Source organism: Schistocerca gregaria, chromosome 7 (assembly GCF_023897955.1).
Source record: "Schistocerca gregaria isolate iqSchGreg1 chromosome 7, iqSchGreg1.2, whole genome shotgun sequence".
In the NCBI taxonomy this organism is placed as follows: domain Eukaryota; kingdom Metazoa; phylum Arthropoda; class Insecta; order Orthoptera; family Acrididae; genus Schistocerca; species Schistocerca gregaria.
The window spans coordinates 435,200,911-435,489,268 of NC_064926.1; the positions used below are offsets into that span (position 1 = coordinate 435,200,911).

General features: G+C 44.1%; 1 protein-coding gene across 1 annotated transcript; it reads left to right on the forward strand.

The window, feature by feature from the left end:
- Positions 1-30,624: 30,624 nt before the first annotated feature.
- On the forward strand, positions 30,625-212,504 carry LOC126282091 (nose resistant to fluoxetine protein 6-like). Its single transcript, XM_049981548.1, has 11 exons — positions 30,625-30,862; positions 121,103-121,338; positions 128,303-128,523; positions 141,880-141,962; positions 146,220-146,413; positions 174,094-174,441; positions 179,720-179,913; positions 193,683-193,815; positions 198,869-199,201; positions 204,455-204,575; positions 211,218-212,504. The coding sequence occupies exons 1-11, from the start codon at positions 30,649-30,651 to the stop codon at positions 211,382-211,384; spliced, it is 2,244 nt and encodes a 747-aa protein (XP_049837505.1). The 5' UTR covers positions 30,625-30,648; the 3' UTR covers positions 211,385-212,504.
- The last annotated feature ends 75,854 nt before the right edge of the window (positions 212,505-288,358 follow it).

A 288,358-nucleotide genomic window follows, 5' to 3' on the forward strand; every position in this document is an offset into this window, starting at 1 on the left:
ACCCCACCATCAGGGTGACTGACTTCGGTGTGTGTTTCCATTCAACCACCACCGGAATACAAACCGTAACCATTATAATAAGATAAAATGTCATTGGAGTCATAGTGACAGGTGTTCCTGCCAAGGATACTGACAGAGCGTGGTGCCGCAGTGGTTACCACACTGGACTCGCATTCGGGAGGACGACGAATCAAACCCGCGTCCAGCCGTCCTGATTTAAGTTTGCAGCGATTTCCCTAAAACGCTTCAGTCATATGCCAGGATGGTTCCTTTGAAAGGACATGGCCAACTTCCTTCCCTATCCTTCCCTAATCCGACGAGACCTAAGACCTCACTGTTTGGTCCCCTCCTCCAAATCAAAATACCAAGGCTACTCATCGAAATCAGGCACCTCAATGACGACAGACCAGGGTACTCACAAAAATCAAGCACCCCATAGTAAGAGGCAAGAGGACTCATTGAAATTAAGCATCCCGTTGGGAGCAGGAAACTATTACACCCATGTCGTTGCCCCCAGATCACGCTATACACGGTATCTAACCAGGCATTGAAACGGCTAACCGTATTGTGCTCAAATTTGTAACACCTAAGTGATAATAAATGAAGGTGTGACAAAGTCACGTAGGAGGTTAGCGACCATTCCCGTAATTATGCATCGATTTGTCGTTAATCTGGCTGGGTCTCATAAAAGTCATACAGCAGGTGAAGGTTGACTTTATTGTCATAAAGAAAAGGGATTCTGAATTATTTCCATCTTCAAGAGCAAAGTTAGCACAAGGATGAAGAGTCCCAGCAGAGAAATTACATACAATACATATACGTGTTCTCGTGTCCACTGTCAGCGAAGTTGTTGTGAAATGGAAGCTATGAATCCAAATACCGTGCAGCGCGGCAAGGAATAGAAGACAAAGTTATCGGGAATATGGGCTCGTTGGTAGGAATGAGAAAAAATAAACCCGCAGTTCCGCTATGCACTTCAAGTAACATACTGTTCAAAAGAATTAAGAGAAAATGTGTATCAACATCCAGTATGTCATATCTGTGTTGAAACTTGCAGACTGGCGGTATCTGTTGTTTTATTGCATGGCTTGAGATCTTCGCTTTCAGTGTAGGCAACAATTAAAATCATCCGCCATCTACTGGCTAGGTTATGCATGCAGTGTCAGGTGACCCCTCAGGAGAAAATTAGTACCGGTGTCGCAGTGTTTTCTAGTGAGGTATACAGGTGACACATGCACTGTGGCATCTTAATACAGTGCAAGTTGCAAGGGCGCTCTGTTTGATACAAAAAAGATGGACTTCCGGACACGCGCGATTAGCCGAGCGGTCTCAGGGCGCTGCAGTCATGGACTGTGCCACTGGTCCCGGAGGAGGTTCGAGTCCTACCTCGGGCATGGGTGTGTGTGTTTGTCCTTAGGATAATTTAGATCAAGTAGTGTGTAACCTTAGGGACTGATGACCTTAGCAGTTAAGTCCCATGAGATTCCACACACATCTGAACATTTGGACTTCCGGTCGCGTTAGTACAAATGGCAACAAGTCACCATGTGTCAGCTATAGATTGTGGATACGCTATTGGGAGACATGTCAGTACACAAGGCGAGTTGGACACATTACAACCCCACACGAAGAGCTATATCTGGCCATCTCTGCAATACGATGATGTGCGGTTACCGCCAGAGCACCACAAGACGTTATCAGCAGGGCAACTGGAATCGTTGTGTCTGATCATACTACATCGAACAGATACGAGAAAGGACCTTACGGCAAAGACGTCCTTTTCGAGAGCCCCGCTTGAAACGACATCTTGCAGCTCACCTCCAGTTCTACCGTTCCCACGTCAAATGGCAACTTCGTGACTGGCAAAAGTGTTATTCCCAGACGACTCGACATATCCTGTGATGCAAGGTGATGCTCGTGTTCGTGTGCGGAGACCAGTTGTGGCCGCTACCTACCACATCTACATCTACATCTACGTGATTACTCTGCTACTGACAATAAAGCGCCTGGCACAGGGTTCAATGAACCACCTTCATGCTGTCTCTCTACAGTTCCACTCTCGAACGGCACGCGGGAAAAACGAGCACATAAATTTTTCTGTGCGAGCCATGATTTCTCTTATTTTATCGTGATGATCATTTCTCGCTATGTAAGTGGGTGGCAACAGAATGTTTTCGCAATCGGAGGATAAAACTGGTGATTGATATTTCATGAGAAGATCCCGTCGCAACGAAAAACACCTTTGTTTTAATGATTGCCACTCCAATTCACGTATCATGTCTCTGACACTATCTCCCCTATTTCGAGATAATACAAAACGTGCTTCCCTTCTTTGTACTTTTTCGATGTCATCTGTCAGTCTCACCTGATGCGGATCCCACACCGCAAAGCAATACTCCAGAATAGGGCGGACTAGCGTGGTGTCAGCAGTCTCTTTAGTAGACCTGTTGCACCTTCTAAGTGTTCTGCCAATGAATCGCAGTCTTTGGTTTGCTCTACGCACAATATTATCTATGGGATCGTTCCAATTTATTTGTAACTGTAAATCCTAACTATTTAGTTGAATTTACAGCCTTAAGATATTTGTGACTTATCGCGTAATCGAAATTTAGCTGATTTCTTTTAGTACTCATGTGAATAACTTCTCACTTTCTTTATTCGGGGTCAATAGGTACTTTTCGCACCATACAGATATCTTATCTAAAACATTTTGCAACTCGTTTTGATCATCTGATGACTTTAAAAGACGGTAAATGACAGCATCATCTGCGAACAATCTAAGACGGCTACTCAGATTGTCTCCTATGTCGTTAATATAAATCAGGAACAGTAGATGGCCTATAACATTTCCTTGGGGAACACCGGATATTACTTCTGTTTTACTCGATGAATTTCCGTCTATTAGTACGAACTGTGACCTTTCTGACAGGAAATGACGAATCCAGTGCACAACTGAGGCGATATTGCATAGCCACGCAGTTTGGTTAGAAGACGCTTGTGAGGAACGGTGTCGAAAGCCTTCTAGAAATCTAAAAATATGAAATCAATTTGGCATCCCCTGTCGATATCACTTATTACTTCATGAGTATAAAGAGCTAGTTGTGTTTCACAAGAACGATATTTTCTGAATCCATGCTTTCTTCGAGGTGCTTCATAATGTTCGAATACAATATATGTTCTAAAACCCTACCGCAAATCGACTTAAGTGATATAGGCCTGTAATTCAGCGCATTACTCCTACTTTAATATCTCTGCCTTAGTGGCACTGCCATCAGTGACTTCACAGTTGTTTTCGCGCAGGGAAGGTATTGATTGCGCCTTGCCACTGGTGTGCTTTATGTATGTTGTCCAGGAAAGCGACGATTTCCAAGGTTCTGTGATGTTGCGGGGAGGCTTTAGTGCTGATAGCCACACGGATCTTGCCGTTGTCCATGATCGCCTTGTCGCCAGGCAGTACATCGAACAGATCCTGCTCGACCATGAGGTGGCTGCTACATACGGTGGTGTCCCTGAATTCCTTCTAAAGTCAGTGCCTACCTGGCGGATGTCACCGGGGGTGTCTTAAAGTAATGGAATGGTTGCCGGCGAGTCCCGACCTAAACACATTGTGCGTATGTGAGACATCCTTGATAGATATGATCGCGGTCGTTCTGTTCCACCACGGACTCTCCAAGAACTCTCGTGGGCTCTCACTGAAAAATGGAAAAGGGTACCACAGGGTGACGTCCGTCAGACAGTTATAAACAGTCACGTTATTGAAACTCTCAAAGTCCAATGAAAAGCACCCGGGGTGACGGGATGAATGATTGTTTCCTCTTTGTTTTCGATACGTGTCAGACATTTCAGTTCTTTTTATATAAATAATTGAGAATATAATGATGTTTTGTTGTGTATTTATTTTGTGGAAGAGAAAGGTGTTATTTGGTATCATACCCAGTCCTCAATTATTACTAATCGGACTATGGCACACGCCGAAAGTCATGTTCCCCTAATTCTTTTGAGCATTGTAGCAAAAGGACTAAAAGGACTGTAACTGACTCTGTGGTCGGGACATCTGCAATTGTGGTAGTACCTTTTGCAGCATGGACTTCGCAGACAGCTGTATTTTGAACCAATTTTATTAGTGCACTATCGGTTTCATGGCTTCTGGTCACATCATCGTGCGCACATAAACTTTAAAGTAAGATAAATAGAAGGCCCAACCTTCTTAGTTCATACTATTATGTCCGTAGGCCGGATAATCAATAAATAAAATGTTGTTAGCTTATTTTAATGTCTATATGTCGATGTTTTTCCTCGTCAAACTTTTTAATCATTGAATGCCTGGTCTACGGACAGTATGGTTTTTCACTAACATATTTTCTTTCTCGGGGCCTTTGTCCCGCTCCAACGCGGGGTCGGCAGTGTCGGATTTGGCAGTGTTAATGGCAGAGGGTGGCCGGATGCCCTTTCTGACGCCACCCCGAACTCCCCGGGACGGAAGTAGTGTACCCCAGCTGTCTGCGTCTAGTGGAAGTAATGAAATAGTGCTAACATTTTCAAATGTCTGTGAGTCATGTAACTGAAGCGGAACTTGGGGACCAACATGGTATTCACCTAGCGGGATGCGGAAAACCGTCTAGAAACCACATCCAGGCTGACTAGTATTCTTCCCTTCGTCGTTAATCCACTGGGCGGATACGATCTGGGGTGGCGCGTCTACCGGAGTCCAGGAAGCAGCGCATTAGCGCTCTCGGCTACCCTGGCGGGGTTTTACTAACATAGTTGGGCCTCCTATATTCTTCGCCAAGTTGTTCACCGCGTTTTAATGTTTATGTGCATCTGCTGAAGTGGCTAAAAGCCACGAAGCCAGCAGCGCCTTAATAAAATTGGCTCAAAATACAACTGTTTACGGAGTTATTGCTACAGAGAAAGAGCAAAAAGATTGTTCAAGAATCGCAAGAGGAGTTCGTGTACTTGGAAGGGGTATGGTGACACGGGGATACCAAGTGGATTAGACAGAGATTTTGAAAGCAGATACTAGATTGTAAGTGCTACCCAGGAGCTCATATAGGCTTAGGCCACAATTTACTAACAGTAGGCTGAAGATTAAGAGAGTAGTCAGGAAGAATCAGGGTGGAAAGAAGTGGGGTATGCAATTACTAAGGAATGGTGATGTGCATTTGATTGAAAATGCTCTCATCATGAATGCTGAAGAGCACGGAAATCTCTTTAAAAAAGGACAATCACATAAATTGGACAGACAAATATAAGTACAAGGAAGGTAAATGGGAATAAATTTTGAGTAACAGAAGAAATACTTCAATCAATCAACGAATTTTGTACAGCGCATGCGCAGGTGGGTCGCTCTGCGATTTTCGGCAGAAGGCGTTTTAGTATGGCGCCATCTATCTGCAAATCATATGGCATGTGTGATTTCTGCGCCTGCGCATTATCCGTGCGCTTGTTATATACACAGGGCGTTGACGTGCGGATACCGTCTAATGGTCCCAACGCCTTCTCCAGAATCACCTTGACCATTTTGCCACATGGTGTAACCAGTAGCTCCTCAAAATCAATCCTTCCAAGACCCAGGCAATCATCGTAGGTCGTACCACTCGCTCCTTCCGGCTCCTGGATTCCTCCCTTGCCATCTGCGCCCGTCCTGTCCGCCTCTCCCCCACCCTCACCTACCTTGGCCTCACCATTGACCGTCGCCTCACCTGCAACCCTCATCTCCACTCCATCCAATGCAAAGCCCACAACCGCCTCCGACTCCTCAAACTCCTCTCTGGCCGGACTTGGGGGTTGCACCCCTCTACCATCCTCCACACCTACAAATCCTTAATCCGTTCCATCCTCTGTTGTGTCAGTCCCGCCTGGATATCCGCCCCCCCCCCCCAAATTATATAAGTCCCTCCAGATCCTCGAGTACCATGCACTGCACCTCGCCTTGCATATATGCCTCCTGTCCCCCACGTGGATCCTCTACAACCTCATTCCTTTCCCCCATGTGCCCCTATTTCTAGAAAATATCTGCATACTCTATACCTTCTGCCGCCTTGATCCACCTCACCCCCTGGTTGCTCCTCTCCTCTCCAATCCGTGCCCTCTGCCAAGCCTTTACTGTTGTATCCCCCCTACCCTCCATCTCTACTTCCTTCATCTCCTTTCCCAAGGTGGCTTCCATCAACTCCCCCTACCGGATGATGCCCTCTGTCCCTCTATTTATCCCTCCTATCAACTCTGATCCTCCTTTCCTCTGTCCTTTCCCCAGGCTCCCTCTTGCCCCCCTTCCATCCTGTTTTCTCCCCACCTAACCTCTCCCTGCCTCCCCTCTCCCCCCGAGTCCTTTTTTGTATCCCTCCTCTGCCATTCCCCACTCCCTGTCACGTCTGCCCAGCACCTGCCCCCATCTTATGGGTCCTTGTCCTCTATCGGCTCCTTTCCCCCTCCCACTCCGTTTTTTCCTCTCCTTCCCCCTTTCTTTCCCATCATCTATACAGGTTATACCCATCTGCCCACGGCTGTGGTATATCATATTTGTGCCAATTTTTTAGTGCAGTGTTCAAGTGACTGTTCAGTGTTGTTCGTCTTTCCAAAGTGTTGCGAACAGAAACCATGCTGTCACTGGGTGTAAATTTTATATCTCTTGCGAACAGAAACCCGACTGTCGCCGTGTTTTTTTAATTGTCTGTGTATTCTTCCCCCCCCCCCTCCATGAACTAATGACCTTGCCGTTGGTGGGGAGGCTTGCGTGCCTCAGCAATACAGATGGCCGTACCGTAGGTGCAACCACAACGGAGGGGTATCTGTTGAGAGGTCAGACAAACATGTGGTTCCTGAAGAGGGGCAGCAGACTTTTCAGTAGTTGTAGGGGCAACAGTCTGGATGATTGACTGATCTGGCCTTTCAACATTAACCAAAACGGCCTAGCTGTGCTGGTACTGCGAACGGCTGAAAGCAAGGGGAAACTACAGCCGTAATTTATCCCGAGGACATGCAGCTTTACTGTATGATTAAATGATGATGACATCCTCTTGGGTAAAATATTCCGGCGGTAAAATAGTCCCCCATTCGGATCTCCGGGCGGGGACTACTCAGGAGGACGTCGTTATCAGGAGAAAGAAAACTAGCTATCTACGGATCGGAGCGTGGAATGTCAGATCCCTTAATCGGGCAGGTAGGTTAGAAAATTTGAAAAGGGAAATGGATAGGTTAAAGTTAGATATAGTGGGAATTAGTGAAGTTCGGTGGCAGGAGGAACAAAACTTTTGGTCAGGTGAATACAGGGTTATAAATACAAAATCAAATAGGGGTAATGCAGGAGTAGGTTTAATAATGAATAAAAAAATAAAAGTGCGGGTAAGCTACTACAAACAGCATAGTGAACGCATTATTGTGGCCAAGATAGATACGAAGCCCACACCTACTACAGTAGTACAAGTTTATATGCCAACTAGCTCTGTAGATGATGAAGAAATTGATGAAATGTATGATGAGATAACAGGTAGTGAAGGGAGACGAAAATTTAATAGTCATGGGTGACTGGAATTCGTCAGTAGGACAAGGGAGAGAAGGAAACATAGTAGGTGATTATGGATTGGGGCTAAGAAATGAAAGAGGAAGCAGTCTGGTAGAATTTTGCACAGAGCACAACTTAATCATAGCTAACACTTGGTTCAAGAATCATAAAAGAAGGTTGTATACATGGAAGAATCCTGGAGACACTAAAAGGTATCAGATAGATTATATAATGGTAAGACAGAGATTTAGGAACCAGGTCTTAAATTGTAGGACATTTCCAGGGGCAGATGTGGACTCTGACCACAATCTACTGGTTATGACCTGTAGGTTAAAACAGAAGAAACTGCAAAAAGGTGGGAATTTAAGGTCATGGGATCTGGATAAGTTGAAAGAACCAGAGGTTGTACAGAGTTTCAAGGAGAGCATAAAGGAACAATTGACAGGAATGGGGGAAAGAAACACAGTTGAAGAAGAATGGGTAGCTTTGAGGGATGAAGTAGTGAAGGCAGCAGAGGATAAAGTAGGTAAAAAGACGAGGGTTGCTAGAAATCCTTGGGTAACAGAAGAAATATTGAATTTAATTGATGAAAGAAGAAAATATAAAAATGCAGTAAATGAAGCAGGCAAAAAGGAATACAAACGTCTCAAAAATGAGATGACAGGAAGTGCAAAATGGCTAAGCAGGGATGGCTAGAGGACAAATATAAGGATGTAGAAGCTTATCTCACTAGGGGTAAGATAGATACTGCCTACAGGAAAATTAAAGAGACCTTTGGAGAGAAGAGAACCACGTGTATGAATATCAAGAGCTCAGATGGCAATCCAGTTCTAAGCAAAGAAGGGAAGGCAGAAAGGTGGAAGGAGTATATAGGAGGTTTATACAAGGGCGATGTACTTGAGGACAATATTATGGAAATGGAAGAGGATGTAGATGAAGACGAAATGGGAGATAAGATACTGCGTGAAGAGTTTGACAGAGCACTGAAAGACTTGAGTCGAAACAAGGCCCCGGGAGCAGACAACATTCCATTAGAACTACTGACAGCCTTGGGAGAGCCAATCATGACAAACCTTTACCAGCTGGTGAGCAAGATATATGAGACAGGCGAAATACCCTCAGACTTCAAGAAGAATATAATAATTCCAATCCCAAAGAAAGCAGGTGCTGACAGATGTGAAAATTACCGAACTATCAGTTTAATAAGTCACAGCTGCAAAATACTAACGCGAATTCTTTACAGACGAATGGAAAATCTGGTAGATGCGGACCTCGGGGAGGATCAGTTTGGATTCCGTCGAAATGTTGGAACACGTGAGGCAATACTGACCTTACGACTTATCTTAGAAGAAAGATCAAGAAAAGGCAAACCTACGTTTCTAGCATTTGTAGACTTAGAGAAAGCTTTTGACAATGTTGATTGGAATACTCTCTTTCAAATTCTGAAGGTGGCAGGGGTAAAATACAGGGAGCGAAAGGCTATTTACAATTTGTACAGAAACCAGATGGCAGTCATAAGAGTCGAGGGGCATGAAAGGGAAGCAGTCGTTGGGAAAGGAGTGAGACAGGGTTGTAGCCTCTCCCCGATGTTATTCAATCTGTATATTGAGCAAGCAGTAAAGGAAACAAAAGAAAAATTTGGAGTAGTTATTAAAATTCATGGAGAAGAAATAAAAACTTTGAGGTTCGCCGATGACATTGTAATTCTGTCAGAGACGACAAAGGACTTGGAAGAGCAGTTGAACGGAATGGACAGCGTCTTGAAAGGAGGATATAAGATGAACATCAACAAAAGCAAAACGAGGATAATGGAATGTAGTCAAATTAAATCGGGTGATGCAGAGGGATTTAGATTAGGAAATGAGACACTTAAAGTATTAAAGGAGTTTTGCTATTTAGGAAGTAAAATAACTGATGATGGTCGAAGTAGAGAGGATATAAAATGTAGACTGGCAATGGCAAGGAAAGCGTTTCTGAAGAAGAGAAATTTGTTAACATCGAATATAGATTTATGTATCAGGAAGTCGTTTATGAATGTATTTGTTTGGAGTGTAGCCATGTATGGAAGTGAAACATGGACGATAACTAGTTTGGACAAGAAGAGAATAGAAGCTTTCGAAATGTGGTGCTACAGAAGAGTGCTGAAGATTAGATGGGTAGATCATGTAACTAATGAGGAGGTATTGAATAGGATTGGGGAGAAGAGAAGTTTGTGGCACAACTTGACTAGAAGAAGGGATCGGTTGGTAGGACATGTTTTGAGGCATCAAGGGATCACAAATTTAGCATTGGAGGGCAGCGTGGAGTGTAAAAATCGTAGAGGGAGACCAAGAGATGAATACACTAAGCTGATTCAGAAGGATGTAGGTTGCAGTAGGTACTGGGAGATGAAGCAGCTTGCACAGGATAGAGTAGCATGGAGAGCTGCATCAAACCAGTCTCAGAACTGAAGACAACAACAACAACAACAACAACAACAACAACAATAAAGACAAGTACTTTTTCGTGCAATTTTCTTTGCTTATCAGAGATGAGAGTGATGTGGTGCATTATCCTGCTGGAATTTGAACTTTGCGCTCACTGAGGGTTCCGTACAGACTTAACTATGTATGTAGGCAGAGTATCCATTCCGGTAACCAAGAATCTCCACCTTTTTGCCTGACACACTGATACGGGTGAGATATCGATAACAGGGATTTCAAGATTTTATGGTAGTTTTAATTTCAATAATGTAAATGTGATAAAATCATGCAGGAGGCAGGCTACCATTGTTATAACAATCAGTAGTTCTCCATTCAGGCTGACTGGGTCACAATGGTAAATGCAAACATCATGCAAGAAAAGACTTTAATGCTCATATGAGGCATTTCGGAATTTATTCATCATCAGATACACAGGTGCGGTTACTGTAAGTAAATACGGCGTTTCTCATACAACGCTATAGGGTAAGGTGGAGCTTTCTGAGTCATGGACAGAAATAAGAAAATATTCTACTGCGCAGCCCATACGCGCAGTTCGGCCGCCATTACGTCACAGACACTTTGCTAGACAAGTTGTGCACAAGCTGCAAGAAGCGTAATCAAGTATATTTAACGCTGAAAGAAGAAAATAGAAGAGGTAAGACAGTACTGCTTACAAAAATCCGCCAAGCGACATTAAGGCAGTTTGAAATAAGATCTAGTGTTGGAATACATGAATGATAGTTATAAATCTTTCCGCTATTAGTTGTATAGAGGATCCACCGGGTCGGTCAACTGAACAACTAACGAGATCTGTTGCAAATTTGAACAACTGCTTAAATTTTAAAAATAATAAGGTAATGGGGATATGTGAATCATTCTTCGTGGGGCTTTCTGAACCCGAATAAATACGAGGGTCAGTCAAAAAGTAATGCCTCCTTTTTTTTCTACGTTTAATTGTCAGGAAATTTAAATGCATTTACATAGGTTGAAAACCACAACATTGAGGATCATTTTGTCATTTTTCAATGTAATCTCCGCCCATCTCTACAGTTTTGGTACATCTTTGAACAAGGGCATGTATCCCAGCACGGTAAAAATCACAGCTCTGCTTCCTAAGCCATTGACGCACGGATGTTTTGACGGCCTCCTCATCTTCAAAATGAATCCCACGATGAGCTTCTTTTAGTGGCCCGAACAGATGGAAGTCTGATGGTGCCAGGTCAGGGCTGTATGGGGGATGAGGCAAAACTTCCCATCCAATTTTGACAATCTCGTCAGAGGTGTGACGACTGGTGTGTGGTCTTGCATTGTCATGCAAAAGAAGAACATCTGCCATTGATTTTGTTGGGCGAACTCGCTGAAGACGTGCTTTAAGTTTTTTGAGGGTTGTGACGTATTGAACAGAATTTATTGTGCATCCCTGCTCCAAAAAATCAACCAGAATCACACCCTCTGTATCCCAGAAAACTGTTGCCATAACTTTCCCTGCCGATCGCACAGTTTTGAATTTTTTCTTCCTCGGCGAGCTTGTGTGACGCCACTCCATTGACTGCCTCTTTGATTCGGGTTCAAAAAAATGCACCCATGTTTCGTCCCCGGTCACAATTTTTTTCAGAAACTCATCTCCCTCCAAACGGAAGCGCTGCAAGTGTTGGGAGGCTATTGTTTTCCTTGCCTCTTTATTCTGATCGGTTAACATTCTTGGAACCCACCGTGCACAAACTTTTGAGTACCCCAATTGTTTAATAATCGTGATCACACTGCCTTTACTAAGAGAAATAATGCGACACACTTCATCTGCAGTCACCCGACAGTCACCACGAATGATGTCATCAACTTGCTGAATGTTGTGTGGAGTCACTGCACTCACCGGCCTGCCGCTCCGCTTTTCGTCAGTCAACGGTGTTTGCCCTTCAGCTTCCTTACAACGACGAACCCATCGTCTAACAGTGCTGACATCCACTGTCACAACACCATACACCTTCTTCAGTCTTTCATGAATGCGTATGGGCGTTTCACCTTCTGCATTCAAGAATTCAATCACACAACGCTGTCTCAAACGAACATCGATGTCGGCCATCTTACAAACTTCTGCTGTGCTGCCACCTGTTGACACAGAAAGTTACTACTGCAGTGGATTGCAGAAGAAGGTTTGAGGAATGGCGCCTAATTCAAATTTTTCACTTAACTTAATTTTTTTAAGTAGAAAGAAATGGGAGGCATTACTTTTTGACCGACCCTCGTATGTATTATTTCTTCTATACTGAAGTATTCATGTAGCCTAATTATTATAACTTACAGTAATAATTCAATCATGTTCTAATTTAGGCTACAGCAATTAGCAAGACGTACTAATTTAGTAAATATAAAAAGAAATTTTGATTTATCGCTTTTTTCAGATGGTAAGAAAATATAAACGAAGCCATTTATGTTTACAATGGTCAGAGGACTCGATGGTAAGCGCTATAACCAGTGTTTTACAAAGGCATGTAAGCATGCGCGCTGCAGCTGGCTTTATAAAGTGCCATTTACGACGGTTTAATCACGGGTTCAAGAAACTCGTTTCCTTCGAGGAATGGAACAGAATCAAACACATCAAAGCGATCTTTCAGAGGCCCCTCCGTCGGGCATGGGTGTGTGGTGTGTGTGTGCTGTTCTTAGTGTAAGTTAGTTTAAGTAGCGTGTAATGCTAGGGACCGACGACCTCAGCAGTTTGTGTCCTTAGGAATGCACACACGTTTGAACATTTTGATCTCTCAGAGAAGAAGAAAAATGGACCATGTATCTGTTTTATCACCAGAACAAGAAAAAGATTTGGTTGAAAGATTGAAGAGTATATCTAACCATGGGTTTGGACAAACCTCACTAAGCGTTAGAAGAGCCGTGTACCAGTATACAAAATCAATGATATTGTGGTCCATGGGGAGAAGATACGAAAGTGGCTGGTAAGGATTGGTTCCTTTCTTTCATGTCCGCAGCTCGTGGGCGTGCGGTAGCGTTCTCGCTCCCAGCGCCCGGGTTCCCGGGTTCATTCCCGGCGTGGTCAGGGATTTTCTCTGCCTCGTGATGACTGGGTGTTGTGTGATGTCCTTAGGTTAGTTAGGTTTAAGTAGTTCTAAGTTCTAGGTGACTGATGACCATAGATGTTAAGTCCCATAGTCCTCAGAGCCGCCTTTCTTCCATGAAACGACATGCAGAAGGTATTTCATTAAGGAAACCTGAGGCACATCCTAAAGCTCGAGCCATGGATTAAATGAGGAAGCAGTTAAAAATTGTACAATGTTTTGATATTTGTCTTACATGAATTTCATTTGCAAAGTAAACCACCAAAGAAATATAATGTGGACGAAAGCGGTTTCCCAATAACAATGGGCCTGAAAAAATTGTGTCAGAAAAAGGAAAAAGAGAAGTTGTTGCACTGACATGTTTGGAGAGGGGGTAAAATGTGACAGTCGTTATTGTCTTCCTTGCTCTCTGTTGTGCCACTGGGACATATATTTCACCGTTCATGATCTTCAAATGCGGAAGAATGCGAGAAGAATTCAAGCTGGCAACTCCTCTAGGTACTCAAGTGTCTATGTCAGATTCGGGCTACATAAATGAGCATTTGATTTTGAGTTGGCTCTAACACTTTAAGCACCGTTCACAATGTAGATATCTTTTTCTTTTGGATGATCACAGTTCACACCTTTCTCCTCAATATCTGGAATACTGTGTGAAGACACACATTGAATTGGTGTATCTGCCACCACCTACTACACAAATTCTGAAGCCGCTGGACAGAACTTTGAAGACATTAAAGGCTTATTACCACCAAGAAGCAAATTCATTTGTACATGATAAGCCAGCAACTTCCATTACAAAATTTGTTTTTGGTAAAATTTTCGACGTCACCTGGAAGCGTGGACTTTGTGTAGGAAGTGCTGTAAAGCGATTTAAGTGTACAGGAATTTTCCCCGTCATTCCTAACAAAATACCATCACACAAATTCCTTCTTTTGTCTGCATTCCTGAATGATGTATCCTGGTCTGTTACCACAGTATCCGAAGTAAACCCAGACACTACAACTCTTCCCAATCCTCCAAGACATTCGGAAAGTCAGAACTCATCGACATCATCTTCATCATTTTCTTCTGTTTTGCCATCTCCAAAGAAACCTACCGGTATCGCACGTGCGTGAAGAGAGAAAAATTTAGCTTGCAATCTGACTTCATCAGTTCATCTCAGTCTTACGAAAAGGAAGAGAAAATTGCATTTTGAACACTCCCAAAGCAAGAAGATCAAGCGTTGCAGGAATGCGCCGGATGTTCAAGAGAAATCTTCAAATGAAGAAGTTAATTCATCTTCATAATCACCGGATGCTGAGTCTGAAGAAGAAAACGTACTTTGTTGTTTCTGCAGCATCAGATATTACGAACCAGATCTGTGAAGAAATGGGAATGGATCAGGTGTGATAAGCGCAAGGTGTGGTTTCATGAAATTTGTGTGAGGCTGCTGGTCTTAGACAGTCCCGCTGTGGGAAATGCATGTAACAACTACTGCGACATTTAAGAAGTGTAACTGAAGTGTAATCTTCCATATTTTATATAATTGTATGACAGATGACAATGAGTCACATAGCTCCATTTACGATTCAAATAGCCCCAGAAATTTTTAATTTTCCTGGTGTGTCAACATTCTATATTTTGTTATATACAGTGGAGAAGAGTAGGTTTTGAAGCAATGTGCCTTTATCATGCAAAACTTATAACTGTGACGTATTCTCGAACAAACTTTAACATACGTAATGAAATAATTAGTACCCCTTTGGAGCCCAAAATGTTGAAATGATTCATGTAGCCCCACCTTACCCTATTTACATGCAGTAATCGCACCTGGATATCTGCCGGCCGCGGTGGTCTCGCGGTTCTAGGCGCGCAGTCCGGAACCGTGCGACTGCTGCGGTCGCAGGTTCGAATCCTGCTTCGGGCATGGATGTCTGTGATGTCCCTAGGTTAGTTAGGTTTAAGTAGTTCTAAGTTATAGGGGACTAATGACCACAGCAGTTGAGTCCCATAGTGCTCAGAGCCATTTGAACCTGGATATCTGATGATGGATAAATTCCGAAACGCGTCATATGAGCAGTAAACTGATTTCTTGCTTGATGCCTGATGCCATTGCGACCCAGTCAGCCTGAGGGCAAAAATAGTGATGCAGAAGTACTGATTGTTTGAATTCCGAGATTGACGTCAGATAACATGTAACAAAAATATATTTTTTTTCGTGTGATATAATTAGAAGTTAATTTTTTGGGGTATTTTCCCTTACTTGCACTATGAAACCTTACTTTTTCCCAAATTAAGTGGAAGTAACCTAGAGATTTTTATGAATGAGTTTATATCAAAATATGTGATACAAATGGCGATATTTTTGCATTCACTTAGAAGCTAACGTTTATTATACACCAAAGGGATCACAGACCCTAGTATGCGACGTAAATTTCAACTTCTATGTGTGGTTCATTCAAGCCATTGTTCCCCCTTATTGGTAGATGCCGCTGTAATCGACAAATATCAAGTATGTTTCTGCAATTAAGATTCGACGTATCTGATTCTATATTTAATTTACGGCGTAAATATAAACCTTTGTGGTGGTTATGGTAATTACTTATGGGACCAAACTGCTGAGGTCATTGGTTCATAGGCTTACACATTACTTAATCTAACTTAAACTAACTTACGCTAAGGACAATACACACAGACACCAATGCCCGAGGGAGGTGTCGAACCTCCGACGGGAGGAGCCGCCCGAACTGTGGCAAGGCGCCTCAGACCACGCGGCTACCTTTGTGTTCTAATGATTGACACTGATAACGTTGCGTGAGTGTTGCGAATGTGATTGTGCAGTTCAAATAATATGGCATAATGTATCAGTAGGTGGCTCCTATTGGGGCTGGATGCAGTAGAACTAGAAATGTTTCACATACTACACTACTGGCCATTCACACAATGTTGGCGCCAGTGCTGACATGAGGAAAGTTTCCAGCCGATTTCTCATACACAAACAGCAGTTGACCAGAGTTGCCTGGTGAAAGGTTGTTGTGATGCCTCGTGTAAGGAGGAGAAACGCATACCATCACGTTTCCGACTTTGATAAAGGTCGGATTGTAGCCTATTGCGATTGCGCTCTACCGTATCGCGACATTGCTGCTCGCGTTGGTCGAGAGCCAATGACTGTTAGGAGAATATGGAATCGATGGGTTCAGGAGGTTAATACGGAACGCCGTGCCGGATCCCAACAGCCCCGTACCACTAGCAGTCGAGATGACAGGCATCTTATCCGCATGGCTGTAGCGGTTCGTGCAGCCACGTCTCGATCCCTGAGTCAACAGTTGGGGACGTTTGCAAGAGAACAACTATCTGCACGAACAGTTCGACGACGTTTGGAGCAGCATGGACTATCGGCTTGGAGACCATGGCTGCGGTTACCCTTGACGCTGCATCACAGACAGGAGCGCCTGCGATGGTGTACTCAACGACGAAACTGGGTGCACGAATGGCAAAACGTCAGTTTTTCGGATGAATCCAGGTTCTGTTTACAGCATCATGATGGTCACATCCGTGTTTCGAGACATCGCGGTGAACGCACATTGGAAGCGTGTATTCGTCGTCGCCATACTGGCGTATCACCCGGCGTGATGGTATGAGGTGCCATTGGTTACACGTGTCGGTCACCTCTTGTTCCCATTGACGACACTTTTAACAGTGGACGTTACATTTCATATGTGTTACGACCCGTGGCTCTACCCTTCATTCTGTCCCTGCGAAATCCTACATTTCGGCAGGATAATACACGACCACATTGCAGGTCCAGTACGGGCATTTCTGGATACAGAAAATGTTCGATTGCTGCCCTGGCCAGCACATTCTCCAGATCTGTCACCAACTGAAAACGACTGGTCAATGGTGGCCGAGCAACTGGCTCGTCACAATACGCCAGTCACTACTCTTGATGAACTGTGGTATCGTGTTGAAGCTGTATGGCAGCTGCACCTGTGCACGCCATCCAAGCTCTGTTTGACTCAGTGCCCAGGCGTATCAAGGGCGTAATTACGGCCAGAGGTGGTTGTTCTGGGTACTGATTTTGTCAGGATCTATGCACCCAAATTGCGTGAAAATACAATCACTTGTCAGTTGTAGTATAATATATTTGTCCAATGAATAGCCTTTTATCATCTGCATTTCTTCTTTGCGTAGCAATTTTAATGGCAAGTAGTGTAGTTATTTTGTCTCCGTGCTCGTCGTCAAATGTGGGGTGTCTAGGAAATCTGCTTTCTCGGACTGCTAGACAACAATCCAAACAAGTCGTATTAGAAAGTCGTATTTATTACACAACGAAAATTTAGTATACTTAACTGTATCATTTACACAGATGTATCGCAAACTATGGCCGACATACAAAATAAGCAATCATCTCCAGTATAAACGATCACAAGACTGTCATACATAGAGTGTACAAGCGAAGTAACTATCGTTGGCGCTTCTATCCTACCCACTCGTCTTGAAGCTAGTCTTCAAATGGGCGATACCAGTCGGTCGCTGCGCTTATGTCCTTTTCGCATAGGGACCGCTGCTGTCACGTTGTCGTCTTTGATAGGGGGTCGGTCAGCATGCCATTGGCTGACGTCTTCTCACAGCCATCTCTGCTCAATCGTTCCCGATTGACGTGCTGGCTCTCTACCTTACGCAGTAACACTCGCGTCACACTGAAACTAAACAAGGATGTGTAGGAGCGTGAAAACGTTGTGTGATTTATTCTAATAGTATGTGGTGGTGGAATTCTGGCGACGTACGGACCATACAGCGGATGTGATTTCTTGGAGAACAAGGAATTGGTGTAACCGAAGCAGTAGTTGCAAAAGGGATTTTTTGGTTTCAGTAGATGGGTGTAGCGATAGGTGGATGGATGTGGGTAATTCTGGTTCGATGGGAAGAGGTTTGGCCTGACTTTTATGGGAGCAGGGGGGGATAATAGACGTCGCAGGTATTACGTAGCGGCGAGGGTTGAAGTTGGGGACATTGTTTCAGGTGGCAAATAGCTTTATATCGGGGAAAAGTAAGAGGTTTTTCTTCATTTATCTGTAATTTAAATTTCCATCTATAGTCGCAAGCCATTAATAAGAATAAAAAGAATGATCTTCATTTTTATGGGACAGTGGTATGAATGACCTTGCGACTTGCAAATTGGCTGTGGGCTTCTGGTAATGTTTCATAGGTGAAGGATTTGCGTACACATGGGTGTATAGAGAAAGTAATAAGAGAAAGTATGTGGTGCGAATGGTCAAAACGTTGGATGCATGTCGAAAGGATGCAGGGAAAGGATGGGTTGAAAACCTCATCTAGAAAAGTAAGATCATGGTAGATTCTAGTTGACAGGGTAGACAGGTTTTGGGAACGATTTTATTTTGGGAGGGGATGTCGGTTGAAATGATCCCGAGGAAGGAAATGCAGTGTATGGACACGTAAGGAACTTGAGACTCGCTGATAGATGTCACTCACAAGCAACGCTTCTCAAGAGTGGGAAATACAAGGAGGTGTTGGGAGTCGTAATTGCTGGTGACATAGGACTGGAAAGGATATTCCAGGGGTCAGAATGTGAGCGTTACCAGCTGGGAAAGATATGGGTAGCGGAGGGTAAACTGTCACGAAAAATGCCGTGGAGTGCATCAAGCTTTTTTTTTTTTTTTTTTTTTTTTGTCAGTCTATTGACAGGTTTGATGCGGCCCGCCACGAATTCCTTTCCTGTGCTAACCTCTTCATCTCAGAGTAGCACTTGCAACCTACGTCCTCAATTATTTGCTTGACGTATTCCAATCTCTCTCTTCCTCTACAGTTTTTGCCCTCTACAGCTCCCTCTAGTACCATGGAAGTCATTCCCTCGTGTCTTAGCAGATGTCCTATCATCCTGTCCCTTCTCCTTATCAGTGTTTTCCACATATTCCTTTCCTCTCCGATTCTGCTTAGAACCTCCTCATTCCTTACCTTATCAGTCCACCTAATTTTCAACATTCGTCTATAGCACCACATCTCAAATGCTTCGATTCTCTTCTGTTCCGGTTTTCCCACAGTCCATGTTTCACTACCATACAATACTGTACTCCAGACGTACATCCTCAGAAATTTCTTCCTCAACTTAAGGCCGGTATTTGATATTAGCAGACTTCTCTTGGCCAGAAATGCCTTTTTTGCCATAGCGAGTCTGCTTTTGATGTCCTCCTTGCTCCGTCCGTCATTGGTTATTTTACTGCCTAGGTAGCAGAATTCCTTAACTTCATTGACTTCGTGACCATTAATCCTGATGTTAAGTTTCTCGCTGTTCTCATTTCTACTACTTCTCATTACCTTAATGTTTCTCCGATTTACTCTCAAACCATACTGTGTACTCATTATACTGTTCATTCCGTTCAGCAGATCATTTAATTCTTCTTCACTTTCACTCAGGATAGCAATGTCATCAGCGAATCGTATCATTGATATCCTTTCACCTTGTATTTTAATTCCACAACTGAACCTTTCTTTTATTTCCATTATTGCTTCCTGGATGTACAGATTGAAGAGTAGGGGCGAAAGGCTACAGCCTTGTCTTACACCCTTCTTAATACGAGCACTTCGTTCTTGATCGTCCACTCTTATTATTCCCTCTTGGTTGTTGTACATATTGTATATGACCCGTCTCTCCCTATAGCTTACCCCTACTTGTTTCAGAATCTCGAACAGCTTGCACCATTTTATATTGTGGATCGCTTTTTCCAGGTCGACAAATCCTATGAACGTGTCTTGATTTTTCTTTAGCCTTGCTTCCATTATTAGCCGTAACGTCAGAATTGCCTCTCTCGTGCCTTTACCTTTCCTAAAGCCAAACTGATCGTCACCTAGCGCATTATCAATTTTCTTTTCCATTCTTCTGTATATTATTCTTGTAAGCAGCTTCGATGCATGAGCTGTTAAGCTGATTGTGCGATAATTCTCGCACTTGTGAGCAATTTGTACGCAGTAGAAAAACCACAAGAGTGGATATTCGTCTATCACTTGCAAAGATGAGGAAGATGGGATGGACGAGCGTCTTTTAGGTTTGCGTGGTGGTCAAATCATTTAGTTCCGTTGTTAGGCAAGTAAGTAATTTTAATCTATTGTGGGCTTTCTTTCGGATGGTTAATAATTGGGTTAATGTTGGATTTTGCCCTACATCTGCATCTATATTTTTCAAAGCATTGTGAAAAGTTTTCGTGTTTTAATTATTAGAGCGGCACTGTTCTGGATTTTGTGTCAGATGTGTACGTTTCTTTCATAACCATTACATCGGTTTCTGCAGCATTAATGGAGAGGTACTACTGATTAAACCAGAACATGAAATTAATATTGTGGAACTGGAAGGATGGCACAGCAAGGAAATCGTAATGTAATATGCGAGGCTATGGTTTGGGAACGTGGACTGTGTCTACTTTATTCGATGGTATGCGGTCTAACCACAGGTGGTATTGTGTGGTGGTGTTACATCGAGAAGACCAAGCTGTAGATAATAAACGTCTAATATAGGTGTGACACTGTACACAGAACTTCATAAAAAAATAAGGCGAGGAAAGTATTCAAAATTATATTTTATAAAAGCATGGCAATTTCTCTACTTCCACATGGCAGTGAGATCTTGACACTTACCAAACGACACAGAAATAGAATTCAAGTTCTGCAATGAGATTCATAAGCTACGTGACAGGACGCGGAAAATTAGATGAAACAAAGCCGAAGGTAATAGAAAAGAGTTAAAAGTGAAGTAATAAATGGTATAACTGATGAATATCGAGATAAAAGGAAGATAGACGTGTAAAGAGTGTCAGAATGGCAGCCACCACTATAAGTCATGAAATAGATACCAATAATCAGAGAGAGTGTAATAGGGATACCTATTTAGCATTCATTGATTTTATTAACACATTTGAAATGTTAATAGAAAGTGTAGATAATTGTGAGGGGACAGAGGATATACGCAACACCTAATAAACTCTCTAAAGAGTCTGTTTAAGGGCAAGTAAAATGAAACCGAGACATATGGAACAAAGTAGGTTAACTGTTTATTATTTTAAAACTAACCGCCATAAATGTTAATACATTTAGTCTACTGTCAGACTGGATGATCAATGTCTTCATAGAAAAATGTTTGCGGTTGCCTACGGAATCATGATTGTACTCAGGCGCGCACCTCTCCGTCCGAAGCAAATCGGCAGTAATGAATCTCTTTCTTTATGTCTCCAAAACTATGGAAATTGCGTGGGAGGAGGTCGGGAATGAATGGAGGATGTGTAAGGGCTTCCCAGCGAAACTTTCGCATCTCTCCAAACGGCATCATTCTGTTTCAGGATAACGCCTGCCCCACATGTTGCCAAGATTGTTTCGACTACTCCGCAGAAGTTACGCTGGGTAGCCCTCACACATCCTCCATACAGCACGATATCTCCCCATGCGATTTCCATATATTTTTTTTTTTTTTTTTTTTTGCGCCTTGAAGAAAGATATTCGTGCCCATCGATTTGCTTCGGACGAAGAGGTGCACGACTGGATACAATTATGGTTATGCAGGCAACCGCAAACATTTTTACATGAAGGCATAGACTACCTTGTCTTCAGTCCGATAAATTTAATAATAGTTATAACGATTACTTTTGAAATAATTTAATAGTTTGCATACTTTTTCCAACCTGTCTCGCTCTCATTTGACTTCCCCTTATACAAACGCACGAATTACAAGCGGCACTCTAATACAGCTATTTTTGGAGGGACACGACAGATAGTCATAGGCGCTTTCAGAAGGTCTGCGGAGGCCCAGCAGTGAACAAAAGCACAATGAGTCGTTGAGAGAGGCGTCTCTCATCAACACAAGATCGTGCGAACCTGTCCGATCTCTCGCATGCCGGCATGCCAACTGAGCTACCCAAGTACGACTCACGCCCCGTCCTAAGAGCTTTACTTCTGCCGGTACCTCGTCTCCCACTTAGGGTTCGCAGGAGAGCTTCTGTAAAGTTTGGAAGGTAGGAGACGACGTACTGGCAGAAGTAAGCCTATGAGGAGGGGGCGTGAGTCGTGCTTGGGTAGCTCAGTGGACAGTCCGGCTTTCGCCGCCTTGCAGTGCGGACGTGTTGTTGTTTCCGCCTGCGGAGCGCGCGCGCTCGCTGTTGTTTACATTTCAGCGGCCGTCAGTTACGTGTCGCCTACGTGCACTAGAACCATGGCCAACCGTTTCAGAAAACCAACATTACGATTCACCTTCTGCAACGACAGCGCACGACCAAAGGCCTTGGAAGTGGAATGCTTCCTACGCGACGTTGCTAAGATCCCAGCTTCCGACATCTTGGGCATCCATTGTCCATATTAAGCAGTACAGTGTACGTGAAAGTCGTCAGTGACGCGGTATGTGAAAGAATACTTCGTGACACCAACCATGGATTACGCTTTTGCCACGCCGACGGCAATGTCGGAGCGGTCACTGTCGACCATGCGAATTTTCGAACTCCCGTTCGAGCTCCCGGCGGAAGACGTTATCGCGGCTTTCCGCCCCTATGGCACTGTACATGGCCACACTGCCGAACGCTGGGCGCAATTCCAAACGTACCCCGTTCTTAACGGTGTACGACAGATCACAATCGATCTCCATCGCCACGTGCCATCTTACCTGCACATTAGCGGGAGCCACGCGGTTGTCATATACGACGGCCAACCCAAGCCCTGTTCCGGGTGCGGCAAATACGTCCACCTCAGATCTGAGTGTCTTCAGCGACGAATCACCCAACTGCCAGCCGCTACCGTGGCACCTCCGGCTCCGGCGACGGTTTTACCGATCACCTACGCATCGGCGCTCTCTTCTCCTCCCACCAGCCGCCGCCCGTCGGACCATGTACCGGTGACTCTTCCAGCTGCTACGGATACCGCCGGGGCCGACACGTCGCCCTCAAAGCCTGACGCTACTCCGGCGCCACTACCAACAGCGGCGACTTCCGACCCCCACCCACCCGACCATATGGACGCCCCTTCATTTGACGTTCCCGCGACGGCCTTCCTCTCAGAGTGACGCGACTCCCTTCCGTCTTCCGACACGGAGGGACGAACCCGCAAACATCGTCCACCTAAGAGGCGCAAGAGGAGGCGCCGTACGGTCTCGGAACGCGACGGATCACCTCCCCCTGATGCTCCAGAGGCCGTCCGACCCGACGAGGCATCGGAGAACCTACACGACGATACGAATGAGGATAACATGACGCCGACTGTGGCTGTGTCGATGCCTACTCTACTGGCTCGCCCAGATGCTCCTGAACCAATAGGCTCCACCGCTGCGACTGCCGCCGAGACGTCCTCCGCCCCTACGACCGACGTGGAACGTACGACCATCACAACGCCAGCGCCTTCAATGGTGTGGAGTGAGGACGTCGATGAGGACCTGGACCACACGCTGAGGTCAGAGTTACTCCAGACGGAAGCATCGTTACGCCTCTGATATCGCCGTCAGGTGGCGTACGTACGGCACGACTCGCCGTTGCCTCGCCCCTCTTCATCCTCCGCCTGTGGAGTTCCCCTCCACGACGTGGTACGGCTCCAAACCTATCGAATAGCGACAATCAACACTAACACCATGTGTCAGGCAAATCCAACACCTTCCATGAAAACCCTGACATGATAAGCAAATCCAGTAGTATGTCACATAGCTCCGAATAAATCGTGACAGTAAATTAACCAAAGTAATACGAGTAACGAGTGAGCAAATGGAATACCACAGACTAACACAAGAATGCCTAAATGCATGTCATACCTTCCTACCGTGAGACAGACGCAGTTCCGAGGGGAGAAACGAGAACAGAAGCCGATTGCAGAACCGCGTTAAGCTAGAAAGCCCTACGATAAGTGACGGACTGGACACCCACGTCGCCAGCTAACCACTAGGACAACGCCAGCTGCAAGTTTTAGCGTGAGATTTTTTCGCGTCTCTGTTACGTCAAGGAACCCCCCCCCCCCCCAGCCCATGTTAAAAGTTAGAGCCCTCCAGAAAAACAGTATAGATCTTACGATAACACAAAAAGGGCCACACCACCCGCAAGTTTTAGCGTGAGACTTTTTCGCGTCTCTGTTACGTTGCAACCTTTAAAAACATTGCCCCACCACGAAAAGTATAACGTTTCTCATTGGATAGACAGAATTTTTGTAGGCGGAGCTTAAGGTTAACATTGAGACCCTGATTGGTCAAATGAAAACATAGCCAGATAGTATTTTTAAACCAACTTCGGTAAATGGTAGTGAGGAGAAGTTAGAGGAGAGTTAGTTCCGAGATGGCGAGCTGGATGGTTGCTGCGCCGGCCGCCGCCCCTGACGAACACCAACAAGGTAATGAACAGCACGCGATGCCGCATAACAGCGCATAAAGCTTCACTCAGAACTGCAGAAGTCTCATCTGTTACACCTCCTTTTTGCGTAATACTAGTGTCGATCGTCAATTAAAGCTCATGGTCTTCACATTTGCCACTTGAAGTAAAAATCTGAAACGCGATGATTTCTCTGTTATATAGTTATTGAGAAGCCACATCAGCCATTGTAATTTACGACAAGTTAGATAAGTAATTAGAGATAATTGAGGGTCACTGTAGACCATTTTGATAGTTTTCTCTTTCGTGAAACTTAATTTAAACCTAGATTGTAGATGTGATATGGCATTGGTCATCCTTCGATCGATTGTAGAACTTGGAAACCCATTCAGGGAATATTCGTTCACATTTTTGTTGAACGCAGTTGGTTTTTACCATCCTGTATTAAAACACTTCCTTTTATCAATAGTGCAATTTATAAACAATGTTTTGTGAGTAGAATAAAATTTCCAATGGTAAACTTAACTGCTTTCTCGACGTTATTTTACCAGCTAACTAAAAATAGGAAAGCCTTGAACCCCTTCCACTAAATTTAGTTAGTATTAAGATTCTTTTACCGGGAGTGCAGTGGATCTGACGCTGAAATCATTAAGTATTTAGTTATATCATCGCTAGTCTCACTGAACTCTTCTGAATTCTACATGTCATGTATGGTCTGGCGTCTCCTTACCAGCAACAGGTCCCAGGTTCAAACTAGTCAATTCTCTAAAAAACACGCTCAGAGCGTCGTTGCGCGAAAGTGGTAGGGAGACACGATATAGAACAAACAGACACCACCATGAATGTTAGGAGCTCACCCGTGAAATTTCAACTGCTGCGAGAGATGATACGGACGTCAGACGTCGATATCGCACTACTACAGGAAGTACACTTGGCCACACTTCCAGACGTCGCGGGATATAACACTTATCCTTCTCCTGGTGACCACCTGGGACGCGGCGTAGCCATCTACGCCAGAGAAGGCATTCCAGTGACCGATATCACATACCTTCCATCTGCCAGAGGCATGGCCGTCACCGTTATGGGGACGCGTATCGTCAACATTTACGCTCCGTCATGCTCCACCCTCAGACGCGACAGGGCCCTCTTCTATTGAGAAGAAATCGCTCCTTTGTTTCTTGGGCGCTGCGACCATTACTTGCTTGGGGGTGATTTTAATTGTGTCTTACACCCTAAAGATCAAGTGCCTCACTACAACATCTGTCAAGAACTGCGTCTTGTCGTCCGAGATCTGTTGCTCCGCGACACTTGGGAAGTTCAGCACGGCGACGCTCCTGGACATACTTACCAGACGAGTCACTCCGCGAGCCGGCTTGATAGAATTTACGTCTCTCGGGAACTCACACCTGCAGTCCAAGGTGCAGAACTTTGGCCCCTGGGCTTTTCGGACCACTGTGCCTACATCTGCAACGTTCTCATCCCCAAGCAAGTGGTCTGGCGTACTCGTGCACCGTGGAAGCTAAACACCACCCATCTTCAGGATCCCGAATGTCTTCAACGTGTTACCGAGACATGGGCCACCTGTGAACGTCGCTTACCTACACACTGCACAACCTTGACCTGGTGGCTGGAATGTGCCAAACCTGCCATTCGACGTACTTTGATTCAGTGTGGAAAGGAAGTAGCTGCATGGCGCCGGCACACTACCGACTATTTCTACGCCGTTCTCCGTGACCTGGACGCCCAATCGCCCACCCCCGACACACAGAGGGAACGCAGCAAGATGAAGGCTCAAATTGTAACGTTGACACGCCGTAGACTGCAGGGGGCTATGGTGCGAACCCGATGTCGAGATTCGACGGAACAAGAACATCCCACCACGCATCATATCGCCTCCGATAGGAAACATCGACGACAACAACTCATCACCGAGATCAACACCTGTCACGGCCAGCACGTCACTTGCCAGGCTGAAATCGTCAGCACCTTTGTCGACCACTACCGCACAATGTACCAGGAGGAGACTACCGACAACCACGCTGAGGAATCTGTGTTACCACACGTAACTCGCACCCTCACCAACGACGAAGCGGACGAGATGATCGCACAATGTACCAGGAGGAGACTACCGACAACCACGCTGAGGAATCTGTGTTACCACACGTAACTCGCACCCTCACCAACGACGAAGCGGACGAGATGATAGAGCCAATTACGCGTGACGAAGTCCACGATGCAATCAAAAAAGGTGCTCTGAATAAGTCACCTGGTGTCGACGGATTGCCGATAGAATTTTATAGCGCTTTCCTTACACTAATAGCGTCACGGTGGACAACGATGTTTCATGAACAGCTGACGATGGGGAACGCCGTACCGCCGTCTTTCGTCACGGGAATTATTATACCCATCCACAAACCGACACCAGGTGTGACGACAGCACATTACCGTCCCCTGACTCTGCTTAACGCAGACTATAAAATTTTTACACGCCTACTGGCAACGCCATACCGCAAGGTCCTGCCTAGCATTCTATCCCCGGAACGGACAACTCCGGGCGGCTTAGTTAATATACAAACGGCCACAGGAGAATGTCGCGATTTAATTGCACTGGCAGCGGTGTGCAGACTCCGCGCCGCAGTGGTTGCCATTGATTTTGACAGCGCATTCGACAAAGTGCGGCATCTTTTTCTGTTCTCCGTGATGAACCGGATGGGTTTTCCACCAGCCTTTACCGACGTTATTCGGCGCCTGTACGGCACCGCCGAATCGCTGATTCAGGTTCATGGCCGTGTGGCGGGACCAGTGGCGATCCGGCGTTCCGTACGGTAAGGCTGCCCACTTTCGACCCTACTCTATGCCATAAGCCTGGAGCCACTCATCGGGAGTCTGACGAGCCACCTTTCTGATCTCACTTTGCGACAGCACAGTTTTCGGTGTCGTGCGTATGCGGACGACCTCCTCCTCTTGATCCGCTCACGGAGTGAAACACACACGGTACTTGATTTGATACCAACGTACGGCACTGCAGCGGGCAGTAACATGAATGTGACTAAATCCGCGGCGATGCCCATTGGACGGGGCCTCTCACAAGACGACTTAGCACCTCTCCCGTGTGTACAAAAACTACGATACCTTGGAATCATTTTCACCTCCAACGTGCGCCGCTCCGCTGCCATCAATTTTCGGCGTGCACTCCAAACTATCCGCACGACGGTGCGACAAATCTTCTCCGACGACTCGATTCTTTACAACGTGTCCAATACCTCACTCAACATGTGGCGTCCAGAATGGTCCACATCGCACAGGTCCTCCCGCTGCCATCAACAATTGGACGCAGCCTCCAGGCTGCCTTCGGATACTTCCTTACGGCCGGTACGTTCTTTAAGGTCCGCTACGACACGCTCACCCTTCTCCCGCGAGCGGGAGGCCTCGGCCTTGTCAATGTGAGACTCCGAGCGGCGTCCTTGCACATGTCCACCAAGCACAAGCAGTGGCACGGGGACACCTCCCTTACGCGCAGCTTGCTGGAAATTCTTGTGCCCGCGACCATAACACCACCAGTACCAGTCGGACACATCAAGCACCATCTGACGCACATTTCTGATTTCATCGTCGACTTCAGTTATGCTCACACACACTTACCGACCACGCGTTCTCCTCGACCTAAAGATTTTTACACTCCATTGCTTCGTTCCATGTCCAGCAAAAATATCGAAATGAGACATCCGTCCAAGCGGTGGCCCACGGTTTGGCTTCATTCTCACCAGCCTTGTCTTCCTTCCAACGTCCGGGCAACATGGTACCAAGTCGCAACTTCACGCCATCGGACTAACGGACTCTCCACTTTGTTCCACTTGCCACCTCGTGGATGACGATGTCCATCAACTGACTTGTGCTGCCACCAGTGACGTCTGGAAACTTGCCCGACAGTTTGTTGCCTGTTACCTCCGTGTTCCGCCGGACTCGATCGACCCATGGACTTTTATCCATCCTGAGAATACTTATTTCCCCGCCACCAAAAATCATGCGATTGTATGGGTCAAGGGTTGGACGATCACCTGCATGTATAATGATGGCGACAAATCACGCCTTGATTTCTGGCAGTACTTACAAACCGCCCACAGTGAAGTCGAACTCCGACCGCGCTACCGCGCCTTCTTCGCCATGCGATCTTTACGTCACCCCCGCTCAGTTGGATGGTGCCACGCCCCCCCCCCCCCCCCCCCTGATGACATCTGAGACTCCCTGCGCTACTTTCTATATTCTAACCCACAGTGGAGTAGGCGCATGGACACGCGCCTCCTGTCTTTTATGCACTATACCAGAACACTGGTTTTTTCCTCACCCCACTGTATATTGCTTCACACCTCTTAGCTTACATCAGTATTATTATTCTTCTTTCCTACACGTTGTTCATAAAATCAAAAAAATTGCTCGCCTTGTAAGAGTATAGTGTCTTGGGTTATTTTCGCCGGATGGATGGCATTTCTGTTGTATTTAAGTTTGTACCAATAAAGATCTTTTGTTAATTTACCCTGTTCCTGGGAAAAGATAATCATAATAATAAAATAAAAATAAAATTAAAAGCTACTTTGAGGGCGTGATTCAGGGACGAGAGGGGGAGACATCGCGGCCAGGCCTCGGGTTCCGACCCCTGCCCACCCTGTCTCCACCAACTCATAACTGAACACTCTTGTCACAAAATTTTATACTTTAATTTTTTTATAACGCCATATGCTGTCTACTGAAGTTATAGATCTAATGGAACTTTGAAGATCAAACCCCTAAAAAAAAAGAGTTGTAGAGCACTTGCCCGCGCAAGGCAAATGTCCCGAGTTCGAGTCTCGGTCCAGCACACAATTTTAATCTGCCAGGAAGTTTCATTTACAATTATCTCACCACAACTCGTAAGATACGTGATGCAGCCACGTCATCAACACAGCTCTCAGACCACACTCCACGAAAGCTACGCCACGGCTCCCCACTGTTGCTCTGCGCTCGGCAGAGAGGCGACTATCGATAGTCAACGATACAATTCTAAGCTTAGACTGGGTTCGAATCTGAGTCTGGTACACGTTTTCACTCGTGGCCTCTGATGCCGCACCAAGTCCTGATGCAGCTGAAATCAATAATCGTTTCATTTCTCCACCATACTCTTTCAATTTAGAAACTTTGTAATACCATCACTATTGCTTATGTCGTATATGCGTTCTTGGCAAATTCGATACATTTATGCTTTTGACAGTGTACTATTAATTTCGTGAAACCCTGCCTTTAAACTTATTTCCTTTACTATACGTTCCAGGCAGCGTTTAGCGCAACAGAAGGAGGGTCATCCTAGAATTGCTGGGTCGAGTTCCTATGCGGAAACTATTCCTTTTTAATCTTGAATTTTGCGTTACTTATGCAGCAAATAAGCCGAAGGAATTAAGACGGAACAGGCGTGACAATTAATCCCTGAAAATGACGGAAAAGATTACGATGATGATGATTACGGTAGTCCCGTCGACAACCAGTCATTAGAGACGGAGTACGACCTCGGATTAGGGAAGGACGGTAAAGGAACTATCCCGGCATTTGGCTGAAGGGATTTAGGGAAATAATGGGAAACCTAAATCAGGAAGGTCGGACGCATGCTTGAACCGTCGTCCTCCCGAATGTGAGTCCAGTGTGACAACCACTACGCCGCCTCGCTCGGTCACGAACCAGAGGAAACGCTCAGATCAACTAAAAAAATCCTGGTTTCATACATAAAACAAACTTATCACAGCTAAGGACTAGGAAAATACCACAATGACCACATGGTATCCAAGTTTAAACCTGTGGCTGATTTTTGTTGGCACATTGTTTCAGGAGAAAATTAGCTTTACTGTGGAGGGCAAGTAAGAAGCAGCGATTTTGTTTTGAGGGATATTTCGGACAGCTACTTTTATGTAAGACTACCGCACCGAGGGGTCAACAACCGTGTGAACGGAGTGGAGTGGCGAAGGCCGGAAACGTAAGACCGCAGTTAATCTCGAGGTGGAATTGCGAAGGCTGCGCGAGCCGAGGTGACGGGGCACTCGGCCGGCCGATCACCTGGCCGGCGGAGATAAGTGGCCGCTCGGCTGCTCAAGGCCGGACGGCGCTCACTGTGTCACTGTGCTAGGGGCGGCTGTTGTCGGTCATCGGCCCGCGGGCTGCGGCGGGGAGACAGGTGACGACGGACCGACAGTGAAAGTGGGGCCGGGCGCGCCGCCATTGTTTATATAAGGCGGCCGGCGGCGGCCGGGGCAGGAGTCGCGCGCGCTTACTCGTCAGTGATGCTGCGGGCCACGGCGCAGTCGGTGTCGCTCGTGCTGGCGTCGCTCCTGGCGGCGGCGGCGCAGCCGGCCAAAGACGTGCTGGTCGCCGCCCTGCTGCCGCCGCTGGCCCCAGGGGAGGCCGCCCCCGCCTCGGACGTGGGCGGCGCGTGCAGGCAGCACGCCGCTCTCTACCGCACCGCCCTCCAGCAGCTGCAGCCCTGGGCCATGCGCAGTGAGTACCCCCTGCCGTGCATTTCGAAGGGCGTAACCGCCTTCTCCGGCTCTTCATTTTTTTTAATGCAGCCCGCTATGAACTCCTCTCCAGTGCCAAGCTTCTCATTTCAGGGTAGCCCTTGCAATCTACGTCCTCAGTTATTTGCTGGGTGTGTCCGAATCTCATTCTCTAGGCTTTTCGCCCTCTACCGTTCCCTCTAGTACGGTAGTCGTCTAACTGCGGCCCGCTAATATCCGTGCAGGCCGCGGTTCTCGTAAGGGGAATTCCCCATCGCACCCTCAGATTTTGTGGTAAGAGGGGCCTTTTTTTTTCTTTATTGATTTTCAATTCCCCCCGAAGGGGGCGGGCAGGCAGCAGCTTAGTACGCTGCTCTACAGCCTACAGACTTTTTTAAAAACGGAAGAGGAAAAGAAACAAGAAAAACAGGCGATAAAACGGTGACGTAAAGTGTAAAATGGCGGAAAAATGCGGAAAGGTAAAACAGGAAGCAAAAGGGGTTGGCAATGTTAATAAAATACCCAGGAATCAGACAAGTAACATAGTAGACACACAATTAAAAAACATGGCGACAGTCTGGTTTCTGTTCGCAAGAGATAAAAAATCACACCCAGCGACAGTATGACGGCCGTTCGCAACGCTTCCCAAAAGACACAACACGGAACACTCACTGTAAAACACTCACTGTAAAACACTGCACGAAAATGGCGGCACAAAGATGACACTCCCGAGCCAAAGGCAGGTGGGGGGGGGGGGGGACTAAGAAGGGGCCAGTGGACAGCTCGTTAAAAACTGATTTCAGATCAAGCATGAAAACAGGAAGAAGGTGTACTGAATTTTTTTTTAAAGGCACAATAGAAACAATGAACGGTCCAAGCTCAAGACCTTCAACATCGAGTGAATAGGCACAATAACGACGTCATGCTTCAGTGGTCGCGGTGTTGGACTGCCCTGTAGAAGGGCCGCGTTCAGAGCTTCCTCGTGTCAATTTTTTTCTTTTTCCGCTGCATTTAGATTTGTGACTGTGCAATGGCGTAACGTCGGTTTGTAACAGCGAGGTGAGAGGAAGGGACCTATTGTGAAAGTTGATTTTGCACAACTACTCTACTAGCAGCCGAAAGGGAGTGGGTCTCGAATGGGAACCGCGAAGTTTGATGACAAGGTGACAAGTCAACTTAATCCTACACCGGAAAACGTGACTGGTGTGTCATAGATGGCTTCAGGGACGATGTGTGTGTCAGATGATAGGCACGAGTTACCGACGCACCTAATCTGTACTTCTGGTGACTGAGTAGGATGTGTCTCCTTGCCCGAGTTAGGTGTTCGTATGAAAGTGAGTGTGATCTCCCCCCTAAGGAAATGATGAAAACGTAATAGCTTGTCACATAAGCTGCAACAAACAAATGCAACAGTTTCAGAACCACACAGTTTCTCTGTGCTCTGTCAAAACACCTGTTTTTTACGTTTTTGAAGTTCCGTTCTGGTTTCGAAGTTTTAACTTTTGAATTTCTTTGTTGTAACATCACATCCGTTTTCGTTATTTTCATTTCTGTGAGACGTCTATGTGGTATCTCGTCTACTCTCACTATTCACACATTTACTTGCGACGGTAATGTATTCAGACCACAAGACTCATATTCAATAACCAATGTATAGTATGATAGTCTGCTGCCTTTCTACACGGTAATCTTTCTGAAAGAACCCATGATCACACAAACACCCACAAAGGTCTTGAAATGTGTAATGTGATTGGTGTCTGAGGATACCTGTTCTGGTATAGCCGTCCTGTTCTTCGACGGTTTCCATCCGATTGGCCAGTCCTAAACACCATCTCAGCTTGTTCCCGACATGAATACCGGACAATTCTGCTTGGTCAATCATACAGCCTACAACACGCAAGGAACACACGGAATGTGGTGAGAGGAAGTCATTTGTCAGCGCCATCTACCGTGGCAACGCAGCATTTACGAACACTAGTTCATAGGACTGTTTTTCCTCTGTTTCCAGTCAAGGATCGGTCCCTGCAGTTTGTCGGTTTTATTAAATTAAACCCTGTATGTGGTGTTTAGAACCCAGTGGGGGGGGGGGGGGGGAGGGAGGGGTGGTAGGAGGAGGTGATTAGTGTTTAACGTCCCATCGTCAACTAGTCATTAGAGACAGAGTACGAGCTCGGATTAGGGAAGGATGGTGAAGGCACCATCCCGCATTTGTGTGAAGAGATTTAGGGAAATAACGGGAAACCTAAATCAGGATGGTCGGACGCAGGTTTGAACCGTCGTCCTCCCGAATGCGAGTCCAGTATGCTAACCACTACGCCGCCTCGCTCGGTCACGAACCGGAGGAAACGCACAGCTCATCTTAAAAAAAACTTCGTTTCATACATAAAACAAACTTCTCACAGCTAAGGACTAGGAAAATACAATGACCACATAGTATCCAAGTTTAAACCTTTATTGGCAGCCACAGGACTCAAGCGATGTAAAATAAAAGGAAAATAATAGAACATTCACGGAGGATGCCACTGTGGTGAAACATGTTTAGGTGATAAAACAAAACAGTAATTCGTGCACTCGCAAAAAGGCGGACCCATCCATAATTCATTATTGTGAGGTGTTTAGGTCACTACCTATATTTCAACAATAGGCCATTTTCAGCAGTTGCGTCAGAAATTGTTCCACTTTCGTGACGACGATGACTTGCGGTTCACAAAAGTTGGACGATCTTTGACGTTGATGGTGTTATACTGTATTCTTATATACTTCTGTCAGCACCACCAATATTTTGAATGGGGGCGGGAGGGGGGAGGGGAGACACTATCACACTAGCACTTATGAACAGTGCAGAGATCGACACGTTTTGATAAGGCTTTTAAAGCTCGAAGACTTTTCCCATAAAATAACGAATACACAGTCCTTGAAAAAAATATCAACCTCGTTTCGAGATTGGCAACTAGCCAATAAATATGCGCTTCAAGAAACTGTCCCTGTCGTATCTTCATCTGACAATGACAATATTTGAGCTGAGCTCTAGACAAAACAAATGGTAAACTTCTTTTCATTTATTTGTTTCATGCTGCTAAAACTACAGTTTCTCTATGGAGATATTAGTTATAAAATATTTGCGTTTCGGCTCGTGTGTTTTGGAACCGTATCACAACTAAATGATGACGCCGAGTTTATACAAAGAAGGGGCCCACTATTGGCCACAGCCTCATCTGTCTGTCCGAAGAGAGAAACAGAAATGCTAAACAATGTTTAAATTGGGTACATTATGAAAAAAGCACACATAATATCAGGCGGAAATTGACTGAACCTGATTCCAGGACGGAATGAATGTAAAAGAAAGACAGTTATTTCGAGTGGTTTTGGGCCATGGGAATTAATTATAGACGTGACGAAGTGTACAGAAACTAAAACAACAATTTCTCGTCGAACACCACTTACAACGTACAGCTGCTAGAGACAGCGTAAGACCAAATATTCGATTCTTAGGTTTTCTCCATATGATTTATTCTCTAATTTTGGTTATTTGAGTAGTTTTTGCGCAAGTATACTCGTAGTATAACCTCGGTTGCTAACAAGAAGTCATAAACCAGCGAAGCGCTGGTATTTGATAATTGACTGCTGCAGCCTGGTCGATGGGACGTAACTAACTGAACGATGTGACGCGCGGCTTAAGTCGGGTCACACTGAACAGCAACTCACCGTCACACGGCTGTGTGTTCACGCTAGACTGAAAGTCAAGATCACGTCACACCGCACTTCCCAGTACGGGACGGTGAAATTGAAGTTATGAGAGACCTTCGTCGTACAAAATTCGAAATTTATCAGCATTAAGGAGCTAGCTACTTGTAGTGTGTCTATAGGGTGTAAAAGAAAATATGTATACGGAATTTTAGAGAACATAACGTTACCAGAATGAAATTTTCACTCTAGAGTGGAGTGTGTGTTGATATGAAACTTCCTGACAGATTAAAACTGTGTGCTGGAACGAGACTCTAACTCGAAACCTTTGCCTTTCGTGGGCAGTGCTTTATCAGCTGAGCTACCCAAGCACGACTTTGCGACCCCTCCTCACAGCTTTGGAGTCTCGGTCCGGCAAACAGTTTTAATCTGCCAGGAAGTTTCAAAATAACGTTGCGTTTCATGTGACGGGTGGCACAGTTGCACTGTTCTCCCGCTAGGGATCCATAAAGATTCGGATGCTAATAATGCTCAGTAATTTGTATTCAAACAGCCGCGTGATGAATTTTTGTTTTAGAGATGTTGCTGAAAATGTAGTCCGTCTTCGTTAATGCGCAACTGGTATCTGCGTGTTAATGATTCTCTAGTACGCTCAAAACAACCAAATATTTCTTGAACCATGGCTGCAGCTTCAGCCAAATGGGTATCCAGCTCTTCTGGACTGTCTATTGCTGTCTCATACACCAAAAGCTTCATCTCCCCTCAGAAAAAGAAATCCATAAGTGGTCATCAAAATTTTGATAAAACAATCACGTCTCAGCCGCGCGGAGTAGTTGCGTGGTTAGAGGCGCCGTGTCAGTGATTGCGAGGCCCCTCCCGTCGGAGGTTCTAGACCTCCCTCGGGCATGGGTGTGCGTGTTGTTCTTAACATAAGTTAGTTTAAGTAATCTGTAAGTATAGGCACCGATGACCTCAGCAGTTTGGTCCCTTAGGAATGCACGCACATTTGAACATCACGTATCAGTTTGAACACCATCTCTGAACATCTCTACTGTCAAAACCTTCATGAACCTCTAGCAGGTATTTTCGAAGTCCTTGGACCGAATGTGTAGGGGGGTGACAGATCAGTTCATGGACATCAACTTCTGTTAGAGACAGAACATTCGCTGACGCTAACTGGCGATGCTAGACTGTAGTATTCATTGCGCCTGGACTGACGAGTTTTCACCGACCTAGCAGGGTCTACTAACCACATGTGCTACATACTACCTAACACAGGAAACTGATATTCAATAACAAAACCGTAGGAATGAGTGTCTCTAAGCAGAGAAAGATATTTTAGAAGGAAATCAGGAACTTGAATTTTACTGGGTCCAGCCCCTTTCACTCCGAGAAGACCAGATCACAGAATCACACATTACACATGCACGCAGCAGAGCGCCTATGCCCTGAAAACTAACATAAAAGGACACCTTGCCTCGCCGGGAAGCGTCAGCTAACGTATTGGTTCAAATGGCTCTGAGGACTATGGGATTTAACATCTGTGGTCATCAATCCCCTAGAACTTAGAACTAATTAAACCTAACTAACCTATGGACACCACACACATCCATGCCCGAGGCAGGATTCGAACCTGCGACCGTAGCAGTCCCGCGGTTCCGGACTGAGCGCCCAGAACCGCGAGACCACCGCGGCCGGCAGCTAACATATTGTCTGCAACAAAATGTATTCCTACACATACGATACAAAGAGTTTGAATCACGCTGCAACCAAAGCGAAATTCATAGCTTCCAGGAACTGCATGATTAGGAGTATTGTGTGAACTTTACTGTTTATTCATTTTAACAAATGTATAAACGTGACACAAACATTCAGAAAGTAGGACTCCTTTGTTTCATTGTTGCAGCTTGTTTCCTTTTCGCCCGAAAGCGTCGAAATATATACATACTTTCCTTCATTGATTTCTCACTTTGACGAAAATCTTAATAGTAGATGAGTTTATGTTATTTATGCGCACAGCAGTCTTTTGTTTTGTGCGTTTACTGTAAAAGCTAAACGGTTTTACGCTTCCAGATGTCTGCTCCCTTTTGTGTCGAACGAACTTTTCTATTTACAATACAGCCCGAATTCAACATTCGTAATGTCATGAACACGAAGCAAGCAACAAAATAAAAGGGAGAAGATCCAAACCGCATATAAATATGAGACATTAAGAAAGAGGTTTGTACCCCAACATTGTTACTGAATGAGCAAACTCATTTCAGTTCTTCACCCCTTATAAACAATGTCACAACATCTACGAAGCAAAATAACCTTGGTGCCTTCGCTCATGAGTAGATAATGACAAGAATTCCATTCTAGTGCATTGCTCTACTCCAGCATACGTTTAGTTGTAGTTATTGTAAATACTGTCACAATGAATTTTTAAATAGATAGGTTACTCTGGTAAATTGACAATAGAGCAAATTTTGTAGTTTAAGTCAAGAATCTTTGGATTAAGAAGTTTAAATGTTTATCTTTGCTAGTTTCATATCTTTGGGATCAGTTGTATATTAGAAAATAAGACTTGCACGCGAAACCTAGGTCGTACAGCAATAACGAAGTTTGTGAAACAAGGCTAAAATTTAGTTACAGAAAATGTACGAGGGCTTGGTGAGAAGTAATACCTTCGAATTATTTATGTGAAACGTCTTAAGGCTTTTTAAACGAGACAAGCTTTACTAACATTCTGCATCTTTATTCTTCATGTGTCTCTGTTTGTAGCGCTCTGCCGCTAGAGGGATCCGTATTGTAGCGTGTAACATGGCGGTGTGTAACATAACTATGTCGATTGTTAAGAGCAAGCCGTAATGGAGATTCGACCTCAGAAGAATTCGTCCACACATGGAGTACCGTCTCCTCCTGCCCGACAGCGCCAGACCACACACAAGTGCTGAGACATCTCCAACAAATCGACTCCTTGGATCCGCTGCCATCCAATGTCCTCTGTACAGTCCCGACTTGGCCCCATCCGACTTCGCAGAACTTGAAGGACACCTTCGAGGATCTTACTTTCATAGTGATAAAACGGTGGAAGCAGCAAGGAGGTTGTGGCTCCGTCAGCAGTCAACCGACGATATCAACAAACTCGTCTCCTGTTCTTCGTCGCCAAGGTGGCTATGTTGAGGAATAAATACATACACATATAGACTAAAGATATATAATGGTAGTAACGTTTGTTTTATTTAAAAATCTTCAACAGTCCTCAAATGGAAAATTTCGGAGGCATCACTTTTCATCACGCCCTCACACAATATTTCACCAAGAAACAACAGCTGAATCAATTAAAATTACAAGAAAATAAAATTTTAGAAGACACAGGAGAACAAAATTGCAACTGTAACATGGGGAAACGTGACGAAAAGAGGTTAACTTGTCACCAACCCAAACCGTCCTCTAAGTTATAGTTTTTAGCCATATCATTCTTGACGAAGAATTTCGATACGTTGACTATTGCTGAGAGAGTATCGCTGTTTGTGAAATATTTTGATGTGATAAGGACGTTCCGTTACGTAACGAGAGTAAGTTGAGACGCAAACTCGGGTGTAGCGAGGTCCATGTCTACATCAGGCCATCCATATTTACAGTTTTCATGGTTTCCCTAAATCGCCTGATGGAACGAGATGGCGCAGTCACGACTGCCCTGACACAGGGCAGGACGGCGGCTCGAATCACCGAAGGGCCGTCCAGACATGGATTTTCCGTGATTTCCTTAAACGTTTAAACTAATGACTGCATTGTGCAAATTCATTGTGTAATAAATTCTGAAGTGCAGTCAAGAGCTATCAATCATAGCCGCCTTAAAATAATTTCCTTAAATCGTTTAAGTCAAATGCCGGGCCGATACCACTAGAAAGAGAGTGGCCTTTTTTTGCTTCCCCATCCAACATGGAGTTCCATCTCTAATGACCTCTCCGTCAACGTGACGCTGAACCCTAATCGTCTATAATGATCATTAGTTGACCTTCAGTTGAACAAAAATCCTTTCTTCCTTTTTTCCCTCTTTCCTTTCTAAATGACTCGATGTGATTGTAAGGATGGTTACTCGCAAATGGTTGGTTCAAATGTCTCTGAGCGCTATGGGACTTAACATCTGAGGCCATCAGCCCCTAGAACTTAGAACTACTTACACCTAAGGACCTCACACACATCCATGCGCGAGGCAGGATTCGAACCTGCGACCGTAGCAGTCGCGCGGTTCCGGACTGAAGCGCCTAGAACCTCTCGGCCACAAGGGCCGGCACTCGCAAATGTACACGGTCGTTTTCCTTCCCCGTCCTAGTCCAGTCAGAGCATCTACTTCGTCTCTAATGAGCTCAGCGCTGACAAAACTTTAATTCGTAACTCATGTTAGAAGAACATCCGACTGTAGTAGGCATAACATTAGTTCTTCCGGCATAACAGCTAATCATATATTCGCGACAACCACGTTTTACACGATACATTCACATTAACGCGCCCATCACATATGTTCGGCGTGAACGTGCAATAACCACTTACAAACGGTAAGTGGCAGCATTAGCAATGGAGGGCCGGCCTGTGTGGCCGAGCGGTTCTAGGCGCTTCACTCTGGAACAGCGCGACCGCTATAGTCGCACGTTCGAATCCTGCCTCGGGCATGGTTGTGTGCGATATCCTTAGGTTAGTTAGGTTTAAGTAGTTCTAAGTTCTAGGGGACTGATGAGCTCAGAAATTAAGTCCTATAGTGCTCAGAGCCATTTGAACCAACTAGCAATGGAGAGTGTATAAAAGCGCTTCGGGGCAACACGGAAGACACTACAGTCGTTGTAGTGGAGCGAAAGGTGAGTGGTTTATGTGACGTCCAAAAGGGCATCATCATTGGCTTTCGGGCCAAGGATGGAATCGTTTCCGAAATGGCTAAACTGTTCGCGTGCAGGCATGATTAAAGCATATCTTGTATGGCAAAATCATGCTATCCAAACCGGCACCAAGGCGAATGTGGTGCACAATAAATGACAGTGCTGAACATTGGCTGTGGAGATGGTGACGGGCGAACAGTCGTACAACTATAATTGCGTAGGCTTCCGCGGCCAGAGTCAGTCGACATAAAAGACTCAGGAAAAGGCCGCTGCAGTCGTAGCCGAAACGTTGGTTTTCTCCAGCAGCAGCAGTAGTTTTTACATTATGACGCGGTACCAGAAAACGTTTTTGTCAATCGTGCAACTATTGAGCAACTGATTGGACAAATGAGCCAAGGGGCTACCACCAGAGTCTTCTCAACGAGCGTTCAGCGTACATTGCAGCGTATGGGCCTCCGCAGCAGGTGCCTGGATTACACACCCATGCTGGCTGCTGTTCATCAGCGACGAAGGCTGGAATTTGCACGCCAGTACCGCATCTGGACGTCTAATGAGTGGCAACAGGTGGCGTCTTCAGATGAATCACGTTTTCCGCTGCATGGGGCAGATGGCCATTGGCGCGTACTACCCTGCAACAATCGTCGGTAGGGTCCGGGTCGGTGGAAGGAGCGTTGTGGTCTGGGGAATGTTTCCGTGGTTTTCCTGGAAGGCACAGTGGTTCAACCCAAGTATGTATCTATCCTTGGGGATCATGTCCACCCTCCATACAGTTTGCTCTTCCCAGGCACAACGACATTTACCAGCAGTGTAACGCAATGTGCCACACGGCTTGCAGATTATGTGCGTGGTTCGAAGGGTGTACCGCACTGCCCTGGCCACCAAACTCCACGGGTTTGAACCAAATCGAGAATCATTGGAGCTACCTCGAACGAGCTTTTCGCTCCATGGATCCTCAACAGAGAAACGTAGAGCAGCTGGCCGCAGCACTGGAGTCGGCATGGCTCCATATCCCTGACGTATCTTCCAAAACCGACAAGAGAAAGATGCCGTGATATGCAAATGATTACCTTTTCAGAGCATTCATACAAGGTTGGCGCCGGTGGCGTCACCTACAATGTGCTGACATGAGAAAAGTTCCTAATCGATTTCTCACACACGAGCAGCAGTTGACCGGCGTTGCCTGGTGAAACGTTGTTGTGGTGCCTCGTGTAAGGAGGTGAAATGCGTACCATCACGTTTCCGACTTTCGTATAGATCGGATTGTAGCCTACCCGATTGTGGTTTATCGTATCGCGACATTGCTGAGATCCAATGACTTAGCAGAATATGGTAGGGGTGGGTTCAGGAGAGTAGTATGGAACGCCGTGCTGAATCCCAACGGCCTCGTATGACTTGCAGTCGAGATGGCAGGCATCTTATCCGCATGGCTGAAACGGATCGTTCAGCCACGTCTCGATCCATGAGTCAACAGATGGGTACGCTTGCAAGACAACAACCATCTGCAAGAACAGTTCGACGACGTTTGCAGCAGCATGGACTATCAGCTCGGAGACCATGGCTGCGGTTACCCTTGACACTGCATCACAGACAGGAGCGCAGCGATGGTGTACTCAACGACGAACCTGGGTGGACGAATGGCAAAACGTAGTTTTTCGGATGAATCCAGGTTCTGTTTACAGCATAACGATGGTCGCATCCGTGTTTGGCGACATCGCGGTGAACGCACATTGGGAGCGTGTATTCGTCATCGCCATACTGGCTTATCACCCGGCGTAATGGTACGGGGTGCCATTGGTTACACGTGTTGGTCACCTCTTGTTTGCATTGGCGGCACTTTGAACAGTGGACGTTACATTTCAGATGTGTTAAGATTCGTGGCTCTGCCCTTCATTCGATCGCTGCGAAACCCTACATTTCAACAGGACAATGCACGACCTCATGTTGCAGGTCCTGTGTGGGCCTTTTTGGATACAGAAAATGTTCGACTGCTGCCCTGGCCAGCACATTCTCCAGATCTCTCACGAATTGAAAACATTTGATCAAAGGTGGCTGAGCAACTGGCTCGTCACAATACGCCAGTCACTACTCTTGATGAACTATGGTATCGTGTACAGCATGGGCAGCTGTACCTGTAAACGCCACCCAAGCTCTGTTTGACTCAATGCCCAGGCGTATCAAGGCCGTTATTACGGCTAGAGGTGGTTGTTCTGGGTACTCAGGATGCTTGCACTCAAATTGCGTGTAAATGTAATCACAAATCAGTTCTAGTATAATATATTTGTCCAATGAATACCCGTTTATCATCTGCATTTCTTCTTGGTGTAGCAATTTTAATGGCCAGTAGGGTACATTTCCGAGGATACGTCAGCGTTGCTTGTTAGGGTCCAGTCTGACTGTCGTGTTGCACAAGGAACTTTCCGTTCGACGTTGTCCGGTAACAGGGAGTGCTTGTGTTGGGCCCGATTCTGGACGTGCCACGATAAGATTACGGCAGCTGTGAGGTGTTATCAAGAGAACACTAATTTCTCGTCTTTCTCTACAGGCAATCCAGCAACTAACGAGACTGAAGAACTGTTTAAAAAGTTTAAGAAATAGTTTTCTTGTGAACACATTAGCAGTATTAAATCGTCAACGGTATTCAAAGACACAGGATACCACTTTCAAGAATTACTTTTCGAAACCGTATTTCATGTGAAAGTGGTGTCTGTTTTGATACGAAGATTTTATGATACACCACGCACGTACTTCAGCACCTGTTAAACACTATGGAATGCGAATTTCGTCAAGATTGACCTGGTTTTTTTGAATCAGACCAGTTTGTAGACGGAATCTCCCTAAATAAATATTTTTTCTGGGTAGACTATTGTTTTTATTTTGAAATACTTTATTTCATTATCAGTAGGTAATTTCGCCAGTTCGGGAATTAGCAAGCCACATCCCAATAAAAAGTATTATCCTTACCGCATGTTATGATCTACACAGCCATGGGCGGAGAAACATGTAATGGCATCCCTAAGGCATGCGCCAACTTCGACAGTTTACTGCGTTTGCAAGTGAAGCAACGTTATGAAACGCGATGAGATAAGTCTTAGGAGGAAATCTCTCTCTGCTTAATACACTCATATTCTGTTCACGTCGTTAGATCATTTTTGCGAAGATTTTAAAATAATCCAATGACAAAAGTAGTTATGGAATAATGACGACGTAGCTAACTGAGACCACGCTGTCTTCTTGTTTCTCATATTTGAGTGATTCCCTAATAATTTGCCATAGGCCAGTGTCACACCATTTGGTTCATACTGATGCTTATAGCTGTCGGTGAAAAATATCTCGTTTCTAACAAGGTCGGACAAGTGACACACGCATGTTTGTAGTGGTAAGGGGACTCTGGGCAGAACGAGACATCGCGGCACAACAGCACTGCAGTGTTTTCTAGACCGGAAAAGGCGGAAACCTATGGTAGTGACACGTAACTATGTCTCTGAATGGAAGGGAATGTGTGATAGACATTTTGACTCGATTTAGAGTGCGACTTGTAAGTGCTTCACGCTTCCGCTTGTGTTTCTATAGCTTTTGATGAATTTAAATGCAAGGTAAGCCGTTAATTCTTAACTGTACGCTCCACAATGCCATTCGATAGACGTTAGTCAGATAATACGTTTGAATCCGTCAATTATTATACTCCATAAAGTTGTTAACTTCAGAAGCGCTCTTGGGGCGGAACGGGACAGGGAAAAATGGGATAGTGTCCTGTCCTACCCCTTCATTTTTTGATGCAAGGAGATTTAAATCTATATATTTCTTTTTTCCCCTCTTGCTTTCCCAGATAGTGTGAACTTACACGAGAAAGACTGAGAGACAGAACTTGGATTTTACTTCAATAGAAATAGCAGTTTGAGGCACTTTATCTTCCAAAATGGGAATTTTAAAAGTATCGAAGGAGTTTAACGTACCTGAATCAACGTTGGAGAGAAACATTCGTAAAGCTGAGAATTAATCCCAACTACAGAGTTGTCAGATCAGATGGGAAAATTAAAAGTGTGTCACTGCAGAACAAAAACACGAGCTGGCAGCATACCTGAAGTCAGTGGTGACAGAACTTTTTAGTCCAACGATGGAACTTCTCACTGTCAGTTCGTTAACCTATCGGCTGGTAGAAATAAATGGTTTCCACACAGATGTGACAAAGAAACTTGCCTAGCTGGATGGGACTGGATTATGGGCTAACACTGTCCTACGTTTTCTGTTCACAAGCCAGAAAATACATGTTGGCGCATGAACGATTGGATTCGATAAAGTAACAGTAACTTGGTGTTAAACATGTAAAATAATTGTTCATTTTTCTTAATGATGCTATAGTAATTGCTTATTTTTAACGAGTTTTTTTGGAGATTCCACATTTACTAGCATAAATTATTGTTTTGTATTAGTTTTTAGATGATATTCCTAATAATTACAATGTTTGTGCAATAATTTCACAAAAAATTGCATTATCCCAATCTCTCCATAGGTGCGCCAGAGCAGGAAACACACAAGAATTCCTTTGAAAAAATGTAAAAGATAATTACATACAGTTTTAAGCGATTTTTCAAGGAAGATATATTAGGTTATACTACAATGTGATATTTTTTTAATAATACAAAGTGATTAAATGTACAACAAAATGATTAAATGTCAAGTATCCCGAGCTGCCCTGACTTTTCCTACTGTTCGTGTTTCATTAATTTATTCACTATTATGAAAGAACAGCGCTATTTTGTCATGTCTTTTAGTAGTTCTTGGGATTTTTGCCTTATTTCAAAGCGAGCGATGCAGGTTCTTAAGACGCCGCAAACTGGCAACACTGTCGACCTCAATTTGCTTCCCAGGTAATGTTTCTTCGTCTCTGGATGACTCGGCACTCACTCTCCACCAGCAGTCTGTCTCTATGTGATTCGTTCGCAAATATAGCAAAGTCAGTCTCCTCCATACAAATGAGACATCAGATCTCCATCAAGAAAGATAATTAGCTACGCATCTAAAACGGAAGTGTGAATAAAGGACGAGAAGTAATGGCCTTGTAAGAAAACTGATCGTCTGAGAGAAAACGCAGAAGTAAAGTTTACAGTTATATGGCTTGGATGATTAAAAACGAACAGTGGGAGGGAATTTTCGAAAATACCAAAAAAATATTTCTGTGCTAAATGATAAGAAATCAGAAAGTATCTGAAATACTTCAAAATAGAAGGACAAGAAATTCTAAACAGATGACTTTCGAAAAAAGGTTTTAGAATCCCACATGTACTAACGACATTGGGCCAGTTGGCGGTGAGGGAGAGGGGTGCTGGGGGAGAGAAGAGTATTTAATTTCGCTTCTCTTCTGCATCTATTCTTGCCGCTTCCCTTTCACTTCATTAGTTTTTCTAAAATGTGTTACCATCTAAGTTCTTTATTTACGGTACTAATTTTTAAATTCTGAATTCCCATTCTTTAGCTAACTTCTTAATTCAAGACTCAACATCCATTGCTAAATATCGAGCAATTTAGGTCTGTGTGCGCCTATTTCAGTGACTGCTATTGGGCAGTGCCGCTTTCAAGCTATTCATTTCCGTATACGTAACTCAGACTAGTAGCAGCTGTAAACACGAAATTTCATTTCCTCGTGTAGTGTATCGTGTAAGAAATTCACTCTTCTGCTCTTTAGTTTGACGTCCTGCTTCTCAGAGATTCTGGTCTGCCAACTGGCGTAATATCTAGCTCAAAACATAGCAATACACATTTTGTACTCTCTTTCGTGTAAGACATGAGCTTGAGATCGGTGGAGAATTTATTATAAAAGAGGAACCGTTAGAAGACCCTTGTCACGAGGTCTGTGTGTGTGGTGGGAGTGCCCTACGTTCTCATATCGCCTATCATATTTTGTTCATTATTCCTGTCTTCATTGCTAAGACTGGTTAGAGACATAACGTTCACAAACTTCCCTTCTTTCGGAACAATTTTCCTGATATTGTCAGTGTGCATTTTATATCTTCCCTACTTCAACGACATTGAGTTATTTTGCATCCCAAACAGCAAAACTCGTCCATTATATGTAGTGTGTCATTTTTAATCTAATCTCCAAGGCATTGTCTAATTTAATTCCACTACGTTTCACTAACCTCCATTTATCGTTGTTTACTCTCATGTTATCCTCAATACAATATCCTGTCTGCTCAAGTGCTCTTCAGAGACCTCTACCGTCTCTGCCAGAATTACTACGAGTATGCTGTCGACATTCCTCAACGTTCTAATTTTTCTCTGAATTTTAATTCTCTTCCCAAATTTCTCCTGGTTTTCTTTACTGCTTTCTCAGTGCACACATTGAATAAAATGGGGAGTAGGCTGCAGCCTTGTTTCACTCCCTAGTTAATTACCAACTCCTAAAAGAGTAGTCTGGATTCTGTACAACTTGTCATTAACCTATCGCTCCTTGAACTTCGTCCCGGCTACCTTCAGAATTTTACAGGGCCTTCCAGTCAGCGTTGTGAAAAGCGTCCCTAAATCTATAAATACTATAAACGTAGGTTTTCATTAGGTCAAACAATCTTCTAAGAAAAATCGTAGGGTCAATATTCTCCCGAGAGTTTCTACATTTCTCCGGAACCCAGACAGACTTTCCCCGAAGGCTCACTATCAAGTAAGTTTCTGGGTATCTCATCAATGCTTTGAGTTCCGAGTGCGAAGGAAGATTTAGTGTTTAACGTCCCTTCGACTACCGAGTCATTAGAGGAGATAACGCGCACCGGGAAGGAAACTGGTATTGTCCATTTGAAAGAAACCGTTAAATTACACTCCTCCGATGGTTCAAGGAAACCACATAGAACTGAGATCATGATGGACGAAAAGAAATTGAGTCTCCACTACTCCCGAAAGCAAGTGTGTAGATACAGAGCGCCACGAAACATAAACGTACCAAGTTTCCACAAAATTGTGTCGCATAACGGAAATAACTGCCGTTAGCACGATGGGAATCGTATCTTAATGGATGTTAACGACACCCGGAATCGCCTGCGTCCTCTTTTTTAACTACTTAGTTCACGGAAGAGACTCCTGGAAAAAAGTTTCGTCGTAAAAGCATTCTTCTGTCACTCCTGTAAAACTTGGTATCACAGCAGACGAGGTGTCACTTGAGGAATTCTAATTTAGTGCCGCTTTCGCCTGTGACTACGCTTTTTCAATTTTGCATCCCTGTATTTCTTCTGTTTATGCTCAGGCAATTGCGTTTGTATTTGCTAGCATCACCTTGAGTTCGTCCGTAAACATTGTAGGTCACTTACGGAAAAGCAGCACAGAAAGTGCGGTTACGTCTGTCGTCTTTTCTGGTTTCATTGGCTAAGATTAAGGAAACACGCAATGATGTGTTGTCAGCTGGTTCAACAACAAAAACGGAAATACATATTTTCATTATAGCTGTTCTTGCGAAACAAAAGTTTTACGTACATGATGAATACATTCGGAGTTCATGAAGAATATAATAATTCAAATTCCAGACGAAGCAGGTGCTACCACGTGTGAATATTACCAAACGCTCAGTTTAAGAAGTCATGCTTTCAATACACTGACACGAATTATTAACAGAAGAATGGAGAAACCGGCAGGAGCAGACCTCGGGGAAGATCAGCGAAAGTTCGTGTGGGAACAGGTGATGCAGTATTGGCCCTACGGCTTATCTTAAAACATAGGCTAAGGAACGGCAAACCCACGTTTATACTGTAGCTTTTGACAATGTCGACTAGGATACATTCTTTAAAATTCTGAAGGCAGCAGAGATAAAATACAGGGAACGAAAGGCTGTTAACGGTTTGTACAGAACCAAACAGCAATTACAGGAGTCTAGGGGCTAGAAAGGAGGCAGCATTTATTAAATGAGTGAGGCAGCGTTTTGTTGCCTATCCCTGATACCACTCAATCTGTATATCTAACAAGCAGTAGAGAAAACAAAAGAAATTTTTTTAGTAGTAATTAAAGTTCCGGGAGATTTGCCACCGATATAATTCTGTCAGCGACAGCAAGAACTTCAAAGTACAGGAGAACAGAATGGATAGTGTCTTGAAATGCGGATATAAGATGTGCATTAAGAGAAACAGAACAAGGATAATGAAATGTAGTCGCATTAAATTAGGCGATTAGGAATTGGATTAGGAAACGAGACATTAAGTGGTTTGAGTTTTGTTATATGGCAGTAAAATGACTAATGATGGTTGAAGTAGGGAGGATATAAAACATAGTCCGGCAATTTCAAGCAAAGCGTTTCTGAAAAAGAGAGCCGGCCGGGGTGGCCGAGCGGTTCTGGCGCTACAGTCTGGAACCGTGTGACCGCTACGGTCGCAGGTTCGAATCCTGCCTCGGGCATGGATGTGTGTGTGATGTCCTTAGATTAGTTAGGTTTAAGTAGTTCTAAGTTATAGGGGACTGATGACCTCAGATGTTGAGTTCCATAGTGCTCAGAGCCATTTGAACCATTTTTTGAAAAAGTGAAATTTGTTAACTCGAATTTATACTTCAGTGTTAGGAACTCTTCTCTTAAGGTATGTGGAGTGGAATCGTGTATGGAAGTGAAACATGGACGATAAACAGTTCAGACAAAAAGGGAATAGAAGATTTTAAAATTTGGTGCTACTGATTAATGCTAAAAATTAGGTGGTTAGATCATGTAACGAATAAAGAGGTACTGAATGGAATTTGGAAGAAAAGAAATTTATCGCACAATTTGATCAAAAGAAGGGATCGAGTGATATGACACATTCTGAGCCATCAATGGGTCACCAATTGTAGGCAAGTGTGGCTGTTAAAAACTGTAGAGGGAGACTAAGAGAGGAAAACAGTAAACGGATTCTAAAGGATACAGGACGCAGTAGTTATTTAGAAATGAATAGGCTTGCGCAGGATAGAATAGCGAGGTGAGCAGCATCAAACCACTCTTTGCATTGAGGATCACAACTACAACTTTAAAGGATTTTTTAAAATTAGATACATGTCCCATAGATCATTTGAACGAATTTTATTGAAATGATAGGGAACTGTTTACAGGATAAAAATAAATGATCAATTTTAACATTAATGAAGATGTTATTTTTCAGTCTTACTCATGCAGCTACACTTGAAAACAAGTTTTTAAGCAGGCTTGCAGTTTTAAAATAAAAATTCGTTTACAGAATAGTTGTCCAGAAGAAAAGATTTAAGTTCACATTTATAACATCCATCGCTACCTGTCACATGCTACGTTATCGGAAATTTGCTCAAAGATTCTTGTTGATGCGTATTGCACTACTTTCTGAGCCTCTGTCAACTTGAATAAAAGGTAACAGTCATTTTTTCTTGTAGTTTTGTAGTTTATGGGAATTGCTATTCTTCTCAAATTGTGGTGAATTACTTATAACGAATCCGACTAGTGAATATAAAAGCAGCCATGACATTATTGAATGGAAATATACAAAATATGTTAGGAGGTTGCTTCCAACACTAACAATTATACCAAAGTAAAGCAGGTTAACCTAATTCTTTGAATAGCTCAGTAATATTCTTCTTCCAGATCAACTTTACGTCGACATACACAGCCAACAATCTGCAACATTCTACCCTGTTTATTGACTCGTGTGTGTGTGTGTGTGTGTGTGTGTGTGTGTGTGTGTGTGTGTGTGTGCTACATAAATTGTTGGTATGTTGTACAGAACTTCATGTGTTTTTTATACTTTTTTTTTTGAGTCATCAGTATTCTGACTGGTTTTATTCGGCCCGCCACGAATTTCTCTCCTGTGCCAATCTCTTCATCTCTGAGTAGCACATGTCAGAATTTCTGACTTCGAGTCCAACTTTTTTTAAAAAGATTTTTGGCTTTCGGAAGGTGCCAATCAATTATCTCAACTTTGAAAATGTTACACTACAACTTGTTTTTTGGCAGTTCAGCAGTTCAAATCCTTGTACGCAGTTACATGGGCTTAACAAAGGACAGATTCCGGCATGAAACAAATTTTCAAATACACAGTATACTGATGCGAGTGAACAAGACGAAAATTTAACACAGGATACACAGAGATGGGGTTCTATAAGAATCCTATAACTGAATAAGAAATGATAAATCGCCGTTGGTTCACATTTGAGATAATCCCAATTCAAGTAATATGAATGATAATGTATCTAAATCAACAATAAAATGTTATTTTGGATGTCCTGTAAGAATTGTTTCAGAAACTGAGGTTAGAGAATTGAACATTTGTGCAGATCTGCAGGTACAATCTAGACAGAACATGAGAACATTATACGAGAACCAGATTTGTTTATTCCATAGGTACAGATACACCAGTACTCAGATACATACATATTGACATATATTTATAGACTGAAGTTCTACATGCTGCCGGGCAGCACGTGGAAAGATTGTGCTTAGGTCTTCCTCTGGAATTCTAATTACCAAAAGCGTTAGATCAGCAGCGGAGGGAGCTATATCTGGATGTTGACAATGTTCACGAACTCGTACAGTATTTTATGCGTTGCTGTAATATTGGATACTGACAGGGTTTGGTGTCCGCTAGGTACTGTCCAAGTGCTAAATATGTTGCAACTCCTTTTTCCAAGTTGACTCTATTCTAGGTTTACATGGTTGTCAGAGAAGCACAGAACATCACTTCAGAATTTTCCACATCTGCTCTACATACAAGAAGCCCGTCTACCATGTATTTCACTCCACTAATGCTCTCATAAATCGAACTAATTTTATTTTTCTAGAAAGTGATATAGTGCTCGGATAAAAAAGTGTGTCTGTCGCTCCTACTGTTCAGTCTCTACGCCGATATTGATCTCATGACGGCATATGCCGCCTAGGGAAAATAGATGTACTGATAATGATTTCAAAGTCGTCCACCATCAGACCTTGTAGTGGCGTAGCTGCCAGAGCGCCATCTGTGTGAACTCTTTCATAGTGAAAGCTCACTGCCAGAAGGTTCAGTGTGGAGCAAACGTATGAAGAGCGAGCAGTTAGCCACATAAACGGACTCGTGTATCGTACAGCCAACTGATAGAGTTTGAAAGGGATTGTGTCCTTCAGAGTGGCGGAAAGGTCCTTTCAGAGAATTGGCACACGAGTTGGATGTAGTGCGACAGTTGTGCGACGATGTTGGTATCAGTGGTAACATGAAAATTCTCTGGATGCCCACGCAACACACGCCTGCCAGAATCGTTCTTCTGTAAGGGCAGCAGTGGCGGATCACAGCACATATACACTACTGGCCATTAAAACGGCTACACCATGAAGATGAGGTGCTACAGATGCGAAATTTAACCGTCAGGAAGAAGATGCTGTGATATGCAAATGATTAGGTTTTCAGAGCATTCACACAAGGTTGGCGCCGGTGGCGACACGTACAACGTTGCCTGGTGAAATGTTGTTGTGATGCCTCGTGTAAGGGGGAGAAATGCGTACCATCACGTTACCGACTTTGATAAAGGTCGCATTGTAGCCTATCGCGACACTGCTGCTCGCGTTGGTCGAGATCCAATGACTGTTAGCAGAATATGGAATCGTTGGGTTCAGGAGGGTAATACGGAACGCCGTGCTGGATCCCATCTGCCTCGTATCACTAGCAGTCGAGATGACAGGCAAATTATCCGCATGGCTGTAGCGGTTCGTGCAGCCACGTCTCGATCCCTGAGTCAACAGATGGGGACATTTGCAAGAGAACAACCATCTGCACGAACAGTTCGACGACAGACAAGAGCGCCTGCGATGGTTTACTCAACGACGAACCTGGGTGCACAAATGGCAAAACGTCATTTTTTCGGATGAATCGAATTTCTGTTTCCAGCATCATGATGGTCGCATCCGTGTTTAGCGACATCGTGATGAACGCACATTGGAATCGTGTATTCGTCATCGCCATACTGGCATATCACCCGGCGTGATGGTATGGGGTGGCATTGGTTACACGTCTCGGTTACCTCTTGTTCGCATTGACTGCTCTTTGAACAGTGGACGTTACATTTCAGATGTGTTACGACCCGTGGCTCTACCCTTCATTCGACCCCTGAGAAACCCTACATTTCAGCAGGATATTTCACGACCGCATGGTGCAGGTCCTGTACGGGCATTTCTGGATACAGAAAATGTTCGGCTGCTGCCCTGGCCAGCACATTCTGCAGATCTCTCACCAAATGAAAACGTCTGCCCAATGATGGCCGAGCAACTGGCTCGTCACAATACGCCAGTCACTACTCTTGATGAACTGTGGTATCGTGTCAAAGCTGCATGGGCAGCTGTACCTGTACGCGCCATCCAAGCTCTGTTTGACTCAATTCCTAGGCGTATCAAGGCCGTTATTAAGGGCAGAGGTGGTTGTTCTGGGTACTGATTTCTCAGGATCTATGCACCCAAATTGCGTGAAAATGTAATCACATGTCAGTTGTAGTATAATATATCTGTCCAATGAAAACCCGTTTATCATCTGCATTTCTTCTTGGTGTAGCTATTTTAATGGCCAGTAGTGTAAGAGGGCTTGTGAGTCCAGACGTGTTAACACAAACTGTTGCGAAGAGGCTATTAACAGTGGAACCACAAGTACGCACACCTCTGCCCATCTTACAGTCACGCCACAGCATCGGCGTGCACGTTTCGATTGGTGGCGCCCCAGGGTCACTTCGAAGATTTAATGACGCGCCATGGTCTTCAGCAAGGAAAGCAGATTGTGCTTGCACGCAAGTGATGGTAGTTTGTGCTTATACCGTAGTTGTTTTGTAGAGTGCATTCGTGCAAGACACATGGCCCCTCTTCTGGTCTTAGGGTGTTCACTTTTGGTGTGTCTGGAGGGGAAGCTAATCAGAGTTCGGTACGTGCAGAATGCTGTTAGACCCATTCTTTTGCCGTTCATGCAGCAGGAAGGCGATATGTTGTTTCAACAGGATAAAGCTCGCCCACACACTACCTGTGAAACTCAATGTACTCTGTAAGAAGTGCAGCAACTTCCCTGGCCAGCATGAACTCCAGACTTGTCTCCAATATAGCACGTATGGAATATGATGGGGCGAGAAGTGACTCGTGCCACTCCTCAGCCAACGACTCTTACAGAACTGCGTGAAGAGGTCGACCAGGCGTGGAATAATGCACCCCAGGACGGTATTCGCCATCTGTACGACCGCGGGACAGAGTCAGCGCCTGCATTGCCATGTATGGGGCCTTCACCACGTTGTAATATGGGTGTTTCAGCATTGGTCGACACCTGGTACCTCAGAATCTCTAGTGCTACTGATCAGCGAATACAATCATTTCATGTACTCCATATGCACTCATGAGCGAAACTTCTAAATGAACTAGTTCTTTTCCGGCAGGTTAGATGAAGTTAAGGAATTCTACTACCCAGGAAGCAAAATGACCCATGATGGGTGGAACATGGAGGACATGGCTAGCACTGGAAAAAGGGCATTCGTGACCGAGTTAAGTCTACTGGTATCAAATATAGACCTTAATTTGAGGAAGAAATTTCTGAGTATGTACGTTTGGAGCAGCATTGTATGGCAGTGAAACGTGCACTGTGAGAGAGCAGGAACGGAAGAAAATCGAAGCATTTGAAATGTTGTGCTACAGAAGAATACTGAACATTAGGTCGACCGACAAAGTAAGGAGTGAGAAGATTCTCTACAGAATCGACGACGTAAAGAAAAAAATGTAAATCACTGGCAAAAGGAAGGGACAGGAGTACAGGACACAACTTGCAAGGGACTAGAGGAAGCAGTAAAGGATAAAAACTGTAAAGGTAGACAGAGTTTGTAATACATCCAGCAAATAACTGAGGACGTAGGTTGCAAGTGTTACTCTGAGATGAAGAGGTTGGCACAGGACAGAAATCCGCAGTGGGCCACATCAAACCAGTCAGAAGAGTGATTTAAAAAAAAGCTGCCGCTCAAGCGAAGTAGGACGCTTACGAATGCAATAAACGAGTTTTGAGCTTGCCGCTCTAGTAGCGTGGGGTGCGCATGGTTTCATTTCTCAGAACGGTTGCACAGTGTACTTCGAACTGCTGCACTGCGTGACTGCTATCTTCCCACCGACATACAAGATACGCCGTCTAGTGTTCAGTTTCAATAGCAGTGGTTTGCTCTCAGCGATACGATCATAGTTATTATCTGTTCCAAGTAACATTTTCTCAGCTGGAAAGTATTGCTTAGGATATCTGAAAGCATTACCTCAGGGAGTGAAAGTGTAATGTCGAACCAGTTGTATCCAGTAGCGTTCGGTCTCCTCCATCTTCACACCACCAATTTTTTAACATGTTCCCAATTCTGTCCACAATTTGAAAGTTCATAGCGGCGATTTTTGGAAGTTCAAAAGAAGTATATTATAGCCATTGATAAATAAATACAAGTCCGTTCACTAGTGGTCCGTGAGTGGGCCCAGGCGGCAAACTTACCGAAACAACAGGCCAACTTCGCCGTACAATTTAAAATTTAACGGTTGAAAACATTTATCATTTAATGTCAATATTTACTGAGCAGCAAGTTATACAGCTGTTTACACGGAGCTGACAAAAGTCATGGTGTCGCGGAGCACATATACAGATGGCTGTACTATCGTGTACACAAGGCATAGAAGGACAGTGAAATGGCGGACTTTGTCATTTGGTGATACATGCGAAAAGGTTTCCGACGTGATCATGGTCGTACTACGGAAACTATCAGACTTTCAACGCGAAATGGTACCTGGACCTAGACGCATGGGACATTCCATTTCGGAAATCGTTAGTGTATTTCATATTCCGAGATCCACAGGTTAAGAGTGAGCCAAGAATTGCAGGCATTTACCTGTCACCAGGGGCAACGCAGTTGCAGACGGCCTTCACTTAACTACCGAGAGCAGCAGCGTTTGCGTCAAGTTGTCAGTGCTAACAGACTTGCAACCACTGCGTGAAATAACAGCAGAAATCAGTGTGGGACATACGACGAAAGTATCCGTTAGAATAATGCGTCGAAATTGGCGTTAATGGACTACGGCGGCGAACAACCGACACGAGTGTCTTCGCTAACAGCAGGACATCGCCCGCAGAGCCTCTCCTCGTTTCGTGACCATATCCGTTGGACCCTGGACGACAGGAAAAGCGGGACATGATCAGATGAGTCCCGATTTCAGTTTGCAAGAGCTGATGGTAGGTTTCGAATGTGTGACAGACCCCACCAAACCTTGGATCTAAGTTGTCAACAAGGACTGTGCGAGCTGGTAGTGCTTCCATAATGGGTGGGCTGTTTACGTAGGATGGACTGGGTCCTCTGATGCTGCCGAACCGATCATTGACTGGAAATGGTTATGTTCGTGATTGGTCTGCAGAACATTCTGGACAGTTCGAGTGAATCATTTCGCGACCATGACCACCCGACATGAATCGCATCGAACATTTGTGGGACATGAAAGAGAGGTCTGATCGTACACAAAATCCTGCACCGGCGACGCTTTTGCATTTATGAACGGCTATAGAGGCAGCATGGTTCAATATTTCTACAGGGGACCTCTAACGGCTTGTTGAGTCTCTGCCAGGTCGAGTTGCTACACTATGCGGAAAGGAGATCCGACGCGATATTACCTAGTATCCTACGACCTTTTAAACTTCATCGTAATATTTAACACTCGAAACGATGGGATACTAGAGCTTTGCGTACAATGATTAGTGACATCGTAATTTAATTTCCAAAACTGAAATACTTCTTCACAGAGTTGGAAAAGTTTAGTACTATATTTTTCCTTTCCCAATCAGTGATAGGAAAACAACTCGGAAGAGTTTCAGGAAATTTGCAAAGGGGTTAGTACAAGATATGTCATCCTCACTTTTCTCCTGTCACTGCTTAATCTGTAAACGATGTACTAAGTCTCCAGAATGGAATTTTCACTCTGCAGCGGAGTGTGCGCTGATATGAAACTTCCTGGCAGAGTCTTTGTGCAGATATCCGTAATACTATTAGATGTACCTGGATGCTTCGAGACAGCAGAGATTAAACGACACGCGTTTGTTGAACTACTTTATGGCTCTCATTCAGGTTGCACAACTTCATGCTTTTGTATGTCCTGATGAGTTAAACGCGAGAGTCGACTGTCACCTTTCGGCTGGAAAGATTTCGACAAAAATAGATTTACGCTGTCTTTGATTTAGACAAATTAGAGATCAGATTAGTCTGATTATAAGAGAGAAAATGCGTCAAGTAAGATAGTGTTCTTATCACGATAAGTAGTTCTACTAAATCGTTTCTGAGGATATTCTATATCATCTCATAATTTCATAATAACTGGAGCCTACCGGCTGTTGGGATAATGTGGTCGTAAATACTTTCAGGAATAAAGAGTATCTTAGGCGCTAGGTGTAAAACTGGCTTCTCTTGTTGACTTAAATATAGCCATACGACTTCATTTATTGTAACAAAGCACTGTCTGACAAGTGCTTAAATGATTTGTGGGTTTCCTTCCGAGAATGAAGGGACGAAAATACAGGGCTGATAGAATTCCAAAACGTTCTGTAAAAGCCCCTCTAAAACATCCAACTGCTGTGCAAAACTCTTCAGTGATTTAGCGCACTAGAAAAAAATACATTTCTTTGTCTACTCATCGTCTTCGTTTCGAGGTTCACACTTTTGCTCACTTCTGTAATGGCGTCCCCAAAGATAAATGTCTGAAGTTCTGCTGCTACATACTTTTTTAAATTGGAAATTCATTGTTTCGCACTACCTGTTGGTTTGATTATGAAAACTGGACCAGTTTGTTGTTGATCTCACTAAATGAGTACAATATCGGTTCGCAATAACATAATCCATACTTAAGTCGAAATAGTTAAATCAGTGACTCGGTTTGCGGCGGAATCACCTGAGACAGCCAAGGATGGGCAAACTAAATGGCTGATATCGATTTCGAAAAATTATTGCTTGCTTAGTGATAATACACTTGTGTCCAGAATTAAAGCAACAAACCGAAATTTTGCAAGGTTGTTTTTATTTTGCCCAAAAGGATTATGAATAGGAGGCAGTGAAATAGGAACAATGTAAGGATTACAGAACATGTACAGCGGTAGACAAAAATGTTCTTCGATTTTTCAACATAACGGATCGAACACACATTCCGGCAACTGGTTAACGTCCCCAGTATGTGGTGTGACCACTTCTGGAAGCAATACAGGCCTGACATCGACGGGGCATGCTATGAATTATGTCATCGGTCTCAAGCAGAGGCAGTAACGCCCATTCTTCCTGCAGAGCTGCTTGCAGTATTAGAAACTGGTTGCTAAATGCTGACGTGGTGCAAGCCGTCTCCATAGTGCATCCCAGACATGCTCTATGGAACTGAAATCGTGAGAGCGAGCAGGCCACACCATGCGTGCAATATCTCCTGTTTCTAGGAAACCATCAGCCACTCTTGCTCTGTGAGGTCGAGCATTATCGTCCATCAATACGAAGTCTGGGCCCACAGCACCTCAAAACAAATGCAAATGTGGTCCCAAGATCTCGTCACGATACCTGACAGCAGTTAAATCTTTCCGATTGACCCATACAGTTTCGTGAAGAGGGGTTTGAGAGGTAAACATCATCCCTGCCCCCACCATTAGGGATCCTCCTGGACGTCGGTCGCTTTCTACAGTGTTTGGGTCCCGAAATCGTGTTCCATGTTTCCTCCAGATGTGATTCCATCGAGAATCACTTTCCAGACTCTGTGAAAACAACATTGGCCCACTGTTCGACCGTCCAGGTGGTATGTTGATAACTCCACTCTAGATGTTCCCTTCTGTGAAGACTCATCAGAGGTAGACATACAGTATGTCTCTGACAATAAAGGCCCCTCTGGCGAAGCCTTGTGTACAACGTTTGCCTCGATAGAACACGTCCAGTGGATGCTGCAAGCTCACATGTCAGATGCGGTGTAGTACTAAGGCGGAACCGAGCGAGGTGGCGCAGTGGTAGCAAACTGGACTCGCATTCGGACGGTTCAATCTCGCGTCCGGCCATCCTGATTTAGATTTTCCATGATTTCCCTAAATCGCTCCAGGCAAATGCTGGGATGGTTCCTTTGAAAGGGCACGGCCGACTTCCTTCCCCATCCTTCCCTAATCCGATGAGACCGATGACCTCGCTGTTTGGTCTCTTCCCCCAAACTAACCCAACCAAACCTACTAAGGCGGTACTGTGGTGCCCTTACAGCCAAATAACTATCCTCTCACCTGAAATCACATGTTGCTGGCTTTGCCCTGGTCTTCGGGATACAATGCTGCCACATCCGAGAAACAACGATTCATAGTAAGCCATCGGCCCACAACAGCTGCTATTGACTTTCTTGCTTCTTTTCTCTGGCCCTCCACGGCACAGTGTTTGGTAGGCATCTTCTCTGTGCCATAGTGCGCCGTCTGTGACTGTGTGTGCACAGCGATTGTCGATTTGGGGCTACGCGGCAAACACTGCGTCGTTTCATAGGTGCCCTGACGTCATAGTTGGCATGGTTGTCAGTTAATGGAATGCCATCTTCCGTGCAGAACACGATCGTTTATATTTCTGGTTGACAGTTTGTATGATTATATCGTGAATTAGACACAGGATGGGGAAATAGTGGTTTGTTGCAGTGTAGGAAAGTATGGTTAGTAAAACACAGGATAACCATGGGGATACAAGGAATATGAACACACATCGTTGCAGAATGAAAGATTGATTCAGAATATTGTCCAACGTTTGAGTCCGGTGCCATGATTAATTTTTGCAGCGAAATTTCAGCTAAAGTGCTTCTGTTGTGATTTGAAGAATTGGTCTTCTTTCGTTAGCTACAAGAGAAGTCTCAAAATTAAAACAAAACGAGTAGCTGACGGGAAAATAAGTCCATATTATAATCGTGAAGTCTAGGCTGAAAATCTCCCATTAGAGATAAGAAGGACCGATCTGTAATTATTTTGAAGAATATTTATCTCCGACGACCGGTTTGAACAGTGATGACTGTCATCTTCTGATCTTTAAATCATTATTGTCGTACGAACAGTACGCACCACAACAAGATTTTTAAAACTCAGGGGACGACAGTCTGAAATGTTGAAACTGGTCTTCCCGGTAAATTTGAACACGGTCTTGATTTTAAACAGTTCTGTAAGTGATAACAAGAGTGGTTACTTTGTCTTAAGCGAGTTAAAATCACTGGCAACAGACAGGAGCACAACGACATGCTAGTTTTCTTGTGACACTGGTCTCGCCAGAAACTTTGTACGTTTAGCATCAGATTTCCTTGCCGTATGGTGACTTAGAGTTAGTACATTTCCGATAATTTTAGAAGAGGTAGTGGAAGGATGTGTCGCTTGTAGCGTGGGAGGAAAATTGCGAGGTTTAACGGAAAACAAACAACCTGATTCCGGTTGTGTGAAATAACTGAATCAGTTTGTTGCGGCTTCTTGAAAATATTCCCGAAGTGGAATGGTGACGGAAACCAGTTCCCACAATTTCCGCACAGAAGCTTGCACCTCGAACGCAACTGTACTTGAATCAACAGCAAAAAACGGGGGTTTCCAAATGATAGACTGTCACTGCGATTCGGCAGAATTTCTCAACTTTCCATTCTTCACTGCTCTAATCTTGGCTTCGATAAAGTGTAAACACGAAACAAAAGTCGCCGAGTAAAATAAATGGTTCCGAAGACTTTTTTCTATATCATAATAGTCTTAGGTAACGCGTTTCGGCATTACTATTGCCGAACAAGCAACTATTTAGTCGACGGACGTATTGCTTCATCCAACATACATCTCGCGCATTAATAGTAAAATTAGAAGTAGTTGGAGCTAAACGAAGTAATGTCAGCAGTCTTCCATTCCACTTACTGTGGGGGAGTGGAGCAAGAAGGAGGAAAATGAACTTGATACTGAAGCGCTCCTTCGTCTCGTCCTTGGAGAGGTCGTGACACGACGCAAAGTCTCACTCACGGATGTGGCAGGAATACCCACGCTGCTGGTGCACGGGACATATTACACGACTTCCTGCTCCACAGGCTAGCTAGGAAAGGTTAATCGGTGGACTCTGATTAATTCTCAGCTCTTCCAAATTACTCTTCATGCTGTAAACAGAACGTGGATTCATCCGAAAAAATCACTTTTCTTGCCATTCGTGCACCCAGAATCGTCGTTGAGTACACCATCGAAGGCGCTCCTGTCTTTGATGCAGCGTCAAAGGTAATCGCAGCCGTGGTCTCCGAGCTGATAGTCCATGGTGCTGCAAATGTCGTCGAACTGTTCGTGCAGATGGTTGTTGTCTTGAAAACGTCCACATCTGTTGACTCAGGGATCGAGACGTGGCTGCACGATCCGTTACAGCCATTCGGATAAGCTGCCTGTCATCTCGACTGCTAGTGATACGAGACCGTTGGGATCCAGCACCGATTCCATATTCAGCTAACAGTCATTGGATCTCGACCAACGCGAGCAGCAATGTCGCGATACTATGAACCGCAATCGCTATAGGCTACAACCCGACCTTTATCAAAGTCGGAAACTTGATGGTACGCATTTCTCCTCCTTACACGAGGTATCACAACAACGTTTCACCAGGCAACGCCGGTCAACTGCTGTTAGTGTGTGAGAAATCGGTTGGAAACTTTCCTCATGTCAGCACGTTGTAGGTGTCGCCACGGGCACAAACATTATTTGAATGCTCTGAAAAGCTATTTTTTTGCGTATCACAGCATCGTCTTCCTGTCGGTTAAATTTCGCGTCTGTAGCACGTCATCTTCGTGGTGTAGCGATTTTAATGGCCAATAGTGTACAAGCCACAAAATAACTTAACCTCCCACCACCACCACTTTCCCCCCCCCCCTCCCCCCCCCCTCCCGCTGCGCCCAGATGACAACACAGAGGTAGTACACAACTAGATATTCGATACCCTCTCACTTACCGACAGTAGTTCGAGTGATGCCTCATTTCGCGACACATGAGTTGTCCATATACTACTTTCGTCTAGGTCTGCAAAATATTGTCACCATCAACATACATTTAACAATAGCAATTAAAAATTTCATGCACTACCGTACCTAGTACGATATACTCGAATTAAAACGGACAAAGACAAAACTTATTACTCGATCGAGGTGCAACGGTCATCTGTACACATCCCGACCTCGGCCAATAACCGGTGCCATCGCCGTCTTTCTCAAACATTGGGCTGTCACTCCCACTACTAACTTTCTTGGGTTAGCCAATCCACTTTTCTCTCCACGTAAATACAAAGTCCAACATCGCTTCCTACGATACAGACTTTAACATAACAATACTTGAAATAATTTTCCACCCACGTTCACTCTTACGAAACGTAGCGCGGAGCTGCACAGCCTGAGATGGGGTCCACCTCTTCATCGCGGAGAGGCGTCTGCCCCTGCAAACTGCGTCACACTTTTCGTTCGCACCCACTTTGGACGCCAGACCTCCCGACACCGCTTTCCAAGCCACCGTTATCATGACTTGTGCTTTTCCGGGCGCTCTGTCTTATTCCAGACTTTCGAAACCACTTTCCGAACCATCGTCATCATGACTCGACATTTTCGGGCACTCCGTCGCTCACTCCCTGTGGGAAACGGGACAACGGCTGGTCAGTATGTGAGGACTGATGGTGCCACGTTCAACTGTCTTTTTAAAATTTCTCCATTCAATGCAACCGGTTTCAGTACTACATTACACTGTTATCAGACCTCTAATCGGCAATAACTGGATCAAAACTAACTATCCATACTACCAACATTGGATAAAATTAAACCGGCATCTGAAATTCAATTCGTGTATGATGGCCTCGCTACAGATATCAAACAATTGGTCTGGAGCTGTCGCTGTCTCGTTCACTTGGGAACATGATTCGGACCAGTTGTTTGCTGTACATAGTGAGCCCTTCATACATGAATAGATCTGCACAGGCTGGTTTAATTTTATCCCATGTAATGGTAGAAAGGATAGTTGGTTTTGACCCAGTTGTAGTCAACCATAGCACCGGCTAGTGGCATCGAAGGTGGTACCATCAATTCTCACATACAACTTATGTTCTAACAACTTCTTATCTTAAATATCGTAATTCTGTTCAAATGGCTCTGAGCACTGTGGGACTTAACTGCTGAGGTCATCAGTCCCCTAGAACTTAGAGCTACTTAAACCTAACTAACCTAAGGACGTCACACACATCCAAGACCGAGGCAGGATCCTAACCTGCAACCGTAGCGGTCGCGCAGTTCCAGACTGTAGCGCCTAGAACCGCTCGGGCACTCCAGCTGGCCGTAATTCTGTAACTTACGTCCTCTGAAATGAGCGAGATCAGTGAGAGGACATATTAATGCCATTACTCACGAGGCTAAAAAGTCACCCTAAAACATCGCTTTTCAAGAATGGAACGCCATTCCATGGTGGAGCGTGTGCTGATTTGAAACATTCTGGGAGAGTGAAGCTGTGTGCTGGGCTAGGACTCGAAGCTGGATCTTTGCTTTTTGCAGGTATATTCTCACTGAGCGATCTATCGAGACACATTTCAGGACACCGCCTCACAGCTTTTCTTTCGCCAGAACCCCATCTTCTACATTCCAAATTTCACAGATGTTCTCCTGCATACCTTACAGGACTAGCAATCCTGGAAGGAACTATATTGTGGAGATACAACTGATCTATAACCTTGGGGATTGTTTCCAGTACAAATTTTCAAAAACGTTCACATGTGTGTGAAATAGCATGAGACTTAACTGCTAAGGTCATCAGTCCCTAAGCTTACACACCTCCTAATCTAAATTATCCTACCGACAAACACACATACCCATGCCCGAGGGAGGATTCGAACCTCCGCCGGGACCAGCCGCACAGTGCATGACTGCAGCGCCTAAGACCGCTTGGCTAAATAAATTTTCACCCTGTACCGTTATACTCTCTAGATAAGCAGGAGAACTACGTGAAATTTCGAAGATCTCGAGATAAGGTACTGACAGAACTAAATCTGTGTGGACGGGTCATGAGTCATGCTTGGATAGCTTAGTCGGTGACATTTGCCAGTGAAAGGTACGACAGGTGACAAAAATCATGGGATACCTCTTAATATCGTGTCGGGTCTCCTGCCTCCTTTTTTCTGGCGTAGTCCAGCAGCTCGACGTCGTTGGAAGTCCCCTGCTTAAATACTGAGCCGTGCTGCTCTATAGAAATCCATAATTGCGGAAGTGTTGCTGTTGCAGGAGTTTGTGCACGAACTGAGTTCTCGATTACATCCCATAAATGTTCGATGGGATTCATGGAGGCCGATCTGAAGAGCCAAGCAGTTCACTCGAATAGTCCGGAACGCTCTTAAAACCAATCGCGAAGAATTGTGGCCTGATTACATGTTTGGGAACATGGAATAGATAAATGACTGCAAATGGTCACCGCGTAGCCCAACATAATCATTTACTGTCAATAGTCGGTTCAGTTAGACCAAAGGACCCAGTCCATTCCATGTAAATACACCCCACACCATTAGGGAGCTATCACGAGCTTTCACGGTGCCTTACTGACAACATGGATCCGTGGCTTTGGAGGGTCTGCATCATACCCGAACCCTACCATCAGCTTTTACCAACTGAAATTGGGACTCATCTGACCAGGTCTCGGTTTTCCAGTCATCTAGAGTCTAACTGATACGGTCACCAGACCAGGAGAGGCGCTGCATTCGATGTCGTATTGTTAGCAAAGGCAGTAGTGTCGGTCGTCTGGTGCCAAAGCCCATAAACGCCGAATCTCAACTCACTGTCCTAACGGATACGTTCGTCACGTGTCCCACATTGATTTCTGCTGTTATTTCACGTGATGATGCTTATCTATTAGCACTGACACTGTACGCAAAAGCCGCTGCTCTCGGTCGTAAAGTGAAAGCCGTCAGCCCCAGCGTTGTCTGTGGTGAGAGATCATACCTGAAATTTGGTATTCTGGGCACACCCTTGACACTCTGGCTCTCGGAATATTGAATTCCCTTACGATTTCCCAATTGGAGTGTCCCATGCGTCTAACTCCAACTACCATTGCCATTACCTCTTGCCGTGCGAGCATAATCACGGCGTACACCTTTCACACGAATCATTTCAGTACATATGACAGCTCCGCCAATGCACTGGACTTGTATATCTTGTTAAGCGATACTACTACCATCTGTATGTGTGCATTTCGCTGTTCCATGAATTTGGCACCGCAGTGTAAATAGCCTTGCTGAGCTGTTTTCAGTGTCAAAGCACTCAGGTCATAACAACCTCTGATGATATCTGCAGCACTAGCAGATTAGACGTTAAGCTGTGGTCACTACGTCACCGAAATCTGGGCATTTTCCAGACATAAGCCGAAGACTGCCGATCTTTTCAAATCGGCGTTCCAGTATAGATTGTGAGACATATTTTAAGTTCAGTACTAGAAAGGAGCTTTTGACATCCTGAGGATGAAAAATATAACGGCGAAATGTCTGACTCTATCGACTGAAATCTCTAAATTATTGAAAATAGCAATTTTCGAATATCATGTCCATTATACTTATCCGGGCTGTTATGCCGTGATCGGTTGATGAATTTTGTCTCAATTCATCAACCGACCACGGCATAACAGCCCGGATAAGTATAATGGACATGATATTTCCGGCCGTGAAAGTCTACATTTTAGTAATTTTCGAATAGCTTAAAATTAAACAATAAGTAACTGAATGTTACCTTGCATAATATTATGTATGTTCTGTAGCTGTCTAGCCGTTTCAGCGTCATGTATATGCTTTTTGCAGCCTGTCATCTGTAATAGAGGCAAAATCTGTATCACAATCTTTAGGCCTAGTTATAACCTCAGATAATTCTGTGTTAAAGTGAGAAAGATTGCGAGTGTAAATTTTGGTGCTTAAAGTTACTGTAGGAGATCTTTTTTGGATTGTGGTAGCTGGCCATTAGCTGTCGACGAATTATTATTACTGCTTCCTGGAGTTTTCGTTCCAGGTAGTGTAAATTTTGGTGCTTAAAGTTACTGTAGGAGATCTTTTTTGGATTGTGGTAGCTGGCCATTAGCTGTCGACGAATTATTATTACTGCTTCCTGGAGTTTTCGTTCCAGGTAGCTATAAAGGGACACCCTTCTCTAGCATTGCGTTTCCTCAGCAGGAGTAGTCGATATCAGAAATATTTTCGAATTTTGAAGAGGTCAATATTATCTCAGCTGTTTTCCTAAAAAAATTCGTATGATGAGTCTGAAATAAGAAAGAGAGCCCGAAAAAGAGCAAGTCATGATGACGGTGTAGGGAAATCTAGCGTAAGAATTCAAAAGGGGCGGGAACGAAACGTTTGACCCAGGTTGCAGGGGCAGACGCCCCTCCGTGATAAAGAGGTGGACGCATCTCAGGCCGTGTAGCTCCGCGAAGGAGTAGTAGTCTCAAAGGAAATTAAGTTTCCAAGAGTGAACTTGGATAGAAAATTGTTTCAAGTATTGTTATGTTAAGGTCTCAAAAAAAAAAAAAAAAAAAAAAGCTTCAAATGGCTCTGAGCACTATGGGACTTAACTTCCGATGTCATCAGTCCCCTAGAACTTAGAACTACTTAAACCTAACTAACCTAAGGACGTCACACACATCCATGCCCTAGGCAGGATTCGAACCTGCGACCGTAGCGGTGGCGTGGTTCCATACTGTAGCGCCTCCATTGTAGGAACCGATGTGGGACTCATTACCTACGAGGAGGGAACGTGTTAATAAAGTGGATCGGATAACGTGACTAGCCTGAGAAAATTAGCAGTGGGAGTGGCAGTCCATTGTTTGAGAAAGACGAAGTAGTATTCTGATATGAGTTTCTCAACAGACATCACGTGCTGCCGATGCAACTACTTAGATCTGAAGATGATCCAGAGTGATGGAAATATGTCATGTAATTAAAAATGTGCAACTGAGACTGAATAATAAATGAGAATTGTATTAAATTTTGACATATTTTTTCTTTGCTGAATTAATTTGAACTTTTGTAATGTGTTCGTAGTCTTGCTTTTCGATGTCACCGCGAATCATCTCGAATATCTGATTGAAAGTTTCTCTTTTCATCTCATACGTTCGTAAAACCAGTCTGGTTTTTGAAATACAGTGTAGGCTACTAGTCATGTTCTTTTCAGGACATACATAGGTTAGAATGTCCTCCCCCGTTAGCTGAGTGGTCATCGCGGTGGAATGCCACGCCAAGAGGCCCGGATTCCTTTCCCGGCTGGGGCAGGAGATTTTCTCTGCTCAGGGACTGTGTGTTGTGTTGTCCTCATCATCAATGTATCCTCCTCTCCGGCGCGCAAGTCGCTCAATGTGGCGTTGAATGCAGTAAGTACTTGCCCTCGGCGGCCGAACTTGCCCGAATGGGGCACTCCCGGCCCACAATGCCGTACGCTCATTTCATTATAGGTTGGAATAGATTCTAACCACGTTCATACCTCCAAAAACTGACGGAGATCGAACTCTCTGTGATTAAGCTATCAGTCAACGTAATCGGACGACCTCTGACGACGACATCTCGCGATCGTCATCGACGCAACTCTGAAGGCAGGTTTAGGAACAGAAACATGGGTTGGACGCTAATAATGCCCGTAAAAATATTCCTGTCCTGTCGTATCAAATGATATTGTTATCAATTGGATTTAACTTGGCTAAAACTTCGACAATTCGGAGTGCGCTGAATCGCATGATAAATGCCATAGAAATTCTGACCAAATTCTTCTATTTTACGTTGTGCTCGTTGTGGTGTATGAGACTTGCTGATAAATTACCAAGGAGATCATACGGATGTAGACAGCGGTTCACTCAGCACACCAGCGTGCTGGTGGTGGTGGTATCTCTCCTGGTTGGACGCACAGCAGCCGGCGTCATGCCGCCTCCGCTGGTGGCAGGCGCGGAGTCCCCGCGAACGCAAACGCGGCAAAAAGCGGCTGGCAAACAGCGGCAAGGTCGCCCGCTGACCCACTTCCCATGAACCCCCGCGGCGCGGCGCCGGGTCAAGGACGGCCGCAGGGCGCGTTGCGGGGCACGCACTGCTTCGCTTCGCAGCCCGTTTTTTGCGCGTAGCAAAAATTTGAGCAAAGTGACGTGCGTCTCAGCTTCAAATGCTACACTGTCGAAGGCTCTGTTGATACACAATGACAACACTGCACCATTAAATTCGGCCCGGGAGCCCTAAAGGTCGCTCGTCGTGGTTCAGTGACTCTCTCCCACCATCCAGCTCGTAAATATTGACCTCTTAGAGGAGGAAGAGCAGGGAGAGAACCGATGAGCAAAGAGTACACTCCGAGGACAAGAAACCTATTTTTCCTTTTTTTTAACAGCCACAGTTCTTTAATACCTTCAACAAAGGACCCATCCGAAGGGTCACTTTGTTCCTTTACACCTCCATCTATAATCAGCAAGCCACTTGACGGTGTGTGGCGGAGGATACTATCTGTACCAGTATCAATCCCCCTTTTACTGTTAGTTTGCGAATGGTTCGAGGGAAGAACGACTGTTGGTAAGCCTCTGTGTAGTATAGTACACTACTGGCCATTAAAATTGCTACACCACGAAGATGACGCGCTACAGACGTGAAATTTAATCGACAGGAAGAAGATGCTGTGACATGCAAATAATTACCTTTCCAGAGCATTCATACAAGGTTACTGCCGGTGGCGACATCTACAACGCGCTGACATGAGGAAAGTTTCCAACCGATTCCTCATACACAAACACCAGTTGACGGGCGCAGCCTGGTGAAACGTTGTATTGGCCTCGTGTAAGGGGGAGAAATGCGTACCATCACGTTTCCGACTTTGATAGAGGTCGGATTGTAGCCTATCGCGATTGCGGTTTATCGTATCGTGACATTGCTGCTCGCGTTGGTCGAGATCCATTCACTGTTAGCAGACTATGGAATCGGTGGGTTCAGGAGGGTAGTACGGAACGCCGTGCTGGGTCCCAACGGCCTTGTATCACTAGCAGTCGAGATGACAGGCATCTTATCCGCATGGCTGTTACTGATCGTGCATCAGATGGGTACGCTTGCAAGACAACAACCATCTGTACCAACAGTTCGACGACGTTTGCAGCAGCATGGACTATCAGCTCGAAGACCATCATGGCTGCGGTTACCCTTGACACTGCATCGCAGACAGGAGCGCCTCCGATGGTGTGCTCAACGACGAACTGGGTGCACGAATGGCAAAACGTCATTTTTTCGGATGGAACCAGGTTCTGCATCATGATGGTCGCATCCGTCTTTGGCGACATCGCGGTGGACGCACATTGCAAGCGTGTATTCGTCATCTCCTTACTGGCGTATCACGCGACGTGATGGTATGGGGTGCATTGGTTATACGTCTCGGTCACCTCTTGTTCGGATTTACGGCACTTTGGACAGTGGACGTTACATTTCAGATGTGTTACGACCCGTGGCTCTGCCCTTCATTCGATCCCTGCGAAACCCTACATTTCAGCAGGATAATGCACAACCGCATGTTGCAGGTTGTCTGCGGGCATTTCTGGATACAGAAAATGTTCGACTGCTGCCCTGGCCGGCACATTCTCCAGATCTCTCACCAGTTGAAAACGTCTGGTCAATGGTTGCCGAGCAACTGGCTCGTCACAATACGCTAGTCACTAGTCTTGAAGAACTGTGGTATCGTATTGAAGCTGCATGGCAGCTATACCTGTACAAACCATCAATGCCTAGGCATATCAAGGCCGTTATTACGGCCAGAGGTGGTTGTTCTGGGTACGGATTTCGCAGGATCTATGCACGCAAATTGCGTGAAAAGGCAATCACATGTCAGTTATAGTATAATACACTCCTGGAAATTGAAATAAGAACACCGTGAATTCATTGTCCCAGGAAGGGGAAACTTTATTGACACATTCCTGGGGCCAGATACATCACATGATCACACTGACAGAACTACAGGCACATAGAAACAGGCAACAGAGCATGCACAATGTCGGCACTAGTACAGTGTATATCCACCTTTCGCAGCAATGCAGGCTGCTATTCTTCCATGGAGACGATCGTAGAGATGCTGGATGTAGTCTTGTGGAACGGCTTGCCATGCCATTTCCACCTGGCGCTTCAGTTGGACCAGCGTTCGTGCTGGACGTGCAGACCGCGTGAGACGACGCTTCATCCAGTCCCAAACATGCTCAATGGGGGACAGATCCGGAGATCTTGCTGGCCAGGGTAGTTGACTTACACCTTCTAGAGCACGTTGGGTGGCACGGAATACATGCGGACGTGCATTGTCCTGTTGGAACAGCAAGTTCCCTTGCCGGTCTAGGAATGGTAGAACGATGGGTTCGATGACGGTTTGGATGTACCATGCACTATTCAGTGATAGGTTAAGTTGGACCAGAGGATTCCACGGAAACACGGAGCCACAACCGTCTTGGGCATTGTCTTGTCAAAAACTTGGGTCCATTGCCTCGTGGGGTTTGCGCCACATACGAACCGTACCATCAGCTCTTATAAACTGAAATCGGGACCCTTGTGACCAGGCCACAGTTTTCCAGTCGTTTAGGGTCCACCTGGTATGGTCACGAGCACAGCAGTGGTGCTGCAGGCGATATTTATGGACATTAATCACTGGTTCCTAGCCAATTCTTCGTCACTAAACTTTGAAAAAACACACTACATACAGTTCAGAACTTGTAAGGGGCCTCCCATGAGTATATGCCTAACATACAATGACAAGCAGACAGAAGAAGTGAACAGTGTTAATTTCTCGGGATTACAGCTTGATAATAAATTGAACTGGGAGCAGCACACCACAGAACTGCTGAAGCGTCTTCATAAATCCCTATTTGCAATGCGAATTGTGTCAGACATAGGGGATATAAAAATGAAAAAGCTGGCATACTATGCTTACTTTCATTCCATAATGTCATATGGGATTAATTTTTGGGGTAATTAAGCAAGCCAAGCTAAAGGTTTCCGGGCGCAAAAACGTGCAGTAAGGGTTATATGTGGTGTGAACTCAAGAACATCCCGCAGAAGCCTGTTTAGGGAACTAGGGATACTAACTACTGCTTCCCAATATATTAGTTCCTCAATGAAATTTGTCATTAAAAATATATCACTTTTTCAAACCAACAGTTCAATTCATGGAATCAGTACTAGAAATAAGAATAATATTCACAAGCATTTAAAGTCACTTACTCTGGTACAAAAAGGTGTGCATTATTCAGGAACACACATTTTCAATAACTTGCCAGCAGCCATAAAAACCTAACAACCAATGAAATTCAATTTAAGAGAAGCCTAAATGATTTATTGGTGACCAACTACTTCTACTCCATTGATGAATTTCTCAGTAGAACCAACTGATCTGTATATATATAAAGTACAATATAACTTCAGCACAATTTCAGTTCAGTAATGTGTTCATTGTAAATAAGTATTATAGTAGTTCGGTTACATGTTTATTACTTTATTAATAAAAAAACTTTTTTTATTTTAAACTCAGTGCATTAGTGTTTGTAAAATGATTCTTTCATATAGTGTTCATTAAAAAAAATGACGATAATTCCACTTGGGACCTGTAGAATGGTACATTAGCTTATTTGTTTGAGTTGTAAATATTTGTCATGTTTTATTGTTTTTCTGACATGTTCTACATCCTGGAGGACCTCCTCACTACGGATACATTGGAATGAAAGTAAGTCCAACCTAATCTAAAATGTGCTGTTAGAAGAGGAACTGGCGTTGGTCGTCTGCTACCGTGGCCCATAAACCCCGAATTTCGCCACATTGTCTTAACGGATACGTCTGATGTTGATTACTGTAGTTATTTCAAGCAATTTTGCTTGTCTTTTAGCGCTGAAAGCTCTGCGCAAACAGCCGGCCTGAGTGGAGTGGCCGAGCGGTTCTAGGCGCTACAATCTGGAACCGCGCGTCCGCTACGGTCGCAGGTTCGAATCCTGCCTCGGGAATGGATGTGTGTGATGTCCTTAGGTTAGTTAGGTTTAGGTAGTTCTAAGTCTAGGGGCCTGATAACCTCACATGTTAAGTCTCATGATGCTCAAAGTCATTTGAACCATTTTCTGCGCAAATGCCACTGCTCCCGGTCGTCAAGTGAAGGCCATCGGCCACAGTGTTCCCAGCACAATCTTGACATTGTGGATCTCGAAATATTCCGTAACGATTTCCGAAATGGAATGTCCCTTACGTTTAGCTCCTACATTCAGTGTTCAAAGTCTGATAATTCCCGCCGTGCGCCCGTATTCACGTCGGAAACCTTTTGACACAAATCAGCTGAGAACAAATGACAGCTCCGCGAAGCACTGCTCTTTCACACCCGTGTACGCGATGCTACCGCCATCTATATCACATCGCTTCCCCATGACTTCTGTCGCCTCTGCGTATTTTACAGGAATCATGGCATTACTGGCCTTTGAAAAGTATGCAAGGTATGTATTTATCCATTAAGAGACAACTGGAACCTGTTTTGAATGCGTACGGGTTTCCTACACAGTATTGGGAGTGACGATGTATTGTGTTATGTTTCCATATTTTTGTCCATCCCCTACACAGACAGTTGAAGTCATATTATGCAGACAGAGACAACACGTGAATATCCACGGGGCTCGCACATAATACAGTATTAGTCACCCGTGACCAGCTCACTACATTGTCCTTGCCGAAGTTACGTGCCTTTCAGTGCCTAACAAACCCTTCATAGGATAATAAAACTATAAACAGCCGACCAGTTGCAATGGATAAAGAAATTCTTTACCTAGGTTTCGACAAATATAAATTTGTCTTCTTCAGAAGGTAGCCTAAGGACAATGAACATCATAGCTTACATTAGAAAAGTATGAAACTTAAGCCAAGAATAAATTTTAACACAAATTAGGGAACTCTTGCATTACAGAAATATGATAACGACGACTGGTACTTACAATTTTACATTAGAAAGGACTAATGTACCATCACCGTTTTTACAAATGTCGGCATAGATCCATTTGTCAAAAATTAAATGTAGCCCTAAAATTAGGGTTTGTCACGTAAATATAAAATAGTACATGTATCTTGCAGAGCTCACAACCGACTGAGTGTAATCGGCGAGCGTAGTTACTCTGAAACCAGGGCAGGTGGCGCTCGTGGCGAGAAACATGTGCCAATTGGCGTACAAAGGCAACGTGTGAATTATCAGTATTAATAACGTCCTTAGGTAAAGAAACAATAAAAAAGGTAGGAAATTAACACTCCCGTTATAACAGTACGGGAGCATTGGTACAAATAATGTAGTTACACATCAAAAAAACAGGTGGCGCTTACGCCGAGAAACTTACGCCCAGTGGCATATACAGCCAAAATATAAAAATTATATTACTATATTAGAGAAGCCCACAAACAGTATATAAGTCAGAACTTTAAAATTGACAATAATGGCTGTTGTCAAGAAAGAATTACGAACACTGGTACACGATCCTGTTAATACACATTCACAGCGAAAACCAAAATTTTAGAGCCAGACCAAAATCACATAAGGGCCGATGTAGCAAACATACATCGTGAGAAAACCACCATTACATAAGGGGTAGTGAGCTTAAAGCATAGAAGGTGCATCATAGCTTCCTGAGGAAATAAACCACTAAGGTTACCAGCATTAATATTATACGATAAAGAGTGGAGGTTTAAAGCCTTCGAAAAATTGTCTACAAGCACGGTTCAACAGGTCGTTCAGTATATTACCGTCATTGAGCTCAAGATGACTGAAAATTTTTAACTCTTCCCACAGATCTAATCTACGCCCTTTTACTTGTCTGTGTAGGATAACAGTGTCTTCTAAATGTTTAGCCGTATGACTTGCTATGAGGAGGTGTTCAGCAAAAGAAGAACTGTGTCTATTCGCTCCTTTTTTACCTAATAGGTGTTCTTTATAACTTGTTTCTTCATAGGATGTTAGGACAGGTCGTTCGCGTGGCCAGTACTAGTAATGCTTCACGACTGCATCTTTGTAATAATAATAATTATTATTGCACAGCTAAGATGTATTGTTCGTCAGTGTGTCAAATACGCTGATGAACGACTCCGAAACACAATGTGGCCTTTCTAGCGTGACGTACAGTCAACCCATTTAGGTCAGCTTGCGGTTAGCTTGTGTACTGCTGTCCGCTATCGCAATTTTCCGCCGCTATGCAGTAGTGGACGTTTCCCTTGATATCATGTGACACAGAAAGATCTTCCGTGACGCGAGTGAATTCGGTGGCCTGCAGGTGCTCTTGCGAACTTCTCGACGCCTCCTGCGGACGTTTCCGGTGACCTTATTTCTTGTTCCGTTCTGTCACCTTCGGAAAGTCACCTTCAGAAACAGACTACTATCAGTCCTCCAGCGTTTCTAACTGTTCAACTGCACTGTGGAAATTTGACGGAACGCTACTCCACCCATCCATTGTGTTTACGGGAAAATAATCTGGCAACGGTTTAGAATTTATTCTGGGGTAAGAGTGCGCCGTTATCGGTCGCGCAAATGAAGTTTCCTGCCCGTTTACTATATTTTGGTTGCATGTATCTTCCGTGTTTTATATTTGCGACAACTCGCCGTAATGTGGGACGTGCCGGTACGTGTACAAGTAAGATAAACTTTTTCTCTATTAAAACATACCTACATGCTCGTCGTTTAATAACTGGATTTAAAAATAGAACTGTATTCTACTACAAAATTTTCTAAATTCAAACTCTATTGTAGCACTATCATCAGTTCATTTACGAAATAAAACTAGATGTCAAGTAGAGACCATTTCAAGTTGTATTTGAAAACTTTCATTATATTCCGCAACTTTTAATTCGCAAGAGAAGCGGAATAAACATTTTTGAGACTGAGTGAATGGTTAAAATGTCTCTGAGCACTATGGGACTTAACATCTGAAGTCATGAGTCCCCTAGAACTTAGAACTATTTAAACCTAACTAACCTAAGGACAGTACACACATCCATGTTCGAGGCAGGATTCGAACATGCGACAGTAGCGGTCGCGCGGTTCCAGACTGAAGCACCTAGAACCGTTCGGCCACAGGGGCCGCCTAAGACTGAATACTTTGCTTCTTTCTGTGGAAGAATGAGGTTAAATTGTGGATAATGGAAGCTATTTTGGTCATAGCGCTCTCTCCCTTTTTTTTTTTATAGATGACATTTCTTGCTTTCTACTGAATTTAATGATCTATTTTTCTGTGTTTTGCGAATATTTACCGAGAACGGAGAGACGGGTTCATATACAATATGTACAACAACCAAGAGGGAATAATAAGAGTGGACGATCAAGAACGAAGTGCTCGTATTAAGAAGGGTGTAAGACAAGGCTGTAGCCTTTCGCCCCTACTCTTCAATCTGTACATCCAGGAAGCAATAATGGAAATAAAAGAAAGGTTCAGGAGTGGAATTAAAATACAAGGTGAAAGGATATCAATGATACGATTCGCTGATGACATTGCTATCCTGAGTGAAAGTCAAGAAGAATTAAATGATCTGCTGAACGGAATGAAGTCTAATAAGTACACAGTATGGTTTGAGAGTAAATAGGAGAAAGACGAAGGTAATGAGAAGTAGTAGAAATGAGAACAGCGAAAAACTTAACATCAGGATTGATGGTCACGAAGTCAATGAAGTTAAGGAATTCTGCTACCTAGGCAGTAAAATAACCAATGACGGACGGAGCAAGGAGGACATCAAAAGCAGACTCGCTATGGCAAAAAAGGCATTTCTGGCCAAGAGAAGTCTACTAATATCAAATACCGGCCTTAATTTGAGGAATAAATTTCTGAGGATGTACGTCTGGAGTACAGCATTGTATGGTAGTGAAACATGGACTGTGGGAAAACCGGAACAGAAGAGAATCGAAGCATTTGAGATGTGGTGCTTTAGACGAATGTTGAAAATTAGGTGGACTGATAAGGTAAGGAATGAGGAGGTTCTACGCAGAATCGAAGAGGAAAGGAATATGTGGAAAACACTGATAAGGAGAAGTGTCAGGATGATAGGACATCTGCTAAAACATGAGGGAATAACTTCCGTGGTACTAGAGGGAGCTGTAGAGGGCAAAAACTGTAGAGGAAGACAGAGATTGGAATACGTCAAGCAAATAATTGAGGACGTAGGTTTCAATCAGTCGCAGTCGCAATCCCATTAGTTTTTATCGCTTTTGTGCATCTACGTTTCGTCTTTACAGTTTTCAATATCTCATTTATTGCTCCTTCTATTGTTGCATCTCTTCGGGCTTAACTAAATGTGGTTTATCATTATAATTCGTTTACTTCGGTCGCCAGATATGACATAACTCTCATCTCTGTGCAGAAAAATTTAAAGGACTGTTTTAATGTGTGTTATGAAGACATATTCGTTAGGAAGGAGCATCAGTTTAAAGATCAGCATTACTTGGCTCCGCAACAGAAAATAGTATAACTTGAGGAATAACGATATGAATACTGTAACCACATAGAATTCACAGTAGCAAAACGACATCGAAATAAGTGTCCAAGGAATAGAAAAGCAACTGGAATCACTCAACAGAGGAAAGTCTAATGTACCTGACGGGATACCAATTCGATTCTACACAGAGTACGCGAAAGAACTTGCCCCCCTTCTAACAGCCGTGTACCGCAAGTCTCTAGAGGAACGGAAGGTTCCAAATGATTGGAAAAGAGCACAGGCAGTCCCAGTCTTCAACAAGGGTCGTCGAGCAGATGCGCAAAACTATAGACCTATATCTCTGACGTCGATGTGTTGTAGAATTTTAGAACATGTTTTTTGCTCGAGTATCATGTCGTTTTTGGATACGCAGAATCTACTATGTAGGAATCAACATGGATTCCGGAAACAGCGATCGTGTGAGACCCAACTCGCTTTATTTGTTCATGAGATCCAGAAAATACTAGACACAGGCTCCCAGGCTTGACTTCCGGAAGGCGTTTGATACAGTTCCGCACTGTCGCCCGATAAACAAAGTTAAGAGCCTACCGAATATCAGACCAGCTGTGTGGCTGGTTTGAAGAGTTTTTAGTAAACAGAACACAGGATGTTGTTATCAATGGAGAGACGTCTACAGACGTTAAAGTAACCTCTGGCGTGCCACAGGGGAGTGTTATGGGACATTTGCTTTTCACAATATATATAAATGACCTAGTAGATAGTGTCGGAAGTTCCATGCGGCTTTTCGCGGATGATGCTGTAGTATACAGAGAAGGTGCAACATTAGAAAATTGTAGCGAAATGCAGGAAGATCTGCAGCGGATAGGCACTTGGTGCAGGGAGTGTCAACTGACCCTTAACATAGACAAATGTAATGTATTGCGAATACATAGAAAGAAGAATCCTTTATTGTATGATTATATGATGGCGGAACAAACACTGGTAGCAGTTACTTATGTAAAATATCTGGGAGTATGCGTGCGGAACGATTTGAAGTGGAATGATCATATAAAATTAATTGTTGGTAAGGCGGGTACCAGGTTGAGATTCATTGGGAGAGTCCTTAGAAATTGTAGTCCATCAACAAAGGAGGTGGCTTACAAAACACTCGTTTGACCTATCAGTGTGGGATCCGTACCAGATCGGGTTAACGGAGGAGATAGAGAAGATCCAAAGAAGAGCGGCGCGTTTCGTCATAGGGTTATTTGGTGAGCGTGATAGCGTTATGGGGATGTTTAACAAACTCAAGTGGCAGACTCTGCAAGAGAGGCGCTCTGCATCGCGATGTAGCTTGCTCGCCAGGTTTCGAGAGGGTGCGTTTCTGGATGAGGTATCGAATATTCTGCTTCTCCCTACTTATACCTCCCGAGGAGATCACGAATGCAAAACTAGAGAGATTCGAGCACGCACGGAGGCTTGCAGACAGTCGTTCTTCCCGCGAACCATACGCGACTGGAACAGGAAAGGGAGGTAACGACAGTGGCACGTAAAGTGCCCTCCGCCACACACCGTTGGGTGGCTTGCGGAGTATAAATGGAGATGCAGATGTAGATTTTAAAAGATGTTGCATTTTACTTGTGTGATCGATGACGATGGCAAATAAGAGAGCTAGTCATGCCGACCGATGACCGCTTACGAAACGTCCCCTTAGAAAAATTATACAAAACTGTGCTTAAACTGACACACAATATATTTTAGCGCAACAGAATCTGACTTTTAGTAATCGTTACAAAGAATGGCCCTGACTAACATTAACCTATACGTTTCACATATCACTTACCTCACAAAAATCTTGGTTACTCTAACTACTGCAATACAGCGAGAGCCACTTGTTGTTGTCTTCAGTCCTGAGACTGGTTTGATGCAGCTCTCCATGCTACTCTATCCTGTGCAAGCTGCTTCATCTCCCAGTACCTACTGCAACCTACATCCTTCTGAATCTGCTTAGTGTACTCATCTCTCGGTCTCCCTCTACGATTTTTACCCTCCACGCTGCCCTCCAATGCTAAATTTGTGATCCCTTGATGCCTCAAAACATGTCCTACCAACCGATCCCTTCTTCTAGTCAAGTTGTGCCACAAACTTCTCTTCTCCCCAATCCTATTCAATACCTCCTCATTAGTTACGTGATCTATCCACCTTATCTTCAGTATTCTTCTGTAGCACCACACTTCGAAAGCTTCTATTCTCTTCTTGTCCAAACTAGTTATCGTCCATGTTTCACTTCCATACATGGCTGCACTCCAAACAAATACTTTCAGAAACGACTTCCTGATACATAAATCTATATTCGATGTTAACAAATTTCTCTTCTTCAGAAACGCTTTCCTTGCCATTGCCAGTCTACATTTTATATCCTCTCTACTTCGACCATCATCAGTTATTTTACTTCCTAAATAGCAAAACTCCTTTAATACTTTAAGTGTCTCATTTCCTAATCTAATTCCCTCAGCATCACCCGATTTAATTTGACTACATTCCATTATCCTCGTTTTGCTTTTGTTAATGTTCATCTTATATCCTCCTTTCAAGACACTGTCCATTCCGTTCAACTGCTCTTCCAAGTCCTTTGCCGTCTCTGACAGAATTACAATGTCATCGGCGAACCTCAAAGTTTTTACTTCGTCTCCATGAATTTTAATACCTACTCCAAATTTTTCTTTTGTTTCCTTTACTGCTTGCTCAATATACAGATTGAATAACATCGGGGAGAGGCTACAACCCTGTCTCACTCCTTTCCCAACCACTGCTTCCCTTTCATGCCCCTCGACTCTTATGACTGCCATCTGGTTTCTGTACAAATTATAAATAGCCTTTCGCTCCCTGTATTTTACCCCTGCCACCTTTAGAATTTGAAAAAGAGTATTCCAGTCAACATTGTCAAAAGCTTTCTCTAAGTCTACAAATGCTAGAAACGTAGGTTTGCCTTTTCTTAATCTTTCTTCTAAGCTAAGTCGTAAGGTCAGTATTGCCTCACGTGTTCCAACATTTCGACGGAATCCAAACTGATCCTCCCCGAGGTCTGCATCTACCAGTTTTTCCATTCGTCTGTAAAGAATTCGCGTTAGTATTTTGCAGCCGTGGCTTATTAAAGTGATAGTTCGGTAATTTTCACATCTGTCAGCACCTGCTTTCTTTGGGATTGGAATTATTATATTCTTCTTGAAGTCTGAGGGTATTTCGCCTGTCTCATACATCTTGCTCACCAGATAGAAGAGTGTAGTCAGGACTGGCTCTCCCAAGGCCGTCAGTAGTTCTAATGGAATGTTGTCCACTCCGGGGGCCTTGTTTCGACTCAGGTCTTTCAGTGCTCTGTCAAACTCTTCACGCAGTATCGTATCTCCCATTTCGTCTTCATCTACATCCTCTTCCATTTCCATAATATTGTCCTCAAGTACATCACCCTTGTATAAACCTTCTATATACTCCTTCCACCTTTCTGCCTTCCCTTCTTTGCTTAGAACTGGGCTGCCATCTGAGCTCTTGATATTCATACACTTGGTTCTCTTCTCTCCAAAGGTCTCTTTGATTTTCCTGTAGGCAGTGTCTATCTTACCCCTAGTGAGATAAGCTTCTACATCCTTACATTTGTCCTCTAGCCATCCCTGCTTAGCCATTTTGCACTTTCTGTCGATCTCATTTTTGAGACGTTTGTATTCCTTTTTGCCTGCTTCATTTACTGCATTTTTATATTTTCTCCTTTCATCAATTAAATTCAATATTTCTTCTGTTACCCAAGGATTTCTAGCAGCCCTCGTCTTTGTACCTACTTTATCCTCTGCTGCCTTCACTACTACATCCCTCAGAGCTACCCATTCTTCTTCTACTGTATTTCTTTCCCCTATTCCTGTCAATTGTTCCCCTATGCTCTCCCTGAAACTCTGTACAACCTCTGGTTCTTTCAGTTTATCCAGGTCCCATCTCCTTAATTTCCCACATTTTTGCAGTTTCTTCAGTTTTAATCTACAGGTCATAACCAATAGATTGTGGTCAGAGTCCACATCTGCCCCTGGAAATGTCTTACAACTTAAAACCTGGTTCCTAAATCTCTGTCTTACCATTATATAATCTATCTGATACCTTTTAGTATCTCCAGGGTTCTTCCACGTATACAACCTTCTTTCATGATTTTTAAACCAAGTGTTAGCTATGATTAAGCTGTGCTCTGTGCAAAATTCTACTAGGCGGCTTCCTCTTTCATTTCTTAGCCCCAATCCATATTCACCTACTATGTTTCCTTCTCTCCCTTTTCCTACACTCGAATTCCAGTCACCCATTACTATTAAATTTTCGTCTCACTTCACTATCTGAACAATTTCTTTTATTTCATCGTACTTTTCTTCAATTTCTTCATCATCTGCAGAGCTAGTTGGCATATAAACTTGTACTACTGTAGTAGGTGTGGGCTTCGTATCTATCTTGGCCACAATAATGCGTTCACTATGCTGTTTGTAGTAGCTTACCCGCATTCCTATTTTCCTATTCATTATTAAACCTACTCCTGCATTACCCCTATTTGATTTTGTGTTTATAACCCTGTAGTCACCTGACCAGAAGTCTTGTTCCTCCTGCCACCGAACTTCACTAATTCCCACTATATCTAACTTTAACCTATCCATTTCCCTTTTTAAATTTTCTAACCTACCTGCCCGATTAAGGGATCTGACATTCCACGCTCCGATCCGTAGAACGCCAGTTTTCTTTCTTCTGATAACGACATCCTCCTGAGTAGTCCCCGCCCGGAGATCCGAATGGGGGACTATTTTACCTCCGGAGTATTTTACCCAAGAGGATGCCATCATCATTTAATCATACAGTAAAGCTGCATGTCCTCGGGAAGAATTACGGCTGTAGTTTCCCCTTGCTTTCAGCCGTTCGCAGTACCAGCACAGCAAGGCCGTTTTGGTTAATGTTGCAAGGCCAGATCAGTCAATCATCCAGACTGTTGCCCCTGCAACTACTGAAAAGGCTGCTGCCCCTTTTCAGAGCCACTACTGCCAGCTAAATAAGAGATTCAAACTACTGAAGGCACCAACTACTGATAGGCATAGTTAGCAAATGAAAGATTTTGATAGAGAACAAACAATGTATTTACCTTAATAGTCATAATATATATAGCAGTTCATGACATCCAGTCTTACAAATTTCAAAACTCCGCCATCTCTCTCCCCACGTCCACCACTGCAGGCGGCTCACCTCCAACTGCTCAACGCTACGCACTGTTAACAGCCGACTGCCCAACACTACAATGACAGACAGACAACAATGCAAACTACCCACAAACTGCGTACAGCACTGCCAGTGATTTCTCATACAGAGCGCTACGTGGCGTTACCAATATAAAAAAACCTAAACAGCCTACTTACACACTGCTAGTAGTATTGCGTGGCACTGATTGTAGCAACGCCGCCTTTGAATAGCGGCGTTATGCCCGTTTACACGATGAACGGACCTGTAATGGATTGACAACCAGAATGGCGGCCGTATATCGCGTGAACGGGCTCACTATTATGATAGCGTTAATAGCGACGCTCGATTGCTACGGTCGCAGGTTCGAACCCTGCCGTGGGCATGGATGTGTGAGATGTCCTTAGGTTAGTTAGGTTTAAGTAGTTCTAAGTTCTAGGGGACTTATGGCCTAAGATGTTAAGTCCCATAGTGCTCAGAGCCATTTGAAATAGCGACGCCCGATAATTCTAGGGATAAATTAAGTACTAGCGGCCTCACTCTGGATGCGCGAGCTAGAAGCTGTCTTCTGTGGTCGCGTCTCTATTGAGTGCTGAGTCTGCCATATTGCTTTCTGGTGCACTTTTCGTATGTCGAGTTTTGTTTCTGTTTATAGTCTTTTCGTTATCACAAGGAACTTTCTGAGCACGTGCGTAAAGTGCACTTTTCCTAAATATTTTCACTGAAGTTTTCAAATGTAACTTCCGTGAATAATGAATGATACGTCAGTGTGAAATCACGACTCTGGCACTATTATGCTAGTAGCGGTATGCTGTGTTTACGTTTATTATTTAAACATGCTGCGACAAGATCTTGTACGAGTTTATAATTCGGACCTAGTGCGCTTGGAGCGCTTCAGAAGACTATAATCTTTCTTGAACAGTTTCGTTCATCGTCTCAGAAGGGCTTCGGTTGAACAAATGAATACACGGTATGCAACGTGGCAGCGTCCGTCTACCCAGGAGTGGTTAGAGCGACTGCATGACCGTGCACACCCCGTAAGTGCTAAAGTGCACGGTGGACGACTGTGACATCTCTGCGGCGGCGCCTGTGTGTTAGAACGTAATTAGCGGCGATAGGACCAGAGTCGCGGAAAGAAGACACGGCCACGGCACTATCGCAGTCGCAGGAATTGCTGATGCACGTCCGTCGCGCCAGACTAAACAGCCATAGCACTATTACGCGGAAGCCACGTGCCATTGCGAAAATGCACTGCCTCTCGCGTGGCCGGCGGGCTGTCGAGACACCGCCACATCACCAGCCCATGGACTGCTGAGCAAGGCGACCCAGTTCTGCAAGTAAACAACTAGTCTCGCCCTCGAGAAACACCATTACAATTCCCTTCCGGCTGAGTTCATTCATGCTTCACTACCTCTCTCGTCAGTTAAATCACTGATCCGCAACGCTTCTTAAGTACACCACGTACGCTGTCTCGTAATCCCTGCAGTTCGTTTCAAAGATTGAGCGTGTATCAGGTACGTAGCAAGCACGTTGTGCACAGTATATCGAGACTCAACGAAACCTAAGTCTCCATAAAGTTAAACGGTGCAACGAATATGAGTCAACAGGCCACATATGGTTGACAAGTTACATGTAATTTGTTTTCCTGCTGACATGACTGTAAAGTGTAGACATGCTTCCTTTGGTTAACAAATACATCTGAAAACGATTTCCACATTTGAATAAAGGTACTTACAACCATCATCCACAAATTTACTTTTATATTAAATTCAAAATTAACAGCCTCAGTTGCGGAGTTACCTAGATTTACCTAGGTTTCAGTTGGGATAACCTAACCTTCTTCAGAATTACACTTACTAATGTTTGTCCATAATGGACATTGTCAAACTAAAAATACAAATACACCAAGTGTCGTCATATTTTAAAAACTTAACTGAAGCTGCCTCAGCCCCACTTCCCGACCGCGATGCGGCAGCCACGAGTGTTGTACTGGAATGCTAAAAGTATTTACTTTTATACCTTGTCTATATCAACGAAGGTTGCTATTACCCTGTAGGTTGCGTGTGAAGCGTCTATAAAATGGAACGCCACCAAGCCACAAATAAAGTTTCTGGCACGAACAACCCCTGGAGGCTTTTGAAATAACAATCTTTTAGGTGAAATTAAGTTTGTTTTGGTTTGACGCCTTGGCAACTGATTTTACCGAGGGCGAGACTTCATTTTACATGTCGTATACGAATAGTCACTACAAAAATGAAATTTGAAGTAAACTTATCCATGTTGAAGAAGTGGGGCAACGGCCTTGCCGCAGTGGATACACCGGTTCCCGTGAGTTCACCGAAGTTACGCGCTGTCGGGCGTGGTCGGCACCTGGATGGGTGACCATACAGGCTGCCATGCGCTGTTGCCATTTTTCGGGGTGCACTCAGCTTCGTGATGGCAAGTGAGGAGCTACTCCACCGAGTAGTAGCGGCTTCGGACAAGAATACCATCTTACGACTGGGTGAGCGGTGTGCTGGCCCCCACGTCCCTCCTATCCGCATCCTCCACCGAGGATGACACGGCGGTCGGATAGTCCCGGTAGGCCGCTCGTGGCCTGAAGACGGAATGCTTTATGTTGAAGAAGCTGAGTGATACCGACCGTGGCAGTCGAGAATAAGCGCTGACAAATGTTCAACCTCTCTCAATGCGAATAAATTAACTGACAAAATTGCTTGTTTCAAGTATCTAGTTTCCATCAACAGGCTATAAAATAACGTATTTTGAAAATCTTAAACATGGCGCCGTTCAGCAACTGCATAAATTTGAAGAGATTGGAAAAAAATCAGCCAACCAGTTGCAGAGCAAAGGTTTGTTGAGCCCTTGATCTAGGTTTCATTTATAAAAATATATTTTTCTTCTGGAGTGGGCCTTGTTATATCACTTAGTGGTACATTACATTAGCTAAAGCCGAGCGGCTCTTGTCATACACAAAACTGATATAAAAACCGGAAACATCACATGCCATTGCTTAGGACAGCAGCCAGATTACACTCAGCGTACGTCAGAATAAATGCAATAATGTATTCGCCTACTGGTAAAGGCTCTAGTCTACATGAAATGTTATACATATAGAGACGACGCATCCAAGATCTGTGGACAGTAAACTGGCTCTGAGCACTATGGGACTTAACTTCTGAGGTCATGAGTCCCTTAGAACTTAGAACTACTTAAACCTAATTAACCTAAGGCCATCACACACATCCATGCCCGAGGCAGGATTCGAACCTGCGGCCGTAGCGGTCGCGCGGTTCCAGACTGTAACGTCTAGAACAGCTCGGCCACCCCGGCCGGCCCGTAGACAGTACTTACTGTGTGTGGTGACTATACCAACAACATTCAGAACTGCTCTCGCATGGCCGGCCGCTGTGACCGAGCGGTTCTAGGAACTTCAGTCCGAAACCGCGCTGCTGCTACGCTCACAGGTTCGACTCCCGCCTCGGGCATGGATGTATGCGATTTCCTTAGGTTAGTTAGGTTTAATTAGTTCTATGTCTAGGGGACTGATGTTAAGTCCCATTTTGAGCTCTCGCATGCCCTTATAACGGCTCTGCAGCTACCAGTAATGCCTCGCATTTCCAGACGGAGGTTCTCTGGAGGCTAGGAATGCTGAGGCAGCTGTTCATGGATGTAAAGCGTTTCGTGTTTATACTATTATCCAGGAATAGAACTGTCCACTCATGATGCATCAGTTCAAGTTGATGCACTCCTTGCAGCTGTATCGATACTCTGGAAACCTCTGTGAAATGGCATGGCGGAGCGTTCTTGACAACGACCCCGTGTAAGAGTTTATTCCCATTCCATTCGCGAAGGATGAGTGCTTACAGCCTGTCTTTGCGCTATAATTGACATTGTAGAAGTCTATTCTGCCATGTTCGGGTCCACTAGAAACCAAAATTTTCATGCCTCGATCCTCGTATCGTAGAACCCATGTATTGCTAGTTGTATAGTCTACAATGTGTTGTCACCAGTTTGACCACATGGGCATATCCACGACAGTTAGTAATAATGAGTTCTGGGTCAAAGAAAGGTACTCTGTTAGTTTATAGTAGACCTGAAGATGGCGTAAATGTTGCGTCGAAATTAATTGTTTGAAATTAATATCTTTGCTGATACGGATGTGGTGGTTCATTTTCTTTATATAGTAATTAATCTTAGCAAGTTGGTATGTAGGACGCATTGGCACTGGTCCTCCAAATTTACTAAATATGTCAGGACAGTCTGCATCTGACTTCAAGCGTTTGCCGATTCACTTCTTTCAGAATCTTCATGTAGCCTTCCTCCAGACCAAACACGCCTGTGACCAATCTTACTGCCCTTCTCTGTCTATGTCCATTAGTTCTCTTTGGCACAGGTCTCACGCATTTGATGATCCATATTCTAGGTTGAGTCGTACGAGTGTTTCGTAAGCAGTCTCCTTTGTAGACTAGTTGCATTTCCCTAGTATTCCACTGATGAAAGAAGGTGTGTTGCTTCCTTCAACTACTGGTCCGTATATGATCGTTTCGTTTCACATCCGCATAAATCCTTACCCCTGATATTTGCAAGAGTTCACTGACGACAGTTGTGATTCATTGATACAGTGATCATGGAATACTAAATTTTTGCATTTTGTGAAAGGGAAAGCGTGTTCACACATTTATGAACATTTAAAGCATGTTTCCAATTATCCCACAACTTTAAGTTTTGTTAAGAAACGACTGGATATGATTTCAGCTATTTCCAGATATTGATTCATTATAAGAAACTGCACTATTTGTAAAAAGTCTGAGGTTACTATTAACGTTGTCTTCCACCACAAAATATCTTTTCGCAGTGCAAACACTTCAGTCTTTGTCAGTAATTCACATATTTGTGGATATTTCTGAAGGCTGTTCCGCTCTTAAATGCAGAGCTACGTGTATAATAGTGCAAGATCGTAAATGCGTCTTCTATTTTACAGTGACTTCAGTTTGTTTATGTTATTAAGTAACTTCTCTCTTTGCCACATGAAGCTCTAATCGAGACACTAATGTGTATGTGATGATCGGCCAATACTCTCCTAGCATTAGTTTTGCCCATACTTGATATTACATAGTGAAAGGGTGCTGAGCTCTATTTAACAATTAACGTTGTATATGGACCAATGTTAAAGATTTTAGTTTATAGTACGAAGTATACCGCTAGGAAGACCTATGAAGCACAGTCAGTACAGAGCGTTTCATAAAGGAAATCTTCAATCTTAGTTACAGTGTACAAAGTTACGTGATACTAAGTTAATGCGTGATCTTTTAAATACAGTACCTCGAACGCTGACGTAGTAGATCAAAACCGGTTGTAAGATGATTGTTCATACAACTGTGTGTTTTTCTGCGAAGATGTCAGCCTTCATCAAAAGTGAGTGTAGTTCAGTAGTACATGAAGTACATGTTGGAGCGTCATTGTCCATACTGAAATGCCCATTCGACAAGGACACATTACTTTCACACTTTTCAGTTTAAGCAACGCATTTATATTGTTTTACTGAATAGGACAATCGTTTTATTTTTATCTTTCTCAGTGCATGAGAATTTGTTAACGCATAAAAGCTGATGCGACCTTTGAAATGTTTAAGCACGAGGTCAGAAATAGAGTTACTGATTCGTACGTGTATGCACCGTTTATCACCACGGAGAGACATTTTATCGCTGTGTGTTTCAAGACATGAACTTAACACGTAAAACGGAAGCAAACATTTAAAAGCAGTACATAATCTTCTGATAAAATTGATTAATTTACGATGACGCTGGATCAATAACAGAGCGGTAACAGTGAACAATCTACAGTTAAGACGGTTTTGTCTGCACCTACATGAGAAATCCCTTCCCCTGTCGCATCACCCCTGTTATGTTTGCAAATTAATCCGTGGGTCACCTCGTAACAGAGCTGCAGGTAAGAGGAAATACTACCACCAATTCGACTACTTTTAGTACATCAGTGTAGAGTTCAAACATACATTCACATATCTAGAAAGGCAGCTACGAAGACCCCCCGCTGGAGAGTAATTAAACTGCTGAGAAACCGCATTTTAGTTGATCAGACGTGAGTGCGTAAGTGATTGAGATTAATGAGGTTAGACACTGACATGTTTTTCTGTTCTCTATAAGACGCCGCTATGGAAGCTGTTGACTGGAGATACTGTGGAATGGAAAAAGTGGAGTTCAGTGTCGTGATTGGTCCAAAAGATCAAGGATATAGTAGATCATTCGTCTTGTATTATCTCCCAATGAAATAGATAAGCACTGCAATAGAAAAATGCACTTTCAAGGTGACCTACAAATAGGGAGGAGGTCAAACGAGTTGCATAAATATCGGCCTAGTGTCCTAACAGAAAGAGTGACGTATAAGGGCCATGGAGCATTTATGTTGGGATGACAGTAGGTGAACAGCAACCAGTTCCTAAGAAATATCTTATTGTTCGTGAATACTGACAACTTGATTTATTTTATCTAGTAATCGTATATATTCTTTGAAATTAAACGTTGTATGTCGGAGTCACTTCAGTACCTCAATAGCATTCTTTCGCTACAGTACTGTTCTATAAAACATCCGTGGCACCACTTTCACAGTGTCATACGATATTTCCTACATGGTAAGGTGTAAAATCGAGGTTCACATACTTCTAATTTTGAACCGGATCTCTTTTCAACACGAGATAGGCAGTACATTGTGGATCCGACGGTAGCCAGCGACTAAACTATTTATCGTATTGTTGTTTCTGTTACATATGGCAGCATTATGTAGGTAACAGGATGTTCCGGATCACAAAGGGCTGATAACGAGACACATTTAAGTTGATCAACGATACAGCTCCAGTTGCGCGATAGAAAAGAAGAGTTCACAGCAAGAGAAACCTATAGCTGGCTCACGTGCAGTATTATATGGAATCACATACTAATTCATAATTGCAGTTGAAATACAAATTATTGTAATCACACAGCTTTGCTGATCAATAGAGTAACATTAGATTGAACGCTTATGAAGACAATACATGGAACCGCATAAAGGGGGGTGAGAAGGAGGAGGGCTGGGGTGGTGGTGGAGGTGGACAAAAATATAGAAACATCAAATGCACAACACATTATCATGCCTAATACGGTGTGGCATGCAGCACAGCTTCCAGGCATCATGGAATGGATAAATACAGGTCCTGCATGGTTTTCAAGGGAATCTCATCCCATTTTTCCTGCAATAGTGGCAAGTTCAGGTAAGGGCGATGGAGGTGCAAAGCGGCCAACACCCTTCTTTCTGAAGTAGATCACAAAGGATCAATAGTACTGGGATACGGTGACTGTGGTGGTGAGGGAGGTGCAAAAGTTCATCCTCGTGGTCCCCAAACCATTCTAGCCGCCATGAGCTGTGTGAAAAGAGGCCTGTCGTCTTGGGACACTGCATCGTCTTTGGAGAACAAACATTGCTTAATAGGATCGAACTGATCAGCCAAAATGGCCACATAATCCTTGGAAGTAATGTGGCCTTGCAGAGTACCCATGGGGTCCATGGAATACCACAACAAGCTGCCCAATTCGTCACTAAACCCCCATGCTTCACCCTCGGGACATAAACACGATCATAAATTAGAAACTGCGAAACAAGACTCAACGGCATATTTTCTCCTATTGCTCCATAGTCCAGATTTTGTAGCACTGGTACCATGTTTTTCTGCATCATTGGTTCAAATGGCTCTGAGCACTATGGGACTTAACTTTTGAGGTCATCAGTCCCATAGAACTTAGAACTACTTAAACCTAACTAACCTATGGACATCACGAACATCCATGCCCGAGGCAGGATTCGAACCTGCGACCGTAGCGGTCTCGGGGTTCCAGACTGTAGCGCCTAGGAGCGCTGTGCCACCCCGGCCGGCTCCTGCACCATTGATGTGTGGTTTTTAAATTACAGCTCATCCTGTAGTTCCCTTCTTACGGCGGTTTCTTTGTGTTGTTTTGGTGCCAACAAGGTTTACAAGTGCAGCATTCACTTCTGCAATTCATTTTGCTGCTCCCATCCTCTTATTTTTCGTTACAATCGTCTTCAGAGACCGCCTGTCACGATCACTCAAACACTTTTGTCCGCATTGTGACCTAGCGAATGTTTTTCCACTTACACTGTACGCGGCATAAATCTGCAACAGGTACCTCTTCGAGCACCAAGCAATTCGGCTACTTTAGCTGCTGAAGCATCCACCGTACGAGCACCACATTCGAATTCACTTTGCTCCGACGTAATGTATTCACAACTGCACAGAACACTGCTCTCGCCGCGAGTCACACTTGCAACTTGTTGAGGACACTGCAGAAGTACCGTTCGTTGTCAAACACAACAGCTTGGCTAGCATCTGCTTTTATCTTCAAGCATTTTTTCCCACCACTGTACATCGGGCAGCAACAACGTGCTGAGACCAGGGTCTGAAACTCGTATCGTGCACGAAAAATAAGGCCCACAGCCAATCCGTTGGGGCTGCTGACGCAGTAGTATGTTCTTGTGGGTGCCAATGGTCATGGTATTCCTGCCAGGATGGCTTCGACGAGCGTAAATAGCGCAATTAAGTAATTTTAATAATATAATAAAACATTGATGAGAATGTGTCAGCAGTGTAAGAGTCTGTGACTATGAACCGAGGTAAGTTCACAGGGACCGACAGTTGTGGCAACAGATTGACCTCTACAGGGTATGGGTATCATCAGAGGAGCGCTCGTTACTGATCACATACCGAACGCTCCACAAATTGCGACCGACGAAGTTTGGACCACAAGGAAAATATTGCTGGAGCCATGATCGCGACAACGCCGAAGCAATAATCGTGGTGCCTTTGCAAGAACCTCTCACTTGTATTAAACCTTCAGAAATGTCTCAGTTTAGCCAGTAGTAAGTCACTGGAAACGGTATAAGTGGCGTACAGTACGGCTGGCAGTGCTTTTCCATCCGAGACAAGCCGTCCTTGGACTACCTTAGTGTGAGTCGCCGTGTAGGATTATGTTCCTCGCAGAAGCAATATTACCACTATCGGGTTCTCTGTAAAGAGCAATGCTACCTCCTGTGGATTGAAGTGGTGAAGCTGGGAGCTACATCATTCGAATTAGCGTTCAAAAATGATGCCGTTATGATGCATTTGTTTACTAAACAAACTGATGATATCGACACAATTAATTGTCATTATATGAAAACTAACAATTTCTTGAGAGCGTGGTCCTTACGTCAGAACTAGATCGGAAGGCATACTATCGGCGACTGACGACTTTGGTGCGCAGCCTTTACCTCGTACTTACTTTTATGATTTTTCGTAGCCGTTCATACATGAGCTTAAACAGTTTTCATTTATTTGTTGTTGTTGTTGTTATTGTCTTCAGTCCTAAGACTGGTTTGATGCAGCTCTCCATGCTACTCTATCCTGTGCAAGCTTCTTCACTCCCAGTACCTACTGCAACCTATTTATTTGTTATGACCCTAGATTTCTGGCGTTGTAATATTGCTGCAAGAACATGCTTAGGACATGTAGGGTTATCGTACTACCTGTTTTGGAGAAACCGAATTTTATTGGCAAATATTTAATAAGCAAGGTTACTTGCTTTGCGTCAGAATAACTGTGTTTGTCGCGCTGGTAGGCGCGCGGTCTGAGGCGCCTTTCCACAGTTCGCGCGGCTTCCCCTGTCGGAGGTTCGAGTCCTCCCTCGGGCGTGCGTGTGTGTGTGTGTGTGTGGGGGGGGGGGGGGTTCATCAGCTTGCGTTAGCTTAAGTTAGATTAAGTAGTGCGTAAGCCTAGGGACCGATGACCTCCGCAGTTTGGTCCCACAGGAACATAACACAAATTTGCAAAAATAACTGTGCTTTCCCTACTTACCTCGCTGTTGACCTAACGGGCGTTCACACGTCTAGCCACTGCGCGTTACACCACCGTACACTGGCAACGCCGTATCGTCTACTGGCCCCTTCAGCCACCTTGGGAATCGAAATCTTACTCTCGACTGCGTGCGTTTTGCAGTACCGGTTTACGTGATATATGCGCACACGATTCAAAATTGTAAAATACGGAAATAAAATGTGGTTTGAACAGAAGGGGTACCTTACACCTGTCTCCTTACTTGCTTGCTGTCCTCCTTCTTCGTTGGTTTTGTTTAACGCAGGAAGCAGTTGGAGAAGTCAGTAACAGTAATGGTGTTTCTCTCTAGTCATCAACGTCTGGCAGAAGAATACTGCTGCCTTTGGCTGGAGAACGAGATCCAGTGAGAACATAAGTGATGTACAGAATTACTTCGCGCGTCCGAGTTTGGAGGGCTATAAATAACAGTCGCTGGCAACTGACGTTAGTTTGCTATTCATGCAGTGGTGCAGGCAGCCACCTTTCGACCCATCTCACTCAATTGTCCTCTACAGTGGTGAGGCGATTTACTCTTCCACAAGCTCTCAAAAATGTTCGACTGGCCTGTATGATCACCAAACCTGAATCCAAATGAAAGTGTTTTCGGACGTGGTAGGACTGTCTGACCTGTTCTACTTTTCTAGAAATAGATCTTTGTCATTTGCGTCCACAAGGGGACGCAGAATTCAACATTACCCCACAATATGTCATCTAACCTCTACTATCGTCCCTCTGCATGATTACAAGACTCCTTTCATGTCGTGGTCTCCCTCTACAATTTTTAACCCTGCCCCACACCCCACACATACACTTCCTTCTGTTAGAAAATTGACGACTGCTTGATGCACACATTGTAACCTAAATATCGACCACTTTTTTACGTCATATTGTGACATAAATGTCTTTCTTCCCCAATACAGTAAAGTACCTCTGCTCATCTAATCTAAGGCATTCTTCTGTAGTGCTACATTCCAGAAATTTCTATTCTGATCTTCTTTGAACTGCTTACTGTCTTCCTTACAAGGCTACACTCGAGACAAGTATCCTCAGAGAAGACTTGCTAATGCTTACATTGATATTAGATGTTAACAAATTCCCTTTTTTCCAGTAATTCTTTTCTTGCTGTAACCAATCTACATTTTATATCTTCCCTATTGTGGGCATTATCTGTTATTCTGCTGCCCAAATAGCAAAACTCATCTATTACTTTTAGTGTCTACGTTCCATTACCTTTGTCTTGGTTGGTTGGTTGCTTTGTTGCTTTGGGGAAGGGGACTAAACAGCGAAGTCATCGGTCCCATCGGATTAGGGAAGGAATTCGGACGTGATTTTTCAAAGGAGCCATCCCAGCATTTTCCTGGAGCGATTTACGGAAATCATGGAAAACCTAAGTCATGATGGCCGGCCGCGGGTTTGAACCGTCGTCCTCCCGAAGGTGAGTCCAGTTTGCTAACCACTGCGCCACCTCGAACGCTTCTAACATCTTCTCAAGACGCTTGTTATTCCGTTCAGCTCTTTGCAAAGACCTTTGCTTCCTGGGACATAAAGTGTCACCGGCAAACCTCGAAGTTTTGTTTCGTCTCCGTGTACATAAATTCACTTGTCAATTTTGTCCTTGGTTTCCTTTACTCTTTTCTCAATGTACAGATGGAATAACATCGGGGATTGGCTGCAAAACTGTATCACTACCTTCTCAACCAAACAGCCCCTTTCTCATCATTAGGCTGTTATATCTGCACTCTGCTTCTTATACACTCCTGGAAATTGAAATAAGAACACCGTGAATTCATTGTCCCAGGAAGGGGAAACTTTATTGACACATTCCTGGGGTCAGATACATCACATGATCACACTGACAGAACCACAGGCACATAGACACAGGCAACAGAGCATGCACAATGTCGGCACTAGTACAGTGTATATTCACCTTTCGCAGCAATGCAGGCTGCTATTCTCCCATGGAGACCATCGTAGAGATGCTGGATGTAGTCCTGTGGAATGGCTTGCCATGCCATTTCCACCTGGCACCTCAGTTGGACCAGCGTTCGTGCTGGACGTGCAGACCGCGTGAGACGACGCTTTATCCAGTCCCAAACATGCTCAATGGGGAACAGATCCGGAGATCTTGCTGGCCAGGGTAGTTGACTTACACCTTCTAGAGCACGTTGGGTGGCACGGGATACATGCGGACGTGCATTGTCCTGTTGGAACAGCAAGTTCCCTTGCCGGTCTAGGAATGGTAGAACGATGGGTTCGATGACGGTTTGGACGTACCGTGCACTATTCACTGTCTCCTCGACGATCACCAGAGGTGTACGGCCAGTGTAGGAGATCGCTCCCCACACCATGATGCCGGGTGTTGGCCCTGTGTGCCTCGATCGTATGCAGTCCTGATTGTGGCGCTCACCTGCACGGCGCCAAACACGCATACGACCATCATTGGCACCAAGGCAGAAGCGACTCTCATCTCTGAAGACGACACGTCTCCATTCGTTCCTCCGTTCACGCCTGTCGCGACACCACTGGAGGCGGGCTGCACGATGTTGGGGCGTGAGCGGAAGACGGCCTAACGGTATGCGGGACCGTAGCCCAGCTTTATGGAGACGGTTGCGAATGGTCCTCGCCGATACCCCAGGAGCAACAGTGTCCCTAATTTGCTGGGAAGTGGCGGTGCGGTCCCCTACGGCACTGCGTAGGATCCTACGGTCTTGGCGTGCATCCGTGCGTCGCTGCGTTCCGGTCCCAGGTCGACGGGCACGTGCACCTTCCGCCGACCACTGACGACAACATCGATGTACTGTGGAGACCTCACGCCCCACGTTTTGAGCAATTCGGCGGTACGTCCACCCGGCCTCCCGCATGCCCACTATACGCCCTCGCTCAAAGTCCGTCAACTGCACATACGGTTCACGTCCACGCTGTCGTGGCATGCTACCAGTGTTAAAGACTGCGATGGAGCTCCGTATGCCACGGCAAACTGGCTGACACTGACGGCGGCGGTGCACAAATGCTGCGCAGCTAGCGCCATTCGACGGCCAACACCGCGATTCCTGGTGTGTCCGCTGTGCCGTGCGTGTGATCATTGCTTGTACAGCCCTCTCGCAGTGTCCGGAGCAAGTATGGTGGGTCTGACACACCGGTGTCAATGTGTTCTTTTTTCCATTTCCAGGAGTGTACTTTATAAACAATCTGTACTTTTCATTAATTTGTGACCATTATTTAAGATGATTATTTCTTCATTCCTGCGACTATGTTTCCATTATCTAATTGATATTCTCATGATAAAAGCTGTTAGGACATGGCTGAAATCTTGTAAGATGTTTTGTTACACTTTTTTAAGGGTTGCCGTAATCGCGTCAGAATCGATAGCGAATGACGTCTACAAGCAAAATTCCCTCTGAATAAAAAAACTCTGTAGTCACAACTTCTCCTGCTGAAGGCGCAGTTTTGAATTTCTTCTACTTCAGCAAGTTGCGTGACGTTACTTCGTATATTATCGTTTAATCTGCGGTTGGGAATGATGCAACCAGGTTTCATGTCTGTTTATAAGTCATCTCCAGACGTCTCGCACTGTTCCAGAAGTTCGCTGCACACTATCTTCAGTGTTTCTTTGTGGGCATTCGTCATTCACCTGTCGCATACTTCTTGCAAATTGAACTGTCTCAATATGCTGCACATACTCGCTTGTCCTTGTCCTACTCGGATTGCCAATTCATCCAGCGTTGATTGTTTGTCAGTCAGAATGAGATGGAGATCACACTGCTCATTGCCAGGAGTCTGTGCACTGCTAGGTGTGTCGCTACGCGGGGGACTCCGTGGCGTGCCTACAGATACTATGCTTGCCCAACGACTAACTGTGCTGCAATCAACAGTGTCCTCGCCATGCATCAGGCATAAGCATCCTTTAGTGACATGCAGTCTTATTTCACAAGCATACCTAAGCTCGCGGGCCACATCGTCAAGTGACGCGCAGCAGCACTCTTAGTGTACGAAGTCAAAAGTATAGAGTATGAGTACATGACGCAACGCACCGGTATGATGGGACCCCTTTCTCGACTAGCCACAAACTATGCATCAAAAACGTAGTTTTTTTTTAAGTACATTCATTTACACTGAGGTGACAGAAGACACGGAATAGCGATATGCACATATACAGACGGCGGTACTAACACGTAACAAGGTATGAAATGCCAGTGCTTTGGCGAAACTATCATTTGTACCCAGGTGAGTCAGTGAAAAAAATGGCAGAAGTGATTATGGTCGCACGACGGGAATTAAATCTTGAGCGCATGGGACATTCCATTTCGGAAATCGTTGTTGTTGTTGTTGTCTTCAGTCCTGAGACTGGTTTGATGCAGCTCTCCATGCTACTCTATCCTGTGCAAGCTGCTTCATCTCCCAATACCTACTGCAACCTACATCCTTCTGAATCTGCTTAGTGTACTCATCTCTCGGTCTCCCTCTTCGATTTTTACCCTCCACGCTGCCCTCCAATGCTAAATTTGTGATCCCTTGATGCCTCAAAACATGTCCTACCAACCGATCCCTTCTTCTAGCCAAGTTGTGCCACAAACTTCTCTTCTCCCCAATCCTATTCAATACTTCCTCATTAGTTATGTGATCTACCCATTTAGTCTTCAGCATTCTTCTGTAGCACCACATTTCCAAAGCTTCTATTCTCTTCTTGTCCAAACTATTTATCGTCCATGTTTCACTTCCATACATGGCTACACTCCAAACAAATACTTTCAGAAACGACTTCCTGATACATAAATCTATATTCGATGTTAACAAATTTCTCTTCTTCAGAAACGCTTTCCTTGCCATTGCCAGTCTACATTTTATATCCTCTCTACTTCGACCATCATCAGTTATTTTACTTCCTAAATAGCAAAACTCCTTTACTACTTTCAGTGTCTCATTTCCTAATCTAATTCCCTCAGCATCACCCGATTTAATTTGTCTACATTCCATTATCCTCGTTTTGCTTTTGTTAATGTTCATCTTATATCCTCCTTTTAAGACACTGTCCATTCCGTTCAACTGCTCTTCCAAGTCCTTTGCTGTCTCTGACAGAATTACAATGTCATCGGCGAACCTCAAAGTTTTTACTTCGTCTCCATGAATTTTAATACCTACTCCAAATTTTTGTTTTGTTTCCTTTACTGCTTGCTCAATATACAGATTGAATATCGTTAGGGAGCTAAAAATTCCGAAAGCCACAGTGTCAAGAGTGTGCCATGAACGTCACATTTCAGGTTCAGATGGTGCAAATGGCTCTGATCACTATGGGACTTAATTGCTGAGATCATTGGTCCCCTAGAACTTAGAACTACTTAAACCTAACTAACCTAAGGACATCACACATCACACACATCCATGCCAGAGGCAGGATTCGAGCCTGCTACCGTAGCGGTCGCGCGGTTCCAGACTGTAGTGCCTAGAACCGCTCAGTCACCCCGGCCGGCCACTGTCATCAAAAGCACAGTACACAACCCCCTCATGCATGTGCACAAAAAGTCCGAATTGCTTGTGAAAGGGACAAACTATATGTAGCCGGGATATTCACATCGGATTTCCAGCCAGAACATAACGTCATCTAGGCACAATATTTCGCGGTCCATCTGGCCGACATCTTCAACGGAGTACGCCGTCGCACTAACTCGCCGGAACTGAGCTCAAACCGCCTGTAGCCGGCCGTTGTGGCCGAACGGTTCTAGTCGCTCCAGTCTGGAACCGAGCGACCGCTACGGCCGCAGGATCGAACCCAGCCTCGGGCATGGATGTGTGTGGCGTTCATAGGTTCGTTAGGTTTAAGTAGTTCTAAGTTCTAGGAGACTGATGACCTCAGATGTTAAATCCCATAGTGCTCAGAGCCATTTGAACCAAATCGTCTGTAGATCCACCGTGCCTGAACGCAACTGCCCTCTAGCGGAAAGCACGACAGCTCATAGGCGGTGAAAACTCGCGTGAACGGTAAATCGACATCAGTCACTGTTGACACCTTTTGATGACCGAAACAAACACAGTTGCTTTTTATTGTCAAACTAAACAGCGTTCCAACTCTTACTTAAAGGATACTCCTTATGTCTGTTTATAATATTGTCAGATAGCCGGATTTAAATAGCTTCTTTCACTAAATAGTCCCAATAACGCGACGCAGGGCAACCATTTGTATCTCATTATACATTTTGTGGTCTTATCACAGTGTTCTGCAGCAGTAGATTTTTCTGGCTGAAATAAGCGCGTATGCCGATGATGCTCCAGGCATCAATCTTGGATCGTCCAATATAGGCTTTCCCGCAATGACATGGAATTTTATAGACACTGGGCTTCCTCAAACCCACATCATCCTTCACTGACCCAAGCAGAGGTCTAGTCTCAGCTAGCGGGCGAACTACTCTTTTAATACCATTTATATAATCATTTAAAATTCTTTCTATTTCTGAAGTACGGTTCCTGGGAAATGAAGGAACTCCACTGATATGTTTGTATCTTCTGTTGGTTCCCGCTAAGGTCCAGGGATGTGATTGTCGGCATAACCATTTTGCCTGAACAATACTTTTAGATGATCCAGTTCTTGTGTCACACTGCATCTGAAATGGCATTAAGTTCTTTTTACCCATGTACGTAGGACCCCCTTTCCGGTGTTACGATGGATAACAACTTGATGCATCAAGATGTCTGTTCATTAGCGTTGCTTACGATAAAGAGTGTGTCCTAATGTCCCATCATCCCTCCTGTAGCCCCCGACATCTAAAAACTGGAGTATTCCATCCTTCTCAACTTACATCGGGAAGCCACGACATTTACTAACTTTGCGGTTGGAATAACTTCACAGCACTGCAACACGTCCTGGAAGCCGATTTCTTCCAAGCGTCCACCTCCTCCTCCCCTGTAAGGGGCGTGAACACCGTCACATTTAGACTGATCGATATGGAGATAGCATGAACTCTGCTGATACAGCATTATCAGCACCTGACAGAGTTTGAAAGGGCCCTCTTTGTGGGTATCTATTTGGTCGGCTGGTCGAATGGAGCAACATTCAGATTTGTGAGGGAGCGGATGTGACAGTGGCCCATTGTTGGACTGCATGGGAAAGTGAAGGCAGGCGTACCTTTCGTCAAGGTTCCGTCTACCACGTCTGACAATTGAGGATCCTATTCTGCACCATGCACATCCTAACCCCATCTGCGCCTACCATCTAAGAAAAAGTAATGGACTCCCTGTAAAATTGAGTGTGGTCCTGCATCTTTGTTCGAAGACTAGCAGCAACTGTGCTACGGAAATACCATCCCATGCGTAGGCTAATGTTGAAGCAACAACGCAAACTGATGCGTTCAGAGTGGTGCCTTGGCCGGGAAGCGTGGACTGCTGATGAGTGACGCCGCACTGTTTTCAGTGATGAATTACAGTTCTGCACTACCTAGGCAGCGATTATGGCGGCGACCTGGAAAGATGTCTCACACTTCCAATGTTTCGGAGCTGCCAGAAGCACAGTGTGAGGACTCGTCAGGCGTGGCTCCAGATAACTGCCAGTACTGACTGAGGGAACTTTGAAGCACTGAGGTACATCACGGACATCCTGCGTCCTCAAGTGTTACCTCTCATGCGACAGTGTCGTGTTGCCATTTTTCAAGAGGACAATGAACGAGCATGTCTAATACGTGACCCTATGAACTGCCTGCGGGATGTTTAGGTACTCCCATTGCCAGCAATATCCTCAAACCCGTCCTTTATAAAACATGCGGGCTGATCTCGGACATCAACTCAGTCACAGTGCCAACATACGGGATATAATGTATCAGTTAGAAGAGTTGTGAGTCTGTTTGCCTCAGAAAAGGAATCAACGGCTTAGGTACCCAACAGAATGGAGTGCAAGGATCCAGACCTGAGGAGATGCAATGTCATAAAGATAGGAGGACCCATTCTGCGAAATTCTCGAGTTTGTAATCACTGTAATAACATCACATGCCCTCTGAAACCCTGAACTTTCATTTCCTCTTCTCCTTCTGGGTACTTCGTTATATTTGTCAGACAGCGTATTATCAACTGTTTCAAAAATGTTTACATCTTCGTGATTATTTCCGTTCCTACGTGTCTCCATAAACAATTTTTTTTTGAATAGTCAGGTTCTCCTGAATGTACACATCAGCTCACATTAGAAGATGACTAAAATCCCACACTGTGGTCAACATTTAAGAAAGGCTACATTTATAGCCACGTATAAAATTAATCTATCGGCCCTCGGTTCACTTTGGAATTAGTTTTTGTACTAACGGTCCTGTCTTTGAGAGGAAGTTTCTAGTGGAGGGGACTAGCGACGGAGCTATCCGCCGAGAGCCAATTATGTCCACTGTAGGTGGCACTTCTGCTGTGCAGATGAAACTGATCACAATAGCGAATGCACGGTGCGTTTTCAGGAGTGGAGAGAAACAAAAAATGCCATTGGCCCGCGACGCTTAGATGACCATTCTGGACTTGTTGGACGGTAGTTCACCGGAATATGTTGAACGGCAGCGAAATTCAATAGAATGTGGAATAGTCTGCCGCTATTTTCCTGGTTCGGGCGATGACTTAAGTTCAGTCGATATAATAATAATGCCGTGTGACGAGGGCCTCCCGTCGGGTAGACCGCTCGCCTGGTGCAAGTCTTTCGATTTGACGTCACTTCGGCGACTTGCGCGTCGATGGGGATGAGATGACGATGATGATTAGGACAACACAACACCCAGTTCTTGAGCGGAGAAAATCTCCGACCCAGCCGGGAATCGAACGCGGGCCCTTAGGATTGACAGTCTGTCGCGCTGACCACTTTTTTTTTTTTTTCTCATTTTGTTCGTTTAATCTGCTCGGGGCGGACGTCGTTAGACATCCTTTTAAGTTCGTTGTTGATCGATTAGCTCAGTTTTTTTTATTACAGAGGGCTGCTAACCCTCAGACCGCACACGCTGAGCTACCGTGCCGGCACCACTCAGCTACCGGGGACGAACAGTTCAGTCGATGAAAACCGCAGTTGTTTACGAAAACATTTTAAACAATAGACGCTACCTATACCATCCGGACAACTTTGAACTGGATCTCAACTGTATTGAGCAGGGAAGTGTCGTCCTCAAAGTGAGGATCATTACATCGAGCTACGAACAAAATCTGGATTTTTTGAGGACGTCCCTAAAACCGCAAGATGAACTTTAAACATTTTTGACATTAACTAACGACATATATGTGAACCAAAACCATGTGACATCATTCTGTTTACGAACTGTTTTGCCCTACGTAAGAATGCAAAAGAACTGTGTGAGAACTTTGCTGCGTAATGTGTTTGTCATCCTCATTTGCTGACGTATTCTGCATGGTATTATTCCTCTTCTTCTTTGATTACGTTGATTATATTGGTTTACTAGCCACATGAGAAAGAGAAATTATCTTAATTGCGGGAGCTGAGACGGAAATCAACGTAATCAATGATTTTGGCTTGTTACTGACAGGGCGAAACATGGCCGCAAGAATAAATATCAGTAATTCAACGTCAGCATATGCTTTGCATTGCAATACTTCTTTAAAAGGTATGTCACTTCGTTAAAGGATTCAAGAGTAAATGTAGATTCTCTTGTTAACCGTGCAATTTGCATTCCGTGCCGCAGCAGTGGCAGCCCATCAATATCGTCACCGTATTGGTGACGTCCAACTTAACTCGGCGCTCGCGGTTAAAAGCGGCTACAAATAACATTTAAAAATCAAAGTTAGAACAAGGAATAATCATAACACTAATGAGAGATATTGTATCTTTCAAATAAGTGGTGTTAGTCTAATAATGTAAAGAAAATACGAGAGTAACTTATGTTATTATCTTAAACAGAGAAAGCCAGCGAGGAATAGGTGAAGTGGCAGCTGATCAACTTCAGCATTTGTCGTTCGAACAAAACCAGAAAGAAATTAGGATCACAGTTCCTACACATTCTACAAATACCTTTAAGGGTATACGGAACGCCCTATGCTTACAATGTTAAATTGAGCTAAAAGTTAGGAACATTTTCTCATTTGTTATTTGGACGATACTCTTTGAGTTTTTCACAGAACGCAGAGATATGTTCTGCTTTTATGCTGAATTATTAATTTTGAAAAAAATAATGTACAGTTTTTTAGATATTTTATTTTTTGTAAATGTTAAAAAAAGTTATACATTTTAACAAGTATTTTAAAATTTACATCCATTAATACAAAATAATTCCACATATCTTTTAATTCAGATATATTAGAAGGTTTTAAGGAACAACTACAGAAAATTTCATCTTTCTACTATAAATAGGCCCTGAGAAAATGTACCTTATACACAAAAAAACTAAAGTTACGGGAAATTAGCTTCAAAGTTTTTACTTAAGTACAAGCCTGCTCCATAACTTGTATCATCAGAATCGTCCAACTGCTTCCTTTTGATGGCTCTGCTATGCTGTCTAGACATCTTTGAATATACTTTTATGGCATTATCCGAAGACCTGAGCCGTTCCTTGTCCAAACAAAGCATAGCTGCGGCAGTTCGTAGTCCTACAAAGAGCCCCAACTTCTGCAGAACTTTGCACTTTGTTATATTGCCCTGATTGAATGGTGAATCAGCATCATAAACGCCATAGTGAAGTGTGTTTATACCCACAAACACAGTTTTAGGTAGTCTATTCCATATCACATGGTTCACACATTTATTTGGATTTTGAGTCCGTCCATGAAGACATTTCTTTAGTAGACTAATATCTGCGAAGTCTCGGAATATTGGTTTTATTTCATCCATTATGGCAGGTGGCAGGTGATGAGGGCGATTGTATTGTTTCTTAGTTACCTTTCCTCTGCTGTACTTGCACCAACTATCGTCTCCTTTTGGACATAGCCCATGTTGGGGATTCTCATTGTTTGAAGCTGTATGAAAGAACAGAGCCCAGACTGCTCTTCTCGTTAATTCTGCATCTGCTGTATTCTGTCTCATTGCTAGACGATAGCACTTCTGAATATGATCTATTGTAGCATCTGTCAGTCTATTTTTCCCATCTAAAGTTTTTCCATCGCTCAATTTCTTGCCTTTCATGCTAGCCTTGAGCCGTCGAATTCTTGATCCCATCCTTTTCTGAACATGGCCAACACACTCCAGTTTGGAAATTTTCACATCGTTACCATAGGGTCTCAGCTCCTCAATTTCTTTGAAAGCCTTTGAGTCACCATCTCCCAGATAATTTATCTATCTAACGTTGTACCATTTTACTGAGCGTTGATAAATACTTCATACACCAGCAACTTCCATACCATAGTAATTTGCCATGCACTCCTCTTCATGTTTAGTTTTCATTTTCTCCTTGCATCTGCAATGCTGGGAAAGTGTTGCCACATCAACTACCTTACCAGTGTCCGCACTTGTAGCTGTTACTACACCATTCAGAGATGTGTGGCCTCTCTTCTGCCAGCTTCCATCAAAAGCTATGGACAAGTCTCTGCTATTATTATTTTCAACAACTGCTTCCTCAACAGCATCTTTCATGTTTTCCTGTGCCACGTCTTCTACAGCAGAGCCTATTGCAATTATGTGTTTGTTAAATTTTGAAGGTGGAGGAGGGAGGTTCATCACACCACACAACATGGCACCTGCAGCCCTGCCCTTTCCTATACACCGTAATCCATAAACCAGTCTAATGTTTATATCGTATAGTTTACCTGTATCTGCAGTAACATGTGAGGAATTGAAGAAAGTAACACTGTGTTTGCAATAACTGCGCATCAACTCTAATTCACAAGCAAGTCCTACATGTAAGTTTGTTTTCAATGAAACACCACATTTTCCACGTTGTTTGCAGCACACATTGTTCTCCTAAACGTCTGATAATAAAGAGACGTTAATTACCTCATATTTTGCAGTTCCATCACTTAGTTTCTTGTATTCTTCTTCAATTCCAGCTAGTTTTCTTCTTGAAGCACTATACGGTGTAGTAGCTGCAGCATCACTCAATGTATCAGTACCAGTGTTGAGGTTAGTCGCTACTGGGACATCAGATACTGATGAAGATGAATCGGATGAATTTTTAGTACACTTTACTTTCTTGCGCCAATGTACACGCTTTCTAAATACCTTCAAACTAGGTCTTGGCATGTTGAAGGAAAGAAAACTCAATGACTTCTCCACATACGACTTTCACAACAATGACATGGATGTACTCACAAATGAAACAATACAAATGGTGCAGAATCTATTGTCAACTGTCTAGCAGTGTAGCCAACAGAAAAGCTAACTCTCTTGTGCTCAATTATATCTCTGGCAAGGCTGTCTATATCAGGTATATTTCACGTCTCATATACAAGGTGCGGAACATCGTGTGTCGAAATTATTTTAAAAAATTATTTAATAAGTTCTATTCACGTCATCCAAATATTTTATACATGGTATTAAACGGGAGAGCCTAAATTTTTCGAAAATGCATTTACCCAAAAATCAATTTTTTCATCGAAAAACTCATTCCGTATACCCTTAACATTATCAGATGAGTTATTAATTTTGCAAGTTTTTTTACGTGTTGTTCTATTGTACTTACAGTATTCTAGAAGTACTGTGACGGAAAAAAATATAGAGCGTACAAAACAAATTGCCCGGGCTGTGTACAGACGAGGACGTCTTATCGGCAGCTTCCCAGACAATTACAAATACTAGTACCAGACCCTTGTACAGCTAAGCCGATAGCACTCGTTATCAATCTGAGTGCGACAACGACGTCTAGACTGCCACTGAGATAAAACACCAGCTCTGAGAGTAACGCCGCACAAGGCTCTGTAACTCTTATCGTGTGTCAGATACAAGGAACGCAGGTCACTGATCATTTATTTGAGCACACGCTACCCGAAAAACAGGTACAGGTATTTCAACGAAATATTACTACGCTGATGACACTTTCGAGATCATAAAATAGATCTATGGTCCACCTATTATAATAAAAGGACAGTGTATTTAAAAAAAAAAAAAAAAAAAAAAAACATTTCGTTCGGTTTTCCAAGACTGTCGTCTACATGAAAGAGGGTAGAAGCTTGCGAAGAATTGTAATACAGGTATCGAAACAACAAGTTTATTCCTTGCTGCCATTTGTAAATTGCCAGTTCACGCGGCTGTCAGTAGGGGTCCCATTGGTGCAAGCACTTAGTTCACTAAGCATTCTGTGTGAAGCCGAAATGACGATAACTCAGCAACTGAGGCGTACTGCGTTCTTCGTTTCATCGGGTGCTACTCAATTGGAACAATGCGACGTGATTTTTGTCGAGAGTACAGCACTTCATCTCACAATGTAGAGGGCTTACCTATCCCCATTGCACCACTGTCCTCGAAGGTCACCTGATTTCTCGGTATTTTTTCTGAAAGTTGGGTTGGGGAGGGGGCACTTAATGGAAGACTGCGTACATGTGCTTCCCCTCCCAACAACTTTGGGTGAACTGTGGCAAAGTACAGCAGCAGCGGTGAATGCAGTAGCTCCAGATACGTTCGATATATGACACGTTTGACTTAACGTAATTGGAACAGATAACCTATGGTTGGATGTGAATCCATTAAAAATATAACGTTGGAAAATAAAACAGTTCGTTTGAGGTGGAAAAAAGTGGTCTAGATATATATATCCCCCATGAACAAAGGACCTTGCCGTTCGTGGGGAGGCTTGCGTGCCTCAGCGATACAGATAGCCGCACCGTAGGTATAACCACAACGGAGGGGTATCTGTTGAGAGGACAGACAAACGTGTGGTTCCTGAAGAGGGGCAACATCCTTTTCTGTAGTTGCAAGGGCAACAGTCTGGATGATTGACTGATCTGGCCTTGTAACAATAACCAAAACGGCCTTGCTGTGCTGGTACTGCGAACGGCTGAAAGCAACGGGAAACTACGACCGTAATTTTTCCCGAGGGCATGCAGCTTTACTGTATGATTAAATGATGATGGCGTCCTCTTGGGTAAAATATTCCAGAGGTAAAATAGTCCCCCATTCGGATCTCCGGGCGGGGACTACTCAAGAGGATGTCGTTATCAGGAGAAAGAAAACTGGCGTTCTACGGATCGGAGCGTGGAATGTCAGATCCCTTAATCGGGCAGCTAGGTTAGAAAATTTAAAAAGGGAGATGGATAGGTTAAAGTTAGATATAGTGGGAATTAGTGAAGTTCGGTGGCAGGAGGAACAAGACTTCTGGTCAGGTGACTACAGGGTTATACACACAAAATCAAATCAATAGTAGGTTTAATAATGAATAGGAAGATATGAATGCGGGTAAGCTACTACAAACAGCATAGTGAACGCATTATCGTGGCCAAGATAGATACGAAGCCCACACCTACTACAGTAGTACAAGTTTATATGCCAACTAGCTCTGCAGATGACGAAGAAATTCAAGAAATGTATGATGAAATAAAAGCAATTATTCAGATAGTGAAGGGAGATGCAAATTTAATACTCATGGGTGACTGGAATTCGAGTGTAGGAAAAGGGAGAGAAGGAAACGTAGTAGGTGGATATGGATTGGGGCTAAGAAATGAAAGAGGAAGCCACCTGGTAGAATTTTGCACAGAGCACAACTTAATCATAGCTAACACTTGGTTTAAGAATCATGAAAGAAGGTTGTATACATGGAAGAACCCTGGAGATACTAAAAGGTATCAGATAGATTATATAATGGTAAGACAGAGATTTAGGAACCAGGTTTTAAATTGTAAGACATTTCCAGGGGCAGATGTGGTCTCTGACCACAATCTATTGGTTATGACCTGTAGATTAAAACTAAAGAAACTGCAAAAAGGTGGGAAATTAAGGAGATGGGACCTGGATAAACTGAAAGAACCAGAGGTTGTACAGAGTTTCAGGGAGAGCATAAGGGAACAATTAACACGAATGGGGGAATGAAATACAGTAGAAGAAGAATGGGTAGCTTTGAGGGATGAAGTAGTGAAGGCAGCAGAGGACCAAGTAGGTAAAAAGACGAGGGCTAGTAGAAATCCTTGGGTAACAGAAGAAATATTGAATTTCATTGATGAAAGGAGAAAATATAAAAATGCAATAAATGAAGCAGGCAAAAACGAATACAAACCTCTCAAAAATGAGATCGACAGGATGTGCAAAATGGCTAAGCTGGGATGGCAAGAGGACAAATATAAGGATGTAGAGGCTTATCTCACTAGGGGTAAGATAGATACTGCCTACAGGAAAATTAAAGAGACCTTTGGAGATAAGAGAACCACTTGTATGAACATCAAGACCTCAGGTGAAAACCCAGTTCTAAGCAAAGAAGGGAAAGCAGGAAGGTGGAAGGAGTATATAGAGGGTCTATACAAGGGCGATATACTTGAGGACAATATTATGGAAATGGGAGAGGACGTAGATGAAGATGAAATGGGAGATTACTGCGTGAAGAGTTTGACAGAGCACTGAAAGACCTGAGTCGAAACAAGGCCCCCGGAGTAGACAACATTCCGTTGGAACTACTGACGGCCTTGGGAGAGTCAGTCCTGACAAAACTCTACCATTTGGTGAGCAAGATGTATGAAACAGGCGAAATACCCTCAGACTTCAAGAAGAATATAATAATTCCAATCCCAAAGAAAGCAGGTGTTGACAGATGTGAAAATTATCGAACAATCAGTTTAATAAGCCATAGCTGCAAAATACTAACACGAATTCTTTACAGACGAATGGAAAAACTAGTAGAAGCCGACCTCGGTGGAAGATCAGTTTGGATTCCGTAGAATTACTCGAACACGAATTATGTTAGAAGAAAGATTAAGGAAAGGCAAACCTACGCTTCTAGCATTTTACAATGTTGACTGGAAGACTCTCTTTCAAATTCTAAAGGTGGCAGGGGAAAAATACAGGGAGCGAAAGACTATTTACAATTTGTACAGAAACCAGATGGCAGTTATAAGAGTCGAGGGACATGAAAGGGAAGCAGGGTTGTAGCCTCTCTCCGATGTTATTCAATCTGTATATTGAGCAGGCAGTAAAGGAAACAAAAGAAAAATTCGGAGTAGGTATTAAAATCCATGGAGAAGAAATAAAAACTTTGAGGTTCGCCGATGACATTGTATTTCTGTCAGAGATAGCAAAGGACTTGGAAGAGCAGTTGAATGGAATGGACAGTGTCTTGAGAGGAGTATATAAGATGAACATCAACAAAAGCAAAACGAGGATAATGGAATGTAGTCGATGTAGTCGGGTGATGCTGAGGTAATTAGATTAGGAAATGAGACACTTAAAATAGTAAAGGAGTTTTGCTATATGAGGAGCAAAATAACTGATGATGGTGGAAGTAGAGAGGATATAAAATGTAGACTGGCAATGCGAAGGAAAGCGTTTCTGAAGAAGAGAAATTTGTTAACATCGAGTATAGATTTAAGTGTCAGGAAGTCTTTTCTGAAAGTGTTTGTATGGAGTGTAGCCATGTATGGAAGTGAAACATGGACGATAAGTAGTTTGGACAAGAAGAGAAAAGAAGCTTTCGAAATGTGTTGCTACAGAAGAATCCTGTAGATGGGTAGATCACATAACTAATGAGGAAGTATTGAATAGAATTGGGGAGAAGAGAAGTTTGTGGCACAACTTGACTAGAAGATGGGATCGGTTGGTAGGACATGTTCTGAGGCATTAAGGGATCACCAATTTAGCATTGGAGAACAGCGTGGAGGGTAAAAATCGTAGAGGGAGACCAAGAGATAAATACACTAAGCAGTTTCAGAAATATGTAGGTTGCAGTAGGTACTGGGAGATGAAGAAGCTTGCGCAGGATAGAGTGGCATGGAGAGCTGCATCAAACCAGTCTCAGGACTGCGATATAACGAAAGTAATGCTTTACAGCCCACTGACGAGATCGACTCTACAGTTCATTTCGCCGACGCATCTACTGACATTCCAGTAACTAGTGCATTTTTACTCCTCTTTAGCGCTCCTCCTAGATAATCTAACAGAACTGTACACATCATCTTGAGGCAGTTATCAACTTGTAAATGCTTTAGAAAGCGCATGGCACACAGATACTGACCTTGTTTGTACTCTATTCCGACCAGTTTCGGTCATAAACAGTGTTCACGGTCCTGTACGAAATACAAAACGAAAATCTTATCAAATGCAGAAACGAAACGACCTGAAAGGTCACAAGATTATTTCAAAAGTAACTATAGAAAAATTATTTACATAGAAAAATTACTCTGAAGCCAACACTACAAGTCAAGACTAAAAGCATCGTTCATTTCGCACATTACGAGTATGACATGTGTGTGAAGAGCAACTGAATTAAGACATACACTGGCATTACAGGGCCAGAACTCATAGTAAACAATTCATGGTCCAAGGATTACGAAGATATTACATTTGTGTCCAGGATGAAAATTACGCTAATCATATTTCTTCTCGTAACAACATTGTATTCCAACCAAACCTTTTCAAGAAGACAAAGTAATAAACATAATAAACATTTAAAATTACATTGCATAAGGGGCTTTTTTTACATGATTGGTTACTTTACTATAACAACCATTGTTGTCGTGAAGGTTACAGAATAACATGAATTGAATTGATTACTCTATGGAATGATCTAAGCTTTGCTTTGTTCTTGAATTTTTTTATTGATAAGTGACATTTTTGGAGAGGCGCTCCTCACATAAACATATGGTAACTGATTGTATCCCTCAAAGTTTTTGCAAATCATTATGTGAATATCTACTTCTGTTAATTTGATATGTTAATAGTACATCACTTCTGAAGGATTGCGATCCTGATTATGCCAAGACTTTGGCCTGGTTGCTCTTCCACCCACTTGGTGACAGATGACATTATGTTAGAGGTGTCTGTGACATAAAAATTACATAAAGTTCTTATAATTCCAAGTGCTTTGTGCTTATGGTTGTATGTGTATATTTTGTTTGATCATATGTTGTGAGTTAAATCACAGCTAACATGCTTATGATGCTGGTTCTCACTTGGTTAACCTCCTAAATAGTCATACATTGTTACTGGTTCCCATACGATTAATGAATGTGATAATGTATGATTGTCTTAGATGAAGGCTTGTTGACTTTTTGATTAGGCAACAAGTAGGGTGATTCAGGTTACCGAAATTTTTGTTCTATGAGTAGGTCTTCTGCTTTATGGCTTCGTATGTCAGCATGCACTGTTGACTGCTCTAAGCTCATGTGCTATATTTTTATATTTTCATCTATCAAATTGTGTTTTGGCCTTGGCGTAAGATACTCTTGAAATGAACATTGACATTTTCAAAGTTCTTATCTATGGTTGTGTGAATGTATACTCTTTGTTAATATGATATACTGTTTGTATGTCGTTTCTGGAGGATTGTGATCGTGATTATGCCATGGGATATCCCCCTAACGGGTAACGCGTTATAGCACTTCTTATCGTTTCTCATGATTATGACAATGATGATTTCTGATTGCCTTTGACTAAAGTGTTTAAGATATTCGGTTTAATAGTTATTGTGTTACTCGACGGTACTTTTTTCGTAAAAAAAATCTGTGAAATGTGTTAATACCATTCAGCTATGTATGTTAGCATGAACTGGATATTTGCTGCATGGTTTTGCCTCATTCTGATAACTTTGTTCTTTTTATTGCAAAGAATAGACTTTGTGACTACAGAGAGTGTTGTATGAGAGTGATTAAGTATGCTAAAAAGCCCCTTATGAAACGTAATTTTAAATGTTTATTACTTTGTCTTCTTGCAAATGTTTGGTAGGAATACAATGTTATTTCGAGACGTATCAGTAGTGTTACCATCATCCTGGCTGCGAATGTGACATAGTACTTGATCTCTGAATTGTTTACTATGAGTTCCGCCCTGTAATTCCAGTGTATGTATCGTACTGGTTCTCTTCAGTCAGTTGCCCTTCACACAGATATCGTACTTGCAATGGTCTAAATGAACGATAATTCCAGTTTCGATATGTAATGTTGGCTGCAGATCAATTTGTCGGCGAAAGTAATTATTCTGTTGTTACATTCGAAATAATCCTGTGACCTTGTAGGTCGTTCCGTTTTTGCATATTGACATGATTTTTGTTTTCTATTTCGTATAGGACCATGAACATAGTTTATGACAGTAACCGGTCGAAATAATATAAAGATAATGTCAGCATTTGCGTATCATGCATTTAGTAAAGTAACAAAATTGCATTTGTTACCAAATAGCATCAGGCATTCTCAAGAACTGTTGTCAGCTATAATGTGCTCTGAATCTGTTACTCAGTTATACCACGTATACAGTGTGGTCGGGAAAAAAGTATAAAAAGCTTATAAAGATGTTGTAGACTAGGTCGAACTGAGAAATAATTGCCAAGAATAAAATTCGATACGTTGCGCCGATTTGTAGTTAACTAGCAGTGAAGTGAGTCAATCAGATCCTGCACACGCAAATTCAAGAAACCCACCAGATAGAGTTGGTGTCAGTTGTTCTCACAGCGTAGTTCACAGCGCACGAGACTGCTCAGCCTGAGGCTCGGGTTCGATCCTTACTACCGTTCCATGTCCACTTTCTGTAACGTTCTCCAGTTTCATTTTAGGGAACCAAACGAAGCACACCTTTGGTGACGCCGTCTCTGTCAGTTTGAATTTTCGCGCGCAGCAGCATGATACTTTAACTTCAGTGTTGTTACTGCGGAAACGGCACAATGTATTGATTTTTTTCTTATATGTTCTTTCTCAGCACAATCTACCCTGCAATACCTCTAGAAGCTTTTCACACTGTTTCTGACCATTCTGTGTACTAATGTATTTCCTTCGTGAAATGCACACCAAAGGCCAGTAAAAAATGCATATTTAAATAAACATAACATTAAAGTATTCCTATGCGTCCTTGCCCAAAAAGATGTGACAGTGCGCTTTTCGAAGTTCCGAGGAATTAAAGTGAGGTATTGCTAGACTGATAATTTGTTGGAAAAAAAATAGGAGTCGTCATGACGTCAGCGACGAGGTCATTAGAGACTGAGTACGATCTCAGATAAGCGAAGGCTGGGGAAGAAAGTCGATTATGTTTTCCAAATTTGCCTTTAAAGTTTAAACAAAACCATGGAAAATCTAAATCCTGAATGGTGGACTGGGCTATCCCTCCCTCCCCCCCCCTCCCCCCCTCCACCCACATTCCACCGGCAAACGAACCTTACATGGGTCTCGCTGAATTTTAATTTTGGTTTAGCACCGTCCAGGGTGCTCGAAACATATAGCAACCACCCACGAATTTCGAAGTGTCAGTTTGAAGCCCCTCTTCAGCAGAGAGAGCAGAAAGAGTGTACTGTTCTCTGCAGGATAAGAGATTTATCTTGTTCGGAAAATGTTTCCAGTTTTCGTAATTTTTTTGCGAAAGGAGTAAATCAGTTTAATGTTTCGTTTCTTCATCACGACAAAATGCAAATGAAGAGGACATTTTGATTACGATTGTAAAGGTTTCCTCGTATAGAATACGTGGAAGCAAACGTAGTCACTTTTTGAATTAAAAAAAGTAGTAGAGCTAGTATTAAAGCACTCCGACTTCAGGCCACGAGTGGCCTACCAGGACCATCCAACCGCCGTGTCATCCTCAGTGGATGGGGATAGGAGGGGCGTGGATTCAGCACACTGCTCTCCCGGTCGTTATGATGGTATTCTTGACCGAAGCCGCTACTATTCGGTCGAGTAGCTCCTCAATTGGCATCACCAGGCTGAATCCACCACGAAAAAAGGCAACAGCGCGTGGCGGCCTGGATGGTTACCCATCCAAGTGCCGACCACTCCCGACAGCTGTTAACTTCGGTGACCTCACGGGAACAGGTGTACCCACTGCGGCAAGGCCGTAGCCAAGTAGAGCTAGTATTACAACGAATAATTCTTAGTTGTTTCAAATATTTATTTTTGATGATGTAAACGTATTGACTACATAGTCTGTTTGACTTTTTACGTTACGAGCAACGCAGTCGTATTTTTTTGGATGAGCGCCTTTCGTGTTAGTTATTACGTAGGTCGTAGCCTGTTCTTACATTGAGTGCTGAAAAATTAGGAAGGATTCAGACGACGTTATTTCATATTTTCCCCTCTTTTTATGTTAATGGAGTAAAAGTACAATCACAAAATACATCTTAGCTGTAGGATCAAGCGCTCCGGTACTTCTAAGCGATTGTAAGCCGTCGTCAGTGATTTCAGATGTTTACTCCGTTATGAATGTCACAGAGTCAATAGGCGCGTATGACACCAAAAGTTAATACCGTTCTTCCATAACACGTTGACTGACGCACGCTTTTTAGTGCTGGATGTTTCACCGACATGACAATCCCACGGCGTTACGCGTTCGGCTCTGCTGTGGCTGCCGGCGGCCTCTCGGCAGTTAACGTGTTAAAGTACTTGCAGTTGTCAGATATGCAGCTCTCCTGATATTACTGGCCTACAAATAACTGGTATCAAAGTTGAAAAATCTTGCCACGGTTATCACAGCGAGTGAAGAGAAACGATATCTAATCTGCATCGTTAAACCTCTTATCAGAACCAGTTAATACAATGCTACTTCTCTCGTGTTGCATAGATAAAGTAACTATTGCAATACTTTAAAACACGACATTCGGTGGAAAGACGAAAGTTCATTTTTATGATCATGATTTTGATAGCCACGAACTTCGCATAGACGGCCGGGGTGGTCGAGCGGTTCTAGGCGCTACAGTCTGGAATCACGCGACCGCTACGGTCGCAGGTTCAAATCCTGTCTCGGGTATGGATGTGTGTGATGTCCTTAGGTTAGTTAGGTTTAAGTAGTTCTAAGTTCTAGGGGACTGATCACCTCAGAAGTTAAGTCTCATAGTGCTCAGAGCCATTTGAACCTTTTGTTTCCCATTTATTCCACAGGACACTTCTGCAGGGTTAAAGCTGTTCTAAAGCCATATCAGTTAGCTGCAAACTGTTTTAACATTGTGGCATTGCTGTATTGGCACTACCTCAACAAAGATGATTTACATTGCTCGGTGTGACGAACATTTTCTTCCTCTTTTTGTTTTTCTTCGTCGTCGTTCAAATGAATTCTGCATGGTTACCTGAACTGACCACGACTGATTTCCTCCCCCACTCTTTTCCAAATCAATCAGTGAAATGTTGTACACTTCTGCAGCTTAGTGGTCAGCAGCTCGTGGTCGTGCGGTAGCGTTCTTGCTTCCCGCGCCCGAGTTCCCGGGTGGGATCAAGGATTTTCTCTGCCTCGTGATGACTGGGTGTTGTGTGATGTCCTTAGGTTAGTTAGGTTTAAGTAGTTCTAACAAGGGAACCTCCCCATCACACCCACCTCAGATTTAATAATAAGTTGGCACAGTGGATAGGCCATGAAAAACTGAACACAGATCAGTCGAGAAAACAGGAAGAAGTACTATGAAAAAAAAAAAGCAAAATATACAAACTGAGTAGTCCATGTATAAGATAGGCAACATCAAGGATAGTGTGAGCTCAGGAGCGCCGTGGTCCCGTGGTTAGCGTGAGCAGCTGCGGAACGAGAGGTCCTTGGTTCGAGTCTTCCCTCGAGTGAAAAGTTTATTTTTTTATTGTCGGACAACTATTATCTGTCCTTCCGACCGTCCGATGCGAGGGAACTGCGCCCTAGTATGGGGACGCTACACCTAAACAAACATCGAAAGGTAGAAGAATCTTTTTACCCATTCGCTAAGTGTACAAGTTAGATGGGTCGCAACATTTTCTTGTCATGTGACGCACATGCCGTCACTAGAGTCGTATAGAATGTATCAGACGTGTTTTCCTGTGGAGGAATCGGTTGACCTATGACCTTGCGATCAAATGTTTTCGGTTCCCATTAGAGAGGCACGTCCTTTCGTCTACTAACCGCACGGTTTTGCGGTGCGGTCGCAAAACACAGACACTAAACTTATTACAGTGAACAGAGTCTTGCGCACAGAAAGGCAAGAATGTGTTTAAAGAGCCAGACACCGCAGCACCATCCATTCGGAGTGCGACAGTCAGTTGAATTCGCTTTAAAGATTGGTTCAGTCAATAGAACTGCGTCGCTCTGCGAGGCGTTCTTGGGGCATACCTTTGACCAATCACAAAGACGGCCCAATACCAACTTTGTGTTTAGAAATGTGACTTGCACCCAAAACCAGGGAAGTTGATGGTTGGTGTGCTGACATCATGGATACAGATAGTCTGCGCAAACCAGTTATGATGGCCACTGATGCAGCGTATATATGGTTCATAATCACCCCTTCAGCGTCAACTAAGGCCTGAAGACAGCGCATTGAAGCGCCGAAACTGGTAGCTACCCAATAAATAAGATCATAAGGACGGCTGTAGATGTTTCGTTTCCTTACAATAGTGAACGGCCGTGGATCCCTGACACCTCCAGCCCAATTATGGACATACAAATGCTTAAATACAACTGTGTCGGCGTTATCATTTTGCGCAGAGGCCAAATATGAGTATGATTCACTCCTTATTTTGTGGAAGCAATAAGCATTGCACTCGCTCGTCTTGTGTTGCAAGTTGATTTCATTAACCAGGGGCTAGAACTTTGTAGGTAATGTCTTAAAGTGCGAGCCTGTAACCTAACAAAGGCATATACACACAAGCTCAGACAAAAAATGAAGTGCAAAATTGCTTAATACACTAATTACGTATTGAATGCGTAAATGAAATGTTTACAGGAACGAATTGCACTTAATATCTCGTACTCGTATTTCATTAGTCTGTAGAGATAGTAAAGCAGTTATTTTTTTAAGCGGAACAACTCAGTTTCCTTTTACAGTATTCAAGATCGGTTGAAAATAGTAAAGTAGTAGAAAGCTTGACAATGCAGGTGCTTGTAAAGAGTTCAGCCAAACAGCCGGAAAGTGCTAGTGCCAAGGCTGTATAACGGGAGTTAAACGGTGTGCCGCGCGGGATTAGCCGAGCGGTCTCAGGCGCTGCAGTCATGGACTGTGCAGCTGGTCCCGGCGGAGATTCGAGCCCTCCCTCGGGCATGTGTGTGTGTGTGTGTGTGTGTGTGTGTGTGTCTGTGTGTGTGTGTGTTTGCCCTTAGGTTAATTTAGGTTAAGTAGTGGTAAGCTTAGGGACTGATGACCTTAGCAGTTAAATTCCAAACGATTTGACACACATTTGCACATTTTTCTAAACGGTGTCTCAGTCGTGATATTTAGAACACTTTCAGCCTTTCTACATGAAAAATTTTACAAGAAATATTAAGAAACCTTATATCACTGTAGCGCTCCATCGAACTCTCAAATATCGTTTCGTGTAAACAGTATCACCATCTGACTAGACGAAGTTAATTACACAGCAATATTCTTTTTTTCATTTAGATAGTTCTAACTGCCAAAAATCCCTTCCGATTAGTGCAAAGACTTATGAAGTATTTTGTCCCCGATATTGGAGAAACCATGTACGTCATGTTACGAAGAATATCCAAATACTGACGCGAGAGAGAAATACGGTGTAATTGGTCTTATTCCAAAAATGCAGAATTAATCAATTGTATGTGCCTTATTAGTAAAATGCACAGTATAAAATGTATTTGAGTTAATTATAATCTGGTGTAATTTATCGTGCATTTCGTTAACCACAAAATATCTAGTTTGTTGGTATGTGTTTGTTTTCACCAAAGTTAACAACACCATATTTGCCCAATAGTGGATATTTCAAGTCGTTTGGTAATAGACAAAGTACCGAGCGTCTACGTATGAGATTTTAATTTCATGTGTAATTCGCTTTTTCCATATTGTTGGAGACAATTATTAGGTCGTCTGCATAAGATAAATACTGCAAGTGAGTTTTATACTCAGACAGCCTAACAACAGTCAAAGAAATAATTTCCCTCTCTCAAGTCCTACTTACGTTCTCCAATACAATATTGAACGATAGGAGCGATAATAATTCTTCTTGTCAGATTCCTGTTTTAAAGGCTAGAGAGTTGAACCAACAATTTAATTTTTAATGAGGTGGGGATTTCTGTTTCCTTGATATGTAGTTTTCTGCTTACTTTGAATTCTACATTGTTGCCCATGAAAATTGCAACACCGTGAAGGTGGTCTGCAACTAACGTAAAATTAGCTCGAAATGCTTGGGTATGGAAATGATTAACATTACAGTGCGTCTGCACAGAGTGGGTAGATGTAACAGATCTACATTATTATACAAGGAAAGATTACAGAGCTAATTTCTCCTTCAGAGTCCGCGTTTCAGTGTTGTTTGTTGGCGAGAAGGTCTTGTAAGAAGGAAAAAGTCAACCAGCACGTGTTGGAATTTGATAGTGTTACCACAGTGGGCTATGGAAACCGGGTTCATAGTTCAACAATATCGCTGCTCGTGTTAGTCGACATTCCACGACTGACATGCGAATATGCAATCAATAGCTGCACGGTGGTCATACTCAACTCCATACCGGATCTCAACTGCCCCACGCGACTAGCAACTGAGAGGACAGATTTGCTGTTTAACCCAGGGTCGGGTAGCCATTCCATTTGCCTCGATTCGGGAAACAGACTTGTTTGCAACAAGACAAGTATCCACAGTAACTGTATGAGAACGGCTGGAGCACCACGTAAGTCAGAATGGCGACCATTGTCGCCATCAACTTCATGCTGTAGAAGAAAAAGATGCGTCGACAAGATAGACAGGAGTGGCGCGAGCTCCTCTTCACAGACGATACCCGATCCAGTGTACAGCTTAATGACTGATGCATGCGTGTGTGCGTTTAGAGAAGAGCTGTTGTCGCCACACTGAATTCCTAATCGTCATGTGGGCAATAGCAGCTGATATGACGGAATGGGGTGCCATCTGGGTACACAGCACGATCACCTCTGCATCGCATAGCCGATAATTTTGACAACATCTATTACATTCCTTACGTGTTGAAGCCGGTGCAAGAGACCAATCGTAGCCACAACACTCAGGTGAAAAAGTCATGCGATACCTCCAAACATCGCGTCGGACCTTCTTTGTCCACGCGTAGTGCAGAAACACGACGTGGCTTGGATTCACCAAGTCGGTGGAAGCCCCGTACAGAAATATTGAGCAATGCCCCTCTACATCAGTCCATAACTGCCGGTGCAGAATTTTGTGGCCGAACTAACTTTAGATTATGTCCCATAAATGTTCGATAGGATTCATGTCAGTCGATCTGGGTTCCCAAATCATTCGCACGCATTATCCAGAATATTCTTTACACCAATCACGAACAATTGTGGCCTAGTGACATGGCGTATTGTCATCCATAAAAATTTTCCATTGGGTGTTTGGAAACACGAAGTTCATGAACCACTGCAGATGGTCTCCAAGTAGCCGAATATAACCATTTCCAGTCAATGATCGGTTCAGTTGAACCAGAGTCACAGCCCACACCATTATGGAGCACAGTGCGTTGTTGACAATTTGGGTCCAAGGCTTCGTGTGGTCTGCACCACACTCGAACTACACCCTCAACTTTTACCAACTGAATTGAGGACTCATCTGACCAGGGCACGGTTTTCCAGTTGTCTAATGTCCAACAGATGTGGTCACGAGCCCAAGAGAGGTGCTGCAGGTGATATCGTGCCTGTGCACATCGGTATCCCAACACATTTGTCACCTAAGTGTTTGATGGATGACTTCTGGGACAGAGGTGTAGCAGTATGGAATGAAATTGCTACCCATCTCAATTCAACTCGAAGCAGAGCTAGGCTACACTTGCCGGTGCGTCAGTTCGCTGTACTAAATTACGCACTATTTATCCTCCAACAAACCGCCTGCGCATTTAATCACATTTTTCCAACTAAGCTACGCCCATAGGCGCACACGCACAATAAGTAAAATTTGGTCGGTTGCTATTCATCCTGCTGTCCGTCCCTGGTGGCTGAGTGGTCAGCGCGACGGCATGTCAATCCTAAGGTCCCGGGTTCGATTCCCGGCTTTGTCGGAGATTTTCTCCGCTCAGGGACTGGGTGTTGTGTTGTCTCAATCATCATCAGTTCATCCCCATCGACGCTCAAGTCGCCGGAGTGGCGTCACATCGAAAGACTTGCACCAGGCGAACGGTCTACCCGGCGGGAGATCCACGTCACACGGCATTATTATATTCATCCTGGTGGCGCAATTTTAAATTTTAACGACTAACTGATATATTGTAAGTAGGCTGTTTAGGTTTTCTTATTGATAACGCCACGTAGTGCTCTGTATGAAAAATCACTGGCTGTGCTGCGTGCAGTCTGTGGCTAGTTTGCATTGTTGTCTGCCATTGTAGTGTTGGGCAGCTGGATGTTAAAAGCGCGTAGCGTTGCGCAGTTGGAGGTGAGCCGCCAGCAGTGGTGGATGTGGGGAGAGAAATGGCGGAGTTTTGAAATTTGTAAGACTGGATGTCTTGAAGTGCTATATATATGATGACTTTTGATGATATTAAGGTAAATACATTGTTTGTTCTCTATTAAAATCCTTCATTTGCTAACTATCCCAATCAGTAGTTAGTGCATACCGTAGTTTGAATCTTTTATTTAGCTGGCAGTAGTGGCGCTCGCCGTGTTGCAGTAGTTCGGGTAACCAAGATTTTTGTGAGGTAAGTGATTTGTGAAACTTATAGGTTAATGTTAGTCAGGGCCATTCTTTTGTAGGGATTTTTGAAAGTCAGATTGCGTTGCGCTAAAAAATATTGTGTGTCAGTTTAAGCACAGTCTTGTACAATTTTTCTAAGGGGACGTTTCTATATAATGTGGGGGAGGGGGGGCGGGGGGCTGGTGGTGATTCAGTAAGGGTAGTTGCTATGGTGAATGCATCTACATCTCTATTGAAGCTCTGCAAATCACTCTCACGTGCCTGGGAGGGGTTAATCGAAGCACGTCCACAATAATTCTCCATTATTCAACTCTCGAACACCGCATGGAAAAAACGAACATCTGTATCATTACGCGCAGTCTCTGATGTCTCTTATTTTACTGTGATGATCGTTTCTCCCTATGTAGGTCAGCGTCAACAAAATATTTTCGCATTCGGAGGAGAAAGGTAGTGATTCAAATTTCACGAGAAGACCCCGCGGGCTGCGGGAAAAGCTAATGTATTAATGACGTCCACACCGAATTCTGTGTCTAGTCCGTGACTCTCTCTCCCCTATTTCTCAAGATTACAAAACGTACTGCCCTTGTTTGAAGTTTCTGGATGTACTACGTTAAACCTATCAGCTAAGGCTCCCACACCACACAGCAGTACTCCAAAAGAGGGCGAATAAGTGTAGTGTATGCAGCCTCTTTAATGGATCTGTCGAATCTTTTAAGCGTTCTACCAATAAATCGTAGACTTTGGTTGAGCACTATGCGACTTCTGAGGTCATCAGTCGCCTAGAACTTAGAACTAATTAAACCTAACTAACCTAAGGACATCACACACATCCATGCCCGAGGGAGGATTCGAACCTGCGACCGTAGCTGTCGCTCGGTTCCAGACTGCAGTGCCTAGAACCGCACGGCAACTCCGGCCGGCTTTCCCCCACAACATTTTCTGTGTTCTTTCCAATTTAAGTTTTTCGTAATTGTGATTAACAGGTATTTAGTTGCATTTAGGGCCTTTAGATTTGACTACTTCATCACGTTACCGAAGTTTAACGGGTTCCTTTTAGCACCCAAGTGGATGACCTCACACTTTTCTTTATTTAGGGTCAATTGCCAATTTTCGCACCATACTGATAGCTTTTCTAAATCGTTTTGCAAGTCATTTTTATCATCTGGTGACTTTACAAGACGGTTTTGAACTTCTAATAGCTTTCGTGGGCTGTAAACGACAGCGTCATCTGGAAAGAACATAGGACGGTTCAGATTGTCTCGTTAATCGATTATGAAGATAAGGAACAGCAGCAGGCCTATAATACTATCTTGCGGAACGTCAGAAATCACTTCCGTTTTACTCCATGATTTTTCCGTCAGCGGTTACTACGAACTGTGAGCCCTCTGACAGGAAATCGCGAATCCAGTAACATAACTGAGACAGTACTCCATAAGCAGGCAATTTGATTAAAAGCCGGTTGTGAGGTACGGTGTCGAAAGCCTTCTGGAAATGTAGAAATATAGAATCAATTCCAAATCCCTTGTCGATTGCACTCAACACTGTAGGAGTAAAGACCTAGTTGTGTTTCGCAAGAACTATGTTTTCAAAACCCGTGTTGACTGTGTGTGAATACTGTGGGAGTAAAGACCTAGTTGTGTTTCGCAAGAACTATGTTTTCTAAACCCGTGTTGACTGTTTGTGAATAGATCGTTCTCTCAGATGTAATTCATTATGTTCGAACTCAATATACAGTAATGGCCATTGAAATTGCTACACCACGAAGAAATGCAGATGATAAACGGGTATTCATTGGACAAATATATTATACTAGAACTTACATGTGATTACATTTTCACACAATTTGGGTGCACAGATCCTGAGAAATCAGTACCCAGAACAACCACCTCTGGCCGTAATAACGCCGGCCGCGGTGGCCGTTCGGTTCTGGCGCTGCAGTCCGGAACCGCGGGACTGCTACGGTCGCAGGTTCGAATCCTGCCTCGGGCATGGATGTGTGTGATGTCCTTAGGTTAGTTAGGTTTAAGTAGTTCTAAGTTCTAGGGGACTTATGACCTAAGATGTTGAGTCCCATAGTGCTCAGAGTCATTTGAACCAACGGTAATAACGGCCTTGATACGCCTGACCATTGAGTCAGAGCTTGGATGGCGTGTACAGGTACAGCTGCCCATGCGGCTTCAACACGATACCACAGTTCATCAAGAGTAGTGACTGGTGTATTGTGACGAGCCAGTTGCTCGGCTACCATTTACCAGAAGTTTTCAACTGGTGAGAGATCTGGAAAATGTGCTGGCCACGGCAGCAGTCGAACATTTTCTGTATCCAGAAAGGCCCGTACAAAACCTGCAACATGTGGTGGTGCATTATACTGCTGAAATGTAGGGTTTCGCAGGGATAGAACGAAGTGTTGAGCCACGGGTCGTTACACATCTGAAATGTAACGTCCACTGCTCAAAGTGCCGCCAATGCGAACAAGAGGTGACCCAGACGTGTAACCAATGGCACCCCGTACCATCACGCAGGGTGATACCCCAGTATGGCGATGACGAATACACGCTTCCAATGTGCGTTCACCGCGATGTTGCCAAACACGGATGCGACCATCATGAAGCTGTAAACAGAACCTGTATTCATCCGAAAAAATGACGTTTTGCCATTCGTGCACCCAGGTTCGTCGTTGAGTACACCATCGCAGGTGATCCTGTCTGTGATGCACCGTCAAGGGTAACCGCAGCCATGGTCTCCGAGATGATAGTCCATGCTGCTGCAAACGTCGTCTAACTGTTCGTGCAGATGATTGTTGTCTTGCGAACGTCCCCATCTGTTGACTCAGGTATCGAGACGTGTCTGCCTGATCCGTTACAGCCATGCGGATAAGATGCCTGTCATCTCGACTGCTAGTGATACGAGGCCGTTGGGATCCAGCACGGCGTTCCGTATTACCCTCCTGAACCCACCGATCCCATTTTCTGCTAATAGTCATTGGATCTCGACCAACGCGAGCAGCAATGTCGCGATACGATAAACCGCAATCGCGATAGGCTAAAATCCGACCTTTATCAAATTCGGAAACGTGATAGTACACATTTCTCCTCCTAACACGAGGCATCACAACAACGTTTCACCAGGCAACGCCGGTTAACTGCTGTTTGTGTATGAGAAATCGGTTGGAAACTTTCCTCATGTCAGCACGTTGTGGGTGTCGCCATCGGCGCCAACCTTGTGTGAATGCTCTGATAAGCTAATCATTTGCATATCACAGCATCTTCTTCCTGCCAGCCTGTGTGGCCGAGTGTTTCTAGGCGCTAGGGTCTATAGGTTTAAGTAGCTCTAAGTTATAGGGGACTGATGGCCTCAGATGTTAAGTCCCGTAGTGCTCAGAGCCATTTGAACCGTTTTTCTTCTTCCTGTCGGTTAAATCTCGCATCTGTAGCACGTCATCTTCGTGGTGTAGCAATTTTAATGGCCAGTAGTGTATGTTCAAAAAATCCTGCTGCTTATGGACGTTAATGATAAGGACCTGTAATTTAGTGGTGTAGTCTTACTGCCTTTCTTGAACATTTGTGTGGCCTGCGTAACTTTCCAGTGTTTCTGTACGGACCTTCCGGAGAGCGAGAGGGTGGATGTGTCTGCTGAGTAGGACTGTGTGTTGGCACAGTGTACGACGCGAGCGCGAAGCTGTCCGGGGGCGTGCTGACGGGCGCCGTGTCGCAGCTGGGCCAGCTGGAGGAGTGCCTGGCGGTGCGCGGACCCGCCTCCAGGACCGCACCGCCGCCCTTCGCCGGCCGCCACTGCACGGCCTCGCTCAGCGCCGCCCTGCTGCCCCTGACCGCGGCGCCGCCGCCCGCTCAGGGGTCTCTGCGGGAGCTCATCCTGGCCGTCGCTGCAGCATCGGTGCGTGTTTTACGGACGAGGATTTCCGAGAGATGCCACAGAGTCTTAAAGACTCGAGGCGATGCAATGTAAGAAGCGTATTAGGTTGGATGGTTGATTTGGGAGAATGGAGCAAACAGCAAGGTCATCGGTTCCACCGGGTCAGGGAAGGAGGGGGAAGGAAGTTGGCCGTGCCCTAGCAAAGGAACCTTCCCGGCATTTGCCTGAAGTGATTTAGGAAAATCACGGGAAACCTAAATCAGGATGGCCGAGCGGTTCTAGGCGCTCCAGTGCGGAACCGCGCGACTGCTACGGTCGCAGGTTCGAATCCTGCCTCGGGCATGGATATGTGTGATGTCCTTACGTTAGTTAGGTTTGCGTAGTTCTCAGTCTAGGGGACTGATGGCCTCATATGTCAAGTGCCATAGTGCTTACAGCCACTTGAAGCGCGTTTTTTCTTTATTTTACTTTTGAGTTAATTTCGTTAAAACCGAGCGAGGTGGCGCATTCGGGAGGACGACGGTTCAGTCCCGTCTCCAGCCATCCTGATTTATGATTTCCGTGATTTCCCTAAATCGTTTCAGGCAAATGCCGGGATGGCTCCTTTGAAAGGGCATGGCCGATTTCCTTCCCCATCCTTCCCTAACCCGAGCTTGCGCTCCGTCTCTAGTGACCTCGTTGTCGACGGGACGTTAAACAACACTAACCTAACCTAACCCAACCTAACCTTAATTTCGTTAAAGATTAAAGCATTACTTCACAGGAGATTTATCGGAAGTTAAAGTTAATCGTTAAATTGTAATTGTAAACTTTGTTGTCGGTACAATGAAATGGGCAAGTGCATCAAACATATCACCGTTGCTTAAATAAAAGCATTTGGATTGTGAAAGTTAAGGTAGGACACTGATGATAAATAAAAAACTGTTTAATAATTTAGTTTTATAGTTATTTAATTATCAAATTTTAAATCTCAGGAGAATCAGATAGTATCTGACTTAAGGTGCGTATTTCCGTTCATAAACAGCAACATGTTTAAGTTTACACACGAGAGCAATACTTGTTAAGGAGACAAAATCTTTCTGTCCACAGTAAAAAGTCGTTTGACTGCACAGCTCGAGAGTTCAGGGATGTTATATTTAATAAATTTACTGAAACCTGTTCCTCAAGAAATACCGCATTATTGAATGAGTCTTTATATTTCACGTCCAGCCACGTTTTGGTTAGTGTCTGGGCTTTACTTTTTATAGACGTGTTGCTACTACTACGCTTATCTTTACACCGAGCGAGGTGGCGCAGTGGTTAGCATTCGGGAGGATGACGTTTCAAACCGCGTCCGGTCATCCTGATTTAGGTTTTCCGTGATTTCCCTAAATCGCTTCAGGAAACTTCCGCGATGGTTCCACTGAAAGGTCACGGCCGACTTCCTTCCCCTTCCTTCCCTAATCCGATGGGACCGGCGACCTCGCTGCTTGGTCACCTCTCCGAAATCAACCAAACAACCAAGCTTCTCTTTACATTGAATAAGACAAGTAAAAAAATCTTCCTCTTAGTCTTCTTTGTTGCTGCTTCGGCCACCACCGCCTAAAGTATCTATCTCCTTTGAACTACCGGTGGTTTCGTGCCTCAAAGCCTTTTCCTCAAAGCCTTTTCCTCAAAGCCTTTTCTACAACATTTTCCACTCGTTTTCTTACTACTTCCATTCGAATGTTGTACCGCGGATGTTCCTCAGTTGTAGAGCTGGAACCCGATTCCAGAATTTGTTTTCTAGTGAGTCCACTAACAAAAAGTAGTAGTTAGCGCGAACTCAGTAAACAAGCAACAGCCAAACCAAGTTATTCTCTCTCACACTCAAGTGTTTACATCAATCGCGTGCACCCCAGTGCTGCCACACAGATACTGGGCCAGAACTTATCAGAACACGATGTCCGCAGGCAACGCGGCGTCATTTTTGTCGTAAATAGTAGGTATGTAATCGGCGGTTAGCGGCCAGAAAGAAAGCTAAGGGAAGTTAGAGTGTTCGCTAACGTTTCTCAAAATTAACTTAAAAGTTAATCCATTACTCGAAAACTTAACCTTGCGGATTAGTGATTAACGTAAATGAGGTGCTCCCACTGTTATTTATTGATCTTTTCACAAGATGTTGATTTTACATCTGGCAGCGAAAATTTTTCTTAATTTATTTTTCGGATATAAACTCAGTCACTTGAAAATGGTTTAAAAGGCCGAAGACTGGGTCGTAATTACATAAACAACAATACAGTCAAATGGTGGTGTGTTCATTTAAAAATCATCGTATGTCTGTTGCTCAGGAACATAAAAAACTGTTTAAAGGTCAGTGTTCGTACTCAGAACCTCTGTGGAGTAACGTATCGACGTGTTTTCGAAAAATACACTCTGATACCCAAGCAACTCCTATAACCATCGGCACACTGGCAAAGCGCTTAGGCGCATACCTTTTGAGTGCCCTCTCCGCAGTTCGTCTCGCGCAACACAGGCGAGTGAACCTAACTTCCGATAGAAAGCTACTCCTCAGAACATCACATACACTATTTAAATCCAAACTGCAAGATTTTTTATTTATGTTTATTCATTTTTTGGAGTCTTCTGCCATGAGTCCCTCTCAGCACTTGCAACCTACGTTCTCAATTATTTGCTGGGTGTATTTCAATCTCTGTCTTCCTCCAGGGTTTTTACCCTCTACAGCTCCCTCTAGTACCACGGCAGTTATTCTCTAATGTATTAACATATCTTTTCATACTGTCCCTTCTTCTTGTCAGCGTTTACCACGTTTACCACACGTTCCATTCCTCTCCCATTCTGTGCAGATCTTCCTCATTCCTTACCTTAAGAGTCCATCTAATTTTCAACATTTCTTCTTTCCCGGTTTTCCCTCAGTCCATGTTTCACTACCATACACGGATGTGCTCCACAAATACATTCTCAGAAATTGTTTCCTTAAATTAAGACCTATGTTTGATACTAACGACTTCTCTTGACAAGTAATGCCCTTTTGACCAGTGCAAGTCTGCTATTGATGTCCGTCCGTCATTGTTCATTCTGCTGCCTAGGTAGCAGATACCCACAACTTTATCTACTTCGTGACTGTCAGTCCTTATGTTAAGTTTCTCACTGTTCTCATTTCTGCTACTTTTCAATATTTTCGTCTTTCTTCGATTTAATCTCAATCTGTATTCTGTACTCTGTTCATTCCATTCAGCAATTCCCGTAATTCTTCTTCATTTTCACAAAGGATAGCAATGTCATCAGCGAATCGTATCATTGATACTCTTTCACTCCAAGATAAAATTCTGAAAAGAAATAACTAAGGATCCGTGACACCTGAACCTCGTAGACACTCGTTTATTGACAGAAAGAGAACATTGGAACTAAAAATTGAACAAAGTCGCATGAACTCCAGTTTGTTTTATATCAGTTTGGAATTAAAAGTGGTGTTGAAATTCCTGACCATCATCTCACACTGCATACGTTTTGTTCGAATATAAGCACGACTGTCATCTGAGGAATGATGAGAAGCTGGGGAAGAGACCTCTAATTCTGTGTGAAGCTACAATGTCAACTGCGACTGACCAGAAAGGCTAGGTTTAACTCCCCCCCCCCCCCCCCCTGCTTTAGTGGTGTTGAAGTACGAACCCGGTGTGCGACCTGTGTGCTCTGTTTTTTTCACATACCTCACCCTTCAGCCATTGGCTACCTTGGTAACTGGAAACACTCGGGGGTACGCACCGAAAGGGGCCACTGGTTCTGTTTCTGACTCTGACTAGAGACATTTACAGACTGCCAAAGGTACCACTGTGGCCACTTAACGCAATACTCGTCGTGTTTCCTTTAGCCACTCTATAGTGTTCAATGTGTATGATATTAGTACATAAACTGGCATAAAAATAAACTCTAAATGATCTACGCATCTTTAAAAGCCCGCTGCGGTGACATGTGTCATCACGTGGTACACAACTAGCCCAACAAATTATACAGACCATCACAACACATGACACTAATCATACCGGCTGTATCTGGCTAGGAGAGTGAGATTGCTTTAGACGTTTCATAATTGTTATCTGCACGTTTAAATAAATGCAATTTCTCCGTAACACACCGTTATGACCTGATGAAACTACAATCGCCCAGTCATAACTGTGGGTTATTCGTTCTGGGAGATAGTTGATCGGAACTACAACTTTATTACATGTATGACAAAAACATTTACTTAACTTTATTCAAGTTATTGTCACAGGAATGAACCAAATATTTGCAACTGTCTTTGAACAATAAGGCATCACGTGATGCACAACGTTGAAAACTCTTCTTCTGATGTGTAAGTTTGTCATTTACAAAAGCACAGTTCCTTCTGCGGTTTGAACAGCACTGGTAACTTAATTAGAGGCTGTTGTCTGCTTCTTTGGAGGTCACGAAGTGAGGCAGAGAGAATCGACTTTATATCGACTTCTGTGCGATGGCGCTGTGGTACTGAGAGCGATGGCGCGTCATGAGGAGTACCTCCCATTCGTCGTTGTGGACTGCAGCGAGGCATAGCTGATGCCTGCGGTATCGATTACCGTCGCCGACTTTGGTGTGGCACCGCGATCTTTGGACGATTCCGCACACAAGAAAAAGTTAATACCTGTAGTGGTAACCTTTTCACTGACACTTTCGATTCCTGTGACCCTGCACGGAGCCGAGCGTTTGCGAGGTATGCTGGGAAAGATGACTAGTATGACGTCACAAGTTTGTTGTAGAGGCTTACGAGAAAGACAGGCCGCGGCGCGTACGTCACGAAGGTAGTCCTGCGCTCGCTTGCTCGCTCAAATCAGCAAACAAATTACGTTTGTACACATGTTAACTCGTAACTAGGCGTGTCTGTACAAACGAAAACTGAATCTTCCACTGGAATCCGCTATTATGGAATCTTACTGTTATTAGTCCTATAATGATGGGAAGTCCATGGGCCTACTTTTAATCTGTTACGGCTGTACTGGCGTATAATAAAATATAATCATGTTAAAGTGATCATCATTTGCATAAGGCACCACTTTCAGCTTGTAATGAGTACTCTTAAGCAGAAGAGACTAAGTGCTATAAACAAGCCGTTAGGCCATTTATATCGAGTATTGATCTTAAATTTTGCTACAGTACTGTTAATCATAAGACTTCATAATAGCAGATTCCAGTGGAAGATGCAATTCTCGTTAGTACTTACAAGCCCAGCTCGGAGTAAACAGGCTTAGAAACGCATTTTGTCTGCTGAGCTGAGCGAGCGAGTGAGTTCAGGACTACCTTCGTGACGTACTTGCTGCGGCCTGACTTTTCTCGTGGGCCTCGTTTGTTGTGGCGCGTCTCTCTCTCTCCCTCTCCCTCTTTCTTTCATGAGCCGTGGAGCACAACTGCTAGCTGTTGCACATCGCCTCACCATCACCCTTCTCAAGTGCGCACCCCTATAGTAGGAAATAAAATCTGACGCTTGGTGTCAAAGTCAAGACATAAAGATACCGAACAAGTTCTCAGTTTGAGCAAAATTTAGCCGAGCATGGGGGACTTAGCAGATGTTGTTTCGTCAGCCAGCAGTTCAGAAACGTCTCTGGCTGTATTTAACGCAGCTGGTCATAAGTGTGTAACTTTCTGTTTGGCTCTCCATCTGAAGCTATTTTAAAAGTAATGTGAAAGTTATTTGCTATGACTCGATCGTTCGTTCGTTCATGAGCCTTTTAAAATGTTTGCCTGCTTCTTACTGAAAACTAAATGTACTGTCCTCTGTTATAGAAAGGATAGGCTAAAATTACTATTGCGAATAGCATGTCTCGGTGCACAAATTTTCATGAAGACAAAAAAGACTGGCATCCCTGTGCAGGAAATTAAATCAAAGCTGTTATTCAAAAACCACTGGTCCCGGCGGAGGTTAGAGTCCTCCCTCGGGCATGGATGAGTGTGTGTTTGTCCTTGGGATAATTGAGGTTAAGTAGTGTGTAAGCTTAGGGATTGACGACTTTAGCTGTTAAGTTCCATTAGATTCCACACACATTTGAACATTTGAACAAAAACCACTACCAACATCAAACTGCACTGCCCAAAAAGTTGAAACACTGAAATTACGTAGCAACACTATGAAACACCACTGTTCACTGGTTCATTAAAAATATTTATTACAAAGAAAATGCTTAGAATTTGGGCAGTGGAAACATGAGATGAGAAACGAAAAGACCAACAAAATGAGAAGAATCTCACCTGAAAAATTACGGCGCAATCAGCAGTACGAAGAAATAGCGCCAGCTAAAATATTCTAAAGTAAAACTAAACTACTGGGATTAAGATAGGGATGATTTTCTCATACTAAAAAAAAACTTATTACTTGAATCAAAATACCAATCTGTTCATTATAACGACAATGCTGTATTTTAAACTCTTATTTCACAAGAATATAAAACTTACAGAAAACTGAAAATTTTGTTTTCTTTACAAAAGCCTTATAAGACAATGTTTTTACGATTATGCAAATTGAAATGAATTAACTGAAATGATCTAAAATAAGTTGGGCAGGCGGACTGTTCTGTTTCAAGAATCGCTCACATTATCAGTACGCGCCAGCAAAAATCATTACCTTAAAAACACATCCATAATGCATAATTACTCTCTCTGTCCCATAAGTGGTGCGTCTGTAAATCTTTCCATCAGTTTAATAATTCGTAACAACTTTCTTCATCAAAATCCTCCTCCAACATGCGCTATGCTAACAGTTCTGTCAGCTTACTCCACGTCCAACACTAGATTAATCTCCGCTCTGAAATTGAGCCAAGATACACAAGTTCAGAGATACTACTGTCACTGCCGTAAGTCAACTATTCCACAGATGTCACACCCGACTACTTCGCTCTCGAAACACGAAATTTCCACTCACTCTGAAACTCTCCACAGATAAATGTCCTGTCCCCCCTGCACACGGCCACCTTTCAAACGTGGCGCTGTCTGCCTGCAGGACATGGACGTGCAGACGCTGACTGGCACGGTGACGTACAGGTGGTCCTTCTGCGTGCCGTCCACGTGCTCGGCAACCGACGTGGAGGCGGAGCTCGCAGCCAAGCTGTCGCCTCTGTCTGAAGACCCGACGGCCAACATCAGCCTCTCGGTGCCGCCCTCTGCCTGCCTCTCCGCCGCCGACACCGCGGAGCCTTTGTCGCCAGAACTCATAGCTTTCCTGTGAGTAATCCCACCTGTCTGATCTACACCTCTTACTAAGTTGCTACGATCAAGATATACTTGTCGTTCTCCCACATATACATTGTTGTCGCAGGTCTACCCCAAACCACTCAAAGCAAATAACTCTGCAGGATTACGTGGCCACTGTCATTAATGATAAAACCTTCTGAGTCATTAAGCCCGTCATATTCCTCGTCCACTGCTTCAGTCATTGAAGTTTCGATCACTGAGAAAACTATCTTGGGGCACTTTGAATTGGTCTTAGAACCAGAAAAAGAGGAGATATCAGATTATTCTCGCCAGCTCAAGCAGAAATTCATTCAGTGGCATTGTAGAACTGATAGCCGAATTTGCAGGGGACAGTGATGCTGACAGCTAATAAATTATTTCCGTTTGCAGAAGAGACAATACATATGGATTCATGAAAAATAAAGGGAATAACGAACCCTCGACATTCGTATTTATGGCACCTATGTGAGTTGAATTCAGACGTTTTATTACTGCTTATTTTATAAGGATTAGAAGAAAAGGTCAGCTACTATCTATTTTATACACAATAGCTTATTTAGAAGTTCCTAAGACAACTTATGAATTATACATGGGGGGGGGGGGGGTGGTTCGGGAGAGGTTTCTAGTGCCTCCCAGATATTCGTGGTGTCGAGGATATAAAGTACTTGGGGGTGATCAAAACTAGCAATCGAGGGGTAGACTGAACCCTAAAGCCTAGAGAGAGACAAACAATCTAAGGGAAGAAAAGAAAAAAGATCCTCCTGGAAAGAGGTTGGAGTGATCGGCTTGCACCCTATTCTCTGAAAAAGACATCGTTGCATTCTGTCCTTAACGCAACACTCAGTGAGGAAGAATTGATAGACGCTTACTTTGGCTGCACTTGACAATATCTATTGGTATTTGGAATATTCAGCGTCTGAGATCAAAACAGACGGAACTCTTAGCTGAAATAAGTGAGTTATAACTGGATGTCACAATTCTAGCCGAAATTGAGATGGGATCCGGAAAAGGTTGTGGAAGGACCTAGTACGTAATATATGGAGTAGTGTACCAAAATTCCAAAATGCGATAGCAGGAGTGTAGATACTAATACACAATACGTGAATGAGATAATGAACATAGAGTAAGTGAAAAAATTATGAAAGTGGAATTTAATGGACATAATCAAAATAAAACTGTAATTGGAGTGTGTGTTATAAATGAAAGTAATTTCATGAAGAGAAGGAAACTTTTTTTGACAATTTTGGAGATGTAGTAGAAGCTGTGCGTGATCGAGAGGCAATGGTTGTTTTTGGTGACGTAAACAGTAGGGTTGGAACATCTGGAGAAGGAATTGCTCCTGCTGGAGAAAAAAAATAGTAAACGACAACGGAAATAGATTAACCGGTCTTTCTAAGGAACAGGAGTGTACTGTAGCGAACACCTATTTCCAGCGTAAAGATATGCATAAATACACTGGGGAACAGTATACTTGAAATCTTAAATCGAGAGCAGATTTGATATTGCTAAAGGAAGAAAAGGGAAGACTTTACTGGCAGACGTAAGGCTATATACGCAACCAGAGTACGCCAGAACCATATGATAGTACGGAAAATATAGCTAAGACCAACTATTAAGAGTATGAAGACTGAAATTACAGAATATAAGAGTGATGTTTAGGAGTCTTTCTTGACTACTTTCGGGTCAAAGTGCTATACCAAAACGGGCCCTAGAATAAATTTAAAATAGAAAGGATAGAATACCGCACAACTACGCAAGCAGCAAGAGGAGCCCTAAGAGAGGATGAAAAGAAAACACATTTGCAACCCTTTTCCAGGGAGTTGGAAGACATGATTCAGGCAAAGACAAAAACTGTATATGAAACTCTTAAGTGGCAATTCAGAGTCAGGAGTCATATCGACCAAGATCAGATAATAGGTTAAAACGAAAGTCAGTGTGGAGAGGAATGAACACTGGCACAGACTGTGCAGAAATACATATGGGACAACAGGGTATAATAAATCTGATGAAGATTATTTAAAAAAAGAAATAACAATGAATAGAAGAACATCGTTAAAAAACTTCCGCACAAAATCGATAGGACGATATTCAACACCATTGTAGGAAAATAGGCTGGACAACAATTGAGAAGTTAAGAAGTTGGAAGAAATCGATACAGAAATAATGGAGCATGTGAAAGCAGTGCTGTCTAAATCAGAAGTATCGTAAGTAAAGCCTCAGGATCAGGATACATACGTATGGAACTACTGGAGTGTTGAGGAAGTGTAGTGATAAGATACCTACAGAACTGTTTTGGAAAGTAGAGGTGGGAGAAGATCCACTTATGGAATGGAATTTGGCATTTATCTCCTCAATATATGAAAAATGTGACAAGAGGATGTGCAAAAAGTTTTAGAGGAAGAAGTGTTATCCCAGAAACATCAAGCTATTCTCCATTGTTATGAGTAAGAATGAGAAAAAGGTGTGTCGGCTTTAAGTGAAGAGCAATATGATTTTAGGAAGTGATGACTTTGTCTTGATAACATTCACTACATCAGTTACAAGAAAATGCAGGAATAAAAATTAAAGCGTATACATGCCACCTGGGGACCTGCAGAAAGTGTATGAAAATATTCCTAGAATAGAATAATCGGAGTCAATGAGAAAGGGTTAATGTGAGAGAAGGATTGCTTAACCTGGTTAAAATGCTAGACAAGAATACAACAGTAGTGATTAAAGTGGGAAACCAGGTTACCAGAAATATTTTCGTTGGCAAATGTCTAAAACAAGGTTATGATATGTCAGTTTTTCTGTTTGACATTTGTTAGGAACGGCACTGAATGGCTGGTACAGGGAATGCTTTGGAATGGGAATAAAGATTGATGACAGTACTCTTCACTCGCTTTTATCCGTGGAGGACCAGGTAATATTCACTCAAGTTGAAGATAATATCGTATACATTTTGAGAAAGTAAATGGGGTTTGGGAATAAATCTGGAAAAGACAGAATGTATGTATACGGAACAGAATTTGGTGAAACTTGGTACAGGGGGAGGAGAAATAAAATTCCGCAGAGCTCACAAATGTTAAGGAACAATAAGAGTTAGCTCCGATACATACGACAAGGGTATTAGTTCCAGAATAGCAATGGCGAAGAGAGCTACTAAAGTTTCGCGTGGTAGAATTGAATAATAATATTCGGAAGGACAAAAATGGTTCAAATGGCTCTGAGCACTAGGGGACTTAACTTCTAAGGTCATCAGTCCCCTAGAACTTAGAACTACTTAAATCTAATTAACCTAAGGACATCACACACATCCATGCCCGAGGCAGGATTCGAACCTGCGACCGTAGCGGTCACGCGGTTCCAGAATGTAGCGCCTAGAACAGCTCGGGCACCCTGGCCGGCTCGGAAGGACACCAAGAAAAGAATATTTCAGCGTGGTGGAAAACAGTTCTGTATGGAGCTGGTGTGACCTCAAAGAATGACAAGTATGAAAAAAGAACAGTGAAAATGAACTACAAGAGATCTGCAGTTAACAATACAGGATAGATACGAAATGAGATGGAATGGACACAAATAGAAATAAAGCGCTCCACACAACAAATTTTGGACAATTCAGCGCTTTATTAGTATGGGCACCTATAGAGAATGTCTAACCACAGTGGGCCGTGGAAGATTTTAACCATTTGACTACCAACTGGACATACGTGTCCCACGATACGTTATCAGAGAACGTTGGAATTTGTTGCATGTTATTGCTATGTATCAGTGACCAACTGATAAAGTAAGCCTATTAATGGTTAGCCGAATTCTTATGATTACAGATTGCATCTGTAGATTGCACGTACTGAAGTTTCATTGCTACCCCTCATCAGCGTATTGTCTCATCGAATTAGTTCACCCTTGCAGATAAGCAACGGAGTTAAAAGATTCGCAAAGCAGGTTGCTTTCGGGGCTTCCTGGACGCATCGCGTCAACGACTTGCACCACGAATGGACGTTTGCCACATCACAAATGAAGTCCATATTGAGCACCTTTAGTGTGATTTATACACTTGAAGAGGTGCTCTTTCCACTGATGTTTGTTTTCAGTATATCTTGTAGGTTTTGCGCTGTCTTCTGAACCCTGGAGGTACTTTCGAATAATCCTTTGTGCTACCCCCACCCCCAGTTCCTTGGACAACGAAACGGGGACAAATATTCTTTTCATATTGTTACTTCTGACTCATAAATTAACTAAAATAACTGTACATAAATGTTTTTGAAATAAAATTACTAGTTAAAAAGTTAATCTGGGAGCTGTCCGGAAGAAGGAGAGGGAGGGCAGCGCTAAGATGGGAAAGATACATACTGGAAACAATGAAAGCCGAAATCTAGGATCGGATGTCTAGAACGAATGAGGCCTGTGGAGGTCGTAAACGGCTAACTCCTATGGGGAAACGCCGAAGGAGAAGGTGAAGGAGAATGATTATTGAACCGGGGTTGCGTTTGGTAGCTACGCAGAACAATTGAAACAATTTTCAGATTATGCAGGAAGAATTGCGAGGGTAGAAGAAAGCCGGTAACAGACGGCAGCATTACCTCATGAAGTAGGTAGGACTTCGGATGTGGCGCGCATTGTGCACTCTCTGGATCAGTGGCAGGCGGAGTGCTTGTGTGTTAAATCGGAAACGATTGTGATAATATCACATTTAATATTATATTGCAGGCGATTGTTTCTAGATACTCCTCCTACTTCGGTTTACCAAGATCTATGGGCCAGTACTGTGTTAGCTTCTTATTTAACGAAAGATTCTGAGTCTTCAGTGATGAACTCACACCCACAAAACGTAGATATGTTCTAGACGGTCTGTACCCCAAGACGCTAAAGAGAATCCACGAGAACCGTATCATACTCTCTCTCTTTTTCGAAGTAGTCACGTAAGGAGTCATGTACACTGAGCCCCTACGCCAACAGAACTGCTGAGTCGTAAGAGATGTTCTATAAGGACGGTAGAAATGAGTCTGCTTTCTGAGTTGGTATGAGCGCTCTCTCTCTCTCTCTCTCTCTCTCTCTCTCTCTCTCTCTCTCTCTCTCACACACACACACACACACACACACACACACACACATACACACACACACACACACACAGAGGCGTATTTGTTAGACGGTCTTACCGCGAAGGGTAGCCGAGCAGTCAGGGCGCATTGCCACGGTTCGCGCGGCAACCTCCGTCGGAGGTTCGAGTCCTCCCTCAGGCATGGGTGTGTATGTTGTCCTTAGTGTAAGTTAGTTTATGTTAGCTTACGTAGAGTGTAGACGTAGGGACCGATGACCTCAGCAGTTTGGTCCCATAGGAACTTACAACAAATTTCCAAAAATTTCGTTAGAGGAGCTTCATACTACTTCCATAGCAGACTATGGGCAACGGTCGTTTCGGATGTGCCACGACATGTACATGACGACGAAGCTTTTGAAATAATTTGTTCGGCACCTTGATAATTACCTAAAAAACTGAAAAAAGCACTCCGTCATCAGGCCACATGTGGCCCACCGGGACCATCCGACCATCGTGGCATCCTCAGTTAAGAATGCGGATAGGAGGGGCGTGTGGTCAGCACACCGCTCTCTAAATAACTGAAAGCAGGATACTAATTATGCGGAAACCCAAAAGAAAGTTCTCTGGTTCCTTGTGGTAATAGTGACGTGTAATACTAATTCTATTATTTGTCCGCGAAATAAGCCTATCAGTTTATATGACTTCTTAACTAAACGAGTTATCAGAATTGTAAGCCTGGTGATGCGTCACTCATTCATACTCCAATGGCACCTTACAACTTGTGTTGGCCATTGACACACTCTTTTTCACGTTACTCGAAGAAATGTCCTCTGGAACATGGTTATATCATCCTTGAGATGGTCTCCGCAACGGGTATGAGACGTTGCTGCTAAGGCATATTTCTTTCTTTCTTTCTTTCTTTCTTTCTTTTCCTCCTCGTCCTCTTCCTCCTCCTCCTCTCTTCGTCCTCTTACACTACCTCCCCCTCCCTTCCGATGATAACCATCTTGAGTCAGACAGTGTTGAAATAGACATCTTGATCCATTTATTGATGTTCTCGGCAACCTGAGTGGGTGGGTCCAAGCCACGATAAGCAAAACATCCACAAAGCGTACAAACGTACAGCACTACTTCCGGCCTCAACTGCTCCCTCGACACACTGCGGTTTAATCGCTTCATTTGGACGTCGGCGCACTCGATGTCTTGCATTTGTTGTCTGTTTGGCTCATCGAAGAGCCTGGTGTGTGAAATAACCTTTTGCCTGGTAGCCGTCTCCAGATATCCGTTGCATACAGTGCCTCTCGCTTGGAAACTGGTTAGATGTACTCCCTCATAGCAGCAAATCCTGTTGGAGTTAATACCGAAGGTCATCGACAAGGCGTGGCCCTCGTCTGCATTCCCTGTCGGTTAGGATCATTTTACTGTCTTTCTTCTTAGGCCGTGTTACGTGGCTGCTGTCTAACATCCCAGAAAATTGTCATCTAAATTTTCTTCTCTTTTTCTTCCTCTTCGTCGTCATTGGTGCCCTCTTCATAAACATGGGAGTATTAATTTATAGTCCACATCATATGAACATCTTTTACCTTTTTCCGTTATGAAATTAGCTACTGTTTCCGATAACACAAATCACTGTCTGTTCAAGTTTGCCGGCACTGTAGACTGCAATGAGGCACCATAGGCTAGACACTGTTCTGGGTGTGCGAGGGCCGCTGCAGTCATGGACTGTGCGGCTGGTCCCGGCGGAGGTTCGAGGCCTCCCTCGGGCATGGGTGTGTGTGTGTTTGCCCTTAGGATAATTTAGGTTAAGTAGTGCGTAAGCTTAGGGACTGATGACCGTAGAAGGTAAGTCTCATAAGATTCCACACACATTTGGACATTTTGTGCGAGGGCGGGACGGGAGGGAGACATTGTTAGCAAGCTTGTGAATCCATGGAACTCAAATTCGTTTCATAGGTGCAGTGCTACTGCCAGTTGAATCCAGTGTTTACAGATAGACACAGGTTTCCCGCGGCATCGAATATATGGCCACTTTTACGACTGATAAGAATTTTACATCAAACACTGGACATTTTTATATTTATTTAGAGTATAAGATGCACCTGAATTTTGGAGGCAATTTTTCGAAGAAAAACGTGTCTTATAGTCCGTAAATTACGATTTAAAAAGTCAGTCAGTCCTGTGTAGACTGTAGCCATCTTTACACAGCTGTTTCGCAGGGAAGTATGTCAAGTAGGCGAAGAATACCTTTACCTTCGTCCACTCTTAATTTACACAGTACCTTCAATGGTAACGTGACAGTAAATATGAGAACTTGGTCAAATGTCTTCGAATAACGAAACCTTCCTGAGAAAGTACTTACTTTCTTTACATTTGTTACGGTTATTCAGTGCGTCACAAAAGTAAAAGTCAAGTTATATGGCATGAGCGGCTGAGACTCAGAGGAAATAACACCGCCTTGCGTATATGCATATGTGCATTACGGTCAAGTCTGGAAAGTTGCCTACACACCAGGTAAGTCAAACTCTGAGTGAAAACCTCATTTGAACCGATTAAACACAGTTCATCTGTTTATTGTAATCGCTCAATTCGCATAGGTCACTTCTTAGCTTATCTCCTTCTCACCCTTTTTTGGTTGCTTTAGCATTATTCATCAGAATTAAGGCGTTGCACTCGCGCTACTCACTTTTTTTTATACTCTAAAAATTGATCATTTACGAGAAGGTCTCGCGCACTTTGGTTCCGTACGGAATTGTGTGTGTAGGTAGTTAAGCCATTCGGGGAATTCAGGATCGCCGCGCAGAGTGGCCGCGTGGTTAGAGGCTCCATGTCACGGATTGCGGAGCCCCTTCCGCCTGAGGTTAGGGTCCTCCCTCGGGCATGAGTGTGTGTGTTGTTCTTAGTACAAGCTAGTTTAAGTAGTGTGTAAGTTCAGGGACTGATGACCTCAGCAGTTTCGTCCCTTAGGAATTCACACACATTTGCATATTTGAATCCAGGATCTTGGTGATTTTTGCCTATTATCGATATTGATACTGGTAAATATCGGTCCCAGAGATTCCAAGAGAAAGATACAGTTTTAATTTTAAGTTCAAAGTCGGATACAAAAACGAGAAAAAATTATTTTTGTATGATATAATTACACATTTACAATTTGCGGAATTTTTCCTTTGGTTGTAGTGTGAAACCTTGCTTCTTGCCAAATTTCTTGATGATTGGTCGGTGGTTCCCAACCTGTGGGTAATTACCTCCTGAGGGGTGGAATGCGATTTTCTGAGGGATAAAATTAAATTATTCGATTCTATTTTAGTCACGAAACTAAATCATTTTCAAAAGATCATTACAATTATCACAGTCCACCCACTACACACATATGTTATGCTTCGTTCCGTACATCGGCGATGGTAAAAGTGAGACATACGCGTAACAAATGCTAAATACTCAAGAAAATGAGTACCTGAAATAATACAGAAATTGCTTCATTACTCGCTTCGAAACAAGTAAATTAATTAATAGGCAGCACGACACTTCAATAATTACATAAGGACTACTGTAGTGCTGTATACAGTTTTATTGTTATTACTATTATTACTAGAGTGGTTAGACACAAACCATTAACAGCCTGAGGTCTTCCAATTTTTGGCAGTTCAGGACTAAGGAGGGCAGCAATGATATAATTTACGAAGATTGGTGCATACATCTGAACTCGTTTGATTTTAAATGGGCATGCAGTGTACTGGTCAAGCTACAGCCGCAGTGGAGAGGTGTAACGCGGGAAAGCCTGTATTGTAACAAGTGTGTATACTCACTGTGAATAGTCTGAGGAGTTTTGGGTAGCACTTGCGATGCACCACGAATTCCTTCGCCATTCATTCTAACAAACACGCACACGTCTTTCATCAGTTTAAAAACAAAAGTGTTCCAAGAAAAGTCTTTCATCCTACAATTTAGTTAGGTCCTAAAGTTGGTGATAATGTGGGGAGGATCGGCGGAAAAAATTTCAGGGAGGGGAGGGGGGTGGATGGGGAAAGCGGAGTACTAGATAATGTCTGATTGCACTCAGGATAATGGTCTAAGAAAGGCTGGGAACCTCCGTAAATGTAAGTCAATGGGAAGTGTGATGTAGATTTTGATGAGTGAGTTTGCGAGTATCAAAGTGTGTGATAAACCGCCGTATCTTTTGATGGCATATATCACATCGGCAATGTGACGAAAGTTTCAACTTGATACGTCTACCTCTTGCTGAGAAACAGGATTTTGACAGACAGACAGACGTGCAACGAAGTGATCCTGTAAGGGTTCTGTCTTTATTGGTTGAGGTACGGAAACCCAACAAGCGATGGTTATATATACACTAAAGTATATATACATGATAGTGTCTAAAATGACTTTAGAGGGGACTAGACGCCAAAGGAAACCCTAATGTGTTTTGTTCAACGATTGACATTCAAGACGTAATTAGAAATGGAAGCTCAGAGCAGCGGCGTTTGCGTAGAGTTGTCAGTGCTGCCAAAGAAGAAACACTTCGTGAAATAACCACAGAAATAAATATGGGTCGTATGATGAATGTATTCGTTAGGACTGTAGAGCGAAATTTGGCGTTAATGGACTATGGCAGCAGACGACCGACGCTTGTGCCATTGATAACAGTACAGCATCGCCTGCAGCGCCTCTCCTGAGCTTGTGACGATATCGATTGGGCATTAGATGTCTGGAAAACCGAGGCCTCGCTCGACAGACGAGTCCCGGTATCAGACGGTAAGAGCCGATGGTGTGGTTAGAGTGTGGCGCTAACCCCATGAAGTCTAAATCCACGTTATCAACACGGCACTGTGCAAGCTGGTTGTGACTCCATAACGGTGTGGGCTGTGTTTACGTGGAACGAACTGCGTCCTCTGGTCCAACTGAAACGATAATTGACTGGAAATGGTTATGTTCGACTATGTGGAGGCCATTTTCATGGACTTTAGGACTTAACGTTCCCAAACACGTCGCCGGGTCGTAGCTGTTCGCTATTGGTTTGTAGAACATTTCGGACAATTCGAGCCACACAGTTCCCCCGACACGAAGTCCATGGATCGTTTACGGGACATAATCGAAAGTCAGTTCGTGCACAAAATCCTGAACCGGTAACACATACCCCAGCGGCTATAGAAGCAACTTGGCTCAATATTTCTGCAGGGGACTTCCAACAACTTGACGAGTCGCTACCATTCGAGTTTCCGAACCACACTGGGCAAAAGGAGGTTCCACACGATATTAGGAGGTATCCCACGACTTCTGTCACCCCACTGTGTTATCCTACTTAGACGTGTGTGTTCTGTGGAATTCATGTCCAAATTTTCGGTCCATCGGGAAGTAGGAAGCTGGAACGGAAGTTAAGAATTGGTGGTAACTCCTAAGTTACTCAAAAACCAACAATAAGAAAGTGGAAAAACCAAAAGGCTTCCTCTACTTTCGGAGCACTGAATATAGGACTCATCTCCAATTACAAACGTAATCGATGCATATCAAGTGATGACTGTGCATGTCAGCAGAAAATGGGATGCTCTTTTGTATCACTGAACTGTTCAGTCACTCACTTTCTGCCTTGTCTTACTATTCGTAATGAATCGTAGTCCAATTACACCATTTTTGCTGATGTTGATATTACCCTACACTCATCTGACAAGAAATCCTGTCTTCTTTCCATTTCACAATACTGACCCCTACTTTTTTCTAGATTGAGCCTTTGCATTTCCCTTTTCAGGTTTTCTAGCTTCCCTACCACGCTCAAGCTTCTGAAATTCCACGCCCCGACTCGTAGAACGTTATCCTTTCTTTAAGTATTCAATATTTTTCTCATGGTCACCTTCGCCTTGGCAGTCCCCTCGCAGAGATCCGAATGGATGACTATTCCGGAATCTTTTGCATTGGAGAGATCATCATGATACTTTTTCAAATACAGGCCTCATGTCATGTGGATGCACGTTGTGTCTGTAATGCAGTGGTATCCATTGCCTTCTGCATCCTCATGCTGTTGTTCATTGCTGATTCTTCCGCCTTTAGGGGCAGTTTCGCACCTCTAGGACAATAGAGTGCCCTGGACCGCTGTCCTCTCCTCCGCCTTCTTTGAAAAGGCCGCTGGCAGAATGAGGGTGAGTTCTTATGCTGGAAGTCATCGGCCGCCAGTTAGCTTTTCTATCTTTCAAATAAACTCCTTTATGTGCTCACTGCGTTTTTGAAGACAATATTTTTTTCTGTCTATAATACTGTAGGACGTCGTGGTCTCGCGACCTTCATTGCTTACATATGCCGCCCTCAGAATCATATTCCGCATATCAAGACGCTTCATTCGAACCCAAGCTCGAAAAGATAAAGTCAATGTTGTATGAATTTACATATACGATATGCAAATAACAAGTAAGTGCACCGTGATTGAAATACTCGAGGCTGGCGTACACACATACATTCCAGACACGACGGTCACAGCAGCTTTTAGTTCTGGAGAGCAACCGCACGCCAGGAGGCCAGTCTCAACCTATTTACGTCGGCCGGTGACCGCCCGTAGAGCAGAGAGCGTTTGCCTGAGTGAAATGACGACCCCGTATTCGGCTTAAAAGCAAATTCCGCTACATTATGTGGGAGCGCCCAGCCTACGCATTCTTTACAAACAGAGCACGCAGTTTCAGAGATTTTCACAGGGAGACAGCAAACCCCAAACGCCGATGCTACACATTTCCGGATTGGTCGCCTTAAACGAAACGTCATTCTCCCGTTTTAGAAGATATTTCTGACGCCTTGAGCTGAAGGAGTAATGGAAGAGATCGAAAGATATACCCCTTCACGTCTGGCGTGGCGAGGGGCCGTTCCGTTGTCACTCTTGGAGCGAGAACATGTAACGTGAGCGTTTGCGCTCTATGTGTACTCAAAGAGTGAGGAACAAGTCTCTCCTCAGTACTTCACTGGGAGAGCACCTCTGTCGAGAGCGAATCGGAGTGTGACTATATTTATAGAGTCCTTGCGATTAAGCGTTGTTCACTGTGTTGGCCGCCACACTTATTGTGCGGTGTGAACGAACAGAGTTGTAGTTAAACGGCTACGAGCGAATTTTTGAGTGGCATCGTGCCGGACTGGTTATCTGACCGGTGTACCACGCCAATAGTTAGACTAGGGGCGAATAGGAGTCCTTGAGTTCATCAGGGCGTAGGGAGAGTTTGATCCAGATAGAACGAGAGTTATCTTATTTGTCAGCAGCGAGTGGTGCCGACAGCAGACACTGCAGCTTACGGTATTGTGTGCTACAGCTCTTGCGAGCCCCATATTTCCTCCACAACAGTACACTTCACTGCATTTCACACGCGACAGCCTCGAGCGTACCTAGCAACATTCTAACGGATAATTATTCAAGTTGAGTAGGTGTGGCTCTCAGCCATTCTGCCAAGTCAATAACAATCTTAAACTTTGTACAGAAATTTCATTTTAATCCTATGCTTAAGAAGTAAGTTCACGTTCCGAAAAGAACCCAGAAATAACGTGTTCAGTTCGTAACTAGAAGTGCCATTGTGATTTGTCAGAATTTTTGCAAAATAAATAATAACTTTCGTTAGTTTCATTTTTTTCTTACACTAACTAGCACTACTCCAGTACCCAAGAATCCCACTAGTTACGTAAGAAATTTTGTGAATTTGTGTCATTTCCTTACAGTGAACAACTCCAGAAGATATTTATTGCTGAAAGATTTTCAGGCATTTCTCTTTAGAACGTTAGGAGCGTCTCTCTGACTTCTGTAGTAGTGTGGGGGTGGAAATTGCATCTTGCAGGAGCCACAGGGTGAAGGGTACATCTCAGATTAATCCGTTGCGCAGAATGACAGAATAGCACCCACACGCTCACAATACTTTTGTAACAATACCGCTCCCAATACAGCATGCAGTGAAATGTTGCACAGTACCTTCTCGACGTTAGGTCAGCATAGTGGCTACGTACGTATGGAGCAGTATGCTACGCCACGGCCAATAGACATATTTTTCATAGGAGGAGCTTCATGTTGTTCTTATAATAACTGGACTGTACCTGCTAGCACAAATCAATCAAAATTGTTCCTGGGAAGGCGGTGCAACTGGAAAAAGAGCTGTCGTTCTTTCAGTCCGTAGGGTCATGGGCTGAATTACAATATTGTGCGCGATCCACACAATTCTGTATCACCATTCTGCAAGTGGGAGCTGCAGTATGTAATTAAGAAATTATGCATCAAATAGCTTCAAAAGCCACAAAAGTGTTTGCGGTACGCTTAAATTTTAATGTAGCGCAATGAATAACAGGCGGTGTTTTTCGGTGCTTTGCAGGTGTCTGGTGGCGCTCCTAGCGGCTGTGGTCGTTTTTGGAACTGCATTGGATGTTTTTACCGCAAGGGAGATGCAGCCTCCACGTGAGTAGTCTGTTTTCCTGATGATGTGGCACAAACTTAGTTATCGTTATAACCAGTTTCATAGTTTTAAGAGAGAACCTTACACTATTCCCAGAGTTACTTTTGAAGGCATAATATTGGTCTTAAAGTTCGTCGCTTCAGTGCCATACTTAAGATAAAAATATTTGCCGTATAAAATGTAATACAATCTGGAAGGGTTGACACTAAAACGTAGTCCAATAATTTTCTGTTATTTTGAATAATTATATGTGAAGCGCAACTCATTGCGAAAAGTTCCCGTTAACTCAAGTTTATTTCATCTCCCCATTGATGTGAATTAGTTAGTTTCTTCAACAAATTCTCACACTTCCAATTACGCTTGAGGTACCTACTTTCATTCTCTCTTTACGAATTCAAAATGCCGTTAATTTCTGACTCTAAATGCACAGCGAGATACTTAACATCAGGATTAATGGTCACGAAGTCAATGAAGTTAAGGAATTCTGCTACCTAGGCAGTAAAATAACCAATGACGGACGGAGCAAGGAGGACATCAAAAGCAGACTCGCTATGGCAAAAAAGGCATTTCTGGCCAAGAGAAGTCTACTAATATCAAATACCGGCCTTAATTTGAGGAAGAAATTTCTGAGGATGTACGTCTGGAGTACAGCATTGTATGGTAGTGAAACATGGACTGTGGGAAAACCGGAACAGAAGAGAATCGAAGCATTTGAGATATGGTGCTATAGACGAATGTTGAAAATTAGGTGGACTGATAAGGTAAGGAATGAGGAGGTTCTACGCAGAATCGGAGAGGAAAGGAACTTGTGGAAAACACTGATAAGGAGAAGGGACAGGATGATAGGACATCTGCTAAGACATGAGGGAATGACTTCCATGGTACTAGAGGGAGCTGTAGAGGGCAAAAACTGTAGAGGAAGACAGAGATTGGAATACGTCAAGCAAATAATTGAGGAGTACTTTAGTAAAGCACTGACGATTCTGAAAGCGAAACAATCACTGCTGCTTATTGTGATATGTGGGCCAGAATATTTGCGAGCCTCCCCCTTAGACTCCTTCTCCGCCCTATCAATAGCTTGCATTCTGAGTTAATACAATGGTGCACATAACTAGGGACGAAAGTAACTTTCGTTTAATACGTTACTGCCAAGTAACATAGCTCGATGGAACTTTGACTATACACAGATATAACTGCTACAGTACAGCACAGAAATTAGTTGAGGCATAACAATGAAACGAACAGAAATGACACCTTTATTCAAATAAATAATTACATTGAGGTCGCCGCGATTCATGATGGTCCATAGACGTTTCAAAAAGAGGGACGTGGGTCTCCAGAAGATGTGAGATCGCTACAGTCGGCAGTACTTGATCTCAAACATACTCCCATGCTGACCACAGGGTTGCTAAGGAGTTTTTGACCTAGGACGTCCCGTTTATCCATCAGCGCGGTTGACAAGTGATAACTGGTCGTTGGTGAATGTGGACGTGAACGTGAAGCAATCTGTCTTCCCAACGCATCCCAAACGTGCCCGATGGGATCTGAGTCGGGGGAACGACCAGGCCGGTCCATTTGAGGAATACCATCTCGTTCCAAGAGTTCCTCCACCTGCCCAGTTCGATGCGGCCGCGCATTGTCATCCAAAAACATGAAATCCTGGCCGAACGCAGCGCTGATAAGACGCACATTGGGAACTACTACAGCGTCAGAATAAAGATGACCGGTGGGGATGCAGTATAGAAAGATACGCAGGTCAGTGCCCCAATGCAGCATTATGCCTCCCCACACCATAGCATCGGAACCACCATAAAACGATCATGTTTTATGGATGGCAATGCGATAACGCATCGAACAGCGGTGGAGAAGCTCTTGTAATGAGAGGATTTTCAGTGGAATGACTGGTCTACACGTTTCCCCGACTTAAATCCTATGCAACATATGGGTGATGTGCTTTAAAGGCCTGTTGCAGCATGGGCCAACGGCCATCTAGCTGTAGTCAACCGCACTAATTGAGGAACGGAAGGTCCCACCACAACATCTCGTAACCAACCTCGTGGCTACTATGGAAGCACGCTGTAGAGCATACACTGACTTTTATGGTGATCACACACTCAGTTAACAACCTTGTCCCATGTTTCATAAAGTCCACGGGACCTTCATGAATTGCAGTTACTTCGATATAATTACTATCTTTGAATAAATGTGTCATTTCTGTTCGTCTAATTGCTTTTATTTTTCAATTACCTTCTGTACTATACGGCAACAGTTCTTCCTATGTATGGTCCAAATATCATCGAACTCCGCATTCTCTAGCTTCAAAAACTCTGTTTGGAGGTAACGACTCAGTGCTGTTTCGAAAGTAGGACGATAATATCACTTATCTAAAACAAACTAAAAGGGAGAAATGTGGTAGAAACTTCCTACTCACGGCGTACAAAACGCATACTAACGAACGCGAGGTCGGTACCAGACTGCAGAGGTGTTTCCGCCTGCAGTGTTTCCTAACAGTGAACTATGTACCTTTATAATTACGTGGCAAACAAACAAACAAAAACGTCAAAGGGAAGTCGTTGGCTCCCAGTTTCTTCTCTCACACATTCATTTATGTTTCTTTCCATACTAGGGTAGCGCTCTACCAAAATTACGGAACGATGGTTTTCGTACAGTACGTAAATGACGTAGTAAATGGTAGAATTACTGTTAATATTGGTAGAATTGGTAAGGAAAGACACAAAAACACATGTGAGAGAGAGGAATTGGTAGCGGACGACTTCTTTGTTTGTTTGATTGTCTTGCACACGATTAGAACCACACATCGTTCAGTGTTAGTCCATAGTGTACTTTATATCCTTATAAATTCCCGTTCGTGAGTAAAAACAATATACTGCGGCACTTTTATTTAATCAAAACAATTACTTCTGATATGCCTACAGTTTACATGCATAAACACAAAATGCCTACATAATTATTATTGTTATTTTGTACTTAATAGAAGGTTCATCATTTTCAAAGATAAGAATTTCCTGTTGTAAATGATAAGTGCGACAGTTGCTTAGCAAAAACAGAAAATGTTTTATAAAAGCTCGACGAAGTATTCAAGCGACGTTTGATATGTTCTTTTTTGCAGTTTTTTTTAGGAAATTGCGTTTTCTGGTGCTAGTTGATAAATCTGTATTTGCTTTTATTTTTACCGCAACGTCCTTGTGTTTCACGTTACAAATAAACAGTTTTTGAATACAGCCTGAATTAAACAATGACAATTTAAATTTTCCTTTGCTAATGTTTATTTGCAAGTAACAGACAGGAGGATGATAATGTAGAACAAAAATATTGCAGAGGTTACGTGGTCCTTATACAGGTATATCCACATCCACATCCAGTTTCCAGACGGTTAACCGGTTCCACTTTCTGAGGGAACCTAGTAAGGCACTGATCGCATCCGCAAACAAAGCGATCGAAATGGGGTAACGCCCGATACGTATACAACACGCCTGATACACAGGTAATGCGACTGAGAAGTTACTGACCAATCTATGAAAACTACCGTAGTTTGTACTTCGTTACGATAGTCTACAGTCGCCTACGGTATTAATTTTTGTTTATTTATAGACGCAATCACATTCTTATGACACAGTCATGACCGGTTTCGGCCATGAAATGACGATCTTCAGAGTCTAAAAGCGGCATACACTGAACACAGGTTCATGCATTGTCAACACATGAACCTGTGTTCAGTGTATGCGTCTTTTAGAATCTGAAGATGGTCATTGTGCGGCCGAAACCGGTTATGACTGTGTCATAATAATGTGACTGCGTCTACAAATAAACAAAAAAAATTTACAAAATAATCAGTCACTCACACCATGGACAAAATGCCGTTTTTTTTCCAAAAGCCTACGGTAGCTTTACAACTCTGTTCCCTATTCATGCTATTGGCAATTCTACTATGTACTTCATTTATGTATTGCACCAAAAATCACCAAACCACACTTCTGGTTGAAGGCAACGTTTCGAGGAGGGCAAAGAGATAACCAGGCCCGCCAGCAAACGTTTCCAATTAAAGATGTTGAGCAGTACGTCGCATAATTTCTCTCTCGCGCGCCAGGTGTGTGGCTGTGGCCACCATTAGGTTTTCGCTAGACGCCACCTAGGTTCCCGTAAGTGCAACGTTTCAGATCCTGAAGCAGTTTTGCACAGAGTGTAATTGCCTGGCGACTTACCGGTGTGAGGACGTGTGTTCCGTCCGTGTGCTGCAGGCTGGCGGCGGGCGGCGTGCGCCTTCTCGCTGCGCGCGTCCTGGAACACCCTCTTCAACGCCGGAGGCTCTGGGGGCGGCCGCTTCGAGTCCTTCGACGGGGTGCGGGTGCTGTCCATCCTGTGGATCGTGCTGGGCCACACCTACTACATGACCGCTGTGCAGCCGCTCGTCAACAGCATAGAGATCGCCGATGTGAGTATCACTGGCCAAGTGGCTGCTGGAACATCACGGTTTTATCTTACCACCTGAAGCACAGGATGCTATGGGCTGTCCTACAAGGATAAAAATAGATCTACCAGACCAGATGGTTACAACTCAAGTGCTGCTACTCACGGTGGTCCACTGCGGGCTGTAATTATCGTATGGCAACGAAGCTTGGCAGAAATGTTGAACGCCCCCTTAGAAAAATTAATGAATGACTGTGCTGGTAAAGCTGTTAAAGTTATTTGCTTTTCAAACAGCTGAGCAAAACTGAACGTACTCAGACATTACTCTCTTTACTTATTCTGATCAACACTAAACTGACACACAATATTTTTAGCGTAATGCAATCTGACTCAAAAATCCCTACAAAAGAATGGCCCTGACTAACAATAACCTATACCTTTCATGAGTCACTTACCTCACAAAAAACTTCGTTACTCGAACTACTGCAATACAGTGAGCGCCACTACTGCCTGCTAAATAAAAGATTCTAACTACTGAAGGCACTAACTGATAGGCATAGTTAGTAAATGAAAGCATTTGATAGAGAACAAACAATGTACACTCCTAGAAATGGAAAAAAGAACACATTCACACCAGTGTGTCAGACCCACCATACTTGCTCCGGACACTGCGGGAGGGCTGTACAAGCAATGATCACACGCACTGCACAGCGGACACACCAGGAACCGCGGTGTTGGCCGTCGAATGGCGCTAGCTGCGCAGCATTTGTGCACCGCCGCCGTCAGTGTCAGCCAGTTTGCCGTGGAATACGGAGCTCCATCGCAGTTTTTAACACTGGTAGCATGCCGCGACAGCGTGGACGTGAACCGTATGTGCAGTTGACGGACTTAGAGCGAGGGCGTATAGTGGGCATGCGGGAGGCCGGGTGGACGTACCGCCAAATTGCTCAACACGTGGGGCGTGAGATCTCCACAGTACATCGATGTTGTCGCCAGTGGTCGGCGGAAGGTGCATGTGCCCGTCGACCTGGGACCGGACCGCAGCGACGCACGGATGCACGCCAAGACCGTAGGATCCTACGCAGTGCCGTAGGGGACCGCACCGCCACTTCCCAGCAAATTAGGGACACTGTTGCTCCTGGGGTATCGGCGAGGACCATTCGCAACCGTCTCCATGAAGCTGGGCTACGGTCCCGCACACCGTTGGGCCGTCTTCCGCTCACGCCCCAACATCGTGCAGCCTGCCTCCAGTGGTGTCGCGATAGGCGTGAATGGAAGGATGAATGGAGACGTGTCGTCTTCAGCGATGAGAGTCGCTTCTGCCTTGGTGCCAATGATGGTCGTATGCGTGTTTGGCGCCGTGCAGGTGAGCGCCACAATCAGGACTGCATACGACCGAGGCACACAGGGCCAACACTCGGAATCATGGTGCGGGGAGCGATCTCCTACACTGGCCGTACACCTCTGGTGATCGTCGAGGGGGCACTGAATAGTGCACGGTACATCCAAACCGTCATCGAACCCATCGTTCTACCATTCCTAGACCGGCAAGGGAACTTGCTGTTCCAACAGGACAATGCACGTCCGCATGTATCCCGTGCCACCCAACGTGCTCTAGAAGGTGTAAGTCAACTACCCTGGCCAGCAAGATCTCCGGATTTGTCCCCCATTGAGCATATTTGGGACTGGATGAAGCGTCGTCTCACGCGGTCTGCACGTCCAGCACGAACGCTGGTCCAACTGAGGCGCCAGGTGGGAATGGCATGGCAAGCCTTTCCACAGGACTACATCCAGCATCTCTACGATCGTCTCCATGGGAGAATAGCAGCCTGCATTGCTGCGAAAGGTGGATATACACTGTACTAGTGCCGACATTGTGCATGCTCTGTTGCCTGTGTCTATGTGCCTGTGGTTCTGTCAGTGTGATCATGTGATGTATCTGACCCCAGGAATGTGTCAATAAAGTTTCCTCTTCCTGGCACAATGAATTCACGGTGTTCTTATTTCAATTTCCAGGAGTGTATTTACCTTAATAGTGATAATCAGTTCATGACATCCAGTCTTACAAATTTACTCTCTCTGATGGACACACGTCCAGATCATCCGCTTTCAAAACTCCGCCATCTCACTCCCCACATCCACCACTGCTGGCGGCTCACCACCAACTGCGCAACGCTACGCGCTGTTCACATTCAACTGCCCAACACTACAATACTGAATGTTCCAACAATGCCAACCAGCCACAGACTGCACACAGCACAGTCAGTGATTTTCATACAGAGCGCTACGTGGCGTTACCAACATTAAAACCTAAACAGCGTACTTACAATGTTAATGGGTTAATGAGACATCTAGTAACACTGGAAAAATATTAGTTCCAATTTTGACCACCAGGTGCTAATCTGGCACTGCGAATCGAAGACGCAAAAAGTGATTCCATATGTAATGGGTTAGGAAAGGGATGTGGGTGGAAATGGCTAAACAAGTGAGAAAGGCATAATGTTGATTTTATTATTATCCATTTTACACGAAAACAGGTTTTCCGCACAGCTGTGCTCTTCCAAAATAAGGACCCACGCGCTGTACCAGAATGTCTCGATGACGTCCAAACATCGCAGTACAGGTCCTGTGGGTGCATTGTATTCAAAGACGGAATCAGAGTAATGATGCTTGTGAAACCACATAGGGAGAATGCACTTGGTGTTCGTGCACAACACGCTGTTTTACAGTACCTCAAATTCCACAGTTCAGTGTATTCAGTGCACCCTATAGTGTAATACGTGCCTTGTCACTCCACAGAATATTGCACGGCCACATGTCATCAACTTCCAACCGTGTCAGAAACCGAAGAGCAAATTCAGAAAGGTGCTCTGGATCATGATGTTCCAGTTGCTGTACCGTCTGAATCATGTACAGGTACCAATGCAAAACAAATCGCAAAGTTTTCCGTACTGTTGATGTGGTACGGTGTGCACTAGCACTACCCGGGGTAAACTTTGCATGGTCAGTTACCGCAATAGCAACCTTGTTAAACTTCCACCGGGATAGGACGCCTTCCTCTTCCAGGCGCCACATTATGCTCACCAGTATTTATTAGCTCCTGTAATCCATTGAATGACATCAGGTCTCTCCTCAGGCCTTTTAGTCGGTAATAGTCTCTCACTACAGCACTAAAATTGCTGCCGTTCACAAAAAAACAGTTTCACAAATAGCGCACGGTCTCTCATCGTGATAGCCGTACTGTTCACTCACATTATAGCTTGTCAAATGACAGCGCGGATGTCATAGAGTCCTACAATGTACAGCGCCAGATTTGTGCCTGGTAGCCAAAAATTAGAACTAAATTTTTTCCAGCATAAATCGGTTCTACATTAAGGATTAGCATATCTACGAGGTTTCGCTGCCAAACGATAATTACAGTTTTCACTCTACCTCTGTCAGTAGCTGCACTCTAATTATGACCACCTGGTATATTACTAAGCAAACTATCACGGAACCCGGAGCCTGAACCCACTTTCAGGTTGCCTATATAATAGCTTCTAGGGGCAAAAAAAATTGACTTTTATTATTTCGTATGTTTATTTCAGAAAAAAATGCTCTCCTAATCACTTCATTAAGAGGTATAACATTTTCCGAAAGATTTAACACGTCAAGACACGTATTACAATTTAAAATTGTGCATGTTCTGAGGCGGCGTAACTAAACGCGAACAAATACGCAGACTACATTTATCAAGTATTTGAAATAGAGAGCGTTTAGAGACTTACAAAAGACTTACCACACAATTTAGAACCCCAGATTTTCCTCGCTGCCACCGACCACAAAAGATGGAAGGAGAAAAGTTTGTCGCTTACTAATTCAGCATCAAATATGACTTTTTCTTCAGTATTTCTTTACCTCTAACTCTATTCCCAACACATTTTGCAGACAATATCCAAATTGACCACTGAATGCGCTTGCTAAATTATATGGTTTAGAAGTATGATATCATAAACTTTGAGATGCATGAAAAAATGGCTTTTGCTTCAAGCGGAGAGCAAATTACCCAGAATATACTCATCATGTGTCCGATAACGAGATCACTTAGCAACTTCCTACAAAGTTTGAAAGGTTGAGCGCGAAGGCGATTAAACCGGGCTTTCCGGTGAGGCGGCAGTCTCGCGGGCCAGCGATCACTTGGCGTGTGTTGTCATTGCATAAACTGGCGCACACTGATGCGCCTGCTTGGGCGGCAACCCACCTGACGAGTGCGCAATGCTTGTCACCTAACAAACAGGCGCTACCGTGGAAAATCGCGACTGCCTCCGAAAAGCAAAGAAAATGTGAGCGCACCACTTGACGGTTGTTGACTTTGCTTATGAACAGGTTTTGTCTGGTAAGAAGACAACTTCCAAGAGGCTATCAGTTAGAAGAAGCCACAGTTATGTAAGCAGGGACTAGATTTCACAGCGACTATTTTCAGAAAGCTCAGATGCCCATCGTAGCAAAAATGTCGCGAGGAGAAGACAGTGATCCATCAAGTGCATTATTTGTACCACGTAAATGTCGCCGTGTAATGCGGTTGCCATCATTCGACAGTGATGATCCGTCTGATGGTTCAGTAAGGGATCAAAGCGCGTGATAAAATCCACGTGATAAAATCCTGTCGAACATGTCCAATTTACGAGAGCCCACGGTGCCAAAGTCAGTGATTTCTTGTCACAGATAATGTACTTGAACATTTCAGCGAATATATATAATGGGTACCAACAAACAAGGATCAAATAAAGCCGTTGTTTGGACTGATTTTGAGGAAGGAATTCGTGAAACTTCCATCCATACATTTATATTGGCTCCAAGATCCAATGTTTGTTGAAACATTCGTGCTAAAGATAATGAGCAGAAATCGTTTCGAAATTCTGTTGAGAATGCTCCATTTCACAGAAAATACGAAAGTTGATGCTTCAGGTCTTCTCTCAAAAGTTCAGTTCATCATCGATGAACTGAATAAAAATTTAAGGAAACATTGTGATCCTGCTATGTATCAACCAGTCTACAAAACCGTACCAAGAACGGATCACATTCAGGCAATGTTTGAAACAAAAGAGACTGAGATATAGCATCGAAATGTTTCCACTGTTCTGCGATGATGGATATTGCTACAGCGAAGTACATGACAAAGTACCATACATTTGGTTACTATTCGTCGACTAAATCGCAAGTCAATTCCCAAAAGAATTGTAATCACCAAACTGAAACGCGGGGAATTGACTGAAAAAGAGAATGCTCAAGAAATTACCTTCTGAAACGGAAAGACAAAAGAGACGTTTTCTTTCCGCCAACGGAAACGAAAAACGTGGCCACCAAAAGAGGGTTTTATCGAAAACCAAAAGTTGTTACTGCATATAATAAGGGAAAGTTACTGTTAATCTTTATGATCAGATGAGTGCATATAGCAGTCCATTAAGAAAGATAGAATTTGATCTTTTTTTGAATACCGCTGTATTGAATGCGTTGTATCTATTCCAAGATGTGACGGGTTAGGAAATGTCAATCATAGTATTTCTGAAACAACTGGCAGAGGCGTTCACACGGCATTCATGTGAAGGAACTCCAGTCAGTAAGGACACAACAAGCGGCAAACACCAGTTGCAAACAAAGGAAGGAAAGGAGCATAAAGTGGGTGGATATTGTTTTGCATGATGAAAGTCAAACACAAAAACAGACGGTCGCAGTGCAGCTAGAAATTTACGAAAATTACACTGCCAGGTCCAGGGGCTGACGCCGCCACAACGAAGAGTCCACAGTCCCACGGGACTGACGGCGCACTGAACGCGATAAGCTTAATTTTCTAAACTTTCTCTTGCTTACATGTTTAACGTCAAATATTTAACACATTAACTCATTTGTAAAGTTATCAGGAGTCTGAAACTGTTTTATACATGGTAGTTTGATTCTTTACGAAATCCGAGGTTTACTGGTTGATATATATGCGATAATCTGCGAGGTATCGGAGTTACTTGTTGAAACACACTCAAGAAAATTGAACGTGATTGTAAATTAACAGAATGTTGCTATTTTGTCTGTTTCACTATGCAATGAATTTTCCAAGAAGCTATTTTCAATAATGTAACTACGTTATCGTTGTTGGTTTGAAGACCTCCACGCTGGTCTATTTCGTACTTGGCTCTTTATCTTTTCATAACGCATTCATTTAAACTTGCTTGCTCCCCCAGTAACGGCGTTAATCACAACACTTCCTTCCCTCGGGTCGTGCCCCATCAACCGATCCGACCTTTTCCTCACGTTATCACACAAATTTCATCCCTCTAAAATTCCAGTTTGCCTCACAAGGGCTGAGTGCACCCCGCTTGCCAACAGCGCTCGGCAGACCGTATGGTCACCCATCCAAGTGCTAGCACAGCTCGACGGCTCTTAACTTCGGTGATCTGAAGGGAACTGGTGTTACCACGGCGGCAAGGCTGCTGGCTAATATTGTCGAAAGCTGTCACTTAATCTACAGATGCTATAAATTCGTTTCTTTCTTCAGTGTCTTCAACGTAATCAAGATACATTAGCAGGAACAGGACAGGTTAATATCTCTAAGATAATTCAGTTTTCCACCTTGGCTGTATTATGAGCATTTATACTCCACACCTATACTCCGCAAGCCCCCTGGATTTGGCGAAGGATGCTTCTAGTCCATCTCCTCCCCCCCCCCCCCCCCCCCCCCCTCCCCCGTCTGCCTTTCACTGTTCCATGTCCCATTCATCAATGGCACGTGGAAATAATGATTGTTGGGAAGCCTCTATTTTAGCTCTAATTTCTCGAATTTTCTCGGATTCGTCATTTCGAGTGTCTTATACGTGAGGAAACAACTCTCAAGACAATCAACTGCTTTTGCCATTGGGCCATTTAGCTTACTCGTAACAACTACATCTGTCTTTTAAATACACACGTGTTATGAGTAATACCTCGAAAGTGCCGCAATTGATTGTGTGAAGTTAAATTACTGCGATCGCAATAAGTCAAGATGGAAAATGGAATCGGCTTTAAATTTTATGACTGTAGCTCCATATGCGAAAAGAACTTCCTGCCAATATCTCAGTCCAAGAACGGTCATTAATTTTCTCTCCCTTCCCAGAGTAGTTCCTCCAAAAAAACCTATGACCTATATCCGCTACTAACCTTATTCAAATGGGTTAAGGCCCCAATGTTCCTTCCTCTTGAGGAATATTGCTGCACGGTGTGCGATCCTTATGCGATAGGATTGACAGAGGACATCGACAGAGAAGGGCAGCTGGTTTTGTATTATCTCACAACAGGGAAGATAGTTTCACGGGTTGATATTCGAGTTAGGGTGGCAGTCATTAAAACAAAGGCGTTTCTCGTTGCGGCCGTATCTTTTCAAGAAATTTCAATCACCAACTTTCTCCTCCGAATGCGAAAATGATTTGTTGACTTTGACCTAAACAGGAAGAAATGACAAGTCTTAATTAAGATAAATCAGTGCTCGCACGGAAAAGCTTAAGTGTTCGTTTTTTTTCCAGGTGCTGTCAGAGAGTGGAACGGTAAAGAAATCCGAAAGTGGCTCAATTATCCCTGTACCAGACACGTCCGTGTGTGTGAATGCGGGTTAGTGGTGTGTGTGTGTGTGGGGGGGGGGGGGGGGGGGGGGGGGGGAATAATTTCATCATGAGTCTGCTCCTTCATATAAACAGCGTAAAGCAGGGGTACAGTGGCTACACGATGTTACCGCAACACGTGCACATTTTCTGAGAAGCGAGTGAGTCTCACTGTCACAGCGAAACTTTTGTTCCCTAGCAATGCAGTTGTCTCGCAGTCTGTCACGCAACTATACAAAGGTGTTCCAAATCTGCCATCCTGTAATTGTTCGTGCATGATGCTCATACTCTATCCACGCCTCCAACACGTGTTCAGCTTCAGTTCTCAACACCGACCGAGGTAGCGCATTGATCACAACGGGTCACCCATCGGGCGTTATGACGGTCGCTAGAGATCTCTACCAGTCCAATTACATCAATAGCGTTGTATCTAATTCCTTTATGTGTTCCGCAGTAACGTGTGCACCCGAAATAAAAGAATGAATGTTTGCAACTGCAGATAATGCCTTGAAGTCGATCTCATGAGGTAAATAATTCTTGCCACATCCATTGCTTGTTTCGTTTTTATATCTTGTTGCAGCCACACGACCCCCACAACGCTCCAGTCAGTCAATACACGTGTACCATCTGATGAATCGCTAGGCGAACCAGTCACAGTAAATAAAAACTGAAGATTCGGAAAAGGCGACTAGTTCCAGTTATTTCTGGAAACCTTTAAATCCTATGGCGTTTCTTTGTCACTAATAAAGTAGACGTCAGTGGACGTTGTACTTTCAGGTCCTCCGCGATGGCCTGAAGTAGTAAACAATTAGAGATGGTAACTAAGTCAGTTAAACGAACTCAGCTATGTGCGCACCATTTCTGGGCTCTAGTTTCTGTTCGAAGAGGTCAAATGCATCGTCAATATCCACAATTTGTTAATTTTCGTCCTGTAGAAGACATCATACACTACCGATTTTATTTTCAAACGTTAATTTTATTTTAAAAGTGAGTGTGGGAGCAGTTAAGAAAAAATGAAGTTCTTAATACCGTGTTTTGTGTCCAAACATTAAAGGAAAAATGCATATGACTAAGTTCATATGGCACCAAGCTGTGCACTGGTGCTGTAAACCTAGTCTAGTTAATCTATCCGTTGCAGAGATTGGGCACGTCCTTAAGCGTAAAGCTTGCTTTCTGTATGACCGACAGAGTTGGCGCAGTGGTTAGCATACTGAAATCGCATTCAAACCCGCATCCCGCTGTTGTTATATTTTCCGTGATTTTCCCAAATCGGTCAAGACAAACGCCGGGATGGTTTCTTCGAAAGGGCACGGCCGCTTTTTTTCTCCATCCTTCCTTCATCCGAGCTTATGCTTCGTCGGAAATGACATCGATGTCGGTGGGACGCTTCCTTCCCTCTTCCTCCTCATCCTCCTCCTTCCTCCTCCTCCTCCTCCTTGCTTTCGATATGAAGCATTCGAACCCGGTAAAAGAGTAAGACCTGAATTTCTCTCCTGGTTCCGAGTGACCTCTGGCGGAGGATTGTGAAGTTACGTAGCTCACGCTGCAGTCGCTAGATGGCGCGCACGTCTCGGAAAGAGCAGAAGCCTTCGAAACGCCTGCCTGAATGAGTCTAGACCTCATACGGGCAAGGACACCGATTATCACGAGGAAGGCTACGTGTTCGGAACGGAGGCACACATGTTGTATATGCTTTGACTGATAACGTTCCAGTCATACTACATAGTTGTAAGAAATCAGTGAATGAAATACGTTTGATTGCTTCAATGAAAAAGGATAGACATGTATTTTGTCTTTATAGGCTAATAACGTCGGATATGATCGAATTCAGAAGTGTATTGGAATGAGAAAGCTGCTGACTGAAACCACATTTGATCAGTCCTAATCTTATTAAAATCTGAAATAGAATTTTGTCCCGTGAATGTGTCATGAAAAGCTAAAAATTGTACTGGACCAGTATTCCAAACTGGATTTATTGCTTTTAGTGAGCAGTCGCCATAGCCATTTTTTTTTTTTTAATGTATTTCTTTAGTCACTAGGCTATCTCAGCGTGCCTCAACGCCTGATAAAAATTTTCGCCGTCACTGATGTTTCCTCCCACGACCTCAGAACAGTACAATCAGAGCTTCTCCCACGTGGCGTATGGAGGAATGGGTTTTGAAGAGAACCGTAAACATACCATGCCATAGGGACTTATACCAGATGCACGGAAAGGACGAGAATAATTCATTGTGGCGCATACTTCGTTGGAGTACCGTCTCGTACAAAATTTTTAACATGTTTCTTTTTCAAGAAGTTCAAGGTGCTTTTCTTTATTGCTATTTCTTCCACAATGTTCTCAGTTCAGTTAAATTCTCTTCTGTATTTTCGTAAATATAAACAAAAGTTTGTTGTCCGTGAACTCTGCTTGATACTGCTGTGTCACTGCTTCAACCACATAGCGTACTAGTAATTTAGTTACAACGCTAAACCATGGGACTCGTATTTTCTGCTGAGCACAGTCTTAGTAAATTAATTCTGCTGTGCTTCATTACTACTGAACACGATATTTACAGCGTGCACATTCGCTTCTGAGGTTTGCTTAGAGATCACAACGGTAATTTTGTACAACATCCCGTACTACAACTTTCTTATTTCTCTTGACTTTTCTTTTTTGTTTATATTGACTACTTCATGTATTACGTTACACTTCTGCCTATACTAAAACGACTCATTGTTGCCAAGTTCTTTGGCATCTTAATTCTTCCGACTGAGGCTAATGTGTTGTCAATGCATCTAAATGACTGAACTATAATTCAAAATGACTTCACTGCAAACATTTTTTGTTTTCTTGAAACTCTCTCGATGTATTCTATTGATATTATTATGCTTAGGTCAGAAGTATCAAATATAGAACTCATTATCTGCTACGCCCATCAACTCTAGCTTACAAAACAACAGCGGCACATCTCTCATCTGACATTACGCATATTTCCTGTGTTCTTTGCTCAACGATGAATAATGTTCAGATTCTTAAGGAAGTCAAGGATTAGAGTAGCTATGATGAACCGGGTGATGTTAGTTAACGCAGGGATTAAGGGGGGAAACCACATTGGGAGGCTGTTTGGCACAGACGTTTTGCGGTGGGAAGAATTAATTAGAATTTAATCAAATTTTGACATCATGTCATTCAAATTTCGAACAGTTTATGTGAAATTTTTAAAAATAATTTCAACCAAAAATAACAAAGTTAATCTGTGATGTCCGCTGAAGTTTGTGAGTATAGTTCTCTAATTGCGTGCAGTGTAACCATTCCGGTTTTCATCTGAAATCAAAAACGTTTTGATTTTACATTAATAACTCATTTTACGAGAAAATGAACTTCAATGCAGGAGAAAATAAAGGAAATTAAAAATTTTGCTGGCGTTGGAATAATTTACTTAGATTTCCTCTATTCTTTCTCTAATTATGCAAAGACAAATACTCTTAAAATCGTGATATCATCTCATAAGTTGGTTCATATAATTCGTAATTTTATAAAGAATCGTACTATCAATTTTCATAATGATAAGTTCTATGCTTTTTGAGTCAGACTGCACGCAAATGTTAAAAAAGTCATTTCGAGGTAACCGCATTTGAAAAATAAATTCTCGGAAAATAGAAATTCAAGGAAGTTAAAAATGTAAAATGTTTACCGATTTATCTGCGATTTGAGCACCATATAGCAATCCTCCTCCTTCCTCATAGGTTTCGTTTTGCGATTGCACCAGCGCTTTCCGGCCTTCCTTCGATTCCAATGAACTACGTCGATTCTGCCGGCTCACGCGCTGGTTCTCCATTTGTTCGACATAATTGAAGTTTTTCGTGTCTACTACGAATCCTGCCTCGTTCATGACCATCAGAAGAGATGAATTTCCTTCATTGAATAAGTCCACTGCTGCATATGATGCCAATTCAACGACTTTTAGTCCGGAGTGCAAGTGTTTAGAAGGTAATTAATAAATCTTCTTATATTGGAAGAATTTCCTTCTGCACATCGGGGTGCACTCTGTTCTATGCTCATAAAATGTAAACGAATGCGAATTTCGCTTGGATATTTTGACAGCCTATTCTTGGATAGTTAAGCTAACGATTTACGCATTTAAAAAAATCGGATTTTTTGAACCTCCTAATGTGGTTTTCCCCCTTAAGGAGACCGTCTATGAGCTTCAGTCTTAGAACTGCTGCCACCCACAAGTTATACATGAATTTTGAAATCCTCATGTCTTCCAGTCTTCCACATTGATTTCTTTACTCTTTCCCGGTAGCATGGGAAGTATGCCCACACGAACAGGCTTCGTATATTACGTACTTCAGTCTCTAGTGCCTTCCTCACACCTAGAATTTTTTTCAGTCTGTAATTTAAAAGTTCTTCCAATGCCTTTGAATCTGTAATTTCCAATTTTCGTAACAAAATTTCGAACAATAGAACGTTCCTGTAAGAAATGCCGATCGGTACTGTCCGTCTCTCAAAAATGCTCAAATGTGTGTGAATTCCTAAGGGACCAAACTGCTGAGGTCATCGGTCCCTAGACTTAAACACTACTTAAACTAAAAATAACTTACGCTAAGGACAATACATACAACCATGCCCGAGGAAGGACTCGAACCTCCGGCGGGAGGGGCCGCGCAATTCGTGACATAACACCTCAGACCCCGCTGCCACACGGTGCGACGTCCGCCTCTCCAAATGAAGCTGTAGTCCTATACCCCAGTGGTTATAATCAGACAAGGCTTCGTAACTCTGCGAGTGCATTTGGTGAGCTGTCCTGACAGATCACCACACCATTGTGGTATGTCCAGTCTCAAATTGGCCTAAGTCAGTTCCAGCTGACGATGAGACGGAAGAAGCCTACGTTGTAACCTTCCTACAGAAAAGTCGTTACTGTTAACTGAATCGAAGACTTCATTTTAGTAGTAGACTGTTTTGCCCAAGTTGCCTGGGCAGACATTAACACCAAATCTTATCTTCCTGTACTTGTAATCTATATGTAGTCCTTATCACCCACAATACACTGAATGGCTTTTCTTCTTTATGCTACCCTTTGTGGTCCCTGTTATCACTGCAGAAGAGGACGGGGGAAGGAATCGCGGGGAGCGGCTTCCGGCCCACCTACTGATCTAGGGAAGCCTTTACCAGCGGACTTATACCGGCCGCTGTGCTTTCACCTGTGTCTGTCCTACAACTTCTTTTATCAGTTCTCTTATTTCACTGTCCTCCATAAGTCATTTTTCATGACACCGTCACAGCCCTTCACTACCAAAACATTTCCATTGGCACGCTGATTTTGTAGATGTAGAGACTATCGTCTCCTTCGTAAATCTGTCCATCATCATCATCATTATCATTTACGTGTTTGACATATTCCCCAATTCCCTCATTTTATTATTGTCTTCTACATCTACTTAAATCTTCTGTTGGCACGACAATTTGGGTAAAGAGAATAATACCAACGTTGCTGAGTCGCTTGTAAACACCATCATAATTTACTTTCACGTGTTTGACCTATTCCCCAATTTCCTCGCATTTTATTGCTCTCATCTTCATCTACGTGGAATATGCTCATCTGAATCCCTACAGCGACAGTCAGTGACGGTTTTGTTGCAATTTTGAGTATTGCTTCTGTCATATTTCTCATAGTAAATGAGCTACTCACTTCGCTATTCCTGGTGACTTCAAATTTTTTAGCTTCCGCCGATAATTGTGCAGCTATAGTGACATGAACAGCAGTACGAAAGGTGAATGAAAGAAAGTAGAATTCCTTCTGTGGGCAGAGGGGCTTCTTGTTAGATGCCTCAACTGTAGCTTACCGACTTGTTTTAAAAATCTGACGATAAGTTGTCCGTATGGAAGCGTCAGGAAGGACTCCTGTTTTAGTACACTTTGTATCATGTTACACGATTTTCCTTTCATCATTTTATACGTCATGGTGACGCTTGTCATTTATGTCCTTCAACTTTCAAGGGGGAATGAAAAATGTCCCTAGTGGCAGATACACTAAGATGGACACTAAAGCGTTGTCATTTTCGCTTTCTTCGTACTCCGCCTGACACTGGTTGCTGTCAGGTATAGAGCTTTGTCATGGGGAAGGAGCCAAGCCTTTGAGTTCTAAAAAATGGGCAAGTTCTACTTGTGCAGGACCTCAAGCAATAGTTTCACTACTTGCTCTTAGTATTGCTGATTAGTGGGGGAACACATTCATGATGTACTGTATAACGTGGGTTGTGAGATCGGTGACCTTACAACTGGAAAAGCGCAGAAAAAGTAGCATAACTTTGTTTTCACATTGGCTCTCATTTGTTTTTTCGTTCATGGTGATGCAGGTTATTGGCAAAATTGATGCTTAAAAAAAAAGGTTCAAATGGCAATGAGCACTATAGGACTTCTGAGGTCATCAGTCCCCTAGAACGTAGAACTACATAAACCTAACTAACCTAAGGACATCACACACATCCATGCTCTAGGCAGGATTCGAACCTGTGACCGTAGCGGTCGCACAGTTCCAGACTGAAGCGCCTAGAACCGCTCGGCCACAGCGGCCGGCTTGATGCTTTGTTTCGGTGTCATACCCTTAACACCATGTCCGCTCACCTGTAACGATTTTCGATAAAAATCGATGCTAATACATTGTTTTACACTGCTCAACAGAAGTTTGGAATAGTCTACGATACTAGAGGTCACACAGAACTAGGCACTTCATGCATTATCCCGTTTTAGCCCATGTACTGGACAGTGTTAACAACCGGCTTGCTTTGTGGCCGTTTCCCAGTCGTGTGAAAATACCGCTCCCGCAGCGGCACATCGCCAGCAGTCCACTATCAACAACAGCTTCATTCTGTTTGTGTTCAGCACAGCAGTTACATGCCACTTGGTGGCATACAACACTTTGGTAGTCAGGAAAGCGGCTTTACTTTCAGCAGGTAATACACAGCAAGATTTTGCCGGCCGGTTACATGTCACTCAAAGTGGCGTTTCTAAAGTGTGGCGAAAGTACAGCGAAACGGGAAATGTAAACGATAAGCCTCGCAGTGGTCGTTCTCGTATGACGCTACCAATACAGCAATGTTTCCTCAAAGTGTCGGCTCGCAGGCGCCCAATATCAAATGACAGAATTCTTGGAAATAACTTCTCCCGGGTGACAGGGATTCGTATCTCAGTCTTAACAGTGCTTAGAAGATTACATCAGGGTGATCGCGGTCGAAGGACCTGGGGTCTTGCACATCAACATTAGACCATTGTAGAATGAAGCCATGTTTGCTGACGAGACCACGATTGTTTTCTGACCGGACACTAGAGGCTTTAGGGTTTGGAGAAGCGTTAGGAGAGACCAGGAAAGCCGATATGTTCCAGAAGTCAATCCATTTGCAGCTGGAAGTGTAATGTTCTGAGCGGCACTAATGATGGGACGGCGGACGCCTCTAATTCCCATCTAAGGCAATTTCACTGGTCTCAGATACCTCAAGAGGTCCTACAAATGATTTTCAGGCGGTACACACGTTTGAAGTCAGCGACAACTTCATTGTAGTCGACGACAATATAAGGCCGCACTGTACCCTAACAGTGACTCGGTATCTTCAAACATGCAGTATCAGCCGAATGCATTGGCCAACACAGTCCCCACGCATGAATGCAATTGAGCATGCGTGGAACGTGTTGAAGGTGGCCATTGTACAGCGTCCTAATCCACCTGACAATCTTCAGACATCATTGAAGCTGCCGTTAAAGTGTGAGATCTCATAGCCCAAGATAAACTTGATGGTCTCATCCAGAGCAAGCGTCGCAGAGAGGAAGAACTCATCCATATGCGGGGAGAACATACCCACTACTAAAGACTGATAACGATCATCATGAGATAAAGATTTTCACCGTTTTTGTTTTCAATGTGTGCATTTAAGAAAGAACCAGCTTTGTTTTGTAATGATTTTTTGCAACTAACCAAAGTCGTTCTTGCTTTCAAAAGGAATTATTTTCTTTTTGTTAATAAGATATGGTACAAACCTCAAAGGGTGTGCTAGAACAAAGCATTGTAGTAAACTCTATGACATTACAAACTTTTGTCTGTGTATAATGTCAGCAAGTGAAATATCTCTGAAAGCGTGTACCGGCCTTAAAAAAAAAGAACCAAAAAAACTTTGGCAATTGTGGCTATTTGCGTGAGCCTATAGCTCTATTCCTCGAGCAACCTTACCCGTATGGACTTCACTGGAGGTTTCTTAGAGAACGACTATAAGATGCATGGGACTTTCGTGAGTCAGAATGATTCAAATGGCTCTGAGCACTATGGGAATTAACACCTGAGGTCATCAGTCCCCTAGAACTTGGAACTACTTAAACGTAACTAACGTAATGACATCCCACACATCCATACCCGAGGCAGGGTTCGAACCTGCGACCATAGCGGTCACTCGGTTCCAGACTGTAGCGCCTAGAACCGCTCGGCCACCTCGGTCGGCTTTCGTGAGTCATCCGGATGTCGACGAATATCTCTGATTTTTACAGTCACGGTCATTTTGGGGGTGTATGCAGGTGGAATTATTAAGCAGCTTCACCGTTCTTTACAACGTGAGTTATCTGATGTTAACAGTAAAACTCTCCGTGACGCAAACACTTCTAGCGCTCGCCACGGGATTTTTATGAGCGACAGCGTGACGCTCTCGTGCTTGCTCAACAAACCTGTAACGAAATGCACCGTTGATCTCTCCGTCTTCTCTACTAATGCTATCCCTGACTGATGAGCAATTCTGCTGAATCTTTCGAAGGCTTTCCATGCTTGCAGTAAAGTACTTTACATCCTTCCAATGAATCTGTGTTGCATCAGATTTTCCTAATACTAGTTTTATGTATTCGTTAAACTCAGGTGGCTCCGACTGCGTTTACTTCTAGATACGTTCCGCTAGTTCCTTTTCCCATTGCCTGATCGTCAGTGTGACCCGGAAGCTCTATGACCAGTGGACATCATATCGTCATGTTGAGGGCCAACTGTCAGTTCCCCATCAAATGTCGATTCTGTGCGAATGTTTCTGCATTTCTTTACAAGTGTACAACTTCATTATACAGTACACAATACTATTACTCTTGAACTGAATCACGGAGTTTTCAACGATATCCGCGGTGTGTGCCCGCATCTCGTGGTCGTGCGGTAGCGTTCTCGCTTCCCGCGCCCGGGTTCCCGGGTTCGATTCCCGGCGGGGTCAGTTTCTCTGCCTCGTGATGGCTGGGTGTTGTGTGTTGTCCTTAGGTTAGTTAGGTTTAAGTAGTTCTAAGTTCTAGGGGACTGATGACCATAGATGTTAAGTCCCATAGTGCTCAGAGCCATTTGAACCATCCGCGGTGTGATTTTTATCTGCGCAAGAACATTGCGTTTTGGACACGGCAGAAAGAACATCTGACGAATTCTCACCGTTAAGAACACTGTGTTGAGTTGTGTTCTAGGAAGACTTCAACCAATCAAAAAGCTGGTTCATTACTCCCTAAGTTCGTATTTTGTACGCTAGGCGTAGTTTGTCCACTACGCTTCAGTGAGGAACTACACAGAGTTCCTTCCGAAGGCCAAGGAACACCGCAACCGTATGGGCACCATTATCTATAATCTATAATCTTGGAAGTTGTCTTCTTACCGGACAAGGCTTGTTTGTAAGCCTAATGAATGAACATTTAAGAGTTGCGTTTCACAAGATCGTGGTTGGTAAAATCCTGGTTGATTCCTACACAACAGATTTTTTTTTTCTTGTACATGATTTCATAATAAGCGATGTGGCATTTCTGCTACGTAACTAAATGATTCAAATGGCTCTAAGCACTTTGGGGCTTAACATCTGAGGTCATCAGTCCCCTAGACTTAGAACTACTTAAACCGAACTAACCTAAGGATATCACATACATCCATGCCCGAGACATGATTCGAACCTGCGATCGTAGCAGCAGCGCGGTTCCGGACTGAAGCGCCTAGAACCGCTCGGCAACAACCGCCGACTCTATTTAACTGAATGAATCGGTTTAATTACATCCAACCATCAGTTCCCGAACGTATCGCAAAAGAGTTAAGAAGAATTTTTTTCTTTTTTTTCCTCTTTTTTCCGGGGAACTAGCCGATTTGGAGTGTAACACAAAAATTCTAAGCTTTCTAGTACAAAAGTCTACATCCACATACATACTCAGAGAGCCAACAAACGATGCCTCGGGAAGGGTCCTCTGTACCACTACTAGAGTGGTCGTTACGAAGCTACACACCTCAAGGTCGTACCAGCTGCTTGCAGTCCACAGGTGTTGGGCGCTGAGATCCGCCCGTCTCAGAGCTTTGTTGTCACGATGTTGGCAGTGCGGCTTCTGTCTTCACGTGCGGTTTCTGTCTTCCATGGAACTGTGCATTGATGTGTGTTTGGCATTCGGCGAAATGCAGAAGCAACGGGCTTGCGGAGAAGGCGAAGACACATTCGAAAACAATCTAAAATTGTCGTATCGAATTTAATGATTTTTTTAGTGAGTTGGCTAACAGTTAAAAAATCAGGAAAAGCATACATTTCGCACAATTTCGTAAAATGACAGCAAGACTTCGTGGTCTTCCCGATTCGATTGTATTCCATACTAACACTGCACGAACGTCGGCAGACACTCTAAATGTGAGCATCGGTTTTGATTCTCCAAGAAGATATAAACGAAAACGGAAATCCATGGAATTTGATGATTTTTAACAAAAAGTTAGTGGATAGAACTGTAATTTAATACCACGACCAATGATAGCATCCGACGACGAGAAAAATACGGGGTGATCTCTGTGAAAAAAGTTCCTCTTGCTAAGAAACTTCCTTCCTTTGCCTTCTCCGCTTAGTTAGTCACCATTCGCCTTTTCTACTTCAGTTATATGCTCATACCATTTTACATCGCTTTGCAGCATTACGTCTAGATATTTAATCGATATGACTGTCACAGCACACTAGTAATGCTGTATGAACTGCTAGCTGTAATTCATCCTACCAACTAGAAAGTTTTGGCTGTGTCTTCTAGTATTCCCCGGCAGACACTCAACGAAGACACCTTCCCGTTCACCACAGCAACATCGGCAAACTGCCGCAGATTGCTCCTCAACTTGTCTGCCAGATCATTTATGTACGAGGGTAATCCCAAAAGTAAGGTCTCTTATTTAATTATAAGTACATAGACCTGTTAACTTCTAAAATGGTTTACATCATTTTACAGCTTGAACATTTAGCTATTTTTCGACATAACCACCATTTCTGTCGATGCATTTATGTAGACGCTGTGGCAGTTTTTGTATACCCATGTCATATCAGCTCGCCTCCATGCTGTTAAGAAAGTTATGAACCTTTTCTTTCTCCTCGTCGTCGGAGCTGAATCGCTTTCCGGCCAAATGTTATTTTAACCTAGGGAACAGGTGATAGTCACTGGGCGCCAAGTCAGGACTATAGGGTGGGTGGGTGATTATGTTCCACTGAAACTGTTGCAGGAGAGCAACGGTGTGCCGAGCGATGTGTGGGCGAGTGTTGTCATGGAGAATGTGTACGCCCTTGCTCAACATTCGTCTTCTACATCTACATGATTACTCTGCAATTCACATTTAAGTGCTTGGCAGAGGGATCATCGGACCACAATCATACTATCTCTCTACCATTCCACTCCCGAACAGCGCGCGGGAAAAACGGACACCTAAACCTTTCTGTTCGAGCTCTGATCTCTTATTTTATTTTGATGATCATTCCTACCTTTGTAGGTTGGGCTCAACAAAATATTTTCTCGTTCGGAAGAGAAAGTTGGTGACTGAAGTTTCGTTAATAGATCTAAACGTCTTTGCCTTAATGACTCCCATCACAACTCGCGTATCATATCTGCCACACTCTCTCCCCTATACAAAACGAGTTGCTCTTTTTTTGCACCCTTTCCATGTCCTCCGTCAATCCCACCTGGTAAGCATCCCACACCGCGCAGCAATATTCTGACAGAGGACGAACAAGTGTAGTGTAAGCTGTCTCTTTAGTGGATTTGTTGCATCTTCTAAGTGTCCTGCCAATGAAACGCAACCTTTGGCTCGCCTTCCCCACAATATTATCTATGTGGTCTTTCCAACTGAAGTTGATCGTAATTTTAACACCCAGGTTCTGAATTGCCCGTTTGAGTTTTTTGAGAGTCTCACAGTACCTGTCAGCGTTAATTGTGGTCCCAGCGGGCATAAAGTCGACCAACAATATCCCTTTCCGATCCCAAAAAACGGTTGCCATGACTTTACCGGCAGACTCTGTTTATCTGAATTGCCGCGGCTTTGGCGAAGAAGGATGCCGTCACTGGCGTGATTGTTGCTTGGTCTCAGGTGTAAAGTGGTATGCCCAGGTTTCGTCCCCCGTGAAAATGGTGTCCAGAAAGTTGCCCTGTTCGTCTGCAAGGCAGTGAAGAAATGCGCTGGAAGCATCATCTAGTTTCCGTATGTGGTCCTCAGTCAGCATGCGTGGCACCCATCTTGGGTACACCATCCGGTAGTTCAATGTTTCCGTTAAAATTCTGTGAGCGGTGCTTCGAGAAACCTCAGGAACCAACGTGCAGAGATTATCGAGGGTGATCCGCCGATCTTCAAGCATGCTTTGCTCAACCTTCAACACTGTCTCCTCAGAAATTGACGGTCCCCCCTCTCTTTTGTTCGTCGTGAATTTCGGTCCGACCAGCTGCAAACTCTTTACACCACTTACGAACATTTTTGACATCCATACACTTCCGCCAATTGGAAATGGATTTTAATCGGCGCAGTGCCCTTTGCGTTCAAAAACCGAATAACTGCGCGCAATTCGCACTTGGTTGTAACATCCAACGGGATTTCCATTCTCAACGGCTGCCTACCCAAGACTGAGCGCCCCAGCGCGGCGTGCGGATGTTTACACACAGCGCGTGAAGCACTCTTCATAACAGTGTGACCAACTGCCACACAAACAGAGTTCTGTACTTATAAAAAAATAGGAGACCTTACTTTTGGGATCGAAAATAACAGCTGTATTACTGAGGTCGTAAAATATGCACTAAGACGGGTTTAAATGGTCCACCTCCTACAACAGTCAAGTTCCGCAGCTCCGGGAGTGTGATAGTGCGAAGTTTACTTTGCATTAATTAATTCTAAGAGTAAATAACTTTTCTCACTCCACGTAGCAATTACGGAATGAAAAGTAAACTGCACTGCAATGTTATTGCTTAAAATGAATCATCACATGGCCTTTCATGGCTTATTATCATGTAAAAGAAAAACAACGAATTGCAGAACGCAAATATGTCTACATATTTTCTTCCAGAGCAATACTCGTTGACTGCGCCTCGTAACATCTGACGATCTTTCAAATAAATTCATTAAGTATCATATCTATTACCCTCACCTGACTCAATAAAAAACCGCCAGTCAGTAACGAATACGGATGGAAGACTGGCATATACAGAGGTTTCCTTCCGTCTGCTTTTCGCACGGCCACAGCACTTGTAGTGTTCAAGCTGTTGGCTCATTGCTGCTCCCCTCTACTGATTACGCATCCTCCGTCCGGCCACTATCTTCCCGGGAGTGTGCATGTGGTTGGTGACCTGGACACTCACAAGAAGTAAGAGATTTTCCAAACGCAGTTAATGTATTTGTTGGTCGTACAGGATAATGCTACACCCAGATATCGTGGCTCCATTGAGTGTGTGGTCTTCGCTTTTTTTTAAACTGGTCTCTTAGTCCTAGAGCTTTGCAAATTCATTGAATGTAAGAGTACAAGCTAATTGTGCCTCTTGAGGTATTTACTCTCTGCCGACATAGGACAGCCTGGTATTATGTGGCTCGTGCATTCAGGGCGTACTCAAAAAGGCCTACATCCATTGTCATTTGGTTTTCATTACAAATTGTTCATAGATCTTCGTTCTCAAGACCTGATCTTGCTACTATTAGAGCTTCTGATTCTGCTCCATTTCTTCCTCTTTTAATCAACATGTGTCTGATCTTTGACAACATTTAAGTTCACCAGGCTCTCTAAATACTGATCATGCAGAGATTTCTCTCTCTAAAATTTTTTCCTGAGCAACCACTTTGATGTTACTTTGCAGAAGTCAGTCAGCAGCTGTACGTTCTGCGTTATGTGTGAACTTTCTTGCAAGGTATTAAGCCTGAGCAATAACTTCTTTCTTTCCATTTGCATCTCGTACGGTACTGTTCGAAGCCTTAGTAGATCATTCACGTGCTGGGTCACATTACTGCTGAATCCATCTACGACATTCAAACGTGCCACTTCTATTTGTCTCAGACATCGCCCTACTTGAGTCAAGCATAGTCCGCCGATGTCAGCTGAAGGGTGAACTACACCATACACAGTAGACAATTTTCTTGCGCGTGATTTGCAAAAAAAAAAAGTTTTTCGTTTCAGACGATCAGATCGACGCTATATTCAATTACACATACTACCAGTGATCCTATAGTCATAATTACAATTATGACTATGAGAGAGTGAAGTAAACGATGCAGGTTATCAGTTACGTGCATATCCTCGAAGAGCTTTCCTCAAAGCGAGATTGACTTCTATCTCTGTTATTTGTTGATTCATTATGCTATTTAGATTTGGCGTATTAAACCATTTGTACAAGTCGAGTACAATATTACTGCAATTGGGAGTGATGGCGCTTCGGTTGGCTTATCGTGAGTTTTTATGGTGGTATTTCAGGAGGACATATTGAGTCCCTTGTTGCGTACACGTACAAATGTACTGAAATCATTCACAGTGTGATGTGTTTTCTTCAGTCACCAGCGCACTTGTTTACTGTGACGTCACCGCGTATTTCCAGTAACAGCTACGGGAGGACAGTTGCAACAATATTGTAGTCGGATAGTAAGAGGTAGCTATGTTTCTTGCAGCAACTACGTTATTTTAACTTACTGCTACGGCGCTTGCACTGGTCTTTCAATCACAGATTAACTTTCTCACTTTGGTAAGTTATTTAATTTCCACACCTTGAATGTCTGAATATCAACAGTATCGGGATTACCTCTTCCAATCGTCGTTATGACTTTCCTTCACACTATTACGCAATTTAGCTGTTCCAAGCTTCTGAAAAGTTGCAGTATTACTTTAACTGATATTCAGCTCGTCTCTTATCTTAATACGTTTCCACAAGCACCACTATTCTATCCATCAGACAAAGAAATCCTTCTGTCACTATGCAGAGCACACACATCTAAGGTACAGCTGGTAGAAGGATTTACGGAACTTGGGGACATTTCTCTTGCGACTATTGTCTCTAATGAAGTCAATAGGCATCAAATTTTAATTTTAGTTTGTTTTCTCATCTTTTTGTTTGAAGATCAACAGTACAGAGCAAACTACACTAGACAGTCCTGAAGAGATCTGCCTCAGTTCTGGCTTATTTTAAATCAGTATGTCTGATTTGTGGCCATAAAGAAAAGGATGACAGTAGAGAGAAACGATCGCATACGCATTTCGACATTAACTTGCATTGATAACTTAAACTGATAACTTAAATTTAGGATAATCTGTCAGGAATCTGAGCACAGCTCCTCCACGATTTGAGTCCCGGGTCTCAATTCCAGCGCAGCCTCAGTCGTCGGAATTCAGACCTATGAAAGCGTTCACACGGCGTGGGCACCTATCACGAACTGTGCTGGTTGCCGTAAGTGGGACACTTGCGAGCAAGTGCGAGGCGGCCGAAGCGGCCAGAGTGTAAGCGCTCCTGTCACGAAGAAGTGGGCGTGCCGCTCCAGAAATCCTCGCGTGGCTGCCATTGGCAGTTCTCTGTTGCGGAAGTTCCCTTATACTGGTCTGACGAAACCTGTCTTCACTAGCTTGGTGGATGCTGGCTCTACTGGTGCCGAACGCCCAACCCCCCCCCCCCTCCCCTCCCCCACCCGTTCACCCAACTGCTTCCACACCATGACTGATGGTCAGCAACTTTAACTGAAATTATCTTATGAGGCGCAGAACATATCGAAACTACATTTTCCATAGGTGGTGCGTCATTGAAAGTTTTTTGCTGAAAGTATGCCATTGTGTGCTCCTGCAGACAGTGTCTAAAACTCTCATTGAGCAGCGGACTATCGTGATGTGATACTAGTTGTAGTTTTACACGTAATCCCTGTGAATTCAATACGAAATGTAAGAAATGCCTGTCAGCTGTTGCTGTTACTGAAGTATCGAAATCAAATAATTCAAAATTTTTGTTAACAGAATGATTCGCTACATTCTTTATTATAAAGTAGAATTTAAATATCAAGCAATTAACAGGAGGTAAACTGGCACTGCACAGTATAACTGAGAAAACTGTCATGGTGAAATTGAAGCTCTGTTCCCATGCTTAAATGTTTGGAGAATAAAACAAAATCGCGTTGTTGCAAGCAAGTGGACCCCTTTCATTTTTATTCATTTATTTAACCTGATCTGGTAAGGGTCGTCAGATTCTCTCTATTATCGGACCAGGGTTCCACACTTATACTATCATCTATTACATTACAGTTACCTAAGAAATTAACAATTATGATGTGACAACCAATAGATTTGAGTATCTGAAATGGCGGAGTGAAGTGTACTGATTAAGGATTAATAAAGTTAATAATGGCATTAGTTGTACTGCTGCAGCGTCTGTCACTATGAGTAAAAATAACAAGAGTAATAATAACGTAGTCGGCCGTGCGGTTCTAGGCGTTTCAGTCCGGAACCGCGGGGCTGCTACGGTCGCAGGTTCGAATCCTGACTCGGGCATGGATGTGTGTGATGTCCTTAGGTTAGTTAGGTTTAAGTAGTTATAAGTTCTTGGGAACTGATGACCTAAGATGTTAAGTCCCATAGTGATCAGACATTTGAACCATTTGAATAATAACGTCAATAATTGTGATATTAATAATGATAGTGGCAGATACTAGAAGAATTTATAAACCTACGAAATCGATATTTTCTGATATAGCGCGTCCTGGGAAAAGGAAATTTAAACACACTGCCTCGGCTAAGATACTGGGAAATGAGGAAGACCAGGTTAGAAAGAAGGGTGTACAAGGGTAACGAATGCATGCAGAGACAATGGCAGTCTCATTGTTACTTTAGTAAATATGAGATTATCTGTCTTAAAGCTGGAGATGTTATTTAGTTCTCCACTTCAATGTGGGAGGTTGGTTCAGAATCGGGTTCTGCTCTTGAGACGGCTTCGAGAAGGTGACTGAACGATGGAATGGGAGAGATTATTAACTGAGAAAACAGAAGCATGGCTGGCAAACGAGTGGTGTAGGCGGATGAATACAAGATTACAGTGCCTGTATTATTCCGAATTTCGACCCATAGTTTCTTCAGACATGCATGCATACATGCAGGGACTTTAATAACGCACTTTTTTGTTTGTTTGTGAAGTTTATTTAGTAAAGAAAACGTAGGTTATTTACTGGTAGGGAGGCAATTTGGAAGCTTATAGACATTTATTTGGGACGCAATGTGCAAGAGTTTTGTTGTGCTGTACTTTGCAGTAAACCAGTGGAGACAGTGCGACCGGTATATAGAATAGTAAATCTTGCGTAAATGTAAAAAGAAACTTCCTGGCAGATTAAAACTGTGTGCCGGACCGAGACTCGAATTCGGCACCTTTGCCTTTCGCGGGCAAGTGCTCTACCCTCTGACCTACCCAAGCACGACCCACGCTCCATCCTCACAGCTTTTAATCCGCCAGTACCTCGTCTCCTACCTTCCAAACTTCACAGAAGCTTTCATGTGAACCTGGAAGGTAGGAGACGACATACTGGCGGATTTAAAGCAGAAGAAGAGCTGTGAGGACGGGGCGCACGTCGTGCTTGGGTAGCTCAGACGGTAGAGCACTTGCCCGCGAAAGGCAAAGGTCCCGAGTTCGAGTCTCGGTCCGGTACACAGTTTTAATCAAATGGTTCAAATGGCTCTGAGCACTATGCGACTAAACTTCTGACGTGATCATCAGTCGCCTAGAACTTAGAACTAATTAAACCTAACTAACCTAAGGACAACACACACATCCATGCCTGAGGTAGGATTCGAACCTGCGACCGTAGCGGTCGCTCAGCTTCAGACTGTAGCGCCTAGAACCGCACGACCACTCCGGCCGGCAGTTTTAATCTGCCAGGATGTTCCATATCAGCGCACTCTCCGCTATAGAGGGATAATTTCATTCTAGTTACTGAAATGTGTATTCTTATAGGACAACTATCCAAGGAGTTCCACCCAATAATATCCAAACAGCAGACTCCGTACACAATTTATTAAATTGCCAATACTAAACTCTTAAATAACACCAAATTCATATAACTTACAAAACTTAACAAATGGTTAAAGAGTGAGCTTTAAAAACAATAACGGCGGCTTGTCACAATAAAATCAACAACCTTTTACACTAGTGCTTTTAGAGTTTATCCAAAAGATAAAATCCAATAATAAGTTAACCTGGAATTACAATTTAAAATAATTTATATAAAAAAACTTTGAGAAACATAATGGCGCTTGGCACCATAAAATGAAAGAAGCGCAGCACAACCAGTAAATATTATAAAAAATAATAATTTGATACAACTAAAGGGCGACGGCAATTCCCAACGCAATCACAGACGAGCGAGGTCTCAACACTTCGGAGCCTTTCCACTAGAAACGGTCCCCGAAATAAACCGCTGAGAGCTCCCCGACATTCCTCCCACAACTGCCCATCACCTACGCACCTTAGTTATATTCTGTAACACATGATATAATATCAACACAAGATAAAATTCAAAAATACAGTGTAACATCCCGACAGCACATGATAACCACAGCTCCGTTAACTCGGGAGCTCTTAATAAGTGCCGGAAGCCAAAACACAAATCTCAAATAGTTCTCGCTTCCTAAAACGAAACAATAAAAACCAAGCGCACATGAATAGTCAAACTACAGTCTTAGAAGTGCCTTAACGACACCAAAAGCGACTATTCCACCAATTTAATAATAACATAGTAAAAAAAATACAGAACATACCACTAAATGCTATTACGCAACCAAATTGACTAGATCGTGTTGTTCAGGTCCCAGAAGACCACATACCAAGCAGCAGCAATTCACTATGTATATACTGTACAAAACCACCCTTCTTAGGCAGACTTTACCTAACACATAGACTGTCAAATGTACCATACATGAACGCAAGTCCGGGCAGGACTCCAGTTGAGCAAATAAATTAGTACCAACAAATATCGTAGCGAGCCACACACACACACAGCAAAAAGTTCCAACAACACCGTCCCACATCAGAAAAGTTCAGAAACCGCTGCTGGAGCTTCCAGTGGAAAATCTGAAGAGCCAACCGAGCCCACACCCTAACCTGGCAGACGACTCCAAAATTCAGCAACCAGTTGTCCCCTGGCTAGAGTATCACAAGGCCCCACCGGACCTCCAGAAGAGACAGGCAGGAAGAACAAGTACGCCGACTCCAATTAATCACCACCGCATCGCCAGAAGACGGGGCCAATCGCCTCCGCCCTAGACCACTCTGCTCATATTGCGAGCCACAACAACCTTAGCGCTAGTCACTAGCAGGTCAGGCAGAGCGAGTTTCACGTCCGTGCAGTCCCCGGAAAACCCACTACCCTCTCGCTTTCCGCCGGCCACCGCAAACACACGCCAGCGACGTCATAGCAAATCGCCACCGGAGCGCCACCCGCACCAGGACAGCGATCTATAATCGATTACGGTGCGCGCTCTGAACAAGATTACAGGTAAGCGGCGCGTAGGCAGATACTCACCTAAAGCAAAGCAAAAAGGTACTGCCTGCCACACGCAAGACTACGCGCTACAGTCGCTCACGTAGGCCGAGAACGACAGCGACGTGAATACTGGACTTGTTTTGGGATGGTCAGGTGGGATAAACCTATAGGCTCAACCGCTGCACGTGCGCCGAGATACGCCACCTGCTGACGTCACATGGTCAAACTTGTCATCCGCGTTTGGGATATTTCCCGACATTTAAGGCCACAAGTGTCTTATATTAAATTACTTTTCTCTTTTGGGGTTTATAACGTTAATGCGCTGTCAAGCCGCAGGTGATGTACCTTGACCCTGAGACTGGGGATGCGTGTTGCAGTGGCACGAGATGTGGTACCGCATGCCGCTGATGAACGGCACCGTGTCCACGGACTCGTTCTTCGTGCTGGGGGCGGCGCTGCTGGCGATGGGGTTCCTGCGGGAGCGCGAGAGGCGACAGGAGCGGGGGCGGCGCCTGGGGGCGGAGCTGTGCCGCGCCGCGGCGCTGCGCTACGTGCGCCTGACGCCGCCCTACGCGCTCGTCGTCTTCTTCTACGCGGCCGCGCTGCAGCGCCTCGGCACAGGACCCCTCTGGGACTCCGTGGTGGGGCCGGAGGTGAACTTCTGCCGCCACTCATGGTGGGTCAACATGCTCTACCTCAACAACTACGTGCACCTCGACCAGCCGGTGAGTGGTCCAGCTTACGTCCTAGCTGTCTGTGGGAAAGGTGTCAACAGTTCACATATTCCTCATATTCGTGCTAGGTTGTGGTGGAGAGGTGTCTGCAATTTTGCTTCCTCTGTAGCGGGAGAACTTACTTGATCGCTTTTGAATCGACTGTAGTGCCATAGAAAGGGCGTAATTAGACACGTCGAATCAGTTTTAGTTTAACGACGTAAGTTTTGTATAAATGATTTTCTTTTGACATATGACCAGTGGTTGGGAAGGGAGTGAGACAGGGTTGTAGCCTCTCCCCGATGTTGTATATTGAGCAAGCAGTAAAGGAAACAAAAGAAAAATTCGGAGTAGGTATTAAAATGCATGGAGAAGAAATAAAAACTTTGAGGTTCGCCGATGGCATTGTAATTATGTCAGAGACAGCAAGGGACTTGGAAGAGTAGTTGCACGGAATGGACAGTGTCTTGAAAGGAGGATATAAGATGAACATCAACAAAAGCAAAACGAGGATAATGGAATGTGGTCGAATTAAGTCGGGTGATGCTGAGGGAATTAGATCAGGAAATGAGACACTTTAAGTAGTAAAGGAATTTTGCTATTTGGGGAGCAAAATAACTGATGATAGTCGAAGTAGAGAGGATATAAAATGTAGACTGGCAATGGCAAGGAAAGCGTTTCTGAAGAAGAGAAATTTTTTAACATCGAGTATAGATTTAAGTGTCACGAAGCCGTTTCTGAAAGTACTTGTATGGAGTATAGCCACGTTTGGAAGTGAAACGTGGACGATAAATAGTTTGGACAAGAAGAGAATAGAATCTTTCGAAATGTAGTGCTACAGAAGAATGCTGAAGATTAGATGGGTAGATCACATAACTAATAAGGAGGTATTGAATAGAATTGGGGAGGAGTCTGTGGCACAACTTGACCAGAAGAAGGGATCGGTTGGTAGGACATGTTCTGAGGCATCAAGGGATCACAAATTTAGCATTGAAGGGCAGCGTGAAGAGTAAAAATCGTAGAGGGAGACCAAGAGATGAATAGACTAAGCAGATTCAGAAGGATGTGGGTTGCAGTAAGTACTGGGATGTGAAGAAACTTGCACAGGATAGAGTAGCATGGAGAGCTGCATCAAACCAGTCTCAGGACTGAAGACCACAACAACAACAACAACAATGACCATGTGCAGTGCAATGACCTACGTCAGTCACAAAACTCTTCAAAATTATTTAAATTCTTTTTGAAGTTGTCTCTGAATGGTTCTTGAACGAAACTGTAATTAAAGTCGTATGCGCAGAATTCCGTCACTCAGTCTACTTGGTTTGCGCAAACTTTTTTCAATTTACATGTCGTTTGTTTCTTCTCAGAAATTATATTAATGCAAGTTATCTGCTTTAATAAATATTAAAACCACATTGAATAAACTTTTAAGACTGAAACTCGCGATGAACGTTGTCAAAAATTAATAATCTTTCCAAATAAATCAGTACTACTTCTTCCTTAATATAATTCTTCATAAATAAATTCTCGGAACACGTATTTAAACTTCTGCAGTATGCACTAGTTTATTATCTTCATATATACTACATATACAGGGTGTTACAAAAAGGTACGGCCAAACTTTCAGGAAACATTCCTCATACACAAATAAAGAAAAGATGTTATGTGGACATGTGTCCGGAAACGCTTAATTTCCATGTTAGAGCTCATTTTAGTTTCGTCACAATGTACTGTACTTCCTCGATTCCGTACCATGTACAGCGTGTGCAGGCACTATCAGCTGCTGATTGGCCTCCACGGGTACACTTTTGCGAATGGTTCATCCACCAATGTGTCAATCCTCATTTCAGTGCAAATGTTCTATTTACAGATGAGGCTTCATTCCAATGTGATCAATTGTAAATTTTCACGATCAACATGTGTGGGCTGACGAGAATCCGCACTCAATTGTGCAATCACGTCATCAACACATATTTTCTGTGAACGTTTGGGCAGGCATTGTTGGTGATGTCTTGATTGGGCCCCATGTTCTTCCACCTACGCGCAATGGAGCACGTTATCATGATTTCATACGGGATACTCTACCTGTGCTGCTAGAACATGTGCCTTTACAAGTACGACACAACATGTGGTTCATGCACGATGGAGCTCCTGCACATTTCAGTCGAAGTGTTCATACGCTTCTCAACAACAGATTCGGTGTCCGATGGATTGGTAGAGGCGGACCAATTCCATGGCCTCCACGCTTTTCTGACCTCAACCCTCTTGACTTTCATTTATGGGGGCATTTGAAAGCTCTTGTCTACGCAACCCCGGTACCAAATGTAGAGACTCTTCGCGCTCGTATTGTGGACGGCTGTGATACAACACGCCATTCTCCAGGGCTGCATCAGTGCATCAGGGAGTCCATGCTACGGAGGACATTTTGAACATTTCCTGTAACAAAGTGTTTGAAGTCACGATGGTACGTTCTGTTACTGTGTGTTTCCATTCCATGATTCATGTGATTTGAAGAGAAGTAATAAAATGAGCTCTAACATGGAAAGTAAGGGTTTCCGGAGACATGTCCACATAACATATTTTCTTTCTTTGTGTGTGAGGAATGTTTCCTCAAAGTTTGGCCGTACCTGTTTGTAACACCCTGTAGACGGGAACTTGAGCCTTGACAAGATAGGACTGAACATTTACAACATGATTAAAATTTCTATGACGTCATTGTTGTAAAAACATTACACATTCTTTTTTTCGGTTCTTAGAAGCACGACGCAACAACTCGGTTTCAGGATCTTCTGTTGCTCTTTGGCTCTCGACCCGCGACGTATAGTGGCCAGCAATTTTCTCTCTGGTCCCGGCAGTGAAGATGCTGTCTCCGTTCGTTGCGCCGCCCTCTCCGTACCTGAAACATAAAAATAAATACAAACTTTAGATAATTCACAAACATTACAAATATTACAAAATACGTAAACAAAACACTAAATTAAACTTATATTCACCTGCAAACTGGGCTGACACTGGTGGATGGGTGACGCTTCAATTTCGCGTCCCACTAAACAGTCAAGGCAGAACTTAGAAAAATGGCGAGTGAAGACTGTACATCCGAATCAGCAGATGATTGGGCTGTTGGTTCATTGTTTTTGATAAGTCTAATTGAAGAGGAGCGTTCAATAAGTAGTGCGACACATTTTTTTTCTGAAAGCACGTCGGTGCTATTCAGGGATCAAATACGTCATATTATTCCCTACACTTTCGACTACAAAAAAACTGTTTTGCAACAATATTAAATGTTCAGTGCGACAGTCTTTACGTCACGTTACTGGGAGGGCCTCTATGCCCTCATGGTACCACTCTGCTGGTCCACGCCGGAGCCAACGTATTGCTGCATCAAAACCTCCCCATCATCCACGTACCGCCGGACCGTGTGGCCGAGCGGCTCTAGGCGCTTGTCTGGAACCGCGCGACCGCTACGGTCGCAGGTTCGTTCCTGTCTCGGGCATGGATGCGTGTGATGTCCTTAGGTTAGTTAAGTTTAAGTAGTTCTAGGGGACTCCTGACCTCAGATGTTAAGTCCCGTAGTGCTCAGAGCGATTTGAACCGTTTCATCCACGTACCGCCTTCCGCGGAGCGCATCGTTCATTGGATCAAACAGGTGGAAGTCTGAAAGTGAGAGATCCGGGCTGTAGGGTGGATGAGGAAGAAACAGTCCAATGAAGTTTCGTTCAAAATGGCTCTAACCACTATGGGACTTAACATCTGAGGTCAAAAAAAAAAAAAAAAATGGTTCAAATGGCTCTGAGCTCTATGGGACTTAACATCTGTGGTCATCAGTCACCTAGAACTTAGAACTACTTAAACCTAACTAACCGAAGGACATCACACACATCCATGCCCGAGGCAGGATTCGAACCTGCGACGTAGCAGTCTCGCGGTTCCGGACTGAGCGCCTAGAACCGCGAGACCACCGCGGCCGGCTGAGGTCAACAGTCCTCTGTACTTCGAACTACTTAAACCTAACTAAGGACATCACACACATAACATGCCCGAGGCTGGACTCGAACCTGTGACCGTAGCAGCAGCGCGATTCCGGACTGAAGCGCCTAGAAGCGCTCGGCCACAGCGGCCGGCTGAAGTTTTGGGACCTTCTCTCTATTGTGCAGACTTGATTGCATTTTCCTAGCGACGAACACGCTGAAGTCGTTTCTTCTGTTTCCTGAGGGCAGCATAATGCACTTCAGAGTCGATCGTTGCACCATGCGGGAGGATATCAAAAAGAATAACACCTTCAGAGACCCAGTAGACCGTCGCCATGACTTTAGCAGCTGAGGAAGCGGCATACAACCTATTCCACGGAGAAGAGGTGGCGTGGCACCATTCCAATGATTGACATTTTGTTTCCAGTTCGACCAGAAGCTATTTCGATCAGTCTCGTAACGCGCAAGCAGACCGCAAAGATGACCGACGCTTTACGGTCTGTTAGGAGGGAAGGTACCCAACATGCACACAACTGATGAACGAGTGTGTCAGCAGTACCAAGAGAGACGTCCAGTTGTACAGCACGTGTTTGACTGTAATCCGTCTATCTTCTCGAATGAGACTGTCCACATGTTTCAACGTTGTAAGAGTCCGATCCGCTAGCTGAGTGGTCAGCGTGACGGATTGCCGTCCTACGGACTCGGGTTCGATTCCCGGCTGGGTCGGGGATTTTCTCCGTTCAGGGACTTCATCATCATTTCATCCACATCCGACGCGCAGGTCGCCCAATGTGGAGTCGAATGTAATAAGACCTGCCCCGTAAGGGGCATCTCGGTCACTGACGCCAAACGCTCATTTCCATTTCCGACGTTGTAAGAATCACAGCTGTGTGCGAACGATCGGCACGCAGGAGATCGGACAGGTTTGCGCGACTTCATTGCGATAACGACATACGCCTTGCCCACCGGTTCGTCGTGCTTTCGTTCACTGCCAGGTCTCCGTTAACGTTCTGCAAGTGCCTATGAGTATCTGCGATGCTCTGGTTTTCCGCCAAAAGATATTCAGTGACATATCTCTGCTTGAACGCAACTCCATTACAGACCCCTTTTCAAGGCTACGTGTAGCGCCGCTATCTACGGCAACTTCGTCAATTTATAGAGGCTGAAGCTTAATATTCAACGACGTACCACAACAAACACCGCATTCTTTCGGCCGAGAAAGAGAAATGTGCTGCACTACTTGTCGAGCGCCCCTCGCACATGACGCTGCTTCGTGTACGCCCTGGTGGTAAGACGCGGTGCGTGGTGTTTGTGTGTGGCAGTGCATGAACCAGACGTGGTACCTGGCGGTGGACATGCAGCTCTTCCTGGTGGGGCTGCTGCTGCTGACCGCCGTGTGGCTGTGGCCGCGGGCCGCCCCCCTCGGCCTGCTGGCCGCGCTGGTGGTGGCCGTCGTGACGCCGCTGGCCATCGCCGCCGCCTACGACCTCACCGGCTCCATGCTCTACGCCACTGAGTGAGTACCGCTTCAACACGGAACTAGTACACCTAATTTGAACTTACTTTGGACTGCGTCCTTTGGATTAGCTTCACATTAATAGAATCTCAGTCTGCAGCTCGTGGTCTAGCGGTAGCGTACTTGCTTCCCGCGCGCAGGGTCCCGGGTTCGATTCCCAGGGGGTCAGGGATTTTTCTGCTTCCTGATGACTGGGTGTAGTGGGTTCATAATCATCATTGACTCGAAAGTCGCCGAAGTGGCGTCAACTAAGAAGGACTTGCAATACGGTGGCCGAGCTTCCCCGCATGGGGCCTTCCGGCCAACAGTGCCATACGATCATTTCATTTTTTATAGGATTTCAAGGTCAGTGCCCGGTTAGCAATGTCCTGAAGCAGTATGAAGCAATTCTTTTTTTTAAAAAACAATATTTATTGCTAATTGAATGTCGCCAGTAGCAGCGTGAGCAGCTTACACAAGGTTGCAAGTCGTGGGATACCTGCTGATATCGTGTCGGACCTCTTTTTGCCCGGCGTAGTGCAGCAACTCGACTTGGCAAGGAGTCATCAAATCGTTGGAAGTCCCCTGCAGAAATACTGAGCCATGCTGCCTGTATAGCCGTCCATAACTGCGAAAGTTTTGCAAGCGCAGGATTTTGTGCGCGGACTGACTTCTCGATTATGTCATATAAAATATTCTATTGGATTGATGACGGGCAATCTAGGTGGCCAAGTCGTTCGCTCGATTTGTCCAGAATGTTCTTCAAACCAACTGCGATCACTTACGGCCCGGTGACATGGCGCTTTATCATTCGTAAGAATTCCAGAATTGTTTGGGAACATGAAGTGCATAAGTGGCTGCAAATGGACTCTAAGTAGGCGAACAAAACCTTTTCTAGTCAATGATCGTTTCAATTGGACCAGAGGACCCGGTCCTTTCCACGTAAAAATGGAGCCACGACTACGTTGTAGTGACTTGTCGACAACTTGAGCCCACGGCTTCTTGGGGTCAGCGCCGCAGTCAAACTCTACCATCAGCTCGTACCAACTCAAATGGGTACTCATCTGACTAGAGTCCAGCCGGCATGGTCACGGGCTTAAGAGAGGCGCTGCAAGCGATGTTGTGCTGTAAGCAAAGGCAGTCGCTTCCGTCGTGTGCTGCCGTAGCCCATTGACGGCAGATTTCACCGCACTGTTCTAACGGATACGTTCGTCGTACGCCGTACGCTGATTTCTGCCGTTATTTCGGGCAGTGTCGCTTGCATGTTAGCACTGAGATCTCTACGCAAACGCCGCTGCTCACGGTCGTCAGGTGAAGACCGTTGGTCACTGCTTAGATTGAAAGGTAATGCCTGAAATGTGGCATTCTCGGCACACCACTGGCAATGTGGTTCTCGGAATACTGAATTTCGTAATGATTTCCGAAATAGAATGTCTCATGCGTCTAGCTCCAACTAACATTCTGAGTACAAAATCTGTTAATTCCTTTCGTGCGGCCACGTCGGAAACCCTTTCATATGAATCAGTTGAGTGCAAATAACAGCTGCGCCAGTGCACTGCCATTTTATACCTTGTGCACGAGATACCACCGCCATCCATACAAGTGGATGACGCTGTCCCATGACTTTCTACCTCTGCGTAAAAGTATTGTAATTGTGAAGTCGCTGGTTCCAATCTTGCTAGTAACTACTGTTTTATTAATATTCTGTACTTGTTATTAAATGGAAATATTATTTAACAAATATTGAAAATAAAGTTTTGAAACAACAACAGCAACGTCTTTTTAAAATTACTGATCGAATGAAAATAGAGTATACATAGTGAATTAAATGTTGGTTACAGAAATTGCAAACATTGATATAGGAAAAAGCACTTTATTTCCTCAGATTGAACAGTATCGACGGACAGGTTTTTGCCTTCAAGAATAGGATTTTCGCATGTCTGTGCCAAATTTTAATTTATTTTCATGTGACTAGTAATCAAAATTAAAAGATGTTATTGTAATTAATAGATATGAATCAGTGTTTTAATGTTCCCATTTGACAACAAACCCAGAATTGAAATAAAGTTAAAGAAAGCAACTACTAACGAGGGTCGAATCAATGAGGTTCCATTCAAAAAAATTTTTACACTCAATCAAAAACACTATGGTACTTAACTACAAACATTATGAACTCAACATTTCTTGGAAATCTTCTAGTAGTATCTGTTGTTTCCAGCGGCCCTAAAAGATACGAAAAATTGTTGGTTCTTGCAAGGAAGAGAACAGGAATCAGCCACTATTGATGATGCTATTTATTTAACAAATAGCACCGTTTCCATACCATTTACATAATATGATTTAAATAACATTTTGTAGAAAACTGACATCTTTATTTGTTTAATTTATGTGTAGTTAATGCTTATTAAATATAAATATATGAATTGTAGATAATAAAGCTTTGTACGTTGTAAATTTTCTACTTTCATATCAATGTACATACTGTAAAATGTCTGAGAGCGAAATGCTTTGGCACCATTATATTTTCCGATGCGCAAAAACTCTCTCTCTCTCTCTCTCTCTCTCTCTGTGTGTGTGTGTGTGTGTGTGTGTGTGTGTGTGTGTGTGTGTGTGTGTGAGAGAGAGAGAGAGAGAGAGAGAGTCTGTCTGTCTGTCTGTCTCTGTGGTTTGGTAGACACAACAAATAAATACTCTTCAGTATTTCGTGAAGCCAAGCAAACAACAAAATGACGCGGGAATTTATACTTAGGTAAACTATAACTACCACTTTAAAGATTTGTTTGCATTGTGTTCCATGGTTATTGGGGATAGTCATGCTTAAATAGGTCTGTTCTAACATCGGTTTTTGCTGTGGGCCACCACCACTCCAAGGAACTTTCACCACAAGTGGGACTAAAGAACTGAAAACCAATGCTACCATTGTCGGATTGTGACTAGACGTGAACAGCTGTCTGAAGATGAATCTGCACTGGTAACGGCGTTATTTATGTAAATAAATACCATTATCAGTAGACACGTTGCTGTTCTCTTCCTTGCAAGAAACAACCTATATTTGTACACAGCTACGGCCTCAAAATATCAGTTTTCGACTAAAAGCGATACATGTGTGCCAGCTGGGGTGGCTGAGCGGTTCTAGGCGTTACAGTCTGGAACCGCGCCACCGCTACGGTCGCAAGTTCGAATCCTGCCTCGGGCATGAATGTGTGTGTTGTCCGTAGGTTAGTTAGGTTTAAGCTGTTCTAGGGGACTGATGACATCATAAGTTAAGTCCCATAGTGCTCAGAACCATTTGAACCATTTCATACATGTGTACTCACTTTAAAAATATTTCCCGAAATACTTGTTCTTATTTAACTTGGTATTTAAGTTAATGTAGATTTGCTTTCAGTGTCATGAAAACGATTATAGGTCTTGTAGCTTATTCTGATGACGTGTTACTGAACAGTCTCTACCAGCAAGGAACACGCTTCACCTAGCCACTTTAATTCAGTCCAGGGAATTCCCGCACACAATGCGCCCGAGAGTTCGTTAGCACCCCCGCCACTTTGGGGAAAGCGTATTTACATTCGCATTCGGGAAACAGCCAGCCAACATACGTTACGCGAAATGACTATGATTAGAAATTCGGAGAAACTGGAGATCTGAAGTAGTATGATCGATGGTCCTCTTTCTCATCTTCGCGAACAGAACTGAAAATTGGCGAAGCGATAGTGTTGCCGGGACGGCCCTATGCCTTACAACGTGAGGTGGTTTGGGGGAGTGGAAGGAATTCGTTAACATCCATACGACACATAGCTCTGTCTGCATGCTTAATTTGCTGCCTTGGTGGTAGTCAACCACGTTGAAGGAATAATCATTAATCAGTAAAATTCAGTGCACAAGCTTCTTACAATGTTACACAGGAAAGATGAATTCTGCAGAGCAATAACGATATTATTCGTCAAAATTGATATCTGAAGTTGAGGTCAAGCGAATTGAAAATTGCATATGCGATGGCGTATCTGTAAATAAACGCTGAATACGTTGAACAGCATTTCGAACGGCTACTGGGGTAGTCTGTGACTGGTTATTGGACGAGCGCCATGGGTAATAGACCGACAAAATTTAAAGTATCTTTAATTGGCAATATATCACATGAATTAAGAGACAGTGAAAACTGGAGTATAATTTTCAACATTGTGCTATTGGTATACAGTCAAGGGACACGTTGGAAAGAGTAAATTCACTTACTGCTACATATGCCGCCAGATGTTGCGACGTATACGCATCTCCTCAGCTGAGATAACATACAAAACGGAATAACGCGTTACACCATTCCCGTGGTCGTTTACCCGATACGATAGTAGGAACTGAATTCTTGCAGACTGCGTTCGCTGCTTCTTTCACCTGTAACTCACTGTTGTACTCCAAACAGGAATTACTCATTGGGAGAAGTCAAACAACGTTTTCTTGTAGCAGTGACAAATACTGTTCATTAAGTCAGACTCCATGCTGTTAGTGCACTGTAGGTTCCTATCACTCCGTTCTGTCTGATTTTTTTAAAAATTTTGTATCCTTTACTGGAGTTGTCTTTGGCTCATTTTCTTCATTAAAGCGTGATTGTAGCAACATTGTGCCCTTCATTTGTTGGAGTTTCACAATGCGTCAAATTAAAGTTGTATACTTGTTAATTTCTGTAACTTTGTAGGGGCCTGATTTCTAGATTGACGTTTACCCTTAATAAAGATTCGAGGATCATATTTGTCGCCATCTCTGCATATGAAATCAGAGCACTGTAATCTGTCCTTGTACAAGCGTTGACTCTGATCAGATCGTTTGATCGCTTAACCTGTCTTCTCTCTTTTGAATGGTTCAGACTCGCTTTCTTCAAGGTGTTTGGTGGTGCATTACCCTTACAAACTAGAGGACGTCCTTTGACAAGCTGGCCATCATTTCTGTGAACAACGAGAAATCCCCTAACTCTATCGCTTCAGCTGAACTTGTCATCGCCACTTAGCAAGCCAGAGGCTCATTGTAGCCCGTAAGAGAGACCGCGGCTGATGCAATGCTGCTTGTTCACATTTTGTCGTTAGCCCCGAGAATAATGACGCAGAGAAACTGGAACCTACGAGGGTCTATTGTTAGTGTTCTTCCCTTAAGACGCTTGTACTGATTCTTCTTTGACAAGCCCAATACGATTACTCACAGCTGTCGATGCCCTGTCTACGAGATTGTCTGCTGGTTCAGCTTACAAGGGGACCCTCCATATGTAAATCACGGATTTTGACGTGCTTCAAATATGTTGTAGAGGCACGTACCCTGAGTACCTGGCTATCCGGTTTTTTAGCGACGGGCCTTGTTTTTTGAGAAAATCAATTTGGAAGGTCATTGCGTGCTTTGTATACCCGTAATATTACACATATTCCGAGCAGGTCACCGTAGCGCAGCGGTAACGGTTCACGGCTGCCGTGCTGGACGTACCGTGTTCGAATTCTACTCGTGAACTTTTTTTTCAAAATCGACCCAATTTTTCAATTTTATTTCACAGAATATCAACAAACAGTGTACGTTGTGTGAAATTATATATCTATATTCAGTTATTAATTTTTTTTGCCATACAATATTACGAAATCTTATTTTTCATCGTCCACATTGCTTGATGAGCCAGAATAATATTTTGGGTGACACTTATTATAGAAACAACCGAAGCACAAATTTTCGCAGCACCACGCGCATTTTATGAAAGTAGCCGTCTTGCAGACGTACGGTTTCTTCATTAGCGATACCGGGAAACACATTTCTTTTGCATCCAATAATATTTCTGTTTCATCCGCTAATTTCGATGCGAACCATGCGTAGCTAATCATGAGTTCAAAATTAGGTGCGTGCACCAGATTCGTGAACTTCTCGGATTTCGTGCAGGACACGACTACATTTCTGTATTTCTCAGTTAATTCATCTACTTGTTTTTGAACATTAGGACTACATTTTCCTGACGGTTCTTGCATACATAAAACATGTGGGAGCAGGATGCGAACAAGATACCTCTAGCGCAATAGCCGTGAACCTTTACCGCTGCGCTACGCTGACTTGCTCGGATTATAGGTAATATTACGGGTATACAAAGCGCGCAATGAAATCCAAAATCGATTTTCTCAAAAACTAAGGCCCATCGCTAAAAAACCGGATAGCCAGGCGCTCAGGGTAAGTGCCTCTACAACGTATGTGAAGCACGTCAAAATCCGTGATTTACCTATGGAGGGTCCCCTTGTAAGCTGTTCACCTCAAAAGTAAGACAAATTTTTTTGGTGTCCGAAACATACAAATCTTCGAAATATTTCTTCAGAGCTAGAAATGTAGTTCACTTTCTCTCTTCGGGATATACGATACTAGCAGATAAAAATTACTACAGTGCTACTACGGTAGAAAAAGCGATATTGACACCAGTATCCCTCAATTAATATAGTACGTCGTTTAGAGGAAACTTCCTCTTAATACATCTACGAGGTGACAGAATTATGGGTTGTTAAATGGTTTCCGAATTCTTTCAGGTGAGGCAGCTTAAGTGAATTTATCTGTGTACCTTGGATGTTCGCTGCGCTCGGAAACAAAATTGTCAGTTAAGACCTTACAGAAAACTGAACTCTGCGATAAGCGCCTGAACGCCACACGGTGTCGACCGGCCACCATGTCGTCCTCCGCAATGTGGCCGTATGGAGTGGCGTGGGATCATCACCCCGCTCTCCCGTCATTGTCATGTCAACTTTTCAGGTCTTGGAGTCGCTACTTCTCATTGAATTATCTACTCTTTCTGCACCACGAGGATGGGTGCACCCCGAGATAGTACTACTACCAAGGAAAAATCTGTGACCGAACAGAGAATCGAAACCGAGACCATCGCTTAAGACTCAGACTTCCTGACCACTAGAGTCAGATTATTATTTGTGGCTGTTGAAATGACTTTCGTTGCTCAGCACTAAAACTGTCAGCGGTTCAGAAAATCTGTTAGTATGACACTCAGCACCGAAAATCTAAAATAAATTCTTCCAAACCAATCCCTCTATTCCACAGAGGAATGTTTAAGAAGTTTGTAGCTTGTGCAGCGCACTACAAAAACAAGTTTACTTTGTTGTTGCGTTTGTGATTCATTTAATAACTCATTAATTGTCATTGTATTTAAAGCATTGTGCTTCTTCGTATCTGTAAATGCAGTCATACAGATAAACAAAATAATAATACGTAGCCTTTACATTGGATAGTAATCGAGGTAATTCGCTACCGAACATGTAAGCAACACAATAGCTAAGCAAGAGTTTGAAAAAAGAACTAATCGTAAAAAGGAATTGTTAGTCTGATAAGAGGCGGCTCGCCACTGTTTCCTCTCTATTTGTCGTGCGTATTTCACTCTATGAGTTATCGCACGGTTTTTCACCTCTACGGCTACTTACAGTACTCTAGAAGTCGCTACTGGATGGTTGTAATTAAAGTGCTGCTCCTCATGGATGTCCAGAGTGGACTGTAATTATCGATCGGCAGCGAAACGTGGTAGTTATTCTAATGTGTTAATGTGGAACCGAAGAAAATTAGTTCCAACGTTGGTCACCAAGTGCAAATTTGGCGCTGTGAATGCAAGAAATACGTATACAAGTGTTTCCCTGTTTAATGGATTAGGAACGGAACGTGGGTAGAAAAGATGAAATAAGTGAGGAAGACATAATGCTGATTATATTATTAACTGCCCCTTACACCATTTGTTCAATATGAGGACCGCAGATGTCGACGAGATGCAGTGCAGCGCTACTTTTACGTCTTGTGACCAAAACTGGAACTAATATTTTTTCCAGTGTAAATCGGCTGCGCTTTAATGCATCAGCATAATTATTAAATTTTGCTGCCATACGACAATTGAACTCTGCATTGGACCCCAGCGAGTAGCCGCACTTTAATTATAACAACCTAATACTTTTGCCTTAACCCCATGTCCTGTTATATTATTCCTTTTTCTAATTAGACCTTTCCACATATTCCTTTCTTCGTAGCTTCCGCGGAGAACAATCTCGTTTCTTTTCTGTCCACTTTATTTTCAGCGTCCTTCTTAAACAATGCATCTCAAACGGTTAGAGTCCCTTCTTCTACGTGTAAATTTATATCTTCTGGCGACGTGGGAAATTCATTATGTTCTTATAGACAAGGAACGAGTGTAATTATAGCAGCCACGAGGACTCTGCAAATAACTTTTAAAAAAATGGTTCAAATGGCTCTGAGCACTATGGGACTTAACAGCTGTGGTCATCAGTCCCCTAGAACTTAGAACTACTTACACCTAACTAACCTAAGGACATCACACACATCCATGCCCGAGGCAGGATTCGAACCTCCTACCGTAGCAGTCCCACGGTTCCGGACTGCGCGCCTAGAACCGCGAGACCACCGCGGCGGGCAATAACTTTTCAAGGCGGGATGGGAATGAAAGCGTACAGGACTTCCGAGCCCTCAGCAGCTGCACACGAACGATAGGTTCCTGGTGCAGGTAAAATCGGCCTGTCGATCGTTAGGGACTAAACGTACAGAGGTCGTTAGCTTGCTAGCTCTCGACTGAGCAACGTGAATTTTTCAAGAAAATTATGGGAACAGAGTGAGAATATTGTGAAAAAACATTGAGTCAACCTAAAATGTGTGATACTAAAAGAGAACATAATGACGTGCCTGGAACAGCGGTAGAAGCATTATTTCGGTTTATTTGCAGAGTATCTTGAAAGCACGAAAGTATCAGCAGGGCGGATCGACACACACAACAGTCGGATTGCCGTTCCGTACTCTTTTTGCTGAGCCAGCAACCCTCTTAACATAAATGGCTCATGACTCTCCAGACCCGAGCCAAAAATGCAATTTGTTTTTTCTAAACGCTTGGCTGTCAGGAGCTCCCACTTCCGTCACTTCCATTTCTGGCCACGTCCTGCATATGCCATAAATTTTGACGAGTTGTTGACGAGTACTTGAGGTCCCCTTATTAGACTGTTAAAATGATTTTAGATGTCGATTTTAAAGCGTTATATCTTATGATGTAGTTTCTAAGTCGTCTGATCTATCGTGCACTAAAAATTACCTCACAGAGTTCACACGTGTGCTCAGGGACACTTTATATACTTCCACCTTCGTCGTACTAAAATAAGCCCAGGGTTGTAGATAGGAAAAGTAAGTACTGTTGACAATGTGGAGCTGAAGGATCTTGCCGTCCATCCTTCAAGACGATCGTTAATATCTTCACACTTTAAATTCGTGTCTACTGTAACTTGCTTTTGCTGTTGTCCAGTGTGGTGAGATATAGCAACTAGCTATCTTAATACGCACGTAAAAAAAGGTTTGCAACACCCTGGTTCCCAGAACTCATGAAGATAAACGTTGACTGTGGATATTGTATCAAAGACACAGTCCCTTTGACTGTTCAGTGATGTCACTAAACCCGCCCAAAGATGTAAACAACTATGCATGAGCTGTGCCTCTTAGACGGAGGGGTTCCAACAGCAGATCAGTTCCAGTCGTTCTACCAGGAAGGAGGTACACGGCTCGTGTACCAGGCCTAGGAGGTCAATACCGCGATTCGGTCGCGTCCGCATTGTTACTTTGTGCCAACAAGGGTTCTCAACAAGGGAAGCGTCCAGGCGTCTCGAAGTGAACCAAAGCGATGTTGTTCGGACATGGAGGAGACACGGGGAGACAGGAACTGTCGATGACATGACTCGTTCAGGCCGCCCCAGGGCTACTGCTGCAGTGGATGACCGCTACCTACGGATTATGGCTCGTAGGAACCCTGACAGCAACGCCACTATGTTGAATAATGTTTTTCGAGCAGCCACAGGACATCGTGTTACGACTCAAACTGTGCGCAATAGGCTGCATGCTGCGCAATTTCATTCCTGACGCCCATCGCGTGGTCCATCTTTGCAACCATCGGCAGCATATTGGCGAGGCATTTGTCTTCATGGACGACAATTCACGACCCCATCGTGCACATCTTGTCAATGACTTCCTTCAGGATAACGACTAGAGTGGCCAGCATGTTCTCCAGACATGCGCCCTATCGAACATGCCTTTGTTAGATGGAACAGGGCTGTTTATGGACGACGTCACCCACGAACCGTTCTGACGGATCTACGCCGAATACCGTTGAGGAGTGGGACAACCTGGACCATCAGTGCCTCGATGAACTTGTGGTTAGTATGCCATGACGAATACAGGCATGCATCAATGTAATAGGACGTGCTACTGGGTATTACAGGTACCGGTGTGTACAGCAATCTGGACCACCACTTCTGAAGGTCTCGCTGTATGATAGTACAACATTCAATATGTGTTTTTCATGAGCAATAAAAATGGCGGAAATGATGTTTATGTTGATCTCTATTCCAGTTTTCTGTACAGGATCCGGAAATCTCAGAACCGAAGTGATGCAAAACTTTTTTTTTTTTTTATGTGTGTATATCACTTTCAAGGGAAGCGCGTAGCCAATTTTCTCACACGTGCCGGAGAATGTAACGTGGGACAAACTCATCTCTATTAGAAATTTTAACTTGTTACGCATGTAAGAGTTAAATGATTCAACCTCTCAAAAACAGATTATCTTCCTATGAAAGCCAAAGACGGCGAATTGTCTTCTCGAGATGCACTTGAAGTAATCACTATTGAAGTATAAAATGGACTTAAGAAACTAAAAATAAAAAAGACTGCTGGGGAAGATATGGAAACAATTGAAATGCTGAAACTAGAGGGAAGCAACCTGCAGGGAGATGTGAGGGTACTATTCAGCAAATCAACCAACTCTTGAATAATACCAGAAAAATGGAAAAATGCTGAAGTGGTACCACTGTCCAAAAAGGACGATAAGGAAAACTTGGATAACTACCACGTGGTCAGTTTATCATATCATTACAAACTCCTGAGTAACATTGTAACAAACCGCCTCATAGGGGTAATGAGTTTAAATAAAACTCCGTGGAGTAAGCGGGATTTCGGAAAGCTTTTTTTTCTGTGGGTCACGTCCTGACTACCCGTCTTCATCTTGAGAAAACAACTGAGTACAAGGTACTCAGTTGTGACAAGCCCAGGATTCGAACCCGGGCTCCTGCCCACTGACAGATTTCTGAATGGGATTTTGGGTTGAGAAGGGAGGCGTGCTGACGTGGTCGGTGCATTTCTGCGAAACCACCGTGGAGAGGGTGGCGTAGTGGATAGCGCATTTGCCTAGAGAGCAGAAGACCGGGGTCCGAATCCAGGGGTTTGGTACAGATTTTCTATTCATTGCTTCAGTCTTCGTGTACACATAATAGAGGTTTCTGAATCTAATTCCATTTGATTAGAGCACCCGTGCCTAGGTTTGTTGGAGAATCCTCCATTCCGTTTGACACTGAGGTTATATTCCAATACTGTTGGAGAGCCTCTGAAATGCTGTTCAGTTTACGGGAAATACCAAGTGGGCTGAAGCGTGTATGGGAATTTAGTTTTGGGAGGGAGACGCGCTAGAGCAGTTCGTGCAGTTGTGCAAAGCCACTGTGCCGGGATAACGTAGTGGTTAGCGCATCTGCCCTAGTAAGCGGGAGAACAGTGATCGAATGCCAGAATTGATAGAAATTTCCATTCGTCCCTTCAGTCTGCATTTAGACATCACCCTGTACAACATCAGTCCGTGGAGATTTAGGCAATGATAGAGGCCCTTGAAAAGGCAGGATAAATTCAAGGTACACAAAGCTTCTGAAATATATCTATGAACTGGCAAAACTTATAAAGTGGATGAAGACCTCATCACCAGTAAGACTCTAATCGACAAAGGAGTTCGCCATCTCGAAATCGTCTCTCCAGAACTGTTCACACTTCGAAAATGTATTCAAATGATTGGACTGGAATAACAGAGGAACAGAAATGAGTGGCTCACATATGAACCATCTGCGCTTAAATGAAGATTTCGTGCTCATAAGTGAAGGTCTGAAAGAACTAAAATGATCCAAAAATCAAAACCTGCCTCTGTAAAGACTGGCTTCGAAATGAACATCAATAAGACAAAAATAGTAAGCTCACAGAACCAACCACTTACATTCGGAAGGCAGTCTGTAAAACAGTTGATGAATACATCTAGCTTGGTCACAAAATGAAACTAGGAAAAAACGACCAAATCCAGAAATTCCTTGCAGAATAGGACCGAGATGAGTAGCATTCCAGAAACTGAGACTTGTACTGACCAACAAGGATGCCCCAAATGACCCGATGGCTAAGGCTACAACCTACGCTGTGGACACCATGACTATGAGACAAATACAGAAGGAGCCATTGAGAGACAGATTCTAGACATCAGCCTCAGGCATGCGATTCGATCAGAGGACATTAGAAGGAGAACAAAGGAACAGACTACCTCGAGAGAATTTTAAGACTCAAGTGGAAGTGGGTCGGACACGTAGCTCGACAAGATCAGAGCAGGTGGATCCTCAGAATTGTTCGCAGGGGAGCAATGTACAGTAAGAGAGGCGTTGGAGGATCCAGAAAGGCTGGTGGCTGGAACACGATGGTACCGTGTGGCTCAAAAGCAAAGATGAAACATATGGAGGAGGTCTATATCTAGCAGTGGATTGAGATACGTTGTGGAAGATTGAGTATACATCTATACGAAAAACACAAGACTGGATCAAGTTTTGAGTATAAAACTATAAAGGCAATATTTGACCTTTTAAAATTGAAAACACTATCGCATTGCTTTAATTTGGCATGAATGCAATACATAATATTTCTTTTTTGTGTTGATATGTTAAACATTCCAATGGTACCGTTCTTCGGACAAATGCATAATCGGTACGCATGCGACAGTATGCACTGCCGCGTATAAAAACGAGATTTTTCCTCGCCTGATACCTCGGGTTTTATTGGTGATAGACTAGGGACTATTTGTATATCTAACAGAGGATCGTCTTACTGTAACGATCCTGCAGTACAGGGTCACAATTTGAATAATGTACGCTTGTTCCATCTCAGGCAACTGGAGCAAATCGGTTGGTTCTTTTTGCGTTGGATGTGGTCTAAGATGCACCTGAAGGGGTTTTTAGAGGCACCTTTTACTTCATGGGCAGTTCCTGAAAAAATTCGAATATAGGGTTTTTGCGAAGTACAACCAAGCCGCGGTTTGCAAAACGTATATACACAGCAAATGGCTGAATTTTTTATCATGTGTTCCTAGATGAATATTTACAGCGACTGTGAAAATATTCCTCATATCTTTATCCGTTTCGGAGATACAGATGTTCAAATTTACTCTACTTGTTCATGTAAAAGACGGACACGGACATAAAATCCGGTGTGAGGAGGAAACGCACTTTCTGAAATGGCGCAGTAAAGAGAAGTTATCAGAAGGGTTCTGGGGAAGATAGACCGAGGCAGCTGGAACCTCACTTTTCAGTCAGTCTTTTAATAAAGAGGTCCATATTCGCCTTTTTGCCGCTGATGTTTAAATGTGATATTTTGGAAACAAATGTTTGAACAGCTAAAAGCTCTCACTGATGTTTTGTGGACAATTTGTACAGCGTGAAGTTGTCTGACGGAGGCCTAGAAAGCTGAAAACTTCTTCACGACAGAACATAAAATAGATGTTCTTATGGAACTTTGATTTTATGTTTCCTGTTTTTTTAAAATGTAAGTCTTTGCACAACAAATGTATCGTTATGTGAACATAATATAAAATGTATAGAACCTAGAAATATAGTAACTAGATGGAATGACTGGCCTAATCTTGTCATGAAAAGTAAATAGTGTGTTTGCGTTGTATGTTCTAGCGACGCCATGCTGTGGCAGGTGTTCAGCCTGCTGTACACGCCCTCGCACACCCGCGCCGGGCCCTACATCGTTGGTCTGGGACTCGGCTACACACTGCATCGTCTCAAGGGCAAGCAGTTGCGCCTCACCGTGGTAAGCATTGTGGTGTAAGCTGTTCAGAGCACCTTATGCAAGTCAATCACTGGCGGCGCCCGGGTTTGATTACCGGCAGGGGACTGGGTGTTCTGTGTCTTACCCTCCGCCACACACCGTCAGGTAGCTTGCGGAGTATGGATGTAGATGTAGATGTAGATGTAGATTCATCATTTTCATCATCATCGACACGCAAGTCGCCGAAGTGGCGCCAACTAAAAAAGCCTTCCAATGCCATACGATCACTTCACTTCATCGAGTCCCTGCCACTAGCGGATTGGCAACACGCCGAAAACAAAATGAGATGGGAGCTCAGCGTAATCCCGTAGACAACAGATACTGACAGGTGAGATTATTACCGAAGCATCAGTTTAATAAGTCATGGTTGCAAAATATTAACACGAATTCTTTGCAGAAGAATGGAAAAACTGAAACAAGTCTACTTGGTGGAGGGTCAGTTTCGGTTTCGGAGAAGTGTAGGACCTTGAGAGACAATACTCATCCTACGACTTCTCTTCTGCCGGCAGATGATGGTTGCAGTGATCGCTATATGAAGCAGAAATCTACAGATACTAATATTTGAATGTTGGTCCCTATTTTGGCCGGAACCGAGGTTGGAATCTTCCCAAAAGTCGTTGAGAGGGCCTGAACATGGCGTAGTACATCGCCGAAACTGGTAGCTAAATAAAACGACAGTTTGTTAATTAGACGGCTGAAAGGTGTTTGATTTGATATTCTGTACTGGGCAGCCGAGTCCCGTAACCATCTCTGAAAGATGGATGTACGGATACTACAAGTGTGTCTTCCGCGTACCTCGAGAAGACTGTTGATTTAAAACTTTCCGTGTCCATTGCCTTGTCCTCGAAGTCTTGCATAAATAAATTAGCTAAAACAGAGGAGAGGGAGTTACCCTCAGCAACTACACCAATCTGGTCGTAAAATTCAACATGAAAATGAAAATAAGATGAAAGGAAATTGTGGTAAGTCATATATAGGTCAGACAACACTCACCATTCACGAGAGGTTCTGGGAACACAGCAGATATACATGCTTACTACAACCAGATAAGTCAGCTGTGGCATAACTTTGTGTAGATGCGGGTCCTTCGACGAACTGCAGTCACACAAAGATTTTAATGTCCAGCTCTGAGTTTTCGGATTATGTATTCAAGGAAGTCATAGAAACAAAATTAACGGATAACTTAGTAAATATATATAATGGTTTTAATTCACATAATACATGGAATCCGGCTTAAATTAGAGAAGTGATCAAGGTTCGACCGCCGCCAAACATACAGGTGGCGAGTGTGTAAGTGTAGGTCTGTGCCGTCGTCCAGCACCTGTGACCCGTATCCCCAGTACTTCTGCTATGGGGTACAGAAGGCCGTCCTCGGCACCTTGTCGGTCCTGCCACTAACTGTCAGGATTCCAGAACGTTACGCGGCCGAAATATTAGTTGAAGAAATAGTATGTGAGCGACAGCACGCTCGAAATTTGATGGATTGTTCATTACGCCGCGATAAGTTAAAAATGCACAAAATTAAATAGTTGTACATGTTTATACACAGAAGAACCAAAGAAACTAGTACACATGCCTAATGTAGTGTTGGGGCCCCGCGAACACAAAGAACCATCGTGCAATATGCGTTAGATCAGTATGTGCCAAGCAAGATCGTAAGAGATGGAAAAGGGCCACCGTGGTACAACAACGGAGTTAGAAACTACTGCGGAAGCAAAGGGAACTTCACAGCAAACATAGCCAAAGCCTTGCAGACAAACAAAAATTACGCGAAGCGAAATTTAGTGTAAGGAGGGCTATGCGAGAGGCGTTCAATGAATTCGAAAGTAAAGTTCTATGTACTGACTTGGCAGGTAATCCTAAGAAATTATGGTCCTATGTCAAAGCGGTAGGTGGATCAAAACAAAATGTCCAGACACTCTGTGACCAAAATCGTACTGAAACAGAGGATGACAGACTAAAGGCCGAAATACTAAATGTCTTCTTCCAAAGCTGTTTCACAGGGGAAGACTGCACTGTAGTTCCTTCTCTAGATTGTCGCACAGATGACAAAACGGTAGATATCGAAATAGACGACAGAGGGATAGAGAAACAATTAAAATCGCTCAAAAGAGGAAAGGCCGCTGGTCCTGATGGGATACCAGTTCGGTTTTACACAGAGTACGCGAAGGAACTTGCCCCCTTCTTGCAGCGGTGTACCGTAGGTCTCTAGAAGAGCGAAGCGTTCCAAAGGATTGGAAAAGGGCACAGGTCATCCCCGTTTTCAAGAAGGGACGTCGAACGGATGTGCAGAACTATAGACCTATATCTCTAACGTCGATCAGTTGTAGAATTTTGGAACACGTATTATGTTCGAGTATAATGACTTTTCTGGAGACTAGAAATCTAGTCTGTAGGAATCAGCATGGGTTTCGAAAAAGACGGTCGTGTGAAACCCAGCTCGCGCTATTCGTCCACGAGAATCAGAGGGCCATAGACACGGGTTCACAGGTAGATGCCGTGTTTCTTGACTTCCGCAAGACGTTTGACACAGTTCCCCACAGTCATTTAATGAACAAAGTAAGAGCATACGGACTATCAGACCAATTGTGTGATTGGATTGAAGAGTTCCTAGATAACAGAACGCAGCATGTTATTCTCAATGGAGAGACGTCTTCCGAAGTAAGAGTGATTTCAGGTGTGCCGCAGGGGAGTGTCATAGGACCGTTGCTATTCACAATATACATGAATGACCTGGTGGATGACATCGGAAGTTCACTGAGGCTTTTTGCAGATGATGCTGTGGTGTATCGAGAGGTTGCAACAATGGAAAATTGTACTGAAATGCAGGAGGTTCTGCAGCGAATTGACGCATGGTGCAGGGAATGGCAACTGAATCTCAATGCAGGCAAGTGTAATGTGCCGCGAATACATAAAAAGTTAAATCCCTTATCAATTAGCTACAAAATATGTCAGCAACTGGAAGCAGTTAATTCCATAAATTATCTGGGAGTACGCATTAGGAGTGATTTAAAATGGAATGATTATATAAAGTTGATCTTCGGTAAAGTAGATGCCAGACAGATTCATTGGAAGAATCCTAAGGAAATGCAATCCGAAAACAAAGGAAGTAGGTTACAGTACGCTTGTTCGCCCACTGCTTGAATACTGCTCAGCAGTGTGGGATCCGTACCAGATAGGGTTGATAGAAGAGATAGAGAAGAGCCAACGGAGAGCAGCGCGCTTCGTTACAGGATCATTTAGTAATCGCGAAAGCGTTGTGGAGATGATAGATAAACTCCAGTGGAAGACTCTGCAGGAGAGACGATCAGTAGCTCGGTACGAGCTTTTCTTAAAGTTTCGTGAACATACCTTCACCGAAAAGTCAAGCAGTATATTGCTCCCTCCTACGTATATCTCGCGAAGAGACGATGTGGATAAAATCAGAGAGATTAGAGCCCACACAGAACCATACCGACAATCCTTCTTTCCACGTACAATACGAGACTGGAATAGAAGGGAGAACCGATAGAGGTACTCAGGGTACCCTCCGCCACACACCGTCAGGTGGCTTGCGGAGTATGGATGTAGTTGTAGATGCAGAAGCGCCGCAGCACGACGTGGTATGGGCTAGATTAATGTCTGAAGTAGTGCTGGAGGGAACTGACACCATGATTCCAGCAGGGTTGTCAATAAATTCGTAAGAGTACGAGGGGGGGGGGGGGGGTGGAGATCTCTTCTGAACATCACGTTGCAAGACATCGCATATATGCTCAGTAATGTTTATATGTTGGCAGTTTGGCGGCCAGCAAAAGTGTTCAAACTCAGAACAGTGTTCCTGGAGCCAGTCAGTAGCAATTGTGGACGTGTAGGATGTCGCATTGTTCTAGTGGTATTGCCAAAGTCAGTCGGAACGTACAATGGACATGAATGGAGCAGGTGATGAGACACAATGCTTACGTACGTGTCACCTATCCGAGTCGTATCTAGACGTATCAGGGGTCCCATATCACTCCAACTGCTCACGACCCACACCATTAAAGAGCCTCCACCAGGTTTAACAGTCCGCTGAAGACCTGCGCGGTCTATGCGTTCGTGAGGTTGTCTCCATACTCGTAGACGTCCATCCGCTCGATAAAATTTGAAACGAGACTCATCCGAGCGGGCAACATGTTTCCTATCATCAACAGTCCAATGTCGGTGTTGACGTGCCCAGGGGAGGCGAAAAGCTTTGTGTCGCGGTCATCAAGGATACACGAGTGGGCTTTGGCTCCTAAAGGCCTTATCGATGATGTTTCGGTGAAAGGTTCGCACGCTGATGGTTGTTGACGGCCCAGCACTGAACTCTGCAGCAATTTGCGGTTGAACGAATCTCTTCAGTAGTCGTTGGCCCGTCCTTGCAGGATCTTTTTCCGGCCGCAGCTGTGCCGGAGATTTCATGTTCTACCGGATTCCTGATATTCACGGTACACTCGTGAAATCGTCGTACGGGAAAATTTCCACTCCATCGCTCGTTCGCCGACTATAATACCACGTTCAAACTCCCTTGAATCTTCTAGCAGCGCCAGGTACTTATTGTCTTACATAGGCGTTGCTGTCTGGTTACACATCTCTGTATTTGAATACGCTTGTCTATACCACTATCTTTGGCGCTTCTCTGTATAAAACCTGCTATAATTGCTGTACCGCGATTAGAGGACCAGGTAATTCATCACACTATCTCAGATTAGTAAAAATGCACTAGAGCCGAAATCTAACTCGCATAATGCGAAATTCTACTTACTGTACGCGCTTCAATTCCGGGCTGTTACAAAGTCTCGAATGGAGATACTTGTCATAGGTGTGATTACAGTGTTGCCAGGTCGCCTTGATTTGACATCCGTTTTCCGTCATGCTCGAAGCAAATTTTGTTATAGATTTTTGTGCTGTTATTTTGCAAGTAAGGTTTAAGCGCGCACGCGTGTGTTTTGTACTATTGATGGTGTTTTAGTAGCGCGGCCAGTAGGTTGCGAGACGTGGCTGTCGCTCACGCTGGCACTTGTCGTCTGGCGCACAGTGGCAGGAGGTGGCGCTGTGGGCGGCGAGCGCCGCGGTGTGGGTGCTGGCGGTGCCGAGCGCGCTGCCGCTGTACGGGCGGTGGCCGGCGGTGCCGCAGCCGTGGTCGGCGCTGTACGCCGGCCTGCAGCGGCCGCTGTGGTCTCTCGCGCTCGCCTGGATGCTGCTCGCCTGCTGCAAGGGCCGCGCGCGCCCCCTGCAGTGGCTGCTCGGGCTGCCGCTGTTCCGGCCCCTCAGCGCCCTCGTCTACTGCGTCTACCTCACGCACTACGCGCTCCTCATCTACGTCGACGGCAGCGTGCGCACCGCCGGGTTCCTGTCCGACTTCGGAACGGTAAGGGCGGGTGCTGTGTACACACTATACGGAGGGTCTGAATAAACTACACTATCTGGTCAACACTGGCAATCTCTTGCCCAGCGTAAAGTCCCGAGCGACTGGAAAAAAGCGCAGGTGACGCCTGTATATAGGAAGGGTAGAAGGACGGATCCTCAAAATTACAGACCGATATCCTTAACATCGGTTTGTTGCAGTATTCTCGAACATATTCTCAGTTCGAATATAATCAATTTCCTTGAGACTGGGAAGTTGCTGTCCATGCATCAGCAAGGCTTTAGAAAGCATCGCTCCTGCGAAAAGCAACTCGCCTTTTTTTCACATGATATCTTGCGAACCATGGATGAAGGGTATCAGACGGATGCCATATTCCTTGACTTCTGGAAAGCGTTTGACTCGGTGCCCCACTGCAGACTCCTAACTAAGGTACGAGAATATGGGATTGGTTCCCAACAACGAGAGTGGATCGAAGACTGCTTAAGTAATACAACCCAGTACGTTGTCCTCGACGGTGAGTGTTCATCGGAGGTGAGGGTATCATCTGGTGTGCCCCAGGGAATTGTGGTAGGTCCGCTGTTGTTTTCTTTCTACATAAATGATCTTTTGGATAGGGTGGATAGCAATGTGTGGCTGTTTGCTGCTGATGCTGTGGTGTACGAGAAGGTGTCGTCGTTGAGTGGCTGTAGGAGGATACAAGATGACTTGGACGGTATTTGTGATTGGTGTAAAGACTGGCAGCTAACTTTAAATAGAGATAAATGTAAATTAATGCAGATGAATAGGAATAAGAATCCCGTAATGTTTGAATACTCCATTAGTAGCGTAGCGCTTGACACAGTCACATCTATTAAATATTTGGACGAAACATTGCAGAGCGATATGAAGTGGGACAATCATGTAATGGCTGTTGTGTTGAAGGCGGATAGTCGTCTTCAGTTCACTGGTAGAATTTTGGGGATATGTGGTTCAGCTGTAAAGGAGACCGCTTATAAAACACTGATACGACCTATTCTTGAGTACTGCTCGAGCGTTTCGGATCCCTATCAGGTCGGATTGAGGGAGGACATAGTAGCAATTCAGAGGCGGGCTGCTAGGTTTGTTACTGGTAGGTTTCATCATCACGCGAGTGTTACGGAAATGCTTCAGGAAATCGGGTGGGAGTCTCTAGAGGAAAGGAGGCGCTCTTTTCGTGAATCGCTACTGAGGAAATTTAGAGAACCAGCATTTGAGCCTGACTGCAGTACAATTTTACTGCCGCCAACTTATAATTCGCGGAAAGACCACAAAGATAAGATAAGAGAGATTAGGGCTCGTACAGAGCCATATAGACAGTCATTTTTCCCTCGTTCTCTTTGGGAGTGGAACAGGGAGACAAGATGCTAGTTGTGGTACGAGGTACCCTCCGCCACGCACCGTACGGTGAATTGGGAGAATGTATGTAGATGTAGAACACTGTACGGACACACTCCTATGTATTTGACCACTGGATGCCACGAGAGACGGACCGGCCAGTATAAAAAGGTAGAAGTGTGTTGCCACTAGAGAAGCCACAACAACAGCAGAATGGGTCCGAAAGGAGAGCTTAGTGACTTCGAACATGGACTGCTCGTTGGATTTCAGCTGAGCAATTAATCCATCACGAGTATTTCAGCCATTCCAAAGTTCCCCAAGTCAACTGTTGGAGATGTGATTTCGAAGGGGAAACGCGAATGATCGAGTACGACTAAGCCGAGACCAGGCAGAGCTCATGTCCTGATAGACAGGGACCGTCGAGCATTGCCGAGCGTCGGGGGCGGCGGGTGTAAAAAAGAGTCACATAAAACCAGCGGAAGGAATCAGTCGTGAATCCCATTGTGCTGTCAGCAGTCCAGTTAGCACAAAGACTGTGCGTAGGGAGTTTAAAAGAATCAGGAACAATTCCCTAGCAGCTCCTCAGAGATATATTTCTGTGCAATGTTGCAGTGCCTGTGTTGTTCACAAGTACGATCCAATGTTCCTTCGAACAGACATGCATGCCCGAATGAACACTGCATCGCATTTCTGAAGAAAACAAGCATTGCAATATCGTATTTATCCCTCGACGCCGAGGAAGGGACTTTTAATTAAAATGGCTCCCATGTACGGGGATATACAGAACGGATGTAAAAGTGCATGCTGTATACATAGGTCGAAACTTTGCTCTGGGCGCAAGTCGTGCTCGGATAGCCTAATGGCAAGGCGGTCGCTCGTAATGACCGGGAAATCCGGTTTCGAGTCCCGGTCCACCACAAATTTTCATTGTCGTCATTCCATTATATAGCTGAAGGTTGTCCACATTCGCAACTGCGAATACATTTCCTGTAAAATATTTCAATAGTCAATACTAAGCGATGCGTGAGGTGATATAAACAGCGACGCCAGTGGATAATGGATGCCTAGAAAAACACTGATTGCAGTGATGGAGGACGCTATGACTGGAGAACATTACCTATATCGTGCGTAGCGCCGACAGCGAAGTATGGAGGATGATGATAATGATAGTTGGTTCGTGGGGCGCTCAACTACGTGGCAATCAGCGCCCGTACAAAGTCCCAATTTTTACACAGTCCAACTTTTACACAATCCAGTCTAGCTACTGTCACAGCTGATGAGGTGGCGGTGGAGGTGGAGGTCAACACAAACACCCATTCCCCGGGCAGAGAGAATCCTCAGCGCGGCCAGGAATCGAACACGAGACCCCGTTATCGAGATGGAGCAATGCTAGCCACTAGACCGTGAACTGCGGACGAAGTATGGAGGAGGCGGTTCTGCGCTATGAGAGTGTCATTCGTGTCTTGTGTTTGGTCCTTTATTGTGCTTTGGAAACCGCTAAATGTGGAACAGCTTTTACAGCACTGTGCACTGGGAAACAGTTTGGAGGCGATGATTAACTGTATGACAAAGTATTGGTCATACCACAGCATCTTTGAGCCGATGGTTTGTGGAAAATAACATACTTGAAATAGACTGCCCTGCCCAGAGTGCTGACTCTGGCCCAGATGTACACATTTGAGATGGTTCAAGACGTTGACTTCGCTCCAATCCTCAGCGTCTAATGTCTCGATCTTTGCTGGTTTCAGCTCTTTAGGTAGAATGGGCTCCCGTTTCTCCACAGACTTTCAGGAACCTCCTTAAAAATGTCCCCAACATTACACCTGCCTAATGTTGAAGGTTGGAGACACACACCACATTAATTTATACGTACAGGTGGCGAATGGTTTTGATCAGATACTATGTACAGAAAAAGGATTCAGAGCCTAGTTCGAGACCTCTCCTCTATCCTAGAAAGAAGGCACTCCAACATCGTAAGCTTATCCGAAGAAATATTAGTTTCCCCCTTGAAAGAGCACGATGTTCCACTTCTGGTCCCTAGAGATAGATTACAACTGGTGACATACGGTTGCGTAACCGAACACCGTAGAAGTAAGTCAAGACAATGACGTCGCGTTTATTTTCCAATCGCTGGCATAGAGTTATCGCAGTAAAATGTGTCGAAGCAGGGAGTGGCAGAACTGCAGGACTGAGATAACGTGTTTTGACGTGCCCTCAACAACACCGTTAATGCAGCTTCCCTACACATGTATGCATCAGCGCAAATTGTCCAGCTCGTCCGCAAGGAATGGTGTACCACTCGCAGTCATGCAACACGGCTCAAAACAATGTTTGTAAAATTATAGTAGCTGATAGGAGCAAGAGACAACTGTCACACATTGTCGATGCCAACCGGTTTTAAACTCTACTGGGATATCTGCTGTCAGTAAATGCATGTCCGTTTCAACCAGTTTCCGAGCGAACGATGCGAAGGAATGGTATACAGTGACCATTCCCAGTCGAGTAAGACACACACACACACACACACACACACACACACACACACACACACACACACACACACATGCCCGAGGAAGAACACGAACCTCCGCTGGGACCAGCCACACGGGCCGATTTATCCGTATTTCACTGAGACGAAAGTCATATCGGAAACATCGCATTATCATGCAAGCATGTATAGAGAGGCTTTTTACATGTATATATTGTTTCGAGTTCTGGTTGCAGTTCCCCTCTTAGCCTCTGAAAACATCTCCCGCAGTCGGCGAGAAACGTTACGAGAAAGTTCTATACATCGGTCACGGCCTGTTAGCCCAGACATTTTAAATGATGTCAGTACCGGAAATTTTACACTTTACTGATCTTGAGGACGCTCTTCCTCTCTGAAGTGAGGTTTGAGACGGTGTTACACAATATTGGCATGGTTCCTCCCGGTTTTATGGTTGTTTGTCTGTGTATTTGTATTGTATTGTGTGGAACTGGGGACCTACAAAGAACGGAGAGGCTTCGTCTCCGCCGTAGCCCTCTGTGGTTCACAACCCCACAACAGGCTACAGCACTCCACTTACCCCACCGCCGCCCCACACTGAACCCATGGTTATTGTGCTGCTCGGCCCCCAGTGGACCCCCCTCCCCCCCTCACCTCCGGGAACATCACACACCAGACGAGTGCAACCGCAATGTTTGCGTGGTAGAGTAATTATGGTGTACGCGTACGTGAAGAAAGTGTTTGCACAGCACTCTCCAACATAGTGTAACTGAGGTGGAATAAGAGGAACCAGTCCGCATTCGCCAAGGCAGATGGAAAACCGCCTTAAAAACCATCAACAGACTGGCCGGCACACAGGGCCTCGACACTAATCCGTCAGGCGGATTAGTGCCGGGGGCCCGCACGCCTCTCCCCCCCCTCCCCCCCTCCCCCCCTCCCCCCCCCCTTACCTGGAAAGCAGTGCGTTAGATCGCACGGCTAACCGGGCGAGGCCGGCTACTTATCGGTCTACTAACCTTTTGTATGTCTGCCTCGTGATGACTGGATGTTGTGTGATGTCCTTAGATTAATTAGGTTTAAGTAGTTCTAAGTTCTAGGGGACTGATAACCACAGCTGTTGAGTCCCATAGTGCTCAGAGCCATTTTACTAACCTTTTGTCCATCACATTACAAAAGACGATACGCTGTCAAAGTGAAAACACGACATCTTGATTAAGAGTACAGTCGAACACTTTCCATTATTATTCATTCACTTGCGTGTTAAGCGCAGGTCCAGTTCGTGTGGTAATTTTTGGTCATTCATGGTGGTCGCTCCCCTTTCCTGTTACCGTTCATCTGTTTCGGCTATCGTTCTCGTCTCTGGCATTGAGCTGGGCTGTGCGGACGGCAGTAGCCATGCTGGCTGTTCCTTCCCGCAGATCCAGTCGGCCATCGGCGTGCTGGTGACGTCACTGGGCGTGTCGCTGGTGCTGCACCTCACTGTGGAGCTGCCCACCGTCGCGCTGTCCAAGGAGTTCCTGCGCCCGCCTCCCCCGACGGGTGAGTCACTCCTCGTCCAACTACCGTATTGCAACTGGGAAGGAAAAATCCTTCCCGTTCAAATAACTTACGTGAATGCAGCTGGGTGACGTCATCGACAGCGGCCGATATTTCGACAGGAGCACACTCTGCCATTTTCAAGACAAAACGGCAATACTTTGGTTTTCAGAGAAACTCCGGAAAGATAACGGGCGTGCGCCCCCCTCCCTCCCTCCCCCCCCCCCCCCCCCCACACACACTGTAATGACTAATTCCATCTCAAACCAAGGACGTCCGATGTCAAAACTTATCGACAGTAAAATAATAATCGATGGGTGAGGTAGCATGAACTCTGTCCCTCTGTTTTTTGAGATGGGAGAGAGCAGCACAGGACTCCATGCAGAATTTAAGCAAGAACCACAATCTTGATTTATAAAGTTAATTTCTAATTTAGTTTCAATAGCTTCCTTAATAACACTATCCCAGTAGCAGGAAGTGCACACCAGAATCTCGCTGTTGTTATATTCGATAGGATGATCGATGCCAAGACAGTGGCGGATTTGTTCGCCTGTTGTAAGCGTATGTGCCGCCTATGGTCAGTAGACCTGTCCTTCACACTCCTGATAGTCTGACCAACATAAGACATTCCACAAATGCAAGGAATACGGTAGATATCCGGTTTAGGCAACCTAGACTATCCTTTACGGAACCTAAACGAACGCTAACCTTAGATAGCGGTCGAAAAACACACATCACATTATATATATGCAGTATGGCCACCTATTCGAAATTCTCCCTGCGTAAGGCAAAAAGTCCGCAAGCTTTGGTGTCACCTCGGTATTATCATCACTCACGCGGCGCACAATTTGTTGGTAGCACAACGATACTTTTGCTGTTTGGAGTTTATGGGAGTGAGAATTTGAACGACATTTTAGGACACCTGAATTCAAACCACCTGAATATTTGTTTCACAATGCAGATAGATAAGGATGGTTGTCTTCTCTTCCTTGGTGTGTTAGTCAAGAGGAAGGTGGATGGTACGTTTACAGGAAACCGGCTCACACTGACTTCTATCAGCAGACGCAATTTTTACCGTCCGGCTCAACGTGAAGTGGTACTTCATACCTTATTTCACAGTGTCCATGTCATCTCGGACACTCAGAGTTTGTCGGCTGAGTTAGCCCATCTCGAAGTCACCTTTCGTCAGAAATGTTATAGTGAAACACAGATCAAACGTGCGTTGTGCTATCGACGAACTGTGCACAGGGATGAAGGATGATACCAAGGTGGCACCGGAATCTACATCTACATCTACATTTATACTCCGAAAGCCACCCAACGGTGTATGGCGGAGGGCACTTTACGTGCCACTGTCATTACCTCCCTTTTCTGTTCCAGTCACGTATGGTTCGCGGGAAGAACGACTGTCTGAAAGCCTCCGTGCGCGCTCGAATCTCTCTAATTTTACATTCGTGATCTCTTCGGGAGGTATAAGTAGGGGGAAGCAGAATATTCGATACCTCATCCAGAAACGCACCCTCTCGAAACCTGGCGAGCAAGCTACACCGCGATACACAGCGCCTCTCTTGCAGAGTCTGCCACTTGAGTTTGCTAAACATCTCCGTAACGCTATCACGGTTACCAAATAACTCCTCCGTCAACCCGATCTGGTACGGATCCCACACTGATGAGCAATACTCAAGTATAGGTCGAACGAGTGTTTTGTTAGCTACCTCCTTTGTTGATGGACTACATTTTCTAAGGACTCTCCCAATGAATCTCAACCTGGTACCCACCTTACCTACAATTAATTTTATATGAACATTCCACTTCAAATCGTTCCGCACGCATACTCCCAGATATTTTACAGAAGTAACTGCTACCAGTGTTTGTTCTGCTATCATATAATCATACAATAAAGGATCCTTCTTTCTATGTATTCGCAATACATTACATTTGTCTATGTTAAGTGTCAGTTGCCACTCCCTGCACCAAGTGCCTATCCGCTGCAGATCTTCCTGCATTTCGCTGCAATTTTGTAATGCTGCAACTTCTCTGTATACTACAGCATCATCCGCGAAAAGCCGCATGGAACTTCCGACACTATCTACTAGGTCATTTATATATATTGTGAAAAGCAATGGTCCCATAACACTCCCCTGTGGCACGCCAGAGGTTACTTTAACGTCTGTAGACGTCTCTCCATTGATAACAACATGCCGTGTTCTATTTGTCAATAACTCTTCAATCCAGCCACACAGCTGGTCTGATATTCCGTAGGCTCTTACTTTGTTCATCAGGAGACAGTGCGGAACTGTATCGAACGCCTTCCGGAAGTCAAGGAAAATAGCATCTACCTGGGAGCCTGTATCTAATATTTTCTGGGTCTCATGAACAAATAAAGCGAGTTGGGTATCACACGATCGCTGTTTCCGGAACCCATGTTGATTCCTACAGAGTAGATTCTGGGTTTCCAAAAACGACATGATACGCGAGCAAAAAACATGTTCTAAAATTCTACAACAGATCGACGTCAGAGATATAGGACTATAGTTTTGCGCATCTGCTCGACGACCCTTCTTGAAGACTGGGACTACCTGTGCTCTTTTCCAATCATTTGGAACCTTCCGTTCCTCTAGAGACTTGCGGTACACGGCTGTTAGAAGGGGGGCAAGTTCTTTCGCGTACTCTGTGTAGAATCGAATTGGTGTCGCGTTAGGTCCAGTGGACTTTCCTCTGTTGAGTGATTCCAGTTGCTTTTCTATTCCTTGGACACTTATTTCGATGACAGCCATTTTTTCGTTTGTGAAATCTACGGGCTTATTTGCGTTACTCAGGGAGCATTTCGAACAGGACTGGTCGTATTTTGCGACAATATGATTTGAGGTGTGTTTTTCAACCACCATCTAAGATCAGAGTCCTTTTAGGTTCCGTAAAGGATGATCGTGGCTTGCGGAAGGCGGTTGTCTACAATACTCCTTGCAGTTGTGGCATGGCAGATTTTGCTGAGAGTATCAGGATTATAGAGGACCGGTGTACTTAGCATAGGCGGCACACATGCATCCAACAGTGAACAAATCCGTCATTGCAGAAAATTTTCTTGGCACCGGTCATCCTGTGGAATAAAACACGGAGATTCTGGCATGCTCTTCCAGCTACTGGAATAGTGTTGCTAAGGAAGATACTGAAATTAAGTTAGGAAGTAACCTTATAAATGAAGATTGTGGTTCTTCTTTAAATTCTGCATGGACTCCTGCTCTCATGCATCTCAGAAAACAGATGGACAAAGTTTATGCTACTCCACCCGTCGATTATTAACTTCACAATCTATAACTTCTGACGTCGGTCATCTTTGGGTTATGATGGTGCTAGTGATTACATTTTGTGTGTGTGTTTTATCTTTCCAGAATTTCACTGAAAATAGAGGTATTAATATTTTCTTGCACAGCGCTTACTTACTGCAGTCTTGCCTGGAAAATGGTAAGGTGTGTTTCTGTCGAAAATAGGCGGTTGTTGACGACGTCACCCGACTGCATTTCCATAAGTTTTTATGAACACTGTATACACCAGGAGAAATTTAGGTCTCACAAAATCCTTCCCGTTTGTCCTTCCTGTTTTACCTACAGAAAATAGGTCGTAAGCAACTGGCCTTCTGTAGCAGTTGGTTTCGTCTTAGTTTTACCACAGAAATACGCGAGTGCGATTCACCTGAAACCTCTTTTACACCAGTGACGTTCTTATCTCTATTGACAAGAGAGTCTGCAGCAGTGCCTATGGCATACCATTTCTGTACTCAGTGTCGCCCTTCACTCGCGTTTTCTTTTTGTTTACACGTCGGCACCAAAATTATTTTTGTTATGATGCTTTTCTGCTTTGCCGTCCGGCACCTGAATGGTGAAAGTGTTTCAGCGACCATCCTTGACACAAAAAGTAAAAACACCTTCATAAAATTAAGGGCCTAACAATGACAATAGACGTTACTAAAGACGAAATCAAAATTTTTCTTTCGCTATCGTCTGTGCTATAATACTGTTCCGTCTTTTAACTATCCAGCCGTGTTTCTCTTGGTCTTCCAACAGATCTTGTACCTAAAGGACTGAAATTTAATGCTTGCTTTGGTAGTCTCGAAGTTGGCATTCTAGGTAGATGTCCTAGCTAGCTTTGTCGATTAGACATGTACTTCTCATATATAGCTTATATTTGAATCTCTCCTTGTCTTGTGCAGCCCTTGGGTGCTCTTAGAAATTTCATTTCTTTCTCTTGGAGTTAGTTTTATTACTTTTTAATAGTCATCAAAGTTTTACTTTGTATAACTTAATTTTTGAGTTTTCCTTAAAGCTATTTCTCAATATTCTATTGATTGTTCCGCTTATCATTTTACATAAAAAAAGATCCATTGTGAATATTCTTAACTAGGGTCGCGTGGCAAATTCTCCATATTTCTGAGAAGTAAGAGGATAGGTTAAGTGTTGCTCGAACATTTAAAAACGTCGTTTATTTGCTCAGTAAAATACGTGCATACAAACACATCAAACAATATTTATAAGGCAAAAAATTGCGCCTTTTTACTTGATCCTTTTTGTCTCGCTTTCTTTCTAAGTGCCAAATAAAATGGAAAACTGCTCAATAGATGTGACGTTCCACTGTTGAAACGATTTTCATTAAGAAATTTTTATCTGTTTACGTTCTTATTCGTCCAGATGTTCTAAATAGTAGATTATTGCGTACGTTCAGATATTTGGTTTGCCTTGTGGGAGAACACTAGTAGAAAAAACATGCACTTCTCACGCTAACCTTATGATGTGACACGAAAAACTAAACTACTAAGCTGGAGATTAAGAAGAATAGATTAATTTCCAACGTTGATCTTACTTACCCACTTGCAAAGTGGCTGGCGGCTAGTTTACAGGCAGGCACGTGACTTCTCCCCGTCTCTCTCTCTCTCTCTCTCTCTCTCTCTCTCGTTCTCTCTCTCTCTCTCTCTCTCTCTCTCTCTCTCTCTCTCATTTTCCAAAATCTCTGTGCAGAGTTCCTATACTGAGAACACAATTTACATGGTCACGAACCAAATTTTACGAGCATTAAAGAATAAAATGGAACCGGATATTATTTTCTGCGACCTATCTAAGACATTTGATTGTGTGAATCACGGTATTGTTGTTGATATACTGAAGCTTTATGGTATTGATGGTATACCCAAACAATGGATGATGTCATATCTAACCAAAAGATGTAGGAACTTGTCCCTAGTAATTCCACCAATACAGTCTGGGGAAATAATTGTGACTGGGGAGAAATCACGTATGGGGTGCCCCAAGACACAATCTTAGGTTCACTATTGTTCCTCATTTATGTAAACAATCTTCCATCTAATATGCAACAAGCAGAATTAATTCTTTTTGCAGATGACACTAGCATTGTAATAAATCCAAGTATACATACAGAAACAAAGAAATGGTAAATAATGCTCTTAAAAGTATCATTGGCTAGTTTCCTGCAAATGATCACGCCCTCAATTTTAAAAAGACACAACATATTCATTTCTGCATATCTAGGGGTACTACACAAATGAAAAGTGTAACACATAGTGAGGAAACTTTAAAATTCTTGGCTGTCGACATTGCTGAGAATTTAAATGGGAAAAAGCACATTTTGTAATTCCTAAAACAACTTAGCTGAGCCACATTTGCACATAGAATCGCTGCACATCTTGGGAGGGACAATCCAGTAAGTTGACATATTTTTGCATATTTTCATTCAGTAATGTCATAAGGAATAATTTTCGTAGGTAACTAATTTTAAAGAAAGAAAATCTACATTGCTGAAATAGGCGCTGTAAGAAAAATACGTGGTGGTCACTCACGATCGTCTCTTTAAGGGATTGCACACACTGACCACAGGTTCACAGCGTATTTAGTCCCTCATGAACTTTGTTTTAATTAATCCACTACAGTTAAAAAGGAACTGTTGTGTACGGGATACAATACCGAAGGAAGAATGACATTCATTACTCCACATTAAGGTTGCTTTTATCACAAAAAGGGGTGCCTAATGCTCTAAATAAAATGTTTGATCGTTTACACAGCGACGGAAAATGTCTGACAGACAGCAAAGTAAAATTTGAAAACAAACTGGAAAAGTTTCTCCTGGATAACTGCTTTTATTCCTCAGCACAATTTCTATTTCTGTAATGTGTAGGCCTTGGTGTAATCATTACGCATCACGACGATGTGCTCACACCCTCACTCTCCCCCTCACTCCCCCCTCGCTCCTCCGTCGCTCCCCCCTCGCTCCTCCGTCGCTCCCCCCTTGCTCCCCCCCTCGCTCCCCCCTCGCTCCCCCCTCTCACCCACTCTATCTCTCTCACTCTCTCTCTTTCTCTCTCTCTCTCTCTCTCTCTCTCTCTCTCTCTCTCTCTCTCTCATCACACACACACACACACACACACACACACACACACACACTCACACTCACCCTCACCCTCACTCTCTCTCTCTCTCTCTCTCTCTCTCTCTCTCTCTCTCTCTCACACACACACACACACACACACACACACACACACACACACACACACACACATTCTCTCTAGATAGTGGAACTTAGTTCGATGAACATCTATAAGTGCTGTTAGCCAGTTGTAGGAACTATTTCTCTTCCTTCCAGGTACCAATCAAGCGCGGGCGACTGCCGTCGCCAAAGGCGGGGTGGACTCGCGCGCCGAGGAGCACGCCGTGGACGTCGGCTGCTACGAGAACCAGGGCCTCGACCTGTCCCTGGACAAGCAGGCACCCTCACAGCCCAGCACAGAGGCGACCGCCTCGCAACCCTGAGGCTACACAGCGTCCAGCAGCTGGTGCTAGAACCTTCTTCTCGCGGCATGCGGCCTGCCTGTAGAGACAAACAACACGGGTGTTAGTGTTGTGGAAACGAGCAGGACACACTGTTGCACAATACGGTGTTATGTTCCTGTTGGGACACCTGAATTTCAACAGATAAATTTACAATGCAGGGTTTCCTGTGTTTGAAATGGACGTTGTTGTGAAAGTCGTAATAAAGGTTTCGCTACGTGCTGCGGCTACGATAGTTTCGCCTACTAGTCGACAGTTACCGTAATTTCATAGTAGTACTATTGCTAGGGTAGGATTGTCAGCAGCGCTGGATCGGTCCCCATATTTGTATACACCCATGGGACCAAATTTATTTTAGCTGTATGATGTATTTATTACTCTTGTACCTGAATAGTATATTCCACTGCAATTGATCGTTGCCATTTAAGGTTTGAAGAGTTCTATTTTTATATTATAATTCCTGCCTTGCCGAGTAACAAAATATTGAAAATACAGGGTTCTAAATGCATATGGAAAACGTAGGTGGGAATTCGATGCCAGTCATCGTTAAGTATATCACGGGATTCACCTTTGTTACTTGTCCCAAACGTTTTACATAGCAAAACAAGATCTTCTGTAGACGTAAGTTCCTATTACAACGTACTTAAAAGCTTTTAACATCTTTTTTAAGCTTAGACAATATTTATCCGGAAGCTAGTTACGGGTTCACTCTATCAGAACTTTTATTCGTCAGGCAAATAAATAGTGTAGACTACGAATCATTGACATGGTTGTGATCCGGGGCAGCTTTAACCTGTAAGAGATATCTAGATATCTTTATTTTTTTAATTTGACAACCACCTACCACAGGTTTCCATTGATATACTGTCTAAATTGTTTAAGATTTAATATGTTAGTTCTTAGTATGCTGTTTATTAAGATACAGGTAACTCCATATTTCTGATTAAAATGTTTTTTGTGTGGTGCTTAAAAGTTCCTAATGATGTTTACAGCTGCAGCTGGTAATTGGAAACTGTCTTTCAGGCATACTAATTTGCATAAAACACAAAGAACAAAAATTGTAAATAAAATTTTGACTGCAATAAATAAGTTTTTACGCGGGTGTAATGTTACGTGTTTGGCAATGTTTGTTGTATTTACCAATGACAACTTTGTACAGTAAGGACAAACGTAGGTGGACACACGTTCTTTCAAGTATAATTACCTGTAAACTAACATGACCACAGGATGCTATGCACATGGCATAGAACTGCTACCAATGCTCCCTCCAGTTTACACACACACACACACACACACACACACACACACACACACACACACACCAATGCGCGCTTCTACTGAGGCAGTGCAATAATTCTGTCCTTTTCAAAGCGTTGCGGCTGCCCAATGCGCAATACCTCGCGGAAGAGACCGCCATTTATGAACTCCAAACAGGAAGAGAAAATCCAGGTCGATGATACAATGACGTGAGACGACTTTCGCAACCAATGTGAAGCAGTTCGAGCGCCTTAAGGAATCCGATTGAGGTGTTGCAACTCTGCAATGAAGCCCACAGCAGTCTGTCTGTCACCATTCCAGAACGTTACAAATCCCTCACACGTCTTTACAGAGGATTGTGGGATCAAAATTTAAAGTTTCATGCTTATAAGCTGCAAGTGGCTGAACAGTTATTGCCAGCCGGCCGGAGTGGCCGAGCGGTTCTAGGTGCTACAGTCTGGAACCGGGCGACCCCTGCGGTCGCAGGTTCGAATCCTGCCTCGGGCATGGATGTGTGTGATGTCCTTAGGTTAGTTAGGTTTAAGTAGTTCTAAGTTCTAGGGGACTGATGTCCACAGCAGTTAAGTACCATAGTGCTCATAGCCGTTTGAACCATTTTGAATTATTGCCGGGAAACAAAATGAGCAGGCGAGATTTCGACATAAGCTTACTGGACGGGACTGGCAGGATATTGTATTTTTGACTAATCTTGTGATCTCTGATGGGGCAAACTTCCATCTGAATGGGTCTGTCAACAAACAAAACTTTCGGTATTACTCGGACACAAACCCACAACTCCCAAGTCCCAGGCTTGTCCGAAAGTCATCGTATGGTGTGCTATTGAACAGCCCCCCCCCCTCCCCTAACCAAACTTATTTTTTAAGACGAAGGCCTGTCTCTACTGAGCGTCAGTTCCTAGTGGTATGTGTGGTTAATAATTTATTAATTTGTAAGTGGGTTGCTTCTACATTGGCAGCGCTATGTAGAGCTTTGCATTGGATCTCTGACTGCGCTTTCTTTGTAAGAGACTCTGTGGCTGGTTGGACTCGGTGTTGGAAGTTAATCGCCAGTAGTGTTGGGCAGTTGAAGGCGAACAGCCAGCAGTGATGGATTGTCGGTGTGAGAAGTTAGCATTGATGGAGGGTAGAAGTGTAAAGTGTTAGCTTAGGCTAACGGTCTGTACATGTTCAACTTGGAGACTGAATATTATTCATGATTATATACCTTTGTACTAAATGTCAATGACGATTTATATTCGTGTTTGAACTGGATGTCACATTATTAAGGTAAAAAAAAAATTATTTGGTTTGCAACAAAATCTTGCCATTGATAACCACATGCCTATTAGTAGTTAGTGGCTTTAGTAGTTAGAATCTTTTATTTAGTTGGCAGTATTGACGCTCGCTGTACTGCAGTAGTTCGTGTAATGAAGGTTTTTGTGACGTAAGTGTTTAATGAAGTGTATAGGTTATTGTTAAGATTTCTTTTTAGTCAGGGCCATTCTTTTGAGTCAATTTGGTAGCAGTCAGATCGCGTTACCGTTGTATATTGAGAGTAATGAATGAAAACGATAAGTCTGAGTTCTGTTTGCCAGGACAAATTCAGTAGGTCAGTGTTGTAAGGATAAAGACTAGCAAACTGACACTTGCATTAAATTTCACTCAGCACTTCAAGCGATTATTTTATTAAGAAGTTTCAAATTTCACAGCTGCAGGTACATTGCCATATAAACACGATATGGTTCCAGATAGACGAGACTGAAGTTCACATGGCCCGCAAATTAAGTGACTACGTTGCGATGCCACATTCCATACAGGCTACTCCGACGATTCAGTGGTATCCCACGGCAGCCAGCGATGACTTAATCTTTTAGATTCAGATTTTTTTCTGAGAGCTGCTCTCAAGAACAAAGACCTTTTTCTTTACGGCGCCTCAACGATTAGTTGAAAGGTGGAATATCCTCAAAACTAATCAGAGAACGTAATGAGGAGCTTCCAGGGATGTCTTCATAAGTGCAGCGTCACTACTGGAATCCTTTTGTTTTATATAGTTTCCAAGAAACTAACTAACAAGGCAATGCTTCGCAGTTGCTAAAATGTACGGGAATTGCAAGTATACCCTAATCTTCTTCTCCTGCCTCTCTATCTCCTCATCCTCCATTATCTCGCCTCTCTCTCTCTCTCTCTCTCTCTCTCTCTCTCTCTCTCTCTCTCTCTCTCTCTTTCTCTCTCTGTGTCTCCATCTCCTCGTTTCCTCTATGTTCGTTCCCACTTCCCCTACGCCCACTTCCTCTTCCCCCCCTCTCTCTGACCTTGCTATCGCAAAGGAAAACTTGATTGTAGACGCTTAAAATGAGTGGATAAATCGTTGGAGTCACCGTGTACAGGATATGACACAGAGACCTCTTTAATTGCTTTATCTGTGAGGATAGTAGCTTCAGCGATAGTATTTTGCATAGTTTTGATTTGCGAACTGGTAGCATTACAACGTTTCGGACGATTCTGATTGCGTAGTAGCATTCTTATAACTACGCTATAAGCCATAGATACAACTTTCTCGTTTTATTAGCTGTGGCCGAGCGGTTCTAGGCGCTTCAGTCCGGAACCGCGCTGCTGCTACGGTTGCACGTTCGAATCCTGCCTCCGGAATGGATGCGTGTGACGTCCTTAGGTTAGTTAGGTTTAAGTAGTTCTAAGTTCTAGGGGACTGATGACCTCACATGTTAAGTCCCATAGTGCTTAGAGCGACTTTTTCGTTTTATTATAAAACCGACTTATAGGGAGAAAACAAAACAATACATTGTTTTATATACAGGACGGGGCAAATAAAAGCGGCCTGGATGACTGTATGCAACGGGATATGAATGTACGCATATAAGTACACCACTGACGCGCACACCACTTGTATGCCCGCCACGTGATCCACATCGGTTCAGACCGTAGTGTGGGCTGTGTCAGTGTGGGTGGAGCAGCGCTGGTGGTTCTCACAGTGGAGCGGCGGGTGTTCGTTGTGGAAAGTTACGTGCCAACTAAGTCGTGGAAACGGAGTGATCAATTGTCTGCCGAGAAGTTTAATAATGTCAGAGTGCCAGCAAAGAGTGCGATGCAACGCTTAGTCGGAAAATGGCCTCAGACAGGATCCGTTTTGAACAAATCAAAAAACATTCCGAAACGTGCCCTCGAACCGGAAAATGCGTCTGCAGTTCTCCAGAAAATGCTTCTGACTCCTACCAAATCAACCTGACGCCCGTCGCAAGAGACCTGCACATCACGACGATCATGCGGACGAATACTGTAGTTGGACTTGTTCTCCGAGTCACTTTTATTTGCCCCCACCCTGTATATTAAAAATAGCCTATGTCCGTCCGAATGTTTACTACATCGTCGTGTAAAAATTCTCAGTAAATCGGTCGAGAACATGAGTTTATTTTGTAACAACGTTAAACAACTTCTTGTTTTTATCTAGTACCACAGATTAATTTCGATTTGACTTCTCAGTAACGGCAATATTTGTCGAACAGTTATCTAGAAGTTGTATTGGTTTAAATATGCAATAATCCCAATAATAAAAAGATGAAACTATACTACTTCCTACCGGCCACCCGATCTGACTAGTAACAGTAGATAGCTGACTTGGTCTCTTTTAGATTTTCGTACGATTAACACAGTTTATATTAACTGACGGATGATGCTGTTATTGGTTTGCCCTTTACTCGTTTGTGACTCATTTTTTAACATCTCATGTGGTAATGAAAACAACAGTGCAGGGAAGAATAGTTTTCAGGGACTTCGTAGCTGCAGTGAAATGTTTCTCGCGATTCTTTTCTGATGGCAAAATTCGCTTTTAAATACTTTCAACCAGGTCGCCTCTCGGTTTATTTCAAGTGCGTTTTCAGTTTTGTATCTTGTGCCAGCGATTACTCAGAAACACCGAATATAAATGATTGTATCACTAAGCATTAGGTTTTCATACTTCAAGTTCATTGGTACCCTTCATTTACTACCGTAATTTTGTGCGTTGTCCTGAGTAACTATATTGTCCAAGTGACAAGCGTAAGTAAGGGGAATTTTGTTCTACTGGTGCTGATGTTTGGAGAAAAGACAGAGTCAAACATCATACTTAAATAAATTATTTGCTGTTCTTCTCGATAGCAAAATTGGGCTCATAAGCATAATGACCCCATCCAAGAACGAACGGCGAAGATCAGTCTCCTGAGAATGACAGACGGTCATTACGCTCAGTGGCAGAATAAAAAACGTACTTTCAAGAAAATGGGATCCTTGGATCTGCGTCTGTTCGATTAAAGGTGAGCATTGAAACTGCTTTGATTCTTTAGTCGAAAAAACTAAATCCTGATTATCTGTTTTATGAGAGTTCACATTCACATAAACCTTTTTGAAAGAGCTTACAATTGTTTTATGAGAAAATATCGGTTTAAAATTCCAGCTTTCAGTACTTCTGAAGCGGAATAATAAAGAGTTCTGACATGTGCTAAGGCACGACGTTATTCCTTATGCAAATGAGCAAAGGCTGAAAATTGAGTTATAGAGTTCGTAAATGCAGTAACTGCAGAGTCAAATGCATTTCAGAAAAATTACTTTCCTCTGTCCCGTAAAAGATGTATTCATTGATTGATAAGATAGCGCTGGGGTTCCCAGGTTGTGTTCGATCTTTTTAGCACACCGCTGACCCAACAGTCTTGTACATTCTGTAAAATTCAGACATCTCCAAATCAAGTGATACCATTACATAACATTATACAGATCCATCTGTGCTGCTTTCAAATACCAAACTACGGAGCAAGGACAAAAAAATTCTCATTCTCGATAAACGCTCCACGCCCTGTGTGCACGTGATCAGCTGGTGGCGTTGCCCTGCGTCGAGCCGGCGTCATCTGGAGCGTACCAGTTACAAATTATTTTTCTCAGTAGTGACACGCTCTGAGACGGACGCTACACAAACACAGATATCGTACAGAGCAAACAGCGTTTTGCCAGGGGTGTATATTAAACTATGCGCTGCAACCATGCGGGTTGCTTAGAACAGCACTGTGCCCGCGTCCGAATCCAATGTCGCTAATGCGCACTTGAGCGGTGGGGCTCACCACAAAGGTAGACGATTCGAATACCGGGTCTGGGGGAAATTTTCACCGTTGGAGAACGACGAGAGGTGGTGGCTCACAGCTTCGAGTCACCATATTTAGAGCCAGTTTCCCTTGGTTACATTCCAAACGCTTCCACAGTTTACCATGGAATGAGGACATGCGACACGCTGTTAATAGAGCTGATACAGTGAACATTAAAGTGGGGTGCGTCCACCTTTCGCCTTTACGACGGCTTGAGCTCTTCTAGGGTCATTTTCGGTGAGGTATCTGGCTGTGAAAGAATGACAACCCGCTATCTACATCCATACTCCGCAAGCGACCTGACTGTGTGTGGCGGAGGGTACCTTGAGTACCTCTATGGGTTCTCCCTTCTATTCCAGTCTCATACTGTTCGTGGAAAGAAAGATCGTCGGTATGCCTCTGTGTGGGCTCTAATCTCTCTGATTTTATCCTCATGGTCTCTTCGCGAGATATACGTACGAGGGAGTAATATACTGCTTGATTCCTCTCTGAAGGTATGTTCTCGAAACTTCAACAAAAGCCCGTACCGAGCTACTGCGCGTCTCTCCTGGAGAGTCTTCCACTGGAGTTTATCTGTCATCTCCACAACACTTTCGCGATTACTAAATGATCCTGTAACGAAGCGCGCTGCTCTCCGTTGGATCTTCTCTCTCTCTCTTCTATCAACCCTATCTGGCACGGATTCCACACTGCTGAGCAATATTCAAGCAGTGGACGAACAAGTGTACTGTAACCTACTTCCTTTGTTTTCGGATTGCATTTCCTTATGATTCTTCCAATGAATCTCAGTCTGGCATCTGCTTTACCGACGTAAACTTTATATGGTCATTCCATTTTAAATCACTCCTAATGCCTACTCCGAGATAATTTATGGAATTAACTGTTTCTAGTTGCTGACCTGCTATATTGTAGCGAAATGATAAAGGATCTTTCTTTCTATGTATTCGCAGCACATTACACTTGTCTACATTGAGATTCAATTGCCATTCCCTGCACCATGCGTCAATTCGTTGCAGATCCTCCTGCATTTCAGTAGAATTTCCATTGTTAAAACCTCTCGATATATTACAGCATCATGCGCTAAAAGCCTCAGTGAACTTCCGATTTTATCCGCAAGGTCATTTGTGTATATTGTGAACAGCAACGGTCCTACGACACTCCCGTGCGGCACACCTGAAATCACTCTTACCTCGGAAGACCTCTCTCCATTGAGAATTATATGCCGCGTTCTGTTATCTAGGAACTCTCCAATCCAATCACACAAAATTTTCCCTCAAAAACCGAAACGAGAGAAGATAGTGATGTTGGACGGTGGAGTTTGGCGCGAAGTCGACCTACTAACTCATTCAAAAGTTGTTTCATTGGGGTTATGTCGGGACTCTGGGGAGGCCAGTCCATTTCGGAATTGTTAATGTTCACAAACCACTGCCTCACGGGTACTGCTCTTTGACAGGGTGCAACGTTATACTGATACACTCATCTTCTGCTAGTTTTATTATACGCAGTACACAATGCTGGTAAACTTGTTGGTATCCTGCAACATTTAGCGTTTTGTGAAGCGCAATAAGGAGACCACACCCTAACCACAAAAATCGACCTACATCTACACCTCCACTCTCTCTTTCCTCCCTCCTCTTTCTCCTCCATCTCTACACATCACGGCACATAACGTTCTCTAAACACTCGCCAAACCCACAGCCTACCATAGGGTATAAAATGAGTCATCACTCTAAATTACTCGTTTAAAACATCTATAAAACGGTTAAGCGTCGCATAGCATTGACTACTGAATGGGTTGTGAGAAGCTGCTCTGCCATTGGACCCCGTTCTTTCTAACTCCCTACGCACGGTCATTGTGCAAGCTGCCCTAGTGGTAGCAATTTCAAACTCATGCGTTATTTCTTCCGCAGATTTTTTACAGCCACACTCCAGCAATTCTCGACGCTCTCTCTCCGTCAGTACATGAGGCCTGCCTGTCTTTGTTTAGCCGTCGTTGTTCCTTCACGTTTCCATTTCACAATCACATCACCAAAATTCTACTTCAGTAGCTTTAGAACTGTTCAAATGTCCCTGTTGGATTTGTTACTCAGGTGAATATATTCGAGGTCACTGAGCACTCCTGACCGACCCATTTTGCTGTTACTCCTTCTCTACTGACAACAGAATACTCCCCTCTTCTGGACTGGCGCTTTGGACGTTGACGTCGAAAATAGGCAGTGATCACATTAATGTGACTGCGCCGTGTAATTTCCCACTTAGGTCTTGCATTGGCTCTAGTTGATTGTGTAGCACATCGCGATTGCCCAGCGCGTAGGGCAGTCCACATACGAGGCTGTGCAGAAACTGGCTTTTCCTCGCACCAGCGTCTCATAACACACTGATGAACCAAAACATTGCACCCACTGACCACCTCGAGACTGAATGCTGCATGGTTGCATTGCGGACATGTGACGCGGTAAGGAAAGAATATCAGTAGAGGAGAGACGCGTGGGGAGTCACTCTAGTGACGAATGGAGGAAATCCACTAATGTAAGCGACTCTGACAAAGAGCAGATTATTATGGTCCTCGTCTAGAAACGAGCATTTCGTCAACGGCTAAGATGGTCGGATCTTGGCAAGCTGCTGTCGTGAGAGTCTGTGAAAAGTAGTTGAAAGACTGTGGAATCAAGTGTGGGTGATGGTGTTGGACGCACCAGTCCCATCACAGGATGTGGCGGTCGGAGGTTATCTGCTCAGTAAAATAACGTAGGGAGCGAGAATAGCAAATCTGACGACAGAGTACGGTGCTGAAGTACACACAAGTGTTTCGGTGCACAATATTGTTCAACAAAGGGTTCCACTGCAGACGATCACTATGTGGTCCCATGTTGACCAAACGACACTGACAGCACGTTTGCAGCGGGCACGATGTTATTGAGGATGAGGCGTGAAGCATCGTAAACGTGTAGGATGAATCACGTTTGTGATAACATCAGGACAAGTGAACTTCTGCTCGAAACATGCACCAAACCACACACGCAGGCTGATACCTGTGGTATGATGCTATTGGGGGACATTCATATGCGCTTCTGTTGGACATGCAATGGTAACAGATGGCACCATGACAGATGGAGATTACATGAACACTCTGGACCACCTTCAGCCCATTATGCAGATGTCTTGCCCGACAGCGGTGGCACCTTCCAGCAAGATAGCTGTCCATGTCATAAAACTAGAATCGTGCAACAATGATTTGAAGAACATGATTTTCAATTGATGTTGATATTTTGGACATCATATCCACCTAACACGAACCCGATGGAACACATCTACATCTACATCTACATTTATACTCCGCAAGCCACCCAACGGTGTGTGGCGGAGGGCACTTTACGTGCCACTGTCATTACCTCCCTTTTCTGTTCCAGTCGCGTATGGTTCGCTGGAAGAACGACTGCCGGAAAGCCTCCGTGAGCGCTCGAATCTCTCTAATTTAACATTCGTGATCTCCTCGGGAGGTATAAGTAGGGGGAAGCAATATATTCGATACCTCATCCAGAAACGCACCCTCTCGAAATCCGGCGAGCAAGCTACACCGCGATGCAGAGCGCCTCTCTTGCAGAGTCTGCCACTTACGTTTGCTCAACATCTCCGTAACGCTATCAAGGTTACCAAATAACCCTGTGACGAAACGCGCCGTTCTTCTTTGGATCTTCTCTATCTCCTCCATCAACCCGACCTGGTACGGATCCCACACTTATGAGCAATGCTCAAGTATTGGTCGAACGAGTGTTTTGTAAGCCACCTCCTTTGTTGATGGACTACATTTTATAAGGACTCTCCCAATGAATCTCAACCTGGTACACGCCTTACCAACAATTAATTTTATATGGTCATTCCACTTCAAATCGTTACGCACGCATACTCTCAGATATTTTGCAGAAGTAACTGCTACCAGTATTTGTTCCGCTATCATATAATCATACAAAAAAAAAATGGTTCAAATGACTCTGAGCAGTATAGGACTCAACTGCTGTGGTCATCAGTCCCCTAGAACTTAGAACTACTTAAACCTAACTAACCTAAGGACATCTCACACATCCATGTTCGAGGCAGGATTCGAACCTGCGATCGTAGCCGTCGCGCGGTTCCAGATTGAAGTGCCTAGAACCGCTCAGCCACACCGGCCGGCTTGACGAGAAAGGCATGACCTGTAGTGTGTAAATATCTGGTACTACGCATCTCCGAAATTCCACTAGGGGCTAGTCGAGTCCCTGTCGCGAAGAAACGTTGGTGTATCACGTTCTAAAAGTCGCCCAACACGATATTAAAATGGTGGTCCTAATGGTTTGGCCCATCAGTGTACAGATTTGGGCAAAACAACAGTTGCCAGAGTCAACTGCTGCGGGCAGTGACGAATTATAAACGGAGGTTACCCTCGGCTGTCGCAGGTGAGCAGATTATCTGCAGTGCAGCCAGTCACGTGTTATGTCACTGCTGTGCGGTGAGCTACCTTATCCTCAGAAACGTCTCCTCGCTGTTGGTAGTAACATAACGAGCGTAACTGGCGCCCATGGCATACATCGACTTTGCTTCGCACACCACTCTCCCTCAGTGATGACGTTCATTTTTAATTTAATCTTTATCTCTGTGTAGCCTGTTAATATGTTATTTAAATCAACACGACTTAGAATCAAAGGAAAGGTTCGTGTTACAATTATTATGAAGCCGCTGCAGTTAGCCAAGGAGAGAGACTTCGACGGTGCTCGGAAACAAAGGTATACTCGTAAGTGACGATCAAAAGGTTTCCGTTCGAAGGTCGTACTGTTCAGAATCGGTACGTCAATCACTCAAAATCACCATGAGCATTGAGGCAATCATCCGAACGACTGACTGGGTTGAAGATACCCATTTGGTAAAACACGGTGTCTTGCTGCCTGAAGAAATCCGTAATTGCCTGCAGTACATCCTCGTCCACCAGGAGTCATCAACCCTTCAAGGCCTTTACTAAGCCACAGAAAGCTTGATAATCGCATGGGGAGAGATCAGGACTATTGTGCAGGTGCACCGGCATCTCCCACTTGAGTTGGTGTATTGTATTGTATTGTATGGAACTGGGAACCTAGAAACGACGGAGAGGCTTCGTCCCCGCCGTGGCCCTCAGTGGTTCACAACCCTACAACAGGCCACAACAGTCCATTCACCCCACACCGAACCGAGGGTTACTGTGCCGTTCAGCTCTCAGTGGACCCGCTGCCGCTCTCCACCCCTCCCACTCCCCCTCAATGTTTGCGTGGTAGATGGAATAATGGGAACCAGCCCCCATTCGATGATGCATATGGAAAACCGCCTTAAAATCCATCCACTGACTGGCCGGCTCATCGGACCACAAGACTGATTTTCCGGGCTGATTCGTGCCGGGGACCGGCAAGCCTTCCCGCCCGAAATGCAGGGCGTTAGACTGCACGGCTAATCGGGCGGGCTTGAGATTGCTTAACTTGTGATCTCTCCAAGATCCACTGACGTCCTATGTCGACTCGCGACCAGCATCGAAATTGGAACACCATTCCACAACTGTCCCACACGCATATTCTTCGTTCTCCAGTTGATACCTATCGGTGTTTGTCCTTCGGCAGCCAAGAGTAGAAGAAAGGCACGTTCGTCCTGTTTGGACGCACTTGGTAATAACGTCGACATATATTTATAATATTACTTGAAAATACAGCTCTTCGGTTGCACAGGAAATAATTTCCAAATTGCGTAACTTGTGATCTCTCCAAGATCCACTGACGTCCTATGTCGACTCGCGACCAGCATCGAACTTGGAACACCATTCCACAACTGTCCCACACGCATATTCTTCGTTCTCCAGTTGATACCTATCGGTGTTTGTCCTTCGGCAGCCAAGAGTAGAAGAAAGGCAAGTTCGTCCTGTTTGGACGCACTTGGTAATAACGTCGACATATATTTATAATATTACTTGAAAATACAGCTCTTCGGTTGCACAGGAAATAATTTCCAAATTGCGTAACTTGTGATCTCTCCAAGATCCACTGACGTCCTATGTCGACTCGCGACCAGCATCGAACTTGGAACACCATTCCACAACTGTCCCACACGCATATTCTTCGTTCTCCAGTTGATACCTATCGGTGTTTGTCCTTCGGCAGCCAAGAGTAGAAGAAAGGCACGTTCGTCCTGTTTGGACGCACTTGGTAATAACGTCGACATATATTTATAATATTACTTGAAAATACAGCTCTTCGGTTGCACAGGAAATAATTTCCAAATTGCGTAACTTGTGATCTCTCCAAGATCCACTGACGTCCTATGTCGACTCGCGACCAGCATCGAACTTGGAACACCATTCCACAACTGTCCCACACGCATATTCTTCGTTCTCCAGTTGATACCTATCGGTGTTTGTCCTTCGGCAGCCAAGAGTAGAAGAAAGGCACGTTCGTCCTGTTTGGACGCACTTGGTAATAACGTCGACATATATTTATAATATTACTTGAAAATACAGCTCTTCGGTTGCACAGGAAATAATTTCCAAATTGCGTAACTTGTGATCTCTCCAAGATCCACTGACGTCCTATGTCGACTCGCGACCAGCATCGAACTTGGAACACCATTCCACAACTGTCCCACACCCATATTCTTCGTTCTCCAGTTGATACCTATCGGTGTTTGTCCTTCGGCAGCCAAGAGTAGAAGAAAGGCACGTTCGTCCTGTTTGGACGCACTTGGTAATAACGTCGACATATATTTATAATATTACTTGAAAATACAGCTCTTCGGTTGCACAGGAAATAATTTCCAAATTGCGTAACTTGTGATCTCTCCAAGATCCACTGACGTCCTATGTCGACTCGCGACCAGCATCGAACTTGGAACACCATTCCACAACTGTCCCACACGCATATTCTTCGTTCTCCAGTTGATACCTATCGGTGTTTGTCCTTCGGCAGCCAAGAGTAGAAGAAAGGCACGTTCGTCCTGTTTGGACGCACTTGGTAATAACGTCGACATATATTTATAATATTACTTGAAAATACAGCTCTTCGGTTGCACAGGAAATAATTTCCAAATTGCGTAACTTGTGATCTCTCCAAGATCCACTGACGTCCTATGTCGACTCGCGACCAGCATCGAACTTGGAACACCATTCCACAACTGTCCCACACGCATATTCTTCGTTCTCCAGTTGATACCTATCGGTGTTTGTCCTTCGGCAGCCAAGAGTAGAAGAAAGGCACGTTCGTCCTGTTTGGACGCACTTGGTAATAACGTCGACATATATTTATAATATTACTTGAAAATACAGCTCTTCGGTTGCACAGGAAATAATTTCCAAATTGCGTAACTTGTGATCTCTCCAAGATCCACTGACGTCCTATGTCGACTCGCGACCAGCATCGAACTTGGAACACCATTCCACAACTGTCCCACACCCATATTCTTCGTTCTCCAGTTGATACCTATCGGTGTTTGTCCTTCGGCAGCCAAGAGTAGAAGAAAGGCACGTTCGTCCTGTTTGGACGCACTTGGTAATAACGTCGACATATATTTATAATATTACTTGAAAATACAGCTCTTCGGTTGCACAGGAAATAATTTCCAAATTGCGTAACTTGTGATCTCTCCAAGATCCACTGACGTCCTATGTCGACTCGCGACCAGCATCGAACTTGGAACACCATTCCACAACTGTCCCACACCCATATTCTTCGTTCTCCAGTTGATACCTATCGGTGTTTGTCCTTCGGCAGCCAAGAGTAGAAGAAAGGCACGTTCGTCCTGTTTGGACGCACTTGGTAATAACGTCGACATATATTTATAATATTACTTGAAAATACAGCTCTTCGGTTGCACAGGAAATAATTTCCAAATTGCGTAACTTGTGATCTCTCCAAGATCCACTGACGTCCTATGTCGACTCGCGACCAGCATCGAACTTGGAACACCATTCCACAACTGTCCCACACGCATATTCTTCGTTCTCCAGTTGATACCTATCGGTGTTTGTCCTTCGGCAGCCAAGAGTAGAAGAAAGGCACGTTCGTCCTGTTTGGACGCACTTGGTAATAACGTCGACATATATTTATAATATTACTTGAAAATACAGCTCTTCGGTTGCACAGGAAATAATTTCCAAATTGCGTAACTTGTGATCTCTCCAAGATCCACTGACGTCCTATGTCGACTCGCGACCAGCATCGAACTTGGAACACCATTCCACAACTGTCCCACACGCATATTCTTCGTTCTCCAGTTGATACCTATCGGTGTTTGTCCTTCGGCAGCCAAGAGTAGAAGAAAGGCACGTTCGTCCTGTTTGGACGCACTTGGTAATAACGTCGACATATATTTATAATATTACTTGAAAATACAGCTCTTCGGTTGCACAGGAAATAATTTCCAAATTGCGTAACTTGTGATCTCTCCAAGATCCACTGACGTCCTATGTCGACTCGCGACCAGCATCGAACTTGGAGCACCATTCCACAACTGTCCCACACGCATATTCTTCGTTCTCCAGTTGATACCTATCGGTGTTTGTCCTTCGGCAGCCAAGAGTAGAAGAAAGGCACGTTCGTCCTGTTTGGACGCACTTGGTAATAACGTCGACATATATTTATAATATTACTTGAAAATACAGGTCTTCGGTTGCACAGGAAATAATTTCCAAATTGCGTAACTTGTGATCTCTCCAAGATCCACTGACGTCCTATGTCGACTCGCGACCAGCATCGAACTTGGAACACCATTCCACAACTGTCCCACACGCATATTCTTCGTTCTCCAGTTGATACCTATCGGTGTTTGTCCTTCGGCAGCCAAGAGTAGAAGAAAGGCACGTTCGTCCTGTTTGGACGCACTTGGTAATAACGTCGACATATATTTATAATATTACTTGAAAATACAGCTCTTCGGTTGCACAGGAAATAATTTCCAAATTGCGTAACTTGTGATCTCTCCAAGATCCACTGACGTCCTATGTCGACTCGCGACCAGCATCGAACTTGGAACACCATTCCACAACTGTCCCACACGCATATTCTTCGTTCTCCAGTTGATACCTATCGGTGTTTGTCCTTCGGCAGCCAAGAGTAGAAGAAAGGCACGTTCGTCCTGTTTGGACGCACTTGGTAATAACGTCGACATATATTTATAATATTACTTGAAAATACAGCTCTTCGGTTGCACAGGAAATAATTTCCAAATTGCGTAACTTGTGATCTCTCCAAGATCCACTGACGTCCTATGTCGACTCGCGACCAGCATCGAACTTGGAACACCATTCCACAACTGTCCCACACCCATATTCTTCGTTCTCCAGTTGATACCTATCGGTGTTTGTCCTTCGGCAGCCAAGAGTAGAAGAAAGGCACGTTCGTCCTGTTTGGACGCACTTGGTAATAACGTCGACATATATTTATAATATTACTTGAAAATACAGCTCTTCGGTTGCACAGGAAATAATTTCCAAATTGCGTAACTTGTGATCTCTCCAAGATCCACTGACGTCCTATGTCGACTCGCGACCAGCATCGAACTTGGAACACCATTCCACAACTGTCCCACACCCATATTCTTCGTTCTCCAGTTGATACCTATCGGTGTTTGTCCTTCGGCAGCCAAGAGTAGAAGAAAGGCACGTTCGTCCTGTTTGGACGCACTTGGTAATAACGTCGACATATATTTATAATATTACTTGAAAATACAGCTCTTCGGTTGCACAGGAAATAATTTCCAAATTGCGTAACTTGTGATCTCTCCAAGATCCACTGACGTCCTATGTCGACTCGCGACCAGCATCGAACTTGGAACACCATTCCACAACTGTCCCACACGCATATTCTTCGTTCTCCAGTTGATACCTATCGGTGTTTGTCCTTCGGCAGCCAAGAGTAGAAGAAAGGCACGTTCGTCCTGTTTGGACGCACTTGGTAATAACGTCGACATATATTTATAATATTACTTGAAAATACAGCTCTTCGGTTGCACAGGAAATAATTTCCAAATTGCGTAACTTGTGATCTCTCCAAGATCCACTGACGTCCTATGTCGACTCGCGACCAGCATCGAACTTGGAACACCATTCCACAACTGTCCCACACGCATATTCTTCGTTCTCCAGTTGATACCTATCGGTGTTTGTCCTTCGGCAGCCAAGAGTAGAAGAAAGGCACGTTCGTCCTGTTTGGACGCACTTGGTAATAACGTCGACATATATTTATAATATTACTTGAAAATACAGCTCTTCGGTTGCACAGGAAATAATTTCCAAATTGCGTAACTTGTGATCTCTCCAAGATCCACTGACGTCCTATGTCGACTCGCGACCAGCATCGAACTTGGAACACCATTCCACAACTGTCCCACACGCATATTCTTCGTTCTCCAGTTGATACCTATCGGTGTTTGTCCTTCGGCAGCCAAGAGTAGAAGAAAGGCACGTTCGTCCTGTTTGGACGCACTTGGTAATAACGTCGACATATATTTATAATATTACTTGAAAATACAGCTCTTCGGTTGCACAGGAAATAATTTCCAAATTGCGTAACTTGTGATCTCTCCAAGATCCACTGACGTCCTATGTCGACTCGCGACCAGCATCGAACTTGGAACACCATTCCACAACTGTCCCACACGCATATTCTTCGTTCTCCAGTTGATACCTATCGGTGTTTGTCCTTCGGCAGCCAAGAGTAGAAGAAAGGCACGTTCGTCCTGTTTGGACGCACTTGGTAATAACGTCGACATATATTTATAATATTACTTGAAAATACAGCTCTTCGGTTGCACAGGAAATAATTTCCAAATTGCGTAACTTGTGATCTCTCCAAGATCCACTGACGTCCTATGTCGACTCGCGACCAGCATCGAACTTGGAACACCATTCCACAACTGTCCCACACCCATATTCTTCGTTCTCCAGTTGATACCTATCGGTGTTTGTCCTTCGGCAGCCAAGAGTAGAAGAAAGGCACGTTCGTCCTGTTTGGACGCACTTGGTAATAACGTCGACATATATTTATAATATTACTTGAAAATACAGCTCTTCGGTTGCACAGGAAATAATTTCCAAATTGCGTAACTTGTGATCTCTCCAAGATCCACTGACGTCCTATGTCGACTCGCGACCAGCATCGAACTTGGAACACCATTCCACAACTGTCCCACACGCATATTCTTCGTTCTCCAGTTGATACCTATCGGTGTTTGTCCTTCGGCAGCCAAGAGTAGAAGAAAGGCACGTTCGTCCTGTTTGGACGCACTTGGTAATAACGTCGACATATATTTATAATATTACTTGAAAATACAGCTCTTCGGTTGCACAGGAAATAATTTCCAAATTGCGTAACTTGTGATCTCTCCAAGATCCACTGACGTCCTATGTCGACTCGCGACCAGCATCGAACTTGGAACACCATTCCACAACTGTCCCACACGCATATTCTTCGTTCTCCAGTTGATACCTATCGGTGTTTGTCCTTCGGCAGCCAAGAGTAGAAGAAAGGCACGTTCGTCCTGTTTGGACGCACTTGGTAATAACGTCGACATATATTTATAATATTACTTGAAAATACAGCTCTTCGGTTGCACAGGAAATAATTTCCAAATTGCGTAACTTGTGATCTCTCCAAGATCCACTGACGTCCTATGTCGACTCGCGACCAGCATCGAACTTGGAACACCATTCCACAACTGTCCCACACGCATATTCTTCGTTCTCCAGTTGATACCTATCGGTGTTTGTCCTTCGGCAGCCAAGAGTAGAAGAAAGGCACGTTCGTCCTGTTTGGACGCACTTGGTAATAACGTCGACATATATTTATAATATTACTTGAAAATACAGCTCTTCGGTTGCACAGGAAATAATTTCCAAATTGCGTAACTTGTGATCTCTCCAAGATCCACTGACGTCCTATGTCGACTCGCGACCAGCATCGAACTTGGAACACCATTCCACAACTGTCCCACACGCATATTCTTCGTTCTCCAGTTGATACCTATCGGTGTTTGTCCTTCGGCAGCCAAGAGTAGAAGAAAGGCACGTTCGTCCTGTTTGGACGCACTTGGTAATAACGTCGACATATATTTATAATATTACTTGAAAATACAGCTCTTCGGTTGCACAGGAAATAATTTCCAAATTGCGTAACTTGTGATCTCTCCAAGATCCACTGACGTCCTATGTCGACTCGCGACCAGCATCGAACTTGGAACACCATTCCACAACTGTCCCACACGCATATTCTTCGTTCTCCAGTTGATACCTATCGGTGTTTGTCCTTCGGCAGCCAAGAGTAGAAGAAAGGCACGTTCGTCCTGTTTGGACGCACTTGGTAATAACGTCGACATATATTTATAATATTACTTGAAAATACAGCTCTTCGGTTGCACAGGAAATAATTTCCAAATTGCGTAACTTGTGATCTCTCCAAGATCCACTGACGTCCTATGTCGACTCGCGACCAGCATCGAACTTGGAACACCATTCCACAACTGTCCCACACCCATATTCTTCGTTCTCCAGTTGATACCTATCGGTGTTTGTCCTTCGGCAGCCAAGAGTAGAAGAAAGGCACGTTCGTCCTGTTTGGACACACTTGGTAATAACGTCGACATATATTTATAATATTACTTGAAAATACAGCTCTTCGGTTGCACAGGAAATAATTTCCAAATTGCGTAACTTGTGATCTCTCCAAGATCCACTGACGTCCTATGTCGACTCGCGACCAGCATCGAACTTGGAACACCATTCCACAACTGTCCCACACCCATATTCTTCGTTCTCCAGTTGATACCTATCGGTGTTTGTCCTTCGGCAGCCAAGAGTAGAAGAAAGGCACGTTCGTCCTGTTTGGACGCACTTGGTAATAACGTCGACATATATTTATAATATTACTTGAAAATACAGCTCTTCGGTTGCACAGGAAATAATTTCCAAATTGCGTAACTTGTGATCTCTCCAAGATCCACTGACGTCCTATGTCGACTCGCGACCAGCATCGAACTTGGAACACCATTCCACAACTGTCCCACACCCACTGCCGGCCGCGGTGGTCTCGCGGTTCTAGGCGCGCAGTCCGGAACCGTGCGACTGCTACGGTCGCAGGTTCGAATCCTGCCTCGGGCATGGATGTGTGTGATGTCCTTAGGTTAGTTAGGTTTAAGTAGTTCTAAGTTCTAGGGCACTGATGACCACAGCAGTTGAGTCCCATAGTGCTCAGAGCCACACCCATATTCTTCGTTCTCCAGTTGATACCTATCGGTGTTTGTCCTTCGGCAGCCAAGAGTAGAAGAAAGGCACGTTCGTCCTGTTTGGACGCACTTGGTAATAACGTCGACATATATTTATAATATTACTTGAAAATACAGCTCTTCGGTTGCACAGAAAATAATTTCCAAATTTGCCTAGGTTTCAACTGCTCTAAGGCAGCCTTCATCAATTTTTTTTACATGACCTATAACAGAGTTTTGAATAATATAAAAAATTATTAAATTAAACATATGTAGTAAAATTACATCATTGCTAACTGCTGCGGTACAGTAGACAAAGGAAGCATACTTACATAGAGTAAATAGTTATGAAATGGTTTAGAGCAACAGTGCTCACGTTAAAGATAAAAATAATTTGTACATTATAAAAGTTTCCTAGGAATGCACTACTTGATTAAGACGCTCCGCTAAGGGTCGCGTGTGCGGCCGGCACTGTAAGCAGCATCAGACTGACAGGCGGGCGCGCCGTCGATGTTAGCAAGTCGGCACCTTGTGTCGCGCCATCTACTATTGAACGCCTGTAATTTACTGTGACAACAGCTGTCAGAAGCATTGGAACAGGAGCGCACGTAATGTGCTGTTTACATTGTGTCACATAGTATGTAACAGATCGAAAGTTGATCAAAATATTATACTGTAAAACAAGGAGAGAGAGAACAATGTTTAAGGCTACAGTACGGGAAGCATAATAGCAATATTCCGCGTTAAATGATTTTTGCTAAAGATGAAACAACTTTTGTTAAGAAAAGGTTTAAAATACAATGTCAGACCAAACTTATCTGATCAGCAGGTAATAGAAAATATCATTGTTGAACTTAAAACTGGTCTAGATAGTGTAAAAATCGAAAGATCGCAACAGACCAGCATTGCTCATGATGTATGTAATTTGCTTTGTAGAAATGTAGTTCGCCCTGAAAATGTCAATTATGACAAAAAATTAATCAACTCTATTAATGTGAAACTTACAGATAATGATGCTCTCATAAGAAAATCAGATAAAGGTAATTCTCTTATTATTGCTACAAAAGATGAATATGTAGCACAAACTTCAGAATTTTTTGAGGAAAACAATATTTCTGAGCTACAGGTAGATCCTACCTCATTTTTACAAAAATAAATTAGATCCGCAGTCAATGATGAAAATTACTTACTTAAACCATTCCAGAAGAAACAGCTGATTCACATGAACCCCCAGCCGCCTAAGCGTCGGTCTCAGTTTAAGGTCCACAATATAAATCACCCTATTCGGCCTATTGCTAATAGTATGAACAGTGCTTACCACGATCTAGCAAAATTCCTTTATGATCAATTAAAAAGGTCTCATGCTTTTCGAAACAATTACTCTATAGCTAACAGTCAGAGCCTTATCAACAAAATAAAAGACATACACTGCGACGAAAACACAAAGATGTTCTCATTTGATATCAAAAACCTTTATACCAAGGTGCCTGTAGTAACAACTTTAGATATCATAGAGAATAACTTAAATTTGTTCAAAAAAGAACTCTCTGATGAACAGACCACTAATTTCATTAACCTAATGCAGATAGTAACAAAGTACAATTATTTTGAATTGAATGGTCAGCTGTACCAACAACCTGATGGTCTTGCTATGGGGAATAGCTTAGCTGGCATCCTAGCAGACATTTTTATCAACTCTCCAGAAGAGACATTTTTCAAAAAAATTTCCACCTCATTGTATCCACCCAGTCACCAACATGCCCTTCAAATTACGAATCAACTGAAACTTCCTGGCAGATTAAAACTGTGTGTCCGACCGAGACTCGAACACGGGATCTTTGCCTTTCGCAGGCAAGTGCTCTACCATCTGAGCTACCGAAGCATGACTCGCGCCCGGTGCTTAGGAGGTTCGCAGGAGAGCTTCTGTAAAGTTTGGAAGGTAGGAGACGAGGTACTGGCAGAAGTAAAGCTGTGAGCACCGGCCGTGAGTCGTGCTTCAGTAGCTCAGATGGTAGAGCACTTGCCCGCGAAAGGCAAAGGTCTCGAGTTCGAGTCTCGTTCAGGCACACAGTTTTAATCTGCCAGGAAATTTCATATCAGCGCACACTCCGCTGCAGAGTGAAAATCTCATTCTGGATGAATCAACTGTCGCTGTAGTGAATTCTCGGCAAAAAGCAACCGATTGGCACAGGCAGCAGTGAACTGGGCACCATGCAAGTGGGGTCATCGTCTCCACTTGTTTATTTAAGGGAAAAAGACCGTCGCAGGGAGCAGCTGCAGGTGTCGAGATGGTAGGGCCAACCTCAAGGCTCGCCGTGTGAGGTCAGACATGGAGGCGGCGTAGCGTCACGCCTCCCAGCCGTCTGGTGGCAGCGGACTGCGTCCTCGACCTCCCGTCGAAGACCAAGGACGCTGCGGACACTGCCACCTCGTGCTGGGCTGCTGACCGGCGCCCTCGTGTGCCACCAGCTGGCCCTGCCACGTTCTCTCCAAGGATAGATAACTCCTACGAAGACTAAAGGCTAGCGCGGTGACCGTTAACGAGTTACATCCGCCAACCGTTGTCTTTTGAGTCCGATTTTACTTCGTTTCTGTATCTTCGTAGTAGCAGAAAAAACACTACTGGCCATTAGAAATGCTACACCAAGAAGAAATGCAGATGATAAACTGGTATTTATTGGACAATTATATTGTACTAGAACTGAAATTTGATTACATTTTCACGCAATTTGGGTGCATAGATACTGAGAAATCAGTATCCAGAACAACCACCTCTGGCCGTAATAACGGCCTTGATACGCCTGGGCATTGAGTCAAACAGAGTTTGGATGGCTTGTACAGGCACAGCTGCCCACGCAGCTTCAACACGATACCACACTTCATCAAGAGTAGTGACTGGCGTATTGTGACGAGCCAGTTGCTCGGCCACCATTGGCCAGACGTTTTCATTTGGTGAGAGATCTGCAGAATGTGCTGGCCAGGACAGCAGTCGAACGTTTTCTGTATCCAGAAAGGCCCGCACAGGATCTGCAACATGCAGTCGTGCATTATCCTGTGAAATTTAGGGTTTCGCGGGGAGCGAATGAAGGGTAGAGCCACTGACCGTGACACATCTGAAATGTAACGTACACTGTTCAAAGTGCCGTCAATGCGAACAAGAGGTGACCGAGACGTGTAACCAATGGCAACCCATACCATCACGCCGGGTGATACGCCAGTATGGCGATGACGAACACACGCTTCCAATGTGCGTTCACCGCGATGTCGCCAAACACGGATGCGACCATCATGATGCTGTAAAGAGAACCTTTATTCATCCGAAAAAATGACGTTTTGCCATTTGTGCACCCAGGTTCGTCGTTGAGTACACCATCGTAGTCGCTCCTGCCTCTGATGCAGTGTCAAGGGTAACCGCAGCCATGGTCTCCGAGCTGATAGTATATGCTGCTGCAAACGTCGTCGAACTGTTCGTGCAGATGGTTGTTGTCTTGCAAACCTCCCCATCTGTTAACTCTGGGATCGAGACGTGACTGCACGATCCGTTACAGCCATGCGGATGGGATGCCTTTCATCTCGACTGCTAGTGACACAAGGCAATTGGGATCCAGCATGGCTTTCCGTATTACCCTCCTGAACCCACCGATTCCATATTCTGCTGACTGTCATTGGATCTCGTTCGTCGCGAGTAGCTATGTCGCAATACGATACAGCAATCGCGATAAGCTACAATCCGACCTTTATCAAAGTCGGAAACGTGATGGTGGGCATTTCTCCTCCTTACACTAGGCATCACAGCAACGTTTCGCCAGGTGGTTGGAAACTTTCCTCATGTCAGCACGTTGTAGGTGTCACCACCGCCTCCAACCTTGTGTGAATGCTTCAAAAGCTAATAATTTGCATATCACAGCACCTTCTTCCTGTCAGTTAAATTTGGCGTCTTTAGCATGTCATCTTCGTGGTGTAGAAATTTTAATGGCCATTAGTGTATTGTTGTCAAAATCGAGGCTCAGAAACTTCGCCGGGTGTCTCCTGCTCAGGTGTCCGTCATTATCAACGGAGATGAAATACACACACACACACACACACACACACACACACACAAACACAGTGTAAATTATTGAAGTCTGCACACAACTCTGTCTCACAATTTCGTGTGTGTACCACCTGTTGTCTATGAGTAGCGTCTTTGATCAGTAATCAAAACGTCCTCGGTCCCGGGTTCGAACCCCGTCACCACCTAAATTCATAATCATTAGTAATGGCAGCCGAAGACTTCCGGGATGAGAAGTCACCCCCATTCTGCCATCGGCCTTGTCAAAGAGGGCGGAGTAGCGGATAGAGATTTAGAAATCTCTCATGCCCTTAGGATGCAAAACTACCCCTAAACACGGAAGAATCAGTAATGATCTACGGGATGAAGATGCAGAAGGCACAGGAAACTAATGCATTAAAGCCAGACAATACGTATTCACAGGACATCTGGCCTGTAACTGAAAAAGTGTCATGATAATCTCTGCATTGGCAGAAGAATCCAGAGTAGTCCCCCATTCAGATCCGCCGGATAGGACTGCTAAGGAGGATACGACCATGAAAAAAAATTGAATAAGCAATGAAAGGATAACGTTCTACGAGCAGGAACGTGAAATGTCAGAAGATGTAGGAAAAATGTACACCTGGCGCTTACTTAAAACAATTTGAATAATATTTGCAATTTTAGAAAAAATGAGTGGCTGCACTTACCAAACTCTGTTAATAACCTTCCAGTTAACGGTTTTAACTAAGACACTTGAGCCACCTTTCTCACTGAGCCTTTAACTGGTAGCAATTCTGGTTACTAGAAATTTAAGATCAAAATGTGCCATGGACATCAACAATTAAATTTCGACGGATCAGCGCCAAGCAAGCTCTGATTTTAAATGTTAACAGCCAACAGAATAAAGCCAGATGTATTTAAGAAAGTAAGATAGATACAATAAGTTATTACTGTTTCACAGCTCCAGCCTGGAACCACGAACAGACTTACATGAGATGACTCGGGGCTTTCAAACAATGCACGTCGTTGGTCTGTCAGTCACTACGACTGCCGCGCCAGACTCATGTACACCCGTTAACTGGGGACGTGACTCAGGCCCACGGATAGTCTGAATTATAACAGACTAAAATTCTAAATCAACAAATTGTTAAACACAAGGATGACAAACAGTTTATACAGATGTTAGCAAAGGGCTTTGAGTTTCAGCTATCACAAACTGGGAACTCAGCCACAAGTTAGGCATGTAACATTTTTTCCGGAACATCAATAAAGGCCACCAAAATTAAGGTAGATTATTAGGCTTATAAGGGCACAATAATCTGACTAAAAAATCACAACTATATAATATTTTGAATATCGCATATTATACGGTTCAGAACACTGGGTGCCATAAGTGGTGGCTTATTATGTCTCAACAAAAGGTAGAATTTGAAACGTCCCCTTAGAAAAATTGTACAAGACTGTGCTTAAACTGACACACAATAGTTTTTAGCGCAACGCAATCTGTCTTTCAATAATCCCTACAAGAGAATGGCCCTAACTAACATTAACCTATATGTTTCACAAATCACTTACCTCACAAAAATCTTCGTTACTCGAACTACTGCAGTACAGCGAGCGCCACTACTGCCAGCTAAATAAAAGATTCAAACTACGGAAGGCACTAACTACTAATAGGTATAGCTAGCAAATGAAAGATTTTAATAGAGAACAAGCAGTGTATTTACCTTAATAGTCAAAATATATATGGTAGTTCATGACATCCAGTCTTACAAATTACTAAACTCCGCCATCTCTCTTCCCACGTCCACCACTGCTGGCGGCTCACCTCCAACTGCGCAACGCTACGCGCCGCTAAGAGCCAACTGCCCGACACTACAATGGCAGACAACAATGCAAACTAGCCACAGACTGCGCACATCACAGCCAGTGATTTTTCATACAGAGCGCTATGTGGCGTTACCAATAAGAAAACCTAAACAGCCTACTTACAAATTCTTTTTCACGAGCTCCACTAGAATTTCAAAGCAGGGCACGACACTATCCTTTACATGTAAACCAGCACTTACATTAAGAATGGTCACACTAGATTCAGAAACAGGAATTGGCCATATGGGTTGCCGAACAGTCCTGGGTAGAAATCAAAACCCGAAGGTCGTCGCTCCTCCCAACGGTGATACCGGCGTCCAAACACCACGACGCCAACCAACAGGTAGCAATCATACCGATCAGGGCTCGGTCCCTCTCCTCGGCTCCGCACACGCTGCCCGCAGCATCCACTCCAAGATCCTAACTGGCTGTCCTTTCCGCAGCGCGGTCGCACTCTTTGCCGAAGTACTACTGGCGCCCTGTCTCAATCTTTTCTGATACCACCAGCCAGCCAATTCTCCGTGCAAGGATCGCGAACCAGTCCGCTAGTAATATATGGAATCGAGTGCCACGGCTCAGCCTTAATTTGAGGAAGACATTTCTGAGAATGTACGTTTGGGGCACAGTATTGTGTGGTAAATGGAAAGGCCGTGTGGCCAGGCCCGCTAGGGTCTGCCGTCGGGTAGACCGGTCTTCTGGTGCAAGTTTTTCGAGTTGACGCCACTTCGTCGACTTTATGAGGATAAAATCAGAGAGATTAGAGCCCACACAGAAGCATACCGACAATCTTTCTTTCCACGTACAATACGAGACTGGAATAGAAGGGAAAACCGATAGAGGTACTCAGGGTACCCTCCGCAACACACCGTCAGGTGGCTTGCGGAGTATGGATGTAGATGTATATGTAGATGTAGATGGGGATGAAAAGATGACGATAAGGACAACACAAAACCCAGTCTCTGAGCGGAGAAAATCTCCGACCCAGCCGGGAATCGAATCCGGGCCATTAGGTATGACATTCCATAGCGCTACCAGGGGCGAACATTGTATGGTACTGCTCATGGACTGAGGGAAAACCAGAACAGAAGAACATCGAAGCATTTGAGATGTGGCGCTACAGACGAATGTTGAGAATTAGGTGAACTGATAACGTACAGAATGAGGTTGTTCTCCGGAGAATCGGCAAAGAAAGAAATGTATGTAAAATGTTTAGATGTAAAAGGGTTAGCTTCGTAGGACATGTGTTAAGACATCATGGAATAACTGGGAGCTATAGAGGGTAAAAACTACTGAGGAAGACAGAGATTGGAATACAGGCAAAGAAAGTTGAGGACGTAGGTTGCAACATCTACTCTTGCCACTCTGAGATGAAGAGGTTGATACAGGAAAGGAATTTGTGGCGGGCAATATCAAACCAGTCTTCTGACTCAAACCAGTCTTCTGAATGATGACAAAAAAACAAAAAACAACCACTTCTTGTCAAATTGCTTTAGCGTCAATTGCAACTGACATGTCGCTAGGTTCTAGAGGAGCAAAATGTAGTGAAACCGTTCACGAATAAATAGCACTGTAACCATGTGACAGAAAGGACCCATTCGAATAAGCAGTCGTCCCTGAAAGCCCTCCTGGTGAAGTTATTGGAGGATGTCACCTCGCCAAGTATTATCGCTGGCCTTCTCAAAGCTCTAAGAATAGTATGAAGTATTGTTTGTGGAGGAGAGCCTGCTTCATTGCTGCCATCAGCAAGAGCAGGAGCAGGGGAAAAGATATCTCTTGAAACTACATTTCCAACGACAATGGAGCTGTTTCGAATCGAGATCCCAGAGAAGACGACAATTGGCCCTGCCACAGCGATGGAAACGTTCATCATCGTTTTCTTTTACGATGAAAGTGCAGTAATATGTCTTTACTGGCTGCTGGGTTCTACCATTTATTACTAGTCCAGTGCGCTGAAGAATATGACAGAAATACCATTTAGCATGCTCCAGCATCTGTCAAGAGACAGAAAAAAAATTCTTGGCGAGAAATAGTACAAATTTTAGTTTAGAATGGGGAATTTGTAAGCATGGATCCCCTGCAAGACTGATGGTTTTCTGAATGTCAAAGAAGACTCCCTACACATTAGATCTGTGTAGTCTGTACAGGCTTGTGGAGAGCGTCTCAAATAGATGTAGAGACTGCATCATTTCTACTCGCGGTGAGTTACCTCCTGACTGATACGGTAACACGTGCGGGACACCAGTTTCCGATCCACGATACTTCTCCTTGAGTACAACATATGGTTCAGATGGTGTGACGTCATATGCAGTGAGACGTTTAAAAAACTGCTACATAGTGCACGGCCTTCCGCGCGGGATTAGCCGAGCGGTCTCAGGCGCTGCAATCATGGACTGTGTGGCTGATCCCGGCGGTGGTTCGAGTCCTCCCTCGGGCATGGGTGTGTGTGTTTGTCCTTAGGGTAATTTAGGTTAAGTAGTGTGTAAGCTTAGGGACTGATGACCTTAGCAGTTAAGTCCCATAATATTTCACACGCATTTGAACATTTGCACGGCCTTTAAATTCGTTACTTCGTTTCTACTAACGCCATTCGCAACACATTAACGCATGTTGTAGACAGTATCCACACATGCCGGTGAATATACCTACATAATTATATCACTGAAAGACACACAGTTCAGGGGTAATGACGTCATAAACATTATACACAAGACCATACTCTGTGTGGTGCGCACATGGACTCAAAGCTGTAAATAAAAAAAATCTATCAACGCCAGGTTTCTCTACTAGTTTTATAGGATGCTCAGAAAATGTCTGAAACGCAGGTGGGGATGTTGCAGGGCGGGTTGTACTGAGATGTATATGTTAAGAAAGATATTCGATACGTTGCGCCGTTTCCGAGTTCTCTGGCATTGAGATTAGCCAATCTGGGCATGGCGCGCGCACACATTCAAGCGGCCTACCAGCGGCGGTGTTGCCCAACGACTGCTGTCTTTCGTTAGCCGAAACTTGAACTTGCGCGGGCGACGATCTGATTGGCTGACTTCAGTGCTAAATAACTCGGAAACGACGCAACGTATATAATTTTTTTTCTTAACATTTATGTCTCGGTACAACCTGCCCTGCAAAATACCTACAAGCGTTTCACACATTTCCTGACCACCGTACATAATAATTGTGGATTTTCGGATGCTGGTCGGCCACTGTGACCGAGCGGTTCTGGCGCTTCAGTCCGGAACCGCACTGCCGCTACGATCGCAGGTTCGAAACCAGTCCCGGGCATGGATGTGTGTGATGTCCTTAGGTTATTTAGGTTTAATTAGTTCTAAGCCTAGGGGACTGATGACAGATGTTAAGTCGCATAGTACTTAGAGCCATTTGAACCATTTTTTTTTCTTCGTATGCGCATTAGACGCTCTGTCCTTCTGATTTCGTGTTTAGTGCCTCAACCATTGATCTCGCCCAGCCTGAAATTCTGTAGCACGTTGAATTGTCGCGCATTTTTTATTGAAGCATTTAGATGAGAAGCAGGTGTCTTTTCTGTTTACAGGTAATTAACAGCAAAAGTTTCCTTGGGAATATATAGAAGGTGGTCCATTGATCGTGACCGGGCCAAATATCTCACGAAATAAGCGTCAAACGAAAACACTACAAAGAACGAAACTTGTCTATCTTGAAGAGGGAAACCAGATGACGCTATGGTTGGCCCGCTAGATGGCACTGCCATAGGTCAAACGGATATCAACTGCGTTTTTTAAAATATGAACCCCCATTTTTTATTACATATTCGTGTAGTACGTATAGAAATATGAATGTTTTTGGTTGACCACTTTTTTCGCTTTGTCATAGATGGCTCTGTAATAGTCACAAAAATGTGGCTCACAATTTTAGACCAACTGTTGGTAACAGATACGTTTTTTAAATAAAAATACAGAATGTAGGTACGTTTGAAAATTTTATTTCGGTTGTTCCAATGTGATACGTGTACCTTTGTGAACTTGTCATTTCTGAGAACTTCTGATGTTATAGCTTGATTAGGTGTAAATACCACATTAATGCAATAAATGCTCAAAATCGTGTCCGTCAACCTCAATGCATTTGGCAATACATGTAACGACATACCTCTCAACAGCCAGTAGTTCGCTTTCCGTAATGTTCGCACATGCATTGACAATTCACTGACGCATATTGTCAGGTGTTGTCGGTAGATCACGATAGTAAATATCCTGGAACGTCAGATCCGGTGAACGTGCGGGCCACGGTATGGTGCTTCGACGACCAATCCACCTGTCATGAAATATGCTGTTCAATACCGCTTCAACCCCACGCGAGCTATGTGCCTGACATGCGTCATGTTGGAATTACATCGCCATTCTGTCATGCAGTGAAACTTCTTGTAGTAACATCGGCAGAACATTACGTAGGAAATCAGCATACATTGCGCCATTTAGACTACCATCGATAAAATGGGGATCAGTTACCCTTCCTCCCATAATGTCGCACCACACAGTAACCCACCAAGGTCGCTGATGTTCAACTTGTCGAAGCCATCGTGGACTTTCCTTTGCCCAATAGTGCATATTATGCCGCTTTACGTTACCTCTGTTGGTGAATGACGCTTCGTCGCTAAATAGAACGCGTGCAAAAATCTGTCATCGTCCCGTAATTTCTCTTGCGCCCAGTGGCAAAGCTGTACACGACGTTCAAAGTCGTCGCAATGCAATTCCTGGTGCATAGAAATATGGTACGGGTGCAAACGATGTTGATGTAGCATGCTCAACACCGACGTTTTTGAGATTCCCTATTCTCGCCAATTTGTCTGCTACTGCCGCGACAGCAGCTAAAACACCTTGTTGGGCGTCATCAATTGTTGCATGCAGTGGTGGACGTTTCACATGTGGCTGAACAGTTCCTGTTTCCTTAAATAACGTAACTGTCCGGCGAACGATCCGGACACTTGGATGATGTCGTCCACGATACCGAGCAGCATACATGGCACACTCCCGTTGTGCATTTTGATTACAATAGCCATAGATCAACACGATATCAACCTTTTCCGCAATTGGTAAAGAGTCCATTTTAACACGGGTAATGTATCACGAACGAAATACCGACCGCACTGGCGAAATGTTACGTGATACCACGTGCTTATACGTTAGTGACTAAAACAGCGCCATCTACCACAAAGAGAAAAAAGTGGTCCAACTAAAACATTCATATTTCTATACGTACTACACGAATATCTAATAAAAAATGGGGGTTCCTATTTTAAAAAAAACGCAGTTGATATCCATTTGACCAAAGGTAGCGCCATCTACCGGGCCAACCATAGCGCCATCTGGTTTCCCCCTTCAAGCTAGACGAGTTTCGTTCTTTGTAGTTTTTCCGTTTGATGCTTATTTCGTGAGATATTTGGCCCGGTTACTATCAATGGACCACCCTGTATAGTGAAACCGTTCATGTATAAAGAGCATTGTACTTACTCTCTTATTGTTGACGTATGGTGTTCATTACGTCGGGAGGTGTGTGATACGCTTCGTACGCTTCATTTAGGAACACTGTATTTCTGCCCAAACAGGTCTGATAGTACTTCTCGAAATCGCCACCTGAAATCACCTTGTGACAGAAACGACTGATATATATATATATATATATATATATATATATATATATATATATATATATATATATATATATATATATATATATGTGTGTGCAGGCTTCGCGGTTGGCGGTGCAGGTCGTTAAACTGCAGAGCTATCCATAAAAACAGATATGATTTTCACAATAATAGACAGCTACTGAAGAAATCATTGTCGATGCACGTGATAATGTTGATTATGACTGGACTGACAATACGCGTGTTTTATAGAGTTCACAACGTAGCGATGTCTGAAATCCGGATATAAGCGAGATTTCACCTTGAGCTGTTATTTTATTTTATTGTGTGCATAGTTTCATATTAATCAGATCATTAATTTATGTAAGTATTTCTTTGTTTGCCTGTCCTAGACGAAGTTCCCTGCCGGCTCTTGTGGCCGAGCGGTTCTAGGCGCTTCAGTCTGGAACCGCGCAACCGTAACGGTCGCAGGTTCGAATACTGCCTCGGGCATGAATGTGTGTGATGTCCTTAGGTTAGTTAGGTTTAAGTCGTTCTAAGTTCTAGGGAACTGATGGCCTCAGATGTTATGTCCCATAGTGCTCAGAGCCATTTGAACCGTTTGAATTTATTCGGAAGTGATGCAGTCTTAAGATTGTTTGTGCATGTATTTCACCCGATAAAACTGGGACCTTCAGGAACGCTCTTACTGACAGATATCCTCAGTGTATTAAGATTCTTAGTAATAGAATTATAACAATAATGATAGTGAGATATGGCAATGCATATATGATTTTTAGTAATGTGTTACTCGCTTCCGTGGCCAGCGTCATTTAACATAGGAAAACAGCGAGATGAGAGAAGTCCTTGAAAATTAAAATATCGTAACAACATGAATGAAAAGGGTGGATTTACGTTTGTACTACGCTGGCTACCAGACACTAGAGCCCAAAAGGCCGCACTACACTCGAGACAGGTGCGTTACCGGCCAGTAACTGCTGCCACGTGACCTATGTGCAGCATGAGGAAGAGAAGAGGCACACCCTATTCGCCGATGACTACCAATGATGGCTCACACTGCAGTAGACAGCAGACAACAGCAGGACCCTGCTTCCTGCCACTGAAAACCAATTACAATGAAGTTTCCCGTGCCTGCCGGCATAAAAGGCCAATAATATCAACATTTTCTAAAGTTGTTACCTAATGTCATGCTCAGTAGAACATTCATGAGAAAGGGATCAGGGACAACAAAAACACCAGTAGACTCACAAAAAGGCCACTGCAATAATGGCCTTAATGTTGGTTTCATCAGCGACAGTTATTTATTATGTAACGCGATACCATATCTAGAAAAATCTGATGTTAAATATCATACTTATTAACATTGTGTTAAGTAATTTCTTCATTACGTTACTGTCAAATGTGGACAATGACATTCTGTGAGAAATGCTTATTGGCAGTATAGAAACTTTGTGAAGTCGTAGACTACTCCGGAAGGTGCAAGAAGCAGTATGATAATATAGCACAAAGAAAACAGAAATAGACCGGGATGACGAAATTGTGCATAACACTGATATTGTGATAAAAGTAGTGGTTCGTTATTGGACAGAAGTAAGGCAGCTACTATGTGTCGACAGGGAAGACACGTCGATGAATTCTCACTGGTTTTGGACAAGAGATAGGCTATTCTACGTTTTGTTCCATAGTCGTATGGCTGTAATGGATAGACGAAGGACGATTTCCATTAGGCGTAGATACGGCAAAGATGCTGTGGGTACGAGAGGACTTCAAAAAGTAAGTTACGAGTGTCGTCCCATACAAACGTAACTGCGCAACAAGAGCGCCACATCATCACATCTGGATTTCCTGCAGACATATCTGCTGCGGTACGGATAACAGCTACCTAGATAAGATTAGATTAGATTTGATTAATACTAGTTCCATGGATCATGAATACGATATTTCGTAATGAAATATTCCAATACATGACATAATTAAGTTAATTTAACTACATACTTCAGTTAATATAACAACTTTTTTATTTTTTGTGTTTTTTTATTTTTTTATCTTTTTTTTAATATAATTTTTTTGTACGAGTGGAATGGCGCGGAATCTGGAATTGTATTCTGGAAGTTGAAGTATGCGGGACAGTAAGATTCCTGTGAGCAAAATGCTATGTTGTACGCAGATCCACGATGAAATTCTTGCGCATATGGGCCAAACGTAATGTCTTGTCCAACCGCGGTGAAATGGAGTCAAGGTGGTATAGACGTCAGTGATGTTTATTAGGAAGGAAAGCCTCTGACATCGACCACATACTATCATATACAGGCAATCGATGGACTGATTCGTACCAGTCGCAAATTTTCTATCGATACGGACGTTCACACTAAGAAGGAAATCTTTGTCGTCGAGGAACGGAACCATTGGTAGATAGTTCTGATAGTTGTTTACAGAAACTTGGTGACTATGTTGAAAAGTGGTATCATGTATCTATGTCATTGTTAGGTCTAGTATAGCATTCCATAAAAGTTACTTGGCCTTCCACAATACTATACAACTTACTTTTTCAGGTCTCTTCGTAGCACACCTTGCATTGCAGCAATGCAACGATGATAATGTCACATTTTACAAATAGGAATCGTAAGTTTATGTGCCTCCTTAAAACCGTCAGTGCAAGAAGAAGAGATAGGATTTGAGATGCAATTGTGGAGGGATGGGGGAACCTTTACCTTAATCGTTTATGTTGGCTTTATCATAAAAGTTTCAACCGTTTTGATTCATCTTAAACGTTGCCAAAATACCAGTGTCCTTAGCATGTGGTCTGATGGAGCTAGGTGTAGTTTGTAAATCATTCGAAGGCCGTAAAAGAATTTCGGAATGCTACGAACGGCGCCCTAAAGCTATTGTCACGTGGGATGAGTTACCTAACGCTGAATTAGCGACCTACGAGCTTTGTGACGTCACGTCATGCTATTTTACGTCGAGGAGACATTTTGTCACAGGAAACAAAAAATAAATGCTTGATATTTTGGTAAAGTGCCATGTAAAGTCGGACCAATAAGAAGCAAGAACCCTCTCTATGATTGAATTTTCTCATCTTGAGAAATGAGAAGATATCTGTTTCACTTGGCCAACCTCTCATTAATACTTATTTAGTTTCGACAAATTTTGTTGTCACCTTCTGGTCCGTAACATAGTGCATATACATGGAAAACACTCCTATCTTGATTTATGACGTAATGTTTGAGAAAAAAGTTTTTCGTTTGACATTACAAGAAACGGAAAAGGTATCTGTATATTTACATATGTCCCAAAATTTTTGTTACAAAACGTGTTATTTGTGCTTGGGAACCTCATCTCAAGTTGTCATATTAGTGTATAAAATGTAGCACATTATGCAAGGGCTGGCCAGAAATAAAACGTGTGCAATAAAAAAGCAAACTTGTGCATGTGGCTGTATGTGGACATGTATTCCTCACAGACGATTGTTAAGCCTTAAAAATCCCAATAAACAGTAAAATATACAATAGCACATTTTTCGCATTACCTTGATATGTTCCATTCATCAATGCTCCACCTTAGACGTCGTATATGGTACAACTGGATGGCAGTGTTGGTCAGATTACAAGTGTACAGCTTGATGACGATGATGACGATTGGTTTGTGGGGCGCTCAACTGCGCGGCCATCAGAGCCCGTACAAAGTCCCCAATTTTTACACAGTTTACTTTCTTTTCACAATCCAATCTAGTCACTCTCACAATTGATGATGATGATGATGATGATGAAATGATGAGGACAAACACCTATTCCCGGGACGAGTGTGTACAGTGTGTTACAGCTACTAGATGGCTCTTACATCGGTATGATAAGTACAGAGTGTTAATTATTCTCTTTACACCTTTAAGTATACACACTTCTCTAAACATTGTAGCGGTTACAAAACTGGGCTATAGATGCAGAAGAAACATTTTTTACATTCTCACAATACCTTTCACATATTCTTATTACTAAATCCATGATAGGTAAGATTCGGTATTTACTCTGCTTCAGTCAAATTCTGTGTCGTTTTGCCGTGTGCATGCCAACAAAAGTACAACCGCACCAAGCCCGATGCCCGATGCCCGATGCCAGATGCGCGATGCCCTGCAACCCACCAAAGCCAGGGAGTTGGAGTATGGCACAAACGTGACAGGATCACAGGCAACTGGTGAAGAGCCAAAGAAATTGGTACAACTCCATAATATCGTGTAGGGCCCCCATGAGCACGCAGAAGTGCCGCAACACGACGTGGCATGGACTCGACTAATGTCTGAAGTAGTGCTGGAAGGAATTGACACCCTGAATCCTGCAGGGCCGTCAATAAAGTAGTAAGAATACGAGGGGGTGAAGATCTCTACTGAGCATCACGTTAGAAGATATCCCAAATACGCTCAGTAATGTTCATACATTCGCAGTTCGGTAGCCAGCGGAAGTGTTTAAACTTAGAAGAGTGTTCCTGGAGCCACTCTGTAGCAATTCTGTATGTGTACGGTGTCGCATTGACCTTCGGTCGGAATGCATAATGGACATGAGTGGCTGCATGTGATCACCTGTCAAAGTCGTGTCTAGACGTATCGCGGGTCCCATATCACTCCGACTACACACGCCCCACACCTTTACAGAGCCTACTGCAGATTGAACGGTCCCCTGCTGACCTGCTGACACGCAGAGTCCATGGATTCATGAGGATATCTCCATACCCATACACCTCCATCCGCTCGACACAATATGAAACGAGACTCGTCCGACCACGCAACATATTTTCAGTCATCAACAGTCCAATGTCGGCGTTGACGTGCCCAAGCGAGGCGTAAGGCTTTGTGTCGTGCATCAATGGTGCATGAGTATGCCCTCGGCTCCGAAAGCCCATATCGATAATGTTTCGTTGATGAAGTAGCACTGAAATCTGCAGAAATTTGCGGAAGGGTGGGACTTCTGTCACGTTCAACGATTCTCTTCAGTCGTCGATTGTCCCGTTCATGCGGGATCCTTTTCCTGCTGCAGCAATGTCGGAGATTTTATGTTTTACCGGATTCCTGATATTCACGGTACACTCATGAAACGGTCGTACGGGAAAATCCCCATTTCATTGCTACCTCGTAGATGCTGGTGCGCCGACTATAACACGATGTTCAAACTCACTTAAATCTTGATAAACTACCATTGTAGCAGCAGTAATCGATCTGACAACTGCGCCAGACATTTGTTATCTTATAAAGGCGTTGCCAACCGCAGCGTCGTATTCTTCCTGATTACATATGTCTGTATTTGAATACGTATGCCTATACCAGTTTCTTCAGTGCAAAATATTTTGTAGATTGATAGTATCTATTGAATCTATGCACTGCAAGTTCCAGTTTGTCTGTTTCCGTGTTACATGAGGCTAATCCCTATGCCAGACCCCGCTCCAACCCCACCGCTCACCCCATTTCTTCAATGCTTTCTTATTTCTAACATTATATTGTGTATACGTATTCTGTACATAGTGAAATTTGGACCTACAATTTGTACCGAAACCAGATGGCAGTTATAAGAGTCGAGGGGCATGAAAGAGAAGCAGTGGTTGGAAATGGAGTGAGACAGGGTTGTAGCCTCTCCCCGATGTTATTCAATCTGTGTATTGAGCAAGCAGTAAAGGAAACAAAACAAAAATTCGGAGTAGGTATTAAAATCCATGGAGAAGAAGTAAAAACTTTGAGGTCCGCCGATGACAATATAATTCTGTCAGAGACAGCAAATGACTTGGAAGAGCAGCTGAACGGAATGGACAGTGTCTTGAGAGGAGGATATAAGATGAACATCAACAAAAGCAAAACGAGGATAATGGAATGTAGTCGAATTATGTCTGGTGATGCTGAGGGAATTAGATTAGGAAATGAGACACTTAAAGTAGTAAAGGAGTTTTCGTATTTGGGGAGCAAAATAATTGATGATGGTCGAAGTAGAGAGGATATAAAATGTAGACTGGCAATGGCAAGGAAAGCGTTTCTGAAGAAGAGGAATTTGTTAACATCGAGTATAGATTTAAGTGTCAGGAAGACGTTTCTGAAAGTATTTGTATGGAGTGTAGCCACGTGTGGAAGTGAAACATGGACGATAACTAGTTTGGACAAGAAGAGAATACAAGCTTTCGAAATGTGGTGCTACAGAAGAATGCTGAAGATTAGATGGGTAGATCACATAACTAATGAGGAGGTATTGAATAGGATTGGGGAGAAGAGGAGTTTGTGGCACAACTTGACCAGAAGAAGGGATCGGTTGTTAGGACATGTTCTGAGGCATCAAGGGATCACCAGTTTAGTATTGGAGCGCAGCGTGGAGGGTAAAAACCGTAGAGGGAGACCAAGAGATGAAGCACTAAGCGATTCTGAAGGATGTAGGTTGCAGTAAGTACTGGGTCATGAAGAAGCTTGCACAGGATAGAGTAGCATGGAGAGCTGCATCAAACCAGTCTCTGGACTGAAGACCACAACAACAACAACTCTCAACTCTCCTCGCCCCCCCCCCCCCCCCGCCTCCCCTTCCCCCCCTGCTTAGCTTCCCTGATGGACCTTCACACTACAATTTCAAGTAAATGCACTATTTTAGAGACCAGAAGATAACAGCTAAATCTCCCGAAACCGTTTGTCGGAAATAAATAATAATTTATGCGATACTGGCAATAATAAAAAAAAAGACCAGGGCCTCCTGTCGAGTAGACCGCTGGCCTGGCACAAGTCTTTCGATTCGACGCCACTTCGGCGACTTGCTCGTCGATGGGGATGAAATGATGATAATTAGGACAACACAACACCCAGTTTCTGAGCGGAGAAAATCTCCGACCCACCCGGGAATCAAACCTGGGCCCTTAGGTTTGACATTCTGTCACCCTTACCACTCAGCTAACGGGGGTGGACATATTGGCAATAGAAAGTTTCTAACCAACGCTCTCGATGTCAGAAGCAGAACTTCTGCGACGCCATATTGTACTATCCGTGGCGTGCTTATGCCAATATTTGGTGGTTTTTATGTTGTAACTTACACCCTATGGATATATTACGCTATTTCTAAGTACCAGAACATTGAATCTCTTGAGAATGCGTCGTTATTGGTACGGTTTGACGTAATATAATGACACGAAACGTTATACCGGTATTTAAAGAACTTGGCATTCTTGGTATGATTTGTTGTAATTAAATGTTAGTTAATAACATGTCATCGATTACAGCTTGTAGGAGACCAAACATGCAATATAAGATTGTTTCCTGGAGAACTTCGGTGTCGCGTAGCTAGTAGAGACACCACATCATGAAGCAGAGACTGGACGGATTGCATCCGACTGTAATTACGTTTGTTTCTCCTTCCCGTTTTGTAAAAGGCTGTGGGACCTCCTTATTAAATAAGCAGAATTAATTTCTGGATTACCTGATGTTATGTAAATTTCTTGCACTCTTTGTCATGAGTCAATCCCATTTTCTGAACTTTTCTAAGCTGATGTTATATGTTCGTGGATATTGAAGTTTTCCTTTTTATGATATATACTAAGGACCTAACAACATGACTAGCAGATGGAAATGTGAATTAATGTGCTATTCAGGAGAGACAAAGTAGGAATCTTACGCTCGTTAATTTTCGTAAACTGTGTGGTTTGCGACGCAAAAAAAGCCGACAACTGCCACCGGAGAGCGCTGGAAGTGCAGAATCACGTTAACCAGTTCGTAAGGTAGGGTGTCCTGTTCGCGTCCACGTCAGTTTAGTTGCCTCGTCCCGTGTGATGACGACTACACAGACCTGAAGCCGTCCGGTGTGACCGAGCGGTTCTAGGCGCTTCAGTCTGGAACCGCTCGACTGGTGTGGTCGCCGGTTCGAATCCTGCCTCGGAGATGGATGTGTGTGATGTCCTTAGGTAGGTTTAAGTAGTACTAAGTTCTAGGGGACTGATGACCTAAGATGTTAAGTCCCATAGTGCTCAGAGCCATTTGAACCATTTGAAGAGATCTGAAGTTACAGTGGAGCAAGAAATCTCGTTATATAATTTTTAGTGCTTCTAGAATAGAGAACAAACTCTGGAGCACGCCTTCGACCGTTGTCAGTCAGCATGAACGGCACAAATCATGCGAAGGGCAGGAATGGGTTAGGGGGTAGGGGGGAGGGTTAGGCGGAGGAGCGGCGTACCGCCTGGTCGCTGGCTGGATGAGTCGGCCAGGCTGGGCCACGCCGCACCGGTTCCCGTCAGATCGAGGCGGCTGCTGGCCACAGATAGCGCACGGCCACCCAAGTGAGCGCCGCCGCACAGGGACACGTGCCGCCGCCAGCGGGCAGCGAGGCCTCCCGGATAGTGCCACGAAATCAGCACACAACTCTCGTTTTCGTGGAGGCTCAGCAACGACATTACGTACCTCTTTACTCAGCATTATGGTCAACCAGCGTAACACAGCTTCATCTTTTTAGAGACGAACGACCTTTGGGATGCATTTTTGTCAGATTTTTCCAGCTTTCTAATTCTAGCTCCTGCAATTTAGAGGCATTTCCGCGTCTTATGGTTACCATTTCTCTGGACGTCTTGTAGGAAAGCATCCTGTTGTATACCGAATGAGAAAATTAGCTTCAACCATCCAAAATACACTCTGCAAAAGAATTAAAGGATCACTTTTGCGAACACCCGTAACCGTCTTCCATTGCGACTCTGAAGTTTGAAATTTGGCTTCCTCTGTAGTGATGCAAAAGCATGGCTCCCTGCGAAGCAATTCTCGGCATGGATGACGCTTCAAGCAGCAAGGTTTCGACAGGTGCGAATAAACGGCGACAGCTCAGAAGCTCATGTGACTTGTGAGGTGGCTTAATAATGTCACAATGACATCAGATTTCACCACAGTTGTACCCGACGCCACCGCAGACGTGTCACACGATGGCTTGCTCTACACACCCCATCTTACACAAACTTCTTTTCTTCAGTTGACGCCCCTGCGATGGAGGTCAGAACGACGACCCTCAAAGCTTCGTTGACGAAGCTAATTAACCATGGTCCTCATTTACTTGTCTCTTTCTGTTATTTACGCCTCCCACTCCTTCATTCTCTTACGTTTCAATTCTCTGATGTTTCTGGAAACTAAATTTTGGTATGATTAAATCTATCTAGTTACCATTTTTGCAATTGTGACATGAGAGGAAGATGTTCTCAAAATGAAGAGTCCTATACTATAGACTGTAAGAGGGGCAGAAACAAGGACGGGTTTTTCTTATGGATGGTGAAGCAAAAGATTTCAGGCACACCAGCGCTCAGCGTTGAAACCATAGGTGTTTCTTATGGGTGGCGAAGGCACATCGCCGCTCAGAACCAACACGAAAAAGCCTCAGATTTTCATTAAAACCATCTGTTTCCTTGAGGCGTTGATTCCCACACATTACTCGGCCAAAAAAATCTCAGTGCGATGAACAACAGCACGAAAGACGCTACTGACACCCCCAGATGTTTCAAACCGCTCTAACGATACTCTGGGACTGCGTCCGCACTGAACGTTATTGCACCTCCCTTGGAGTGCAGGGTGTCAGTAATTTTTGCGTTTGTGTACAGGTTAGAACCCCTAGGGACAGTTAGAAATCAGTCGGCAAAATTTCAACGTGCTTACGCTTCTTCAGGACTCCTGTTTCACCACTTGCTGTGACGTGATCATGGAGGGACGTGACTTTGAGACATGCATGACAACAACATCAAACGGCTTACTAAGGCTTCCCCCCCCCCCCCCCTCCGCATTATACGACCCACTTTTTTAAATGGAACTACGTCATTTTTGCTTTGACATTCGGAAGAATCACAGCAGAGGACTTTAGCAACGTAATATGTGTGGAAATTGACATTATACACCACTGGACATTAAAATTGCTACACCGAGAAGAAATACAGATGATACACGGGTATTCATTGGACAAATATATTATACTAGAACTGACATTTGATTACATTTTCACGCAATTTAGGTGCATAGATCCTGAGAAATCAGTCGCCAGAACAATCACCTCTGGCCGTAATAACTGTCTTGATACGCCTGGGCATTGAGTCAAACAGAGCTTGGATGGTGTGTACAGGTGGCCATGGCAGCAATCGAAAATTTTCTGAATCCAGAAAGGCCCGTATAGAACCTACAACACGCGGTCGTGCATTATCCTGCTGAAATGTAGGGTTTCGCAGGGATCGAACTAAGGGTGGAGCCACGGGTCTTAACACATCTGAAATGTAACGTCCACTGTTCAAAGTGCCGTCAATGTGAACAAGAGGTGACCGAGACGTGTAACCAATGGCACCCCATACCATCATGCCGGGTGATACGCCAGTATGGCGATGACGCATACACGCTTCCAATGTGCGTTCACCGCGATGTCGCCAAACACGGATGCGACCATCATGATGCTGTAAACGGAATCTGGATTCATCCGAAAAAATGACGTTTTGCCATTCGTGCACCGAGGGTCTCGTTGAGTACATCATTGCAGGCGCACCTGTCTGTGATGCAGCGTCAAGGGTAACCGCAGCCATGGTCTCCGAGCAGATAGTCCATGCTGCTGCATACGTCGTCGAACTGTTCGTTCAGATGGTTGTTGTCTTGCAAACGTCCCCATCTGTTGACTGGGGGATCGAGACGTTGCTGCACGATCCGTAACAGCCATGCGGATAAGATTCCCATCATCTCGACTGCTAGTGATACGAGGCCATTGGAATCCAGCACGGCGTTCCGTATTACACTCCTGAGCCCACCGATTCCACATTCTGCTAACAGTCATTGGATCTCGACCAAGGCGAGCAGCAATGTCGGGATAAGATAAACCGCAATCGCGATGGGCTTCAATCCGAACTTTATGAAAGTAGTAAACGTGATGGTACGCATTTCACCTCCTTAGACGAGGCATCACAACAGCATTTCACCAGGCAACGCCGGTCAACTGCTGTTTGTGTATGAGAAATCGGTTGAAAACTTTCCTCATGCCAGCACGTTGTAGGTGTCGCCACCGGCGCCAACCTTGTGTGAATGCTCTGGAAAGCTAATCATTTGCATATGACAGCATCTTCTTCCTGTTGGTTAAATTTCGCGTCTGTAGCACGTCATCTTCGTGGTGTAGCAGTTTTAATGGCCAATAGTGTATTTCTTTGAACGTCTTGTAGGAAAGCATCTTGAATGAGAAAAGTATCTTCAACCACCCAAAATACATTCTGCAAAAGAATTAAATGATCAGTTTTGCGAACCCCCGTAATTGTATTCCATTGCGACGCTAAAGTGTGAAATTTGGCTCGAAGTTGACTACAAGCTACCTCTGCAGTGATGCAAAAGCATGGCACCCTGCGAAGTAGTTCTCGGGATCGATGACGTTTCAAGCAGCAAGGTGTCGACACATGCGAATAAAAGGCCACTGCTCAGAAGCTCGTGTGACGTTTGAGGTGGCTTAATGATGTCATAATGACATCAGATTTCACCACAGTTGTGCCCAACGCCACCTGACGTGTCACACGGTGGCAAGCTCGACACACCCCGTCTTATACAAAGTTCTTCCCTTCATTTGACGCCCCTGCGAAGAGGTCAGAACGATAACTCTCAGCGCTGAAATGACGGGTTTTTATTGTGGGTGGTGAAGGAAAATATTTCAGGCACACCACCGCTCAACGTTGAAATCACGTATTTTTCTTATGGGTGGCGAAGGCACATCACCGCTCACAACAAACACGAAAAAGCCTCAGATTTTCATTGAAACCATCTGTTTCCTTGGGGCGTTGATTCCCACACATTACTCGGCCGAAAAAGACAGCTCTCAGTGCGATGAACAACAGCACGAAAGACGCTACTGTCACCCCCAAATGTTTCTAACCTCTCTAATGACATTGGGGACTGCAGCCAATTGAACGTGACCGCACCCCCCTTGCAGTGCAGGGCGACAGTAATTTTTGCATTTCTGTACTGGTTAGAACCCCTAGGGGCAGTTAGAAATCATTCGGCAAAATTTCAACGTGCTTATGGTTCTTTAGGCACCCTGTTTCACCACCTGCTGCGAAGTCATCATGGAGCGATGTGACTTTGACACATGCGTGACCAAAGCATTAAAGGGCTTTCTAACACCTCCCCCCTCCCCCCTCCCTTAAATAATATGACCCACTTTTTTAAATGGAACTAATTTTTTTTTCTTTTTCTTTTTGTCTTTCTGAAGAATCCCAGCACAGGACTTTAGCAACGTAATATGTGTGGAAATTCACCATATGTGCTACTGGCCATTAAAATTGCTACGCCAAGAAGAAATGCAGATGATAAACGGATATTCATTGGACAGATATATTATACTAGAACTGACATGTGACTACATTTTCACGCAATTTGGGTGCAAAGATCATGAGAAATCAGAACCCAGAACAACCACCTCTGGCAGTAATAACGGCCTTGATACGCCTGGGCATTGAGTCAAACAGAGCTTTGAGAGCGTCTACAGGTACAGCTGCCCATGCAGCTTCAACACGATACCACAGTTCATCAAGAGTAGTGACTGGCGTATTGTGACGAGTATGTTCCTCGGCCACCATTTGCCAGACGTTTTCAATTGATGAGAGATCTGGAGAATGTTCTGTATCCAGAAAGGCCCACACTGGACCTGCAACATGCGGTCCTGCATTATCCTTCTGAAATGTAGGGTTTCGCACGGATCGAATGAAGGGTAGAGCCACGGGTCGTAACGCATCTGAAATGTAACATCCACTGTTCAAAGTTCCGTCAATGCTAACAAGAGGTGACCGAGACATGTAACCAATGGCACCCCATACCATCACGCCGGGTGATACCCCAGTATGACGATGACGAATACACGCTTCCAGTGTGCGTCCACCGCGATGTCACCAAACATGGATGTGACCAGCATGATGCTGTAAACAGAACCTGGATTCATCTGTAAAATAACGTTTTGCCATTCGTGCACCCAGGTTCGTCGTTGAGTACATCATTGCGGGCGCTCCTGTCTGTGATGCAGCGCCAAGGGTAATCGCAGCCATGGTCTCCGAGCAGATAGTCCATGCTGCTGCAAACGTCGTCGAACTCTTCGTGCAGATGATTGTTGTCTTGCAAACGTCCCATTCTGCTCACTCAGGGATCGAGATGAGGCTGCACGTGATGGTACGCGTTTCTCCTCTTTACACGAGGCATCACAACGACGTTTCACCAGGCAACGCCGGTCAACTGCTGTTTGTGTATGAGAAATCGGTTGGAAACTTTCCTCATGTCAGCACGTTGTATGTGTCGCCACCGTCGGCAACCTTGTGTGAATGCGCCGAAAAACTAATCATTTGCATGTCAGAGTATCTTCTTCCTGTCGGTTAAATGTCGCGTCAGTTGCACGTCATCTTCGTGGTGTAGCAATTTTAATGGCCAGGAGTGTAATAAGACAATTGTGGAATAAACCACTGTCTCATCGCCAGCACAGCATGTGCCATGAAGTTCAAGCCTATTGTATCAAATACGGGGTGTCCCAGCAGGAATGGTCAGTATTCAGGGATATGACAGGAACGAACATTCGAAGCAGAAAAATCTAGTAAACGTGGGCTCTAAAAGGCATTGCATACCTTAAGAGCTATGACCAAGTGCGGTCTTAAATTTCCTTGCAATCTCTCAAAACCTGTCCGCACCTAGTTATCCAATGCTCTCGCGGTCACGATTTCTCCTAACTTCATCACGTAACACAACCCGAAGCTCTGGCACTGACTTGCTCTCCGACTGCTGCACACACAATTAGCAAAATGTAAATGAGTCTCGAGGCTGCTGCGAGAGTGCTTACATAGCCTCTGTCGCAGTCGTGCATCCTGCCAGATGTACCCGCCTGTGCCCGCTTGCAACCGGCTGCAGAGTTCTGTTCGCCGCATCGCCGGTAGTCGAGTTCAGCGGCACCAGAAACAGAGTGCGCGAATCGCAAAGCACCGTCGAGGCCCACGGCTCGTCAGGAACTCGGCCGAATCCGAGTGCAAGCAGGTATCGGTTCAGCAGGGAAAAAGACTGCGCTAGGTGAGCGGGAGTGCAGTTCTGCGCCGACAGTTCAGCGCAAGACACTGAAGTGATGAGAGTATAAGCAAAAAGAGTGTAAGCAACACGCAGTTCTTTTGTTTTTCTTGTTCGTACGTTTGGATTAGTGTACATTACCATGTAACATATACATATCGAGCAGAAAAGGTGCTCTCGAGGTCAAAGGAACAGAATATGCATGGAAGATAAAAGGAAGTTTGCCTGAAACTGAAGGAGGGGAACTTACACTCATCTGAAGAAATCGGGAGGTAGGATTGTATGACAAAATTAAAGGTTGTAGACATTCAGAACAAGTCTTTCAGTTTTATACAGTCTAGTGGCTATCGTACGTTTTTAGCCTACCATGATAGCAGTACCATTACCCTATTGTGACACTTGTGTACCTACATCACAGTTACACCTGATTCACGCACTTTTCTTCTGGCAACATCCTTAGTCTAATAAGACTAAATACTTCTTTGTTATTATTAGCCGGCCGGAGTGGCCGTGCGGTTCTGGGCCTACAGTCTGGAGCCGAGCGCCCACTACGATCGCAGGTTCGAATCCTGCCTCGGGCATGGATGTGTGTGATGTCCTTAGGTTAGTTAGGTTTAATTAGTTCTAAGTTCTAGGCGACTGATGACCTCAGAAGGTAAGTCGCATAGTGCTCAGAGTCATTTGAACCATTTTTGTTGTTGTTATTATTTCCCCATAGAGTCACCTCCAGAAACAGAACCACGAATCACCTTATTAGAAATACAGAGTTATCTCGTTTGAACGTGTGAGGTAAACGGGTGTGGTGTTACAGGTAGATCAACCACAGGACTGATCTGAAACATGGAGAAACCACATGTAACGTAAGTCACTATGGCTCGATAGAGATTTGAAGGTTATTCACGCTGAAGGTTAGTCCAGTAACTTTCAAGTACCATAGTACCTTTATAAAGTCCTTGTTTCGACTCTTCATTTTGAGAACATCTTCTCATGTCACAATTGCAAAAACAGTAACTACATAGATTTAATCATACCAAAATTTAGTGCCCAGAAACATCAGAGAATTGAAAGTTAGGTTAAGAGAATGAAGGAGAGGGAGGCGTAAATAATACAATGAGACAAGTAAATGAGAACCATGGTAAATTAGCTTCATCAACGTAGCTTTTAACTTGACAATGTTGGAATCACCTAGCATGTTAAGATTTATTCATATGTACACACTTTTCATTAATCAGCATATCTGAGGAAAGGCATTGAGTCACCTGATGTGCACACACACATACACAACAGAATTTTGTTTGCCATCAGCTTTCGAATTATTTTAAATACTATCTGTCTCTCTCTTTCCTCCAAGGTAATTGCTCACCTGAGTAATGACTCTGATATTTGGTTAGTAGAAAGGATTTACATTCCGGTCTTCCTATCTTTCTTGAAGTAACGTATACAGGAGATAAGTGGAGGGGAGGTACTGTCGAATAGAAGCTTTAAGTAGGACAGTTTGTCATGCTGTCATGCTAGTCGTGCGCTTTGCGTCTATCCTTCCTGTGCATAGGGACGTTTCCTAGGCGAAGTTTTACCGTTGTGTGTTAAACTGTAATTGTTGAGTGTAGGTGGATTGCAGGATGATGAGAGAGAAGGGAAAGGGTGGAAACCAATGTCGTCATATTGCCTACTTCTCTCAAAAAACACCAAGAGCCCGCCGACTTAACATTCTCACTTGATGGACGGATCAGCAACAAGGATGTCGCATGCCCTCATGTCATGAGAAACTGCAAAGGGATTTGGAATTCAATCCAGGTCTTTGGCGCAAATACTAGTGCTCAGGATCTTGACGCCGCCACCCCTCCTCTCCCCTCTGCCATGAAGGCAAAGGAAAAAGTGCGGATACGGTGCGGCATACCCAGACAGTCATTACCTGGACAGTCATCCTTCCATGTACTGGCCACCTCCGAGGGGGTGTTTAACTTCGTTGATGTAATGGAAAACCGAGTATTCACTTTTTTTTCTTTTTAGGAGAGAACCGGTGGCGGCTCATGGGGTAGAGTGGGCAGGGGTCGAATCCCGAGGCCTCGCCACACTTCCCCCTCACCGCCGCCGGGCCTGTGGGGCACAGGGAAGTGAGAGGCACAGGAATCAACTGAAGTGGAAGGCTTTGTGTTTTTATATTTATTTTTAATTATTTTTGTTGTAATTTTTACTATTATTATGAAATTATGAGGAGCAGATGTGACCCACGTAGAAAAAAGGGGGAAACAAAGAAAAATAAATAAAATCGGCGCAATTACTGCACTCTCTCCCATCTGCTGCAATCGGGGTTGAACCGATCATAGACGGTCTAAGCTCAGACGACAACCCGGAAGTGACAAGTACCCTCAGCTCCAGGCACTGTCCAACTGAGTGTAGGTCTAACAAAGACACCTCGAAAATAGTTGCCAAATAGTGTTCGGTAGAATTCGAGCACTGCATAGGCTGTCTGTTAATAGGTCCAGAAGTCGAGGAAGGACTTTGGTCTCTCACGGAATAGGTAACCGATCGCCCACCCTTTGACTCATGAAATGGCATGATATTTGGGGGCGGCAAAATGTTCGTTCTCCGGACATAGAAACATTCGTGCTTCCATCGTATCTGATAGCACTGGGATATACACACATCAAAAAAGTTTTGCGTCACCCTGGTTCCCAGAACTCCTGAAGATAGACGTTAACTGTCGATATTGTATCGCAGACACAGTCCCTTTCACTGTTCAGGATGTCACTAAACCCGCCCAAAGTTGTAAAGAATCAGGCATGAGCAACGCCTATTAGACGGTGAGGGTCCGACAGCCGATCAGTACCAGTCATTCCACCAGGAAGGAAGTACACAGCTCGTGTTGTCTGTAGTTCAACCATGCCTAGACGGTCAATATCGCAGTTCGATCGCGTCCGCATTGTTACCTTGTGCGGGAAGGGCTCTCAACATGGGAAGCGTCCAGGCCTCTATAAGTGAGCCAAAGCGATGTTGCTCGGACATGGAGGAGATACAGAGAGATAGAAACTGTCGATGACATACCTCGCCAGGCCACCCAAGGGCTACTACTGCAGTAGATGATAGCTACCAAAGATTACGGGCCGGATGAATCCTAAAAACAACGCCGCCATGTTGAATAATGCTTTTCGTGCAGCCACAGGACGTCGTATTACGACTTAAACTGTGCGCAATAGGCTGCGTGATGGCAACTTCACTCCCGACGTCCATGGCGAGATCCACCTTTGCAACCACGACGCCATCCAGCGTATTACAGATGGGCCCAACAACATGCTGAATAGACCGTTCAGGAATGGCATCACGTTCTCTTCACCGAGGAGTGTCTCATATGCCTTCAACCAGACAATCGTCGGAGACGTGTTTGGAGGGAATCCGGTCAGGTTGAACTCCTTAGACACACTGTCCAGGGAGTGTAGCAAGGTGGAGATTCCTGCAGTTTTGGGGTGGCATTATGTGGGGCCGACGTACGCCGCTGGTGGTCATGGAAGCCGCCGTAACGGCTGTACAATACGTGAATGCCATCCTCCGACCGATAGTGCAACCATATCGGCAGCATATTGGCGAGGCACTTGTCTTCACGGACGACAATTCGCGCCCCCATCGTGAAAATCTTGTGAATGACTTCCTTCAGGATAACGACATCGCTCGACTAGAGTGGCCAGCATGTTCTCCAGACACGAACTCTACCGAAGATGCCTGGGATTGATTGAAAATCGCCGTTTGTGGACGACTTGACACACCAACCACTCTGAGGGATCTACGCCGAATCACCGTTGAGGAGTGGGACAATGTGGACCAACACTGCCTTGATCAACTTGTGGATAGTACGCCACGACGATTACAGGCATGCATCAATGCAAGAGGACGTGCTACTGGGGATTAGAGGTACCGGTGTGTACAGCAATCTGCGCCACCACGTCTGAAGGTCTAGCTGTATGGTGGTGCAACATGCAATGTGTGGTTTTCATGAGTAATAAAAAGGGCGGAAATGATTTTTATGTTGATCTCTATTCCAATTTTCTGTACAAGTTCCGGAACTCTCGGAACCGAGGTGATGCAAAACTCTTTTTCATGTGTGTAGAAGGCAGTCTTTTGCTGCCCGAATAGCCAGACGACGTGCGACCAGGCTCGGGTCATAGGGTGGTTATCAGTGTCGAGTTGTTGGTAACGGAGACAAAGAGGGGACTGCGACAATCCTGTGTTGTGCAGTCGCTGTTTTGTGGCACATTTCCTGTTGGCTTCATGACACCACATTAGAATGGAATTTTCACTCTACAGCGAAGTGTGCGCGGATATGAAACTTCTTGGCAGATTAAAACAGTGTGTCCGACCGAGACTCGAACTTGCGACCTTTGCGTTTAGCTGGCAAGTGCTCCTTTCTTCCAGGAGTGCTAGTTCTGCAAGATTCACAGGAGAGCTTCTGTGAAGTTTGGAAGGTAGGAGACGAGGTACTGGGGGAATTAATGCTGTGAGGCCGGGCGTGAGTAGTGCTTGGGTAGCTTAGTTGGTAGAGCACTTGCCCGCAAAAGGCAAAGGTCCCGAGTTCGAGTCTCGGTCCAGCACACAGTTTTAATCTGCCAGGAAGTTTCATGACCCCACATTGTCCGGACATCCGTAGGGAGGAAGAGTGTGGCCACCAGATGGAGGGATATTTGATGACATTACAGTGAACAGGTGCAACAAGAGGTTGTACAAATCCTTAGTCCTGGGCGGACGATTATATGGCTGGTGTAAGTGTAATTGTAGTCGAAGAAGAAAGATGAAATGTGAGACAAATGAGACACTGTGTTGCTGACAGACGTAGGTGATGAGTTGGACGCAGGCAGGTGGATCTCAAGCAAGCTGCATGTTAGGGATGTGAGAGGCCAACATCCTGTGGGGGCAGGGTAAGTGTCTCATAACGGACTTTAAACATGAAACCAGCTATAAGATAATAGCCAAGGCCCGTTTGAAGGTTGCACCCAATCTCCGTTAGCAATGGGAGCACCTGCACGACGTGGACCAATTTTGGTGCCACATAACATTAAAGCAACTCAACACGTTAAAGTGTATCGTGGTGGGGTAGGGTGTTCTGGCGGACGTCTTTAAAGATGACGTGTAACAGGCGACGGAAATTCGTTGCGGTGGGGGTAAAGGTAAAGCCCAGGTACCGGAATGTCCACACTAGCGGCAGGGGTAACACTTCACCTTCTTGGAGGCCTAATCCAATGTGAATTGCAGAAGATTTGGCGATGTTCATGGCACTGCCAGCGGCAGCCCCATAAATTGTAATCATGTTACGCAGGCCGCCGCCTCCACAGTTAAAGTCGCGGCATTCCCCCCTGGCAGTCTGTATGTTAACCTGTGTCCCAATAGTCATTTGCTCTGGGGAGAGGACATGAGAGAGCAGTGTCTGGAAACGCATTGACAGTAAGCGGGTGAAGATCTCGTAATCGCCGTTGAGCAGGGTGAGCGGTGTATAGTTCGTGATTGTGGAACCATGGGCTGGTTTGTGAACAGGAATGATGATGCCCCTAAAGTTGGACTGCTTGGTTGGAAGTCATCAGTTCTTGAAACATAGTCGTCCACCGAGATGCCATTAGACGACCCTAGAAACCTCGGTAAAAATCGGTAAGCCATCAATGCTGGGAAATCTCTTGATTGTATCCTTATCTATTTTATAATGGGGCAGGAAACGCGTGACGCAATGCAAAATTGCGTCATCCCCTTCAGCATCGGCCTCTTCTTGCCAGTAATTATGTTGGAAGTGTTCGAGGAATGCGTTAACGATGTCATTCAGATTGGTCACCTGCGAGCCATGTGGCGCGACCAGAATGTAGATGAGCTGCCAACGGCGCCACCGTTCGTTGGACACTATATGATGCATGGATGGAATTTCCAAACTCTCCCGATCGTGGCATCACGTCCGTATCACAATTCCCTGACATATGTTTCAGTTTCCTCACCTTAGTTCTTTGCCGTTCCAACTAGTTGTCTGCAGTTGATGGCTTAGCGCCCAGATGAGTGGATCGCTTAGCTGAGGGTGTTGCGATGTCATTCGCCCAAGTCCTTCCCGTATATCATCAGCGTCCTCTGGGTCCCTACTTTCAGTGTCGAGCAGTAGCTGGCAAAGCGTCGTTCTCAGGCTGCCCATGTCTCATTGACTTACTGGAGACAAGTCAGGTCATCTAGATGAGAAGTATTCAGATTCCATGCCGTACAGCTGCGCCATACCGATTGGGGCGGAAGGAGGACCATGTAGTTGATGGTTGTAAAAGGCCATTGGCCAGAGTTCGGCCTCGCATATTTCAGATTTCATGAGACATATGTCCTGGCCTGCAGAATGACTGGTAAGAAAGGTATGGCCAGAATCGTCGCGATGTTCAACTTCCCAGGTGCTGTGGAGCAGGAGTTTCTGCACCACTATAAGTATATCCTGGCATCTAACATAGAGTGGAACCTAATCTTTCGGGTGCAGGATGCAATTAAAATCACCTCCTAACAGATAGTATTCGTGTCGCCCTAAAAGCAGGCGGCGATGTCTTCAGAATAAAACTGGGCCCATTGATATCGTTGGTTGGTGGCCGAAGGGACATAGACCTTAATGAGGCATGTCCCCATGGCAGTGAGTGCCATGCACCGAGCTGATTGAAGGAAGGTGCCGTCGGTGACAGGAATACGTTCAGAGACGAATATAGAATCACTTGTGTAGGCGCGAACAGTTCAGTCATTGATATGCAGGAGATTGGCCAAGTGAACTTCGTGCAGGAGGGCGAAATCAATATGAGAAGCCCAGAACATCTCCTGCATAAGGCGGATTTTCACAGTTGAACGGATGTTGTTGGTGTTGATGGTTGGTATCCGATAGGGCTGGAGGCAGACCGCTGGAGATTGTTCCACTCTGGTGTCAGCGGAAGGGCTTGGGTATCGCGGTGGAACGTCATCCTGCTCGCCCCCAGAGATTTCTGGGGAAGTGTGATTAATGGAGCGGCGCCGACGACGCAGGGACCAATAATAGGTCCTGCTCTTTGACCTCGTAGTCGTGCCATGCCGTGAAGATGGGCTCCGGTGTATCGTCCATTTTGTCCTCAGAAGACGGAGTAGTGGTTCGTGGTGTAGTTTCAGCTGTGCTATATCCATTAAATAGTTCGGCGTCCTCGTGGTGCTTTTGTGGGACTGGCACAGGTACCCTGGTGGACGTCGCCGCCCTCACAGCGTCCCCTTCGGCAGAGGTGGATTCTCGAGCGTCTTTCGCGTCGGCGGCGGCCTTATCCTCTACATGCAACGTCTACTTTTGGCCGGAGACGGCTCGGCGCCTTGTCTTGAGTTTCCTGAGGCGACCTTCCGTAGTCGACGACGGCGGGGAGTCGCGTCGCTCTGGCAAAAAGACCACCGTAGGGACGATGAACGAGCCGATCCTCATCTCGTTGCCGAGGGGTGGATCAGCGGCCGGCAGTGTCAGCACTGTTGGAGCGGGGTCGATGGCCGGCTGCGGCGGCGGTCCGTCCGAGGGGCTCTCCTTTGAGGTACGGTCGGGCTCAGTTGTGGCGCCCGGGTGGCGATGTGAGGCGGTAGGAGAAGCGAAAGACGCGCCGTAGGTCACCGGTAGCACCGCACGTTACGACGCGGGTGGAAGTTGCGTAATACGCCTATATGTACGTAGGACGGGACGTGGCTTCGGACATCAATGGTGACCTGTCGTACGCCGTTTAGGACAGTATAAGTCAGAAACTGCGTCCACTTGTCTGCAGTGTGGCCGTGGACTGTGCCGTATGGTCAGAGAGCCGCGACGACTTCTTCTGTAGGAAGTTCGAACAGCAGTTCGAAAATGCGTATCGTACGTATACTGAAGCCTGCGTGGTCGACGGCTTCAACTCCGACACTGCCGTCAGCATGACAGAAGTGAAGTCCCTGTTTGGTCTCGCATGGGATGTGTTCGCATGCTGCGTCGTTATTGATTTTAACATAGACCGCGATGCTCACGATCAACAAATGTGTTCCTGTAATGACGGTCGCTGGGGTGTTCACTTGCTCTCGCAGAAAACGCTCCACCTTGATTGCTTTGAGTCGGGCACAGTCGCTGCAGAAAGTAAATTGGAGTGTAGATTTACGGTAACGTTTGGCCATGAATCTTAGACGGTAAGCCGGCACCTAAGCGACGGCCGTCAGAATGTCAACAAGGCGACCTCACGCTCCGCACACAGAAACACTGGCGTGTCCGCTCTGTTGCCCTGCCAAAGCCACACTGTCTCCGAACGGTCGTTGACCTGTCCTAAACACAGCGGTAGCGGAGAGGACGCATGCAGTCGGACATGAATGTCTGCTCTGTGTTCGTCGGCGGCTTCGCGGCAGTCAACGTGTGAACTGCAAGTACTTTGTGAAGGATGGTTACGCAGAAAGACACACTTGTTGGCCACATGTTCCACTAATGATTTATTTTTGAGACCTATGTTTGAGTTACTAGCCCATGATAAAGCATTATTGACAGAGATGTTGTGCAGATGTTGTGCAAATAAGCAGTAAATAAATAACAAGCATTTAAGAAAATATTTGCTTGTAAAAATTATAAAGAACACTGTCAGATCATAGAACACTAAAAGAAATAGGTGGCAAATCTTTTTATAGTTAGTCAAAACGAAAATGGACTGGGTAATCAGGCGAATTCGGCATTATAAAGAAGTGTAACGAGACTGAAGTCCGTTCATTCATTAGTTGTTCACGATGGTCTTCACGATGGTCCTTGACTGCCCCTTGACTGCTAGTATTCCAAGCAAAGTGTCTGTCTATTGTGCTCAGAGTGCAGCGTATCTACGTCAACTACATAACAGATATTACTGAGGAAAAGCAAGGTCTCACTTTTTTTGGCAACCTCCAGCATCTGTGATGCTCTTTTTCTCTGGTACACACTGATCCACCTGTATTTATGTATGTAGTATCAGCCGCAAACTTTCCAAATCTTTCCATAGACTCGGTTTACGTTTTTTAACAGGGAACTTCTCTTTGCGGTCTCTGTGTTGCTGCAGGTCACTGAATATTTACACTAGTGTCCAAAATTAAAAAAAAAAGAAATTTAGCAAGGTTGCGTTTATTTTACCACCAAACCGTGTTAACAGGTGATAGTAAAGTAGAAACAATGTAAAGAATACAGAACGCAAACAACTGCAACCCGCGTAACGGTAGACAAAATGTCCTTTGTTTTTTTTCCCCACTTAATGGATATGCACACACATTCCAAGTGGTTAATGTGTTCGGTACGGGGTGTGACCAGCTCTGGCAGCAATATAGGCCTGACAACGACGCGTGTTTTTTAGGGAATTAACTAGATTGAACCTGGGACCTGTTGCTGGTAAGGAGACGCCAGACCACACATGACATGTAGAATTCAGAAGAGTTCAGTGAGACTAGCGATGATATAGCCAAATACTTAATGATTTCAGTGTCAGCTCCACTGCACTCCCTGGAAGGGGTTCAACATGATGGCTGGGTGTTGTATGCTGTCCTTAGGTTAGTTAGGTTTAAGTAGTTCTAAGTTCTAGGGGACTGATGACCATAGATGTTAAGTCCCATAGTGCTCAGAGCCATTTGAACCATTTTTTTGAAGGGGTTCAAGGCTTTCCTATTTTTAGTTAGCTGGTAAAGTAACGTCGAAAAAGCAGTTACGTTTACCACTGGAAATTTTATTATACTCACAAAACATCGTTTATAAATTGCACTATTGATAAAAGGAAATGTTTTAATACAGGATGGTAAAAACCAACTGCGTTGAACAAAACTGTGAACGAATATTCCCTGAATGGGTTTCCAAGTTCTACAATGGATCGAAGAATTACCTATGCCATATCACAACTATAATCTAGGCTTAAATTAAGTTTCACAAAAGAGAAAACTATCAAAATGGTCTACAGTGACCCTCAATTATCTTTAATTACTTATCTAAGTTGTCATAAATTACAGTGGCTGATGTGGGTTTTCAATAACTATATAACAGAGAAATCATCGCGTTTCAGATTTTTACTTCAAGTGGCAAATGTGAACACCATGAGCTTTAATTGACGATCGACACTAGTATTACGCAAAAAAGGGGGTGTAACAGATGAGACTTATGCAGTTCTGAGTGAAGCTCTATGCGCTGTTATGCGGCATCGCGTGCGTTCATTACCTTGTTGGTGTTCGTCAGGGGCGGCGGCCGGCGCAGCTCCCCTCACCTCGCCGTCTCGGAAGCAACTCTCTCCTAACTTCTCCTTCCTACAATTGACCGAAGTTGGTTAAAAAAAAAAAACTATCTGGCTGTGTTTTCATCTGACCAATCCGGGTCTCAATGTTAACTTTAATCTCCGCCTACAAACATTCTGTCTATCCAATGAGAAACGTTATACTTTTCGTGGTGGGGCAATGTTTTTATAGTTTGCAACGTAACAGAGACTCGAAAAAGTCTCACGCCAAAACCTGCAGCTGGTGTGGTCCTTTTAGCGTTAACGTAAGATCTATACTGTTCTTCTGGAGGACTCTATCTTTTAACAGGGGCTAGGGGTGGTCCTTGACGTAACAGAGATGCGAAAAAGTCTCACGCTAAAACGTGCGGGTGGTTTGGTCTTAGCGGTAGGCGGGCGATGTGGGTGTCCAGTCCGTCCCTTATCGTAGGGCCTTCTAACTTAACACGGTTCTGCTCTCGGCTTCTGTTCTCGTTTCTCCCCTCGGAACTGCGTTTGTCTCACGGTGGGAGGGTATGACATGCATTTAGGCATTCTTGTGTTAGTCTGTGGTATTCCATTTGCTCACTCGTTACTCGTATTACTTTGGTTAATTTAATGTCACGATTAATTCGGAGCTATGTGACATACTACTAGATGTACTTATCATGTCAGGGTTTTCGTGGAAGGTGTTGGATTTGCCTGACACCTTACAGTTTTGCAATGGTTTGTCTGGAAGTAAGAAATAAAATAGGATAAGAGAAACATTTGACGAGTCTTTGAATCAAACTCGAAATAACGTACGGTAAACTAGGTGCAGATTTAGAATGTAAAATTGAACTTTTACTTAGAACCTTAGAATTTTAGAGAGCACTGGACTATATTTGTCTGGGGGATTACGTAGATCGTGCAATGGGCTGTTGTCTAACCTCGGTATATTATTTCATATACGCCAAAAGGTGTAAAAAGTTCCAACAATTTTTCAGTCACAAAAATTTTTCAACAGAAAGCCTTCAAATATAAGAACAGAGAATGCACTTTCTAAGTCGGCACCTCATTTGCTGTGCATGATTTCGGGTATCATTCAAAGGTGTACCAAACGTATCTCACGTCTGTACTATTTGTTACCCTTAGACAAATCATTTCACAAAATGTCCAATTGTCTCTTTTAAAAAAGGTCTTTATATACGCTGAGGTGACTAAAGTCACGGGATACCTCCTAGTGTCGTGTTGGACCTCCCTCTGTCTGGCGTAGTGCGGCACCTTGACATGGCATGGACTTAGCAAGCCATCGTAAGACCCCTGCGGAAATATCGAGCCATGCTTCCTCTATAACCGTCTACAATTGGGAAAGTGTTGTCCCTTCAGGATTTTGTCCACGAACTGATCGCTCGATTATGTCCCACAAATGTTTGATGGGATTCATTCCGGGCCATATGGCTGCCCAGATGATTCTCTCGAATTTTCCAGAATGTTCTTCAAACTGGTCGCGAACAACTGTGGCCTGATGACATGTCAAATTGTCACCTATAAAAGTTCAACAGTTGTTTCAGAACACGAAGTCCGTGAATGGCTGGAAATGGTCTCCATGAAGCCAAACAATCATTTCCAGTCAATGATCCATTCAGATGGACCACAGGACGTAGCAAACTCCATGTAACACAGCCCACACCATTATGGAGCCATTACCTGCTTGCAAAGAACCTTGTTGACAACTTGTGTCCATGGCTTCGTGAGGTCTCAGCTACATACGAATCCTATCGTCAGCTGTTACCAACTGAAACAGAGACTCATCTGACGATTCCACGATTTCCAGTCGTCTAGAGTCCAAGGCCCCCGGCGTAGACAACATTCCATTGGAACTACTGACGGCCTTGGGAAAGCCAGTCCTGACAAAACTGTACCATCTGGTGAGCAAGTTGATGAAACAGGCGAAATACCCTCAGACTTCAAGAAGAATATAATAATTCCAATGCCAAAGAAAGCAGGTGTTGACAGATGTGAAAATTACCGAAAAATCAGTTTAATAAGCCACAGCTGCAAAATACTAACTCGAATTCTTTACAGACGAATGGAAAAACTAGTAGAAACCGACCTCAGGGAAGATCAGTTTTGATTCCGTAGAAATACTGGAACACGTGAGGCAATACTGACCTTACGACTTATCTTAGAGGAAAGATTAAGGAAAGGCAAACCTACGTTTCTAGCATTTGCAGACTTAGTGAAAGCTTTTGACAATGTTGATTGGAATACTCTCTTTCAAATTCTAACTGTACAGAAACCAGATGGCAATTATAAGAGTCGAGGGACATGAAAGGGAAGCAGTGGTTGGGAAGGGAGTAAGACAGGGATGTAGCCTCTCCCCGATGTTATTCAATCTGTATATTGAGCAAGCAGTAAAGGAAACAAAAGAAAAATTCGGAGTAGGTATTAAAATCCATGGAGAAGAAATAAAAACTTTGAGGTCCGCCGATGACATTGTAATTCTGTCAGAGACAGCAAAGGACTTGGAAGAGCAGTTGAACGGAATGGACAGTGTCTTGAAAGGAGGACATAAGATGAACATCAACAAAAGCAAAACGAGAATAATGGAATGTAGTCGAATTAAGTCGGGTGATTCTGAGAGAATTAGATTAGGAAATGAGACACTTAAAGTAGTAAAGGAGTTTTGCTATTTGGGGAGCAAAATAACTGATGATGGTCGAAGTAGAGAGGATATAAAATGTAGACTGGCAATGGCAGGGAAAGCGTTTCTGAAGAAGAGAAATTATGTTAACATCGAGCATAGATTTAAGTGTCAGGAAGTCTTTTCTGAAAGTATTTTATGGAGTGTAGCCATGTATGGAAGTGAAACATGAACGATAAATACTTTGGACAAGAAGAGAATAGAAGCTTTCGAAATGTGGTGCTACAGAAGAATGCTGAAGATTAGATGGGTAGATCACATAACTAATGAGGAAGTATTGAATAGGATGGGGAGAAGAGAAGTTTGTGGCACAACTTGACCAGAAGAAGGGATCGGTTGGTAGGACATGTTCTGAGGCATCAACGGATCACCAATTTAGTATTGGAGGGCAGCGTGGAGGGTAAAAATCGTAGAGGGAGACCAAGAGATGAATACACTAAGCAGATTCAGAGGGATGTAGGTTGCAGTAGGAACTGGGAGATGAAGAAGCTTGCACAGGATAGAGTAGCATGGAGAGCTGCATCAAACCAGTCTCAGGACTGAAGACAACAACAACAACATAGAGTCCAAACCGAACGTTCACGAGTCTACGACATGCGGTACAAATGGTGTCGTAGTGATAGAAAAGGCAGTCCCATCGTTCTTCTGCTGCCATAGCCCCAGAACGCCAGATTTCGCCGCACTGTTGTAACGAGTACGTTCGTCGTACGTCCTACATTGATTTCTGCAGTGTTGCTTGTCTGTTAGCACTGACCAGTACTCGCAAACGCCACTGCTCTCGGTCGTTAACAGAAGGCTGTAGGCCACTGCGTTGTTCTTGGTGTAGCCATTATAATGGTAAATACAGCAAATGAGTTCAGTGGGCTCAATTTCGGATTTTGTCAGTGGTCGGTTGTTTCCCGAGTTTCTACAAATGTGTGATGTATCGGCGGATAATACGCTCAGAGCTCGCTAAACTGGCTTTCTGTAGTTAGAAGTTGGATATTTTATGAGTGTCAATAGTTTTAGAGTGCCCACTAAGATCTTTTGGCACCGCTACCAATGTGCTGATAACTGCTTTGACCACATTCACAGGTATACGCCAAAGCAGCTCTAGTTAGATTTTTGAGGTATCGTATGTGGATAATTTTTTAATTTGTTTCTAGTGAGCCGGCCGCGGTGGCCGAGCGTTTCTAGGCGCTTCAGTCCGGAACCGCGCGACTGCTACGGTCGCAGGTTCGAATCCTGCCTCGGGCATGGATGTGTGTGATGTCCTTAGGTTAGTTAGGTTTAAGTAGTTCTAAGTTGTAGGGAACTCATGACCTTAGATGTTAAGTCCCATAGTGTTCAGAGCCATTTGAACCATTTGTTTCTCGTCGATTATATTGTAATCTCGGATGTCTATGTCAATGAGTCACACTTCCTTTTCCTCGACAGTTTTGACGTCAGGTGTATTATTATTATTATTTTGGTTATTACGAGTTCTTTCTCAACATTATCAGTTAATTCTTATGACAGTTTTTAATCTTATTACCTGATAACATGCGTAAAATAAATCCACGAATAAATAAAATAGTCTCTGCATTTCTTTTGAGTTAGGACAGTTAATAAGTAACCGTTGCTTAAGTTATTGAACAACCTTCGACTGAATACATATGAAGTTCTAAGTGGTAAAAGAGCTCTTCCACTTCTATGGAGAGGCTCACACTACAAGAATAGATGCTGTAATGGCGTATGAGCTAGCAGCCAAATATTAATTGTCTTATTGCAGTTGGCAGCTGTGTGCTATGACCACAGCAACTTTCCAAGAACTCACCTCAAGCAGTAAGACTGGCGGCGCCGTTGGGTACTTGGAAGTGCGCTCATGAGCCAGCGACGGTGGCCAGTGGCGAACGGGACAAGTGGGAGTCTTAACTGAGACTGGGCGACAAATCGCATCTGCAAACCAGCAAGCCGCTACAAGTCAACTGGAAGAGATGAGAATGTAATTAGAGTTATCTAAGGACGAGTAGTCACTTGGCATCAAGGATAAGTTCACTGACGTAACTGACAAGGAATTTTATTTGAGAAGCTATGGTAAAATTACATGATTAGATGATACGACATACGAAGTGCTACCATAGCAGGGCGCGCCTTCCACACTCGCGCACTTTCAAAGCTAAGTTTAACTTAACAGACAAATCTGTAGGTAGTAACTGGGTAACTGGGTATCAGTGTTAGAACATCCATCAGATTTACACTCCTGGAAATTGAAATAAGAAAACCGTGAATTCATTGTCCCAGGAAGGGGAAACTTTATTGACACATTCCTGGGGTCAGATACATCACATGATCACACTGACAGAACAACAGGCACATAGACACAGGCAACAGAGCATGCACAATGTCGGCACTAGTACAGTGTATATCCACCTTTCACAACAATGCAGGCTGCTATTCTCTCATGGAGACGATCGTAGAGATGCTGGATGCAGTCCTGTGGAACGGCTTGCCATGCCATTTCCACCTGGCGCCTCAGTTGGACCAGCGTTCGTGCTGGACGTGCAGACCGCGTGAGACGACGCTTCATCCAGTCCCAAACATGCTCAATGGGGGACAGATCCGCAGCTCTTGCTGGCCAGGGTAGTTGACTTACACCTTCTAGAGCACGTTTGGTGGCACGAGATACATGCGGACGTGCATTGTCCTGTTGGAACAGCAAGTTCCCTTGCCGGTCTAGGAATGGTAGAACGATGGGTTCGATGACGGTTTGGATGTACCGTGCACCATTCAGTGTCCTCTGGACGATCACCAGAGGTGTACGGCTAGTGTAGGAGATCGCTCCCCACACCATGATGCCGGCTGTTGGCCCTGTGTGCCTCGGTCGTATGCAGTCCTGATTGTGGCGCTCACCTGCACGGCGCCAAACACGCATACGACCATCATTGGCACCAAGGCAGAAGCGACTCTCATCGCTGAAGAGGACACGTCTCCATTCGTCCCTCCATTCACGCCTGTCGCGACACCACTGGAGGCGGGCTGCACGATGTTGGGGCGTGAGCGGAAGACGGCCTAACGGTGTGCGGGACCGTAGCCCAGCTTCATGGAGACGTTTGCGAATGGTCCTCGCCGACTCCCCAGGAGCAACAGTGTCCCTAATTTGCTGGGAAGTGGCAGTGCGGTCCCCTACGGCACTGCGTAGGATCCTACGGTCTTGGCGTGCATCCGTGCGTCGCTGCGGTCCGATCCCAGGTCGACGGGCACGTGCACCTTCCGCCGACCACTGGTGACAACATCGATGTACAGTGGAGACCTCACGCCCCACGTGTTGAGCAATTCGGCGGTACGTCCACCCGGCCTCCCGCATGCCCACTATACGCCCTCGCTCAAAGTCCGTCAAGTGCACATACGGTTCACGTCCACGCTGTCGCGGCATGCTACCAGTGTTAAAGACTGCGATGAAGCTCCGTATGCCACGGTAAACTGGCTGACACTGACGGCGGCGGTGCACAAATGCTGTGCAGCTAGCGCCATTCGACGGCCAACACCGCGGTTCCTGGTGTGTCCGCTGTGCCGTGCGTGTGATCATTGCTTGTACAGCCCTCTCGCAGTGTCCGGAGCAAGTATGGTGGGTCTGACACACCGGTGTCAATGTGTTCTTTTTTCCATTTCCAGGAGTGTATTTCTCAGCTGTAGCTATATGATGTAATGTATCTGGCTTCAGCAGTAGACACCTAAGCAATATTGTTCATTAATACTGCTAGTTTAGTGAAGAGTACTGTGGATACTTATCCCGCAAGTGATGTAGTACTTGCCCGTATTCAGCGTGTTGAGTGAGGTGGAGATAATAAATGCTCAGTTATAACATTAAATAACTTTTTTTGAAAGCTCTTTGGAATTTGTGTTGTGATACTGTTATAGTTTTACCCCCTTCTCCCGCCTCCCTTCACCACCACTTCGCTGCGAGATATGTTACGCCAAACGCCAACAGTGGACTAAGAAGAGTTGGAGGGGGCCAATCTTACAAGCCTCCCAGCTATCAACACATGCCAGTAAGTTCACACCAAGAGTACAAAATCTCAATAAGATCAAAGAGTAGTGTACCACGGTTACGTAAGATCAGAACGCTACCAGACTTACGGAACAGCAAAAAAGACGTCAATATCTTATGTATCATATGTATTAATATATTATTATTCATGTTTTGGCCGTGCCAGATCACACGATATACAAGAAGCTTTTTCAGTCTAGTTTTTAGCTTTCCTTTGTGCGCCTATTACTTTACTTTACTTGGAACTTATTACTTATTTAGCTTGACCTACATGAACCATGGACCTTGCCGTCGGTGGGGTTGTTTCCGTGCCTCGGCGATGCAGGTAAAAGTACCGTAGGTGCAACCACAACGGAGGGGTATCTGTTCAGAGGCCAGGCAGACATGCGGTTCCCAAAGAGGGGCAGCAAACATTTCAGTAGTTGCATGGGCAACAGTCTGGATGATTGACTGATCTGGCCTTGTAACATCAACGAAAACGGCCTTGCTGTGCTAGTACTGTGAACGGCTGAAAGCAAGAGGAAACTACAGCCGTAATTTTTGCGATGGCATGCAACTCTACTGTATGGTTAAATGGTGATGGCGTCCTCTTGGGTAAAATATTCCGGAGATAAAATAGTCCCTCATTCGGATCACTGGGTGGGAACTATTCAGGAAGTGTCATCCTCAGGAGAAACAAAACTGCCGTTCTACGGATCGGAGCGTGCAATGTTAGATCCCTTAATCGCGCAGGTAGGTTAATAAAATTAAAACCGGAAATGTGTGGGCTGAAGTTATATATAGTGAAAATTAGTGAAGTTTAGTGGCAGGGAGAACAGGACTTCTGATCAGGTGAATACAGGTTTATAAATATTGAATCAAATAGAGATAATGTAGGACTAAGTTTAATAAAGAATAATAAAACAGGAATACGGATAAGCTACTATGAACAGCATAATGAACGCATTATTTTAGCCAAGATAGACACAAAGCCAACACCCACAACAGTAGTACACGTTTATACGCCAACTATCTCAGCAGATGATGAAGAGATTAAAGAAATGTATGAGGAGTTAAAAGAAAATATTCAGATAGTTAAGGGAGAAGAAAATTTAATTGTGGAGGGGGATAGTAATATAAGGAAGAGAAGGAAAAATAGTAGGTGTATATGGACTGGGGGAAAGGAACGAAAGAGGAAGTCGTATAGTAGACTTTTGCACAGAGCATAATTTAATCATTGCAAATACTTCTTTTAAGATTCATGAAAAAAGACTGTATACATGCTGGAGACCTGGAGACACCAGAAGATTTCATGTAGATTACATAATGGTAAGACAGAGATTTCGGAACCAGATTTTAAATTGTAAGACATTTCCAGGGGCAGGTGTGGACTCTGATCAAAATATATGAGGTATGAATTGTAGGTTATAGCTGAAGAAATTTTAAAAGGTAGGAGATGCGACTTGGATAAGTTAAAAGAACCAGAGGTTATTGAAAGTTTCAGGAAGCATTAGGCAACGGATGACTAGAGCAACGGAAAGGAACACAGTATAAGATGAATGGGTAACTTTAAGAGGTAAATAATGAAGGCAACGGAGGATCAAATATGAAGAAAGGCCAGGCCTAGTAGGAATCCTTGGATAACACCGTAGACATTGAATTTAACTGATGAAAGGAGGATATTTAATGATGCAGAAAATGAAGCAGGTGAAAGGGAATACAAATTTCTAAAAAATGCTATTAATAGGAAGTGTAAAATGGGTAAACAGGAATGACTAGAGCACTAATGCAAGGATTTAGAAGCATATTTCACTAGGGGAAAGATTGACAGCGCCTATAGTAAAATTTAAGAGGCCTCTGGAGAAAAAGAAGCAGCTATATGAATATCAAGAGCTCAGATGGAAATCCAGTCCTAAGTAAGGAGTGAAAACTGAAAGGTGGACGGAGTATATAGTGGATGTATCCCAGGAAGATGAACTTGAAAGCAATGTTATAGAAAGGGAAGAGAACGTAGATGTGGATGAGATGGGAAATATCATACTGCGAAAAGTATTTGACAGAGCGCTGAAAGACCTAAGCCGAAACAAGTACCCGGGAATAGACTACTTTTCGTCAGAACTACTGACAGCCTTTGGAGATTCAGCCATAACAAAATTATTCCATCTAGTGTGTAAGATGTACGAGACAGGCGATATATCCCCAGAATTCAAGAATAATATAATAATTCCAATTCCAAAGACAACAGGGGGTTGACAGTGTGATAAAAAACCGAACTATCATTATAATAAGTCATGGTGGCAAAATACTAATACGAATTCTTAACAGAAGAATGGAATAGCTGGTAGAAGCCGACGTCGGGGAAGATCAGTTTGGATTTTGGAGAAATGTACGAAAACATGAAGCGATACTGACCCTATGTCTTACTTTAAAGGGGTAAGGCAAATCTACTTTTTTAGCGTTTGTAGACCTAAACAAAGATTTTAAAAAGCGGTGACTGGAGTACTCTCTTTGAAATTCTAAAGATATCAAGGGTAAAATACAGGGAGGTAAAGGCTATTTACGACTTTTACAGAAACCAGATGACAGTTATAAGAATCGAGTGGCATGAAAGGGAAGCAGTGGTTCAGAAAGAACTGAGACAACGTTGTATCCTATCCTCGATGTTATTCAATCTGTACACTGATCAAGCAGTAGAGAAAAAAAGGAAGAAGAATTGGAGTAGGAATTAAAGTTTAAGGAGAGGAAATAAAAACTTTGAGGATTGGCGATGACATTGTAATTCTATCAGAGATAACAAAGGATTTGGAAGAGCAGTTAAACGGAATGGATAGTGATTTGAAAGGTGAATATGAGATGAACATCGACAAAAGCAAGACAAGGATAATGGAATGTACTCATATCAAATCAGGTGATGCTGAGGCAATTAGATTAAAAAATGAGACACTTAAAGTGGTAGACGAAGTTTGCTATTTGGACATCCAAATGACTGATTGATGATGGGCGAAGCAGAGAGGACTTGAAATATATACTGGCAATGGCAAGAAAAGTATTTCTGTTGCATAAAAATTTGTTAACGTCGAATACAGATTTAAGTGTTACGAAGTCTTTTCTGAAGGCATTTGTCTGGAGTGTAGCCACGAATGGAACTTAAACGTGGACGATAAACAGTTTAGATAAGTAGACAACAGAAGCTTTCAAACTGTGGTGCTACAGAAGAATGTTGAAGATCAGATGTGGAGAACATTTAACTAAGGAGGAAGTACTGAATGGAACTGCGGAGACGGGGAATTAGTGGCAAAACTTGACTAAAGGCAGGGATCGGTTGAAAGGACACGTTCTAAAACAACAAGGGATCACGAATTTAGTATTGGAGGGAACTATGGGAGGTAAAATTCGTAGGGGGAGACCAAGAGATGAATATAGTGAGCAGATTCTGAGAGGAAGAGGCTTACTCAGGATAGAGTAGTATGGAGAGCTGCATCAAATTAGTGTTCGGACTGGAGACCACAACAACAACTGTTTGACTAGATTAGAGCCTCAAGGCCCTCTCTTACATCTGACCAAGAACAACACGTACCGAAATATATTGTACAACAATAACAATAATTTACATTATTAATAAAAGTAATAATTGCAAAGAATAATAGTAATAGGAGTGGTAATAATAAGAATAACATAATGGAGGCATTAAGAATGATATTGATTAATCTACCACATTTGAAGCCTTCTTTCTTATTATAAGAAGTGGAACGGATAATGAAAGAGGGGAAGGTTGAAATAAAAGTGGCAATGGCTGTTGGAAAAAAAAACAGAATTTCAATAAAATGTAGACAAGGGGGCAGAAAAAGATGCTGGGAGACGAAGGACTGACGAGAGTCATCCCCAGACGAATATATGGAAGAGGTAGCTGTTGTGATAGACGATGAGTTGTTAGCTATCTTCTGAAGTTAGGAAGGACTTTAATTTATCTAATATTTTCAGGAACATTGTACTAAAGTCGGTTTCCTGATACAGAAAATCATTTAGGGAATGTGAAAATGTTGTGTAGTTGTACAGAGAGGACTGAACTATCTTGAGAAAGAGTATTTTTTGTGCTATTCAAATTCTAGAACAAGGGTTGAAGATAATAAACGCGAGTGCAGTGTCTGAAAATATAATAGACCAAGTTGTCCCAGTCTTCTTGGGTTTTTCTGCCAGGCCAGCTGAACAGTCGTGAATTTTCTGCCCGAAATTTATTCTGCTTGGTACATAAAGTTGTGTTATTATTATTCCCTTCAGATCTTCTTTCACTGAACTAATCCATTTCATTGTTTCAATTTTTGCTTCACCGAGAGTTTCACAGAATTTTTGTCGAGTTAATCAAGCTGGGGATTGTGTCCACCCTGAATCAACGATTTCTTGTGTAATGCGGTAGCAACGATATCTTGTGTACTGTGGTAGTTGTCTCTGAAATGGCATTATTGCCGCAATTATTAAGGCTTCTATGCATTCTTTCGTATTTATTGCAAGAGAATTATGTCAAATGTTATATCTTTTCAGATACAAAGGATCAACAGAGGTACTCATCTCTTCAAGATGGGGTGTAAAAACCGACCTGACGGTAAGTATTTCGAGTAAGCACTGAACTAATAAAAACACAAAGGAACCAAAGGCATCAGCTGCCAGTGAGCATGGATTTAAAGCAACGGAGAAGTTGAAAATATATGCCGGACCAGGATTCGAAACCGGGTCTAATAGAAATGAAAGATATTACAGGAAAAGTAATTACCGACGGAAAAAAAGCGAACGCAGAAAATGTGATTTATATTGAAAATTCTTTCACTCAATACTAAATCGCGGATGGGTACAGTATTGCAAAATGTATGACGCGATGACACCACATTCTTAGCGGGTGTTATGTTACAGTGAACTCACTTCGTTTATTTACAGAACCGGTTCTGAGCAACCGATAGACACTCCTGTTATCTTGAGTTAGGAGCTGTTTTGCACGCGAAAGGTGACGTCAGCTGTCAGATATGTATGTGTTAGTGCGCTCTGGGAGGGAAGCCTAATGTTTACTTTTCTGTTGGAATATCTAAGAGGATGCCCGACACCTTATATTCCTCTGCAGAGAGATTTCTTTTGCGCCGGAACATCTTATGTGCATGCAACACTCTCATTAATGTTACATTAGTTGTTACATTGAATTTTCGTGTTTTTAATTTAATATTTTCCTTTCATTTGATTCATCTTTAGATGACGCTGTTGCAGATTATTATACTCATTATTAGCAATACTGAGAGACAGAATTAAGACCGTTGGCATAGAACAAGCTTTACTGACTCACAAAGAATTTTCGTACAATATTCTCGTCTATCTGAAACTGAAGTACATTCTTTTATTGCACATTATTGTAGCTTCAAAGAATCGACCAGCTGATCGCATCGGACACTGTCCAGCTTCACCTCATTCGTCAACACCCCATTCTCCCCCCCCCCCCCCCGCCTCAAATCTGTCCTGGCGCCAAACGGATAATTAATTATAACGGTCGACAAATTCTATCCCGTCGCGCAGGAGAACGACATATCTGATGATGTGACTGCCGTGTCGTGCATCATCTGTTGCGAATCTGCTCCACTGGTAAGCAGGTTTGATGTTCGTTTATAATAAGGCCCCATCTACGACTAGGAGCCATCGTCATAGTAGATACCCTCGTACCTTGTGGTGATTTATTGGTAGTAAGTTTTATTTAGTCTTCCATCTATGCCAGGCGGGGTGCACTCAACCTCGTGATGCCAATTGATGATCTACTCGACCGAATAGTAGCGGCTTCGGACAAGAATACCATCGTGACGACCGGGAGAGTGGTGTGCTGGCCCCACGCCCCTCCTGTCAGCATACTCCACCGAGGATGACACGGTGGTCGGATGGACCTGGTAGGCCACTCGTGGCCTGAAGATGGAGTGCATCTATCCCAGGGATTCTCACTGATTGTTTGAGGCGGAATTCCTGTATTGATCTTTCCTTACTACAGGTTCTGGCCCAGTGGAGGAATGGTTATCAGTTTATCACAATTCAGGAAATGGGTCGATGTTAGTACCAAGTAACTCTTCCCGTCTTGGATAGTGGCTAATGGATTTATGGTGGCTTCTGTTCCTGTTAAAATGGTATATGTGCTCCCTTCGCCTACTTAGGAGCTCCTGAGAAAATTTACCGAAAAGGCTTTGTGGAGCCTGCCATACGGTTCCATCACACCGCTGTGGTAATATGAGTATCCATCTGATCCTACGAGATGCACAGTAGAGCTTTACTCAAGTGTTATTAATCTTATTGGACATGTCTGCGTTTTCCAAATGAAATATGGTCGTAGCGACGGAATATGTGGGAAACGGAAAGATTCTACATATTGAGTAACGTTTCATGGCCATAAAGAACTTGTCAGTGATCACTTCTGAAATGGTTCCGAGGTGAATTCTCACTGTTTGTTTTGTGCTTTGGCTAAGTTGCCGACGTTGATATACAATGATCCTGCGAAATAAATCCTTGTAATAGTGAGTGGTCGTATGGCTTGAATTCTGTCATGTTGTAGTGGAGCTACTAGATGTTTACAGTGACGGCTGTGATTTACCTTCCAAGGCACATAGGAGTGGAGTTGTCTTCCGATGACCTGTCTGCTCGTGAAATTCAAACTTCTACTCGTCATTCCCCTAGTACGATCCGTACGCTGACCTGCTGAAGTTTTTAGATGTAGGCATGGCCACTGAGTGCAGTAAAGAGATGCTGTCTGACCACGTCATTGTTATATTTTCGCGCTGAACAATGCACGACATTATAGACGCAACCCAGTCTATTGTTGCCTTGTGTTTGGTTTGCCTTTGTCCAGTCCATTATAGATACTAAGTAAATCAACAAAATGAACTTGTTACCATCAAAATTCACTTCTTGGCAGAATAACGGATAAGGTGAAATCTTAGCAAGAGCCACTATTGTTTCTAATATAGGCAAGGGCACGCTTTCAATAGATTCTAATCATTTTTCTACAGAGTATTTGGGGTGAGTAAAAGTTTTCTTTGATCGTCCTCAACTACACTATGTTACCAAAAGTATCTGGACACCTGGTTGAAAATCACTTACAAGTTCGTGGCGCCCTCCATCTGTAGTGCTGTAATTCTATATGGTGTTGCCCCACTCTTTGCCTTTATCACAGCTTCCACTCTCGAGGCATACGTTCAATCAGGTTCTGGAAGGTTTATTGGGGAATGGCTGCCTACTCATCAAGGAGTACTGCACTGAGGAGAGGTATCGATGTCGGTCAGGGAGGCATCGCACGGAGTCGGCGTTCCAAAACATCCCAAAGGTGTTCTACAATATTCAGGTCAGGACTCTGTGCAGGCCAGTCCATTACAGGGATGTTATCGTCGTGTAACCACTACGCCACAGGCCGTGCATTATGAACAGGCGCTCGATCGTCTTGGCCGGCCGCGGTGGTCTAGCGGTTCTAGGCGCGCAGTCCGGAACCGCGCGACTGCTACGTCGCATCCTCGGGCATGTATGTGTGTGATGTCCTTAGGTTTGTTAGGTTTAAGTAGTTCTAAGTTCTAGGGGACTGATGACCACAGATGTTAAGTCCCATAGCGCTCAGATCGTGTTGAAAGATGCAATCGCCATCCCGAATTGTTCTTTAACAGTGGGAAGGAAGAAAGTGCTTAAAATATCAATGTAGGCCTGTGCTGTGATAAAGCCACGCAAAACAACAAGGGGTGCAAACCCAACCCGTGAAAAAACACGACCACACCGTAGTACTACCGCCTCCGAATTTTACCGTTGGCACTACACACGATGGCAGATGACGTTCACCGGGCATTCGCCATACCCACACACTGCCATCGGATTGCCGCATTGTGTACTGTGATTCGTCACTCCACACAACATTTTTCCACTCTTCAATCGTCCAATGTTTACGCTCCTTACGCCAAGCCAGGCGTGATGTGTGGCTTATGAGCAGCCGCTCGACCATAAAATCCCAGTTTTCTCACCTCCCACCTAATTGCCATAGTACTTGCAGTTGATCCTGATGCAATTTGGAATTCCTGTGTGGTGGTCTCGATAGATGTCTGCCTATTACATATTACGATCCTATTCAATTGTCGGCCGTCTCTGTCAGTTAACAGACGAGGTCGGCCTGTGCGCTTTTGTGCTATAGTGTCCCTTCTCGTTTCCACTACACTATAGCATAGGAAACATTGGACCTAGGGATGTTTATGAGAGTGGAAATCTCGCGCACAGACGTATGACACAAGTGACACCCAATCACCTGACCACGTTCGAAATCAATCAGTTCCGCGGAGCGCCCCATTCTACTCTCTCACGATGTCTAATGACTACTTAGGTCGTACATATGGTTTGCCTGACAGTAGGTTACAAAAAAAAGTGGCTCAAATGGCTCTGAGCACTATGGGTCTAAACATCTTAGGTCATCAGTCACCTAAAACTACTTAAACCTAACTAACCTAAAGACATCACACACATCCATGTCCGAGACAGGATTCGAACCTGCGACCGTATCGGTCATCGGTTCCAGACTGAATCGCCTAGAACCGCACGGCCACACCGGCCCCCTGACAGTAGGTGGCAGCGCAATGCACCCAATATGAAAAAGTAAGTTTTTGGGGTTGTCCGGATACTTCTGATCACATAGTGTTTATAACAGATCTCGTTGTGTCCAAACAGCGGCCGTGCCCTGCACAGACTGTAGTGACGACCAGCTGACAGAACTGCAGCACACCAGATTCTCGAGTCCCTCGCTCCCGGCTGTGCCCAGTTATCTCTCATTCGTCTCAGTGGAGCGGCCAACCATTATAACAACTTCAGGCTCAGCCCGCTATTACGAGTACCTCGGCCGCCGCGTCAGTCCAGTCCCGAACGACGCCCCCAAGGTTTGTCTACCGGTTCCACCGCGGCGACGGCGCTTGCCTCCGAAGATGTCCGCCCTTTAGAGGCACCAGCGTGGCCCTACAAACAAAATGAATCTCTAGAGCAGACGTGCGCAAGATTCGCGGTCTCGCTGCTAGCGGTCCGTCTTGCCCCACCGTTGCCCTATGCTGAGCATGTGTGCGATTGAGTGAGGTATATGCGAAAACTCCTCTCGCGAAAGACTTGTTTGCAACACAGTGCAAGCACTTCGAAAAACGAACATTGCACCTCCTTATTTTTCTGCCAAAGCAATAACTTTTATTGCTCAAATCAATAAATATATTAAATAGTGCTTATACGATGAGTAGAACTACAAAAATCTTTACACAAACGCATTTAACATAAAGGTGTGATCTTTTACAAAAAATGGTTCAAATGGCTCTGAGCACTATGGGACTTAACTGCAGTGGTCATTAGTCCTCTACAACTTAGAGCGGTCACGCGGTTCCAGACTGTAGCGTCTAGAACCCCTTGGCCACTCCGGCCGGCGATCTTTTGAAAATTTCGCTTTTAGAGAGCATAGTTCGCCGTACAGTCCAACACACGGAGCTACGCAGTTTAAAATCTGTGAAACCAAAATGCTTACTTGACTTCGTTAAGTTCATAAGAAGAAAAAAAAAAGATGTTCCCACACATGTGAGAACCAAACGTTGAAATAACTTTAGCGACTTGTGTGTGCAATCCAGGATATTGGTCTTGGGTAACACTTCATAAAAAGTCTTGTAAATTCCTGGTTGGTTGACTCGGCGGGGCGGGGCGGGGGGGGGGGGGGGGGGGAGGGAGACCAACCAGCGAGGTCATCGGTCCCATTGGATTAGGGAAGTCCGCCCCAATAGCTGAGTGGTGAGTGGTCAGCGTGACGGATTGCCGTCCTACGGGCCCGGGTTTGATTCCCGGTTGGGTCGGAGATTTTCTCCGCTTAGCGACTGGGTATTGTGTGGTCTTCATCATCATTTCATCCTCATCCGGCGCAGGTCGCCCAATGTGGCGTCGAATGTAAAAGACCTGCACCAAGGCGGCCGGACCTGCCGGCAAGGGGCCTCCCGACCAATGACGCCAAACTCTCATTTCCATTTTCCATTGGATTAGGGAACGACTGAAATCGGCCGTGCCCTTTCAAAGGAACCATCCCGGCATTAGCCTGAAACGATATCACGGAAAACCTAAATCAGCATAGCCAGAGGCGGGTTTGAACCGTCGTCTTCGCGAACGCGAGTCCAGATAGATCCCTGGTTTGGACAAGCAGGTCGCTGCTCTGGGTGATACCCTGTTAATCTATCTGCTAAAGGCAGAAGTAATGAGGCACATTAGCAGCCAAAAGCGAGAACTGTCTGTTAAATAAATCGTAATCCGTCTCAGTTGTGCAATATCTTGAAATCTCTTTGAGAACTCGCAATGAAACGTTCCAATTACAAAAACGTAATCAGTCACGTCTGGTCTACAATCGATTGCCTTGAGTTGTGGCAAATTTCTCACGTCATGAATATGAAGCTGATTTTTCCGTAGGATTACTTCACATTATTTTCAAATAGCTTCAGTCTTTTCTGTCATATCCATTTTTCCCTAAAGGCTGCCTTCAGTTCAGCCATCAATCACTGTCACTCATCAAGCGAATCATATGCTCTCCGTGGCTGGTGTTGTAATGACGTTCCAATAAATGTTTTTATAGCTCATAATAGTTCGGCGGCATATTAAGCACTTTGCATGGCCTTTACATGATTTTAAAAGTAAGGCAATTCCCATTCACCACTGAGCGATGTGGCTTCTCCACATTTCCTTTTTCGGACAAGTACATAGACGCAACAGCATTCCAAATACGAAACGTAAATCTGATTTAACGCAAGCAAGACTGTAAGAAAACTGGTTTGGCGTCTGATCGACTGCTTCGTTCTTGCGGTGTACGGCTGCAGCCTTCATTTTCCTCTTCCTCTTCTCCACTCAGCCCCACATGCCGCAGCGCTCGCAGGGCGCTGTTTCCTCAGGCCTCCTCAAGATGCTGGGAAAGCAATCACGCGACATTCCAGGGCACAGTGGGCAATAATAATTATAATAAATTCTGATTGGTGTAGTTTGATAATATACAACAGGGCTAAATTAGCTAACTGCTAAATAATAAAATGAAGTGTTCGTTTCAAAATAAAACTGCACGAAAATGATTTACAGCGGCTTGGAAGCCATACGTAATAAAGTAATCTCGAAGATTTAGGTTTCAATTTGGAATCAATCGCTGCTGTTTCAGCAGTAGTGTATTATTATTCTGCCCTCAAGGGGAGGTACTGGTGAAATTTTTACACCGTCTTAAAAAGCCGGTGGAAGCTGAAAATATGTTTCATAACGTATCTTGGCGTGCTGAATTCAGTGAGTAAATTCAATTTGTAAATAAATTTTTTTCGTCACTTTCGAATTGTTGAGTTTTGAAAAAATCAGTATATTTTCAAACCCATCGTGGAGTTGTTGGTTATCGCGGAATGTATTCACAAAAAAAGTTTTATCCAAAAATGTTTAAAATTGACGAAGACGTAGCATTTTCTTTTTTGTTGTAGCCCTTTTGATTTTTCAAAATTAAAGTGTACTTAGTTTTCTATCACTAGACAAATATGCACCGTGCAGATATTTAACTGAAACATTAATTTTATGTAAATATGTCTGTATATGTACATAATCTGTGTACATCCGAAATCGTGTATGTACAGGGTGTTTCAAAAATGACCGGTATATTTGAAACGGCAATACAAACTAAACGAGCAGCGATAGAAATACACCGTTTGTTGCTATACGCTTGGGACAACAGTACATTTTCAGGCAGACAAACTTTCGAAATTACAGTAGTTACAATTGTCAACAACAGATGGCGCTGCGGTCTGGGAAACTCTATAGTACGATATTTTCCACATATCCACCATGCGTAGCAATAATATGGCGTAGTCTCTGAATGAAATTACCCGAAACCTTTGACAACGTGTCTGGCGGAATGGCTTCACATGCAGATGAGATGTACTGCTTCAGCTGTTCAATTGTTTCTGGATTCTGGCGGTACACCTGGTATTTCAAGTGTCCCCACAGAAAGAAGTCACAGGGGTTCATGTCTGGCGAATAGGGAGGCCAATCCACGCCGCCTCCTGTATGTTTCGGATAGCCCAAAGCAATCACACAATCATCGAAATATTCATTCAGGAAATTAAAGACGTCGGCCGTGCGATGTGGCCGGGCACCATCTTGCATAAACCACGAGGTGTTCGCAGTGTCGTCTAAGGCAGTTTGTACCGCCACAAATTCACGAAGAATGTCCAGATAGCGTGATGCAGTAATCGTTTCGGATCTGAAAAATGGGCCAATGATTCCTTTGGAAGAAATGGCGGCCCAGACCAGTGCTTTTTTGAGGATGCAGGGACGATGGGACTGCAACATGGGGCTTTTCGGTTCCCCATATGCGCCAGTTCTGTTTATTGACGAAGCCGTCCAGGTAAAAATAAGCTTTGTCAGTAAACCAAATGCTGCCCACATGCATATCGCCGTCATCAATCCTGTGCACTATATCGTTAGCGAATGTCTCTTGTGCAGCAATGGTAGCGGCGCTGAGGGGTTGCCGCGTTTGAATTTTGTATGGATAGAGGTGTAAACTCTGGCGCATGAGACGATACGTGGACGTTGGCGTCATTTGGACCGCAGCTGCAACACGGCGAACGGAAACCCGAGGCCGCGGTTGAATCACCTGCTGCACTAGCTGCGCGTTGCCCTCTGTGGTTGCCGTACGCGGTCGCCCTACCTTTCCAGCATGTTCATCTGTCACGTTCCCAGTCCGTTGAAATTTTTCAAACAGATCCTTTATTGTATCGCTTTTCGGTCCTTTGGTTACATTAAACCTCCGTTGAAAACTTCGTCTTGTTGCAACAACACTGTGTTTTAGGCGGTGGAATTCAAACACCAGAAAAATCCTCTGTTCTAAGGAATAAACCATGTTGTCCACAGAACACTTGCACGTTGCGAACAGCACACGCTTACAGCAGAAAGACGACGTACAGAATGGCGCACCCACAGACTGCGTTGTCTTCTACATCTTTCACATCACTTGCAGCGCCATCTGTTGTTGAAAATTGTAACTACTGTAATTTCGAAAGTTTGTCCGCCTGAAAATGTACTGTTGTCCCAAGCATATTGCAACAAACGGTGTGTTCCTATCGCTGCTCGTTTACCCTGTATATGCGCCTAATGTATGTGGTCCGAAATCAACGTAAATAAACAAGTGTAACTACACTCAAGACCCAAAGAAATTGGTACACCTCCCTAATATCTTGTAGGGGCCTGCAGGCACGCAGTAGTGTCGAAACACGACGTAGCATGGATTCGACTATGTCTGAAGTAGTGCTGGAGACAACTGACACCATGAATACTGCAGCGCTCCCCATAAATCCGTAAGACTACGAGGGGGTGAGGCCACTTCTCAAAAACACGTTGCAAGGCATCCGAGATACACTCAATAATGTGCATTCCTGGGGAGTTTGGTGGCCAGCGAAAGTGTTTAAACTCAGAAGAGTGTTGCTAGAGACACTCTGTCGCAATTCTGGACTTGTGGACTGTCGCACTGTCCTCCTGGAATTTTCCAAATCCGTCGGAATACGCAGTGGACTTGAATGGATACAGGTGGTCAGACAGGAAACTTATGTACGTGTCACCTGTCAGAGTCGTATCTAGACGTTCGTATCAGTGGTCCCAGATCACTCCAACTACACACGCCCCACATCATTACAGAGCCTCCACCAGTTTGAACAGACCCAGTTGACATGCAGGGTCCATGGATTCATGAGGTTGTATCCATACCCGTACATGTCCACCCGCTCGATACAATTTGAAACGACCAGGCAACATGCTTCCAATCATCAACAGTCCAGTGTCGGTGTTAACAGGCCCAGGCGAGGCGTAAAGCTTTGTGTCGTGCAGTCATCAAAGGTACACGAGTGGGTCTTCGCCTTCGAAAGCCCATATCGATGATGTTTCATTGCATGGGTCGCACGCTGACACTTCTCGAAGTCCTGCATTGAAATCTGTAGAAGGGTTGCACTTCTGTCACTTTGAACGATTCTCTTCAGTCGTCGTTGATCCCGTTCTTGCAGTATCTTTTACCGGCCTCAGCGATGTCGGAGATTTGATGTTTTACCGGATTCCTCATTTTCACGATACACTCGTGATATGGTCGTACGGGGAAATCCCCACTTCATCGCTACCTCGGAGATGCTCTACCCCGTCGCTCGTTCGCCGACTATAACACCACGTTCAAACTCACTTAAATCTTAATAACCTGTCATCAAAACAGCAGTAACCAATCTAACCACTGCGCCAAGCACTTCTTGTCTTATACAGGCATTGCCGATCGCAGTGCCGTATTCTTCTTTGGCGCTTCAGTATACAGTTTATAACTTTTTCCAGTTTGCAGATATGCGGATTTACGTTCCCGGCGGACTGAGCTGTAAACGGGAAATTAATATTTATAAGGGAGTCTGGTCCAGAATGGGTGGCGGCGGGATTTTAAGTTTAGTTCCTTTAAGTAATTTTTTTCACATCACGATCGCACATACACTCTAGTGGTAACTCCCTTATAAGTTTACCAACTATAACGCGACGGTTAAGCCCGCGATTGATGACAGCATGACGCCTGGCGGCCAGAAGAAAATTGGAAATTTGTGGTAAGTTCTATGGGACCAAACTGCTGAGGTCATCAGTTCCTAGCCGGCCAATGTGGCCGAGCAGTTCTAGGCGCTACAGTCTGAAACCGCGCGACCGCTACGGCCGCAGGTTCGAATCCTGCCTCGGGCATGGATGTGTGTGATGTCTTTAGGTTAGTTAGGTTTAAGTAGTTCTAAGTTCTATGGGACTGATTAACTCAGAAGTTAAGTCCCATAGTGCTCAGAGCCATTTGAACCATTTGAACCATCAGTTCCTAGGCGTACTCACTACTTAATCTAACTTAAGCTAAATTACGCTAAGG

Excerpts from the sequence above, each read along its gene's own strand:
- LOC126282091 (XM_049981548.1), top strand. The coding sequence starts at position 30,649 with ATGCTGCGGGCCACGGCGCAGTCGGTGTCGCTCGTGCTGGCGTCGCTC. Across the intron at positions 121,339-128,302 it reads TGGCCGTCGCTGCAGCATCG|GACATGGACGTGCAGACGCT; the intron begins GTGCGTGTTTTA and ends GTCTGCCTGCAG. Across the intron at positions 204,576-211,217 it reads GCGCCCGCCTCCCCCGACGG|GTACCAATCAAGCGCGGGCG; the intron begins GTGAGTCACTCC and ends TCTTCCTTCCAG.